Here is a 242,893-nt window from a genome sequence, read left to right as displayed (position 1 = left end):
CATATTTTCTTTTTAATGTATAATATGTAAAACATGTTTTATATGTAGACTATGGTATACAATGTACATGATTATGAATATTTTATTTTCATCATTTATACAGGTCTACTGCAATACATGGCATTTATCTGACCTTTAAAGCAAAACTGGAGCTTTGTGCGAACAGAAGGCACTCAAAAAGCACACAAAGCTCATGCATTATCAGATATGTTACAATTCCTTTAAGAACATACATTACAAACATTGGAAAAGCAAACATATATAGAAATATATTAGTAAGTAGGCCATATTATATGATATTTTGCAGTATTTTACTATATAGTTCCTTTGTATATGGGTATAATGACTAAAACTACAACCGAAGGAGAATTATATGTATATATTGGCACACAGCATTGTAGCAATACAATGAAAAGTGAATGAAGTCATTCATTACAAATCTCTAGTCACTATTTAATGCAGGTGAGCAACCTCACGGTCAAAATCTTAATGACTTGTCATTTTGCCATCATACTATTGTACAGGTTTATGGCCTAATTACGATAGTGCTGTCCTCATGTCATAAAGTTGTAGAGTCAGCAGGACGAGATGTGTATATAAGCAGAGGAAATCTATCCATGAGTACTTTCCTCTAAAATCAGCCGTCCATTCACTTCTCACTGACATCATCTCTATTCAGCCATGGCTTACTCTGGCAAGTGGGAGACTGAAACTCAGGAGGGATATGATGACTTCTGCAAACTTCTTGGTGAGTGATTTGGTGCCTGGAGCTAGAGGTTTGGATTAGTGATGTGTCCTTTTCGTGAAAGAATCAACTTTTTGAGCTTCTTTTGACAGGGAGGACCCGCTGCACTGCTGCTTTGTAAAGATGTACAGGATTTAATTAAGTGTATTACAGCAGGTGATGAGTTATCAGGATAAATGTATCTTCTTAATGAAGCACAGACACAGAAGGCAAAGGGATGCTTACTGTTTTTACCGCTGCTTATTTACATTTACATTTGGCAGATGCCCTTATCCAGAACGACATACAGAAGGGCTTTGAAGGCTCTATCAATAAATACATCCTCATACTGGTTCACTAGGTCAGGGACTAAGAGTACTATCAGTCTAAAAGCCCTGTTGAGGAGGTTAGTATGATGTGAAAATAAAACACAAGACAAGGAGTTTTCTAGACAAGTTCTAATTTAAGTACTTTATGAAGTTGTAGGTCTTTATCTGTTGTTTGAAGACAACCAGTGACTCAGCTCTTCGGACATCTAAGGGAAGTTTATTTCACCACCTATGTGCTAGAACAGTGGAGAGCCTTGATGCATGGCTTTCTTGTACCCTGAGGGATGGTGGGTCTAACTGAGACGTGCTAGAGGATCGGAAGGAATGTCGTGCAGTGCAGAGTGTGATGAGTGCTTTAAGGTAGAGTCAGCGCTGGTCCTTTTTTCAGCTGATGAGCTTCCATCCATGATGAGATGTCTTCCAGGCATCCTGAGATCCATGCAGAAATGTGAGTGTCTAGGGGAGGAAAGGATCAGGAGCTGAGTATCATCAGCACTGTAGTGGTATGAAACCCATGTGAGGATATTTGTGGTGTTATAAAGTAATATTATTTTTTTTAAATTCCAGTAAGAATAAAAATAAGAACAATTTCTGGTCAAAACACCGCAAACTTTGTTTGGTTTAGAAAAAAAACGACTCACTGAAAAGACCCAGAATTCCTAGCGCTAGTGTGCAACAAAAGGTTGACAGATCGGGAGTTTTTTACTCTCATGCAAGTGGTCATATATAAAGCTTGCAGGACAAAGAAAGGCCACATTAATTAACATGAGAACGTATTGGACATGGCGGATTGCTTGGGATTATAAAATTTTCTGATATATGCTGTATATGATTTGCATGTTTGTAGGAGATTTATAATGGACCATGTTCATAATCAACCATGTTCAATTTGAATAAACACTATAGGGGAATAAACACAAATGAGTGAAAATAATTGAGTGCAAATGTTTGCATACCCTTAAGAGAAACTAAAGAAGACAAATACAGTGCCTTCTTCAGAACAGTTCTGCAGACTGAGAGGGTTATCTCAAGACAAGAGTTTCTCTTTCTTTTGGTTCTTTTAAAACTGGTGCTGTCTTATGTTTTGGGTTGTGCAAGATTTCACCCTTATTTTATGTTTAATCTCATAGAAGTTTATTATTTCTTCCTTAATTTTTTGAAAGTGTAAAATTGTGTCTGTGGTCTAATATTATTTCATCAAATGGAGTTTTTAGCATCTGTGTAAGCAGTCCTTACTGCAAGGACAAGGACATAGCTCTAAGGTTACAGAGAGAGTATTTTAACACAGGCAGGACAATAAATGGTCTGTACCTTTGCACTTCAGGTATCCCTGCTGATGTGATGGAGAAGGGTCGTGATTACAAGCTTGTGACTGAGGTGGTTCAGAATGGTGATGAGTTCTCTTGGACTCAGCATTACCCAGCCAACCACAGCGTCACCAACAAATTTGTTATTGGCAAGGAGTGTGACATGGAGACCATTGGAGGAAAGAAGTTTAAGGTAAGACTGAGACTGTCGCTCTTGTAAAAATAACACAGAAAAGATGATGCTGGCATTGCTATAAGTCATCATCGGAAAATGAACAAGATCTAAAGATCTACTGTATACTTACACTGGGAAATTATAACTCAGCAAGACATCATCACAGCACTGGATACAGATTTGATTGATTAAGTTTTTTTTTTTTTTTTTAAAGAGAATCAATCTATTATAAGATCTGTGAATAGAACTTATTCTTAACGTCACCAGGCAACCGTCACCATGGAAGGGGAAAAGCTGAGGACACAATTTCCCAACTACAACCACATAGTCGAGATCAGCGGTGGGAAGCTGATTGAGGTATATCACGCTATAAAAACTGAATAGATTGTACACACTGAAATTTTTGAAGTGGTAACAATTTAAGTAAGTGTACTTCATTACTATACTTAAGTATTATAAATATGTAATAGGATATTCTTTTATTATACATGTTATGTGATGTGTTTTTGTTCATGTGAAAGAGTACAAGAATTAACAATGAATACTTTTTTTTTTTACTTTTTTACATGAACAAAAACACACTTTTTAACTCCTTACAATTTAATTCAGACCTTCCAAATGATCTCAAAGATCATTACACAAATTTGTTCTTTAGATGTTTAAAAATGTAATCAAATCCTTACCTTTGGACAATTTGCTTATTAGTGTTACTATTTCTTCATATATTAAATTTAATGGAAAAAGACTCAGTTTACTTTAATGGAAAATGACTCTTTTCATACATAAATCCCATGAATATTTAGAAACATGATTGTGTGAGACCATATGAAATATATGCTGATTTCTATAAAAAAATTATTCTAAACAATATTTTTTACTTTTTTTCAATAAAGCATGGGCACACATTTGAACTTTCACTCAAGTGCACTTATGACTTACTACTTCCACTTCTACATGAGTCAGATTTTGATACACTACTCATTTTTTCACTTTATTTTCACATTGTCACTGTATGTAGAAAATGGCTAATGTGTGTACCATTCCTTGCAGACTTCCACGGCCATCTCAGCTAAAGGTCCAGTGGTCCTGATCCGCACCAGCAAGAAAATCTAAATGCATCACATTGCCTGTGTATAACTACAAACATATTCAATAAACTGTAAAAATGTATTTTTTCTGCTTGTGTGCCTCTCAATGTTTCTTAAGGGGAGACTTTAAGCAATCTGAAAAATAATTAAAAAATAATAATAAAAACATTTTAGTCACTACATGGCTACCACTGGGGGGCAGTCAGCTTTCAACCTGCGCTCCTGCCCTGAGGGTACGATGTACCCCTGCTAAAATCCTTGGCAGTTCTCTTTGTTACAGAACATTGTGAGAACATTAGTTTGACGTTGCCAGAAAGGATTTACTGTAGCAAATCAAATTATTTTAAACCCGAGTCTTAAACTATGATGCAAAAAGTAAGTTGACACAGATACTAAGGTAATAATAATAATAATAAACTATATAATAGACTAATACATGCACTTAGACTAGTCTCCTTTTATTTTAGCATGCTTAAATACATTTCCATTTCCAACCCTCTTGACTTTATAGTATCTTATTAAAAGATTTTTAGCAGTAAAACAATATCCAAGTGAATGCATGTTTCAGTTTGGGTTTGGAAGTAACCCTTTCTAATAATTAAAAGTGTGCCAGCACCTCCCCCTCTCGGCTGTTCAAACAAAGGTTGTGAAAATGATCCATTACCCAACTGCCCCCCACCCTCCAATCCTTTCTTCACACCGGCTCAGACATGTGGTGTACCTCCCTGGGCCTGCACATGTGCCCCCAACAGAGCCCTCGCACAAAGGAGGCTCCCTCCTCCCCTCCTTCCCTCCCAGGCTTCCTCTCTGTCGTCTTCCAGCCAATATCTTTAATTACTCAGATAAGACGGCTCTCTCAACAGACCCACTAATCTAGCATGACATCCCATTCTGCGGGTTTACACCTTATCAGACTCACATCAGTTCACAATCCCACAATGAGAGTGTCTTAAACAATATTTGCTCCTTCAAACAGTACAGATGGTTGGAAGAGCAAATGGGACATAGGCCAATTCAATATACAATATTCAGTTAAATATAAATGGTGACATATAAAGACAGCATTAAGGTTTTTATTTTATCAGTAAATTTGATCTCTCCACTATACTTTTTTGGCCTGTTCTTTGATCTAGATAATCTTGTTTTCCCTCCCTATCCCAAATGGTCTCACTCTCCTACACAAATACAAGCTTTTAAATTAAACTGTAGACCACTGAATGAACTCTTATCATTACTTACTGGTACACTAAACATCTAGATTTAGAAGACATCATTTGCAATGTGCAGCATTTTCCTAGTGGACAATAAAATCACTGCCTTCTAGACGTTTTACTCTGTTATATGAACACCCTAAAGCTAAATTAGAATGAAACAAAGAAAATAAAGCATAAGCCAATTCATTATACTCTGCTCAGGTAAATATAAATGCTGGTGATGTATAAATACAGCATTAAGCAGTTTTTTTCTCCAGGTATTTTCAAGACCTAAATAATAAAATCACTAATTGGCTAGTAGCACAGATATTTGAATTTCTTAGAGTTTCCTTTTCATAACACTGACCTCTGCAGTGTATCATTAAGAAATGACTTGGAATACATTTTCTCTCCATCGTAGATTTTTGGGCTGTTCTTTGATCCGGATAATCTTTAGCCCTTGCTCTTTATGTTTGCTCTTTATTTGCTGTTTAGTGACAGGAAAGAGTGTCATGCCGAGCAGGAATCTCCTCCATTGTCTTGTATGTAGCACATGAAGGAGGGGGGGCGAAGAGAGACAGACAGAGAGAGAGGGAGGGAAGGATGGGCGAGAGAGAGAGATAGAGGAACGGAGGGAGGGCACTGCTTTCTGGGGTGGGGCTAAAGGAAGAGCGCTCCCCACTCCCTTCCGACCTTTTCATGTGCAACGACTCCACATTCATATTAAACAACATGGGACCTATGCAAATGAACTGCTTTTACTATTTAGTACAGTATGCAACCAAGAAATAAAAGACATCGCTGCTATTTGTTTTTTCTTTTGTTTTATTTTTTGGGATTTTATATCCAAATGGCTTGTCCCCCCCCCATCCCCACTGGCCTCAATCTCCTACACAAATACAGGCTTTTAAATAAAACCATAGACCACTGAATGAACTCTATCAGTACTCACTGGTCTACTAAATGTCTAGATTTAGCAGACATCGGTTGCAATGTGCAACATTTTCTTGTTGGACAATAAAAAAAAAAAAAAAAAAAATCACTGCCTTCTAGCAGTAATATCTCGTTATAAAAACACACTAAGGCTAAAATAATAAACAAAATAATGCAGTGGTAAAATAAAAAAAACGTAACAGAACAGATCTACAGTAACAGATGAAATTAATGGTTACGTATTGCACACACAGAGGCTTCACTGAAATACAATGAACTGAAATACAAAACAGTGCCTATATCTGTTACAGTGAACACAATTCATCTACCTACGTAAAGAGACTTCAACAGAAAAAAGGAATAAAATGTTCTGTGGATAAAAACTAATCCCGAAGCTCATGACCAGTCAGAAAGAAGATAATCAAATAAAATGGAAGTCCTGCAAAATCAGCGTAAAAACAATAGCATAACATTGAGGTAGTTCAAGATTCAGGACTATCAGAGGATGATTTGGATCCAAAGTCCTGTAAAGTGGTTTAAAAGCTTATAATTTAGCAGGACATAAAGCAGACACTTTGGTCTTGCTGCTGGTTGACTTCATTGTGCAGTCGACATCCCTGTATAACCCAACTCAACCTGAGAGAAATGGACTCGGAGAAATGGAGTTAGCGCTATTCTAATCTTTAGTGTTCTGTGAAAACGTGTCTGCTTCATGAATATTCAGCTTCGCTTGGATTTTCACAACAATGTAAACAGTTTGGAATGACAAAAATTCATGAAATTGGAGAAAACACATCATTTCTGTTGTCTTTACCCATCACAGTGTCGTCAAGCTCACCCATGTGTGCGTAACAAGATTGCCCATAACTGACGGATCAGTAGTATAGTTGATTATGTAACTGTATAATATTATCTAATCTACCAAATATGACAAATGTGTCCACAGTTCCCTAGCATGTGACTGAAGAATGAATGACTGTCATTCAGCACAGCAGTAGTGTGAGGTAATTTACATGCACCACAGCGACTAAAAGGATGAGGTAAAAGACAATGAAGTCATCTTTCTATGGTAGTGAGCTTAACATGGATGAATCAAGGAGTCCCCCCTCTCCTCCCCTGCCCGGGTAAGCAGCTTGTAAAGCTCAGCTTCCTCCAGCGTGAGCTACAGAGGCGACAGGACAGATGCCTCATTCCCCTGGGGTTTCCCCTCCATCTGCCTGCAGGAAGACCAGAGGGATGGGGCTCTAAGCCAAAAGCTGAAAGTAACCTTCCTTACAGACATGCTCACCCCTTTAAAGCAGATCAAATACACACACATTTACAAATTAACCACTTCATACAAACATCAGCTGGTATTTTTCAATGGCATTTTTTTCTTTCAAGTAATCTGCGCATCCCTGAATGTGTTTTATTTAGTCACTGTAAACGATACCAAAAAGGGAGACAGGTTTCTTGGTCATAAAGCCAGCGTCTGACTTTTAAGGCAGCAGCATCAAGGACGACACAGTAATTCCAGTGTGAAATTTCAAGGACGCCTTATGTAAAAAAAAAAAGAAAAAAAAAAAAAAAAGAAAAGGAAAAAAAAAGAGAGAGAGAGAGAGAGAGAAAGAAAGAAAGCAAGAAAGAAGAAGGAAAAAAAAAAAAAACAGCAGTTTGGGAACCTGATCTCCACCGTTTCCCTTCTTAAGGCTTTGTATGGAACTAAAATGCTCCTATGGGACGTTTCTAAGTGTCTGATAATCATATCTTGCAGCGCTGGCATTCTATTATCCTCCAGTCATGTTCTCAGAATGAACTAGCCCGAGTATGTACATGAGCATGCTGTAGTCTTTGAGATCTTTTCTCAAAACGGGCAGAGCAACAGGCACCTAGGTGTTTAAAAGGAAGAAGAAAGCAGAAGGTCCACATTTGAGCTTGTTTCAACTTAATACTATGACCTTTGATGGATCTGTTCGACTGTGGGCCTTCTGTTTAGAAAGTCTGTGCCTCTGGCTGAGGGTGGATGGCGCCGGGGAGGCCGAGAGGAGGGTGGAGGACAGTGGGCGCCCTGAGTTCGATCTGCCCTCCCTCTCCTGGCGTCACCTGTCAAAACATCCGGCTGTGAAGCCATGGTGTGAGCCCAGGTAGCTGTTAGCATAAGCCAGGCCCACGCAGGGTCGTGGCTCCGCCGCCATGCCCACCTGCATGGAGAGGGGTCCCTGTAAGGGCAAGCCGCACAGCCCTGACGCCAGACTGGGGAAAGATGGGAACGATGTAGTCGGGATGGAGGAAGAGAGCAGGCTAGCCTGGTGTGGTTGGAGGTATTCCCGCGTGCTCACTGCACCCATGGCCTGGCACTCGGCCAGCATGTGCAGTTGCGCCAGAGCAGGGGAGTGCTGCGAGAGCGGCGGGTAGCTGCCAGTCTGGAGCAGTAGTTGCTGTGAGGTGGATACAGGGTGTCTTTGCAGGGCCGAGGGAGCAGGGCCGGGCGAGGCGTGAGCCTGAGGCTGTGCACTCTGACTGGACGAGGGTGACGACTTGGACTTGTTGGCTTCTTTCACGTCATTATCGTGCGCACTGTAGAAAATGCACCAACAATTAGGAAACAATTAAGTTGTTCTTATTAAGAAATGAGACACAGGAGGTCACATGGATCAACTGGTACTACTTTCATAACTTTTTTTTAAATTTTTACTTTTCTCGTACTGTTTTGTTCCTGTAAACCCTTTGAGGCAGAGAATAAAGTTGAGTATAATATATATAATTATTATTAACAATTATTAACAATGAACAGCCTTATGACACAAAAAGTCTATCACTACCAGTCAAAACTTCATAAACACCACCTCATAGAAATTCTTAACAGCATTCTCGATGAAGCTTTACATGCTCTTGGCATCTTCTCAGCCAGCTTCATGAGGAGGAGCCAGCTTCACCCAGGAGGTTTTCTTAAAGTTCCCAAACAGGCCGAGCACCTCACTGCTTCTCATGTGTTTAATTGCATTTTAAGTAAAAACATATTAAGTAAAAAAATTTGAAGAAATAAGAAACACATTTATACATGATATTATGTATTATTTATACACGAGGCCTAACTTCACTAGTTTTAAAAACAAATTTGACAAATTTCATAAGGCTTTATCAAAAATGTCTTTAAGATGATGAAAAATAGGCATTCAATCGAGCAGACCTGAACATTTGACCGGTAGTGTATATATGGGTCTAAGGAAAACTAAATGGAGGAAGACTTCATTTTTACAGAAAATTATTAATATGAATAAGTACACATTCCACTCTTACTTTTTTGTGATCTCCCAAAGGAATTTACAGGAAGAAAATACATATTAATGGAGAACTTTTTGCAATATAAATACGTAATAATGACAAAAAACTGAAATATAATCCTTCATATGATTAAAATGAAAACCTAAAAGGACAATGGTACAAATCGCTGTTTCAAAAAGCTTTTTATCTTTCACCTATATATGTATAAATTACATTACATATATATTTAATATATAATTTACATTGTAAATGTTCTATTTGCATGCTGTACTGATGTCTTTGCAATGATTTGAGATTTGGCATGTTCTTACAGCAGCATGAGCTGGATGCACTGGGTCAGGTGGTCCCAGGAATACCCCGTGAGCAGGTGGAGCACGGTGGTCCAGCTCGGGGAAATCTGCAGGCAAATGCGAGAGGCTGCGATGCAGGCGGCTGCCACCTGTGAGGGTCTGAAGCTCAAAAAGGCGTGATCTGGGACGAAAACAAGTATTCAGCTGGATGAAATGAAGGTCACTGACCTTGTGCCATCCATCTATCGTGTCTATTAGAATATTTCTTGCCATTTAAGAAAATAAATGTATATATTTAATATTTTTATAATAATTTTATAATAATAGCACTAAGTATTCCTCACAATCTCTAACTGAATTCACCTTGCAGGGAAATCTCCAGGAAGTAGTGAGTGTATTTGTCCATGAAGGCTTTGGTCTTGGACAGTGAGGTCAGTGGCCAGCCGTTGTGCAGGTCACCCTCCTGCACGGCGGCGTGGAGGTAGTAGTCGATGAAGTGAGCTGGCGTGGGCATGCACAGGTTCCAGCCGAAGGTCTCCAGCAGCAGCAATTCCATTTTGATGAGGTCACGCTTATTCAGGGCCAGGTTGAGGCTGCACATGAAGCCCAGCGTGTTCAACTGCTCCAGCTTAGGCACACGATCCTCCTTCTCCTCAAATTTACCTACACAGAGAGAAATAGGGAAGGGGAGGAAACTTTACAGTTAACAAATGTACTGTAGTTCATTTTTCAGTTTAATCAGAAAGTTATAAGCAAAGAACACATTTCTTAAAACCAAGACCTGCTGTTTTCATCATAAAGACTGTCTTGCGTTCATTCCTGGACTTGATTTTCTGCCTTAATGTGACACAGATCTGAATTTTTTCAGGAAAGTATGGACAAGTCTGAAAATATCAGACTTGAGCCACTTTCATATCTAGATCAGATCAGCAGTGAGTCAAAACAACAAAGGAGGACAGCAACAGCAGTGACTATATTCAGTGGAAGCATAGGAAATTGGTGATTTACTCGACATTTGGAGAATCAATTCAAGCAAAACTGGAAGGAACTTACAGAAAACGAATAGTGTAGAAACAACTGCCCAAGAAATCAATGTGCGCATACAGAGTGTTTCAGGGGACAGATGTGTTCAAATTAAGGACAGATAATGTGAATGGCAACTGTCAAGAAAGACAGATCCAATCTGAGCCCCACTAAATAAATGAAATGAATGAATGAATGAATAAATAAATAAATAATCAGAGCTGCACAAAGAGGTTTGTAATGTGAACACAGCCTTATGTACCTTTAATTCTTATACCTGCATACTGTAATGATTTATAATCCCACTCTCAGGTCTTACCCAGAAGAGGATGCGCTCCATTTTGAATCTGATTCCTTTCAAGGTTCCTCAAGTGATCTCAGAGAGTTTTCCCTTGCCACTGTCACCTCTGGCTTGCTCATTAGGGGCCTAATCTACATCCCGATTTTGTGACTATGTCCATTGTTAAAAGTGCTATACAAATAAAACTGAAAGATCTACAGTGTTTATGAAACTCCAATTTATGTTTGTGAAAAGTATGTTAATTAAATATATGAGTGAATGATTGGTTTCTTTTATGCCTCATCACATAACCAGCACGATCTTTGGAAAAGCAAGACAAGGCTAATTACACATATTTAAAAAAAAAAAAATGCCATAATTACAGAAAAGGCAAACACATTTGTCTTTACTGGCTGGGAAAAGGAGACCTGAAACTCATTTCTGTGAACCTCCATTCACACATTTCCCTGTTGGCATTTCAGGCATCACAATCTCAGAGATGTCAGTCTGCCAGCCTGAACAAGTAATTATCACACAGACTAGAGCCCAGATCTCTCATTCCTTCCACATACCAGAGTGTGTTTATAAAATGCAGGATGCCTGTGCAGATTCTCCTTTCAAGTACAGCCGCTACAACCAGATAAGATTGCACTTAAAAGCCATATCCATATGCAAATTTGAAAGGCGTGAATTTTATGTTGAAATGAGTATGACGTATGACACAGCAGATGGAACATTTTGGAAATTCCTTTGATGACAGAACTGGTGGTAGTGTAGGGTAGCTATACTGGTGTAAATCACACACTGGTGGGAATTTAAACACCGTTTGTACTGTGCTTGAGCAAACCTACAAAGGTAACTAAACTTTTTAACTAACACTTGCGCTAAAAACATGTAGATTCACTAAACATACAGTGTATCCTCCATCCCCCCAAGGAGAAAAGGAAAATGCATCTACTTTACAATTTATTAAGAAAAAAATAAAATGTTTATATTGAAGTATGGTTGTGTCTTTTAACAAGGCAGACAAAGCAAGGCAGACAAACACCAGACAACAGACAAAACAACTAGAAAAAGTTTGAAGATGAGTCCCTCTCAGCCCCCAGACCTGATTACAACTAAAGCTTTTAAGAATACATACGTTGGCATGTATCTTAACTACATATACTACTATCATTTTGTTACTTGAGATAATGAAGGAAAATCAGTGAAACCCAACACACTAAATATCTTGTTGTGATAAATCAGATTTCTTTGTTTTCTTCAGTTTGTCCTTAGGGTATGCAAATGTTTGTACTCGACTGCAAGTTAGGAAGGAATCACAATCAGCATGTCTGGTGGTCTCTAACATCCAAATAACATACAGAATAAAGATTAAGAGCTGGTTAAAATGGTGTGTGGAAATGGTTTGGAAACATTTATACTAAGCTTTTTAATAGGATATTAAGAACCTTTGCTAATTTTGCACTGGCGCCGGACTGGTTTGTGGTGGTGCACACGAGGAACAGTTCGCTATAAAGTTCTGCTTTGTGCATTTGTTCTATGGTCTGTTTCAGTGCCGTTCACACGGCTGTTAAAATTCTTCGCTGGCCACCTTAAGTTTGTAAAAGACTCCAGTGAAGGCAAAACAGTCTTTAGCAGTCATTTTCAGACCATGTATCTATAAAAATGTGTATATGTATGTTATCCAAGATTCTGAAAATATCCAAGTTAGAAATTTTGCATGCATCACCCACCCCCTGCAGTGAGTATTGCTTTGGGTGGAATTCCTTTCCCTCATTTTATACCCCTCCCTTCTCTCTCTCCCTTTTGTGCTAGGTGTTAATATCTTTACTGCAAAGTCCTAGTCTCCTGTATTACTTCCCCTGCATTTAGATGCCACAATAATAAAGGCAGCATGAACCCTGACCTCTCCAGCTCATGCTTGTGCACTCACAGAGGGCCCCTGTCTTCAGATCGGTAGCGGGTATGAAGGGGACCTGAGTGGGAAGCAGGGGGTCAATAAAATTCCCCACAAGCGGTGCTCATATCTGCACTCTTTGAAGAAAATAAGATTCCAACAACATGGCTTATACACCTCGAATTTCTCTAATTGTTTAGATGTTTATTAAAAAATAAAAATTGGTGTCCATAAGATGAAAGCGTGCACAAAATAGTGGTTTATTAGTGGTGAATTTGTTTCATATCAAAATGAAGAAAAAAAAAACCTCGAAGTGTTGCAAATGATATTGTCGAAAATGACATTTCATTTTGGAAATAGCTTACAAACACAATGTTAGATTTCAGTTTCTTAATTCACACACTGCCATCCAGCACTTCCACATTTATATCAGTGATGACCCCCATACACTTACACTAATTTTTACATTCATAGTGTTTTTTTTTTTTTTTTTTTTTTTTTTTTACAATGTCACACCAGCATCTGTGGCCAGCATACAAGGCTCTGTTTTCTCAATTATCTGCGGTGTATTAATTCCCTTCATTAGCATCAAACCTCAGGGGAACGTCCGTCACACTAATCTGAATATCAGGAACCCTGCTGAGTGTTTCAGTTCAAACATGACCCTCTAGGCTACACGGCCCTCCCCCCTTCCTCTCAGGCCAGAGGAGGGAGAGGGAGGGAGGAGAGGACGCAGCGCGACGGCCCTGATGTGCTACTCTCCACTGCTTTCTCAAAATAAAAAAAAAAAAAACCAAAGGTGCTCGCATTATCATCGAGTTATTATGCTTGAGTTTTCAGGAAATCTTAAGAATACATAAATGTTAAAGTGCTACACGGGGGGCGTTGTTTACTCGCCATTTTGGCGGATGGGATTCTGGATAAAGAAAATGACACTCCTTTTTACAGACATTGTGCTGAGACAAGCTTTAAACTGGTTAGCATAACAAACATCATGTGTCCCAGGAACCTGAGAGGAAATTCAGTATGCTTTCAGCCGTGAGCTGCTCTCCTCCCCCTCACACTCACACTCACACACAGCTGATAACACCAGACACAAGAGTGCATCCATGCGTCCCCCAAACCTGCCCATGGCCATTGCTCAAGCATTATTATCAAAACAGCAGCTCTAAGAGCAGTCCATTAGTTCTGTAATCATCTGGTGCTTGCTTAGTCTCAGCTTCAAAGCTAATTAAAATTTTTTTTATCTACATGTTCCTGGAAAAACTGTTTAGAATAAAGAGTTAACTGAAGGTGAAGGACTTCCTTAGAAGCAGACAAGCTTAGATGAAAGCGTGGATTACAAAATAAGCTGGCAATTTCAGAGGCACAAACTGAAATTAAGAACACACCCCAAGGCAAGAAACATCTGAAAACACTTGATTCTGAGAGTTCAAAATGAGCAATTTGCCTTTGGCTTGAATGGACAGTGCACCTTGAATGTAGCTCTCATTGTACTGGAAACTGTTCAAACCCACTGCAAAAACCTGGGCTTCTGTTCAACTGTGGATCTATTCATAGTTTGGAAGTGTGTCATGTCCACAATTTCCAATATCATCAGTTAAATATTCAGCCTGTTTTGGGAAATGGACAACAAGCAGAATGTATAATTTCAGAGAAGAAATGTAAAATAACGCAACGAACCAAAACTTAAAGCACACACTGACATGGAACTATCTAAAAGACACGTAATGGATTCTGGGAGGCATAATGTTCAATTCAAAGTGAGCAATTCCCCTCCATTTGTCAAAACAAATAATGTCCTTGGCCTGAATGGAAACGAAGCTTTTTCTCCCCCCGGGTTTGGTCTGGAGCAGGCCTCTATAGCCCATCGTGCCGAAAGCAGTGCAACAATAGCGGCTGCAGCAGCAGCGTGAATCAATGAGTTGGAAAAAGGAGGGATACTTTAAACCCAGAGCATCAGCAAGGTCATTACTCATTCAGTCCTGTGCAATTAATTAATGTCTGCACAGTGCCAATTGCCAGCCAGCCCCAACACCCCCGCTTCCTGAAATCAAGCACCTCCGAGAAAGACAGAAGGATGAAACAAAGATCCTTGACTTAAAGCGAGTGGTCTTTAAAAAAACAAACAAACAAACACACAAAAAACCACAAGTTGTGTCTTTGGAAAAATAAGGGCTTTGTCTGATAGTGCAACACTGTTGTTCATTAAACATTGTAAGACTACATGGAATAATACAAGGCTTTACAAAGGTACACATACCAGTCACACCAAAACAAACCAATAACAGCCTTGGAAAAGGTTTTAGAACAATGTAGCTGTCCATATATAATAATATTAAGAAAATATTAAATAAAGAATAAAACACTCAGGGGCATGCTGTTATAAGAAAATAATCAATGATGGGTTGGTGTGATGCAAGTGAACGCAATACAGAGTTACTGTTTCCACCCTAACAATTTGTATTATTTTTATCTGCTTGTAGTTATATTTAATGTTATGGAACATCTGCGAAACAGAGTTACTGTTAGCACTTATGGCTTATGACTTATAGCAGCTATAAACAAACAATCGTTTCTTCACCAGTGTCTCGTTTCTCTCTCTTGCAGCTTGTCATGTTACCACCAAATCACAATGCTCTCTGTCCCAAAGACTTTCCCATGCCAGATAACTTCAGGGAACAGCTTTATTCATGAGAAATAAACATATCCTCACAGAAAACATCACCATATCAACAACTGGAGTGTCTGCCATTCGACTCCCTGTGCAGGCTGTTACTATAAAATGATATATTAATATAAATCACAGCTGGAACCTAGTGTCCAAACTGAGCATTAAACAGGGCTGTGGTATAAAATGTCTACAATAATAAGTCCAAATACTCATAACATATGTAAGAAGCAACAGCTTATTTCTCTGGCCATTTAAAATTGAACAGATACTGCAATTTTTTTTTAAATAAAACTCTGTGTAATTGATTTGGGTTATGTGGGCAGAAAGTAAATCTCTTAAGGTTCAAGTTAACAAACATAATAGTACACATTTTTTTAAAAAAATGAATCATGGTCATAATATTAATCTGTATTGCCAAGATTTAGAAACATGATTCCAACTTAACTTCAGAAGGGATTAAGAAAATTCCGATGCAACGTTACATAACATAACGTTCCCACACTGCAATGAAAACATGTCATATTAATTATTAGTTCACAAGTAAAACAATGCTGCTCAGTCAGTTTTTGTTCCCAGTCAATCAAAAACTAACAGAAATGTTTCTGTTTCTAAAATGTTGCTGCCTAACGTCCAGACATCTGGAAAGAACCAACATTCACAAAGTTGTTAGCCAAGACCCATGCATCTGATCTGTGCCTCACTTTCACCACACTTTGTTTGCATGTAGGGAGACATGGCTGCAACTGATAACACACCTCAATGCATTGCTTTAAACACTGATACACAGCTGGCTCGCCCTGCAAATTTCCTGAGTAATAAATCTCATTAGGAGATCAGACCCTGTGGCCGTACCACACAAAGCCATTGCACTGTGTGTGTGTGCACACATTCTCAAATCATCCGACATCCAAAACACCCAACATTCTAAACTCAGTTATAGTTGCCGAGCTCTAAAAAAGAGAGCAACCTTCCTAAGTGTAAAAGCTGCCTTGGTGACTAAGTGAGGGTTCTTTAAATGGCCACAGTCTCTTAAGCACACAGCTGTCATGGAACACAATGCACCAGCCTGTGAGGCAGCACCGAGAGCCGACTACTGCATGTGACGTTCTACAGTGGACAGTATAGCAAGTCATTACTCACGATTTCATTGTGTGATGGAAACCCAAGCAGTGGATTGAAAATTCAATGCTTTAATCAATACTACAAATGTGGCAAGCAATTCAATACTCTAACTTTTCTGGCTCACTCCATTATTTCAGCCACGTACAGTGTTACAGTCATGAAGAAAACATTGAATATTCAGACTAGAAGTTAACTTACTGGCTAGGAGAAGGCAGGAAAGGGCGATGACGTAAAGTTGTCTAACGGCTACGTCATAATGGTCCATGAAGAGGTCGAGCAGGTAGACAGCCAGGTGGCGTGCCGTTGGGCACAACTGGTAGCGATTACTGAGGACGGCGAGCAGGTCGGCAAAGTAGCGCCTCATTCCAATCTGCGGCGAATGAGCATGGTATGTAGGTAACTTCAGCTCCTGTGGACAGACAAAAGGGGAATGAAAGAAATCAGCCCTGGGTGAAGGTATAGAAATGTTTTGTGTCCAGAAACCCCAGAAAACAACAGAAGAGAAGGGAAATGAAATCCCTCAGGACAGAAAATGATTAGAAATATCTCATATATCTTACAAAATGGTATTGTTACATATGTTAGCCATCTTATTGCATAAACATCTAGCAATTTAATTTATAGCATCTAGATTATAAATAACAACTAAGCAGGATTATACGCTGGATATACACTGTTGAGTGCTCGATTCTGATTGGTAGATTAATTTTCTACAACTGCAGCTCTAACAATAGTGACAAATACAAGACAAATCACAGGTACATATTAACGTGCTGTTCTAATACGTTATCATGTCTATAGTAACAACTAATACATAGGGATTTGTATGGTGGATGCTCACATAATCTAGTCTAAGCCTATTTCTAAACAAATAAAAACTGTTGTTATTTGACAAAGAAGAGTTGTTATGGGAAAGCATTCAATAAGAAGACCTTTATTTAACATATACAAAGGAGGTTCCAGTGTCAGCACTTTGTAACGGTCAAGTTTTCCACCACAGTCAAGTCTTCAAGACAGAGGACTTTGCTTTGCGGTAACATAACAAGCTGTGTGTTTTTTGTCCCACTCTGCTTTGTTGTGTGGCTACAACAAGCACTATTTTGTTGTGAGACCTCAACAGATTCATATACTCGCCCACTATAAGTACGATCATAAGCATAATTATCTGAGTAACACTGCAGCAGTAACTCTGATGTTCTCCAACATCAGGCTGCTTTATGATGGCTGTTTGAAAGAGCACTGGTTCCTCTGCTGCCCCAGCCACCATGTCTCCCAGCCATCTGTCCCTCAGGGCGCAAGGGGCTGAGCCTCGACCCTCTCAAGCAGCCCTTTTTTGTGTGTCGGCTGCCCGCAATTTAGACGAATCTACAGCTGCTGTTCTCTCTGAATGCCCAATGAGGTTGGTCAAATACACGTCCCTACACTGCGTTAGGCCTCTTTTAGGTTCTTAGTCTGAAAACCCCTTTAGTGAGAAGAACTCACCGGAATTCACAGATAAAATACAATGGCAAAAGTAGAGGAAGTACATCCAGCCAAACCGGTTCAATCAATCGCTGTTCTTTGTCATATTTGTTTTCACTCGGCTGCATCCAGAGAGGGTGAGATCAGGAATGGGCTTTTCACACATTTAAACGGCACATAAAACAAGGAAAAGCTAAACCTTGTTAAATTGACAGCATATGCATTGTAACACCAATTAAGATGCACATACCAGACTTATTACCGAGTTTGCTGGAAACATTTATATTCGTCAGTAAATAAAGCAGTCAGTCTAATCTGGCATGTTAAATTAAACACCATTTAAATGGGGCTGCTTCTCATTACAGCCATGTGCAGACAAGCCGGCAAATCCAACAAATTCAGAAACAGGGGGAAGGCAATAAAGACAATGTCGGCAGGGGGGGAAACGTTCAAGCAGTCAGGCATGGCAAAACAGAGCGCAAACTTCTGCTGATCTGTGCAATGATTAAGTCAATAATTCTGCATTTCATTCCTGAATAATACGCACAACAGGACAGATTATTCTGATTCAGCACACTGCCAATGCAGCAACAATGAATCTTGTGTATGTTTCCACTCGTTTCTTACAAATAGCTGCATAGACTGCTTTAATTCACTGCATTAAACTCTGCACAGGGGTTTTAGTGACAGAGAAGGCAACTCAGACAGAAACATTTTTTAAAAAGCAATGGAGCCGGGAGACACACACAGCAAATCACAACTTCTTAATAAAGATCTGTGTAAGAAAACTTTGCAACGAAAGAGTTGCATTCATTTTTATGATATTTTTCACAACATTAACTGCGTATTGAACTCAGCACTTTTTTCTTTAGTCCTGTGAAGTTGCAACAGAAGTTAATAATGGAGTCTGTTTTAAAGACCAGCAGAGACTTGAAACCAGTCAAATGGTCAAATGCAAACCCTGTTTAAGGATAAACACTGCTTTGCTTATGTGCCACTAGAGCTAGCTCTTAAAAATGAAAAATTAGGCTTTTTTTTTTTTTTTTGGAAAAACATGTTCACAATCTAAACACATGCATTACCATATTGTCTTCAAAGCCCTAAAAGGCTTATGTATATGCACCTTAAAATTAATCAGCTACCTCTGAAGCTCTAGGGATTTGCAGACCAAAATTAAACCAGATCAAAGTTAAACCAGCAAACCAGATTTAGAGCTAAATATTAAACTAAATGATCAACTATATCTACTCAAAGAATTTGTTCCTCATCTTTACATAGACTTTACTTCTTGAGAAGTTACAGGAAAAACCTTTTTTAGTGCTAGATACAATTAGTAGCAACAATTAAACTTGTTAATAGTCAAACTCAAGTACAAACAAACACAAACAGACCGCTTCCACTTTGCATTCCCAGCCGGATGTGGGACTGAAATACAGCCCCCTCATAAACAGGCCAGACAATAAGAGAACGACGCACATGTCCACTTCAACAACAGGCCAGACTGAGAAAACACACACATTAGCCTTCACACTGCTCTTGGCACACAGCAAACTTAAACACAAGCCCAGCTGACGAGCTCTGGCCTACAGAAATCTCACAGTTCTTATATAACAGACTTCCTAATGCATCCAAATGCCTGTTAAATTAAGCATTAAGGTCTTTATTGAACCCATACACATGTCTGTACTGATTAGAGAACATTCCTTTCTTTCTACATGCAGATGATGTTTCCGACAGGACATGTAGGTTTGCTGGGTAGATCTCCGACATGGAATCAAATTTTATAAAAAGGTTTTCGAGGAGGAAGATCCACAGCTTGTCACGTTCCCAACGCTGACAATGAGAAAAGTGGCTGGTATTTAGTGGTGCGTAAAGCAGGACTGCTGTCCACTCAGTAACCTTTTTCTAAAGGACATGCAAAATTTCACACCTATGCCACAAAGACAGATGGGCAACAGATCAATCCAAGTTACCACGAGCAATCATCCAGCTCTACAACAAACAAAACCAGAGCACAACACTCAGAAAAAAATGATCAAATATTGCTTGGATAGTTAAGGTATTAACTATGTATTAAGTATTAACCCGTGTCCATGTTTAGAAGACTTTCTGATAAACTGATTAATAAGTAAAATTAGTTAAAGCCATGGGACAAACGGATGAATAAAAGTTTGGCAGATGAGTAAAAAAAAATCATGTCATAAGCAGTGTGATGTCGAAAGCTCACCTTAATTCGCAGAGCCTGATGGATATCTGAGGCAAGCTGGCTTTTCCACCACTGTCCCTCTGCTTCCATCTTTCCATCCAGAGAGGCCCTCAGCCTTAAAGAAATAATAATCATAAAAATAAAACTCAGCATTCAGAGTATATCTTTAATTCTCATTTAAAAATACAGAGTGGTTTTTTTTCTTTCTTTTTTAAATTACTTTATCCACTTGCTGGTTGTGAGACTTCACAAAGTTCCTCTAGCATCTACTCAGAGGTGCTGTTACGTCACAACAATAAATCCTTATTGATATGAGGTCATCATTAAACTACTTTTCTCTACATTAATAAGTTTTAAACCACTGTTATTGTTTTAAAACACACAGCCGAGGTTCAATTTGGCCTAAAAGTAACATGGCAGTGAATTCCAGTGTTAAAAGGACACGCACACGCGCGCGCGCGCGCGCACACACACACACACACACACACACACACACACACTCCCCACGAGTAGCTCATTACAGTCAGCGGTGCGAAATTAAAGAGTTGTGACGTAAAAACGCAACTCTACTCGCTAACAACTGGATAAAGACAAACGTAAAGCAAGCGCAGGATAAAAGCGGATGGAAAGCCGCTGCGTTTGCTGAGTGTTTACCTCGCAGCCACTTGTGTTTCCAGTGAACAGAGAACGCCGCTCGGAGTCCCTTTGTTTCAGAGCCGCTGCATTTTCGGGAGTCGCACCACACAAACACCGCGCGCACAAAAATAACAGCCGGCTTCACGCGCTCATGTGCACTCCGCTGAGAGCCAGGTTTCCTCCTGGCCTTCTCGCGTGGCTTTCTGATAAGTTAGACTTTCTAGAAAGATGTTTGGGTTTTCTCTCGCTCTCTCTCTCCCTCTCTCTCTCTCTCTCTCTCGCTGTCTGTCCTGTGCGGTGTTCCCCCAGCGGCCGGAGCGGAGCGGACAGCCTAATGATACTGTAGAGTGAGTGAGTGAGTGAGGGGACTCAACGGAGGAGGAGGAGGAGGAGGAGCGCGAGAACGCGCTCGAGAACGCGCACAACAAGCGCGCGCACGATTGCGCGCACACGGGCCCTGATTTAATATCTAGTTCCCATATGAGATTTATGCTGTGTTGAAGTTGTGTCTGACTGTGTTATTTCTACATTACAGCTTTGGATATTCAATCACCGGACTAGATCAACTAGTTCCCTTTACTTAAAATTGACTTCTCAGATTTAGATTTTTTTTTTTCTACAAAACATCTGCACTTGCACTACCTATCTATTGTATGTACCTCGCAAAAGATGTGTATACACGTGTATATATATATATATATATATATATATATATATATATATATATACACACACATACACACACACATTATATATATATATATATATATACTTTAGCAATCACTACCATGCGTTTGGATCAGTGTGTCGTATACAGTCACCAGTTTGGATGAATGGAGTTCAACAATCGTTAGTGTTTTCAAATTAAGAGACCCCGGCTTTTTAAAATGCTTTATCCATGTTTGAACACTAGATGGCCACTTGATTTTAAACCCTCCTCCGTATCATACTGTACGTTCATTCATACTGTACGTTTCTGGAGGAAATATAAATGTATCTCTATTTTGCATTTTTTTTCTTATAAATTGATGTATAAAAACTAAAAAAGAAAGTCAAAGTTTTGCCATGACACTATCAGAGGGTGTGAAACAGGTTGTAGGCTGCTGTAAAAAAAAAAAAAAAAAAAAAAATCGGAAATTGACTTATTACAAGTTATTATTTATGTCACATTATGAACAGAAATGATATTTTAACGTTCCTGCTCCAGCCTTCTACGGCCCATTTAGCTGAAAATGTTCTTTAGAAGAATGGCTAATAATAATATCACATTCAGGAAAAAGATTTATTAGAAGTTGTTATTTATATCACATTCAGAAAAGGAGATGCAAACCAATTTCAAACTTTTTTTAAATTTATTAGAAGTTACTTTTTATATCACATTTGGGGAAAAGAGTTAAATATTAGAAATTATTATTTATATCACATTCGGGGAAAAGGAGTTATTACAAGTTATTATTTACATCACGTTCAGAAAAATAGATGCAAATTTTTTTCAAATTTTTTTTTAATAAAATTGATTTTTCTCACAAAAAAAATTCAGGCCCTTTTTCGGACACCAAATTGTATGTGTTTTTCAAATAAAATGAATCTGTTTTATGAGCCGAGAGCTTTAAACATGAATTGTAGTTGCTCTATACTTGCACATTCATGCTAGCAAATGATAGTTGGTGGAAATCTCAAACAATAACCACATCTTAGATTGTGTTGCTTATTTTCACAGCTTTATATCTGGCATTACTGAAGTTCTTTCCACAGCTCTGAACATGAACATATCTGTAGTCTTCACAAGACTATGGCCTAACATGATCATATTTGTAGCTAAGTATATTTTTTTTCCTGCTGATTGTTTTGCTAGTGCACCAACACCAAATCATAGAAGAGAGTCTATTATTTAAAAAATGTTAACATTTCCTAGAACATAGCTAATGCAGTCCCATTTTTAACATTCAAAAAAGTTTTTTCATCTGTGCCTTTCAAAATTACACCATTGTTTAGGCTGTCTGATAGGTGGCTGCCAAGATAACTTAAATTACTATTGACTAAAATCTTCCTCCAATTAAATGGAAATATAGTATTTTTATAAAATTAAAAATGTTGTACTATGTTCGTATGATTGAATTATTGAACCATTCCTTTTTTTTCATAATTGTACACATTTACACACTCAAATACCCCCACAATAAAGTTTTAGCATTCAGCAAAAGCCTTTTGGTTTATAGTCTCACATACTAAGAAAATGAAACATTGACAAAATGTTTCACCACAGAAAGGAATATTTCTCTGTTTTTTTTTTGTTTTAAATAAGTGATATCACTTTTCAGAGGCTAGTATGAAGGCTGTGCAATACCATTAACCTTCATGTCATGTAATATAGCTTTCAGTCAGGTTAGCACCGCAGTGTTACTACTGCCCAATAATCTGCTTAAAGGGTATTATATACAACTGAGATATCCAGAGTTGCTTGTGTGCACTGATACCACAAGCTCGTGTTCAGACAGCCTATTATATCATGCTATTAAAACATTTGCAAAGACCAACTGTTTCACATATTTCAGCTCGCATAGCATGCATGGTCTCATTTCCTTCAGCAGAGGTCCCAGAGAAAACTGGCACAACATTAAAAAAAAAACAACAACAACAAAAAAAAAACATGGAGGATACACATGTTTATCTCCATGCTCTTTAATAACCTCATTGGTAACACTAGAAGTGCTTGACACATATTGACCAACTGAATTCAGGACCAAATCATTTGTAGGTGTTCGGTAACCCTATGAAGCCTTCTGATCCATAATCAATGTAAAAAATGTAGTATGAATGACCGTCATTTAACCACTCTGTTTGAAGCTGCTATTTAGAAGGTTGTTTGTTCTTCCCAAGCCTTCTCCAAAAGTCCCTAGCTCTATCTCTCTGATGATAATGTTATGAGGCTGAGGGAGTTATATATAACTGACCCTGTTACTGGACTGGCCATGCAAACTGGATACCAGAGACAAGCTCACCACACAGCCAGAACAGCACCTGCTGTAAAAGCTAACTGCCACGCTGCTACCTCAACTCCTATGGGGCCTGGATCCTATAAACTGAGCCAACTCTCAGCAGCTAAAAATTAAGGTCTGAATCATGTCCTCTGCAGAACTTATTTTAACACAGGTTTTATGATGGTGATTGGTCTAGTTACTTATTTTAGCTATCCAGATGTGTAAATAAATATACAATATACTAAAGATGTATGTCATATTTTTTAATTCTTTTTTTTTCCAACAATGTTTTGGAAATTACAGGAGTTTCTGCACAAGCTGCTTTGAAGATTTGCAACAGGTGGGTATTTTCGATCTCATCTGAGTTTTAAATCGTCTTGGGAGCAAGAGAGCTTCTTGTACATTACCAGCAGCTGTCACCCTGGAATATTCAGTATTTCACATAACCAGCAAAATATAAACACTGGAAGAGCACTGGATGCTTTAAGGTAACATTGTAAAATTGAACATGAATTAAAACAGGAGCTAGTTCTCAGAATTTTTAAACTAACCACTGATTACCATGTCTTCCTTTTAAAATGTTTGTGAGTAGTAATGTGCACTCTTTTTCCTTTCTGGAGGACAGGAATCAGCAGAAGTGACATGAAGTATCAGTGCAGTTCTTCTTCTCTGATTCAAAAACTTTAGAGTACGGGTCATCCAACAGGACATCTGACTACATGTACTGTTGCACTGGAATAAAGAAATTACTTCCGGATTTTTTTGAATATACTTTCCAGAACTCTGCCACGCAACTATGTCAGAGGGCAAATTTCAAAATGACATTTTAAAATATGTGACTCACTCATCCTTTTCTTTGAAAGAAAAAGCCTTTGAGCTTCAAACAACAAGATTAGATGAGGAGGAGAGTAACCCTGCGCTGGCTGATGATTCCTTGGATGACTCATCAAGTTCATATTGCACTGCCCTTTGTTCACTCAGTGAGTACAGTGAGGCTTTGGAAGACGAAACACAGACAACCTGTACTGACCCACCATGTGAGAATGCTTCAACTGAGTCCTCACAATCTGTAGCTGTTTCAGGACGAACATTGACAAACTCTTCACCTAAGAACACTGATCTACTTCAAGACCTCAAAACAAAACAGAAGGATGGTAAAGGAACTTCACAGGATGTTTTAAGTAAAGAACTACTATATGGCCAAAATAAAGTTTCTGCCAAAAATCCTGTTTTGATAGAATCAAAACAATTTTCATCAAGCCCTAAAATAACAATTTTAAACGTGAATCTTATAAATATAAATACTGTAGATGCTGACCAAGACAGTACTCCCACCAGTACACCTAACCCCACACCACAGGATTATTTCAAGAAGAATGCTACTCAAAGTGATACCAAACCTGTTCAGAATGTTGGCTCCCTGGAACACAAAATTACCCCAAACACTATTTTGACCAGAAGTAAAGGAAAGTACAACCAGGAAAGGAACCAAGAACACAGTGATATTAAGCCAGAAGAACACCCCACAACACTTCAACAAAGCTCCAGAAATGATCACTATAAACCCAGCACTGAGTTCAAACTGGACAGTGATGAATCTATCATCAGGAAAATGAAATGGGAGGGGGAGGAGCAGGGTCTAGGAGTTGGAAAGGAGCAGGCAGAGCTGTCACTCAATGCTGGAAATAGAAAACCGCCTGCAAGCTGCACATCAACACTCACAGCCAACAAGCAGAAGTCAGGAATCCTGCCACGTTGTTATTCCAAAAGTCTCCTCGCAACCAGGAACCAACACCAGTCCCAGAGCCCTCCTGTTTCCCAGAGGCTAAAAAAGCAGAACGGACAAGGCATCGGGCTGTCAACATCGCTTCCACCAACACCCTGCAGTAGCTACAGGCAACACTGCAGCTCTGCAGACAATACCAGAGGAAAATTCAGCATGGCTACAAAGGTAGCTGGGACAACCACGGAAGTAAGAGGCCTTGCTGCACTGGAATATACAAGATCATCATGTCCTGAAACGAACTACCTGGATGTTTTGAACTCCACCTGTTGGTCCTCAACTCAGCAGTATTCTGATAGAGACTTTTATGATTGGTCCAAAGATGTCTTCAAGGTGCCAGTGATACCAGCAAACAACAATAACACTTCAGCATGCTCTGAGGCTAGCAGTTTTGAATGCATTGATGTGGCCTTGGAAAACCATGAAGAAGTGGACAGAATTGCAAAAACAGTACCAAAGCGACAGATTCAGCTGAAAAGACGGGACAACGTAGAGTCTCATGCTAGTGAAAAAGACATTATTCCATCTACACCTAGCCGGCCTCGGGACCCTCTACAGCGTCAGCATAGTACCCCTGCTGCCTTTCATCAGGACTTGCATGGATCCGAAACAAAGTTTGGTCAAACTGAGCAAAAGAAGAAGCTTCAGAAATCATTATCATTGGATGAAACGTCCAGCAAAACCAAAATGGCTTCCTGCATCATTAAAAATGTCCTGTCAAAGAGGATGCAACATGAACAGAACCTTCACAGTGTGGATGTTCCTGATCAAACCTTCTGTCCTATCAAAGCAGATGGCACAGTCAATAATATTGATTACCTAAGCTCTTGTGCTAAGGAAGAGTGCACTGAAAGTAATAAAGTGAACCTGGCTACAGTTCCTCTTTTAAGTTGCCGTACTTCAGCTCAGAGTCCAGTGCTGAAGACTGACTCCCAGACAATGAGCTCTATCAAAGAACATATCAGTGTCAGCTCCAAAATACTTCCTAAATTGATAACCAAACACAGTTTCAACCCTCTGCTTGGAGGCCTAGGCAGGACGCAGTTTCAGGGAAGTGGTACTGAAATAGCTGCGTATTCTGAAGCGGAAGAAGAGAAGCTGAGTCCCAGTAAGGAGGCAAACCAGGGCAGTGGAGAGAAGCTATCCTGTGACTCAGCAAAGGGTAAAGCATGGAACTTGAGTGCAGTGACAGGCGGAGCTGTTGGCAAACAAGCCACAGTGAAAACTACACCTGAGGAATGTGTCAATGTGCAGGCATCCCAGAAACAACATTATGTCAAGGATCAGCCCATTGAGAAGCAAGAGAAACCAGGTGAGAACAAAGAAAGCACACAAAGTCCCACAGTGTCTGCCTGGCTAGCTTGTAGTCTGGATGCAAAGATAGTGGATAATGTCCTGTCCCAGTCTGTTGAGTGTAATCTGAAAAAAGATCAGGAGAGTGGCAAGGGAGAACTCAGGCCCCCTGGGCAGTCAGTAAATATGGGCATTCAGAGCCAAGGAAAATTCAGAGCAATAGCCCCTGTGCATGTGGTGAGGGATATGCGGAGCCTAGTGAAAAACACATACAGTCTATCATTCCGGGGGCTCTCTGAAGCAGTACAAGGGCTAGATGACACAGTTCCTAGTTTTGCAACAGCAGCACCCCATCCAGTTATCAGCAAAAGGGAGAACAAAGTGAAGGGACACAAGCAAGATGAGAAATTACATGTGCCAAAGGCAACTCTACCTCTTGCACTGGACACAGTCATGGATTTGGCCTCTCTTGATACCACTTCCAGAGAATTTGCAACACAAGCTGACTCTATCCTGGAATCAAATGACAAAATTCCCCATACTGGATTTACAAAGGTCAGCCCAATTAGTGCAGCCCAGACAAACAGTTGTGGATTGTCAAAATCCCCAAAGGCACAGGACAGTCAAACAGCTGTCAGCCAAACAAATGTCCAATGTAGCAACACATACATGAAAAAAACAACTTGCGCAAACATGCCAATACAAGCTCATAAGGGGACCTTAACTAACACATCTGAAAATGAGCAGTCTGCAGACACCAGGAACCCAGAATGTGAGAAACCTAGAAACTTTGCTGTGCATCCAACACAGCCACTGGCAACTGCATCACTGTATTGTCTACCTGTAGAAAGTTCTGACCAGCAGGGTAGTTGTAAGATCTCCAACCAAGTATGCTCTGCAGAAAAAGATGGTCAACAGACTCCAGGCCTACCTGCCAAATCACAAAACTCAGCTGGGCCTCCTTCTGCCTGCATCTTAACTGTTGCTCCAGCACCAGTGTTCCCGTCATATTTCTACAAACCTAATCTACTAGGCTACCAGACAATCTCTCCAAACATGGGTACAGTTAGTTATGTTCAAGGCCCAGTCTTGCTGCAAACGCCACCTGACAACCAGCCTGCTACAGCAAGTGGTCCTGTCCCCTTGATGAAATCGTTATCTGTGGAAGGAAGACTGCTATCTCAGCCATGCATGGCAGATGGCTACCCAGTACAGCAAGAGTCATCTAAGCAGATGGAGAATGGAGATACCAGCCAGAAAATGCCTTCTCCAGATACCCAGCCCTGTACAGCTTTCATCACAGCCTTGGGTGCTGAGGGCATACATGGGGGTGCTAGTATGTTGTATCCGGAAATGGGTGGAAGTCAGCATGTGTCAAATCCTCGACACATGCTGCTAGACCCTGAAACCGGCCAGTGCTTCTATGTAGACATGCCACAACTGCCACAACGCAAGATGCTCTTTGACCCAGAAACCTGCCAGTATGTTGAGGTTGTAGTTCCACAGCAAACTTTGTCCAGTACTGTTATGACAACCCCCTGTGCCATACCTTTCCCCTCCCTTCACATCCCAGCCATGTACACTCCACACTGCCTGTCTTATGTCCAGACACACCATCGGGTGCTGCCACCACCAGAACCTTGAGAGTTGATACAGAGGGCTGTACAGGCTGTTTGAACTGGTTGACCCACGGACTCCTAGTTCTGGATACAGAATATATAGAATTTGCATAATGTTTTATAACATTGCATCATGTTAATAATTTGCATACCTGAGCACAAACTGATATATCTACCTCTAGGATTAGTAGCTGTCATTGCATTAATTCTTCATTGAAGGATGCACACATACACACAATTAAACTACATAGCCACGCTGAATGAAAGCCATCAAGATAAATGTAAGATAAATGTAATCATACATGAAACCCCATCTTTTTTTATTTCAAAAACAAATTTTCTTTTCTCTCTATATTTCTACATGAGCACCAAGAACATGTCCTCATTTACTGGAATTTTGCACATTTTATTGCATTTGTGAGAATATCTGGTCCTCCCAGTGTAGAAACAGGAGTTCCCCAATTCAATAGTGAGTGTGATAGATGAAGGCGCTTCACTCAAGAATCTTTTCCAAGTACTTTTGAGTGTTTGACATGCATGGGTAGGTATGGGTATCAATGGGGCTTAGATCAAGTAATGTACATTATTGAATATACACACTGATAGAAACACTTGCTTTGTACCACTTATAAGAGAACAACTATGAGAAACCTGCACAGTGTATTTTGTACTAGAAATCATGTATATTGTCGGTATCATTTATATTAGAAATGTTTCTTAATACTTTAAAAATATATGTTTGGTCACTTTTCTATGGAACCTTACAGATGAGTTATTCAATTTGGGAAGTCCATAGTCTTACTAATGGCCACTTTAAAAAAAAAAGAAAAAAAAAACCTCACCAGACTTCTGTTATGAATGCTGTGAATGAGGAAATGTAGATCTGTCTATATTTCCTTTACAGCAATATAATCAATTAAAACAATCACAAAGAAGTAGATCCACAGGTTAGCATGTAAATCATGGTGTATGGTTCCAATGCAAGGCACTATCATGCATTAAGAAAAGGACTAAATGAAATAAAATGCTTAATATTGTATTTCAATAAGATGTATGACATTGTATTGGCATGTCAACCATTTTTAAGTCTTCCTGAATTTCTAATTTTTTTGGTCAATATTCAATCTTTGTATGTAAAATTAAAATAAAACAAATAACTAATAAAAACGTGCAACTTATTTTGCTTACATTTATTTTAAATAAAATGTATTATCTTGTGTTGGATTCCAGTATGAGGTAAAATTCACTTCATTTGGCTCTGAAAAATGGTATATTTTGTATCGATTTTTGTAAAGGATTTTTCTGTTCTTAATAATCAGTGTTCATAACAGCAATAAATAGATTCATTTCAAAAAGATATGAAATACATATTTTTCAGATCTGAAAATCTATCAGTGTATAAAATGTATGATACAATGACAGGAGAATACAAGTCTACACTTTGGTGCAGTTTGCAATCTCTGGAGTGTTCCTCACTGCACTTTCACCATTCTTATTGCTCAGTTCCTCACACAAGCTTCTTTTGCGCCGACGCAACTTAAAGCCCTGAAAAGTGGGGCAGATAGGTAGGTAGCGAAGACAACCAGACTGCCTTACCATCCCCATGCCAACTGGGAAATTATATGTGTCTGAACTGACACCACCAATTTCTGAGGACTCCTCAGCCTTCCAGTCGGCGAGACCGCGCTCTTTTTTTGTACCTGGATAAAAATACAGATCATCAGTAGCCTAAAGACCAGTGGTGGACAATGTACAAAAATCCTGTACTTGAGTGAAAGTAGAGACACCTTTGGTAACATGGTACTTGAGTAAAATTAGAAGTCTTCTATTTCTACTTGAGTTAAAATACAAAAGTACTTGCTTTTAACTATACTGAATTATTTGACTGCAAGACCAAAACAATAGTTTAGGAGTTTAGAAAAACTGGCAATCATTTGTTTTATCCATTAAACCTGCCAGAAGCATTTCCTCAAATTAGATGGTGAATTTTTTGAATGCAGAGATTCGCTGTACCCCACGGAGATACAATATGCATTTGAAAATAAAAGAGTCATTCTTCTGTTCCAATATTTCAAACTTATCTCTTAGATAAAGGCAAGGGTTTTGCACTTCCCTAAACTTGTTTCATCTGGCAGACTTTTTTTTTTTTGCCTTTTAAAGCTATTTCTGTATGGTATAGACAGCTTACAGTTAGCTTTCTCAACCAATTAAAAGGTATGCTGCACTAGGATTGGTTTGCTTCCATTTGAAAATGTATCATTTATAGATAGTTTAGCCTATCTATTTTTCTCCTACTTCAGAGTAATAAGTAACATTTGACATGTTGCAAAGAAGGAAACTGAGTAAAAGTAAGACATTTTGCGCTGAAATGTAATGGAGTAAAAGTATAAGTTCGGCAAAAATGGAAATACTTTAATAAAGTACAGATAATTTAAGAAACTACAGTAAAGAATTACATGTACTTAATTACTGTACACCACTGTTAATCATAGGTGTTGTGGGTGTATCAGGTTATATTCTTAGTCTTCATTCTATTCTATAATATAATTATATACCTGGAATGGTGTTGTCCAGCAGAAATGCCAAGAATCCGCCAACAAACATCTCCGTGGTCAGGAGAACTGTAAGGATTTGATCCAGCTCTGGGACACCTAAATAAATCACATTTTAAAAAAACTGTCATCCGTGTGTACAGCAAGTCATTTTAATATGTAATCTCTCTAAGCTATAACTCCATGGTCTTAGTGTAATAGTTAACATTTATTATTCAGTAACTACTATAAATTAATCAGTAACTATAGTGAAACTAATAGAAGTATGTAGTTTGAAGAGCGAGGAATGTAAACCTCTGGGAGTTTGCAAGATTAAAACAGACTTAAGACTTAAACAAAAGAAACTACACACAGACCTGTCTTGATGCTGCCTGGGTGAGTGTCCAGGTAATTGGGGAGCATAAGGCCAGAGAACATGGAGAACCCCAGGACAAAAAGGTTTCGTGAGGAGTTCAGATCCACACTCTGTAGGTTAGACAAACCCACAGCCGTGATCATACCTGTTCAAAAGCAAAATAAAATATAAAGGGTCAGTAAAAATCTACCTAAAATGTATAATTTACTAACCATTTAAATAGCACTGGATATGTGAAAAAGCTAGTTCTATTACACCTGTGGGTAACACTTTACAATACTGTTCAAAATCTCATCGCCTGCATTAGGAGTTAATGATGTTAATGACTGAAATGTTACTGTATCCTTCACCAGGAGTTAATGATGATCTGGAACAGTAAGTGAAACACACAGTAACTCATTACTAATGACTGAAGTGTTATTGTTTCCTTTCTTAGGAGATAATGATGATAATAAAGGGGAAAAAATCTTTTTATATTTTTACATTTGATTTAGTTTACACATTTATTTTATAGTATGTTGGCGTAGGCTACTTTGCATCAGCTAGTAGTTCTTCAATTGGTAGGTAGGACTACATATGATGAGATAATTAATGTGCATTTAGCTAGTAGTTCTTCAGGAGATCTATAAGACTCTGTAATTAATTACTTTATTATTGCTTATTGAGTAATTATCCAGGATTAATTCATAGCTAGTAGTAGTGACAGGTGTTTATATATAGTATTACTCATTTGCTCCTTCTTAGTCCATGCAGTTACCTATGAATTACTGAACAATACTGTAAATGTTACCCAACAGTCTTTGCTACTGACAGTCTGTTCTTGGTGACTGTGTGCAACAGGAAGAGAAATAACAGAAATAATGTCTACATGCCATGTAATGCCATTACAAATGAGTTGAGCCACAAAGCTGTCTGGCTCTACACTGCCCCGCTGTGGACACAACTTGCCTCTGAACAAACCCCCGAAGCCTCTTACCAAACAAGGTGCAGAACAAGCCTCCAAGCACTGGATCTGGCAGTGAAGCAAACAAGGCTGTGAACTTCCCAATGGTCCCTAATAGCAACATTATGAGTGCCCCATACTGCACCACTCTCCTACTGCCCACCTGTGCAGGAACACAGGGCATAGGTGCAAGTTTTTATCAGCATGTCAGTACACTTCTGTCTATTTTATTTCAGGTCAGTCAGAGCTAATTTCCGTTGCATCTGAGTTTTATTACACATCAGTACCCTGAGAGGACAAAGGCCAGCACATAGATGATAACACTGAATAAAACCTAAGAAACTGAAGAAACACTACATGAAAGAGCATTAGAGATACATTTATCAGTGTGTTATCTGCTCCACGCTTTGAAGTAAAGCTTTAAAATCACGTCAAGTGATGGAACGACACTGCTTAGTAGTAGAAGAGCATTGTATATGTGATACTGTATACAATTGCTCCACCTTGGTAATGCCAAGCACGCCAATATTAGGACTGGAGGAAGTAGAGCCATTTCCTGTTCCCAATAAGCCTGCGATGATGCAGCACACACCCTCTGTGAAGATCCCTCTAAAAGAAACAAGAAGGAAATGTATCCATGTCAGTGTCATCATACAACTTGCATTTATGAAATGAGTATTATTAATATATGTACTGTTATGCAGTATAGTTCTTCTCTAAACCTGTTGATGGCGTGAACAGGAGGTGGGGGAGCTCCAGCAAGACGGGCACATGCATAGTAGTCTCCAATAGACTCCACTATGCCAGCTAAAGTGGCACTGAACATTCCCAGCACACCAGCTACTGTCACTGTGGGTAAGCCCCATTGACCTGGGCCACATAACATCCAAAGAGTTAGCATCTGATTTCAGGAGACCTACTGACATACAGCACAATCATCACACAGCAGCATGTGAGTGCTCTATGTCAATATGAATAAGCTATGAATGTCTTCTAAGCAGGACTTTTTGTACAAGTGAATTCTCATTTAGAAATCTTCAGGACCACATGCTTTTTTATGACCATGCATTGTAAAAACATATACTGAGAGATAAGCAAGACATGGAGGGTTCTTGTTACTTAAAGGTACAGTTTGTAATAATTAAAAATCTTTCTAGACAATTATTCATATAATTTGAAAGATACCTTAGCCAAACTGTTATTCATTATAATGACATGCAATGGTTGTGGACAGTTTCTTTATTTCAGGATAACATTTTCTGTTAACATTTTTCTGGCCCATAAACTAGCTCCAAAGCTGCTAAGGTCGGCCCCTTTTTAAGGCAACCCACAAGACATTTGTATATCATTTCAGTTGATGAGAGGCTTGTCAGCAGTTTCATTACAATTGCAATTCTCCTCCTAGGCAGCAGAAGGTTGAAAAATACAAATGGCTCCTTTAAGATTCCTTATTGTTATTGCCTCTGGCAAACAGTGTGCCAGAGCATTATACTGTACTGATGTGTGAAAAAGTTCTCAGTGCCTGCTTTCTTCACATTCTACCTAATTTGATATTACACTTACAGGGATATGGCATGCGAAACCATGGCGCTTGGGACATGATCTCCCCCCGGGCATCAGTTCGAGCCTTGTAGCCATACTTGTCTGGGTCATTGGGCAACACATCTGTCAACGTGAGGATATAACACACTAACCACACCAGCATGATAGCCATGATGATCTGCCAAAAACGAAGCACAACAGAGATACTCAGAATTTTAATCAGTTGCTGGACCAATAACACGCTACAATGTATCAGTAAACTTTGCCGTTGCAGCTATAACTGGAATATGATATGAGCGTAATGAATTCAGTGCTGCGTTCCAGTAAGACAGGTTTATGGTCTACAAGGTCAGATTGACAGAGACCAGAGGAGCACACAAGAGCAGTCATGAAGTTTGCCAAGCAATATGGCTATTTAAGGGTAAATGTTCCCTCATACCGGAAACATCTTGAAGATCTGGAAGCGGGCGGTGTGACAGCCTTTCTGTCTAGAATAAAAAGGAAAAGGGACGGCCCAATTTCTGAGATACTGAGCAAAAAGCACAATGAAGAAGATGCATCTGGAGAGACAGAGCACACACACACACACACACACACACAACAAAGTGATAAGCATCTATGAGAAGATAACAGTGAGATGAATGATAAGATGGCTCACACTCCATTAAGCATGATACTTCTAAAGAAAGAAACAGATTCACTGAACCTAATGTGTGAATGCTTGAGGCAAGATTTATCCCACCCTTGAATAGTATAACATTTCAGCAATTCACTGCTCATTTATTCTTTTCATTCATGCAAAACAATAATTTGTGCTAAAAGACCAATCACCTAGCTTTGTTATTAAAAAGGATAGATAGGATGTTAAAAAAGTCTAAGTGTCTTTACAGCAGAGAGAGGCCCCAGTGGCTGCCTGCACGGTCTCCAGCAGTTTGGAACACGGACAGTCCGATCAGGGACACGGTGGGGGTGACGGTCAGAGGCCCGATGGCATTGAGCAGGAGTCCAGGAATCCCCACCAGCCCAATTACCACTTCCACCAGACTGGACACAATAATGGCCCCCTGAATCTGTAGGCCAGAGTTATAAAGGTTACATAATTGGGATTGCATTGTTTAGTTATTTTTAGTCAGAACTCAAAGAGCTAGGGTTAACTTAAGCTAAGTCTTTGTCTAACATCAGGGAATTATATTAATAGAACCCAGGTGCTGTTCATATTTTCAATCGTACTAATAGGAACAAAAATTGATCTCAGTTACTGGCAAATGTGTGAATCATGATCCAGCAATTACGGATCACAAAACAATTGTGTTTTGTAGATTGTTATTTATAAATGTGTAGTAGAGACAAACAATTCATAGTACAATACATAGTATGCAATACGTGTATAGTATAATAAAGCGCAATAACATTCTCATGAGCCAGAATTCTAGCTTTCACTAGAGAGTCTGGTACTTTTTGTTCGAAAACTGAGAGAAAAACAGGAAGATTCATTTGACTGACATTGCAAATGTAACTTTTAAAGATATAATGCCATGAATTGTTTCCTATCCAGTGACAATATCTTGCTCCAAAAAGCTCATTGTGTCACAGTGATTAAAAGTTTGTTTTGCTGTTGGAAAACCAACAGACATAGGTGCACATACACATATAGATAGCAACCTTCAAGATTCTGAAGCTTGTGGCAAGTACAAAAAGCAAAACAGATAGGCTGGTTGGGTCTTCTTAGGCTGTGACTATGTATCAAGTGATACTATGTGATATAATTTTGAGTTTTCCTTTTTCGGATTTCCTTTTTCCAAGCACTTTTCCAATCAATCCACGGACATACTGCTACCTGCCTCCTCCAACACAACAGCATCATAAAGCAGCCACCCTAGAGCAACAACTACCAGCTTACAACCACAAGTTTGTTCATGTTTAATTGTACATTTACATTTAAATGTACAAAACATGTCCAGAGACATTTCTTTGTGAATGGAAACACATCTAAAAAAACAATTAACATTTGATAATGTCTGGCTGCAAAGATGCATAGGGAAATTGGAAACTTTATATTTATTCTATTTTCAAAGTATAATTAATTTGTACAAAGGGAAACCAGATGTGTTCATTGTTTGTACAGATCACTGCACATTTTCCCCCATGTTCAGAGACATTTGTTTGTGAATGGTGGGTGGATCATTATGCACATATTTTTCAATAATTATGATACTAATCTTTCAGTTGCATAAACTGCTGTTTGTTTACAATGGTGTAATGGGCCAAAAAATCATAATAAAGTTTTTTTTAATTTTTTTATAAATTAAACATTGTTAAGGTCCTTCAGAAATATATGATATAAAATGATAAATCTGGAGGGGAGTCTTACAATGGTGATTAACTGTTACATAGAAAATGTTAGATTTCTGTTTGAATTCTCCACATTGGGCCTTTAAGAACATAGTGATTAATACCTCTCTGATCCGGGGCTGCCAGATATGTGTGGTGTCAAGCGGTAGGGTCCAGTTTCCATAAATCTCCTCTGCAAAATAATAGCAGCATGCAGTGCCAAAATCATGAGCATGTTAACAATGTTGAATATACACAGCAATCACTCTAAGCAATACAGGGTAATAGACAACTTAATGCATTATACCTTCAGGAGGACACTTCCACCTCTCCAGTCTTAGAATGGCCTGGGCAGGGATGAGGAAAGCAAATGCACTGGCCTGAAACAGGGGCAACCTAGGCAAAGTGTACAGTATATGGAGACATACTCTATGATCAGCTAAAAAAAAAAACAAAAAAAAAAAAACAACACCATCTATAATAAATAAATAGTGTCTAAGATAGTCACCTGACACCAAAAGTGGTTTGTATAAGAGTAGTAATGCCCACACAGGTGAAAATCGTCCCGACTAGCTGGCTTATAGTGTACTGATCCCGGCCCACACACATGGCATCAGCCAGTAGGAAAGGCACAGCAATGGTGCCACTGAAACATGTCAGGTAGTGCTGGAGAGAAACAGGCAGAGAGAAGATATACAGGTATCAGCAGCACTTTGAAACCTTGGAATTATAAGGTTCTGTGATTTTAAGTTACTGAGCCATAAAATTTTGACTCTTAATAAGGTCAAAGCTGAAACAACTACTGGTCACGTTTTACATTACAACTCTCTTAACTGAAATCATTTACTGCATTAGTTTACATTAACAAACCATGAACTTCAACATTAATAAACCATAAGTAATGTTAACACATTAACAACACGAGTTTAATGTTAACAAAATAAGTTTAATGTTAACAAAGTAACACATGTTAATTGATGTTTGTTTAAATGTTAACAAAATACGCCTGCATTGACCTGCATTTATTCAATCCAGGACTATAAATAAGTCAGCATAAATGAACAAAAATTAATTACGGTAAATTACGATAATGCTGATAACTTCCTGAACTCTGGCCTCCAGGTATAAATATTAACCCTCAATATTCAGCTTTAGTTCTGAATTTTTACATTTGCTCATTTGGCTGACACTTTCATCCAAAATGACTTACAATTGAGACAGTATACCACTGAGCAGGTGAGGTTTGAGGTTTAAGAGTCTTGTTCAATAACCCAACAGCGACAGCTAGGCATTCCTGCCACTACCCCCCTTTTTTGCCAGTTAACAACTGCAGACATATTAATAAAGGTATTGGTTCATGTTGGTCATTGCCGATTTAATTTGACTTATGGATGGGATAAACATTAGTTAATGCAGGTATTGATTATTTGCCTCATTTGGTTTACTATTTTAAAAAAACATAAATGAAGTGTATGTTTATAGTTAAATAACACATAAGGTCAGCATAAAGTATATATATTTATATTTCAGGCAACATTTTCATGTAAACCCTTACCCACTGACATGTCTATAACACGTTTATAACCGTAACTCAACTGTAACTTTTGCCAAAAAAGAAGTCAGATAGAACCTTATACATTGCAACGTCCCAATATAGAGAAGGAAAAAGTGGAAGAAAGAGTATGGAGAGAATGGAGAGATTAGGAGATGGGAAAAACAATTGGTAATTTTCCTAGATAGTGTTCATAGCACAACATGCAACCTATATAAGTGCTTCCTGAAAAATCTCATAAACCTAGATAAACATTTAAGAAAACCTATTGGATAATAATGGAGAGCAGCTGTCATAATCAGTCTTCTGATCAGTTATGATGTCAAGTTGACCGATGGCATAGGAAGACATTGCTGACATAGGATTGTGTTATGACACCTTCCTGGATGACACACATTATAGCGCCATTACAGCTGACATTGTTGGGGGACAAATAATGGTAAGGTGGTGAAATGTCAAGCATCAAATCCATACTCACTCTAATTTACAGTTACAGAATATTGATATTACTCTGTCATTACGTCATATGTTTCATAAAAATTATATAAATAGTCAAATAAATAGTTTGCTTAAGGGCCAGAAACAATGTCATGCCCTCTGTTATAACAGTGCCATGGGTTTGCCACTGATATTTATAAAAATCTTATAAATAGGAAAATTCAAATTACTTTAAAAATGTACCTGACTTTGTGATTACAGTGTTGTAGCATTGTCACTATTAATAATAATCTTATGAGCAGAAGTCTAAAATTTAATTTACTTAGAGGCCAGAGTAATTATATCTCTGCTGTCAGTATCAGCTTTGGATGTTAACAACCAAGTAGCTAAATTGAAGTGTTCAACTTACAGATTAACCTCACTTAACTACAGTACGTGACCATTATGTGACTCCTAGCAGAAGTGCGCTGTGCTACAACATTTGTCATGACATTGTAACCTCGATTGGCTTAGAAAGTTCATTGACTCAGGTTTTGTGACAGCCAACACCTGTTCTAAGCTTTTATACATGTTTGCATGGGTTAATGCCAGTTGTCTTGGTGGAAGTCAAGTGTCTTTAAATAAGGTGTAACTTAAGTAAACAGTGTATGCACTTTCTGTACCTGTAGTCCAAGCAAAATACACAAATACCAGGGTGGTACATCCTCAATTCTGTAGATCATATCAAAGCCTGGTGCCTGAGTGTTGACTCCAGAGAGCTGCTCAATGCCCTCGACCTCCTCAGCAGCCAGCTCCTGCACATGGCCATCTTCAAGTGTCAACTGGAAAAGATGACAAGGTCACTCAAGTACACAGAGCTTTGCATCAGTCAGACTTCACTCAATGATTGACAGTGCTTAGTTAGACTGTAACACTGAGAAAAATATCACATTCCAGTTTCATATCACATTTTCTGGACATCCTTTGTTTACAGCAGTGATCTCATTTGAAAGTACAACTTACTAGATTTGAACTGATGGAAGCAAAATAAACCAGATTTATTGTCATCCATTTTTTTTGCAATCCGCTAAAATTTTGGCCTGTAGTCATTAGTTGCAATTACAGTAATTAGAGTACAAGTATTATTCTTTTTGTTTCTAAGTTAAAAAGGCTTGGAGGAAAAAATGGCAAAATGAAATACTTGCAAACACACTGCTCAATTAACTGGATTTCCCTTTTAAATAATGATTTGATTTAATCACCAACTGAAAGCATTAGGTTCAGTCATTCTGACATAATTTTGAACAAAAACAAAACCAACAAACAGACAAGCTTTTAACTGATGTTATCACCCTGACCTCCCTGCCATATCTTTTCAGTTATTTCAAAAGATTTGAGACACTCAGTAAAGTAGTAAAGCTTCTATGCATTTCTCTATCAAAGGAGGGCCCCAAATAGAACAATTTTAGGAAGTAAAAACCCCTTGAAGAACCTTTAATAGGTGAGTGTTATTTTTTATGTATGAGTGTCAAATCAGGCAACAGTTAAGATTTTTTTTATTTGAAGTTGAAATAAATTCCAGGCAGAAAATCAGTTCCAGAATATGGCTACAATATAGTTTTAGTATGATACATTTCTGAATGAAAAGCTACACAGTAGACATCAGTATGACCTGAAAATTCATGAGAACAAAGAACCACTGTTATATAATGTGCTCTTTATTCTCATAAACTGTGCCACTGACAAAATAAGATGTCAAAAAGAATAGCACATATTAGTATATGTTAATTCTGTACACAACTGAACCTTTTAATCTTTACCACAGTTTTCCAGTTAAACAGTAAACATGTTTTAATCATTACATCACTGAGCTCTATTGATTTCCTTCATAGAACAACTACATCTGGATAGACGACAGCCAGTTGTCTGGCTTTTACCTCAGACACAGCTGCTGCGTTGGAGTGCTTCCTCGGCCTGTGGAGGCTGGATGTGAGCGTGGGCTCTGCAGGGCCCATTTTACTCAGTCCTTTTTTTACATGCTGTTCAACAGGTAGCCGGCTTTATAGAGGAGAGAGGAGCAGGGACAGATTAAGCAGGTTAATGATCTGCCTCTGGCTGGACTTTACTCAGCCTAGCTCATCAGGCAGCATTCAAGAGCTGCTTTCTGAGAAAGCAGAGCGTGTGAAGCGATGGAAGATGCTTCACACTCAGCAAACGAGGAAAAACAAGGCTGAGTGATAAAACATGTGAGATTAGGCTTTGTGTGGTTATGTGGGAGTAATGATTGGCTGGGGAAAGAGTTTTCACAAAGCCCTTTTATAAGTAGGATCAACTCCTCCCTTTCAACAAAGAATTCTCTAACTACTAATACCACAAGAGAGAAAGCGTGGAAATCAATCCATCATTATTAGTGAAATAAAACCTGAGAGCAGTGAGGAAAATCTTATTTTTCATTTAGACACAACTATGAAATATAAATCAATTTAATAACGAAGTTCAATTTATTTATTATAATGTTTCCTGATAGCATCACCTCATGTCTCACACCCATATAAAATAGACCCATACACCAAAACTATTTGCACCCTTTAAAATAATTTCCAAAATATTTGTATAAAGAACACTACACTACATAGGTATCTATGATATCTATGAATTTCAAATATGAAATTACTTGTTTTGTAGTATTTTCTCAATATTGGCACCTCTCAAGTACAGTCAGGTCCGTAAGTATTTGGACAGTGATGCAATTTTTGTAATTTTGCCTCTGTACACCACTACAGTGGATTTGAAATGAAGCAAGTTTAGGAATTACAGCCATTTTTTATGGAGTACCTCCATTTTCACAGGCTCAGAGTAATTGGACAATTGATTGATAAGCAGTTTCATGGCCAGGTGTGACCTGTTTGCTCATTATTTCATGACATATGAAGGAGATAAATGGTCTGGAGTTGATTCCAAGTGTTGAATTTGTATTTGGTAGCTGTTCATGGGAACTCTCACTATGCGGTCCAGAGAGGTGTTGATGCAAATGAAGGAGGCATCATTAGGCTGAAAAACAAAACAGACCTATCAGAGAGATAGCAGAAACTTTATGAGTGGCCAGATCAACAATTTGGTACATAATATTTATGATTATGTTAGTTTGTCCAATCACTTTTGACCCTGTGAAAATGGAGGGACTCTGCAAAAAATGGCTGTAATTCCTAAATGGTTAATGCAATATTTTCTGTTAAACCCCTTGAATTAAAGCTGAAAGTCTACACTTCAATCACATCTTGATTGCTTCATTTGAAATCCATTGTGGTGGTGTACAGACGCAAAATTACTAAAAATTGTCACTGTCCAAATACTTATGGACCTGACTGTATGTAAAATAAAGGCAAACAGTTCTCAGGAACTATACTGCTGCCTTTGACTATTTCCTGTTTCCTTGAGTATGAAAATGACGCGAAACTTACGTCAAATTTCTTTGGCATCTGTCGAACAAAAGTTAGCAAATGGCTTTCAACCTGCGCAAGTCTCATTATGGATTTAAAAAAAATACTTTAACCACAATCAAGGCCATAATAAATATCTAAAAGTCTGGAATAGTTATACAGGGCACATGAGCATACGCCTTCCCTCCAACCAATGTAGTGAGGGCGATGTGAGGGAGGCTAAGAGAAACGCCAAAGATTATACTTTCAGAATTGCAGTTTAATTTGTTATTGGAGTTTCAAATTTCAAAATCAACTATCAGTCAACTACCTAAACAACTAGATAATCAGAAGTGTTGCAGAAAGGAAGCCCTTCATGAGACCAACCCACAAAATGCAGCTCTTCCTGAACTTCGCCAAGCCTTGTTGGAACTACAGATAGAATTGGTCAAATGTGACAAAAATCAAACTTTTGGGCCATGAACATTCTCAATTTGATTAGCAAAAATAGAAAAGGAATGCAGTGAGGAAGAATCCCATATCCAGCGGAAACTATGGTGGCGGATCATTATTGGTTTGTTTTGCGACTGGTTAAGATTGGGGGGATCATGAATTCCTCCAAGTACCAGGATATTTTTGTCCAAAATTTGGTTGCCTCTTTCAGGAGGTTACGACATGACCATAGATTAATCATTCGTCAATATAAACACTCCAAACCTTTATCCTAATTAATAGAGAAAATGGTGATGGGGAAAATAAAACCAGTGTTTTGCGATGGTCATGTTAGTCTCTGGATTTGAACTGTATTGAAAGCCCTATGGTCTGAACTGAAGAGCACGTTCACATGAACAACTAAGAGTTGGAAACAAAAAAGAGCTTGAAGTGTTGAAGATGCATGGAGGAGTCTCACATATCCTCTACAAGTGTCTCCAACCATGTTAGACATTAAAGGACAATTGTAATGGAACCAAATGTTAATTATAGTTAATAGATACAAGATAATTTTATGTCTTGCACAAAATTTACATTTAAGCTCAAAATATCACTCATTGTACGTGTTGCTCATTTTCATGAAGGTTGCAAGCAGTTGAGTTTATTAACACGCTGGGGGATGGACTGGCATCCCATCCGGAGTGAATTCTCGCACCTTGTGCTCAGTGTTCCTGGGCTAGTCTCCAGATCCAACGCAACCCGGACCAGGATAAACCCGGTTACTGAAAGTGCGTTAGGGTGTGAACCTGCTGCAAATTTCTCCCTTTACTACATAACCACCAGAGGGTGACACATGCTAACGTTTCCCTCAAGATTCCTCGCTGACGCAAGCTAACCTCAATCATGCATGACTCAGGGTCATTAAATTCAAAGGGAATTCAAACCATTTAGTGGACTGGATATAATATAATTACAATGTCAAAGAAATATGCTAAAGCCTTTTATGCAAACTAGAATAGCTCATAGGGAGGGATGGAGATGACACCACAGTTGCACAACATTACATTCAGTAGACAGCCCTAGTTTGGATGTGTATATACATGCCGTGCGTGCATGTCTACATACTAGTGTTGCTTCCCGACTGAATCCGATTTTAATCCGAAAAAAGTCTTTAGTAGGATAAAAAGAGATGTACAACCAGACACAGAAAGTTCTGTCTGGGATAGGGACTGTGAAGAAACAAAGTCTTAGCAGGTCTCAGTCTCACAACTTTGGGAGAAATTCCATAAAATATATAAAAGAATCTTAGTGTTGTACAGAACAGGCTAGAGTTCAAAGAATAAACTCATATCTGCCAAATGGGTGTGAGGTTTCAAAAAAGAAAAAGTAAAAATGGAAAGAAAGGCTGGTCAATAGGCAGTTGGAAGAGGCGCAACAGGAAATCATCAATATAAAAATTATACGCACACACACACCAGACAGGAAACATTCGTCATTCATTAAAGTGGTCTGATAGTATCTCAATGACCGTCTTCCATGCCTGCAGTCTATAAACCACAAAGTCAGTCATTTAAACAAACACCTTTAATACCACACCAACACCTTCTTAAATAAAGAAAAAACTTTTTTATTACACCCCAATGAAAAAGTAAACATGACACATCACAGCGAAAGGAGCAATGGTTAACAACTGAGTGACCTAAATGCCACACCCATATTCATCCAGTCTTACTGGCCCCCGTTGAAAAGAACAATGATTCATGTGTTCTGTTCCTAGAAATAACTGTATTCACCCAGGAACATGCAAACATGCTTAAACGAATAACAGGCTGTGGAAAGGAAAGTGAAAACATGGCGGTGGGTGCACTTCATTGGGCCCGCCTGGACATTAGCATTTCTCTGATGTTGTCCTCTGCCTCCTTCACACTGCGCTCCAGGTACGTCTTCTTTTGCTGTAGAGAAAAGAGAGACCGATAAGACATGCGATATTGTGTAAAATCGTTTAATTATAGTCTAATTATGCCCTCTAGCAATCAGAGATGCTGAAAATACACTATATGGCCAAAAGGCTTTGGGCACCTGACCATCCCACCCATATGTAGTTCTTCCCCACACTGTTGCCACAAAGTTGGATGCACACAATTGTATAGAATGTCTTTGTACGTTCTGGCATTACAATTTCCCTTCACCGGAACTAAGCATGACAATGCCCCTGTGCACAAAGCGAGCACCCTGAAGACACTGTGTGCCAAGATTAGAATGGAAGAACTGAAGTGTCCTGCACAGAGCCCTGACCTCAACCCCACTAAACACCTTTGGGATGAACTGGAACTGACCTCATTGCCTGACCTCACTAATGCTTTTGGCTGAATGGGCAAATCCCCACAACCACACTCCAAAATCTAGTGGAAAGCCTTCCCACAAGAGTGGAGGTTATTATAACACCAAAGGGAGACTAAATCTGGAAAGCAATGTTCAGCAACAAACATATGGGTGTGTGATGGACTGGTGTCCCATCTGAGGTGAACTCCCCCTCCTTGTGCCTAGTTCTCTCAGGATAGGCTCCAGATCAACTGAGACCCTGACCAGGATAAAGTGGTTACTGCAGATGAATGAATGGACAAATTAATGAATTAATTAAGAAATAATACACTAAAGGTGATCAAACAGTCTTTTGTTTTATTTATGAAATAAATGTGTAATCCTGGTTGGACATGTGCTAGCTGTGCTTAGCGTTGCTGTAGCTATGGTTACCACACGAGAAGTGTTTTTTCACTTGCCATATGAAAAGCTGTGCTAGCAAAGTAGAAAAAATTACTAAAAGTGACTTTTTGACTTTTCAGACAGAGAGGTGGAGCAGAGAGAGATTTACGAGAGACAGGTCAGCATGTAAAAATCTTAAATATATTTAAATGTTTTCCAATTTAATAGCCATTGCTATAAACACAATCTATCAGCAAGTCCTGATACCATCATCAATCAGCTCAAGCCTAAAGACACCTATACCATAACATTCTAAGGACTATGATACAAAAACTAGACCATATACAAACAGGGGTCTCTGAAATCCCTGGTCCAACCAACTAATCATCCATCCATCCAATTGATCACTCACCCATCCATCCCACACATCCATCAGACTGTATATCCATCCAATAAACCAACCATCCATCCAATCAACCCCCCCATCCATCCATCCATCCATTCTATCAACCATCCGTCCATCCATGCAATCAACCATCCATGCAATCAACCATCAGTCCATTCCTCCATCAAAATATCCATCCATCTTTTAATCAAAAAGATGACTAGAAGGGGGTGTGTCATACTCTAGAACTACTTGTCCTGAAAATACAGTACACTTAATCTATGTATGGAACACTAATCCGTGATGTTTAGTGTTGCTCAAGTCAGACTCAAAAACATGGCAACGTTATACCTGATTTAAATGACAAATATGTACATCTGTAGTCATTTGGTGCCCGTCCTCAGAAAGTAAGACTACATATCCGCATGGTATTATACAAAAATAAATCATGATAAATCAGTATTCCAGACAATTTTTCAGGGTACTGTTTGCTTCACATGCATTTTACATTATGTCTACATTATGACTACACTATAACTATTAAAATGTATAGACCTCGCATGTCTAAACCCATCTACAAATATGTACTACAAACTAATCTTCTGGATTAGCAGGCTACATAGTAAACACTTTTAAGTATAAGGTCATTGTACGTGTGTGTTGAGACACAGCTTGGAGACAATGGCAGAAAGCTTTGAAGAAACGCTAACAGAACTTGCTGCATTTGTATGACATCTCCATGTCACCCTACAGTGACAATTATGCTTCCCAAAATAGTTGGCGTAAAATCACTAACACTTTACAGGCAGCCAAAAAAAAAAAAAAAAACACTACTCAGTGATGTCTCCACTCTGACTTGCCTCCTAGAGGATATAAATTTTAATGTACAAAAGGTACACAGGTAAGTATGTGAGCAATGCCGCTAAAGTAACAGCCATGTGCGCACACTAGTATAATGTTGACTATAGTCTACGTAATAAATCATAATTACACATAATCAGTCTCATACAAGTTTTTTTTTAATTTGTTTAAGACAACAACTGGCTAAACACTCCTATAGTACTAGATACACATCTTTTTGATATTTGACATTTACGACTGAAACCAAATGTGATGCAAACTGGTGTAAAATATTTCCTCCATTCAGCTGAAGTGACCCTTTCAAAAGCTTAAAATTCATCTAAAGATACACTAGCCCATTCAGGAATAAAGGTGGGAGGGTGGGGCACGTCTCAAACATCTGAGTGAGCGGCTAAATTAAAGTGGTGTCGGGAAAACATGCTGTTATCTGAAACCTCCCAAATATGCCCAGTACAAGAGCCTGAGTCATTACTACAGTGTGTGCGCGCGCACATACACACACACACACACACACACACACACACACTGTTACAACAGTGTACCTCTGGCTCACAGGCATTTTGACCACATCTCAAATCACCCAAACCAAGGCCACATGAATAGCATTGTTATTATGAAATATATGGATTCACATGCGTGTTTACTGCTCAAGCCTTACTCGTGTAGATGCTGGTCTTTGGGCTTATGACCAACATTCCTTTTGCATGAATTACACGTGAGAACAGTTCTCACTAAATATGACAGGCTTGTTACTTTCTCACATACCTGCATTTGTTCAACAAATTTGCAGTTCAACAAGTTTGGCATTTGCTTTCTTCAGTCTACAAACTCTATAAGACTATGGTCTTGCTAACCCTTCTTGAAATATGATCATACACTGCACACATAACTATACTAGCAGGCTCACAGGAAGTCACATGAGGAAGCATTTGTGTGGAAATAATAAGAAAAGGAATGTCTATGGCATGCTTCCAATGAAAAGACACACCCCTGCAAAGTCGGTCCGCAAGGAATATAAATACATATGCTGATTCATTGCACAAGTCTCATCAATATATCAGTCAAAGTTTTTATTTCACATGATGTTTAAGTACTGCTTATAAAACAGCACTGTTGAGATCCCTACTGGCGTAGTCTCATTTAATTTTTGTCCAACAACTGTTACTGTTGTCAGGGCTTGTTCATGTCTTAATTTCCCTGTCAGGCCTGGAAAATGTCTACCTAAGTAAGAGGTCCTTATATAGTAATGTTAAATGCGGAAAGCTTGTATTGAGTGCAACTACGTTAGGGCCAAAGTAACCACGGTCTACCTGCTAGACAATCGCATGTACCATAAAAAGACTAATAAATGTGCATATATACTACATGACCTAAAGTATGCGGACAACCCTTCTAATTAATGGGTTTGGCTATGCCAGTTATACCTATTGGTAAAAGGTACATAAAAGCAAGCCATGTAACCCCCAAAATAAGTATAATCTGCATGGGGTGTGCTGAAGAGCTCAGCGGCTTTCACCGTGGCACATTTTCAATAAGTCAGTTCATCAATTCTCTGCCTTGCTAGAGCTGCCCTGGTAACTGTTAGGTGCTGTTAATGTGAAGTGGAAACACAATAGCAGCTCATCTGTGAAGCATCAGGCTACACAAACTTACAGAAAGACGCTGTGAAACTGAGTTATAAATGGTCATCGGAGACAACGTGAGTACCTGGGCCGTTCATCGAAAGCTTCATGGATTGGGTTTCCACGGCCCAGCAGCCAAACACAAGCTTAGCATCATCATGTGCAATGGCACTCATCAGCTGGAGAGATATAAAGCACACCAGCATTGAACTCTGGAACACTGGAAACACCTACTCTGGAGTGATAAATTATGCTTACACTCTTCAGATTATGAGTGCTAACAATATATACCAAATCAGCCATAACATTAAAACCACTGACAGGTGAAGTGAATAACACTGATTATCTTGTTACAGTGGTACCTGCCAAGGGGTGGTATATATTAGGCAGCAAGTGAAAAGTCAATTCCCGAAGTTGATGTGTTGGAAGCAGGAAAACTGGCAAGTGTAAAGATATTAGCGACTTTAACAAGTGCCAAATTGTGATGGCTAGACAATGGGGCCAGAGCATCTCCAAAACAGCGGGTCTTGTGAGGTGTTTCCAGGATGCAGTGTTTAGTACCTACCAAAAGTGGTCCAAGGAAGGTCAATCGGTGAACCGGCGACAGGGTCATGGGCACCCAAGGCTTACTGATGCGTGTGGGGAGCGAAGGCTAGCCCGTCTGGTCCGATCCCACAGAAGAGCTACTGTAGCACAAATTGCTGAAAAAGTTAATGCTGGCTAAGACAGAAAGGTGTCAGAACACATAGTGCACTGCAGCTTGCTGCATGTGGGGCTGCATAGCCACAGACCAGTCAAAGTGCACATGCTGACCCCTGTCCACCGCATAAAAGTGCCTACAACTGACCATCAGAACCGGACCATGGAGCAATAGAAGAAGGTGGCCTGGTCTGATGAATCATGTTTTCTTCCTGGTTAGATCCTGAGCTTGGGTTACTGTCCATGCTATCACTGTATCTCTGGGTTCCTCTGGGTTCTCCAGTTTTCTCCCACTTCCATAATCTCCTTGCTGGCAGGAGGACTGGCAGGAGGACTGGCAATATTATATTGATGGACTGGATGGTGTCTTACTCAGGGTGTATTCCCACCTTGTGCCTGGTTTAAAAGAATTTAAATTAGAAAAACACTGCTTTGGATGCTACGTGCAACAAGGCTCCACTGACGCTATTGATAAAATGGCATCAGATAAACTGTTAGTCATTGTTCATTGAAGGGAGGATTTAATTATAGCACCTTGCCGATCCTGTTCACCAACACAACAATGTCTGTGAACGATACACTAAAGGCAATAGAGCTCTTATATGAGTGTAATGCACTACAGTTTAACCACACACTTCCTTGTTCTGGAAAGAGAAGGCTGGGTAGGATAAGAGGGGGAAACTTTTCTATAATTATGATTTCTCCTGTTTGTCACTGACATGTACCTTTATATACAAAGAGAAATATGTCCTGAGAAACCCTCATAAGACTTATGACAACAACTGCTATCTGTCTCATACCACACATTCCATCAATCTACAGGCAGATATAGAACAGCTACTTATTATTAAAAGGTCACTGTGGACAAAAATATCTTTAAAATGGCAGTGAAACTCAGGAGGACAAACAACAGGAGTGGAAAGTGCCTGGACGATTCGTTCCTAAGGTTTCCTGGGCATTCTACAGCTAGAACATGATACTATGTGTATTTTTATTTTTAAACTTGCCTGTTCATTACCTACTTTAGTTACCTGTGGGAAACCAATCATAATCGCAAAGCTCCATGCAGCCCTACAGAATTTACTGAAATGCAGTAAGGGCAGTGATTAATGCTATGTATTTTCCCCCGGGGCTGGGACTATTGCAACATTACATGTGAATACGCAAAAGATTATGGTTTTTGTGATCAGAAAGTGGTTTTAAAGAAGTGAAAGAATTAGCTCAATGTGCGCAAAAAGGAACAGTGATGATATCACAGCTCTCAAAACATCATCAAGGACTCAACTGACCAGTACTGGATTGGACTGGACATTTGTGGGCAATATGCTGGCAATGTGCGATTGACCAATTCCCAGCTACACATCACCCACCTCTGCACTAGATAACTGTACCTAAATATGGCACTTTAGCTGCATTCAGGAGTAGGCAAAATGAAACAATTATATCACAATATTTATTTTTATTCCTGATGACCACTATGTAGAACAAGAAGAAAGAAAGCTTTTATTTGTCACACATACATTGCGGTGAAATTTTTGTAAGGAAGCTGGGGTCAGCACAGTGTCAGCCCAGGGTTAAGGGCCTTGCTCAAGGGCCTAACAGTGGCAGCTTGGTAGTGCTGGGCCTTGGACCCCTGACCTTCAGATTAGTAAACCTTAAACACTGCCTACTACTGAATACTGATTTCCCATCATACAAAAAAAAATCAGCCCCAACAGTATCCTATGCAGCATTCTGCTCATACTAAATTCACTAAATGTTTCATTTAATAGCTACCTAACCATCCACTATAGCACAAGTCTAGACAAAACACTGAATGGGAAACCTGTATTTACCCCTCCATCAAGTAGCACGAGTAGGGAAAACCTTGGCCTAATGGTTAATTCCCACTTGCCCCAACATGAAACACTCTTGCCAGAAGATAATGATACCTTATAAGGCTGACCTTTACAGAACAATGCAGAAGGAGGCACAAAGAGAAGGTTTCTGATGATTGGTGAGTCAAGCCGCAGAACCTCTCATTGTTCAAGCCTCAATGGGCCTCTTACAGCAGCCCTCGGTTCCCAGAGCACCTTCAGTGAGCACACATGACAAGCCAGATAGACTGCACACATCCTCCTCTAAATGGGGCCCTTTGTTGTTTGTTGTTGGATGTTCCTCTGTTGCAAGCAGAGGCACTGAAGTGCTGACCTGCTGGGAATGCCAGTGCAATCTCTCAGTGACTAAAGAACAACAGAGCCTAATACAGGACTGCTCTGGCAAGTGTAAAGCAAATCTGAACATAAACTTCCAGCAAGTTTTTTTTTTTTTTTTTTTTTTTTTTTTTTAAACATGCTGTACTAACCTCCCCCCCAGTTTTAGCTCGATGGTATTCTTAGACTGTGACCTGTTGAACTAGTATTAGGATACGTTTTTACACAGACTACAAAGCACTTCTGTAAGTCGCTTTGTGTAAGGACGTCTGATAAATTCTCTACATTTAAATGTAAATGCAACAATAGTGTGGCTACAGGTATACAGACTTCAAGGGATACAGGTGATAAAACTGTTATTTTGTTCAGATGATTCTTTTCAAATATGGTGATGTATAAAATAGTCTAACTTACATATTCATATTCTAAATACAGTACTGCTGTGTCTTAGCCAAAATGTGCGTGTGCAGAAGCAGCAGCAACGCCAGCAGCATCATTCACAAACTCATCTGAGCATCTTACGTACATCTGGAGGATATACATAAGCGACATCCACTAGATGGCACGTCAGAGCCAAAACATCCCTGTCCATCAGGTTTGGAACTGTCTATCTGTAATATTTAGCAATTTCATGCACAGTGGCTTTAAACACACTGATGAGTTCTGTTTCTTTTTAAAACTTCTTCACTGTGATTGTTTTCATGAGCTGTGTCTCAAATCTAAAACTCTTACCTTACATTCAAAAGTGTTTGCTATTCTAGAAAATCCAGAAAACAGCTACTCAAAATAGATCTTTTGGTAGGTTTAAAGGCTACATGAGAGGTTTTAAAAATTCAAACACTAACTGTAGTAAGAAAACTGGTTAGTGATAGTACTCAATAATGGTCTAAAACAGCACAAAATGTGTATGATTTGGGACACAACATTAGTTTCTTTATTCAGTTTCAGACATAGTGTCCCTGGTGTTATGCCACCCCCACTATTTATGTAGGTATTGCACCATATTATTATTATTATTATTATTATTATTATTATTACTACTACTACTATCTAACAAGTTGAATTAGGAATTATGTGGAAGCAAGGAAACATTAAATTTGTGAAGTGCAGACTTCCCAGGACTGGATAAAAATAAGTCAGTCATACTCTAGAGTGCACATGAATCATAATCCAAGAGGTAAAAAGAATCGTAATCCTACATCCAAAAATAAGATGGTATGTTTGATGATGGTTTATTCAGTTTATTCTAAGCTATATGCCAAATTTGTGCATATAGAAATGCCAAAGAAATGCAATGCTGTCCTGAAAACAAGACGGCTAATGTCAAGCACCAGATGACTGTGAGGTGATAAGAAGAACTCACCACTGGCTTCTTAAAAAGGGGGCATTAAAGGTCTGCACTACAATCATGACAGAGCGCGTGCTGCACAGAAGCTTAATGCTATCTGTTGTAACGTTATCGGTTATGTCATTCATGACATTGATAGTGTGAAGACACCTATCAGATGTCAAAGACAGGGAGTGAGCATCAAAGTGCCTTGTAGGGACATTTGTCCCCAAGCTCACACCCAGTGCTGACACCCAAGCCTCGCGACTAATCCTGCAGACTGTCTCCCCACTGGCCCCTTGAGTATTAATAACGGCCGTCACCCATCTTTTCCTGTCAGTACAGCAAACAATGTCCTGTCAATGACAAGACAGAGGAGTTGACAGGTCCATAAACTGATCTGTCATCATACCCGGTCTCTCCTACACAGCAAGCCAAGTGCCCACCTGCATCCTGGGCCAATTATGAGTTCATGAAGGAATCATTAGCAGCCGTATTGTCATCACTCATACACAGCGGTCACGAGGATCTCTGAGGGGGCCAGCGCACTGCTGGGATGCTAATGACATCATGTTACCTCCTAAATCACTGCTCCTTCCAGGGTAGTGGGTGCAGTGGCCACCAGAGCCATGAGCTCATGCACACCCTTCAGTCTAAATACAGTACAGTCACGTCTTATCCAAAAAAATGGCAGCGATGTCATCTCAATGTACACACGATTTTAAAAAAGAAACCAGCATCTCAAACGACAGTGTGCCCTCAGGGGTCAAGTTAAGGAACCTCCTCAGTTTGCATCATGTTTTAGCACACAGTCTGCAAGTCAGTCCCATCTGACAACAAGCAAACACATTATTGTATTTGCATTTCCATAAAGCTCTGGATTAATTATGAAACTCCTTATGGCTTGCTGTACCATTGGACTTCTCTCTAAGCAGGACTTTTTGTTGCTGGCTCAGTAGGTACAGGAAAGATGATCAACAGAGAGTGGGCACCGAGAGGAAAATACAATGTCATGAGTGTGACAAGGCACTATGTGTTGTCCTCCCTCTTCAACTTTGAGTGGTGAGGGAAGCCCTCAACTGCATTCCTGGCCCGCCATCCTGCACATCATCAGTGGCCCAGGCTGGGATTACACCCAATCCGCCACCTACAGTGCAGCCACATACAGGCCCAGACATGCACCGCTAAAGATGAGCCAACACTTACACTGACAACAGTGATGTTGTTCATCTGGTATACAGAATGTAATAATATAACTGGGTGTCAAATCTAGTCATAGAGTTCACCTCTATGGTAGACCATATACCAATTTCCTTAAAGGTAAGAAAATTGTAATTAGCATGCATTGTTATTTTCCATGTTATCGCAGTGCATTTTTAATAAACAGGTCACAAACTGTGCTGCTGTGCTAAGTAGGGCAGAATGATACTTTAAAAAAAGAAGGACGCACAGGCCAAAGTGGTAGAAACTGGAGCTGCATGAGCACTAAGTCATTTAATAAAAAGTACATGTTTTAATCCACATATAGTAACAGTGTATAAATCATTTTTAAATAAGGACTGACATCACCTGTAATAAATGTGTTTGTCCTTTTAAGATAAGCACCTTTCCTTTCTGGCAAATCAAGATGACCGAGGGTAGAGGCTGCCTTGTTATAAATTTACAGGAACATCAATATATAGTGCGACTCAACATCTGTTTAAGCCACCTAGGGCATACTAGAATTAGTCATGTGCAGATAATTAATTGCAAGATTTTTCCTCAATATTAATTTAAAATGCAGATGCTCTTCTCAAATTGCTTACTGTCTCACCGCTATACAGTTGTATGCAAAAATGGGCAGCCCTGCAAATAACATTTAGTTGATTTTTGTTTATTCAACATATTTTGATGTCTATTCTGCAGTGTTGCTTGCACAAACATTATCTGCATGGAAGAGTCATCAGAAGGAAACCTCACCTGCAGCCTCATCACAAAATGATCATCTGATGTGTGCAAAAAAATAATAATAATAATAATTAAATTAAAAAATATGGAGGTAAGCCAGAGGCATTTTGGAAACAAGTGCTATGGACTGATGTAAAATGGAACTCTTGGCCACAATCATCAAAGGTATGATTGTAGAAAAAAGGAGCAGCTTTTGATGAAATGGATCTACTATGCCTTAGGACTGTGTGGCTGCCAGTAGCACAGGAAACATTGTACAGGTAGAATTTCACCAGTCTGCTGCACTTGCCTCATTACCAATACTCGCCTCATTACCCCATTACCAAAACTCTGAGTTATATAGCACAGTATACAACAGATACAATATTGCTGTCTCTGAACCTTCAACATATCGGAACCAGAGCTCCATTCTTTCTACATCGCTTAACAAATCCAAATCAAGATTCCACATGCCAGATTTGCTAAAAATTATAATTCAAAATGGCCTAATTCTGTTCTATAAATTTGAGAGCAGAGATTTTATTGGTTGAGCTGGATTGAGTTGGTTGAGATAACTGTGTGAAACTATGATCAATGATTGGCTAACGGAAATGGTATGGAAGCCTGGAGAGGCCATTCATTTTTTTTCCCTTGTGCACAATGTAGTAGAACATGCACAGTTTAATGTGCTCACATGATTCGGAAATCATAATGCTAGCCCAAGATTTATGTACTTTGTTTGACTTTGCTAATTCGAATTGGCAATGGCAATACTTCTTACCCTTGCTAACACATTAATAAAAAAAAAAAATTATCCATAGAAACAAGTAGCGGAGACTTATGAACGCCAGCTGTAAACCGCTTGTTCAAATCATGGGCATGTTTTCATTTTTATTTAGTAATATGACGAGTGTGATTTTCTGTATTTATAAAAACTCTTCTAAAAGTGTCATCTCATTTTGTTTTACGTTGAATAAGCCTGCTCCTGAGCTGGTTTGAGCTTAGGAACTTGTTGACTTGGTAACAAGTCTAACAACAGACTTTGAAGAACAGAAATGCAGGATCATGTCAAATTGTTAACAATCCAATCCAGCTAACAGAGTAATCCATGTATGAAGAACAGGCTTCTGACCTCTTAGACGTGAGAGGACGCTGCCATATAGGCACGACATTGGACAGAATTTGGATCTAGAGTATTGGCTGTACCATTCACAGAGGAGGGACAGTCTCTAGACTTTTTGTTGACAAGTGGACTGTAGGTATAAGCTCATGTTACCTAGCTGGCTAACAGAACCAGTATAAAAAAATAATTTAAAAAAATACATGCATTTCTAAAGACAAGTGACAAATTAAAGGAAAAAACTACAACAAAATGCATTAGTAAGGTGTCAGGCCACCATAATGCATTTCTCTGGAATGTTACTGTAGGGATGAACATCATGCCTCCCAAAGATTTTCCCTCAGTTGATATATTGATGATGGTGGTGGAGGGTCCCGTCTAACACGTCGCTCCAAAATCTCACATAAGGGTTAAGATCGAGTCACTGCGTAGATCACAGTATATGATTTATCTCTTTTTCCTCATCATCAAACCATTCGATGAGCCCTCATGCCTTGTGGATGGGGGCGGGGTCATCCTGGAAGAGACCACTCTCATCAGGATAGAAATGTGAGGTGATCAGTCAGAAGAACTTTGTATTGAGTTGCAGTGACTAAGGGGACAAGCAGACACGCCCCATGACAGCAAAAAAATAAAAAAAAATTAAAAATTCCCGTTCCTTCTTCCTACTTGACGATTTCCCTAAATAAACTCTATTACTACTGCATTCAGCAGGTAACATAAGGACAATTCCTGTTTAAGCTAACATTATTTGGTGTAACATTCTAAAACAGTTTAATAATTACATTTACTCATTCAACAAGAAGCAAGTTGTCGAAAGAACAGATAAATTCAAGTGTAGTTTTTGGTAGTTTCAAATCTGATAAACCATAATGAAAGGTTAGGCAATTAAAGTACTATGGAACATTTAATATTTATAATTACACACATGGCTAATTAGAATGCCTTAAAAATGATAAGATTACCCTACACATTAAACTGTTCCCTTATTCATATTAGAAGTGAAAACACACCATCTAGGCCACAAAGAGCAAATATTTGCACAAACTTGCATTGAGTTAGTAATGATAACCTCAGACTCAGACTAATAATAGAAGGCAGATGATGAAGCTGCAAATTTATGACCTGTTCCTCCCAGACAGATGGAAGGTGAATTGGATAATGACACTGTACCTCATTTCCTGTACTGATGTGTAATCAACCATGCCACCTGTACACAGTTTCAGCAGGGTCATAGGTGAAGAACGCTGATTATATGGACTCATGATCAAAACCAGAGGCTTCTGAGGTTCAAACATGGTCAAATCCATAAGCCAAAAAAGGCAATACTCTAATTACGACTTGTATAAATATTTGCCAGCTACACTGCCAACTTCAGAATTACAGCCACTATACATGTTTTATTCAAAGAATTAAAGAAACTACTTACCATTTCCTCTAACAAAAATCAATCTAAATTCTTCTAAATTCAGTCAATCTAAAGACAAATGGCCAGCTTTTATACTTTTTTTGTATCACTGCCTTTCACCATGTTCTATTTCTCTGGGTGTAAATTTATTTATTTTTTATTTTTATTTATTTATTTATTTATTTTAAATATTGTCATCTATATAGAAAATCACAGAGCTTTAAACACAAAAGAGACAAGATGGGTGTTGACCTGCACAAATCTGATAATGGATCCAAAAAATACAGCTGTTAAAATATGCATTAAATACAATCAGGCCACCACACAGTCAGGAGGATGGTGTGGGAGAAGAAGACAGAAGACATCACAATTTCAGAATTTCACACATTTCGAAATCCAGACAGCACATCCATAAGAACAAGCTGTTTGTAGAGTTGCATTGCTGAAAGCAACCCACTAAATGCAGCTCCTACACTTCACCAAGCATTACTGGTGCTACAACTGAAAACCTGTGGTCTGAATTGAAGAGGGCAGTCCACATGTACAAACCCTCATAATCACAGATTTTCATTCACACAGAAGAATTCCTCTGATCACATTTGTGCACATAAGTTTGCAAAATGGTAGGCACTACATTCAACTGTTTGCTATTTTCCTATAGTGCCAAAATAAGTGGTGAAGAACAGCACTTTTTGGCTGAATGGCATGTCATTGTGCAGGAATATCTACAAACAAGAAGCCATTCTCATATAGGAAGATTGTTCTGTGCCATGCAGCCAGGCACAAGTTATGCATTTTTCATGATGTTCTCAGTGCCACCACTTGCACCACAATGGTGCTGAGTTTCTATGAGTTGTGTCCATTTGCGTGGACACTTCTTCACTCCATATATAATTGATAAGGCATCCCGTCTCCTCTGCTGACCATAACAGCCCTTTCTCTACCGTCATAAAAAAATGTGAAGCAGGAAATAACAGCAAGCCCCAGGTCAGTGTTTCAAGAGGCTTGGTTCTCTGGATTTCTCCCTGGTTCAACTAAGAACTTTCACACTCTACCAAAATAACCGCACTCAGCCCCGGGTCCCTGGGTTATTTTCTATAGGGCAGGATTCACCAGCTAGTAATGGTGGGAGTGCAGATCATTTTGAAATCAGTGTTTTACATGAAAACTATCCCTAATTTGGAAAATTTCAGTGGCATCTGCATATGTTCAAGCTCAAACTATCAGTCACTGCATGTTATTTTCTCTCAGTTTCATGGAGGGTAGCCAATAATTCAGCTGACTGATAAATCAGGTCTACAACTAAAAATAATACAAGTTAACCGAGGAACTACTAAGCCATTTATAATACATGACAAGCAGTCAAAAGTGATATACAGCATAAAACCATGAGGTTTGCTCAACACAACAAAAACTGGGACAACCTTTATTTCACAGATGGTGTGACTTATCTGATAAACAGAAGACACATTAGAAACACTTCACACAGCATGCAAAATCTTTTATGAGCATTTACACACTTATGGATTTTTGATGGGCTTAAATGTGAGGCAATAACCTACATATTACATCATGTGCATGGCACGAAAACGATTAATCATGTTCATTCGTATCTAGTTGCAACAGTTGAATTGCATTTGCATTTCCCAGATTGTGTAATTAGTTTAATTCCCCCATCCCCAATATGTATACGTGTCTTAACTTAACAAGTCAGAACTTGCCAATGGCATAGCCAGACATCCGGGTGCGGGATTTCAAAACGAATCAATCAGTGGAATCATTTTTCTTTCCAACGTCTGTCTGGACAACGTTTTAACTGGACCCCTAAATCTGATGCGCTTTACGTTGAGGGATTCCCCATTTGCTTTTTAAGGTAAAGAACCTGGTAATTAGTATCGAAGAGCAGACAAATACCTGGCTGACGTGGTTGATTACATAATGGACAACTACATAGGAAACAGTCAAAACCATTAGTCATTAACTGACGCAGTTTTACAGAAAACACCAAGAAAATGTTACAACACAATAGTCATGGTAGCGTAACAGATAAACCCTGCAGGCTTGCCATCTGGTATGATATCATGGCATTACCACTTATTTTGTACATTTACAGTTAAGGTCTTTTCATCATCTCTTTTTCATCAACTACAGGGAGTTGTGGTCTGATGCAATGTGAAGCCATTATCACGCATTTCTTTCTTCTCATACCACAAAAATTGTCCAGGAATTTCCCTGTACATTTCCAGGAAATTTAACTATACACTAATAAGTAAAAAAAATAAAATTGGCAGATTATTTTCATATTAGTGTATTGTTACATTTAATGTTGTTAATTCTTAATAAAGTTGTCCCTGTTATCACTTACATTATAGTCACTATAAACAGTCATTCCCTCACTAGCCTCACTTTTGTCATTCTCTTGAAGTTAATGACAAAGAAAGATGCAGCTTACTTATGTGATCTAGTCAAAATTAATTAGGATTTTTAATCCTATATATTGTTATTACAAAATTCTTGAGCAAAGGTTGAAACAAGGTAAAATATTAATGACAGGTTTCATGTTTGTATTGAAAAAAGTAATCATTTTGAATGTATTTAAAGCCACAATGTCAAGAAAGTTGTCGAAAAACATTCATTATAATGTCAAGAAGCATCATGTTCCATTCATTTGTTCTCTTCCTGACAGATTGAGAAGTACTGCAGAGCATGATGTACAGCAGACATTTACTAATAATGACATCATGGGCACCCGATGCGATTTATGGTAGGGAGGCATAGAGAACAATCAGGAAGATGTTTAAATGGGTTCTATTGTTTTTGGAATTTCCCAACTGTATTCAGCTGGTTGCACAGTACAAACTAAGACGCATATTCCAAGACAGAAGTCTGTCTCAAAGATATCCCATATTCACTAAAAACATTTTCAATATTGTACAACTAGTGCATTCACTCATGTCCCTGATACTGTTAGACCTAATTAATTACATGATTATTCAGTGATATGATACTTCCTATTAAACAGATATAAGATGTATTTAATGCAAGATGATTTTGAATTAGGATTTGCACACAGGATTTTCTCAGATTTTTCTGAAACATTTCAGGAGTTTCTTTTTTGCTGTTGGGATAAAATATGTGCCTAAAATGCTGAACTGGATTTCCAGTATAATTTATGCCACGAATGTGTGTGAGATGTTGATTGACAACACAGATTTTGCATATTTCAGCTCTGATACTGTATTAAAAAAGGAAAATCAGTGCTTCCCTAGTCCTTTCTTTTTCGCAATGGAGTGATTAATCAATAAGTGTGTACAACACAATGGGGAAATAATCAACGATGAGGTAGTGTGACGTGCCCTAAAGGAAACAGAGTTACTGTTACCACATTGAAGCTGATCAGGCCCTGGGTTGTTTTATTCCTCTAATCTCACAGCAATTTATTTATTTATTAACCAATGACACATTGTACTTTTATCAGTTACATTTCATGCTGTGAAATATGTTTTATGCTACAAGTGTGTGTGTGCGTGTGTGTGCATGTGTGTGCGTGCGTGTGTGTGAGATTAGCTAACAACACAGATTCTGTATGTATATATGGATAAAGTGAGATTGGTGTGTCAATAGTCCTTTCTTGTTTCACAGTGGAGTGAATAATAAATAAGTGTTTGATTTAGGGACAGTGCACAACTCCTGTAAATTACACTGACGTACGCGAGAGTGCATGAAAGAACTTTACCTCCAGCTCCTTGATCTTGTCATCTGCCGTTTTCTGCTTCTCCATCAGCTGATTATTAATCTCATCTTTTGACTGCAAGATAAACCTGTAAGGCAGTAAGAGTGAGATTAAATCTATGAACATCAATGCCTTGACTCTGACGTTCAGTTGTAAGAGCAGATAAAATGTGACATCATCTGCACAGAGCGAGATACGTACATGCGTCCTACTCCTTCATACATGCGAGTGGTATTGGGGAGTGAAGTGATCTCTACATGGGTCAGATTAGCGTGCTTCTTCATGCGACTCAGTTGCTCGATTTGTAAGTCTGCGAGCTTCACCTTCTGCTGTGTATCAATCATTTTGGCTTGCAATTCTGCAAAGGCCTGAGAGATGAACAGACAGGAATACAATATATTTCAATGGAGTATGACACTGAAATGACAAAATATATTACAGAAATGAAAGGTTTTGCTGCATTTGGCCATTCAAACACATATGCTTGACTCATAACTAAGTAAACATACACATCAATACTGATATCTAAACTGACTAGCTGGCTAACTACTACTATTTCTCATGGTTTCAACGTGGGAAAATGTGACTAGCTGAAAGATTAAAGTTAGCTAGCTATCTTTAAATCAATCCTCATCAAATCATTAATCATAAAATTATTATTAATATTATTATTATTATTATTATTACACTTGTATGTGTTATTATACTTAACAATTAGCTAGCAACCTACATTCATCTCATACCACGTCGCTATTCTTATACAAAAGTAACTCAGCTATACAAGATTCCAACCCAAGACTCTTAACACGAATATACAGCTTCTTTTGTCACCCTGCGAGTTTGCAAAAATAACCAGGGTTTCAGTGCATGGTATAAGAGCCGCCGTTAATTTATTGGGATTTACCTTCTTCAGTTCTAGGTCTACGGGGGCCGCCATGTTGCCAGAGACAGGCGGAGCGAATGCGCATGCGCACTGTAGGTTTCCCGCAGCGTTCCCTTATTGGGGAAAGAAGGTTTTACAGGAATAACTAAAATGCTTATTAAATGTCATGCTGATTTAGAGACAGTTATTATAAGAAGAGTCAGTGAAAATGATTTACACTTGACACATAAAATGTAACCTCAGCTGAAATGTTTAATGATATGTTTTAAAGAAGTGGTTCTCAAAATGGGGACAGTGGTAGTAGAGTGGCAGAAAACTAAATCATAATCCACCATTATCAAAGATTTTATTAATATTATTGTATTATTATAGTCATTAGTTTATTTGACTGGTCACTTGAAGAGAATGGGTTTAATCGAATTAATAAGACAAAACCTTAATAAGACAAAATAAAGATGGAAAACAAGTTGGCTTATCAATAATATCAGCTTATCTTCTGTCAATGGAACGTTATTGTATACATTTGAATAAAGAGCCTAATAATGTGATTATTCCATAAGATTTCTTTCTTTTTTTTTAAGGTGCCTCTGTCTGCAAAAGGTTTAAGGTTTGAGAACCCATGTCTTGAAGTTTGTAGGCTATAGCTTATATCAGGGGTATCCAGCTATATAAAACACATTAAAACTAACATGACTGAATGGTGACAACCATTTACCACCTTTTAACGCTTAAACATTAACGATCAGTTCATGATTTTTTGAACTTGAAGCGAAGAATAAACACCTACTTCAATAACTATGTTGACATCTATGAAAATGTGTGAAAGCTGCAACAGAGGATCTGCTAATGGACTTAGATAAGGGGAGGCCAGGGTTGCACAGAAGCAAACTATTCCCTGGAACCACTGACCTTTTAAACAATATTCCTTTTAAACAATATTATTGTTTGGAGGCATAACAAAGAATTTGTTCAGTCTGTTATTAGCTACTGTTAGCTAATGATATTGAATGCATATCACTAGTGCACTTCATAAAATGTAGCCTAATGTTATGTTAGCTATGATTTTTTTGTAGCTTGGTAGACGACAAATTAATGCTGCTCAGGTGTGTGTCTTTTACTGTAAATCTACTACTACTACTTCCCTACTACAGGCCATACACAGATAGGGATAGCAACCTAAAGTCATTTATCTATGGATGTGGATGAGTAGTTTGACCGACCCTAGACTGCCTCCCTAAAAATGCCATTGGATCAAACCTGTCTGTACCATTGTGAAAGGACTGGCTATTCCCCTGGATCTGCTACCGAAGCTGCAATGGTTCATGTTTGAAAAACAGGAGTCGCTGAATTATGTCCAGTTTTTTCATATGTTGATTGGTTCTGTTTCTTCAAGTGGTGGATTGCATCCAGACAGAGGCCCACAACTTAACAACCCCTGGTTTATATATTGGTTTTCCTATCCTCCCTGCTGAAAAGAAATCTAATACCCTTTGCAAGTTACTGGTTTTACTAGTGCAAGTTACAAGTGTCTTTGTCATGGTTAGTAATGGTATTTTATGTCTTCAGTGGGTTCTAATGGTTTAACAGCTGATGAGGGCTGGATTCTTGATACATTTGAAGATTTTCTAATGGAATACAAATGTGTACCACAAATATCTGATGTTTTTTTTTTTATTTGTGAAAGTTGGTTGTGAATTGGAACTAAAGGTTATCTGCAATATTTGTATCTGATTTAATCCTGCATTTCAGGTTTTCTGTAAGGAAACTAAAAAAAAAACACTAATATAACAGTAACTGGGCAACATTCATTGAAGATCCAACTGCTTAGAGTAAACTACAACTACTCTCTTGACTAAACTACAACTGATCACCACTAAATTAAATAACATGGTTAATTAAGACCACAATTCCCACAATTTAGACGTGAAATATGAATATTTCCAATGTTCTTTTTTCTACCTAGGTAAGGTATGTAAATCATTGGGTCTTGCCAGTCCAATTAAAAGAGTTTTTTTTTTTTGTTTAACCCCAGAGCCAGCTTGTTCACAAATTGACCTGATGAAGTGATATTACAACAGTCTTGTGGATGGGTGTGTCTCAAATATTGCATGTAGCATGCCAGAATGTCTATTTATATGCAGAGTGACTATCTTCTTTAGTCTCTTCTAACCGGGTAGCTCAGTAATCTGAAATCTGATTAAAAAAAACCTTTCATGTACAGTCTCCTTACATAGGGGAAATTAACACTTTTTTAGCAAAATGTCTTCCAACATTTTTCCTGCTTAGTTTATATTATATATTTTTTTCAGATGCCTTTGACAAAAGAAGAATGTATTGAAATCATTCTCATGGCTGGATTGGGAAACTGTTGCAAGGTTGCAATGGACTTGAACAGGAAACATGGCAAGCAAATCACACACGACACTGTCACCAAACTTATTAACAAATTCAAAAAGATTGGAAGTGTTGCGGACCAACCGAGAAGTGGATGTCCACGAACATCCACTGACGAAGGCACAACCGACGTGGTGCTGGCATACATAGTCCCCTACGTATGGAAACTTTTGGGACACCATGTAGAGCAATTTGCTTACCTTAAAGCTAATGTCCAAATGTGTAGAAAATTTAGCTACTTTTATTGGCAACTAACTAAGACAATCATCAAGCTCTCAAATAAAAAGTAATTGGTTGTATTAGTTTCCATTTTATTTTTATCAGTAACTGAACTGGCAGTTATAAGGTGTAAATATATTTATTTCATGTACTACTGAAAAAACTAGTACTGCTCAAATAAACCAACAGCTCTTACATACAAGACAAAAGTCTGAAAGCATCACTAATTTTATAAGAATAAACACATGACAATTTAATTTTTAAGTGATAACAAACAGTAATATGCTTGTTAATAGAGAATAAAATGGTTTGACTCTTATTGGTGATAGAAACAGTGACTGGACGAGCCATGCCATGCCTCGTGGTTCATTTTCACTAGCTGTCAGTAAACATGTTGCATTGTATTGTGTTGATTGTTGGTAAAATACTGCTGAAATCCTTCTTGCTTACACATTTTGGCCAGTAATGTACAAACAAAAGGTACCACCAATTATCTTTAATTGGACTCCATTTTTCACAGTATAGTCACAAATGGTTTTCAAGAATATTTAGCAAAATAATGTACTAAATTCAAATGACCAATAATTTTATACATCAACAAATAAGGCATAAAAAGGCAATTCTTTCAGAATGTTTGTTGGTTATACAATAATAAATATCTAAAAACATTTTAAATTCAGCCTGTAAGTTAGTGAACAGTGATTATTTTCTAGTTTTGGCTCTGTACTCCAGCTTGAAATGAAACAATGACTATGATATTAACGTGTACAATATTAGTATTAATGCTTTAATGCTTAATGCACAATCCTCTGCACAGTCATCAACTGTCAAGGTATCGTAATAAGCAGACTCCAATCGTATATAGTACTTGGTGCTATATAAGAGTTTTCTTTACATTAAATGATTACCTGAAATGTACACATCACAGACATCACTGAACACTAAATATCTTCCTTGGTGTTGCTGTCTTAGGCCTGTTAATGAAAAATTAATAATGACATTATGTTCTTCAAACTCACACTTATGGTTTCATTTCATATCCAACATGCTGGAGTACAGGGAAAAAACCACCAACAATGCATCACTGTTTAAGTGCTTACAGACTGCACTGTACATGTGACAAACTGGCAGCGCATTCAGTAAATATACATAATTATTACATGACAAAATAAATAGTTAATATATAAATAAATACACCAACATGACTGACCTTATAGAGCTCAAGTATCCTTTAAAAATAAATAAATAGTACGTTCAAACATTTAAAAATTGTAATGCAACTACATTCACTGACTTTCTTATTTCCTATGTTCTTTATGTTTTGGAGCTACACAGACCCACAGATGTGTTCTACAATCTTCAAATCAATGTTCATAATTTCCTTCAGGTCGTCCTTTGGAGACATATGATGTTCTGGACACTACCATTTTTTTCTCTTCAGTATTGACAGGATGTTTCCAGTTGATAGCTATCATGTCCACTGAGCCATTGGTTTGGGTCTCTAGAATGAAATATAGCAAAAGACCATTAATAATGAATCTAGAGCATAAAGAGTTCTAAGAGAAAAAGACTTTCAGTATTGTATTTTGATTGCTATGCATAATTATGTGGCATTTCTTTTCTCACAATATGAACACATATTAGACTTACTTTGCTTTTTCTTCACTACTATCCAGTGGCTGAAGTCTGATCTTCTCATCCACACTACTGTCGCCCTTTTTCTGACATCTGTAAGGGCACATATACATTGTTTTAGACAACTATAGTGACATAAACTGTAGAAGAGGTGCATATGCTTAGCAAAAGTACTAACCTTAAGGCCAGTAAAAGGCCAATGATGGTGAGACATGTTAAGGACAAAACCACTGCCATTACAGCCAGAGCTGTGGTGTGACTGTTGCCTTCAGCTTCTTTGCCAACAGGCAGGATGAACAGGTGGCACCTCTCGCCTGAGTATCCTGCCTCACATCTACAAATATATAAAACCTCAGGCATGACTGATAACTCAGACCCAAAATATAGCATTTTACTCTTTGATCAGAAACCTTATACCTTAATTTGTTCACTTAATTTAACTATGTGTGACTTACATGCAAGTGGTATGATTTAGTTCAGGCAGGTACTGGCAAACGCCATGGAGGCAATAATTTCTGTATCTTTTCCTCAGACAGAGGTTCTTCCTATCTCTGCCCTTCCTTTGAGCTTTCGTTGCGGTCAGTGAGGAATCTTTAGGCTTTGTGGAAAATGCAACTAAGGAGAAAAAATAATGTTAAATAATGTTAGACAGAAATAAATACTACATTCATTCACCATCAGTAACAATTTTAACCTGGCCAGGGTTGTGGTGGATCTGGAGCCCTGAGTGTGAGGTCAGAATACACCCTGGAATGCCACTATGCACATACACATTCTAGGTACAATTAGTTTTTGGAATATGGGAGAAAACCCACACAAACTTGGGGAGAACAGAGAGTAGCCCATGCTCAGGATCAAACCCAGGACTGTGGAGCTGTGAGGCAGCAATGCTACCCACTGCACCACCATGCTGCCCCACAAATAAACACTCTATTAGTTCATTCAACACTGGGGACACATCAAATTACTGACATCTGGCTTATTACCAGAGAGAAGAAGGGGTATCAGATAATACTTGGCAGTCATTTAAAGCATTTCCATTAAGTGCATTTGATAATGCCTACTTAAAGTAGGCTCTGTCATGTCTTCTTCATATCTCACATATCACCCTTCCCTCTGATTTAGCAGAACATGAATATAGTGCTTAATAGTGCTTAGATTATTGATCTACTTATTAAAAAATCAGGATGCAAATCTGTGTGGTGGTCAGCAGGTGCCAATGAACTCTTTTTAGATTATGCACCTCTGCAAATCAGACTACATTCAACCACTCATCCAGCTGGATGAATGTAATTAAGTAAAATGTTATTTAGATTTCTGTACAGATATAACATGTGAATATAAATGAAATCAGGTGTTATCAGCTACATGCAAAAACATTACATTGAGTTTCTTTGAAAAATATGGGAATAGATAGATAGATAGATAGATAGACTGGCAGACAGACAGATTACATGCAAACAAATAAAGAAATATTGTTAGAATTGGACGCTACCTCTGGGATAGTCGTCCTCATATTCCGCAGAGATGTAGTCTTCGTAACTGTCCAGAAGGTGTTCATCCATGTTGGTGTCATTGTCTGAAGTGTGCACTTGAGCCGGAGTGCGCAGAAGTTTCCCTGCAGGGTTCACGCTCTCATCCTGGGACGAACAGCCACTTAGCTGGAGGAAAACTGCAAACAGGGGTGCCAGTTAGTAATTGTATGTGGATCATTCTGTGATAGGGATTGCAATAATCAGACAGTTTTGACCATGTGAGGACATTTGTTTGTCCCTCAGCCCCCATCTACCCCTCCACCCCATGAGGAAGTCTTTTTTTTTTTTTTTTTTTTTTTTTAAACAAAACTGCAACTTTTATTTACAGAAAACTAAAAAAGACCCCAGGTTTTCTGTTGGATACTGAAGTTTAGGTTAGGCTTAGATTTAGATGTAGCATACTATTATTTAACTGCATTAACAATTCTGTCACTGGACGGTTCTCACAAGTATAGTTAAGTCGACCTTTGTGTGTGTGTGTGTGTGTGTGTGTGCGTGTGTGTGTGTGCGTGCGTGCGCGCGCGCGCGCGCCATGCAACCGTCTAATGATCCAAAAAAAAAAAAAAAAGGCAATCAATAATAACAATAAGAGTAGTAAGGCTTCCATCCCTGATGATCTGAAGTCATTTTTAGAAGTCTTAAAGACAGGAAACCTTGTGGAACTTCACATCATGTCACTGCTAGTTGTCTACATGAAAGAAATGCAAAGAGGTCGTGTTAAAAACACCCACCAACACAGTGAAGGAAAGCAAGTCCGAGTCGAAAGGTGTTCATATTCCAAATGAATGGTGTATCCAGTTAGATGTCCACAGCTTGCTGCGCGTTCAGCGGGCTGACCTGAGAGGAGCAGAGAGTGGTGTGAGTGGCAGTGAGTCCCTCCTGGGAGAGCAGTGAGCACTGCACCGCCCCTGCTGCCTGCTGTTATATAGCCCCACTGTACAGGGCAAACTTCCTCTATGAATCACTGACACACCTGAGTAATCACTGCACATAAAATAATAATCATCATAATAATAACATCATGTTCCTGAATGCTCTAAACTCCGAATAACTGGCACAAAACCTTTTTTTCAGCCTGGGGTTCAATAAATTTAACCCACTTCACCCATTTAATTCACATTTGCCAAATCAGCACCATTTAAAGGTATGATAGTGAACAGTGTAAGATTATTTACCACTGAGCGCCATCTTGTGCTTAAACTGTTCTGCTTCAAATGATATCAGTGATCAACTACAGTCTAGCACACATTACCAGAACAAAATAATATATAAATAATAAAATTTATGAATAATTATGGTGAATTGGGACTTTTTTTCTTCCCACATTGTCTTAGCTTTCTTGCCATAAATAGATAAATGATACACGATACATAATACATTTCTGAAATAGTCAAGGTGTTGATTATCTACACTAAATGGTAGAAAGTTTGGGGATACCTGACCATCTGACCCAGATGTGCTTGTATATGCTTTGCTGTTATAATAAGCCAAGTCACTAAATGTCAATGTAAATGCAATAGTTCAAGCACAAGGTGGTGCTTGATGGTAACATGTATAATCCTGTCATATTTTTAATATGCATTTCAGTGGTTTTCAGTATACCTGTAATGGTACTTGTAACAAATGAAACAATGCAGATTCCTCTAACGTGCATTCAGAAATACACTATATAGCCAAAGGAAATGGGACACCTGACCATCACACCCACATGTGCTTGCTGAACATCCCATTCCAGATTTAGTCCCACCTTTGCTGTTATAATAACCTCCACTCTTCTGAAATTTTGGAGCATGGCTGTGGGGATTTGCCTGTTCAGCCACAAGAGCATTAGTGAGGTCGGGTACTGTTTTTGGGTGAGAAGGCCTGGCATGCAGTCGGTGTTACAGTTCATTCCAAAAGTGACCACTGGGGTTGAGGTCAGGGCTCTGTGCAGGACACTCGATTTCTTCCATACCAACTAATTTACCTGATGTCTCGACATCATAATATGGGTTAGGTATAACTATTTAAGTAACTTGGGACAATTTGCAATTCACAAATTGAAGCTAACACTCCTAACAAGTTGCTTTTAGAGAACATTATCCAATTTTTTAAGTGTGATGTTAAAAAAAGGTTATTATGTTGATCTCGTAGGAAGGTGATCCATTCAAACACACAGTAAGGACTGTGACATATGCTAAAAAAGTTGTGGTATGCTAATGAAAGTAGTTGTTAAGGCCTAAATTAGAGTTATGTATAGATGTGATTTTAGAACACTGTATATGTTTCATACCATAATTTTATTAATATGTATATTTCATTTTTATAGGCTATTCTGTGTCAGGGTTGAGAATTAGGTGTGCTGGAAAACAAAAATACAAAAGGATCTTAAATGTACATTATAGCTTGTAATTTAGAACCTATACTGTTAACCAATACTGTTTAACAAGATTTTAATAAATTGTAATTGTTGGCAAATCAATAATTAAATAAATTATTTATTTACCCTGGATTTCATGACACACACACTCACACACACTCACACACACACACACACACACACACACACCCAAGAGGGCATTTCATTAGAGCCTAGGAAAGCCTTTACCCATGATAAAATCACTGAAATGAGCGCCCTCTCGTGGCTCATTGCTTTAATACAGTCTAATGTGTAAAACCAACTACAGAGACGTATACAAGTTTGTGTAACTTTATAGAAGATACACAGAGTTATGAATGCTGTATGTTCATAATGAAATTAGTTGTGCTTTTTTAGGTAACTAACACAACCTTGGCTTTATAATAAATGTTAGTGGATTGGAAGAGAGCCTGCTCGCTAATTAGGTGTTGATGCCAAATATGTAGAGAGTGATTAATAAAGGGAGGCTAGGTTGTCATTTCACCAAAAAACAGTATTGTAAAGAACAGACTGTTATTGCACACATACTGCATTAAAAGTGTTAGTGACATTTTCCTAGTTAGCCCCCACCTAAGCCATAAGACCTAGTAATTAGCTAGTTAACTAGCTAACAAGTTGGTTACCTGCTTGACCATAGAGCATCCTGGGCATACTTACTTTGTTATCAGTCAAATTTATGTATTTGAGCAGCTTCATATTTTGTTTCTGTAATACTGTAGATAGATAGATAGATAGATAGATAGATTACTAAGGGAAATTCACCTATTACAGCAGCGCAGAGAGTTAGACGTATACTAAAAGTAATTTAACATTATAAATGAAACAAATGAGAATAAACAGTGATTGTAAACATTGTAGATACAAGCAGCAGGCTTGAGTGGAGTTAAAGTGGGAGTGCAGTGGAAACACTGATAACAGTGTAAAATACTAAAAGTAATTTAACATTATAAATGAAACAAATAAGAATAAGCAGTGAGTGTAAACATTGTAGATACTAGCAGCAGGCTTGAGTGGAGTTAAAGTGGGAGTGCAGTGGAAACACTGATAACAGTGTAAACATTGTAAACAGTATGAAAACAGAATGAATTGGCAGTGCATATGGATATGAATAGTGTTCCTATAAATAGTAGTGTTCCTAATAAACTGCTCATTGGGTGTACATTTTATGTTTCTATGAAAAAGTGCCTCTTTTGGCCAAAAATGCCATTTTTTTCTATTTTGGCTGAAAATGTTTGGTGGCATCCACTGATACATGGCCAAAAGTTTGTGGACACCTGACCATCACACCCACGGGCCTTCCCCAAAAGGTTGCCACAAAGCTGGAAGCACACAACTGTATAGGTTGACTTTGTATACTGTAGCAGTACAATTTCCCTTCACTGGAACTAAGAGGCCCATACATGTTCCAGCAGGACAATGCCCCTGTGCACAAAGCGAGCTCCGTGAAGACATGATTTGTCAGAGTTGGAATGGAAGAACTCGAGTGTGCTGCACAGAGCCCTGACCTCAACCCCACTGAACACCTTTGGGATGAACTGGAACACTGACTGCACCCCAGGCCTCCTCACCCAACATCAGTGCCCCACCTCACTAATGATCCTGTAGCTGAATGAACACAAATCCCCACAAACACACTCTAAAATCTAGTAGAAAGCCTTCCCAGAAGAGTGGAGGTTATTATAACAGCAAAGAAGGGACTAAATCTGGAATGGAATGTTCAAAAAGCACATGTGGGTGTGATGGTCAGGTGTCCCCATTCCTTCGTCCATGTTAGAGGAATCATAAATCCTTCGCATTGTTTCATTTGCTCCAAGTACCATTGCAAGTGTACTGAAAACAACTGAAATGCATATTAAAAATATGACAGGATTATACATTTTACCATCAAGCACCACCTTGTGCTTGAACTATTGCATTTACGTTGATGTTTAGAAACTTGGCAAATGCTCTGATCCGGAGCGACTTGTAAAAAACATGTAAAGAAGTAAAGCATTGGGGTTTTAGCTAGTAGGCAAATCAGGAGCTATCACTGATGAGTTTCAGATGATAGATCTCCATGCAGACAGACATGTCAGGAAGGCAGCTGGTATCTTTTTTGAGATTTGGAAGATAGATGGAGAAAAAGTTGTGTCATGAGTGTAGCACTATTAAATGTGATCTGATGGGTCCAACAACTTATTGCATATATATATAAAAAAAAAGAACTGACCCCTGAGAATTCAGATAGTGAGGCCATGAGATAAAGAATGAACCTCTCTAGGCTACATTACAGGATCAACTCTGTAAATGTGATTTTCCATATAATGCATGGCCTTGCTAACCTGTTGCCTCAAATATTAATAACTTTCATTCTAAGGAATAAAATATGATGGCTGTGCTGTTACAGGAAAATAATCAACAAACTCATTTATTTCTATAAAAGCATGTCCCAGAGTGCTTTATTCCTCTTATAGCACAGAGATTGTCCATTTTTTATTCAGTAAAGAATAACTGTTTGTTGTAATATTTAGGTCCTGTTATGGTTATGTTATAGCAGCATCCATCTTTCTTCTCTCTTAGAGTTAATGACAAAAAATTGCAGCTTATCATGTTACAGAGAAATCACAAAGCCCTCCATTCTTAAGATTTTCCCATGTCTGCAAACTTAAAGTTACAGCTGGTGCCTCTTACTTAATTAGTCATTTAATTAAGGCTGCCACAACAAAGCTCCATGAGCAGGCAACGATTTGTCTTGAAATCCAGAGGTGAAAGGTAACTGACATCATTCCTCTCAGCTGCTATACAACACACGCAGACTCAGTTATAACCACAAACAAGTTTATTTGAGAAATCAGTGACAGACTATGGGAAAGGAAGACATGCCTACAACTCAAAAATTAAAAGATCTTGGTTTATATCAAATTTGGCCAAAAGAGATTTTTCCAGTTTATTATTATTTTTTTTAAAAAATTCACAATCTTCACATTATAAAAACCCACAGTCAAAGCAGATATGCTGAAGGCATTCTACAGCCTCTGTACTAGACAGGAATGATAATATTTACAAGCATAAACTTGGCTCAAGGGTTAGAGCATGAACCCCACTGTAGCCTACTGTTTTGGCAGATTCACAATACAAGGATGGAGACACTGATTGCAGTGTGAACACTCAAAAACGGAGGGACAGGAAAGGGTCCGGTCCTTTCCTCACTCCTCACAAAGAACAAAATCTATAGCCATTCTGGCACGTTTCTTTTCCCAAAATGTCTCTTTATGGCCTTGGTGGCTGTGTCACGAAAGCTCTCACATGCCCCAGCCTCCGCCCATGCTCATGCCACCGTTCATGCCCATGGAGCCACGACTGCCACCGTAATAACTGCTGTTCTGGTTACCTGATAGGAGAGGAAAGCACACAAAGGGAATGATACGTCAAAGCAGCACATAATATTGCTGGTTAAACCAAATCTTTAGAAAATACTACATTCTGATTGGCTGTTTAAAATAATTTGTTGTGTTTATTGGAAAGATCCTTACATAGTTGACGCTTACCGTAGTCGTTGTATCCCCCCATACTGGACTGGTTATTATAGCCTCCTCCATAGCCACCTCCCATATTCTGACCGCCATGGCCATAGGACGACTGATTACCTAAAATAAATAGAATTTAAAAACAAAACGAAAGTTCTGGGTCATATTTTAATAAACAGTCTTACTAATTATAACCACACCCATCATCGGCAAAAACAGAATCCCCTCTAATAATGTACAAACTAATGATGCTAGCAAAACACTCAGGTCTATCTACACAGCAACTTACCCATGCCTCCCATGTGGCCTCCATATCCACCATTACTGCCCCTTTCTGTTGAGTTTAGGAAAAGCTCGACGTAGCGATGCTCTGGAAACATAAAAGGAAATCGATAAGCCAAACTAAAAACAGGCACAAATCCATTTCTATCTAAATCCGGGTCTATTTCAGCAGTACGTACGCATATTGGCCTTATCCTTGGACATGGCAGCCACAGCGTCCTCGTGTGTGGCAAACTCCACATCAGCTTCTCCGGTCACGCGCCCGTCTGGACCCACCTCGATGTGTACGCGCACGGGGTTCAGAGGAGAGAAGAACTGCGAGGCACAAAATAAATATCATGTAAGTACATTTTCTCAGTAATGAAAATAATGCTACGATATCATGTGTGCACACATCCTTACAGTGTAGATGTCGTTTTCTGTGGCGCGGTATGGCAGCCCTCTCATGTGAACGCAGTGGCCAGTTGTGCTTGAAAAGTTGGAACCACCATCTCGGTAGTGTCCATCTGACATTCCTGAAGGAAGGAAAAATTCGTTAGCATAAATTGGGAAAAAGAACAAATAATTATAGTACCTGCTTTTATGTATGTATGTATGTGTGTGTGTGTGTGTGTGTGTGTGTATATATATATATATATATATATACACATACATATATGTGTATGTGTGTGTATATATATACACACACACACACATAGACATATATATATATATAGACATATATATATACATTATATATATATATATATATATATATATATATTATATATATATACACACACACACACATATATATATACATTATATATATATATATATATATATATATATATATATGAATAGAATCACATAAAACACTGTAAAACTTCAATGCAAGTGAGTTATGGACAAATTCCACAAATCAAAATAATCACACCTCCTCCATATCCTCCACGTCGTGTTCTGTCGAAGGAACCTCCTCTGCTCATGCTGTTATAGCCACGACCGCCCCCACTGGGCCTGTCGTACGGGCCGGGTCTCTGCATGCTCATGCCTTTACGAGGAGGCTCGTAATGAGTGCGCACTTCAGCACGGCTGCTCTTGAAGATCTCAATGTACCTACACGTCCACAGAAATATGTTAGTGCTACATTTCCTGTTTTAATACAAACTCAGGCTAGACACAGTTAAAAGCTTTATAAATACACTGGCCCTTTGGACCTTGATCTGTCAGAACTATTTCTTGCTGGTTGAAGTGAGAGTACAATAAGCCTCTGAATACCACCTTTTGCACAAAACATCTCCAGATTTCAAGGAATGCATCATTCAGAAGAGCCATTTTGCAGCCCTTCTATTTCTTTCATCTTAGCCAAATAAAAATGCAAGTCTTTTCATTTAATGTCCAGAGATTTAGAGGTGTGTTTAAAGAATTCTGTGCATTGCACAAAGACTTCTTACGAATGTATGGTAGTTTGGGAAAACCCTTTGGATATCACTGAATTTATCAGCTGAATTCTGGCAAACGGCCCCCCGAAAAAAAAATCAGGTTTTGACCAAAATTGGGTTGTTCTGCCTTTGACACATGAACTGCAAGAAACCAAAAAAAAAAAAAGTTTCACCAAACTAACGTGGAAATGTTTTTATTTGCGTTTTTTATTCACGTCTAGGCTTTCTGTCTGCAAAGGATGTTGTAGTATGTTGGTAAGGAGACAAAACAAAGAGACGCAGTCTAACTAAAACAAGCAACTGGCATCAAGAGCTTTAAGTGTGGTATTTCTTTAAAACATAATTTATAATAGCCACAAGTAAACAGAATCGTAAGTGCACATAAATAACAGACTTTAGACATCATAAAAAGATTTCAACTAACCACTAATCAGAATAGTTGAAGATATGCAAACCAAAGAAAAAATAAAAAAAAGATACAACCCATGAATGTGGTGAAATTCCTCTTCTGGAGACGTGTGCATGTCCATGACACTTGTGTGGGTTAATTGTGTATAGTGTTAACACAGTGCTGACCAGTTTTCCAGGCACAGGTTAAGTCAAGGTTCTGACTTACCTTCACCAAGAGCACTTTAGTCATAGGCTTGGCTTAATCTGTGTCTGGCAAACAGGCATCATGACTGAAGTCAGTGAATTCCACAAGAAAAGCAGCTGAACCCGCCAACCATCCCCACCTGTGCCCTATTCTTTCCTTGTGTTTCTTTAGAGCCTTTTCAGCTATTTCCTGTGAAGCAAACTGCACGAAGGCCTCCCCCGTACTCCTCCACATGTAGTCCACCGGCAATGTTATCCCATTTGGCACGATTTCCAACCCTTCAACCCAAGGACAGATAACCCCAGCGGGGGACACATTAAATCACATGCCCATTCACACGGTTCTTACTTTTCATGTTTCTGACAAAATAATAATATTAATAATAAATAATGATAATAATAAACCATACACACTGACATTATTAGCTGGTTCTACCAGTTTGATCAGACAACCTAACATTTTGAATTGTGTTTTGATTGATATTATGAATGTTTGTCCAGATCAACAGCTGGCATCCGGAAAATAAAACTTAAAATTCAAGGAGTTAAAACATGCAAATGGTCAAATATGCATCTATATGTAAGTTATATCAAACACTGCTCGCTACCATTAACAAGTGCTAAATATTCAGTCATGTTCAACAGCGACAGCGGGACATACCCGAGAAGAACTGGACAATCTCCTCCTTGCTACAGCCGAAAGGCAGGCCACGCAGTCGCACCAGTCCGTCTCCTTCTGTCTCTGGACCATTTGGACCGGTGTGCTTAAGAACCCAGTCCATCTCCACGTTATTGGATTTAAATACTGTTAGAAAAGAAAATGTTTCCTTAATGCAACAAGACAGCAGGGCAGGGAGATATTCACACCTAACATATAAAACAGGTGACAAATGGAAAAACATGAATAACGAGTGCAGATGTTTCCAAAAACGACACAATTAAGACTGGAAATTGTGAAATTGGGACTACTTTTTCACAGGCAGGAATTTATAGATGTGTTACTATCCAGTTAAGGAAAGCAAGTAACCTTGATTACACTACGGTTTACAACTACTTTCAGAGACTCAAAGTTTGTCTCAGGATATCTTTATTGCAACAGTATAATAATTGTAATCCTGAATTACAAATTATATGATTTAAGCATTTATTGATGAAATTTAAAAACTGACCTTATACTTTATACTTATACAATTTATTCAATTGTAACTTTTGAGTTTCCAGTATAAGTTTCAAATGCTGAACTTCTTGTCAATGGTTCACTCACGTGCAGTGAAATTATGGTGGAAAATGTGAGTTTTTCCTCTAACTGGTTTAAATTCAGTCTTGTATCACATAAAAGCTCAATTCCTTGAATGGGTTTTGCCTCACTAGTAGGGTTATTATGGTGGCATGGTTATTCACGGTGTATACTTTATGTAATGATAAATGTACACATATGATAAACATATATTTACCTCACCATTTAATTTTTCAAAACACTGATCTACTACAGTCTACCTTTTCATTCTGAACCTGATCCAAGTTCCTTAATCCAGTGGTTCTCCGTTTTGTGTCCGGTTGAAATATCATGAGAAAAAAATAAAAATGAAACAACCCCCTAAATCATATCAGAGCAACACGCATTTCTCTGCTCAGGAGATGCGGACTACACTGAAAACCCTTCATCTGTGCGATCCTCTACTAAACACGTTACATTTTCACTCTTCTTCCCACTCCTAGCATGTTTGTAACGTTATCATACATTACAGCTATCAAACACACAGAGGAGAAAGAAAAACAAAACAAAACAAAACAAACAAACAAAAAAAAAAACATGGAATTGCAAACCAAACAACTATCCAACCTATTCTAATTTAATTTAAGGGCAGTGGTAACTCAGTGGTTAAAATGTGGGACTGTTGACCAGAATGTTGTGAGTTCAAATCCCAGCACTACTAAGCTGCCACTGCTGGGCCCTTGAGCAAGGCCCTTAACCCTCCACTGCTCAGTTGTATAAAATGAGATAAATCTAAGTTGCTCTGGATAAGGGCGTCTGCCAAGTGCCATAACTGTAAACTAAGCAGCACTGCACATTACGCACTTAAATCTAACACTAGTTAGTTTTCTTTTGGCTCGGCGTGGCATCTTTCCTCTCAGCTGCTCCCTCTCAACGCTTATAACACTGAGGTAAATGTTGAGATTTTTATTGTTAGATTTTGTTTTTTGAGAAAATCATTCAAAATTATCTTTCTAAAAAAGAATAACAATTAAGTCCTTTCATCCTTATTTCCTTCTGTATATATAAAGATGTAAAAAGATTCTGCAAATTTGCAAATACCTTCCACATATCTGTGTCCCATTGTTTCTCTGTCTTTTTTGAGAGCAATCTTTAGGTCATCCTCTGACTCCAGCTCCACAAACGCCTCTCCACTGGGTCTGCCTTCTCGGGTGTAGGTGAAGTGGATGCTCGTCCCATTATTAGCGACTTTACAATCTGAAAATATGTTGTCAAACACAATTTAAACACGGATAAAAGACTTTTAAAAAAAAGATAAAACTGACTGGTTAATGGTTAAAAAGTGTATACTGATAGTTCACAGTCATTTCCACATCGTTACCTGAAAAGAATCTGGCCACTTCATCCACAGAGCAGGACCAGGGCAGACCCCGAACTCTCACCACAAATCCCTCATCTTCAGCCATGATTCCCACAACGCTGGCATCAAATACAACACCGCTAAGTCACACAACTACAACACTGCATTTTCCACGACTATACAAAATTAAGCATGGCTAAGTAAAGCAACAAGCTAGAAAGGTTGGGTTAGAAGTGCTAAGGCGGCTAACATCAACAGAACAAAGGCCAGAAAGCAAATGGCGCTAACCAGTAAACAAAAGCCAGGCCTCGAAAACGGAAAAAGAAAGAAAAAAAAACCCGCACTGCTGGTGTCTTGAAAAAAAACTACGCCGGTTCAAGACCATATGTATATATTTTTTAAAATATATCTTTACGATACTACTACCAGTAAATATGATGTGATATATAAAAAAAAAAAACTACCTTTCTGTTCTCAGATATTCAGCGTGCTCGACTTCCACCCAGGCACCACTTCCGGTTAGAGCGGCTCTTCTTCTTCTACGCCTTCAGTAGGTCCAGAACGAGCCGACTCTCTGAGCCAGCTCGAGGAAAAAAAAAAAAACAAAAAACACCAACATCTGTATCTACTGTGTGTGTATATATATATATATATATATATATATATATATATATATATATATAAGCTAAAAGTTCTCAGAAATGCTGCAGTATGCTTTATTATTAAAATAAAGTGGCCCCTTATGGATGGTTATACAACAGACCACAAAACACTTGAGTAGGGCTTCAGTGCCTCCTTTTTTACTTATTTTATTTTGAATATATTATTACAGAACTTGGGGCAAATTGGTGTGTGTAGTGGTTTTGTGTTATGTTAGGTTCTGAACTTGGAACAGTTTTGCGCAGAGCATGAACAGCGCATGCGCAATATCACTCCTGAGCGCGCGGTTGCCTGGAGACTGAGCGTTATGGAATGAAATCCGCGGCAGCGGAAGCTCATCCTGAACGTGTAATACCTGAAAAAAACGTGTAAATATGATGTTCTACAAATGTTTGGGTTAGAAATGCAGGTAAAAATTCACGGAGTGAAACATTATGGTCGAGTGACGCATAGAAAACTTCCGGGATACTCAGAAAGAGCAAACAAGCCCGGCTCTAATCAAAGGCACTCCTGGCCAATCACAGCACACCTCTGAGCTCATCAAAGAAACATCCATGTTTTATTTTGTAATGTCTGTTCACCACACAACAATATAATGAGCAAAAAGTCCATGGAATCCTGCTGTAAATATATTGCCATTTGTGCAGAATTCTCATGAGCCTTTGGGGACCTCTATCGCACAGCGCCCCCTACCGCACAGCGCCCCCACTGCACAGCGCCCCTACTGCACAGCGCCCCCTACTGCACAGCGCCCCCTACCGCACAGCGCCCCCTACCGCACAGCGCCCCCTACCGCACAGCGGCCCCTACCGCACAGCGCCCCCTACCGCACAGCGCCCCCACTGCACAGCGCCCCCTGCCGCACAGCGGCCCCCACTGCACAGCGCCCCTACTGCACTGGCTCTGGTAATAAAATACCAAATACGCAGACGCACTCAGTTCTGGAGTTTTACTTGACTTTCCAAACGAACCCTGTTTCTGGTTTATTACAGAATATTATATTTAGGTAATATTCTCCCAGATTGTGCCCCTGCATTCAGTGGCCAATTTATTAGGTACATCTACCTTGTATCTACACCAAAGTGAATCCAATCGTCTTGAATAGCGTCGGAGCTCGCAGTAGCTTTAGGGTTAGGGTTTTCAAATGTGTAATTATTTATAGACTAATTTTATTAATTTATTAATAAATTTATTTATTTAATTATTATTGATTACTGCGTGGTAGAAACGTGTATACCAGAGTCTTGTAGTATGTTGCACTTCATGTGACTAAATTCTTAAGTAATTCATTGTTTCGAAATGTTTCTAATGGTATGACAGCTGCACTTACTGCACTTATAATTAAGTAGAATAATGTTTAGTCGAAGAGGTGATTCATATTCTTTGTTAATTTCTGTGCGTGTGAGCTGTAGATTATGTGATGCCCGAGCGCCATCTAAAGGGCACATTATGTACTGTCGTTATGTTTAGCGTAATGCACGTTTATTTGTGAAAATGTACTCGTGTAAACGCACAGCTGACATTCATTGTGATGTTTATATTTTATGTTGGAGGAAAAGCGTATCTGGAGGATGCGGGCATCGATCCCGCTACCTCTCGCATGCTAAGCGAGCGCTCTACCATTTGAGCTAATCCCCCTTCCGTACGAATACCACTCCCTCAATACAGATATCAAACACACCTACAATTTTCTTAGCCTTTTTCTTCTTATTATTAGTAGTAGTATTTTAAATCCATTTATGTATAGATGCAAACCTGCAAGGAGCAAAGTGGCTTTTGTTTTGTAGCTCATTTGGTATATTTTTAGTTTATGTACAGTTGAAACATAAACTCCTCCCTATAGCTCCAAGTAAACAAATAATGTGTTTACACTACTGGCATCCCCCCCCAAAGCTGTCTATTTCTATTGTTAAAAGGAAAAACAACATATTTTCAAATGACTTTGAGAGACTTAGAGGAAAGCAATTGCGTGTATACTGATGTACGCATGGTCTAGAAAGAAATATACCGGTAGTACTATTACGAAAATTATTAGTGCCAATAGACGAATATCGAAAATAAAACGTTTTGCCGCGGTATACGATTTCCCGACTGATTTAACATTAGTATTGAACGCACAATTGAACCCCTGCTCATCTAGTGGTTACAATAATAATGCCATAAAAATACTACAAATACCATTTAACCACTCGTTCTTGAGATACTTCGGTAATAAGAATCTTGCTCACTAGAAAAGTTCCTGAAGAAAAGCATTATTGGAGGATGCGGGCATCGATCCCGCTACCTCTCGCATGCTAAGCGAGCGCTCTACCATTTGAGCTAATCCCCCACTGCTAGCCGACTAGCTGTCACAGTCAATGTACAAGCCTGACATGCACTTGACAGTCTGACGACTACATGCTTATTTAATATGCAGCTGTCAGATAGGTCTGGCAGGAATGCATGGACACTTCTGTCGTCTTTGTTTCCCTCTCTATCTGTCTTACTCTTTCCTGCTCATCTACTTAGTGTAGATGCATGTTTGCCTCTTTGTGGCTGCCCTTACAACTGTCTTTTCATGTGCAACATAGAATGAGATTCCTATAGCCTTGCTGTTTGCACATGAGAGATTCATTGAGGTTTGCAACGAATACAGACCCTTAGATGAGTTAAGATGTGTTTCTGGATTCTCATACTGAGTCTTAGTGATTGGACTAATACTCCAGTCATGAAAATGTTTCTAATCAGTTGAATTAGTGGGGAATCACTGGCTATTAAATAGTGTGTCACCCCTATGATATCATGAGCGAAACCTGATCCCAGGATCTGGAGGTGTAAGCTGGCGTGAAACCACAGGGTAGTCATGCCAGGTGGTATTGCAGATCTCACCTTCTGTTCAGAGATGTTTTTCCCTCTTTAGCACAGATGGCCTTGTCTTCTCTGTTTTGAATGACGGTAGAGTTCTTGAGTGATGCGTCATCCCAAGTTGGGACATAAACTCATCATGTGGTTTACACAGTGTTTGACAGCAGGAATTTCCCACCAGTCAGTAGAACTGGTGAAGTTTCTTTGATGATTGAAGCATTTTCATGATTGAATGCAAGTCTAGGTGAATATATATTCTCTCACTGGCTCTGCAAAGCTTACTACAAGACATTCCCCAATCAGCGAGATGAGGAACCTTGGAGTTGGTCATGAACAGGAAAACCTTTATCATGTTTTTTTTTTTTTTTTACTACAACTTCATGGCAGAGTGATATTGCAATGGTTATTAGAAGAATCACATGGAATTTTTTATTGTAGAATTCAGGAGAAGAGGAGAATGTTTAGTGTTTTATTAAACCAGCACAAAATCTCACTCAGCGCCAACTAACCAAACACACCGGTCTGGCTAAGGAGTGACATCACTGCTACAACTCACCTGAGTTCTGTTAATTCTCCATTCCTAATAATACTCACTTCAGTTCCTGACATGAACTGTGTGTTACACTGCTGAGCATTCAGCATGGCTGTCAGGCCCTACTGTGTGCCGGGTTAAACAGGTTTTCACATTCAGAATTTCAGAACTAGTGTTAATTTAACATGAGGTACAAGATATTAGCATGTCTACAATTCAAACAGTAACAGTTTGCAGTTAATTTAGATGAAAAGCATGACGTCTAAATTAAACCTGCTGCGTTGATCACTGTGTGCAACACAAAGCAAAATAAAACTCCCACTGGACTGCATGCAACTAAAAAAAAAAAAAGAAAAAACATAACATTTCTCTAAAATTATTATCTCTAAAAATTATGACTAATGTAATGGCTTTTAGCAAGGTTTTCAAAGCATAAAGCATAAAAATGACACGTTTTCTCTTCCCAACACAAAAGACTATTAAATACTAATGCCCTGTGACACCAAGCATTAAGCATCAATTAATGCATCACTTAGGAAAGTAAATCTAATAAAGTAATTTCACCTTTATGTGGACACCTCGCTCAAAACTGGAAGAGCTTTTATAAGCAGTGGTTTGGGGCTGTGTATTTTGCATTCGTATTTTTTTTAGGTCAGCATGAAAAAAAAAATCCTAGTGTTCAAATTAAACGTCTTCAGCTTGATTAACTCAGTGCACATAAGAAAAATAAATAGGATGAATCAATGAAATAAGTTAAATTATTTTCTATTGACTACGTACTATACTATTAAAACTCAGGCATTTTTAACTTAAATAAGAGTGTGTACAGAAGAATCTAAGTATTAGTGCACCTGGAGCCTAAATTCCTTAATGTAAGGAAGTAAAACCCAGCTCTGGCACAAATACACAAAAACATGTCCTCTGCGACGAGGCTACGTTTCATTGTCGCAAAAAGCTGACCGAATTGATCATTTCCAGCAGCTCCAGTGCATTCTGGCATGCTGGTGCCTTTACCTGTTCAGCAGGGCTAAAAGGCACCACATTTCCAATAAACACTCTCTCTCTCTCTCTCTCTCTCTCTCTCTCTCTCTCTCTCTCTAAATAAAGTGATTAATCACTGCAAAGATTAATCACAGACACTAAAACTTTTTATGTCTGAGTAAGACCATGTTGTCTGGTAGAGGACATCCTCCTTTAATTGCCCCTCTGGCGGCCCACAAAGCGGTGCAGCTTCTCGCAGTGGTCCAGCTTCATGGTCTCGGCTTTCTGCTTCAGCCGCTCATCACGATAAAGCTGACCCAGGTTAGCCAGGTCCGACTCTGAGAGATACACAAATTCCACACAGTTAGTATAGGACATGGCTTGCTAACTGGTTGGCACACATAAACTGGCTGTTATTAACTCAAACCATGAATGTGTCTGAGAACCAATACCATTCCATTCCAATCCATTTATTAGTGCTATTCGGTTTATACAGCAGAGCCACAATTATAATGATACTAAATTTATTTATACCACAGCACTGTTGAATTCTTCTACATTCTGATTGGTCAGAAGTCATTTAATTTTCTATAACACCAAGTCTGACAGTAGTGCTGGCTGCAAGGTTTATATTAATGCATTTTTTTTGGAAGGAGTCTCCAGTGTCAGCACTTTTTAACAGTTTCCACCATGGAAATGTCTTTAGGGCAGAGGGATTTGCGGGTTTCTTGGTAACATGAAAAGATGTTTTTTTTGTTTTGTTTTGTCTTGTTGACTTCGAGAGAGAAAAAAAGTGAGTGAGAGAGAAAGAAAGAGAGCGAGAGAGAGAGAGAGAGAGAGAGAAAGAGAGAGGGGAGGGGGGCTGGTGAGGGACAGACTGTTTATCACAGCTTTAACATTATTGAGAACAAGAACTAACGTGTCTCTGGGACATTCCACAACATTAAATCAATAGGTCATTCATTAATAAATTAAACATTGTTATCACTGGCAAATCGCTGTAGTGTAATTGGAATAACACACTCTAGACCATGCTATTCAAGGGGGTGGTAGCAGACTCTGCTTCCACCTCGTGCCGCAGCAATCCCCCCCATGCATTTTTTTCATATAACAGCACAGTCTGTTTCATGTTATTCCTCACTTAGAGCACTGTGTTCCAGTTCAGTCTCTCAGACAGTCCACATTTTTGCTCTCTCCCAATTTCCAACACATCTGTACCAGTTGCATAACATGTTGCCTCTGGGCTCATATGCAATGCATGTGGACCAGGTTCTTTAGTCTGGTACACAAAGGATGCGTGCTAACAAAAACTGATGTCATAGAATAACCTCATTGTGGAGGTGGGGGTGTGATCGAGCGCCGGTTTGTGAATGGGGGCGGAATCGGAGAAGGTGAGCGGTAAGGAATGCACACCTGTGGAGAATTCCATTAATGAATGTTCTGTGTTGCAGTGAGCAGTGGCAAGGAAATAGAGGAGAGAAAAGAGTGCCTCGAGAGCTGGAGAGAAGAGAGCTTGGTGTGTTGCGCACGCACGTGTGTTTATGTGCAGGAGATTAAAAATTGCACTGCTGAAAGGTGAGTCAGAAAAAAGGGAAAATAAAAATAAAAGCCCCTTTGTGGGGTCAAACCCAGCCTGCCTCCTGCCTCCTCATTCCCCCACATTAGGGATCCTTTACACTCATACATTCAACATCACAATTTAACAGTAACTACAGGCCCATGTGATGTGATAAACCATATTCAGTACGACTGTCAGTGCTATGTGAAATTATGGTATTAGCCTATATGGCTTAATAAGCATTAACAATTATAAACAATGCAGTTGAATAACAGTATATATAAGTGTATTGTAAGATGGAGCTGGATCCATATGCACATGCATACCCTGCTACTCAGTACTTGGTTTATGAGTGTTGGGTTGTGTGAACTAGCATTAGTGGTGTGTGAACTAGCATTAAATCCTGTATGTTGGCCATATAAAAGATCAAGTTAGTTCACTTTGTTTTTTAAATGAAGGAATGAAGTTATCAGAGTGAAATATACATCAACCACATCTCAAATAACTGAAGAGAATTAGATTATACGAACGTACTGACAAGCATACTCACTCTGTTGCTTCTCTTTCCAGCAGCTGCTCTGTAGATGGTCTATGTAGTCACTCTCTATGGTCTTCTCCAGCTCATCCAGAGCCGTCCCATGGTATTCCTTCTCGAAGCTCTTATCCACATAATACTGTACACCCATGTGCTGTGTCTCCCTGGATACCACCAAACCCATGGACCTGTAGGACAACAGGACGTTTTATCAGTGTGGTCACTACTGAAAACAAATCATTCCTCAATGGTTTGGAATGGTATGCAAAATTCACAGTATGATAACCGTAGAACCCAATCCCACGATTTTTCCATACTTCATGGCATTTGTAGTCCTTTTCAGTTACAATTCATAAGCAATCAGTCTCTCTATACCAGCCTGACATTTGTATTTACAACGTCTATATCAAACATGTATGCTGTATTCCCATCGTCACTGCTTGGGGTGAGGTCTAAGGAAAAGATCAGACTCACGGTTTGTAGAAAAGGCTGTAAGGGGGGTTAGTGGCCATCAGCTGGGTTATTACAGAGATGAGGATGAGCACCAGGACAGGCAGAAGCTGCAGGAAGGCTGTGAATGTATTCTGAAAAAAATAAATTCAGGATAAAATAAGTTTTAAAAAAACAAACAAAAAACAAACAAACAAACAAACAAAAGCATAACACACCAACAAATAATAACTGATTTTACAAAAACGTAGGGTTAATATTCCTGGATTAGGACTGCTTTTCAAACTGCCAAACTATTCACATTTTTGCTCTGTCACAGCTCCTTATACACTTGACCCAATAATTTGCACCAAACACCTGGTACAAACACTATTTGAATTGTGAGGGGTCTCGGGGTGCCTCTAAAGCCAGAGGCATGTCATTCATTTTATTAGAAAATATATTAGGTTTTCAAACAGTCTACACACTGGAATGTCACTTAGAATAGAAATCACATGTCACTGCCTAGTGTTATGTCTACACTGGGCCCAGTAATGTGACCCTGGAAGTTTAGCATAATTTGAACTTTGGATATAGGTGGGTTAAGAGCTGTGAGAGCAAAAATGTTGACCGTTTGGCAGACCTGAGAACTGGGTTTGGAAATACAGTGACAAGCAGAGTATAGAGATCAGTTGGTAAGGAGCTGAGTGAAGATAAGGAGTGTGACTGACCTGGCTGCGGTTCTCCTGTACTTCCTCCTCCCGTCTCTCATACGCACGTCGTCTGCGTGGCTGGTAGAAATGGGAATACGTAGCTCCTCTGTTTGTGTATACATGAATGTTTCCTGTAGTAATGCAATAAAAATTTCAATACAAATTGAACAAATCTCCTGCATCTGAATGCATGTGCGCGCACACACACACACACACACACACACACACACACACACACACACACACACCCTTAAATTCTGTCTATTCAGACAAAAAGACAATATTCCTTTGCTGTAAAAATTGCATTAATATAAAAGACGTTTTTAATTTACGTAATGCTTACACTGCAGATAAAATGTGGTGCTGTGACCTCTAGTGGTATAATCTAGTTTATTTTTTGTCCTGTTAGTGGTGTTGTAACTCAATACGTTATACTTTCCTGAGCGAAAACATCCCTGATCTTAATCCATCTGTCAGTTTTAAAAAATATCTGTATGTACATACATCCTAAAGAAGTAATCATATACCTTGTATTGCACGTTATAAATATGGGACCCAGTTAATACATTTGGACTAACCTGTTGGAAACCTGCCACCAAAGAAGATGTTGAAGAGCTCTTCTGGTGAGATGTCAGCCTCAAAGTCCCTGTGGAAGGTTCGGTGGTGTGTGTGAGTGTAACGAGGTTGGGCTGAGGAGTGACTAGCTGTCTCTGCGGCACCCTGTTCTCCATATTGATCATATTGCTGCCTCTTCTCTGGGTTACTCAGCACTGCGTAGGCATTACCAATAGCTGCCGAAAAGTGCAAGAGGTGTAGGACACAGCTAGTTCAGGAAAACTAAGACTATGGCCAAAAAAAGGAATTTGCAGCAAACAGGATTTGATACAATCTCTTATCATACATTATACATAAAATAAAATGTAAGTGGTTCCTGATGTTACTATGTACGTCAATGACTTGTATAGAGTTAAAGGAATGTTCCAGCATTATGTTATCTTGATTTTTATCTGCAGCACCTGTTGAGGCAGTCAGAGTTCTTGTCCGTGGTAAAAAGAAATGCCGGGGTATTTAAAGCTCTACACGTTAACAAACGGCATTGCTGAATGTGGATCTGTACCTTTAAAAGCATCAGTAGCCCCAGGAGCACAGTTCTTGTCTGGGTGAAAGCGTAGTGCAAGCTTGCGGTACGCCTTTTTCAGATCCTCATCACTGGCATCCTTCGGCACACCCAGAATCTCATAGAAATCTTTACATCTCTGTATCCTGCCAGTATACAAAGAGAGGGTCTGGGTCACTAATGAAACACAGTAATACTACAGAATAGGGTCTGATGACATCATCTCAGTGTGTGATGCTAAAGGAACCTTAGGACTCCCTGCCGCTGCTCTTCGGTATAGCTCTTCTTGTCATCACAAGGTGCCTCTCCAGCGTCTCCTGTGCTGTAACGCTGGTGCTGCCTCCGGCCGGGGATGTCCTCATCGGTGTTCCTCCACCCGGGCGGTGGTGTGTATGTACGCTCAGTTTCTGGGGCGGCTGCACTCCCATTCTTCACAATAGCATCAATGAGGACTAATTGTTGATGGAGAGGAAGATGGGATAAGTGTGATGGCTTGTCACATGAAGTGCATGGGATGTGTTACCTTTTAAATATCAATATTAACCTAAACAGGACATCTCAAAACCCAAAGAGGTCTGGATAGGTGATGGCTGAATCAGCAAGTCAGTCAGTTGCTTTTCCCCATGAGAGCAACACGATATAGCTGACAAACTGAATTGTGCACACATTCGTGCTGAACAAGCTCTAAATCTGTGGTTCTCCGAAGATCCATGACATAGACATATATCTGCACTTTCATTTTTTTAAAAAAATCATTATGCTGAAAAACATAAAATACTATTACTGAATTGAAATTGAATGGGTTTCTAAAGTTAGTAGCTTTAGTATAATGTGAAATGTCATTTTTTATAAACTGACAGAAAATGCTGTTATGATGATACAACTGCTTTGGGTTAAGTGGATGGAAAGAAGGGATGTAAGGATCAAATACTGAGCATTGGATATCAGGGCCTGAAATGCTGGTGTAAGGCTGATGTTTGATGTTTTCTAATGTGATCCATTGTTATGCTGAGACAACCTTGTCTCTGAATTTTGCCATAACTTGGTAACGGGAACTTGCAGAAAGTCAGATCAGTTACTAGGACGGTGTTAGTACCGGGCCAGGATCACATCTTATTAACAATGAAAAAGCTAATGTTTGAATATAACTGGATTAGATTCACGAATGCACAAATGTTATTTGTATTTACTGCTACACTGAGTCAGCTTATTTACCTAGGAAGAGTTCCCAGTTTATTTAGGAGAGTTTATTAGATTAGTTTACTTATCTAAAAGAATTCATTTTATTTAACTAGGGGGGTTTTTAGATTAATTTACTCATCTAAAAGAGTTCCCAGTTTATTTTATTTAACTAGGAGAGTTTATTAGATTAGTTTACTCATCTAAAAGAGTTACCAGTTTATTTTATTTAACTAGGAGAGTTTATTAGATTAGTTTACTTACCTAAGAGTTCCCAGTTCATTTTATTTAACTAGGAAAGGTACCAGTTTATTTACCCTGGGGGATTAAATATACAACGGATCCTAGCTGAATAACTAACCAAACACTTAGGAATCTAGTGTTTGGCAATGGAAAACAAGACTGCAAGACCCAAACGGACAACTGAGCCGAGCGCTGATCCTGAGACATGCTGTGATATCTCGACACTGCACTTTCTATTTCAGTGCCAGCATCTAAATCCTAAGGTTACTCACCTCGGGCTCGGGTGCTGGGGTATATTTTCTGTGCTTCATATAACATCTGCAGGGCTTTCTCTTTCTGTCCTGATCTTAGACATAGCTTTGCTTTCTCTATCAGTCTGTCCGATTCTTCTTTATCAGATCCAAACCACGGCATCTCTACAGCTGCTCAGATAACGGTACTGACGGACACCCGAGTGACAGCTGCAGTGACCGGCTGCCAAAATAAATAAAAAATAAAAAAATAAACAAACACTAATTACAACACGGAAACTGGGAAAATTTTATTTCCCATATGTCGGCACTAAAGCCGAAACCAAAAAACGTTAATAGGCAAATTTACACCAGGTAACGGAGGTGGACGCTAGCAATAACTCTTGCGTGAAGACGCCAAATAGCTAACAGGCTAATAACATCTAGCGAGTAGCAGGTTAGTTTCCGCTTTTCGGCAACATTACAACCGTTTTAACTGCCGTTGCTGTCATACAGTTCATTCCCACGTACATAACCTGCTACCAGAAACATCATTTCTGAAACTCAATGTCACATATTGTTTTTTCAAAATATAACCGTGTTATAAGCGAGTCAACCAAGTGTCTAAATAGCGGTAGCTAGCAACCGCCATTGCTAACCGGAACCGGAAGCACAGTAAGGACCAATAGAAAAGCGCCATCATTGCCCTTATATGGTGTTTCACACTGCACAATGTGCTCCAATGTCATTTTTAGTGGGTCAAGAATTTAGAAACATTTCTTTTAATGTTTCATCAATGAAAAATTCTGGGTTTAATAGTGGAAAATAAAAAGTTACAGAAACACTGAAGCTTTAATATGTCTTTTTTTTTTTTATTATTTTTTTTTTTATCATGTCTGAGTCTGGACCAAAGCAGTTACAGGATTAGAGGTCACTGGAGTTGTCCAGTGAGTTGTTTAAAAAATATTCAAACATTACACATTCACAATTCATTAGCTTATTCTTTGTGATCATTTAATTTTGCATAAATATTTGCAGATGTGAGACAAACTGTACAAAAACATAGAACTGTGTCATTGTAATAATACTTTGATCTGTTATTGCTGTAAAGGAGAATGAAAAGGCAGCTTCAGTGAATCGAGTTCACTGTTCTACTCTGATTCTGAGCTATTGGTCTTCATTGTCCAGTGCTGTACTGTAAATGGAGGAGATCCGTGGTGAATCTGTGTCTGTAAATAGAGGAGAAGACAGAAAAAATCTTTACACACACACACACACACACACACACACTCTGCCACTTTAATAGTAAAATCTGTACCTCTGCTCCTTGATGCAGCCAATCTTGTGGCAGCAGTGACCAAATACAGGTCAAGACCATTAGTTGATGAGTTCATATCAAACATCAGAATGGGGAAAAATATAATCTCAGTGACTTTTATCATTGTTAGTGCCAGACAGCCTGGTTTGAGAAACTGCGCATCACTCTCTAGAGTTTACAGAGAACGGTATGAAAGAAAAAAACATCCAATGAGCAGCACTTCTGCTGGTGGAAATGCCTTGCTGATGAAGACTGGTTTGAGCTGACAGGAAGAATACGGTAACTCAAATAACCACTCTTTACAACCATGGTGAGCAGAGAAACATCTCAGAATACACAACACACAAGCTTGAGTCAGATGGGCTACAACAGCAGAAGGCCACATTGCGTCAGCCAAGAACAGGAATCCGAGGTAACATTGGGCACCGACTCACCGAAACTAGACCGTTGAAGACAGGAAAAAGACCAAGTGATTTTTTTCTTCATCTATACAGTTGTAGTGAGTCTGTACCCATGATAGCCTCAGATTCCTGTTCCTGTTGGCTGGCAGGAGTGGAACCCAATGTGGTCTTCTGCTGTTGTAGCCCATCCATCTCAGCTACCTGCATGATTTTATGCATTGTGCTGCTGCCACACATTTGGCTGATTGGATAACTTCAGAAACGAGCAGGTGTACAGGTGTTCCTATTAAAGGGGATGGTATATATGGCCAAAATGTGGACATCTGACCAATCACACCTATATGTGCTCGTTGAACGTCCTATTCCACATTTAGTCCCCCCTCGGCTGTTATAAAAACCTCCAATCTTGTGAAAAGGCTTCCACTAGGTCAGGCACTGATGTTAGGAGGAAAGGCCTGGCACACACTCAGCAATCCAATTTATCCAAAAAGTCATCAGTGAGGTTGGGTTCAGGGCTCTGTGCAAGCCACTCAACTTCTTCAACACCAACCTTGGCAAACCATGATAAAAACAATGTATGTATAAACATGCTCACTTTGTGCACAGGGGCACAAACAGGTTTGTGCCCATTTGTTCCAGGAAAGGAAAATCTTAATACTACAGCATACAAAACATCCTATACAATTATGTGCCTCCAACTTTGTGGCAACAAAATTGGGTGTGATGGTCAGGTATCCACACACATTATATATAATTTTAAAAAATGTGCATGATGACTCTGAAGGTATTCCAATGTGTTTCATAAACCTTTACCAGTGTCTGTGTTTATTGTCCTCATGGAAACTAGCATGATGCTTTCTCTCTCTCCAATGTTGCTTATATGGCTGTAAGAACATTGAACAAATCACAAATATAATTAAAAATATAACTGGTGATTTGCTTTCATGCATTCAGAAATACATTTTTGAGTTTTAGTTCATACCCTTCTGATATCACAGAGCCATAGCTTTTGACACCTACAAGGCAGATAAAAACCTCATTATTTCCTTATGCATTAAAGCTGTGGGAGAACACACACACACACACACAGCATCTCACCCTCTTCCTTTGTATTATGGCACCGTCCTCTGAGGTTAACTGCTGTTACCAAGATCACCATAACAATGATCAAAATGAGAATGAAGCTCATCACACCTGCCAAAAACCAACAAAAAGACAACAAAACCATTACAAAAGTGAATTTGACAGATATCTCGGAACAATTCTGATGCCACGATTTCACGTGCAGCCTACCGAAGGCTAACGTGGTAAGCCCGTTGTCTGGCGTCTGTGTTGGTTTAGCACCAGCATCTGCACATAGAAGAAGACATTACAGATTGGACTACATCCAGTACAATGGGATTTATGAGGCTGATATTTTACAAGCAGGGCAGTAGCTTAAGTGTGAAAGTTATATTATGATATTATATTAACCTGCACTGACTGTTTATATGATTGAAATGGATTCTTATGAGCCAATTTGGTTTAATTTAATTTAAATTGTTAATTTACACAAAACTAAATATACAGGTAAACACTGAAGAGAAAGGCATTAATTCATATGACAGTTACAAACTACTAATTTACGTACATTTATATACTATCATCCTGGACTTGCACTAAAATCTGACTCGTCATGGTTTCATGACTTGTAACTTTACTTTGACTCACTGACTTGACTTGAACTTCATCTTATGAGACTCAGATTTTTTAAATGCAATTCCTTAATGTAGCTCAAATCCCCCTTCATCCATCCTGAGACTCCATTCAGGACTTGACTTGTACTTGATTTGGACTTGACTTGAGCAGCTTCGGGACTTCTTAGGGAACAGTCAACACAATCCTTCCTTATGAGTCATTTGTTACATGGTTTCCCCATTTCCCAAAATGTTTAATTACAAGTACTGACTTACTAAACTGAAGTTATTATTATTATCTCTCTGTAGGAATTACATTATCCCAGTGCATCCCACTAATAGAGCATTTTAATTTTCCTAGAGTCAGTTTCCCAAAATAAAATGTTATGTTTACCTGGTGAGCTGGGAGGAAGGGTCACATTAAGGCCACTAGAAGAAGTGATATTGTCTTGCGAAACTGCAATGTAAAGCATCTTATTATAATGGTGACTAAGCCACAAAAAACCTGTGACCATTGTGTAAAAGTGTCTTTAGCATTTATTACCCCAGGATTAAAAATACAAATCTAACCAAAATATGATGAAAGACTGATATATATGGCTTTAAGGAGAAAAATGGGGGATAAGAAAAAAGAAAGAAGGAAAAAAAGGTTGAACATCTTAAAATGTAGTGCATTTATTAAAACAAAAATATATAGCAACCTCTATCTGATATTATCCCCAAATATTTAAACCATAAAGAAGCGGGGCAAGCTGTAACATCTGCTGAAATGTTTTAGAAGGACAATATTAAGAAAATGATGACAACCTTTTAATACTCTGTTCACCCTATAAGTCTAGAAATGACTATACGTTAGTAGTTACAGGGTTTTCAGTTCATGGACTTTTGCTGTGGAAACAATACAAACCATATTATATGCTTAATTATAATATTGAAATTTTTGAAAATTACTGTAAACAAGTACCATGTCATCCCCTATAACTTTAAACTTGTTGACGGACATCTGATATTACAAAGTGGTGTTCTGCAACTTACGTCTACCAAGAGATTCTCCAATGCCTTATACTGCTGCTTTAATCTAAAAGTGACCACACTTTAACAAAGGAAAAGTGAAAGATTCCATTCAGTATGTGGCGCAGGAGCATCATGGACATTTTGACAGCCGTTATCAAATTACACACAAACTGATTAGGCTTATATCCATTTTGCTATGGCATATAGCTGTCCGACAGCTTGATTAAAGCATGACATTCAGTGTGGGAGGAAATCACACTTAACTCCAAGGTATTAGACCTCTTTAGACAGACTGTTTTTACCACTGCGTTTGTTAAACTGGCTCCTTACCAAGATTATCTTTGGAGGAAGATAGTCTGGGCAAGATTAAAAAAATAACTAAAAACATTTATGGTTTCTTGAAGTTGAGGTGCCTAAGTATACTATAGACAGTAAAACCCAATTCTGTCCAAAACACAGTCATCGTTTTGGTTGTTTGCCAGAATTCAGCTGATATCCAACAGGTTTTCTTAGACATTTTATTTGCTGCTCAGCCCCTATAGGTCACTGATTATTATTATAAACTGTTAGTACTCAATGAGGACTTCACAAATTGCATTTTATGTCATAGTAACAACTGTTTAAGGTTTTGTGAAACATATATACAGTAAATGACACATGGTACATGGTGGCAGAGCTGCTTATCAGTTGGTGGATTTAAATCTTGGTTTCCGATATGAGGAATTTATTACTAGCACTAGTCATGTTTTGAAAAAAGATAATATAGCACTGTATATATTTTGTAGTTTTCTCACTGAGAAATATCTATAAATTAGTCACATTTATTGTAAAAATTTTCCCGATGGTACCTCTGCAGTACAGAGGCTAGCTTAAAGTATGTAATGAAGTTCTGTCAGTAGGTATGTTTCAGACTTACCTGCAACAAGCGATACAGACACGCAAAGGACAATGAAAGGAGATAAGAGCAAAGCCATGGCTTAATCCACAGAGTTTTAGTTATGTTCCTATAGAAAATGCTGACTATTAAAGGTCACCAGGCATAGATATGTATTACAAGAGACAAAGCGGTCAAGCTTTAAAGTGTGCACATGTGAATGAGTCCACGGCAATGAACAGCTAGAGAGAAACTGTTTCCTGTGCTAAGGAATAAGACGATATAAAGTGTGGTTGTATCCTGGTGACTGACTGTGTGTGAGTGTAATTGTGCCCACTCTTGGTTTGAGGGAGAGACTGCTATGGCCCTGGTGGTGACCCACAGCTTCCTGGGAAAGAATAGGAGGAAGCAGATGTAGTGTTCTCATGGAAAAGCAACTCTCTGGCCTTGTGTTTGTGCTTCAGCCTGGCTAAGAGGGAGTGGTTCTCTGAAAAACAGCCAGGAGCGGCTCATGATCATAGATTTTGGTGTGGCAGGACAACATTAATAACAATTAATAGCCTCAAACAAATTTAAGTCAAAAGGCTATAATACTTGACTTATGCTACAGGCTAGGGAATTTTTAGAGAAACTCCAGAACAGACATTTGAGAGTCAACAGGACTTGGATGAACTTGAACAAACTAACCGTTCACCAATTTTCAATAGAGAACAGAAAGATCTGGTTTTAAAGTCTGGCTTAAAAGCCAGCAAACGATACATTTGCCTTAGTTGATCAAACTGAACATCTCTGACATACCTCTGCCACCTGACTGTTTATTTTGCCTCATTTGTAAAGAAATTTGGCTCATTGATCTTTCAGATGTGCAAATTCACATCTCTTTTCAGATGTGCTGATAACTGCACTCCAAAGACACATTAACAACAAGCTAGTCACAGAAATTGACAGACAACAGTGTAGATTTAATTTGCTAATCACATCTTTTCTAATCATGGAAAGGACTGAAATCTACAGTCACTGCAGTGTTCATTTGGATAGCTTACATTCAAATGGATTTTTTTTAAAAGACATTCAACAGTGTTCAATACAGCAGGTGTGTCATCATTGTCACTGAGTGAGATGAACACTGAAGAGGTATTATTATTATTATTATTATTATTATTATTATTATCATTAACTGTCCTGACTCCTGCTCCTCCCCACTCATAAACAAAACGTTCATAGTGCGAGCATGGGGCAGCCTGATTCCTACCCAAATGCACTCTTATTAGTGCTTGTTGTACTTTACAACCCCACTATGACCCCACTGTTGCACAGCGTCTAGAAAGGTTAGCAAATCAATGCTGTTAAACGTTAAACGTCGGCTTATATCAGTCACTCTGCCCTGCGCCCTGTGCTGTAATTGCACTGTAAATTTTGTTAGTCGCTCAAAAGAGGTAATTGGCATTTCAACAGTACATGTATGGGGTTGTGAATGACTTTATGAAGGACTTTATTAAGATTAACATTTGTTGAATGACTGATATACTGTATGTGGTTGGGTCCTGCCCCACCCGTCCCTATGGATGAGCCATTGCTAGAAACAGCTACACAAATGCAGGATGCAGCAGGATTCCCTCTAAATTTTATGCATAATTACATTTGGGCCATAGTCTCTTGAGGCAAATTATTTTATCCATGCTTAGGAAAACACATATCACAGGGACAGAATGGCGACAGACACAGTAGTTCATGCATATTTTATTCAAGAGTAAAAAAAGTGATTTGTCCCATAGGGCATGCTTACATTGTGTGTTATCATTTAGGAAGTCAAATGCCAAAACTTAGTTCAAGAGAAAATTGCAAGAAAAAATAGTCACAAGTTAAAATCCATTAAACTCCTTCTTTGAAATAAACCACGTCTGGACCAAACAAGGATCAGAAAAACAGTGGAGAAAAGAACTGTAAGCTTAATTGTAAGAATAAGAAGTATAAGGATATCATCAATAATTATAATGAGAATATAGTTTTCCTTCAAAGTGAGACACAGGATTTTCAGTGTGTCCAATTTGTTTACATGTGAATAAACCATGCGATCATGCTTTGGCAGCCTGAATGTTGCTTTTCACTGAGTAATATGTTCATTCACACTATTGAACACATTCTTTACACCAACTGAACAGAAAAAAATCACAAAGGCTTAACACCTCAAAAAGAGCATCGGTGCCTGTACAGCAAAAACAATACAAAAATAAAATCAACCAACAAAATAACATTAAAAAAATGAAAAAGAAAATAAATTAAAGACAGAAGAAAAGATTACAAAAAATCATATATATATACTGTATATAGATATAAAAAACAAAGTTGAACTTTACAAATATAATCTGAAGAGGGAAATAATTCAAATCTACTATATTGAAACACATCACACTTATAATTTCACATATCAATAAGGAACTTAATTGCATGCATTGATGCGTTCCATACCACAGATGCTGTTAAAAATTGTCCTCGATATTGTCCATCATTTATTATTAATAATATATTTATATATGTATATATTTATACTTATATATATAGGTTCATTCGACTTGCGAAACATACTATGTGCATTCTCTCTCGAGTTACAGGCAGGTGAGAAACAATCAGGTAGGTGGTGCCAAAAGTCAAACTCCAACTGCATAACCCCCCCCCCTCCCTTCCCCCCCTCCCCCCCATCGTTAAGTGCTCGCTCCACACAACAGACGGCGGGGTTAATGAGTCCACAGCCAACATATGCAAGCTCCCTACACTTTACATCCACGCAGCTTTATGGCATCTTACCAAACAAAACCAAAAATAAATAAATAAATAAATAAATAAATAAATAAAAATACTCAGGTAAGATTGCATTGCAAGTAATAAAATGTACATATTTTTCTCTTTAAATGTCCTTTCTTAGAAACGTTTCATTTTTGCGTCATTTCAAATTTCATATTCATTAATACTAGTAGCAAAACATGTCAAACAGTGCGATCATTTCATTATGAGATGGGCTCATGAAGAAAACTCATCAATCAAAATATTCAAATGTGTGCGTGGCATTGGTACTGGCTGGTCACCCCCACCGATGAGCTGCGATGGATCAGGCTAAAGAGAGAGCTCTAAATCCCTAGTCCCCGCCCACTTGGTGAATGGGTGGAGTCAGAAAGGAATTGATAAAGACACTTTCAGCCCTTGACTGACATTACTCCCCCCCTCCCAAGCAAAACCCACCCCCTACCCTGTTCGTCACACCCAAAAAGCGGCAGAACTCGCCCGAAACAGCGAGAAACCGCATACGGTAAACTGGCAGCGAAAATGAGCAACCGCCTTCCACCCACATCCATGACAGATTTGAAATTGGATAGTTTGCTTCCCTAATTTGACATAGCAGTTGTGGATGCATATGTATAGTTATGTCGTTTGGGTTTGGTTGGTATCAGGAGGCTTTAAATTTTCAGGTTTTGGCGATATCCTGCCACGCAGCAGAACAGTGGCACGGGTTTGGCCATGCAGTCACTGCACGTGACCAAATCACTGGATGTTGCTGTTGTCGTCGGTACCATTGGCCTCGGACATGTTCATTTTGCCCATGGAGTGACCGACGTGGTTAACGCCGTCTTTACGGGGAGGCATGCGCTCGTTGATGCGGTCTAGACCTTTAGCCTCCTCGAAGCTGCTGATCTTGTGCTGTGGAGAAAAGCCGCGGATGGCTGTGGAGAGGCACAGATCACAATGAACACCAGAACACCAGATGTATAATGGAACCATCCTGTCAAAGCTGCATTCTGTAAAAAGTGTAATATGTAAGGAATAAAACACAGCAGGGCATGTTGTTATAGGAAAATAAGCAATGATGTTAATTATAACAGCAGGTCCCAAAGTGTTTTATTCTTTTTATACCACAGCAATTTGGCAACACTTACTTTTTTAGTTAGGTACTGTACCTCTGATTGTTAAAAAGCATTGACACTGGAGATTCCTTTCCTTCCAGAAATGCTAAACAAACATTTCCTCAAGAGAAAGCTTCACCATATCAGTGATTACCCACATTTTTTAATCGTTTATGTAGAGCATCTGCCACAGAAGTCCCTGTGTAAGTTGTTACTATAGAAATTATTACATATCAGAGCAAGCACATTAATATACACGTTGCAACAGGAACTGCTGTGAGAGCTGCTGTTAAAGAAAATGAATCAACACCTTCTGACTTATCAGTACTGTGAAATCATCAGCGCTGTGGTATAAAAAATGTATGTATACTATAAAATCAAGAGTACCGCTTTGTCATTCCTGAATTTTGATGTTTTGCACCTCATGTAATCCAATAGTCAGTGATTTTCTTAAATGCAGACTGAATTTTATGGAGAGCCAAACAATTCCCAAGTTTGATAATAGTGGCCCTGCCCTTTTCATTTCCTATAAACCCAACAACATTGTTCTGTGATATGTAGTACACTGTATATACGGAAGCCTATAACATGAAGAAATGTTTTGAAGTTCTTCCTACTTTCTGTTACATACCATTGACTTCTGGATCATATTATAAAAGTATGATATTAATACTCCCTGATGATAGCTACTCTTGGTTCTTTCCACTACCACTATCTTGTATAAATGTTGTGTATAGGCTTTAACTTATAAAGTTGTAGAAAAAAAGAATGCAGCTTTCAAGACTCACTGGTGAACAGTCTTTACTCAGGATATTAAACCCATTTCCCCTCTATCATCTGTATTCAATTACCAGGCTTTTTTTCCTTTTTCTGCTTGTCCCAAAAACAGGACTGGAGAGGAAATAGCGATCAGTTCCCTTTCCATGTGTGAGCCACTGAGGTGTGCCTGCTTTAGAGCACGAGAGGTTGTGGAAGAGGCTAACACACTCTGGTTGGCTGGGAGTTCCTGAGAGTTCCAGTTACCACATGCTACGCTCACAGTTGCCTCATGAGAGGATGAGAAAAATGCAGCACTTAACATACCGACTCAAGTAATCATGCGTCTGTGTCAGACACCATCTCAAAACATCATGCATTCTTCACAGTGAATGTCCCTATTTTTTATACTGTTATCACTGAGAAAGGGCATTGTAAATATCTGGTAGTCATAAAAATGAAGGGCTGTCCAAGTTCAATCCTTCGGACAACAATATAAAAAGAGGTCTGAAAAAAATACTTGTGCTTTTGCCACTGCAGCTGCACCAAAAGCACAGGGTACTTATGCTACAATATTTTACTCCAGACACACTAAACTTAAAATGACAAAAAATCAGTGACTTTCTGGATGCTACCAAGCTTAAAGGAGCAGTTTGTAATTTTCACAGTCCTCTTCTGCTTGTGAATGAACATTGACAACCCTTCTCCTTCCCCTGAACAGACCACACCCCCTCTGTGGACACTTTGCCTTTTAAGGAAAAGAGGTACAGCTAAACATCTCTGTTCTGGATGGGGGTGTGGTCATTTTCTGGGCCTGAAAAATGTAAACAGAAGTCTGAAATGAAGAAAACTGAGAGCCGCTGCATGGCATTATCTCAAATCGCAGCTTTTTTTTAAATGTATCTTTGAAATTAGATCATTATTATAAGTCTAGATTTTTAAACACTTTTAAAAATCACAAACTGCAACTTTAAAATGGTTCCCAGATATCTGCCTTGCCCTTTCTTAGACCTCAATGCATTGTTCCTCTCAGTGATTCCTCTACACTGTTTTCGTCCTTGTGTGAAAATGAGTTGGTCATGGCTGTGCAACAGCTTACGCTAAGCCCAGATACATGTCCTGGATTTACCTTCTCCGTCCCTTGCTTCTGTCTCGATGGCTTCGATGGCTTCAATGGTGGCTGGGGGGAGAGGAGGGGACCCAGTTACACTCGAACAAGCCATGCATACGGCAGTAAGGCACAGGCAGCAGTAGTGCACCAGTAGCGACGACCCTGCGAAATGCATGCACGCCAACCAGACTATGGAGCACAGAGCCAGTCAACCCCTCAGGCACACACACGCGTTCCTGGACGCCTGGCCGTCCTTCTTAACCTGGCACAGACTCACAGACGCTCACCTCACCCCAGTTTACCCTCTGCGGGGAAACCGAACCACTGCGGTCCAGGCTTTGGGGCCACTCATAGTGCAGGTAGTATAGACAGAAGAGCACCCCAAAGCCTGGAGTCTGTCAGAGGATACAGAGAGACAGATGGAGAGACAGGTGGAAGAGACAGGGACAGGTTTAGAAAAGTGCCCAGAGACCCCGTGTAGGCTTGTATGCTCACCGCTTTGCAGAGTTTGTTTGCCCCCGGACAGCACACCGCTGGGCAGCATGCCAGTCGGGGTCAGCCCCTTCAGCGTCAGCACGTTCTCGCTCTCCTCTCTGTATATAGCCATATACATACACACAAACTCACATAAGTCTCTAGTCTCTCGTATGTCTGAGGCGTTTCTTGAGCGATTGACTTAGAGTAGAGTGACTCCATCACTGAAAGTCCTTCACGTACCTGAGCACAGAGAACATCTTGGCCATCTTGCCAATGGCACGAATCTTGTTCCTAATCACCTCTTTCCGCGCAGCTGCTGCGTTGGCTGTGGGCGGACATAAGATTTCAGACTATATTGCCACAGGGAAAGTCATTTAAATGCAAGGCTTGCTAGGAGCAAGAACACTAAGCGATCTTCTTAAGAACACTGTGAGCTTGTGGTTTGCAAGGAGGATTCTGAATACAGCACTTTAGAAGTCAAAGCCTGCAAAGGGAATAGCAGAAAATAGCTAGTACAGTGTGCAGAATATAACGGCAATTTCTTACCATCATAGATCTCATCTCCATCGTTCATTAGCTCATCATCGGAGCAGATGCTCAACACATTTACCAGCATCTCTGTGACTGCAGGGGAGAGTTTATGGATAATCGTTACAGGGGTCATATATATATCATCAGTGTTTTCCATTTGAATGTCAATGCTGTACACGGCTGAGACAGAAGAGTTACCTTTCTCTCCCACGAAGGGCAGAGACCAGGTGAAGACGTCCATGAAGTTTGGCAGCCAGTAGGGGTGGGGGGAGCAGTTGAACTGTCGAATGTTCATCACATTGTTCTCATACTTCAGGACAGCCGCTGACATGGGAACACATAAATACACACATGTACAAATACCCACATTTACAGATTGACAAAAGTTGACAGTCCAAAACATAATTCAAAATCAACAGTGATGTGTTCATGATTCGTTGATAGTTAGCAAGGGACTAGGACTTAAATTGCGCATCTGCCCACCTGCCAAATGCTAGTAAAATGTGACACTGAGGGAGGCTACCCAATGGCACAACAGAATAGTGTGTGTCAATTATGACTCCCAACGATGCCACATGAGAAAAATTGGCTGTGCTGTCTCATACTCTATCTCCTGTCAATCACAGGGACACTAGCCAATCGTGGGCATCCGTGAGCATATATATATATATATATATATATATATATATATATATATATATATATATATATATATATATATATATATATATACACAGTATATATGTAGAAGAGGGCAGATAGCACTTTCCTCTGAGTGTGTTACAATGCACTGTGATGCAGCATGAGCAACAGTTCCAAAATATGTGCTTCATGAGTCTCAGAAGTAGCATGTGTTAGCCTTCACCATTCTCCTGCCACTTAGTCAGATGTGTAAATAGTCACTCCTATATGGTCTATTCATTCTCACTTCACGGAACTTCAGCTGAGCCAAATGTGCCAACATACAGTATAGTTGATATGAGAAGATCAGAGAGGAAGACCAAATGGAAAATGATGAGGGAAATCTCATCATTAATGATGCATTGCCACCACTTTGTTCCAGGGTTCCCAGTTTGATCCTAAGATCAGGTTACCATCTTAGTGGAGTTTCATATGTTCACCCCCTGCCCACTGAACATTAGCTCTTGACCTGTCTCTGCATGAATGTATGCAGTATGCTGCTGCCAGATGATTGGTTAATTGGATAAATGCATGAATGAGCAGGTATACAGGTGTTCCTATGGACTGTGAGTGTACATATAATAATTGTAGATAAGTACAGATGTTGAATTATACATAAAGAATATATTAATGTTTGACCCACACATACTTGAATGGCTGCAAAACTATTTAAGTTTATAGAAAACATTTTTTGTGTTATGTGAATTGTCTACATTAGCATGTTGAGTACAGTACTGAGTACAGTAGCATGTTTATGTCTCTATCTCTGCATGTCTATGTGTGTGTCTGTGTGTGTTGTATTCTAAGAACTATCCACTAGATGGCCTCTTCTGAAGCCTGAGCTGCTGACCCTGTTCCATCAGGAGAAATAAAGCCACATGGATGGAGTCAGTGAAGCTGACAGCCTCTCCCACCCACACATCTCCTCTATCCTACTCTGTTTATTATAGATAACACTCCATGCTCAGACATACAACACATCGACTGCAGTCAGATTTGTTAATATTTGCCAGACTACTTGCTCTGACTTAGTGTTTTCAGTACATTATGGAGTGAAGAATATAAGATCTACATATTAAGTGGTACACTGAGACAAGAATGCTAATTCCACCCACCTTTGTTGTTGTAAACATCAAGGTAGTTTGGTGCAGAAAAGATGGTGATTAGTGATGGGAAGCCAGTGGTCTGACTCTTCCTGTACATCCGGTATCTGCGACAAAACAACCACGCCAACACACATGTACAGATAGATTATCAAATGAATATCACCATAGATTGAAGAAGTGAGTGTGTGTGTGAGACAGAGCGTGTCTGCATACATACCCTGCATCTTGTGCTTCGTGTGCTCGGATGACTGAGAGCAAATTATTATTCTGTAGGAACTCACACACCGCCGGATAACTGTAAGGCAGACAGAGCGAGAGAGAGAGAGAGAGAGAGAGAGAGAGAAAGAGAATGTGTGTAGTAACATGTAGACAAGTTTCCAGTAGGGGTCTGAAAACACTGGACAAAACCCAGAGGTAGAAATGTCAGCAATGTCAGCATGATCTGTGAATTCTGGCTCTGATAGTTCCTCAACCTTGGCTACATTTCTTGAGGTTATAACTGCTCTCAACTAGAAATATGCACTGGAATTCTTTTAAATTCCATTTGCAGTTATTATTTTTTGTTTCTACATGCCCACAACATTTTCAAATGACTTTAGTTGTTTTTTTTTTTTCAAATTAAAATCAATTGGACATGAATCTAGTTTCGAGACGTTTTCTCCGTTGACTTTGTACGTAGACTTGGGCAATGGTCTTGGTCTTGACCAAGAGTTCATAAAAATAATGTTTGTGTTGTCCTGATATCTAGTGGAATCTAGATATGCCTATATCTATTTATCAAGAGAATTTCTAAATTTGGTCTGGCATATATGAAACTGAAGTAAAGGATTTGATGGTTTTCGGTCTTGATCTTGACTTCACTTTCATTTAGACTTGATATTGACTTGGCCTCGATCCCCTTGACTCAGTCTCGGTCTTGACTTGATCATGGCTAGTCCTGGTCTTGGACTTGACAATGGCTGTCTATATATTTCCCAAAATCAAAATAAATTTGTAGCTTCATTTTAAAAAATGTTGCACCTCCCATTTCTATCTGTATTTGTATCTGTTTAGAACACATTTTCTCAATAATGTTAATAATGTCATACTACTCTGTGGGCTGCAGGGGTGCCCTGTATTAGACTAGGATTTAGAAATGTCTCAGTATGATGCTGGGCAATATGATCTCTCATCCTTTCTTCAGTTGATAATCTTACATGGATGCTGTATACTTGTACCTAAGACCTGCTGCTGTAATCATAAAGACTATGATGCTCATAGTAAACATCATTTCAACACATAGTTCTGTTTGACTTTATTGTATACAACTGTGGAAGATTTAAATTCTTCCACAAAACAAACTGACTGTGAATTTGCTGCACATGATTGTGGTAGTCAGGCAAAAGGAAGAAAATCAAACCCACAGATCAGAATGTGTGTAAAACACTGGATATTTTTTTTTATTTTATTTTGTGCTTAGGATATATAGAGAGCATTTTAGTGATTAATGGTCTGACATCATTGTTGCTAAGCAACTGGGGGAAAAAATAGACACCAAGCATAAACTAACTAATGACAGAATGATTTTGCTAGCTAGCACCACATGTAGCCAGCAAGTCTTTAATTTATTGAATGTAAAGGCATAGTGACAGTAGAATTGTCAACAAATTGTCAACTAATTTGTTGAGAATATCAATATTTCCCTCAGATGTGTTGGTAAAATACTACAAAATGCACTCAGGTTGATTAAAGATGTCCTCTAATTAGCATTTCTTAGCACTGAAAGGAAACCAAAATTCTGCAATTTCCACCATACTGAAAAATGTAAACATTATGTTCCAACTTTTAAAAATGGGAGCTATCAGAAAATTTGATCTTCAGAAATCATGAATACCACAGAAGGAATCTACTTTACACACTGTGAACACATCCAGTAGCATATGACACAAGCACAGAGGCAACACACAAATAATTACATATATGCTGACAGTTATATTACAGCTTAATGCTTGAAATAGTCTTAGGAACACACACACAGATACATACACACTCATAGAGTACACCCTGTAAAATGCTCACATACTGCTGTTATAATTATTATGAAGTGTGCTTGGTGTTATGGGGAATGTTTTTGGGTTAAACAGTGAGATTTTACAGTTCCACATAATAAACCGCGGGGCTCACCATGAAGTGTGCACATAATTCCGCCCTGTCAAGAGCTAATGGAGCGCGCAGTATGATCTAATGGAGAGGAGCTTATCCTGCGGCTCGCATATAGCCTACAGCTAGCTTTCCTTCTCTGTGTGCGAGTGAGAGACACAGCAGCATGGAGAGAAGCAGGTTCTACACCAGGAAGCAAGCGTGAAACAGTCCTTTCTCTCACTCCGCTCTGAGCTACAGCATCTGCTAACGAGTGGCAACCCCATTGCGATACTACTGCTATCCTCTACAAATCAGTGCTTCCTCTGTCTCTGTCTCTTTCTCACTCTCTGTCTTGCTCTCTCGCTCCAATTTGGGCAGGAGGAGTGGGTCGTCATGGCAACACCACACTGCAAAGCCCCTGGGGATTGTGGGATAGATCGCAGAGCTGTGTTGACGCTGCTTCTGGCCGCAGTGTGGGCCTCGCTCTCTTTCCCTCCCTTCCTCTGCTCTTTCTTTTCTTCTTTAGCAATCCCTCTCTCACACACACACATTATACACTACTGCTGACTAAAGCATTATTCAGGAGATTTGGTGTTGAGGCACACACTCATCTTCCTTCAGTTTCAGTTCAAAGATGTCTTTCCACATACTCACATATCTGCGGTGCAGAAAACCTCCACAGGAATACTAAGCACTGCACAGATCAATGAAATGATCAAATATAAATACCATACATCTGAGGTAAGTGCCACTCTGTGGAAGTCCTGTAACACAACACAATACAAACATCTACGTACTAAGACTACAAAAGGCCGTAGATACACATATTAGAGACCTAGATAGCCAACACAGGACACTCTGCTGAAGCCGCCACTGCAGAGACGTAAATTCTCAGGGATCCTCCATAAACTAGCACTTAACATAGAATTTATTCTCACAGATTTTTACAGGGCTTTTTTTCTTTAAAAGACGTAACAGATTTCAGAGTTTTTGTTTTATTTTGTAATATAGTGTTTTCAACTAAATCTTTAGTGTATATAAACCTTGTAGTGAGAAAAAAACTAGTGTAATTGACTATTAAAAGTGCCAGTAGACTTCCTCACTAACAGACCGCAGTCTGTTAGGTTTGACAACAACATATCCTCCACCCTTGTCCTGAACACTGGCATCCCACAGGGCTGTGTGCTTAGCCCTCTCCTCTACTTTCTGTTCACCCACGACTGCGTATCTGTTCATGGCTCGAACTCCATAATCAAATTTGCAGATGAAAGCATGGTGGTAGGCCTAATCAGCCACAATGATGAGACGGCCTACAGAGAGAAGATCGAGCACCTGGGAGTGTGGTGTGCTGATAACAACCTGTCCCTCAACACCCAAAAGACCAAGGAGCTCATTGTGGCCTACTGGCAGACCAAGAGGAGCCACATGCACACCCTTATCTACCTCAATGGGGCTGAGGTAGAGCGGGTGGCTGGCTTTAAGTTCCTGGGTGTCCACATCTGTGACGAACTCACAGATGGGCCATCAACATCTCCACCCTGATCAAGAAAGAGCATCAGCGTCTTTATTTCCTGAAGAGATTGCGGAAAGCTCATCTATTTACTCAGATACTAGTAAGCTTCTATCGCCGTACCTTCAAGAGCATACTGACGAACTGCATTGCAGTGTGGTACAGCAGCTGCTCGGTCTCTTACCAGAAGGCCCTCTAGTGGGTGGTGAAAGCCACGCAACACATCATTGGTGCCCAGCTACCTTCCATCGCAGACATCTACCACAGGCATTGTCTACAGAGGGTGAAGACATCATCAAGGATATCTAAGGAAGCACTACAGAAACCTCCGCTGCCGTAACAGCAAGTTAAGAAACAGCTTTTTCCTCTCAGCAATCAACATAATGAACTCCTCACAACGCCGTTAATCCCCCATCCTCCAACCCCCACGTTGTGGTTTGCACTCGGATCAACTTACACCATTGCACAGTTTGCACATGCACATCTCTACTTCTGTACATGGACTAACCTTAAACAGTTTGCTCAGTACTACTTCCATTCCACTTTGCTCTTTTGTTCACAGCACTGTATTGTCTTCATTACTGTAATCCATGTCTTCAGACTCATTTACACACATCCTGCCATTTGCACTGTTTTTTTCCCAATGCCATTTCATTTGCACTGCCATTTGCACATGCCACTTGCACTTTATCGCCACTCTACCTCATTGTCTCTTTGCACTTTACACATAATGCGATTTGCTGTTTTGCACTTCTGGTTGGATGCTAACTGCATTTCGTTGGCTTTGTACTTGTACTCAGCTCAGTGACAGTAAACCTGAATCTACTCTAATCTAATCCAAATATTTTATGTTCTTATCTCAGTACAGTAAAATCTGTCAAGTTATTGTTAGGAAATTGGTCATACTATACAGATGCGCTAGATGGATTAGGTTTGAATAATGATGTAATCTTTCTTAAATATAAGGCTTTTTTTCCCACTTAAATATAAAAGCCTATCTATAATACTCTCTAATTACATAGCCCTACTGTAACCCAAACGTTGTTACACTCCTTGTTATATCTTTGTTATAAATCTGGTCTACAACAATGATTTTCCCCTAAAATGGCTGAAACACCTTTTAACTCTAATTGAGCATTCCTATACAGCAAGCAAATTATTTAACTAATGCTAGTGCTGAAAATTGGCTAGCTAACTTAGCTAGCTAGATAACTTAGCTAATAGTCCAATACTAGAGAAATGCTACACCAGTTACTCTTATAACTTTTAAAGCAACAAAATAAAACTTGTGTAAATGTTTCAATGTCTGGCCACATTTACATTTTCAGTTGCAGGAAAGCACAATGCTAGACTCAATTTTTCAGGAATATAACAGGTTGACATGGAAACCTGCCAAGACATCCTGATATGCCTGGTGGATATAGTGTTTAGCCCTCAAAATAAACGAACGGTATGTGAAAAATGTTCGCACATAGATTTAGCTGTAATTCTGGTTTATAGAGTAAACTGTTTAACTTATAAATCATCACGTTGATGTGATATGATAATATATTTTCAATACGTAATAATAAATTTAATTAATTATTATATTCACCATACTCTATTTTGACAACATTGCCAGGATTATCAGTAGTTATATTGTTCTTCTATTAGTCAAGTTTGATATTAGTCAGAGGAGCATGTACCTGATAGTTAATGTACATTTTCCACCAATTGTTACATTTTTCTTCCTTTTGTTTGTAGGAAATTTTGTAAATATTGAATTTGATTAAATATAATAACCTGGCTTGGCTTTTCTGTAATTTTGGAAATATAACAATACATAATGTATATCCTGATATTCAAGTATCATGATATATTATGCAATATTTCCAAAGATGACAGTGCACTTATAAACTGAACAGCTTCCTTCCCTTTGCGTTAACTCTTATAAAAGCACATCCTTTCCATATCCGTCCTCTGAGACCAGTCACATTGGGAAATAACCAAATACACAACGATACTATAACGTATATAAACACAACATTAACGAGCCTGTAATTTTATACTGCCACAGACAGGGCAAACATTAGTTATGGCACCATTATAAGCGGAAAATTATATAATTTTTAAGCAAATAAAATTGTGAGGAAGAAATATAATTAAATATAATTATAATATAATTATAATTAAATCATAACCTGGGTTGACAACCGAATCGGAAACATGTTTAATTGCTTTTACTTAGCTGGATTTCATTTTTTTCCGCTTTTTTATGCTTCCTGGGATCAACATCTTCACACAGTAATGTTTTTTTCACTTCATTTGGTTAAAAAAGATTCTTATTATAAGTGACTGTGCATACCCTGGTTTGTGCAAACTGAAGATTATTCAGATTATGAAATTTAGATATCTGAGATTTTGATTTAGAAATCACAGACGCTATATTTTTCATATAAACTTGCAACAATCTGAGAATATAAAAAAGATGCTCTAAAAAAATGTAAAATCAGTTGTTTCTATTGCAGGTTTATGGAGTGATTCTAGTGGTCTGTATATGTTAGTGGGATATGAGAGCTCTTGGAGGTATTTTAAGTGCTTGGTCCCTTAATACTGCAGTTGTCAAAGGGTGGTCCACATATCACCAAGAGTCTAATACTTATAGTCAGGGGGTCTTCTATCTATCTATCTATCTATCTATCTATCTATCTATCTATCTATTTATTTATTTATTTATTTATTTATTTATATGATTAAGCATGTCTTATAAAATATGGTATACAGCTAATTTGTATAATATGTGGAGCATTCTTTTGCAAACTAGTCCAAGAATTTTCTTCACAAAATTGGTACACAGTGACTCAGTAGAGTCTGAACTGCAATAATTATTAAGCATATTTTTAGATAAAGAATATACCATATGCCAATCAATCCTTGGGGGGAGGAGCTTAATCTACTCAAACAGCTGTAACTCGTGAATTGATTACATGAATTTGCACGAAACCTGAAAGGCATGCTCAGGACCAGATTTTGATGATGTCTGTTTGGTCATGGGGGTAGGGTTAAGTTCAAATAGCCGTTTCTCAGGAATCATCCGATCAAGCATAATTTGGTGTACCACGTCACTGTACTAATCTGTAATTTAATATCTGACAATGACTGGATCTCTTAGAGTTCTATGTCACTTAGTAAGAACTGGCCACTGGAGGTGCTCTTTGCAAAGGGTGCTTGGACCCTGCACATGTTCTAATTATTGTAGTGTAAGCCTAACTGACTGATCACTTGAACTGAATGGGATTCATCTATAGCTCAGTAAAACAAGTATAAGTAGTATCAACCTGAATCGCAATAAGATTTTAAGAATAGTGCTGTTGATATGCTTTTTAAATGTCTTGAATCTACATTGTAACACCATATAACTGGTTTGGGTTAGTGGGTAGAAATCTCTAGAATGAAAGGTTAATAACTCCAATAAATAAATATGACAGTATATAATTGGCTAAGGTGTCTCATACTGGAATCGTTAGCTTAAGTTAATACAATTAATTTGTGGTTATTGGACGAATAAATCGTGATCATAAGGGAAATGTTTTCATACTGGAAAGGGTCTGATGAGAACCTGTGCCTTAATAAACATAAATGCAGTTGTAGACTCATGCTGACTCTTCATAACATGGTGAATAAGGAAGGAACAAAAACTGCCGCTGTGACTCTTACATAATAGACAAGATTAATGGAAATACACAGAGCACCGTTTGTGCTTTAGAAGCAGTCTTGGGTGAGCATGAGGAGCATCACTACTGCGGCGTGAAGAATGAACACAACTCATGCACATGGACGCACATTTATGCATCCACCCCCACACACATACACACACTGCAGACTGGTCACTCCCTGGAGCAGGGAAGAGAAGGTAATGAAAGCAATGATTGTTTTGAGAGAGAGAATATTAGTCCGAATGGCTTCAAGACAGGCTTTGGCTCTGCATAGAAACCTAATGATGAATCAAGCACTGCTATTGATTGGCCCAAATCTGCTGCATTTTTCTCCTGGCTCACTGCTGCACTGCTTCCTTTACTGTGTCTCACCCACATCCACATCCTGAATACGAGGCATGGTTCAAAACTGCAGAGGAATACATGTGTGGTGTTTGTGTATGTGTACTGTAAGTCTGTGTATGCATGTTTATGTACGCAGCACTTGAGATGATGGTGGTAACGGGCTTCGTTGTGTGTTTCCCATTACCATGACCAGCCATTCTTCAACTGTGTTATAATGATCACCTAGCACAGAGAAGAGAGAGAGAGGGAACACTCCCCACCCTCAGTGTGGGAGGTCAGACATCTATCATGGCAGAGAAGCACAGCTCGGAGGCTTAAACACACACAAACACACCCATACACGCACACACACACATCCAAAGGGTTGTAGTGTGTGAAACTGTATACTGGGTGTGTATAAAGAGTGTGATACGTAGGTCTACGCATGCCTAATGAGCCTGCATTGGACAGGCCACATGATTTTCCCTTAACACAGACTAATGTATAAAACATGAATGTGGGCACACTCACACCCACACAGAGGCTCTAATGTGTCCTGCAGGGGGGTAATGCAGTGTGTGATGTGATCTCCTGCAGTGTGAGATAGTGTGTGGGTGTATGGATGTGCATACGAAGATATTAGGACTGTCACAATTCTTCAAAAAAATATTGCATTCAAATTGTAATCACGTAAAAGATATAGTTAGTATATGAATGTGTTTTGATAATAATGAGCCTTTAATGTGAGATAGATAGATAGATAGATAGATAGATAGATAGATAGATAGATACATACATACATACATGCATACATACATACATACATACATACATGTACTTCATTGATCTCCAAGGCGAAATTTGGGAGAGCACAAAACAGACATTGAATTCGTATCTCATTAATCATGGAGGATGAAAATCATGACACTGTCTTCTGCTATATACAACACAATTTCTACTGCCGCAGAGAAAGCCATTTGAGATTCAGGCACAGAAAAGGTGTGAATCCAATAAGTGACTGTGAAATGTATAATTATTATTACATCTAATACCGTATTTAGCGCACATTTTTTGTTCATTGTTACATTTAATCTGAAAATGTATACATAACTTAAAAATAATATGAAAATAAGTATGCCAGTGAAATGCATTATTCAGTCCATTTTCTGAAAAAAAAAAGGTTTCACTAGCCTTATGCCATGTGACTAAAAATAGAGCACTGGATCATAACCACCAATTTTTACACCTTTGAATACATAAATAATTCAAATTGCATTTAAATTAGGAATAAAACATGCCAGGGGGTGCTGTTGATTATTTTCCAATAACAGCACATTACAAAGTTTTATTCCTGTTATACTACAATTATTGATTTATTAATAAACGATACATCAAACTTTTTAACTGTTTTTAGTTACATTTAATGTTATGGAACTTCCACGAGAAAATAATTCCTGTTATCACTTACATTATGGCAGATATAAACTGTCATTCTCTCACCAGCCTCTCTTTTTTCCTTTCTCATGAAGTTAATTGAAAAAAAAAAAAAAAAAAAAACCTTGTCATGTTACTGAGAAACCAGTACAAATTCATCTATCCTGAATACTCCTGTGGTGAAAAACTTACTGAATGTTACAAAGTGCTGGTACTGGAGACCTATCAATGATTACACATTTTTCTTTTTTAATCAGTTTATTGTTAGCCTTAAATTATGCGGAGTGTCAACCATACAAGCTGGAAAGTAGCTGTTACTATAGAAACGATAATGTATTATAACCAGAGCATTAATATGAACTTGGGCTTTGAATTACAGCCAGCACTACTGTCAAAGCTGCTGTTATAGAAAATGAATCAACACCTTCTGACCAATCAGATTTGAGAATTCAACAGTGCTCTGGTATAAATAGAAACCATTTGCTTGATTCCCATGATGACCATCTCATGGCTCTTGAACTAACTGCACATACACACAAAGAATTCATTTAAAAAATGATAGTCCCTTTCCGTCAGCATACACACTCAAACACCCTCACAGACACATACATGCCCTCCATTGTTCCATCAGATTTTCAGTGGAGAGTGTGAAATATTCACGGCCTGGTGGTATGTGTGGGAAGAGCAGAGAGAGAGAGAGAGAAAGAGAGAGAGAGAGCACTGAGAATGCTGTCAGCTTGCAGAACCTGGACAGACTACATGGCTGATCTGTTTCTCTCTCTCTCTCTCTCTCTTTCTCTGATTTTTCTCAATATTCAGTTCAATTAAGTTCAATTCAGCAAGCTTTACTGGCATGACTGTATACATTTACAGTATTGCCAAAGCATTAGAGGAATGAGAAGAATTGTTATTAACAAACATATTAGTTAGAAATCTAAGTGTCCATACTGAAACATGGAGATGAGAGAGATTAATAGAAACCAGACAGAAATAGAAATTAAGCGTTAATAAAAATAGTGGCAATCTTAAAGCCGTAAGTCTCTCTCTCTCTCTCACACACACACACACACACACACCCTTCTCTATCCTCACACACTTACAAACTCAAACAAAATGTAATCCTTATCGACACATGGATAATCACAAAAGCAGAACGTTTACGATGCCAGAAGATGAAAAGAGGGTGTTTTAAAAAAGCATTCTTTTATGAGATAAAATGAGAAATGTGGTTGTGCTGCTACCTGTAGAAGTAGGAGCAGCCTCTGACTGTGTTATGGCTGAAGTACTCCTGGCTCTTCTCATTGCCAAAATCCTCCAGGGGGTCTGACCACAGGAGATCACACATGGGTCCGAATGCTGGGGGCTCCTTAAACCGATCCAACTAGGCCACAAAGAGACATATAGTAAAGAACACACTAAATATACACATACACATTGCCCATTGCCCCCAGATTGTATAAGAAGTGGAACTGAAAGTAGGTAGCACCTTCTTTATGTCATCTAAGGTGTGTATTTCTGGGGACAGGCCACCATGAACACACAGGAACTGCTGGTTCATGAGAGCAGCCAGGGGAAGGCAGTCAAATGCATCCATACAGGAGTCATACACCTGCTCTGAATACTTGATTTTACCTGAGAGAAAACAGTGGCACAGAGAGATCAGTGTGAGATACACAGAATAGTCAGTTAGATACATAGAATAGTCAGTTTCTACTGTATCTAATATACATTCATGTACCCCTTGAATAGGAACACCTGCTCGTTCTTGCATCAGTCAATCATATTGTAGAAGTGCACTGTATGCAGCTACTGGTCAAGAGCTTCGGTTAATATTCACATCAGAAATGGGGCAAAAATGGGATCTCAGTGACTTTGACTATGGCAAAACTATGACTATGGTTGTTAGTGCCAGAAGGGCTGGTTTAAGCATTTCAGAAATTGCTGATCTCCTGGGATTTTTATGAACAAAGTCTCTAGAATTTACACAGAATTGTGCAAAAACAAACAAAAAAACAAACAAACAAAAAAAAACCCATCCAGTTATTGGCAGATATGTGTGCAGAAATGAGAGAGGTCAAAGGAGAATGTTCAGACAGGTTTGAGCTGAGAGGAAGGATACAGTAACTCAAATAACCACTCTTTACAACTGTCATGAGCAGAAAAGCATCTCCGAATGCACAACATGTCAAAAACATTAGGCGGCTGATTCTACAACAGTGTTAATGAGGTCCGAGTAAAATATTAACTGAAACTCTTGAAACTACATTGTGATTTTTGTGATGTACGTTTTTGTTTTTGTGTACTGCTCTTATTTTTGTGTACTGCTCTTATGAGGTAACTTGGCAAGATCATATTTTCTATATCTTCACGCTCTTAGTACTGAGAAACAGCTGTTGATTTTTTTTAGTTCGCTCTCATTCTTCCAGTTCAGTCTCTGGTTTGAACTTTTCTAGCCCTCCTGGGTGTCTCCCTGCATTACAAACAAACAGAAGGAACACCGCCGCTAGTCTGGTAAAGGTCCCTCTCTGCATGGGACAATGTGTGTGTTCCCTTTTTTCATTAAATCTTAATTCACTGCCTCTCAGAGGCATTTGTATCCATGGTGACAGATCAGCAGAGTAGGTACAGAAATAGGTTCCCACCAACTCGGCACTTGCCCCCCCTTCACCTGTGTCTGTATTCTGTCGCTTGGCCTCATGGGATAGGGTTACTTGTGAGCATTATCTCATCATGTGTTTTGCAGCCTTCCCTCATAGTCAGCTGCTCCTCCCTTAAGAACAAAGCTATTTTCACCTGATGCACCTGATCGAACACTACTCGTCACTAAACTCGCATAAACGTATTATGTCTCCTCTCCCAAACAGCACATTTATAGTTCTCTGCTGAGTCAATCTTCTCAAGTCCACTCATTTTTGGGTTTTCTACATGCCCTTAATGGCAAACTCCTTATTAATGTGGACGTAACAGTGATGTCTTACTCACTATAAGATAGGTGGAGCGAGTTAGAATTGACACAACCTAGTGAGTAATATACTATATGGCCAAAAGTAAGTGAAGACCTGACCATCAAACCCATATTTGCTTTTGTTGAACTTCCCATTGTAGATTTAGTCCCCCTTTGCTGTTATAATAACCTCCACTCTTCTGGGAAGGATTTCCACTAGATTTTGGAGCATGGCTGTAGAGATTTGCCCATTCAGCCACAAGAGCATTAGTGAAGTCAGGCACTGATATCAGACAAGGAGTGTTCCAGTTCATCCCAAAGGTGTTCAGTGGGGTTGAGGTCAGGGCTCTGAGCAGGACACTTGTGTTCTTCCACTCCAACCTTGGCAAACTGTGTCTTCATGGACCTCATTTTGTGCACATGGGTACTGTCATGCTGGAACAAGTTTAGATTCCTCAGTTCCATTGAAGGGAAATCTTGAATGCTACAGCATACAGTGACATTCTAGACAGTTGTGTGCTTCCATCTTTTTGGCAACAGTTTGGGGAAGAACCACATGCATGTGATGGTCAGGTGTCCACATACTTTTGGGCACATAATGTATATAAAAAAAATCCCAGACATTCATGAGATATGTATTTTTCTGCCTTTAAATATTTAACATGTCTTGTAAGGATGTACAAAAAACCATTGCAACCATTGTTGCCTTTGTCAGCCAACCTTGTACCCGACACACAAACACACACACACACACAGTGCTTGTGTTAAAATACTGTGCTAAACAATTTTGGAAGTTGTGTCTCATGTCACTTAAATAAACCCAAATTTTGTAATGTATTATACCACAGTGCTGTTGAAATCTCAGTTCAAGAAAGAGTTGATGATAGTCACTCTGATAATAGTGCAGGTAATAAGACTAATATTAAAAACATTTTATTTAACAACAGCAACAACAACAAAAAATACATATAATCGATATAGTTAAGCTTTCCATATGGAATTTATTTAACATTTAAAGAATGAGTCTCCGATGTCAGACACAGGACAATCTTCTGTCTTTCTGAAATGGGAAAGTCTTCAGGACTGAGGACTTTGCAGTTTCTTGGTAACATGACAAGCTGCATATTTTGCCAGTTAATTTCAAGAAAGAGAAAAAAAAGAGGTTGGTAAGTGAACGACTGTTTATAGCTGCTATAATGTAAGTGATAACAGGAACTAACTTGTTTTGAGGATGTTCCCCAACATTACTACTATAAACTGATAAAAATAGGATGTGCTCTTTAATTAATAATAATAATAATAATAATAATAATAAATTGTTAGAAAATTACTGTGGTATAAGAGGAGCAAAGCACTTTGGGATGTTTGGGCCACATCACATCATCTTGTCATTAACAGAATGCCATGTTGTGTTTTATTCCTTTCAAAATGTTTTTTTTAATCATTTTAACCTTACAACAACAATCTCTGGAAATGTTTTTTTTTTTTTTTTTTTTCTGTTTTAGGAGACTAAGACCAACTGAGGCTTCTCTCGGGTAATCTAGGAGTTAAGGCAACCCTACCAAAAATTTATGTTGAACAGTGCTTTTGAGTTTGATTGGTGGCCTGAATAAACCAGTCATGATCATCTCTGCTTTGAGAGACATTTCAATAACTAAAACTCAGATGTGCTGAACAGTAATTGCTGGGGATGACATGCTCAGAATTCGAGGACAAATTGCTTGCTCTCAAGTCCCTGAAGTAGAACATGCAGAACGGAGTGTTTTGAGTGAAGACAGAAGCTCTTGTTCGGAGTGCTAAATAATGCTGCACAATGCTGCATGCGGAAGAGAATAAGTGGCAGAAAAGAAGGTGCTTAAAGCATGAATCCATACTTACATTCTTGTTTGAAGGTGAAATATTCTGTCAAATGTCTACATTCATGATTTCCTCTCAGTAAAAATAGCGTCTTTGGGTAGAGGATTTTCAGCGACCAAAGGTACAAAACACACTGTGGGCAGAAACAGAGGTAGAGAGTAAGTGTGATGCATTTGTGACAAATTACACCGTTACATCCTATTACATCCATTGTCACCCTCTATAACACTTCCTAGCTGCTTACAGCCTAAAACTCAAATGATTATGGCTCTTAATCCACTCTTATTACTGCAAGCAACAAGCTTGCAAATATTACCATGAATAATAAGTCTAACCGACTGATCAAATCATTCCTAACTCCATCTAGGATGTGCATTGAGTGTGTGTGTGTGTGCATGTGTGTGTGTGTGGACATGTTTTTATATCTTGGTGTTGACCAAGATATTCCAAGGATAGGAATATCTGACAGTTTTGATCTTTTGGGGACATTTGGCTGGTCCCCATATACTGTTTTTTTTTAAATTTTTTAAATTAAATTAAAGAGACAAAAGATCCAAATTCCTTTTGGTTACAGGGGTTAAGGTTTTTAGAAGATTTAGATGTAGGCATAGCATTAATTATGTCATTATATGTCAGTATATCTCACAAGAATAGTTAGACAAATGTGTGTATGTATGTCAGACAGACAAAATAAATTATAGTGTCAAAACTGTCTCAACAGAATATACAGTAATGGTGGGGGCATGTTTATACTTTTGATTGACACCTGTAACACCTCCTCAATAACCAATATAATTGCTAACCCTCACTGATGCATATTAATCTACTTTGAAACCTTTTCATTACTGCTTTTCCAGACAATACATCGATCTGGAGTAGAAGACAGGCCCTTTTCAATTATGTCTTAATTTAACCTTCTATTCATGAGCTAAAATCTTAGTTATATTAGCTACAGTACTAAACATAATCCCTGTGTCAGGCCTGTGACAATATATCTGTTAATACATCCTTATCAAAAATATATTATGGTAAATTCTGACACCTCCACTATAATTAGCTCATGTTTGTTTAATTACTCTTATTTCTGCTCGTGCAGCTCTGAGATTTTCAGTGTCATGCTTGTGTCAAGCTACAAGTATGCTAATCATAAGAGTTTCCATTCCATGAATGTGTAATTTGCACCACACTTTTTTTAAAAATCATTTATTCATTCATCTTCAGTAGCCCGGTATGTTGGATCCAGAGGGTCTTGTGGGAGCACTGGGCATGAAGTGGGAAACGCAGGGCACCATACACACATTCATTCACAACTATTTAGATTTAGAGTATCAACATGCTTTTGAGGTGCCGGTGTTTGATATGTGTTTGCCTCACCTCGATACTGAAATAACCCCGGTCCACGTAGTCTCCTAGGAAGAGGTATCGCGTTGTAGCTGGTGAGCCCCCTACCTCAAATAGCTTCATCAGGTCAAAGAACTGCCCATGGATGTCCCCACACACTGGCACAAAAAGCGATAGGAATAGAAAGAGAGAAAGAGAGAGTGAGTGAGTTAGGGAATAGAGCCTATTAATCTCTAGCACCAGGAGAATGACTCCATAGAAACCTCTCATGTACTCTGTTACAGTGTGTAAAGGCACTGCAGTCACTCCTGCTCCAGTCTGCTTATTGACTGCATAAATTTTAAAACTGCAAAAGAGGGTCAGATGTACAGAAAGATTTTGTGAATTTAAAGCACCACTCTGTGTGTATGTGGGGTCAGGGGATTGGATGCATCTGTGTGTGTGTATGACTATGGGTGCAGAAGATACTATGGCCAGAAGATCTCTGTTGTCTTTCAGTTTGATGATTCCTTCCCTGAGGAGGAGGAAACACGCGCAAGAGAGAGAGAGAGAGAGAGAGAGAGATGCAAACTCCAGTTGCTATGGCAACATGAATTTGATGAGGATAAATAATGAAATAAATGAGGAGTTTTCATTTCTCTTGCCTTTGCTCAGCGTTGGCATGGAGATGCTGCCTAAGCGTTTACCCATGAGGCCCATCAGCCAGTTCATATCTGAATGTGGGTGTGGCCTCAGGACATATTAAAGGATTAAATACACGCACACACACACACACACATATATACATATACATGTATATATATAAAACATACAGTATGTACAAATATACAATTTGGCACACAACATATATCCAACATACAATACAACTCATAGTACTCTTGTGTTATCGTAATCATCACAGGTGCTTGGGAACGAATAGCTTTGGCTAACAAGTTAATATTTCACTATTGTGCTACGTCAGAATGTTAACTAGCTAGCAAAGCTGCATTAGCCGCTGTTGTAAGCTACCTAGCTAACAAGTCAATTTCTCTCTTCAAACCAAAAAATATCCCCCTTTAAGCTAAGAACAAGGAAACTGATGAAGAAAACATCGATATTTTACCATACGCATATCAATATCTCTGTAGTACGTGGAAGGATTCTTACAATTATGACCATCTATGAGACTGCGACCAGGGTATTTGTATCTGTATTCGGTATTGGTATTCATGAATATGTTAGTGTATACGCAAAGCAGGTGCCTTGTGTGAGGTGACCCACTATAACTGCATCAGTCTGCTTTAGATCTTTGACAAAACTGTGGTTCACAAGACTGCATTTCACTTCCTCTGTCTTCACTGCCCTCCTTCGTCTCTTTCTCTCACACTCACACACAATCTCTCTCTCGCTCTCTTTCTTTCCCTCCCACCTGCCATCTCTGTCTCTGCTGATCTGTTCCGTTGTGGCCTTCGCCCACTCAGGGCTCAGAGCAACACCAGTAACACTTTGCAAAATGCTTCACAAAAACACAAACAGTACCAGCCAACCCTTTCAGCCTCTCAAATGTTTGCGACCTCAAACACCGACATGGGCATGTATATTTTAAGCTCAATAAATTTACCTCTGTGTGATCCTCTGCAGACGACTGGAGGCAATTTATCACCACAATCTCTCAAGCAATACATTCAATACATCAATCGCTGAATCCACTGAATCCATCAATCAGACAAACAAAGCATTTAGACCTGAATGGTCTTCAGGGACACAGCTGAAGTGAACATAAGCTGTGTTAAATGGACGGCAGTCTTATCTGTGTTGAGGTAACTGGAGCCATGGGCATTGAGAGCTTGGGCTGGGCCATTAGGATGAGCCATTAACACATTTTACAGTGACAAGCACATAGCAGCAATGTAGCAGTGTGAGACAGCCAAGTAGTTTTGTCCTGCCTTAGGGACATCTCAGAGACAGACAGAGAAAGATAGAAATAGTGAGAAGCTATGCGGTTGGTCATGATATTATCTGGGAGGGATAAATATCTACCAGTAGCTCGACAATAAATTTATTCTTGGGCAATTCATTATATCACAAGTGTTTCAAGTCTGTAACACCCTAACGGCTTCAAGCCACATTTCCTCCGAAAACCAAATATCGTAAACAGAAATGCTGTAACCCTTTCATTCATTCATTCATTCAAACAAACAAAAAACACTAAACAGACAGTTCTACCATCTGTACTTTAATTGGACAATGTGTGCTTAGTCTACCTCCAAGACATTTTGGAGAAAAAAAAACGGATGATGAAGTAAATAATCTTTTATATAATATTTTAAAATAAACACTGTAGGAACGTTAACACAGACCTGTCCATAATTCAGGTATTTGTCTAACTGGGAATGTTGTGTGAGGAGCGCATGTTCTGGTACACTGTAAACACTGTGAACCTAACTGTTATTACAACATGTTTTGCAAACATTGGTAACACCTAACCTTCTTAGAAGCTGTCAAATGCATTGCTGTATGTCATGATAATCTGTTAGCTGAGAAGGTAATATTGCATATTAGTATTACATCAACATTGACCCAAAGTGATAGATTGGTACCAGATCAGATTTTGCATGTTTCCTTCTCCAATCCTCTATTATTTTATTTTCATGCTCTGAAATTATGTGGTGTTGACTGACACAGCACAGATCCTGCTCATCACTGTTCTTTTTTTCATTCACACATTTTTATTCATTTTTAAAAAACCTATGCCAAAATTTCATTTGGATAAATTTTCGACAAAACACTTCACAGGACATTTGGTTGAAACTAGCAACAAAAAGTCACATGAGTGGGAAGTTTTTACTTTCATGCGGGTGTGAGTAAGAGTTCATTAACATGAACATACAGCTTTCATTCATTCATCTTTAGTGACTGCCTGGTCAGGGTGGTTTAAATTAGGCTACTGGTTTGTTCATATTATGGGAAATTGACCAACTTAACTTTGGGAATTTGAATAACTTAATTTGTTAGAAAATATCATGATAAAAACAAAAATTAGAACTGTGTAAAAAAAAAAACTGTCACATGCACATCTCTAGCTGAGATCAGTAGTGAACTTGAGTGATGTAGTTGAGGTTGAGGAACTGTCAGAGCCAGAATTCAAACAACATGCTGACACTGCTGGCATTTCTGTTTTTCCCCCAGTGTTTTCCAGTGTTTCCGGAGGCAGAGTGGTATCCTTAAATCCCTTCTGTTTAGGCCACGCCCCCTTCAGTTTAAATCTGAATATAGATATGGATATTTGGAGCACTAAACAGATATAGATACAGATAATGATAGTGGCATTGTGTTACACCCCTAGTATCTTGTATCAGACAATACACAAAGCTCTCGTATATACTGAAAATTAAAAAAAGTTATCTGTGCAGTGCTGTCTGGGTTGCCTGCATCCACACACCCACATACAGAAACTCGAGCTGATGAATGACAGCGATGTGACAGGCCGCGGGTGGATAAGTGGACGCACTCCATCATCTACCTGCACTCTTTTCTAATCCCCCTCTCACTCTTTCAATGCTTTTTACAAGCAAGCATCTCCATATCCACTGATCATGCAATCACAGTCTATTTGTAACTGTAACTCCCTCTAACTGTTTCTGCATGTTTGGAATTTAAAGCAGACACCTAAGATGAAACCAAAAAGGAGTTTTAATGTGTTCTAAAGAACTATTTCAGGAAGCTATTACACGGCATCAACCCTTCAAGGATTCTACACCAGCTGTGCTCAAAAGAAATACTATTAGGCAACAGTATGTCGAACAAAAACGCCCATTTTGTTGATTCGTTTCATCTGTTCCAAGAGTTTTTGTTAAATTGGTACAGCAGAGAGAAATGAGCAGGCCTTGTGAAGTGTGCTGTGCACCGTGAGGCCGATGCGCTACTCCTGCAAGCATCTCCAAGCCTGCTGGTTTTTTCCCTACCGTCTCCTGCGGAGCTTGGGATTTTCTGAGGGCAACTTCAAAACCCTTCTAGCCAGGCACGACTCTGTTGCTTACTGTCAGCCCTGTTTTTTTTTTAAGGCTTTGTAGATAGGAAAAGGTTTATATAATCCCTGCCCCTTATCCCTTGAAAAAAAAAAAAGACAGTCACGTTGCATGATGAGTGCTGTATAATGTATGGTGAAATCAAATGAACATAAGTGAGCAGAAAAGCAGGAAACGGCATCTGCTGCAAAGGAGATGCAGTGGGTAGCACATTGTGAAACACCACACTGTCCACAGACACGTCAGTATTTATATAAATGTTGATGTACTGACTGTTACAGTGAATGTAATAGCATGTGGTACTGTACACGACTACACTGTAAAACCCACTCTGGTTCTGTAATTTCACCATACTAAATGTACAGTAAGCAAAGAAGAAGAGGCTCCATGGTCACTAACTCTCTCTCCTTTAGGTTTAAACGGTGTAACCATGGGTGTGGTGGTTTACCTTCAAAAGAAAATATAGAAAAACTAGTTCTGCTGTTTAAAGTTGAACTAACTATTAAATGAGTTACAACAAAACAGTATTTTCAGGTGTAGTGAGTCCCTTGAAATATGCTTTAAGATTTCAAAACAGTGAACGAAGATCAAATATACCAGATGCAAATCAGAGAAATTAGCATTTCTAGATTCTTTTAATAAACTATAGAACTACTATTGCTACTACTACTATTGCTACTACTACTACTACCACCATGGCCATAATTAGCCATGAGGACACTGCCTGAAGTCTGGACCTTGATAGTTTCAGAAGGTTTTATTTCCCTCCAGTTGTCAAATTCAATGTGGAAAAAGTGTCATGCTGATCACGCGGTGGCAGAATGCAGGATACTAACGAGGTTAAAGAAAAACATTACAAGGTTAAAGATGCAACATACAGTAATTAATAGTTAAGAGTGCATGATTTTTTAATGTCTACACTTTAACTAATTCAGATGAGCAGCAGTATTTTTCCTCAAGTGCCTATTGGCTACCGAAAAACCCTGTACATACATCAGTTTCTTGAGTGGCTGGCTTGACCATGGTATGCTGCATGACCAGAATTCTTGTTGAGTGATATGCAATGCACATACACTATACAGCCAAATGTATATGGACAACTTCCCATCACATCTTTCCAATACCATGGGTATTAATATGGAGTTGCCCCCGCCGTTGGGACTATAACAGCTACCACTCTCTGTACAAGATTCTATACAAGATTTTGGAGTTTGTCAATTGGGAATTTGTGCCCATTCAGTCAAAAAAGCATTAATGAGGTCAGGCACTGATGTTGGATGAGAATGCCTGGCTTACAATCAACATTCCGATTCATTCCACAGGTGTTCTGTTGGATTGAGGTCAGGGCTCTGTGCAGGGCATAGGAGTTCCTCCACACCAAACTCATCAAACCATGTCTTTATGGACCTCGCTTTGTGCATAGGGACATGCTAGAACACGAAAGAGCCTTTGCTAAACTGTTGCCACGAAGTTGTGGCAGTGTGCTTTACACCACTCCAGACAACGCTTGGCATTACACATAGTGATCTCAGGCTTGTGTGCAGCAACATGGCCATGGAAAACCATTTCATGAAGCTCGTGATGCACAGTTCTTGTGCTGATGTTGCATCCAGAGGCAGTTTGGAACTAGTGAGAAATGCAACAGAGAATAGGCGGTTTTTACGGGTTATTTGCTTCAGGCGCGGCGACCCTGCTCTGTGAGTTTGCATGGTCTACAACTTCATGGCTGAGAAACTGTTGCTCCTACATGCTTCCATTTCACATTAAAAGCACTTACAGTTGACTGGGACAGATCTTTCATGAACTGACTTTTGGCAAAGGTGACATCTTATGATACTGCCACATTTAAAGTCACTGAGCTCTTAAGGCCCATTCTACTGCCAGTTTGTCTATGGAGACTGCATGGCTATGTGCTTGATTTTATGCAACTGTTGCCAATGGGTGTGGCTGAAGCACTTGAACTCAATAATTCAGGGGGTGTCCACATATTTTTGACCATATAATGTATTGTATACTGACATTTGACACACTTAGGATATAAATGTTTGAGCTTATGTTAACCTCAGGTTTTTTTTTTAAAACTTAGACTACTCAACATATTATTTGCTGGGTTCCTGGAGGACTAGTGATTAGGTCATGGCACTCTCACCGCCATGGCCTGGGTTTGATTCCCAGCCAGGGAAAAATGACAGTGCACTCCCACTACCGATGCCAAGTCTGGATAAAATTGGGGAGGGTTGCATCAGGAAGGGCATCTGGCATTTATTAAAAAAAAGTGCCAAATCAAATATGTGGACCAATGATCTGCTGTGGCGACCTCTAATGGGAGCAGCTGAAAGAAGAACAACTTGAAATATTACTAGCCAAATCAGCTTGCTAGCTGCAGTAATATTAGAATTTACTCTACAAATTGGATATAAATAAACACTTCACATTAGTTAGATTTAAAGTTAAAGTTCATTTAATAAAGTTAATGATTAACTATTGTACTGAAAGGATGATATTATGTAACAAAGAAATAAACAGGTAAGTTAAGCTAAACCACAATATTTAACTCAATAAAATTAAATGTACATAATGTACATGTACAGTATGTTGTACACATTCAGCAGAAAAGATTAAGGTATTCATAATAAGGCATTCAACAGAACAATGCACAATCAGTAAGAAATTAACTATAAAACCATGAAAGTTACTCCAAATTATGAAACACGCTCCTAGAAAAAAGAGTTCCTCAAGGTTCTTTGTCTAGTTCATTGTTATTCGCTTCTTAAAGAGGTTCTTCCTGGAGTCTTCTCTGACATTCTGTTGTAAGCTTCTGCAAAGAACCTTTCCAGGTTTTGCCAGAGGTTCAACAAAAGAACCCCTAAGGCTTTTAGATTGATCCTTCTTTTCTAAGACTGCACATACAGAAATGTTCAAAGGTCTAGGCACCATTTTTTTGTCTTTGATATTTTGTGCTTACAGATGTCTGTATGTCAGTAAAGAAAATAACATATTAAGTAACAGATCACTTTTGTGAAAAAACACAATCAAGGCTGTGTGGGATTAGCTGCTGAGACAGAAGACTGAAGTTTGCAAAAGAATTGTTGCAAGTTCTCCTACATGAAATAAAACTATATAACTGTCATATGTTGGATGTTTAGAGACTAAGGTTAGGGTGATCATTAGGATTAAATGCAGGCCTTCCTCAGCTGTGAGTTAGATTAGTCTTCAAGAGCTCAGCAAGATATATAGGGTTTATTATTTTTTTTAGTTGTAGTTATCATACCTTGAATTTTTCATATAGTTACACTCCTACATTTAAACCTAATTTCTCACAGTTGATCTAGTTAATGTCTTGAGAAGTAGAGGTTCGTTTGCTTGCTCAGCAGAAACACAGATCTCTAGCAGAAGTGTCAGTGACCACTTAAATAATTCCATCCATCAGCGCTCATTTCTTAGTTCGTTCTGCTCCGATATCAGGTCATTTATCTCTTCTACTTAACCTTCTCTGCTGAACGCTGCTGTTTGGATTCATTTGCTTTCAACTCATTCTTACAGTTCACAGCTCTGCTGCCACCCACAAGCTCACAGGAGTTTCATCTCTTCAATGTCCTCCTCTCTTTTGCGTCCTTCCTTTCCAAAATAATCTCTCTTTCTTAGAGATTCATTTCAGGAGAAGTGAAAACTCTTAAAGGATACCATTGTCAGGACTGGATGCAAGAAGTTCAGTTTCAACTCACAGAGCTATGAAAGGGACTTAGGATGCATCAGTCCAGTGCTGAATATATTGAATTTATCAAGTCAATAATGTCCTAAATGGCTGGATTGACTTTCAGACCCACTGTTTATCGCATAAATGTGGGCACTATGATGGTAAGTTACAGTAATGCAATAAATTATGTCTCAATATACTCTTTAGTTCTTCTAGGACATTAGCTATCTTTTTTTAAATTAATTATAGAGAGACTATAAATAAACAGTGATATTATACTATCAATATTAGTTCATAATGCTACTATTATTTTTATTTTTATTACTTTTATGTTTTTAACAATTATTTCCTCATGTTCCATCTTAAGCAGGGGTGGAAAAGTGCAGAGAAACCGTATTTAATTAAAAGTATGGGTACTATATTCTCCAACAATTGTAGACATTTCATCTAAGTTCAGTCTCGACAGTGTTGACAAAGATGAGGTGAAAAATCTTCCCATTGCTAGCGAAGGTGATAATAATACCAGTGTTTCTACGTACACAATCGACTTTAAGGCTTACCGGAAATAACTGTACCCTGTGTCTACATACTTCCTTTTTTTGTGAAATTGAATTTGATTGGATGTCTTCAAAAACAAAAAATATAAAAGCAAAAACCGACAGGCGTAGCAGATGGGCAAGAAAAAAAAATTAGGAAAAAAATCTCATGGTATTTGAAATTTTTATCAAGTACTTTGAAGGTCAAAATGAAAATGTAAGGAGGAAAAAATATGTTTTTTTTTCTCTTGGAAATTTACTTGCATGTGAGTACAAGCATTCGGTTTTAATAATACTTGAGTAAAGTACAAATCTTCCAGAGATTCAGTAACATTTACTCAAATATTTTCTGTCCGTGGTCCTAAATAAAGTTTAAATTGAATTTAAAATATTATTGTGTTCATAGTTTTTTCAATGTAGCCCTATTGCATTTCACTACAGTACTATCTTGAACAATGAAAAAATTAAATATTGCGGTGCACAATGAAAAGAGTGTCATAATGTTATATTTTTGCCATATCACCCATCACTAATGACATCTGATAATTAATATATTCATATTAAGAAGAATTACAGTCAATGCAGTGTCCTCACAGCAACACCGTTTAAATAGCCTTTGCGATTATTAAAGTGACAAAATAAATGTTAATATGTGGTCAGTATTAATATTGATCAATGCTTACAACTCTGATATTGGTATCATGTTGAAAATGAAAAACAATTGAATAGGAGCATCCAGAAAGAGGACAGTCAGCACTGAAAAAAATCGAAAGAGGCAAAATGGAGATTTTCTGGTGACAGCAGCATTATGCAGATGTAGCCTGGCTACAGCACCGTTGGACTTAATGAGAACCAGCACGAGAAGGCACACTAAACAAATCAGCCTTAGTGTGAATTGATTATCCTGACCTCAGCTTGAACTGGGAATCAGCATGTGTGTATGTGTGTGTATGTGTGAACATGCAAATTTGGGCATAAAGTCTTTATTAACAATAGCACTACATCAGGTGCTAAAGAGCTGTGCGAAGGTATGACAAGCATGCAGAGAATTGCTTTCGTTTTCCATTTTGGTGGATCACAAAAGGAAGCAGTCCTATTCACAGTAACAGCTCCTTGAGTACATGTTGCCTCCTGCGTATTTCATATGCTCTTGACATCATTAAGACACACTAGCACAATACATAACAAAAACTTCACTTGTCCTAATTTTGCCTGTGCTGAGGAAATAATTGGGGCCATCCAGACAAGCATCCATGTTTATACATATGAATGCAGACACACAAGCACAATTTCACATATGTATGAACATGTACAAGATATGAGCATACACAGGCACACACACACACACACACACACACACACACACATACATACACACACCCACGCAAATATAAATCACCCGGCAGCCGTGAGGGAGAGAGAAAGCTGGGCTGTGAGGAGATGACTCAGAGGTGTAGGTGTGTTCTGCTCGACAGATCTTCTCTCTCCCTCTCTTCTCCTTCTTCTTCTTTTTCTTTCCTCTCTACAGTTTTGATATACTGATGGATTTAAGCAGCTGTGCCAGAAAAAAACGGATGAGAAATCTGAAGGGATGGTCAAACTGTGCTACTGCATTCAGTCTGAGTGATTCAGACTGATGCTGATTTCAGAAACACAGCTGCAGGTTTCCCTCTGGTTAAAAGTTCATATCTCATTGTTTATGCTAGTAAGGGAAGCGTCTGTGGTGACTAGCTCTCTCAGATGCGGCACCGCTCCCCAACAGACTCATTAGACAAGCCGTGAGTCTTCAGTAAGCTACAGCTAGCTCCTCTCTCTGACAAAGCCACTTCTCTGTTTGTGAAATTCTGGGGATCTTCCATAGACTGATAGCCCACTGCTGAAAAGCTTGCAGTGCCACAATCCCCAAGGGAACTACCTCTGTGGCTGCCATCAACAAGCACATTATCCTCAACAGGAGGCAGTACCACACACAGTGACCTGGCTGAATCTGATTGGCAAGCACAATAATGCCTTCCACATGTTAGGGTGGCAGAGTGACTAGCAATCGCCAATTAATTGCTTCAGTGTTAAGGAGCTCTTTTCTGAACTCACCATGAGGCTGTGTTCAAAGAGGATTGATGTGTCCAAAATAGGTGGCTCATGTGGTCCAGTCATCCAAGTACAACAGTATTCAGTACCCCCTTGCCACTTGCATACATAGAGATAGGTCAAAAAGTAGATCTTGAAATGCCTGTCCTTGGAAGCATAACCTTAGCATATGGAAAGAGAGGGTGTTTAGGAACCAGTTCAACCCACTCAACTCTAGAACAAAGAAGTATGTTGAGTAAAACCTGAACCCTGAGCTGCAAGAAGGTTTGCTAAGCCCCAAACTGGAGAAACTGGAATGTCCTTGCAACAGCATCTTCAGGACTCTGATTCGATGTAATTACTGCCTAATGACCAATGTTTTCCACTGTAAAACTTTCTGCCACTAGCACCTGCCCTCCTTGGGACTCTTTAGTGGTGGTGGTAGTTACCACCCCATGAGGTGGCGCTCAAACGGTAGGTCCCTGAGGACATGATGCTCCCTGCCAAAGACCTGCATGAGACAGGTGGAACCTTTGTGGGGAGCTGGGTTGTGGTGACCTAAAGTGCTTCTGTGGATGTTCTGTTTAGCCATCTAGTGAGACCACCAGTAATGTGATAAAGTGCTAAATCATAGGCATAGCAAACTCATGCTCCTCTGATGAGGAAAGGGGAGGATTACCAATATAAGTAGGGCCCTGTTTAAGGATATAAGCCTCCAAGTTGCTCCTGCTCTGGTCCCAGCTCCTGAATCATCTATTTCAGCTGAGCCATGTCTGCCACCAGGTCATTAATTCACTGAGAAAATAACTCAAATTGCTTTCTGGGCTTCTTTCTGTGCTTATCAGTTGTTGCCGAACGTGGGTGTTTGCAACTAGCAAGCTGTTTAGACTGTGGGGTCAGGTTTGACTCCAAATAAGGGGTTTACTCGAAGGAGATGGCACCGAGGGAGAACTGAACCCAGTGGGGATAAGGAGAAGTGGTGTTACTGAGCAACAGCACAGAACAAGTTTGTTGAGATAACTAGCAAACAGCATAGTGAGTGAAGGCTAATAAGGCTAGCAATGCTAATGAGAGAGCCAAATCGAGGCCACTGAGCTCCATAATGTATCACTAGAGAAATGCTTGAAATGTATAAAAAATACACTCCCTGGGGCAGAAGAGAAGTTAGGAGATCATAAGAATTCTGTATCTCTAACCATAGTCACAAGCTGCTAAGTGGATAGCTCCACATGGTGTACATGGTCTGACGTGTACAAGGCAAGAAATAAAAGAAAAGATGGCTGTATGACAGCAGTCATTTATTGCAAACATTGGATCATATGTCATTTTGTGACTTTGTTGGAAGGACAGATGCAATAGGATGCCATTGTGCAACAGTTGTTTGAAAACTTTGAAAAGGTCCTTCGATAATAGTGAGAAATGCCTCCTTCGCTTGGGACTGTCACAGAAACAGAAATGTACAGCGGCAAAAGAAATATTTAGAAATATTAGAAAATGTATAATATTTCTAGTAACAATGCACTTTTAATAAAAAAAGGACCTGCATGAGTGATATTCGACCTTACTGATATATAGACAACAAGCTGCAACTGCTTCATATTGTCAATATAGTTATATAGACGACACGCCTCAAATGAGCTCAATGACATCCTGTAAAACCTGAATGGCATTTTTTTAAGCTGAAACCTATGGCATTTTGACCATACATAATAAAGTTATTAAAGGAGAAATCAGTAAAGATTCTTTTGCCATCATTTGCCAGTGATAAGCACTGTTGGTATCCCATCCCAGTCCACCATAGTTGTGTTTTGTTTTTTCAGCAGTCCACCTAACCAGCTTATTAATCACTGGTCCTATCTATTAGCTTTGCCTAATATGGTTCATTTAAACTCTTTGCCTTTTGCGTACCCCGACTAGCCTGTCGCTGCTATTCTGACTCATTGAGCATTTTCTACTACACCAGTCAACTGTGTTTCAAACCTTATTGAACATGCTCAGACACTGTATCTTCCTCCTTGCATTTGTAACAGCATGGCTACATATTCGACTGTGATAAGCAAATCACCATTAATCTAGCAAGGACAAAGTGACAGCTGTCTTCGAACTGCCAACTCTCCTCAAACTTTTTCACGTAGCTGTCTTTGTTTTCATCTTTAGCTTTACTCTTAGCTAAATGAAGGTTTTGTGAAAGCTTCACTCAGGTGAGCTTATTTTTGCGTTTCAGGTCACTATTTGTATATCTCTTTTCCTCTGTTGTCAAGTTTGGGACTCAAACTCTCTGTGCCTAACTCTCTCTCTAGCTCTTTGTGTTAAAGCCGGTTTTGGGAAGAATGCAGCAAAAAGCACTTAGACTTGGGCAAGACATAAAAGCAGTACTTGTCAGTTTCAAACTGAGGCAGTGGAAACAGGAAACAGGGAACAGTACAGTGACATGCCCTTTGCAATGAGTTCTATAAAACAGGATCCCTGAGAGAAAAAATATTTACTTGCAAAAGACACATCACTTGATACACACGCTGAATTGCGCAGCCTCAGTACTGGTAAACCAATGCACTCCAATACATGTTTATGTGTTTCCTGCTCATATTGTACCTGGTCAAATGAGTAACAACTGTAACAAATGTGTGTTACAGCACACCTGAATGTGCAGTGAATAGGAATGAGAAGTGAATGGGATCCCCAGAGCTGAGGCTGAGAAGCAGCATGCTGGGCATGCACACTAGGTGTCTGACCCACAGGGGTAGAGAAAGTACAGAGAAACTGTACTTATTTAAAAGTACTGTGTCAAAATCTTACTCAATTAAAAATTGACATATGGAGGCAAAAATCTACTTGAGTGAAAGTCAAAACGTATCTGCATTTAAAGATATAGTATTCAAGAGTAAAAAGTAAATATTTAACTGATGAAAAGAGCTCAGACAAACCCAGAATTTAGCTTGCTGTTTAGCTCATGTTTAATAACCCCTTTGGAATGAATGCTAAAGCATATGAACAACAAAAACATATTCTTAACTAGCTAGCTAACTTAACAAACTAACTTACAAAACTTAACTAGCTAGCCAATGTAACAAGCTAATTTACAAAACTTACCTAGCTAGCAAATTTATCTAGCTAAATTACAGACTTAACTAGTTGGCTAATTTAATGAGTTTAAAGTTACAATACCTAACTAGCTAATTAGATTTAATCATGAATTTTAAAAGGGGATATTTTCCTTTTTAATGTGGGATGCAAGGGAGATGTCTGAATACCAAAAAAAAAAAAAAAAAAAAAAAAAAAAGAGAGAGAGGGAGAAAAATCTTGTGTCATTATAATGAGTACTTTGAAGTGGACATCTGACCATAACACTTATATGTGCTTTTTGACCATCCATTCCAGATGTAGCCCACCTTTGTGGTTATAATAATTTCCACTCTTGTGGGAAGGTTTTCCACTAGATTTTGGAGCATAGCCGTGGGGAATTACCCATAAAGCTACAAGAACAGTAGTGAGGTCAGGCACTGTTGTCAGGTGAGGAGGTCTGTGTTCTCCAAGGAGAACTTGGAGTTCCAGTTCATCCCAAAGGTGTTCAGTGGGGTTGAAGTCAGGGCTCTGTGCAGGCCACTGGAGTTCTTCCGCTCCAACCTCGGCAAATCATGTCTCGCTCACAGGGGCACTGTCATGCTGGAACAGGTTTGGGCCCTTTAGTTCTAGTGAAGGGAAATTGTAATGCTACTGCATACACAAACATCCTATACAACTGTGTGGCAACAGTTTGGGGAAGAACACGTTTTCTTGCACACTGCAGTATAGTATACTATACAAATCAGTCAAACATGAAATTAAAATTCTTAATACAGCATCAGCATCGCAATACGTTCCAAAATCTTCGAATAGTGGATACCACATGACAGTCATACATCAGCATTTTATCCACACTACAAAACAAAAAAAAACTTTTTAAGATTTATCCACATTTATTCACTGCGTTCTCAGTGGTCAAAAATGTTGCTTTAGTGAGGATGGAAAGGCAAACCACTAAGTTTTCACACATACAGAGTTCTGAAAAATTCATGTTTACCTGCAAGGAAGTCATATTTTATCTACTGTTAAAGAAATACATCCACATGAGAGAACTAGGGAATTAGTTTTTTCATAAACAATGACTTGCACCATGACCAGAAGAATAATGGTGTCGTCCACTAAGATGTGATTTTTTTTAAAAAAAAAAGTGTTTAAGGGTACACCTGTTTTTTTTCCTAAATATTTTTTCCTCAGACTTTTTCAATTTCATTCTGAATTTTTCATGCAGCAGTTATCTGCTTATGAACACGTTTTTGTTTTTGGATACTTATTTCCATGTTTCAATGCTTCTGCTGGTGAGTCAAACACAAAAACACCAAAAAATGTAGCAGCTTCCTTGCAATTAAGTGCTAAATTTCTCAGTACAGCTTGCTACTGCAGGCGCATGAAGCATGGGAGTGATAGCCAGCTCACATTCACCCCTTATCCAACCGAGTAAAAAGCAATCAAGATAACTTCATTTTCTATTAAACCACCAAACCCCCTGAAAAGCAATAAAGAGAACTCTCGAACACACCTCCAAATCAGACAGAACAGAGCTAAAGACTGGAAGAAATTCAGGACCCTCAAAACAAAGGCATGTATCATACGTATCTCAGATCAGATCTCCCATACAGTAATTCTCAATATTGCTACACTTTACATTGTAAACGATATGGTGGATATGGTAGATGGTGAGGCACAATGTAAAGTCTCTCACCTGTCACAGGTGCCTCGATGTCCAGCATGGTCTTCTCCTGGCGTAAGATGGCCGCACCCTCGTTGATGATGCGGAGGGCCACGGCTTCCTCGACTCGGCCCTCTTTGGTTAGGTGGGCTTTGAGCAGGTCCACTCGGGGCTTGCCCTCACAGTCGAACACCTCTTTCATGGTGAGGCGGTGGCTCAGAGGGAAGGGCACGGCTGGGAAAAGTGAAGGAGAGACAGGAGGTTATCTATCAATTCAAATTGTGATTGTGGATACAGTGGCTTACATAAGTATTCACTCTCCATGAACTTTTCCACATTATATAGTGTTACAACCTGGAAGTGAAATGGACTTAATTGGAATTATATGTCATGAATGTACATAAAATAACCCATTGATATTGAAATTGGGGGAAAAAATCAATATAATTACTAGTTACCCTTCGCCTCTTGTTTGTTTCTCCTACTAATCCATTTTTTACCTGACTTTTAGTCCTATAAGTGAAGTCATAGTTAAGCAGTGGTTATATTTTCTATAACCAAACCCTGACTGATACTGTCCCAGACTTGTTTGGATTGCTCCTTGGTCTTGTGTAGGTATGTTCCCTAACAAACCCTGAAGCCTGTAGAACAGGTGCATTTATACTGACAGAGATCACATGACAGTTTAATTGCACACAGATTAACTCCACTGAACTAATGATGTAACTTCTGATGGCAACTAAATGCATCAGAACTAATTTAGGGGTTTCGTACCTATGGGAGGGTTAATATTTACAGTATGCAGTCACAACTTCTACCATGTTTATTTGTAAATAATTTTGCAAAGTAAACTCATTTGACCACTTAAATATTATGGGTTATTAGATTCATGACATATAATTCCAATTTAGTCCATTTCAGTTCCAGATTGTAACACTACAAAATGTGCAAAAAAAAAAAAAAAAATCAGTTATTTGCAAGTATGCTTCCACTTGTATCTGAGCTCCTCTTGATTGCAATGTACAGACTCATTCCTCTGTTTCTCAGGAGAATATGTTACAAATACAAGCAGTCAGACCAAGTACCAGTTGAAACTTGCTGAGACTATGTGACCTGCAGAACAAGGATTAAACTCATACAATCCATCAACTGCTATAATATTCCACCTGTGGTCTCCCGCTCTCTCAAAGCGTTTGGCTATGAGATAAAACCAAGACCAGAAGAAATACAATTTTCTAGAAGAGGGAATGGGATAACACCTTCTTTTCTCATGAGAGGGTAAAGAGCTACATACTTAAAAGCTATGGGATAGAGGGGCCAAAAAGTACCAGGCAGGTAAGTCACTAACTCATTAAAGACTGGGGATTCTGGATTAGATTGTAAGCCTTATTAGTTTAAACAAAAAAGGATGCCTCATAGTGCACATGGTGCGAGTGACTGCCACTTAAAACTCAATTACTTATTAATATGTATGGTCTAACATAGATGATGGAAATCTTTGGAACTTAGAAACACAAACACTGGAAATGAAAGTGCAATTACAGACAGGGCTGAAACAAAAGAAGAAAGAAACAGTGAAACTTTGCCGGAAGCATACTCTATAACTAACACATCATCTATCAATGCCAAATAAAACCTAATATATTCAAGCATCCTTCTCAAAATAATGATACAGTACAAAGCGAAAGCAGGCCATTTTTTTATATACTTGTGATCAAAAGGGCGCTTTGTCATGAACGGCTCATTGCCTAAAATAAATACTTAAAATCCTAGACTACTTTAATTATACATGCTTCATTAGTATTATCGTTCATTCATTGACATAAATTAACAAGGTAAAATGGCCTTTTAGCATTTAAACAATAGGAGTGCTTCAGTGAACAGGATGAATGACACTCCACAACAATCGCTTACACTGCCACCACATGAATTATTGATAAAGCAGTAGTAAAACTGTATGCTGATCCTCAGTCGAGTAACATTTTCAGTTCCTAATCAGACACAGAGCACAATGTTGAACATGGTGCAAAGAGTGACTCATTATAAAATGTGTGCAGCGATGATGGAGCTTCAACAAAGCACCGAAACGGTGAATTATTTACGCGCATGTGCTGGTGGCGATGAGCTGCACTGTAATTACAGAATGTGGTTACAGGATCGATGAACAAGAGACAAAGCATCTTTGAAATGGATGACGTGGCCAACATTTGTATAAATGGTATTGGTAAATTTGTATGAATGGAATGATAAAGAATGAGCGCTAGACCGAAACTGTGGTCTTTATATCTGTGAGGAGAAGTGTGTAGATATCTTAAGCTGCCTAAGAGAGTGAAAAGAGAACTAAAGTGGACTAGCTTTCTACAGAATTTGGTTCCAAACCCCTCAATATTCAACAGAACTGATAATGAAGTTACTCCACATCAACTGTGGCTCACTGCTACTTTTAAACAACCTACAAGTAAGTTATAAACTACGATGGGAATGCTCTTATAGGATGGAGTAGGCTGAGTTCAATCAGATTTACTGTTAACACTCTGAAATGGATTATTATTTCCTCTTAACAGCACCCCGGAAGTGTTTTATTACTTTTATACCACACCACTACCAACAATTACCACATTTGAACTTATTAAAGAAGGATATATCATACTTTTAACCATGCATAGTTACATTTAATGTTGTGGAACATCCACAAGTTCCTATTATCAATTATTTTATAGCAGCTATAAAAAGTCATTTCTGTCCTCAGAAACAAGAGAGAAGACTCTCCTGTGGCGGAAAACTGCTACAAAGAGCTGACACTGGAGACTTCTTGCATAAATGTTAAATAAACATATCCTTACAGAAAACTTTATATCAATGATTATATGTTTTTAGTTATTTAAAAAAAATTACATTTTTAAAAGCTTAATTTACATGGAGAATCCCTGATTCCGATTTTCGAACCCATCACAAGTTGATGAAAGCACCTTTCCATGCCCCATATCTTAAACACAGCACGGTACACACTACTGGTCAATATACAGTACACTGCATAAGTATTCACCCCCTCTTGAATTTACAATCTGGAATTCAAATGGACTTAATTACCATTTGATTTATGCAACATGTCTAACACTTGAAGGTGTAAAATATTTTCATTGTGACACGAAGGTTAATTAAACAAAAAAATAATCAGATATCTGTTGGTTGCATAATTATTCATCCCCCTGGGTCAATACTTGGTAGAACCACCTTTGGATGCAATGTCTCTATTAGCTTTGCACATCTGGATCCTGATATTTATGCCCATTCTTCTTGGCAAAACTGCTCAAGCTCTGATAGAGTCCACAACAATTTTCAAGTTTTGCCACCCCCCTTCAGTATTATGAGTATTATGACATTTTTTTTTAACACTACAAAATGTGGAAAAGTTGAACATAGGGAACACTTATGCTGCATCTGCACTGCATCTTTACCTAAAACCTAATTTTTATGGTAATACACTCTACACAGCCTAGATAAGGCATACACACTGCACTAAAATAAGTGAGATGCACAGAACGGGGACAAGAGGGGGGTTCTGGGAGCGGAGACTCAACGGGATCAACACAGAGCTAAATAATTCATGTTTGACTTAAGGGGGAAAAGTGAGGAATCTCAAGCACCTACTGGTGACATAATGGGCCCAGATCTAGTGTGGGATTTACACAGTGTGTGTGTGTGTGTGTGTGTGTGTGTATGTTTGTGGAGATAGGGCAGTGGTATAGGATGTATAAATATACGCATTTTTACATATGCTTATGTTTGTGTTTTAAATATATTATTTACATACGCACATTTCCTTTGAAGCATTAGCCTATACTGTTTGCATAGAAATATGAGCAAAATACACAGCAGTGGTGTTACTTCAGCAGGGGGAAAGTAGTACATGGTGTGCTACTGTTAGCCTGGCACTAGAATTTAGCATCATTGTAACAGCAGTATTTGGCAAACAAGCGGCTTCTTATAAAATGCTCATTAAACATTGGTATATAACCAATAACCCGGAGTTTCATACTCCAAATTGCCTTACTGGCTAGAAACTAAATAAATAAATAAATAAATAAATAAATTCCATGTTACAACAAAGAAAAGACATGCAAGAAGTGCATCTCTGATTCCATACATTAACATAAGCCGGGTAGGAGGAATAATGTGTGGAAGAGGGTGGTTAGCAGTTTCCTCTGAGTGTGTTATGCTGCACTGTGATATAGCATGAACAGCAGGTTGAAAAGATACGGTGGCTAGTTTCACATGGTTCCAGAAGAAGCAATTGTTAGCTTTCACCCTCTGCGGTTGGTAGATCTCATGTTATAGGAATGGGCTGGCAGGTAGGGGACAGGGCAAAATGAGAAAATTGGGAGGAAATGGGGGTAAAACATTAAAAATGGGATTTGAAGAAAATCTGCAGGGTGAAGAATCAGTGACACCTATTGAGCGTTTCGTTCGATGCCAACTGACTTCATACTGCAGGCACTGAGAGAGAGAGAGAGAGAGAGAGAGAGAGAGAGAGAGATTAAAGGAGAGATCTGGGAAGAAGTAGCAGTTTAGCACACTGTCTCATGCAGTTTCAAAGGCACAAGCACATAATGTGCCTATCTGTCTCTGTCTTTTCCAGCTCTCCATGTCCTGGAGGCCAAAGGCGTGCACACATACACAGACAGGGTGTATATGTGTTTATTTGTTAAATAATGAGACTTACTGAGCGGAACAGAAGGAGGCCGTAGGATATTTGAAGATTTATGAACAATAATAGGTCAAATTAAACAGCATGACGAATATGGGCATCTTTTCTTTACTTGTCTGCAACACGTTAGACTTAATGTTTGATCTAATATGTTACACTACATACAAGCAGTATTATTCTTCCTCAACTGAATTACATTCGACTGACCACTTTATTAGGAATACCTGTACACCTGATTACATTTCATTCATGCAGTAATCCAAATATTGAATATAGGAAGCAGTGCACTGCAAAAAAGTCAAGAGCGTCAGTTAATGTTCACATAAATTTCTAACTTTCTACCCTTCTTCAGTGTTGGGTTCTGACAGTAACCCTGCTGCTGGCTGATTTTTTATTTTTTTTTGGCTGATGGACTGCTCCTCATCCCAGCAGTGACAATGCAACACTTCTCTATGTAAAACACTCAAGCCAATGCCACACACACTTCCACGTCACTGTCAGTGCTGTACTGGGAATAATCCAACACCCAAAAAATATCTGGTCCTATGCTAGTCTGTTTTTCACTAATGGACAGGTTGTGTATAGCTATACAACAAATTGTCATACAGTCAGTAACTGCATATTTGCAAATTGACCTATGATAGGTGCACTCAATAAAGTAGCTACTGAGTGTATATATTTACCTCAATACAACATAAGTGAAATATATTAAATTACTTGTCACTATGATCAATATATTCTCTCATATATGAAAAGTGGCAATCTGTATTAGGGTTAGGGTATATATACATACATACATACATACATACATGTGCTGGAAAAACAAGTTTGATCCATGGAGGCCCCACCTTGCAACTTGCAGGACTTAGAGGATCTGCTGCTAATGTAGTAGATACCACAGCACACTTTCAGAGGTCTTGTGGATTCGACACCTCGACAGGTCAGAGCTGTTTTGGCAGCACAAGGGGACCTACACTATATTAGGCATATTATTTTAATGTTATGACTCTATATATATATATATATATATATATATACATACATACACACACACACACACACACACACACACACACATATATATATATATATATATATATATATATATATAGTCATAACATTAAAATGTAAATATATATATACATACACACACACACACACACACACACACATATATATATATATATATATATATATATATATATATATATATATATATATATATATATATATATACATAGAAAACCTACCACTCTGCCCCTAGGCATGTGTGTGGGACTATTTTGTTGTGTTCCCAGTTCCTTATTGCACTGTGAGATGAAGAAGAAAGTTTCTGCATTATGTCTTGGCATCTTGAGTGTCATACTTAAAATATTTATACATGCTTATATATATGCATGCATTAGTTCTCATTTTGGATTCACCAATACTGAGATAAAAAAGAGTGATGAACAAATATAGATTATATTGTAACTATTATACAGCTTTGTTGTTACTACTTTTATTGACATTCTGTAATTGCTTTGGCAGTACTGTAAAGAAGAGCAGCCATGCCAATAAAGCAAACTAGGAAGTGAAATGTCGAAGAGAGAGAATGAGAAGGCTGGTCACACTTGAGAGCGCTCTAGCAGGCCGAGGTGGCCGACAGCAGCTTTGCTCCTTACTTACACCCAAAGCCGAGCTGTTGAAACTGCGGTGTGTGTTGCTGAGCAACAGCCACCAACTACTGGAGGGTGGCCAGCACTGACACACTATACATTGTGATTGGGGAGTAAATCTCAACCATGCAGGTCTGCTCGCATTAACACAAGAATGCAGCCCACAAACCCTCCAACACGCACTCATATCCACAGATAAAACAACCATCGTTCCGCTCAAACAAACACACACAAATTAGTCAAGGCAGCCTGAAGTGTGAGCTGTTTCTGAGCCCAAAATCCACTACTTTAGCTCTGCTCGGTAAATCACAGTGTACAGAGTCGTGCATCCTTCCTCTATAGCTGTTAACATCAATGCGGCTTTGAATTAGCATTCAGAATACACTGAATACATTCATCTGTAAGTAAAACATAATACTTTTTATTCATGAGACTATGTCTGATATTCTGGTTTAACTTTATTAAATAAAATAACTTTATTTTATATAACTTTATCTGCTAATATGGTCACCTGGATCTGTTTCTGCTCTATAATGTGCACTTATTTTACTCTAAACTCCAAGATTCATTGTTTTATTAGCTGGGGGGTCTGCTATTTTGTCTTATTTTCATTTGTTTCTCTTCAGTAAGCTCTTTATCTTTGTCAGGGTCATGGCTCTGTAGCCTATCTCAGGGAACAATGAGCATAGGATGAGAATACACCCTGAATTAGAAACCAGACCATTGCAGGGCACCATAAACATATGTTCACACACACAACCAATTTAGCGTAATCAGTCCATCTGCTTGCATGCTTTTGGGAACTGGGAGGAAACCAGAGAACCTGGAGAACCCCACACAGACACTGGAAGTACATGTGTAACTCCACAAGCTGAGCTCAGAATTGAACTGGGGACCCTGAAGCTGAGAGGTGGCAATGCTACCCTCTGCACCATCATGCTATTTTGCCCAATCTGACCTACTGACTGGCCAGATTGAACAACAAGGTTTAATCTAAATCTTAATAAATTAAAATTAAATACAAATAGTCAGCTCAATTTAAGTGAAATTTGAATAAAAACTGGAAAGGTGCATGAAAAGACTGTGTGAAAAGTTGCCTAATGTGGCTAAGATTTGAAATTTGTTTTATGAAAAACAACAAGATGCAGGCAATATGTCTGTTACATGTATTTGAATTAGGAATTAAAATATACTGCATATCCAGCACTGAAGATTTTTCAAAGGCAGGACCTTGAGCTTTGAATAGTTCATGGACAGAACAACAGTTCCCAATTGATTTTATATGATTTCATATGCCATTATACTCTTACTTAACATACTGTTTTACTAGCTGGTGAGATGCTTGCTAGTGAGCTGAATGCTAGCAAGCAGGTAATACAGTTTTGCAGCTATATTAAGCTCTTACCAACATGTGGAAGAAAAATGTAAGTAATATTTGTGGTATTTTAGTCCTTTAGAAACCAGAGAGACAGTATAATTGACTGACTCTTCACAAGCCGAGGGTCAATAGCAGTCTATTGAAGATTCAATGAAACAACTAGCATGAACATCAATTAAAACTGTGTATGCTAAGTTTTCCCACATCTGTCATGTCTCTTAGTTCAATCATGATGTCAGGCCAGTTAGAATGCTCCTCCCTGGGTCTATTGAAGTCAAGAACAAGTAACCATTTTCCCAGTGGACAATTACGTACACCTAAGCAGGATACTTAATATAGAATGTAATAGCTGCTGAATGTTTCATTTTACAGAGGGTTACTAAATCAGTAGTAAACACTTCGGCACTGACAGATGGCATGAAGTGCAACGATAGAGAAAAAAACATTTTGAAGCTGGCCAAATGGGTCTAAAACCACACAATATTTCCAGAGTGAGCCATAAAGAGAACTAGAAGCCTAAGATATCTGTGTTCACACACAGCACAAACAACATCACTACCAGAAGACTGCTCAGTCAGTCGGGAGATTACCTCATTCATCTCGGTTAACCTGGAAATATATAATATAAGCTCAGAAAAAACCAGCAGACCAGAGCCAGCTGGTATTAATGGGTAGAAGGGCTAAGTCTTCCCTCTCTTTCAAGGAAAAACTATATTAAAATATGGTTCAGTTTTTGCTATCCACATCATGTAATTTGCCATTAACATATGGCATATAGTGGATTATTTTTTTAAATTTGTGGAACCAACATCTGTAGTGGTTGTTCGTAAATAAAAAAAAAATCACAGTTCTATGAAGAAGCGAGGCTAGAGCTGATATCTTTCTAGCCCAGACTGTAGATTCACACAGCCTATCGCTTACATTTGTGTCAGATAATTGCACTTGATAAAACGCCCCTAGTGTGTGTATTAGGGCTTTATTTCAGCCATCCATAACACCAGAGTGATTGAAAAGAAGCATGTGAAATAAAATAGTGGGTGCAATGAACACGACCAAAGTGGATTAATTACTTTATCGTACATGTTCCCCAAAATGCATTTGGAGGAGAACCTAGAAGTAAACAAACTAAGCAAACACTGCCCAATCAAAGTACAAATTACATGAAAGGACAAAGGACAGAACTGGCTAATGGCAAGCACAGCTTTTGTGTTTACTATGCTTGCTATGTGGAGTGATTACACACACACAAAAATAGGAATCATAAATTGTGTTATCTATATTTCTTTCAATGAGTGTATTCTTGTGTGTATGCATAATAGTTTTATGCCTATGATGAGACTGTGTTATAAGGCTCAACCATTATGGTTTCATAATAGTAGCTTTCCCATTCAATGTCAAGACAATATCACAGCACTACACCAGACACTACTGTTGCAGAACTAAAACCATCACAGCATTGTTGCAGAATTAATATCTATACAGTAGAACAGCATGTAGTGTTTAGTTAATTGGAATCCAATCTGGGTGCCATTACTTTTTGGTCCCATTCATTTGATGTCCTGGGCAGCTTCCAAGCAAACTATAGCAACTTGTAAATGTTTATCTGGATTAAAGTTATAATTTCTAATGTTTAGAAGTGTTTTTAGACCTGTAATAATCATAAAATTTCAAAGATAGCCTATAGAAAGTGACATGCACTATTGTTGCACAATGGATTTAGTTATTTTCTTATGTTTGCATTTTTTCTGACCCAGAAATAAACTCTGCCTCAAGTCTGAAAACAGTTGCTCAGCTCTGCCCTTTTTCGTTAAAAGACAACTAACAGGCATATGTGATTTTAACAGGAGAGGTAAGCGTCAGCTGGGGGGGGGAGAAAAGGCTTGTCGGTGATTTCATTGCAATTGCTATTTGCCCCACTGACATCAGAGGAAGCTAACATTACAAACTGCTGCTTTAAATGTATGCGGTGTGAAACCAAATCACACCAGATAAAGTGACAAAAGTAACCAATAGTATCATCAGCACAGGAATATAGAATAAGAATCAGCACAGGAATATAGAATAAGAATGTTATTCACCTAATATATCACCAAAGCTGGTTAACTAGTTAATATAACTTGAAAAAATACCAGCTGTATTAATGAACTGTGAGAGTGGTATGATATTTCATCACCTATTGTTTGCATTTCTTGGACAAAACTGCCATAGAGGAAAGCAAACAGGTCCAACTGAACCCGACACACCTCACATAATCTGACGTAATTTAGGTTCTCCAAACATCAAACTCTTTGTCAACTGCGGCATCTAGGTGCTAGATAGAGCTCTGAGAACAGAGAAAAGTAGACACGTTGATAGGACATTATAAATAACTGAGCAAACCAGGTTGCATAACCACCTCCTCACTGTCTAACACATTAGCTGTGGCTGGATCAACTGCAGGCCTACACAGACTGATCCTGTACAGCTGGACATAAGAGGAAACATTAGCTCTGGCTATTGCGGCTCATTTTTGTTGTTGTGTGATTGCATTAGGAAAGAACGAGATATGCCTTAACACTTCTGGGAGCCAAAATCCACCAGGCTCATTTGATGTGTCTGCTCTGACAAATGTGGGTTGATCTGGGAGGAAAGTGACCCAAAAACGCGAGAGTTAGACCAAACAATGCTAGCATAAGTGTCAGTAAAAACTAATGTTACCACACAGCATTAACCAGCAATGCTAATCTCTATTTATTGTTATCTTGACTCTACCATCTGTTCTTAGAACATTTTTGCTTCTCATTTTTTTGAGTGAAAGATGAGAAGAGATGCAGATTTCTAAAGATATTTGCTAAATTAGCAAGCCCCAGTATGTAAATGTACCCCAGTTCCTTCTGTCATCAAAAACATATCTACAAAACGGGACAAGCAAGGCAGGCAATTGCCTAGAGCCTGAAAGATGATCACATAGTTCCATAAACATGTCAAATATGAAAATGTAGGAACTGCTTCAAAACCTCAATGAGCAAAGCAACATCTAAGGAAGCCCCCTAAAGAGGCCCCATCTCATTTGCATGTCCGTGACTTGTGTAAGTTTGTTTAAATGAATGCACGTATGGTACTTGACCGACCTATCAGGAGGTCATAAGAGGAAAAAAAAAGAAATAAGAACAGGACAAAACAAAGAAGCAGAGCAGTGGTAAGTGGCAGACATAATGACAAATGAATTAAGGACGTGACTGTAAGCTGAAAAATAAGGTTATGATACCTCACTGATCATTTTTAACACATTTAGGAAGCAGCTAAAAGAATTGATGCATGGTTTGGAGCTTAATATTACTAACTCATATTTTTTTTGGAGAATCAGTGATTTGCCCGCAGTTTCGAAAATGGTCTTGGATGAAACAGATATGAACACCTCACTCTCCACCTAGTAACACGCAATATTACATGCTGTGAGAGTTAGCCTGTCATTTTGGAAGCCATTATAACTACAATATGAATTAGGGAATGGATAAAATATTTGTTTTACTGGAAAAGCTTTTGTCAAGACTGGCCTTGAAGAGATAAATGAAAATACGAGTATTAAAACTATTTATTACAGTATGCACTCACTGGCCACTTTATTAGGAACACCTGCACACCTGCTCATTCATGCAATTATTCATCGCCTGGTATTTTTTCCCAATATGCCCAGTTTCAGGAAGTATGCGACCACTGTAGCGTCAGACACCGGTTTGTGGCTGCCAAGAGTGGAACCCGATCTGGTCTTCTGCTGTTGTAAAGGTTCAGTGTGCATTCTGAGGTGCTTTTCTCCACATCACGGCTGTAAAGAGTGGTTATTTGAGTTACTGCAGCCTTCCTGTCAGCTTGAGCCAGTCTGGAAATGTTTCCATCTGCAGAACATTAACTAAAGCACTTGACTTGTATCTGCTTGAATTGCCACTGCTTCTGAATGATGAGTTCACTAGATAATTCTTTTCTACACAAATTCTTATTTTAAAGGTTTCTGCTATGATAGGATTCACCACAACATGTCTAAGTGTCTTCTAAGTTGTTTGTTCTAAGATGCTTTGGTATGGGCATCACTGAAAATTGGAGTAACTTATCCTTGTTGCTTATGACATTACACAAGACTTAATGTAGTCCTGAAATGATTAACAGCATTAGCATTAGCACACTTTAGTTGAAATATCCATTTAGACGTCCAAGGGATGCATGCATGAAGTGGCAGCTTGCAGTTCAACTAAGCACAATCCATGCATGAAAAGGCAATAGGCAGGAGAGCTGAGAGGACTGCAGTCTGTATGGGGCTGTATGGATCTGATGGGCTGGTGCTGGGGCAGGACAGTGTCCTGGTGCTGGTTAGGATGGGAATGAGATTTGCTCCCTGAGAGCTCAAGCTTCAAGGTAAACCTCTGTTAGCTACCTAAAGCCACATTTCCATTTTCATGCTTCATGCCTTAAGCTTACATGTTCGAAATCTCCATTTCTCATCTCTCTCTCTCTCTTTCTGTCTCTACCCCATTTTATTCTTTCCTCTATCATACAGCATTTATGCTCTGTCTATCTCTGACTTTCCCCCAGTGCATCTCATAGATCTCGGGGAAGTTTCATTATGTAAGAGAGCAGTGTGCAGTAAAACACTGCTGCGAATCAATGCTTAAATAATTCACCCGCACTGCTAAATAAAGCCAGCGAGCGTATATCCTGCATGCAGCCCACCCCAGCTCTCCCTCTCAGCCTCCCAGACGGCTATTACACCTTCCCATTCACCTCTTCACCATTCACCTCCGTGGTGCCTGCTGGAAGCAGACCCTGAGCACGTGGACATGTCTCTGTTCTGCTATATGGCTATTGTGTGCAGCTAATTTAGTATCAGATTACTCATAGTGTGTTTTACACACAGCAGCTCACTTTATAATAGGTGGTTTGTCAAAGCCTAGCACATTAGATAGGCCATTAGAGCGAGTACTGAGTGAACATAACCATTCAGTTCCATTCAATCTCCTCCATTTGATTAGGCAAAACACATACATTTAGATATTATACAGTCATAAAAGAAAGATGGGTGAGAGCATTTTATTCATTAAAGCCTTGAAGCAAGTCATTTTGGAATGGTGTTTGCGAACAAAACATGCCTCAAGCTAATGATTAAGACTGAGCACAAGAAGAAGGCATCCTATAGCTTTCTACATAGGATAATTTTCTCTGAGGACATGGTTATATATGATTATATACTACCCTTAAATTATTGGTGACGCATGTTGAGACTAACAGTCATGATAGCAAAACACCATACTTATGTTGATTACGTTCATTTTACTTCTACCATCAAACAGTCGCTTACAGTGACTGACCTGTTAATCCAAATTAAAGCAAAATTAATATTTTTGGTTTGTTTGCTATTTGGTTTGATTTAGTTTCACACTAAACAAATGAAAAAGCAAAAAAAAAAGTTGACTGAAGTTTGTCTAGAGATGAAAACTTACTTGTAAACTTCCTTCATTCATTGGTGAGAAATACGATTTGATTCAAGCAAACGAAATGTTGCATACATTATGCGAAAAACACATTCCAAATCTGACCTGAGAATAACTCCAGTAATCAACCAGGACCTGCCAGCACTAACACAGTTAATGCCCTAGAATCAAACTCTGTAAAGTAGGATGCTCAGAAACATCCCTTTGGGACCCCAATATGTGGCTAAGTGGCATCTACAGCACACTAAACTCCTGTCACCAGACTAGGCCATTTATTACTGGGGCCGAGCAAGCGAAGCCAGCCGCTGACCTAAATGAAACCAGGTGCCAGTGTGAAATAATATTACTGTCACCTGTGACACAGCTTTCCTGCCTTTAGAGGAACTGAATGTCCACCTAAATGTTAAGACATTACATTACGTTCTGAACCCAAAGCAAGTTAAATCTGGAGAATGAACCAAAGGCAATGTATGTAACCCTCTGCTTCATATATACTGTATATATAAATATTAATTCATTTATCTTTAGTAACCACATTATCATATTCATAGCTATGATGAATCTGGAGGAAAACAGGGTGCAAAGCAGGGATACACCCTGGATGGGCATCACACACACATACACTGACACACTCATTCACACCTTGGGGCAACTTAGAGCCACTAATCCACCTACCTCCTATGTTTTTGGATAGAGTAAGGAAACTACAGTAGCTGAGGGATTCTACAAGGACACCTGGATAACATGTAAAACTCCACACAGACTGTAACCGGACCTCAGGATTGAACCCAGGACCCTGGATCCACAAAGTAGCTCTCATATTTAGTAAATATTTGTTATCATATTTAATTTTTTAAGCTATTAGTGTTTTACAAACAGGACCCAAACCATTAAAACCAGGACCCATGCCAAAATAATTTCAAAACATTCTGTATCATCTTAACAGCACATTACATAGTATTATCTAAATCGTCATTATATCCAAGTTGCCATTATTTTTACCTGTTATTAAGTGATTGAGCTTTAGATGAATTAATTACATAAATTAACTCCCTACAAGAAACACATTAGTGTAACTAGCATCATTTTAACACATTCAATTCAAGTTAGCAGTCACTTTGTTGTAAAACTATAATAATTAAATAATAACTGTAACATTTTTCCTAGCAGTTGGCAGGTATCTTTATCACACTTCACATCATTACATTTTTTTAAATAAATACACAAACCTCCTTTTCCATGGACTCCACTTTGAGAATATAATGGACTTCTGTTAATGCAAATGAAAAGTTATACTGGATATTGGTTGTGTATATATTCACAGACATAAAGCCACTGTGAGGTACTGATTCAACAATGATGTATAGATTATTAACTTGCAGTATCTCATGCATGTATTTATGAAAAGCTGTATATATATATTATTCATTTATCCTATTTTCCAAAGAACAGGCGCACAACTCCCCCGAGAATAAACGCTAATAAATAGTGATTGACTGCACAAACCAAAAGCCAACATATAGGATAAATGCCGATATGCTGCCAGATAATGTTTGAGCTTGTCAAAAATATCAAATATAATTATATAAAGTGGTACTACACAGACCAGTAAAAGATCTTTCTGATGTTTGTTGTCTGTGGCTGTGCAATATAGTCAATTCTTTTCATTTATCTTAATCATTGAGGTTGTTACAAGCAGTTATTACTGATGCATTTGCTCATGATAAAATCTTTCAATTACACACAAAGCATCATGGAGCTGTGCAGTGTTGGGGTGAGTTTAGGAGTGTGTTAGCACACACTCAGTCAATCAGTGAGGCTGATCTACAGTAGTGCATTCCCACCGATCCAGCTGTAAGGCGTGTGGGGAGGAAACAGTCAGTGGCCTGTCACAGTGACTGTGTGGACGTTCTGTTAAGCTGTGCTGAGTGAATATCCTGAGGTCTGTGTGTGGGTGCAGGCCACCATGACTCACTACTGTTAGTGACTGTGTCTGTACAAATAAGGCTTGTTAAGGTTACTTTGGCTTCCTGAATGGATTTCTTACAGTTTCCTTTCTCCACAGTCTCACAAACCATAACAATGAAACAAAAATATTGATTTTTACTATTAATAGTGCATGAACTTGTACCCTTGGCTGCAAAGCAGTGGATTGAAATCTTTTCATCATAACATTTTTAGAGACGTGTGTCTTTTCAATGGGGTGAAACAACTATATCTACTGGAAGGTACAGGCATGGAAACAAAAAAAAATGATAACATGAAACTATGTTGAAATACAGAATATTGTTAGTGTCATTTGAAAAGAACTGAAGCAAACTGAGAATATACAGTATATCTGAGTCCACGAACCCATGAACAAGGAACAGATACAGGTATGATGAGCAACCTATGTCAAAGCAGAGCTAGAGCTCATGTCAGCCAATCAGGAGGCAGGGATTTGCCAGTCAGTCTCCTTAAGAGACTTCTTGATAATCATGATCATGTCTTAAATATAATGCAAAATATAAAATTAGGATTTACAAGTGGCAATATTGAAGGACAAAGATGAGTCCCTCCTGGTGCATTGCTGCATGTTTTAAAATATGCTTAAGGTCCTTCTGCAGGTCAGTGCCAATATATATTTTTGGCAGTGCAAGGCTCAGTTAACACTAGAATATTTGGCACATAAAATATAACAGATGAACCTCATTTTTCCAAAATACTGGCAAATGTGCCATGAGCTTAAATGCCACAGGAATTTTGTTCTTCATTGCAGTGTCATTCTGAGAAGATGACTTCTTAATAAGCCATTTATATTGTAGCTCAGTCAACCGTTAAAGACCTAGACATGTCATCAGCAGGTACATACAGGTATACACACACACCCACACACACACTCAGAAACTGAATCCTGAATCCTGATGGACACCTATAGACTATTAGAAGAATTCCTATCAGTGGCAATATAGATAGCGTGGATTACATTTCAGCGAAGTGTTGCTCTAAATAAAAATGAGTCTAGTGGTCTAGTTCTATGAAATATTACACTATCATCTGCCAGACACACAGTGCATTTTATACAAACACATCATTTAAACACAAGGGAATTTTAACCCACGCCCATCCAGGCAAAACCACCTGGATGAAACAATTATTCAGGCAACATGTCTCCTTATAGACTGCATTCTGTATACAGGATGTAGAAGCCATTATTTCATAACCCGCCGTTTACTATATGAAGGCAGCTTTTTGGGATCACATGACCCTCAAGCTGGAATCCCCCCTCCCATCCCTGTCCACTTCCAAAAATACGGAAGATTATCAAACACACCGCTCGAACACTGAAAGAAATTTGATCTGAGATGTTCCTTATATCTGGGTACACGATGGAGTGTGTGTAGAGCCAGCATGCGCCCTCTACCACCGTGCCAAACGCAATCCTGCTGCATCACCGCCTCCACAGAAAGTGCCTGCCTCATCCATCCATCCATCCATCCATCTATCCATCTATCTATCTATCTATCCATCCATCCATCCATCCATCCATCGCTCCTCACCCTTACCGTGCAGTAAATTAGATCAGACTAAACTACACATCCTGCACCTCGAATCCCTCTACACACTACTAATAATCTGACTCTCTTTCGGCGCCCATGAGCATAAGCCGATCAGAGAAGATGCCATTATCAGACATATGCATCATCCAGAGAGCGTATGGCGCGGCCGATTGGATTCGAAACGACGCCCCCGTCGATCGCCAGCACGCGCAATCTTCAATCCCAGATCCAAACCCACTTACATTTCACTACCCGGTCGGTGGCGTTGAGGACCATGTCGGCGTTAGACATCTTCCTGTGCGGCTGCTGTCTCCGGGAGAACGGTTATTGTCCCTCCTCGCAGAGGAAGCGGCTTAGGCTCGGTGTGCTGGCGCGGTGGCGAGATGCGGGTGCTGCAGTGGCATCACCTTGGACACTCTGTCCGGCTCTCAGCAACGCCGCTGGACAGGACTACGCCACTATCCAGCTAAAGAGTGGCGCTGAACTAGAAAAGGGTGGATGCTGCTGCTGCTGCTGAGGCTGAGCTGAGGATGCTGCTGCTGCTGCTGCTGCCGTGATGTGGGGGAGGATGGAGGGAGCGCATGGGGAGGGGGCTAGAGAGAGAGAGAGAGAGAGAGGGAGAGAGAGGGATCGGGAGAGCCATGAGCCAGGGAGAGGGAAGAGGGGAACTCCCACGCACCCATTTGAAGGGGCTGCCTGATGCTGCCATCAGGTGGATGTGAAGAGGGGTTTCCCGAGAACAAGACACGCCATGTTTGCTAATCAATATCCACTTGACGCAAGAGTCTTTGGCATCCCTCAACCCTCCTGTTGTGCAATGTTTTTATTTTTTATTATTATTATCATTATTATTATTGTTACCAGGCAACAAAAAAAGACAAAACACTCTCTAATGAATGCGTTATTGCAAGCACCAGCTTCAGCATCTGCTATCTGATTAAGGTCATGTACCTAGCTAAGAGAATAGGAGTGTTGATTTAGTCACACTCTTCACAAAAATCTGTCAGTTTAGGGCTCAGGGCTTCACATCAGTACCGCCCCAACGCTGATTGGAAGCTGTCAATCAACACGCATTGAGCACAGTGAGGCCATATAACCCAAGCCGACAATAATAACAGGAAAAATAACAAACGTTCCTCGTGGTTACTGAATCTACCTCGCATGTCTGTGCAGGTTTATACTGTATTTATTTCTATAAGAAAATCTACATATTTTATACCAAAAGAAAATTATAAACAGGGGGAATGCAATAAAGCAACATAGATTTCTAACGGTTTCTAAAACAGTAGGTTATATACAGAATGTGTCTTGTTTGCAAATCGATTGGTCTAATACCTAGGGTTCCTTTTATTTTTTATTATTTTTGTGTAACGTCGTTTAATACTGATAGACGCGTTAATAAGGGGCTTTTGCTTTGAAATATAGATATTAGTAGAAGCTGATTGGGGCATTGTTGCTGCCTTCACACAGTCAGCCACAGTATAAAAGTCTGAGAGCAGTAGATATGAGCGCAGACTGCACCTCTAGAAAAATAAATAAATAAATAAAAAAAAGATAAAAAGTAGGGATTATTATTGCTCTAAAATGTTATGATAAACCCACAACAGAGTACTTGGCCATCTGAAAGGTTTCCAATTAAAACCATTATCTATCCAAAGAAGCGAAGAATAGTGTATGTCCAAAATCACATAGTATGTCAAAACTGTACACTACCTCCAGTACAGTACTGCCTTGTAGCGGTTTTAGTGGATGTTTGTCACACTGGTGGAACCCTTAAAAATGCCTCAGTGAACCTTGTTGCAAAGGTTGTTAGAATATGAATGGAATGGTGCATAAAGGAACCCATAACCTTACATGGTGATATTCAAAGAACCTTCGTATATGCAAACGTTATGACATCTAGAGTGCTATATGCACACAAAATGAATTTTAAAATGAAGACCTTTAACTCTGTATCTATATGTATACATTTTAAAAAGGATTATAATTTTAAAGAAACAGAACAACAACAATAATAATAATAATAAAATAAAATGAATATTATTTGGCATGCTAGGACAGGTTCATGGGACATGAGTTTCTTATGTTCTCCCTGTGTCCCACATATTATTATTATTATTATTATTATTATTATTATTATTATTATGACTGTGAAATTGACATGTTTAGAAGTTAGAGTGAACCCACTAACAAATCATATGATCCAACAAATAACATTTTATATTACTCTTATTTTATAAGTATAATTTTGATCAAAGTAATTTACAGATGGGTGACAAATTAAAGGAAAAAACTGTAGTGGCATTTTCTGGCATTGCTTCAGCCCACTTGTCCCTTTAGAAAGATGAGTGACTGCAAATCAATACAAAGTTTTTCTGACACCTTTATCAATGAAACATTTCTTTACTGATGGGAGTGGTCTCTTCCAGGATGACTCCGCCTCTATCCACAGGGCACGATGGCTGAATGCTTTGATGAGGATGAAATTGATGTAAATCATATGCTATGGCCTTCAAAATCATCATATCGCAACCCAGTGGAACTGTAACATGTAAGACATCACTCTCCACCATAAACATCAAAAAACAAACTGAAGGAAGAACACCATTCTTTTCCTCCAGTACAGTTCCAGAAAGGTATAGAATCTATGCCAGGTGCTAGTTTTTTCTTGAATGTGTCACCCATCTGTATGTTATATCCAAGGTTCAACTATCTGTTTTAATATCTTGCAGGATATTGGATATTTTTTAATATTTTGTTAACATTTTGGTTAAACCTTAAGCAATAGCCTGGAGAATGTTCGAAAATTAGACTAAATACGAAATAGGTATAATGAGTTAAAACTTTTTTTTTTGCATCAGAGAAAATCTTGAGCACTCTAATTAGGCAATTGTAGCAACAACATACATTTCATGTATGAGTGATAGCACTAGAGTCATTTTTTTCCTTAGACTTAGTTCTTCAAATGCATCTGTCGTTAATACAGCAAGCATTTGGTGACAGTTAATAAGTTCTTTAGAAGTACTAATAGCTTTCACAGCTGTCTATATAGAGCCATCACATTCAATGATTAAGATCATTAGGATCTACAGGTTGTCCAAAAAAGTCAGGAACCAGTAAGAGTAAAACTACATATACTTAATTTTGTATTTATTATATACAACATACAGTATGTTCATGCTCACTCATGCATTTTCTCACGTGCTGTATCATGCTTTTGCAGACATTGCTCAACATATTCAGATCAACATATTTGCTCAACATATTGCCATTGGTTAATGACTTTTCAGACACCCTGTATAATTAGTAAAAGATCTGCAGTGATTCAGTTGTTTGTCTCTTTTTAAACAAAAAGAATGACTTTATCTATCATAGTGTCATATTTTTTTAACTATTCACTCAGGCTACCAAATGTTAGCCAGACCTTATTTTTGCAAGCTTTGTCCACATTTTGCAATACTGAGGTTTGCCTCAAGAGGTCTCCCAATAACTATTAAACAGTTTTATACCTACTGCTTCGAGCAACCAGCTAATTATACCATAAACATAAGAACACAGCATTAGATAGGAACATCTATAATCTATATCCATATCTATCTATCTATCTATCTATCTATCTCTCTCTCTCTCTCTCTCTCTATATATATATATATATATATGTATATATATATATATATATATATATATATATATATATATAGAGAGAGAGAGAGAGAGAGAGAGAGATAGATAGATAGATAGATAGATAGATAGATAGATAGATAGATATAGGTATATACATAGATTCTATAAGTCTCTGGAACTATACTGGAGCAATGAAAACCATTCATCCAAAAGATATTCCTTCAGTTGTTGTTGGTGGTGCAGAGCTCTGTCTAACATGCCACTCCAAAATCTCCTATAAGTGTTCAACTGGGTTGAGATTCAGAAAGCCCTCGCACCCTGTGAGTGGGGCGGAGTCATACTGGACGAGACCACTCCCATCAAGATAGATGAAGGTGATCTGTCAGAAGAACTTTGTATTGATTTGCAGTTACTCATCCTTCTAATGGGACAAACCATGCCAGCAAAACTGAGCCAGGTTATTAATTATTAATTAATCACAGGTGAGACATTAAATTAGGTTATTAATTTTTGATAATTATTAAAGTCATCAAATACTGTATATCTTGCCTTACTGTATAAGTTGGAGCATCTTCTAGAGGGCAAAATGAAATATGTCTTATAGTCCAAAAACATGGCAACACTTGTCATTTCTATATGCTTCTTAGTGCATAAAATCTATTTACGAAATGTAGGGGATGCATGGAACTGGCAGGTATCATGAATAGTTTGAGAATACAGGAATGTGAAAATCACCTAAATGACAATATATCAGTTCTGCTGTGACAGTTTCCCTTGAGAACTCCTACAATTTCTTTTGTCAACTCAGATGCTTCCTGTTTTTCAAACTGAAACACCGTTCTGCTCCTGTGTGTCTGTATCTGAGAATCTGGAAATACCTGTGCTTGTCACCAGTCAGAGGTTAACATGGGGCTTGTGTAGGCATGCATGCACAAGCAGGATAAGTAGTGACTCTTTTTCTCTACTTTTCCATCAACTGCATCTATTCCCTGATGTTTGATCCAAACCCGGTGCCAGAAATATCTCGCCTCTGCAAATCAGACCACAATAAGGATTTTCATATCTTCATGTGATCAAATATATTTGGTTTTTTAATGGCAAGTGCATCTCATACTCTTCTCTCTGCCAGAATAGCCTTAGAGTTGATGCAAAGGTGCTGCTTTGGACTCGGAAAAAACTTTGGAGACTTGACACAGAGAACTGTGAAAACCAGTTTGCACTGGGTTGCGTTATTTGAGCTGCTCCATCTGCAGCGTTGCACTTTGCATCCAGTCCATCCTCTTTTTGTCTGCCAGTTAGTACATATCACATTTATAGGGGTTGGAAGAAGATGTCCTTTCAAGCTTCTGTGACTCAGATGGAGCCACGTCAGAATATTTTCACCTGTGATCTGTATGAGTTTTTTAACACTCCATTTTCTCCCAGTTTGGTCAGTTCCCACCCACTAGTCAGTTCTCCCCCAACCAGAGAAGGTGAAGGTCACCACGTGCTTCCTCCGAGACACATGAAGCCAGAGCTGTGGACTTTTTTTTTTTTTTAGCTTTCTCTTACTACAATACAGAGAGTGATGATACCTCATTTCAGTCTTTTTGCATTCTGTCGCTGCAACACCTACTTGAGCTGAAAATTAGCTATAAACAGTCCCGCTTCATTACTTCATAATGCATCATCACTTCCAAAAAAAACACCATCTTGTCTTTATTTAAACATTGAAGTGATTTTTTTTTCAGCTCTGTAGTGACTTGGATACATCACTACTCTTCAAATGTCATGCATTCAATGTAGTCTATAGATATAAAGACCAAGATCATACTTTACATTACATTACACTTTAATGGTGCTAACCTGTTTTGCATAAAACATCAGCATAAGCCTGAATAGTACTTTCCACATTGCACATTACTGCGTAAATGAGGTGTGCTCTGAAGTGGTTCTTCTCGGATTTTTTCCAGATGGCAAAACTGGCGTCCCGCTTTAAAATCCACTCAGCTGGTCTTTTCCAGCAAGCTGAACATCACTCCATATTACTGCTGTCTTAATGGCTTAAGAAGGCAGATCAAAGGCTAATGTGCAGACCTACAGAAGATGTAAAAACCACTACATATAAATATATCCTCCATCTACTGTATGTGTTGCTTAAATTTAAACCAATTAACCTTAACTTTAATTGAACCAATTTAGACCTTAAGGACCACTGTTCTGTATCTTAAATACTATATATATATATATATATATATATATATATATACAGTGATGATGTGGTGATTACAGAATAACGTAATTAAAAAAAAAACCACAGTAATTCCGAAGAAATTTAGCATATGAAGAAATTAATATGCTAAATATATGCAAACTGGAGGTTTTGTATACTCTCAGGTACTTTTTAAGGCCTCATTTGCATGTTGAGACATGATTGGCTCTTATATTTTATTACACAACAACATTCGCCTGTGACATGTTGAAGTCTAATTCTAATAAGATTTTTCAGTGAGATGTTCAGCTTCCCTATTTTGTAAAATTTTAGGATGACTTTAATGGGCAGTAGTATCATTATATCATTTATGATTTTGGTGTTGAAATCAATCCTTCCATTGCATTATCATCTGTAATGCTGTCAACACACCACCAGATGGCGATCGATTATTGAGAGATCATTTTTTCACATTTACTCATTCACAGTTACTCAGAACTCTACTTACTCCTGTTAAAAGTGTCTTTCGGTATCTGAGAGGTATTTTTGAAGAAATCTTCCTGGACAATATCCTGGTTAATTTTCTTTTGAAATACATTTTGGGTTTAGAACCTCTTTATCTGGGTGCTGAATGTCCAGTGTTGGAGAAGGCCTATCAGCACCTCATGTGTGGATGTTTGTGTTAGCCGCACCTGTTCCTGTGCTGACAGTTCGAATCACTCAGGTTAAGACACTGAAACCTTGTCTTCTCTGTGGAGACTTGACAGTGCTCATGGCTCTCAAAGTTCAAATGTGAGTCACCTCTCTCACATGCTCCTTGGCCAGAGCGAGAGAGTAGCCCAATATCTAAGTGATAAACAGACACCAGAGGTATACAGGGACAAATATTAACGAGGAGAGTCCATCCTGTCCTGCTGTAGTGCTGTACGTCACGAGGACGTGGACGAGGACAGAAGCAGAACCATGTGTGCTGTGGGGAAGAGAGGGGAGGGAGCACAGCGGTGTTTGTTTGGAAAGCTTACGCAGCTCACAACATTCCTCAGTGTCTGAGAAGCCGTACATCTCCCACCACTCCCTTTCTTTCTGTGTCTCTCGCTCTTTCGGGCAGTGTTTAGGAGCACTCCTGTGGTGCTGGTCTTGTGTGCAGCTGGAGAAGGAGGCATGGAACACTAATCCCCCCTCCCCTGTCAGGAAAAGCGCTCTGCCTCATCTCGCACATGGAGAAAACAACAAAGATCTGAGTGTGGCCGCAGCCTTGAGGCTCAGCGCACCCACCCGAACCTCTCCTTTGTCACGGCTTACTGCTCTCTCTCTCTCTCTCTCTCTCTCTCTCTCTCTGTTTCTCTCCCCAAGAGACAAAACGTTCGCTCCACCTCACTTGGTCTGATTTTCCATTTTGTCTTTACACCAACGCCTCATGCGTAAATAGAATGTCCACTCTTATATGCATGTCAATGTGAAGTTTCTAAGTTGCTATTGATTCCTTATAACTATTTTTAACAATAACTCATAAAGCTCTAGTAATATGTTATAAATAATTCCTTGATCATTTATAACAATGTTATAACATAAGTGTCACTATTCTTTTTTTGACAAGGACATCATAATTATTATTATTATTATTATTATTATTATTATTATTAATAATAATAATAATAATAATAATAAAAACTATAATAAAACTAATACAAATAAAAGTAGTGTCTTACAACTTATAATGAGGAATAAATTAACATGCTATTCATTTTACTTGAAGCTCTCAGTGATGACATTTTAAATAATTATAATGTTTAAAATTGCTTTGTAATTATGCACAGGTCATTATAAGTTACAAAGTTTGAGCAGTATAGCACACACTGTATAGCATTTACTGTAGATTTTACAGTAAATAACTAGTGAAGTAAACAACTGTAAATATTTACAGTAAAGTATTGTAATATCTTAAATAGTATAAAATAACACATAATCCAGTATATTTGTTCATTTGGCTGATGCAGGATACCCAGGTTGCCAGGTAATTACTGAAAAATTTACAGCAATCTTTTAACAGTGCATGATATTATATAATGAAGTTATCAAGGATTTTTTTTTACAGAATATTATTTGAGCTTTATTGGGCATTATTAGCATTTATAAAAATGCTTATAATTCATTACCAAATCATTATAATTCATTACCAAAATTACAGTGAATTATAAGCACAGTTTTAATGATGACATGATATGAATACAGGCTTCATAGAAAGTGTTAGCCACAAAAAAGGGACTATACTGTACATTTGTGTGTTTTAACATACAAACAATCCCCATGAGAGTTTAACAGTGGCCTGTACTCCAATTATTTACCTTAAATAATGTTAATCTAAAGCAATGTTTCTGTCACAAGGTACAAAGACAAGCTGATGAGGCTATCACCCCACAGCCATTAACACAGATTTTGCATCTATAAGTTGTTGTGTGTGACTTAAAAGAAAGACACATATATGATATGTATGATATGTACCCACAAAGCTGTGTGTAGTAATGCAATCACTTTCTGGTTTCTGTATCCTCAGTACCACACATTCCTATAGTTTTTCAAGTCTGCCAAGTTAAACCCTTATCAGCAGAGGTCAGAAGTGAGGAACTAGCTCAGCCATAGCCAGTAATAAAAAGTTATTTTGGGGAAAAGCAGCCACTACAAAAGTATTTGTAACTTATGTGGTAACTTCATTCTTAAGACACTCTCCTGCAGGATTTCAGCTCGTGAAGTGCGTTAGAAATGCTTTTATTAGACCATTGAAAGCGTCAAAGTGAATAGATTTCAACTGAAATTCAATTATCTGTGTAGATGTTTCATAACTGTGTGGCAGTCTGGGAAAACCTGTCGGATGTCGCTGTGGCTGAATTCAGACAAACAGATGAAAAAGACAAACAATATAAATAATGATTTGGCTAAAATTGAGTTCTTCTGTCAATAATATACTTATTATACTATAAGTATAATATAATATAATATACCTCAAATTTAAGAAGCCATATTTCACCAAAACTACATGGAAATGTTTTTACTGAAGTAAAAACATTATGTTGCCTAGGCTTTCTGCGAAGATCATTATGGAAGGAGCAAACAAATGCGGAGGTAAATGCAATCAATCTGCCTAAAGATGTCAGGATTTGATCAAGTTGGATAGCTACATGCCGTAGAGAAACAGACGTAAGCCTAACCAAATCAAAATGTCCATGATCAAAATGAAATCTTTAAATGTAATTTTCTACTTCACTTTTTTGAAGTAACCAGATTTTAAAAAGCTAGAACTTTATATCTGATTTGGATGCACATAAAACAGAAACATATCTCAATTCAGGAATGCCTGTAGTTTTCAGATGTAGAAAATATCAGTATAGTAGAAAATGTCAAAATTTCAAATTCAAATTCAAATTTTATTGGTCACACACACAACCATACACAGTATGACGTGCAGTGAAATGCTTTTTGCTGATGGCTATCCGGTGACAGAAAAAAAACAGAATTTACATAAAACATCATTTACTTGCATAGAAGTAGCAAAAGAAAAAATACAAAAATATTATATAAAGGATATAAAAGATAGATGGCAGAAAAAATATAGACTATATGATGAATAAAGTGCAGACTTGTGCAGCTGAACATCGAGCTGAGGTAGTTGCAGTGATGTAGCAATATATAACATATATATATAATATAATATATAATATATAACATATATAATAAAAATTATAAATACAGGGAAAAACGGGTATACTAACAGGAATGTAGGGGTGTGGGTTAGAGCTAGTAAAATTTCCTCATGTGAAGGGTTTTCCCAGGCCACCACACATATAATAATTAAAAACCCAGACCAAGTCAACCTGCTCTGTAACAGAGGTTCACTGAAAAAACATTGTTTTTGCTTCAGTATTTTTAATATCAACTATATCAACAATATTAATGGACAGAAATGTATTGTTTTCTTTAATGAATCAGTGCGGTTCTATGTCATTACCTCTCTCCATCTTCACTGTCTCTGTTTCATATCTCTATTTGGGTTTGTACCAAAAATTCTACCTCTATCCACCATAAATATTTCATCCAATCATCCAATGATAACCATAACCAAGGCTGTTTCTAGCTTTAACGGTATTACCATATGGTTAGGACCCCCGAGCCACCAGGGGGCCCCATAAGAATGCAGAATTGTTATATACTATTTACAATATATTTATTTCTGGTTCAGAAATAACCCTGACCATAACATATCATATAAGACTGTAAGAGCGTATGAGTGTATCCCATTATCTATGGAATCATATGCCCACTTTTATAGTGGTCATCTAAGTTCCTGGAACTGCTGGAGCCTCTATGTTTTGTCTTCCTGGGAATCCTTCATCGTGTACAGTTCTGTATTTTCCAGATTCAAAGTCCTGATTCACTTAATCAGGTAATGATAAAATTGTAATAGTCCTACAACACAGGATTTCGCTTCCAGAGAGGCCTCCAAGTAGAAATTCTTTACGCAGTGAAGAACCCTTAAGTATACACTAGGGATGCAAGCTATAGATTTTTCAATACAATACTGATATATTAGCCCTAACGATGAGGCTAATACCCAATACTTATTAATTTTTTTTTTTCAGTAGAACAGTTACAAAGGAGAGCAGTCATGCTTGGTTATTTTATTAGTGCAAAGTGCTGATTCATGCCCAAGCTTTAAAAGAAATCATGTAAATGTTACCAATGCCATCACTCTGTCTGTATCTATTTAAGGAAAGAGTCAACCCCCAAGAATCAAGTGGGCCATGACCTGTCTATCCACTACACCAATTTCCGGCAGACAATAGTAAACTTGGCAGCACCAGCGATCAATATTTCTGTTAAATCCCTACTTTGTTAGACTTTTTGTTTCACAACGCTCTAATCATGGATGGTACACCATTGAAAATGCTTTTCAATAGAGAACTTGTTTGTTGATAGCCAGTCTGATACCAAGCTGTATTCACTGTAAGTACATTTATACGTACATGATTTTGGGAATAATTTATATTCACTTAAGTTCATTTAAAAATATGCCATTTTGATAATGGGTTCACATTGGTTGCTGAAGCAAAGGAACTGGTTTAATTACAGTTACCAATAGCGAGGTGGAGCATCACCAATAATGTAGCTTAATTATTTCAACTGTGTTATTTATAGAATGCATCATCTTATGTATCTCCTGTCAGCTGGTTGATAAAACAGTTGGCTCGCTTATTAAATACTGGCTATTAACACAACACAGTTGCTTTCAAGTCGCTATGATGGTAATTATTTCCTTCTCTGAGGTGTTTGGGTCACATTGACGAGAACAATATTCCATTTGACAGCTTGTCTATTAAAGTTGTACAACTAGTTCAAGGTGATGTCATGGCACATGTTATAAGTCTAATATCAACTCATAATGTTTTGGAAGCTACACATTTAAAGGAAAGCTAATAATGTGTCTCTTAGCTAATGAAGTGCTTATGATGAGAATGATCCTGACGAAGCTACATGACTTTGCATAAAGACAAGAAATACAAATAAGTCACATCCACAGACCAAGCTTTTAGCAAGCTTCTGTTGCAAAGTTATGCAAAACATCACAGGTGTGATGGCAAAGTACTTTAGGGTAATTTGTTTCTTCTGTGTTGTTTCAGCCAACATCGTATGCTTTGGTTCATTCACAGCATATAGAGAACTCTGTTAGTGGACTGGTATGGAACCTGAGCTAATAAGTGTGCAGAGTTTTAGGCCAGTATTGATCTGATATTCATACTGAGGATCAGCTTGGTGCTTCTCTAATAAGTACAATAATTAAAACATAGGTTTTTAAACAGCTCTAATAAATTGTCTTTGATTGACGCCTTGATGCTTTGACCAGAAAAAAAAAAAAAAAAGCTGAAATAACCCAGTATAAACCATGTATATACATTTCCCAGTCTTTCATTGAGAGCAAAATGTGTCGAGAGTTCCCCATGCACTGGTGATCTTACACTCCTTTTTATGTAAATACCCTTACTCTAGACTTTATACAGGTGTGCAACTGATTGATTCTCCCTGAAATTCTCTTTTGTTTCTTAATAATGATTGACTTGCACTTAAAGCTGCGTGAACTCATCGGACTATGGAACCAAACTTTTGCTTCTCCATTAAATGTCTCTCACGTAGCTTCTTGCAAGTAAGCTTGTCAAATTCATTGCCACCTTTACACTTTTCACCTGCAGCTGAGAGCCATGTGCGTAGCTTTGTGTACCTGTGGAATTTCACACATCTCAGGCCCAAGGTGTCAAAAATGACACTCCACTGCGTTCGCGCGTCTACTATGGCTTGGGCATTGGAGAAAAGTAAAAACAAATGTAGTTGGAGTATGTGTCAGGCAAGTGGCAAACATATGCAAACCAAGTAATGAATCTAAGCAATATAGGGGAAAAAATCTGCTAGAACTAATATTCTTAAAGGTGCTCTAAGCAAATTTGAAGAAATTGATTATATATTATTTTACATCTTGATAGCTCTCACTATCAGTAAAAAAGCCTGAGTTAAAAAGAATAGATTGTGTGTGAGTTAACTAAACATTTTCACACAGTCAAGGTGTTTTAACTAATCAGAGAACAGAGTAGTCCTCCCTTCAAATTATTTTGTGCATATATAGTTAGTCAATGCAAGGTTAAGCTGTAAAGAAACATGCAGCACAGCACCAGGATGATGGAGTAAGAGATAAGCCTAGGATTAACTTAAGGTTATGATTTAAAATTTAACAATTTAAAAGACTGTTCAATAACTCATAAGTAATTATACAGGGACTAAACAAGAATGAAGTGGTATTATATTAACACTTACATCACTACTATTAACTACTAATGAATACTGGTTAATTCCTGAGTAAGTAATAATAAAGTAATGGATTGGTAGTTCATTATGAACTAAGCAATAATTACAGAGTCTTATAGTACGTAATAACCTCAAAAACATGTGATGATATCCAAGCATTTTTGAACAGCCCTATAGAACTCCCTATACTAAATGCACCTACACTCAGATAAAAGCCTAACAAACTGATAAAGATCTACGTCTGCAGATTCTGATTCATAATGACAAATTACGTGTTGACACTAAACCTCATTACCTATATTTTAGAGTTTCTTTCACGCCCAATTATGATTATTAACCTTTTTTTAACTTTATTGTTATTACTTGTACTTCTGTGCTTGCTGTTATTATTGATGATATGGATATTGATTTGGATTTTTTTAAACTGTGAATGAAACGTTTTTTCAGGTTGTTAAAATGCCACTCTCAAATTGACACACACTCCGACAAGATGTGAGTTTGATCTCCCAGATATGCCAAAGGTGAACCTGATGAATAAGGATATTGATTGTAAAATTTATGCATGCTTCTTTTACAATCAGATAACAGACTATCAGATAGCTTAAGTGCACTTTAATATAGCATCTCACATCCATGGTTTACGATCATTCAGACCACGTAGTCTCTGGGTGACATAAACCATCTACTGGAGGAAGATTTATTATATTCTTGCTGTGTGTTGATTTTTATACCATATGCATAAAAAATGTTGACTCATATTTCACCAGTGCAAATAAAAGGTTAATTTTCTTTGTTCAATGTTTTAGTAGTAACAAAAAAAATTACTTTCTCTCATACTTCTATTTCACTTGGCTGTTTAGGAAACCAGTGAACCTTTTTAAGAAGTGGCCTGTGTTTCCACCAGTCTAACATCTGAAGCATTTTGCAACAGGATGTAGAAGTTTACTAATGAAAAAAAAAGAAAAAAAGAAAAAAACCTTTATTTCTGGTTTTGAGATATTTTTATCAGCCAAAGTCAAATTCTTTTGCATCTGTACACAGAACAGATACAATGTCATAGTCAGATTATGTACCGAACAACAGATACAAAAAGTTTTTATGATTTTTAGCTCTGTACAGCAGTGTCAAGCTCCCTAACCCTGTAAGGTCCTAGCTTACTATCCATTCACACATTATTATTACTATGATTAAAGCACAATATTTATTCACGACTATGACTTATCCAGTAACTAAAGGAAAGCAAGTTATAAGAGTGAGAATGAAGTGTGAACACGCCAATAAGTCCTGTCTGTTTAAAAAGTAATCCCATTAGCATTAGTAATATAGCTTAGTTGTAATTGCCATGAAAGTGGTTATTTCCTTCTCCTTTTCCTGATGCTGATGTCATCAGTTCTTGGCACTGGACCAGTAGTATTTTGTCATTTCTTTTGTAGGGGTAAAATGTGTAATGGTTCAAAATTAGTCATCAGCTCTGGAATCAGAAAAAAACCTATTAAGGGTCACTGTGACACAGACAGTTGTATTTTTCAGGTGGAATCATTTTTAGCCAATAATGATTTTAAATAGTGCTAAATGATTATCTCATCTAAATGGAGACCATTAAATGAGTCCTTTAATGGTATATGATGTGTTTCCACTATAACTTGGACACTTGCCTTAATCTAAGGGTAGAGTGGCTGAGTAGCGTCGAAGATGAAGGTTATTAAAACCTGAAGGTCTATGACTCATATATTCTTTATTATTGTTCTACTGGTGAACTTTGTCATTATGAATGTAAGACACATGTCACAGCTAATGTAAAATGGTACAGATACAGTGACCGTAAAAATGAGCAATTTTGGAAAGGTCTAATATAATAAAATGGAATTTTGGACACATTATGTAAGGAATAAAAGACAACCGTGCATTCTGTTATAGGAAAACAATCAACAGCGGGGCAGTGTGAATCGGAGGGCTGTTACCACCCAATAACAGTACGTCCCAAAGTGTTTTATACCTCTTATAGCACAGCAATTTGTCAGCACAAGCAATTTTTATATTTATTAAAGACTGATACATCATACTTTTACCTAATTACTTACATGTACTGTTGTGGAAGGTCCATGAATCAAGTTTCACTTTTGATATTAGCAGTCTTTCCCTCACCAGCCTCTCTTTTCTCTCTGTCTTGAAAAAAAAGCACCTTGTCGTGTTGCTGAGAAAACACAAAGCCTTTCAATCATGAAGATTTTCCTGTGTCACAAAACATACAGCTAAAATGCAGCTTTACCTCTGACTATTACAAAGCATTGACGCTGGAGACTCCTTCCAAAATTGCTAAATAAATGTCTCCTTACAGAATATATTGGATGACAGCTTGAATGTAGGGTTTCTCTGAGGCTCTGTGCATCTCTGAGGATGTTAGATGCAACTAATCCACTAACTCTAGCTAGGTAGCTAAACTACAATGTAGAGAATAAACCTATAACACCTGCTTGTTTCCTATGTTTTCTTTTTACCTGGACTGTATTCACAGTGTATTTTGCTTTCTCAGCTGGGTTATGATATGAATTCTGCAAAGAGGAAATGTCAGCTGATTATCGTCTATCATTCACTAGCTTCCCACCAAATTAGAGAATAAAAAAGCTTAAACTCCAACAGTCCTAAATCTTTTTTTTTCTCTTATAGCATACTATCACGCTTTCACACTACATTTTGCTTTCTTCACGCTTTCACACCCTCTCTCACACCTAATTGGCTGCTGGCTCCTGCCAGTCACAATGCAGTGGACTTCTTTCATGTCTAAAGTTAGGCCATGATGACTTTTGATTACTTGTTATTTCTGATCTGACACCCCTGGCTGTGAATTACTATTACAGGATTATCAAGGTGACTCACAGCAGCTCATCATGTTATTCAGTACTTTTTCTCCCTGACTAAATAATCATGTTTTTTTCTGATAAGTTTGCATCTGTACAGAGGATAGAGACACAGTCATAGACAATGATTATGCACAAAAACCAACAACATATTCTTTACTTGCTACTATGAATTATCCAGTAACTATGGGAAAGCAAGTAGGAAGGTATGTTTAGCTACAAACGTGAGAATGAAGTGTGGACACACCAGTGAGTCCTGGGGGTTTGCAGGCTAAACCCATTAGCATTAGAGATATAGCTCAGTTGTAATTGCCTGCAAAGTGGTAATTTCCTTCTTCAAGCTGCTGACGTCACCAGTTCTTGGCTTTGGTCCAGCACTATTTTGCTGTAGTAAAGTGTGTAACAGACAGACAGACAGATAGATAGATAGATAGGTAGATAGATAGATAGATAGGACTCAGTGAGGGAGAGAGAGTGAGAGAGACAGAGAGAAGGGACTAGGGTCATGAGCCAGGTTGAGTATCCATAATCAGTGTGACCATTTATAGAGTCACTTGATGTGTTCTATTGAAGCACTCTGTGGTAACCATTCAGGCCATTCAGGTCTACGGTAAACAGTGACTAAAAATGGCGTCAACAGTGCGGCAGTCCACGCCAACTGTTTTTCTGCCTCCCTCCCCCCTCCCGGAGAGCACAGAAAGCGGCCGGCCACTTAGGCATGGAAGTGATTTTGAAAAGCTAAAAGAGGACGCGCAGACGGACGTCTGCTTAATGTAAGACACGGTGAGGCCTGGCCGGGAAATGGAGACGCTCCGGGGATTTTAGTAAGCAATGCGTGTCCAATGTTTTCCCCTCGTGAGAGACTGCACACAGCTTCTCTTAGAAAGAAAGCACACAAACACCAAATACGTCAGCAGTGAAACAAATGCTGTCAACTTAATGATGTAGAGTTTTAGAATATATTCCTTCAGTCTCTCATTTGCTGTGAATAATCCAATCTCATCGTTTATAGATTTTCTTAACCTTGGGCACCCAGTTTTTCATTGATTCTGTTCTCCTCCTTTTTCTCTTTCCTTTTGAAGCATCTTGTGTGATAGTTATCTGGAGACTATCTGCTGTGATCACACTTCATTATATTGGTGAAACGTATTCTCCATACACTGTAATTGGTCAATATACATAAATCAAAAACCCGCCATTCATGTAAATTCAAACTTTGTCTGTATGGAGCTTTAGTGGATTTTGCATCCTGTATTTCTCTGAGCATTCTGCATGGGCAAAATATGTATTATAAAGGAAACCCTATTCTGGAAACCAAACTTTCCAAAAGTATCATTAGTATCATTACAAAAAAAGGAATTGTGGAAAGTTCCAGTTATTGCATTTATAATATTAGTTTCAGTCTAGTTTACTTAACAAATAAACCATGGCAGGCAATGTTGTTATATGAAAATAATCAATGACGTGGTTATTAGCCTGAACTTAACTATTTTCCAATAAACAGACATCCCGAAGTGATTGATTCCTCTTATTGATATACCTGTGGATTGCAGCGGTCTGCAAGTTGCCAATGATTACCATTTTTAATTTGATAGCAATCAATTTTAATTAATGAATGACGTCAATATTTGTATTTACAGTTGCAATTAATGTTGTGAAACGTCCACCAGACAAGTTAGTTCCTCTCCAGTCTCTAATTTTTGTCTCTCTTGAAGTTAATAAGACAAAAAATGCAGCTTATCATGTTACTTAGAAACCGGAACACACAAAATCCTCTGTCCCGAAGACTAAACAAATCGCTGACAGCCAGGACTCCTTCCATAAATGTGAAATAAACATCTCTTCAAGAAAGCTTCACAATATCAGCAATTATACATTGTTCTTTGTTAAACAGCAAAATGTTTTTAATCCTTTTATTATTCGATTATTTAGAGTGTCCACAATACAAGTCCCTGACTTGTTACTGTACAAACGATAATACATTAGAACAAGGGCATTAATATAAACCTGAGATTTGAATAACAGCTGGCACTATTGTCAGGGCTGCTGTTCTGGAAAAATAATCAACACTTTTAAATCGGAATCGAGAATTCAACAGTGCTGTGGAAATCGAGAATTCAACAGTGCTTTCCAACTTGCACCATTCCTTGCAACCCTTCTTTACAACGTCAGTGGAAAGGGACCACCATATGACCACTGATGGCTAAATATTATCTACAAAGGTCAATGTGCCTGAAGTAGCCAAGTATACGATTATGATGGGTTGATGGGCTAGTCAGTGTATACAGAACCCTTCAGGGGTTTGTCAAGGGTTCTATGGATAATTAAGGCTTCTCAGATTCCTTCAATTTGGAACCATTTCTGACTGGAAAACACTCTATTATACACTCTTACAAAAAAAAGTTTTTCAAGGGTTCTTTGGTAAAGGCAGTGGTTTTGTATAGAGAATCGTCTAAGTATTTAAATGATTCTTTGCAGTCCAGAAAATGTTTCTTTATATAAATGGCACTTATTCAATGTGTGCTATTCAAATGCAGTTAACTAATTTTGTTAAGTAAACTTGGTTGCTCAGTTAAACGTAGTAATGTCCAAAATTTGGTAAGAAAAGTAATCTCATAACCTTTGCTTAAAAGCAAAAGCAAAGCAGAGGCTCAGGTGTAACAGAGATTAAACAGGTGCAGTTGGAAACATACAGAGAAATCACTTCAGGTATGTGGCTTAAAAAAAAAAAAAAAAAAAATATATATATATATATATATATATATATATATATATATATATATATATATATATATATATATATATATATATATATATATATATACACACACCTGAGCCTCTGCTTTGCTCTTATATATAGATCTTAAGCAATTAATTCATAGCTTTAATCTCATTAGGTCAAGTGTGATGGAGAGGACAAGAACGTTTTATCACCACATGGTTGATGCAGGTGAAATAAAGTTAACTAGCTAGCTAAATCGTATAGTCTAGCTAGTCAAATTTGCAGACATTTTCAAGTCAGAGTTTAATATATAGAGTTTTAAATATATTTTAATGTCAGAGGCTCCTTTAAAATATATTTGATTTGGGTTTTTATGGTGGTTGTTTAATATATTTTCTGCTTAAGTGTTAAGTTAAACTTGCATGTTTAATTATTACTGATACTGAATTAATCATGTTTATGGTTACTGACATATGAGTTGCTGATACAGAGCTTTTTTTACCAACTTTTTTTACCAACTACTTGAAAATTTTAAATAAATGCATTACCTCATTTTTTTTCTAAGTAATGTCAATGTAGTACTGTTTAGAGTGTATTATTATTATTATTATTATTATTATTATTATTATTATTATCAGGGATGACTGGTATAAATGGGTTAGCAGGACTAAGCACCCCCTGTTGTTCAAAGATAAAAAGACATCAATATAAGGTTTCATTTATGGCGTTCACATCAGATTAAATCAAGTGCAACTGCCTCAGAAATGGTCATAAGAAAAATATACACAATGGTATGAAGGTGCAAGGCTGGGGCTGATTTCTTTCTAGCTCAGACTGTAAATTCAGTGACAGTCATGTCAGGTTATTCCACAGAGTGAAACACCCCCTAGATTTACACTCCATGTTTGAGCCCGCTTGGCTGACACATCCTTAACGTGTCATCAGCGGTGACTGAGAAGGCGCATGTGAAATACGTTCGTGGGTGTAATGAACACAGCATGAAGCCAGGTAGGCATTAGGGACTTGAAACACTTAATTAGAAAAAATAAAAATCATGAATGCGGCTGCCTATCTGTCTTAAAGTGTGTGTGTAAGAGTTTGCTTCACATTATTCTTATTATTCCATTGATGAGACATCGATATAATGCATCACTTAACCCTAATATTATATCATAATATCATCATGGTATAATGGGATATCAAAAAGGAAAAATCCAAAAAATCCATTTAGAACCATCATAAACTATGAAAACAGTTTCTTCGAGCATCCTAATGGCTCCATATGGAAACTTTTGTAGCCTACTGTATATGGTCTTATATATATGGTCTATTTTTTTATTTTTTAATGAAATATGCAAGGCATAAAACATTCTTCCAATATTTTTACAAGCCGAATGATTAGTACTATATCTTTTTTGCTAAAAGTCTAGGGTTCCACAAATACCCTTTAAGGGTTAACCTTAGACATATTGTTTATTTGTTTGTGTTTTTCTTTATTCCTAGTCTAATTTTTAATCTTTTATGTAAATCACTTTGAGATTTAAAATAAAAAATGCTATGCAAGAGCACTTAAAGAGTGTACCTGATATAAACTGGATGTAGCCTACCTGCAGCTGAGTGCAGTTTTAATTATATATGACATTAAACTACACAACACCTGTGGGTAATCAGTTTAGCTATGTGTAAAACAAAAAAACAGAAACACATACACATACAAAATACTACATAAAGATTTATAATAGAACAAAACTTGTATAAAAAACTAGAACCAGTGTAGAGACAGGTTATTAGGTGTCCTCTAATCAGTCTCACACTGACTGAGCAGTTAATCAAGTAATGAGTGAACTGAACTGTCCTCAAACCTCCAACGTTTAGTTGGTAAGTGGATTGGGAACAAAGTGTGTTATCCAAAAATCCCGACGCGGTCAAGTTGTGTGTCGGTTCAGTGAAACGAAACGGAAGGCATTCAATGGAAGATTAACGCGGGCTATAAACGCGCTGTGAGCGGCGGGTGTTTGTGTGCAAAAAAAAAAAAAAAGGGTTGCATGCACTGCTATCGGTAGAACATCCTCTCTCTCTCTCTCTTACACACACACACACACACTCTCTCTCTCTCTCTCTCTCTCTCTCTCTCTCTCACACACACACACACACACACACACAAACATACTCTCTCTCTCACACACACACACATGGTCTCTCTCTCTCTCTCTCTCTCTCTCTCTCTCTCTCTCACACACACACACACACACACACACACTCTCTCTCTCTCTCTCACACACACACACACACTCTCTCTCTCTCTCTCTCTCACACACACACACAAACATACTCTCTCTCTCTCACACACACACACATGGTCACTCTCTCTCTCTCTCTCTATCCCTCTCTCTGACACACACACACACAAACATTCTCTCTCTCTCTCTCTCTCTCTCTCTCCCTCTCTCTCGTAATTTTCCAGCTCGGAAAGCCTCGAGCCGCGCGGCCCGATCGATTCGCATCGATTGTCCCTGACGAGCTGCTCCACTTTCTAGCCAATGTCAGCCCGTCTGCGATCGGGAAGGAGAGAAATGAAGGAAAATCTCTGCCGCCCTGGCGGTGTCATTTCCACACACTCGACTTGGCCGCCTGCCAGCGGCGCGGCCACTCCAAAGAGACGGAGTGGACTCTGGCTCAGCGCGGAGAGGAGAGAGGAGCCGAGTGCACGGACACCGACACATCACCAAGCAGCCCTGTGTGCACACACTCCTGCAGTAATGCACCACCTCGCTTCCTCCAACACCTCTTTACCTGCGTGCTAAAATCACCTACTGCATGTAGGGGGATACGTTTTAAAAGCTAAAACGACCTTTTTTTTTTTTTGAAATTCTAAAAAAAAAAAAAAAAGTACTTGTCAAACTGTCAATGCAACGTCATAATAATTGTAATATTCCACCATATTGTGTATATTGGTTATTTTTGGCATATGACATTTTTCTGCAAATGTATAAAATATTACTAATTGAGAATCATCATTAAAATGTATTAATATTCCTCATTATTTTGTGTTGCTCAGTGATTTTCCTGCAAAACAAAGCAATCCGCAAAACAAGGCGCTGTAAGAGCGCCACCGGTAACCACGTGCATTTGTGTTTGACATTGTTTGACTGTAAACATGAATGTGTTCAAAGAAAGTTCAGTCTTAAAGAGGTATGAGGACATATCAACTTTTGCTCATAGAGGAGCAAAAGCCCATAGGCTGTGTGTACTGCAATGGCAGGCGAAGGAAACGGCTGCTGATCACGCACAGCTGAAACAATAGCGCGTAAAGCTGGAACCGTGTACCTGGCGACAAAAAAGCCTGCGACAAGTTCAGCCTTTCACCCTTCGATTCAACAAGAAAAGCAGCGTTGAAGAATTCGCGACGTCTTTGTCACGGTTTGTGCGTTTTTTTCCTTTCCTCCCCTTTCCGCCCTCGCGCATCGCGTGGAGAAACTCCAGTTCGGTTTTTACGTGAAGCTCCAAAAATCTATGAAATGTGTTTGCATGCTCGTCTCCGTGAGCGGGGATGTAGAGGTGGGATTGCGAGAGCGGAGAGGTTCGAGAGCCCACGCGTTCAGGCGTCCAGGAAAAGTGCGTTTGGCCGTGATTCACCGCCCGGTTCGGCGCGCTCTCGCCTTGCTCAGGGGCTCCGCGCTTTCCGGGAGCGCACCGTGAGCTTTTGCTGCTTTCGTTTTGACGTGGATCGGCGCGGTGGGGATCGGAGACGGACCGCTCGGACGGACACTCGGAGCCCTCCCCTCAGCTCGAAGCCGCCTTGGTAGGTGCGAATTAAAAAAAAAAAAAAAAAAAAAAAAAAAAGAGGAGGGGGACGCGTTTGCGAATATGCAGATTTATGGAAGGGGCGGGTGGACAGGGAGTAGAGGGGATCATAGTTTGTTGAAGTCTCAAAAGTTGGCGTGTCATCTTTGCTGATGATCAACTGGTCTGGGTGAAAGAGAGAATGGTTCCGCCGTACGCTCGCGCTCGCGCCGCTGTACACCGACCGCCGGCACTGCGCTTTCACACCGCCGAGCCCAGACAAAAGGTATTTTTGTGCCGCTTTTAATGTCACTCGGATTCGCTGCCTGGGTTTACCTGATGCATTTCTCTTTCCTGGCTGTGCGTGAAAGTAATTTCCTACACGGTTCTTGGCTGAATATTCAAAGTATGAGATCATTTAACGTCAACAGAACGTTTAAAACCCCGCGTTTGATATTAAAGGATTTTTTTTAATTAAAAAGATCGGGGGTTTTAATTGCCCCGTGGATTATTTTCCAGAGGACACGGTGCGTTCTTGGCGTATCACCGTTGTGCTGAAAGCCTGGGCAGCGGAGCGGCGTGGATGAGCGTGCGTGGTGTGGACAGGTGGGCTCTGGTGTGCACGCTGCTGTGCCGCTGTATGGCAGCGGAACTTTACGGCAGCGCACCTGTGCCGTATGAAAGCTATATAACGCAGGAAGCTGCGCAACTGATCCTTTCCGACTAATCACGCAGTGTGCTTAAGCGCAGAGGAAACGTGTTGCTGAGCGTGTGTGTCGGAGTTGAGGATGTGTGATGTGGGGTCTGTCTGTATTGTTCGCCGCTCATCTCTACATCACTCATTCAACTTTGGTCATTACTGGACAAGTTTTCATTTCATTTCAACTTCAGGCGCACGAGATTTACATTGGATGGTGAAAGTGCAGATGTTGCTGAAAGCGCGTCAATTTCTCCTTAACATCAGCGTGGAGGGGGGAGGCTGCGTGTGTGTGTGTGTGTGAAATTGAGAGTGTGAGGGAGTGAGGGGGGGCGGCTGGGGAGGTGTGTGTGCGTGCGTGTGTGTGCGCGCGCGCGCTCTCGTGTGCGTGCGTGTGTGTGTGTGTGTGTGTGTGCGCGCGCGCGCGCGTGCGTGTGTGAAATTGAGAGCGTGAGGGAGTGAGAGAAGGGGGGCATGAGTGTGTGTCGTGTGTGTGTGTGTGTGTGTCTGCGTGACCGCCCGTCTTTAGGGGAGTGATGCGTTAGATTCCGCATTACCTGGACTAATAAGCATCTGCCTGCGTGACGTCTCGAGGCAACCTCAAGTAGATTTTTCCTCCTGCTTGTGCTGTCAGCCTCCCAGGCGAGAGGGCGTCTCAACACTCCTCTTCCATTATTGTTTTGGTCATTTTATTCTGCAAGTGTGCTGATTTTTTAATCTCACTTACAGTATGGGAAACACACTCCGTGTCATTAAATATAGGCTGGAAATTGATAAACTGCGCAAAACAAGAATACACACTTAAATCATCCCGCTATTGATTTCTGGCTCAAGCTGGAGATGTTGGGATTAATGTGGCGCGTGTACGTGGATGGCATGGGGCGTGCAGAGGGGATGGTTCGGAAGGGATGGCTCTCCTGCAGAGGAAGACCAATTACCGACACACACACACCTCTAGGGAGGAAGCGCGAGCTGTGGTTATGAACAGCTTCTTCTGACGGGATCAGTGTAGTGCTGAAAACTGCTACAGTAAACAAGGGAAATGTTTCTGCGGAAGTGTGCTGGCTGCTTTTTATAGGCATATACACATGTTGTAAGCATGTAATAACTCCGTTTATAGCCTTACAACTAGAGTCGTAAGCCTATAACCTGAGTTATTACATGCTTCCAACATGTGTACAACATACATGTGAAAGAACTGTCATGGTTTATAAGGAATGAAAACAGCAACTATTACATTTACATAGTATAATTATGTATTTTCTTTGTAGTTGATTGTTAATCAGTTTAAAGGAAAAATTTAATAAAGACTATATCATTTCATTTTTTTAATAACTGGATGACTTCATAGCCAGTTACCAGAGCTTCCTTATAACTTTTAAAGCATAACTTACACTGGCGACGCTGGTGACATGTCCCCACCCCTCTTTGACACGCACAGTTTTGTCTTCACCACATTTTGATAAAAAGTTTAAAAATCTTTTATGCCATAGCTCGCGGCATCAACTTATCCAAACACCTTCTAAAAATCAGCTTAGCCCTATTCCTTTTGTTAGCTTCGCACGTCTCGCCTATGATCAAATTCTCAGTGGCTATAAATTAACATGAGCCAGTTTCTCTCAGGTTTCTTTTCCTAGAGCCTTGATATTTGCACCCCACATGATGATTGTTATATTAGGGTTTACTTACTATTTTTCTGACTAACAGGCTTCCAGTGAAGACTTGATATAGGTGATGTAAACCATAGCAAGTAAATGACTTCCAAAACAATTCAAATCATTCCATGCAAGTATTTAAAAAGTTAGTATGGATTTAGTTAGAATGGACGCTCATCTTTTCAGTGAAAAGTACTTAATACCAGTGCACCTTAGATTGATTTCTAATTGATCATGCTGCTTTTTTTTGCCTCATCATCATTCTTGTCCCAAGCACTTTTACAAAGTTACTTCCCTGACAGTTATACAGAACTTTAGTCTTTTTTACAGTTTATACGTGAAGGTTTTGTTGGACACAGCTTAATTGGGTTTGGCCTGAAGGAGTTGTGACATAATGACCTGTTACCTGAGGACCTTAGCCCGCTTCACCTGGTTCACTCTTACACTGCCAAATGATAACGGTAAATATGTGCACAGCCTGCTTAGGTTCATACTTACACATATTATATGATTAATATCTATAAGAATATAACAGCATATCCTGCTGGTTTTATTTAACCCCTTCACACCCAATTTCTTTTAGAACCAAATAATGGTGAAATTCATTTATTTCACCTTCAGATGTTATCTTATTGACAATCATGTTTCTCTTCAAAACTTAGTATGGCAAAATTGGATTCCCAGTGGCATCTAAAAAGAGATCAGTGAATTTTCTCTTAATTTTTTAATTAACTATTGCATGGCCAGTACAATGGATGCTGAGTCCGAGGGCTTCAATATTAATGATTCTATTTTAGTTCATTCACTTAATAAAAAACTACAGTGCTGTATAGGTGCTAGTACAATAGTCCCAGTTGTTAGATTTACTCCCTTTGTGGCTGTGAGCTCTCTCATTTAACTACATTTCTCATTTTTCTCAGTTTATTAATGTTAATTAATGTTAGTTAAGGGAGCCATACGTCCTTGAACTAAACAACAAGATAAATACTAAAAGTATTATAAAAGTATTGGACATTGTGGTTGGAATAGACATTAGTTACCTAGTGAACATTCAAATAAACATAAATTAATACAATTATTAATTACTTTGTGAATGTTAATAATGCCGTATTAACCATGTAATCTTTCCTGGTAGCTTCATTGTAGTTACTGAATAATTCAAAGTAGTTACTGAGGAAGACATTTTAACTAATGTCATAAATAATGCTAGTTAACACTTCCTGTATGTGTTCTCTCTTGAGGTCACGTGTAATATTCTGTTAGATGGTAAGACACAATGCTTTAAGAAACAAAGCCATCTGTAAGTACTGCTTAATGGGTTATGGAAAGTACTGTACTAACTATACTGCTATCTTACACGCTCACGTAATGTGAAGTTCTGTTTGTAGTCCAGAGCCCAGGAACTGGCTTATCCTTTATTTGTATAAGGTAAACAACACAAAATGTAAAACACCAATATGCAGCCATCTAGAACATAAAAAGTTTTACACAGGAATAAAATGTAAAGGCTGTAAAAACACACCAAAAAGCTTTGTCATCTGTCATCGTTTCAGCTTTACTATTGCTGTGGTGAATCATAATGTTGTCACAACACTGTTATTCATCATAGAATTACAGCTGTCTGAAGAAAAAAAAAACCCCAGTATGTTTACTCAGCAACTGAATCCTCAGTATATCCTCACAAGACTGATTTAATTTAGACTGTAAACAGGAAGCTAAGCTAGGGCAGTTCCCCAAACTCACCGCTGGAGGTAACACGACACTGAGTCAGACCTTCTTTTATTGTGTTTTGCTTCATCATATGATGATAAAACTGAAGTGCAGTTGGCTTGTTATGTGGCTTCTGATAACAAGATACGCTTATCCATTGTCATTCAACTCACCCTCAAATATTTTTTGACATAGAAAATCCTTATTCATCTGTCTTTTTGCTAATTATGCCTCTCTTCAAACCCTTTCTATGTGAAACTCACCAAAACTGGATTCTCACTGCTATCCCAATGGCCTCTAACAATCAGTGAATTTTCTCTCAATTTTTTGCATTTGAATGAACCGTGTCCGAGTCTGAGTGCTTCAATATTAATGATTCTTTTAGTTTCTGACAGCACCATATGCAGATCTATTACTTTAATGAACTCACACAACATGAAACTATGTCACTGTCCCTTTGTTCGATTTTTAAAAATATTTTTATTCCAAACTTTGTCTTATAGTTATTTAATTCAGTAATACATTTATCCTCAAATTATCCTCAAAGTCTTGTCTTTGACTGACCTTTTGTGACCTCTTGCTATGAGTCACATGGTTGTCCACATGACTGCACAGTTAATAACTTCTAAAAGGCATTTATTCAGCTTACACTGGATTTCTGCACACAGGTGGGCTGAGGAACTAGAGGCCCTGAAAGGCACTGACACTATCATGCATACCGTACTCTTACTAAGATATCGTGTAGGATGTTGCCTGGTTCACTGATTTGGCACAAAATAATATTAGCTCTGATAGGGGATTGCAAGTTGGAGATGGCAAGTTTTTGAAACTGGACAGTTGCCCAACGTTGCCTAATCCAATCTTCAACTGTCCAGTTTGGGTGAGCCTGTGCCTACTTTAGCTTCAGATTCCTGTTGTTGGTTGACAGGAGTGGAACATGATGCGGTCTTCTGCTGCTGTAGTCCGTGCTCCTCAAGATTCATTCTGCTGTGCATTCTGAGATGCTTTTTTGTTCACCACGGTGGTAAAGAGTGGTTATTGGAGTTACTATAGCATTGCTTCTGGGCTCAAACCCAGTCTGGCTATTCTCCTCTCATTACCTCTCTGATCAACAAGGTGATGGGACCCACAGAATTGATGATCACAGGATGTTTTTGTGTGTGTGTGTGTGTGTGTGTGGGTATGGGGGTAAGGGTTGCAAACCACTCTAAACTCTAGAGATTTCCCAGAAGCTCAGCAGCTTCTGAATTACTCAGACTGGCTTGTCTGGAACCAACAATCATGCCACAGTCAAAGTGACTGAGATCACATTTTTTCCCCATTCTGAAGTTTGATGTGAACATTAACTGAAACTCTTGACCTGTATCTGCATCATTTTATGCTCTGCACTGCTGCAACATAATTGCATAAATGAGCAGGTGTACAAGTGTTCCTAATAAAGTGGCTGGTAAGTGTAGTTCAAAAAGTCATGAAGGATGTAAAGACCAACATTCTTTGATCAGCACTTATTGCATTCTTAAATAAAGATATGAAAAAGAGACGATAGGACTGACAAACACAGCATGTGCTCTTTGGAGGCTAGTGATACCGTAAGAAGCCGTTTTGAGAGACATGCTTTTTTCTCTCTCTGTGAGAATTGGTTCTGAAAGAAGTGTTAATGGACAGAGCGAAATCAAAATTACTCACTGCTGAGTGTGGCTCTTAATAACTGATGGATGATAGACAATGCCAGAACTCTCTAGGCTGCATATTTACAGATCTATGTAAGACCATAACCGTATGACCACACTTCAGATATGGAGTTTAGCAATATATTAAACTACTTTAAGCACTGGTTGTGTTGGATTTTCATCACAATGTGGAACCGAAATCAGGAAATAATGGGCAAAAAATATAGTACAGTGGTTCAGTGAACAGTTAGAGTTAGCTTTATAGCTAGTCAGTTTCTTTTATTTATTTATTTATTTATTTATTTTTTGAGCTGGCAATTATTATTTAATAATTATCAGTTCCACCTTTTCTTTAGTAAAAAGAGAACATGTGTCTTTCTGATTAGTTTCGCTGTAGTTACTGAATATTTCTTAGTAGTTATTAAAATATATGCTTAAAGGTGAATAACTGATAGTTAAACTGAATTCCTGAAAGGCTATCAGAGTATGAGAAGGGATTAAGGAATGAATATACCTTTATATAACCAGGCACTTTATAGACTAATGTCAATAAATTTTAATAATTAAAACTAATGCTTTATTTGAATTGATCCCATCTTCCTGTTTCTTTTTCATGTCCCCTCATGGGCCTATTTTCTGTCTTTTCATCTCATTTAATGAAGTGTGGTTGGGGTGACAGCAATGCATCTTGGGCCCTTAGCTTTGCATTACACCTGTGCTTATAAAGGATTGAACCATAAGTACAGCTGATGGCCCGAAATCTAATCACGTCCCCTGCTTAAAGGGAAGGGCGTATGTTTGTCCTGTTGTTCGAGGCCTGGAAGAACTGAAAGCTAGCATGTTAACAGCACACTTTAATGTGGTTCCTAATGAAGTTACTAACAAACCAAGATTTGAAATTTTGTAACAAGACTGACCCAGATAACAGCCATATTCTCGATGATGGTGAGAGTGGTGCATGGTTTGGGGGGATGGTTGGTCACTGATGGTGTGTGGCCAATCGTTGGCTCCGTGCAACATCCATGCGAGTGGAAGGGATTTTGTACGTGCCATGTTGTTGTTCTCAGCCAGAATGAAACAGAACCCAAAGGCTGCCAGCGATGAACTAGCAAGGTCTGGGTAAGACGTGATTTTTCTGAAGTTTCGAGCATCCAAATGAAAGTGTTGGCGCACAGAGCGAGTTGAACGGATAAGAAATGTGGCAGTGGGGTTGTGCCATGGACCCGTGAGATCTGTGTGTGATGGGGCTGGCTTGGCAGGCAGGAGGCGAAGCTGCCTGGCTCAGTGTGGCCACTGGTCAGAAACAGAACGAGAGAGAGAGAGCAAGAGATGGACTGGCTGTGGTCCACTGGCGCCACAGACCCCTGAGCTGGGGAGAATGCGGGGGCTGCGCTCCTGCCTTTGAAGCTTTACCTCCCACTAATTCTGGCCTTCCAATTTTGCGTAGACACCCCCCACCCGCCTAGCCCTCCCTCCCCTTCCCTTTGTTTCCCTTATAAGGCCAGGCCTGGCCATTTCCTCAGCGGGGTTGTACGTGTATGCATGTCTGTGGTCATTGTGTATGGCAGTTAAACTGATGAAGAACAATAACAAGTCTTTTTAATGAATTTGTTTGCGATCAAACAGTGTGCAATATCGTCATGCAGTTTCATCCATGTTACAGATGTTACAAATGTCTGCAAATAGCTTGTTGTTTGGTTAAATTATTGACATTAGATTTGTGTATGTTCTTTGACAACTCTTAGATCAGCTGATAAGTAGTTCAGTCAGAAATGTGACTGATGGAGCCACAGTGGACCGATCCACTGACTGAAATATGGGCAGACAACATAGATGACCTCATTAGAGGTGCAGATTCTAACATGATGAAGGAATGCAACTAGCAAGACGTGACGTTACACTCTGGAGAAATCATGAAAGAGAGTCATAGTACGTGACTACAGAGATGAAATCATGGCATATTATCAGGAAGGAGTGCATTGACATTGTGTTCTAATGTGTGTGAACGCGCATTTGTGAGAACATGAAAGTAATTTTTGTACCCAATATTTGAAATATATATATTAATGATGAATCTGGAAAAACTTTAATTTTATTTGAGTTGTTACAAATGACACTAATTAATTACCTTTGGAGATTTTTGTCAGATTTCATAATTTACACTGTGTGACTGGAATCTGAACCAAAACTCAAAACTCCCCTTTTGTACTGTTACCAAAAAACATACAGCATAAGCTTGTTTCGAATGTTAGCACTGGTGGTTAGTGAAGGTGGGCAAAGGTTTACTTGTTCTCTAAACCATATGGCCTTCTTTCCCAAAAGCACTGCAAACGTGTAACAAATGATACTTGCTTCACTACATTGCATTGATCTACATTGCTTTTAAAAACCCAGGTCCTGAGTCATGTCTTTTAAAGCCTGACTTTACCAGTTGTACTCAATACCTTTGTTTAGCTTAACTTAGAATGATGAAGGGATAGCTCATCTCAGAGGCAGAGATAGATCGGACTGAAGAGCTGTAGTGCTATAAACCTTCCTATTCAATACTTCCTAACAAATTGATTCCATCCATTAGGCTAAACTACGCTAAATGCTGACAAATGATTCTGAAGAATAGCATTTTAAGTCTCAAACTGTTTAACAACATCTTTGGGAAACTGCAAAATACTTCAAATGAGGACTTGGGTTTTTTGAGGGTTCCTCAATGGTTGGGTATGTTACTTTCATGATGTTGAACGGTAGATGAACTAATATTTGTTTTCTTTTTCTTCCTCTCTCACTCTATCCTTGTTTGCGTTAGTTTACCAGTTGCCAGTGGGAAGATGACGGCTGAGGTCTAAAGGTGGTTCTGTGGTGCCAGGGCCTGCCTGCCATTGGCTGGCCAGTTTGTCAAAGAGGAGGCTCCCCCCTCATCTGGGTATCCAGTGGACCGAAAGTACTGCCTGGCTCCTCCCTTGCCAATCCCCTGTCCCCTCCCCAACCCCACCCCCTACCCACCCACGCACACACACATACACACACACACACACACCCTGGGGCTGGACCATGTCTGGCGGACGGCCGGAGGGCAGCCGGACACCCGAGGCCCAGGACAAGGACAAAGATAAGGACAAGGAACGGGAGCAGCACAGCTGCAGGGAGGACAGCCCCGTCGTTGAGCGCCGCAATCGCAGCGGCATCATTAGCGAGCCCCTCAGCAAAAGTCTGAAAAGGTCTCGCACTCTTTCCCAGTACACTGCTGCCTGCCCACAAAACACCAACGGACTGAGCCATAACGGCCAGGCCAAGGGTAAGGTCCAGCCTGGCCAGCACAATCAGCAACAGCAGCAGCAGCATCCGTCGTCCACGGCTTCGGCCCTGGTGCCTGCCAAAGCGGACCGGAGCCTGGAACAGGCACTTGAAGGACACAACGGCCTACTACACTTTGCCCAGGCGGCAGCGCTGCTTAAGCGAGCAGGCATGGAGCACATGCTGCTGCCTGGGGGCATGGGTGCAGGGGTGGGAGTGGGTGGAGTGGGCACTGAAGCAGGGTCAGGCGACCTGGAGGGCGCATCAGCAGGCGACACTGTGGGGGGCCACACGGACTTCCCGTATGGCATAGGTGGTGGCTTTCCTTTCAACCCGGCTGGGCTTTTCATAATGACGCCGGCCGGTGTGTTCCTTGCCGACAGTGCCCTGCACATGGCAGGCCTGGCTGAGTATCCAGCGCACAGTGAGCTGGCCTCCGCCATCAATGCCGGCAAAAAGAAGCGTAAACGCTGCGGTATGTGTGCGCCCTGCCGGCGCAGGATCAACTGTGAGCAATGCAGCAGCTGCCGCAACCGCAAGACGGGTCACCAGATCTGCAAGTTCCGCAAGTGTGAAGAGCTAAAGAAGAAACCATCCGCTGCACTGGAGGTAAGACCAAAAACACTACTTGCTCCTGGGGGCATTTTTTTTTTTCTCAGTAGAAATTTTTCAGAAGAAATTTATGGTATATTGTGGTATAAGACAGAAGAAGACTGTGAAATCCTCAAACAATTTGCTATATGCCAAGGTAATCCTTGGTTACTGATATTTTGTGGTGCAACAGGTTCTAATAGACAGCACATTCATCTTTTTTGGAGGCAGGGCTTCACATGGTAGAGGTAACTGAACTGTGCAGAGAGCCCATTCCCTTCTTGGAGGTCCAGATTGGTGGGGTTAAAGAGGCAGGTGATGAGGCTTTGGGGTGGCAGGTGGCAGTGGCAGGATTGGGGGAGTGGGTGGAAGGACAGACATGCACCATGGGGACTGCTCTAATCTGTCCACCCACTGTGCTTCACGTCTCGCTCTACACAGCCTGCCTTACTGACACTGCATGCTGGAGAGCTTTTGGTAGACTTCTTCAGTTTACAAATAAGCCCAGAGCCATTTCAAGACTATGGGAATTATAAGTGTGAAAGGTGCGTGTGAAAAGTAATAAAAGGGCCGCTGCATGCGACATTGTGAGTCGGACTCCTGGAAAGCATGTGTCTTATACATGAGTATAATGATATGTAGTAGAGATAATGTAAGTTTATATTAGATAGAGTGGGATGCACATTTGTAAGTTGTGTTTGACATGGTCCATCTGGCCAAAGGACTGTCATCTGGAGCACCAGGTGCCACAGTTGCCCTCTGTTTCTCTCCCTCTCTCTCACTCACTCTCACACATGGCCCTCCAAACTTTTTGCTGAGGTCATCTGAAGTTGGTTTGGCTGTGTTTGAAATACTATGACATGTGTCACTCAGTTATTAATTTAATTAAGCTGATCTTGCTTTAATCATAATCAGTATTCTCTTTTAAATTGGATCAGTTAATTCAAGTTTGATTTTCAGCTAACAATGCAAATACATCATAGCAGCATATCAATGTGTTAGGGCACAACCAGTTATAAAGTACACAGGACTACTAGATAGTTGTCGTCTGCATCTCAAAACAGGCATAACCAAGCTGGGACTGAAGGACTGGAAATGTGACAAAATTTCCTTCATTTTGGTACAGTTAGAAATTTAGCTGTGACTTAGCATATTAGCGATTGGCAAGCAATATTGTGGAAAGAATGAAAAGAAGAGTACTCCTGGATATGTTTTCATTCAAGTACTCTTCTTCATGCCTGTAAAACTGCAAAAAAAAGTATAGTATCAATATTTGGTATTCAAATATTAACAAAATATTCAAATATTCTTAAGATTTTGTGTAAAGTACCATAAATGCAGCTGATTGCTGGTTGCTTTTCTGTGGTTTGTCAGTGTATGTTTGAGAATTTGACTCACTCTCATTGATGGTGAGATGATTATTGAGGTGATGTTATGTTGTCCTCTGGCTCCTTTCACGTCAGTTCACACGAGACATGTTTATGAAACATTTTTTTTTCACGACAGTTAGTGTTTCACTCCAAGCCAGTTGGGTTAAGGCTGTAAGACCTTGCTACATGTGCTTCTTGCCGTCACTATTTTTTATTATTTAGATTATATGAAGTGCTTGTACACACACATAAAAACAAAATAAAACTGGTACTCAAAAGAGCAAAATATAGCAGTTTAAATGTTTAGTTAACGGATAATAGTATGTACGCAATAGGTCACTTCCACTAAAAAATAAACATTTAAACATTAGCTTACTGCTAATAGTATGTATGCTATAGCTCACTGGTAAACTAGGCCAATAAGCCCAAAACATAGACATTTAAACATTAGCTTACTGCTAACAGTATGTGTGCTATAGGTCACTTAGGTCACTAAGTCATGGTAATGTAGCAAACTGATTAGCAAACTGGAAAGCTAGCATGGTTTGTCATTCTTTTAGTAATGTTACCCTCTTGATATCGCTTGAGTATAAAAACAACCAGAAGTTATTTTTTCTGTCTTTTTTTTTGTTTGTTTGTACAGTTTTTCATCATGATTTGTAATTACTATTCCTAACATCTAAGGTAGCAAACAGAGGTACATTTGAGTAAATTTGGACGTAAGTAAAATGGCTTTTTCCTAATATGTAGATACAACCATCATCCAAAAGCTCATCAAATATTACCAGGATCAATGTCAGAGTGATCAGGGAGTCATTTGCCATTTCAGATAATGCATGCTTTACAGCTTGTGTTTGCTTAAAAATGAATGTGTCTGGCCTCCAAGGCTCGTTATAAGGCTAAATAACATTTTAAAGTGATCCTAATAGGCAGATAAGATTAATGTCACTAATGCTTGTAAGGATGATAGAAAATACCACAGTCATGTCAGCCTGAGCAGGTAGCCAGATGTTTTCCATATAGGATGCTTGTAATGAGTAATGAGTGCCTTACAGCTTGTTCATCTGAGTATCTGTTTCAAAGACTGAATAGGATGCACCTGGTCTCTAAGACGGGTCAGACATCACACAAGTAACATAATGCCAAATAAAAGTCAACTAACATTGTGTTAATGTTGCTAAGGATGATACGTACCATATGAATTATGAAAATAACCATTATCTTTATCTTTCTCCTGGCAGATAGCTGTTACTTAATTTAGCTGAATGACACACTGATTGCAGCAATGAGTGTACAGCTTACCAAAATTAGTTGATTTCTACTGATTCAGTATTGCGGTGCCAGGGTGGACACAGGGCAAGTAAAAGCTCCAGTGTGCTGCTAGGTCCCATGTTTTGTTTGCCCGAACACCTAACGTGACTAGGCTAAAAAGTGGTAGCTAACATAACGTAATAACAAAGTGAGCTAGTTAGCTAAGGGAAACAAAAGTGTATGTGAGCATGTGCGCATAGTGTTTGCATCATTAACAAAAAGTCTGCAAGTCATTGGTAGAAAATTTCAAGCTGTGTTGTTCTATTCTCATGTCTCACATAAAAGACCATTAGAGTCTGGCTGGCTTCTTTTTGTTCTCTTGACATATCTGACTGAGAGGTGACTGAGTGTAGTAAGCAGGTGAGGTATATGACGGCTTTGTGCTGCTCGGTTTCATCAGTGTTTCCACATACCTGTGGCACCTACATAATGCACCTAGTAAAATCAGTCAAATACACTCAGCCACATCACGCCTCCATTTATGTGTGTGGTGCAGTTGGTACAATTAACATGTGCTGTAGTTACGGTGAAGTGTGTGAAGTTTGAACATACATACCAAAAACAACTTTTGTTTTTGTGGACATTAGAAAGGAAGGTCATTTTTTCTGGTTGTTGAAAATACTTATCCATTGGGCAACTAGGAATAAAAAATTTATAGCCCTGACACAAAATTAGCTTGTCCTGGACTACTGATTTGTCCACTAATAATGAAAGTGCTTAGAGCCATTTACTGGAGAATAAGTAACCATTTGTGTTGGAAAGAAGAATTAAATTGTAGAACCAACAAAACAATTATATGAGAGAAAAGAAGAATGATTCATTTAACATACTGGCCATATATACACCAATTATGTCATGCATATATATTATTACTTTTGTTGCAATATATTTATATTTCTTCTGTTATTGTTGGAAGGCAATAAATTCAGATTTTAGTAGTCACATGTAAATGGATAACAATGTATTGAATGTGTAAATGAATGATATTCAAAGAAAACAGGTTCAACAGTTTTGATATGCAGATTACGCATTATCTCCTCTCTGTGAATTAACTCAAGTTGAATTAGTATTAAAAAGGTGATGAATACGCTAAGGCACTAAGGCAAGTGTACCTTCTCATCCAGAACATGAGCTATGTAATGCGTCATCCTTTTGGCACTAATTAATGGTTTTCAACAATTACGCGCTGATACAGATGGGATGCTGGTATATTAACATGCCTCCTGGGATTATCCTCCTTTCAAAATGTATTAAAAGGCCTTGTGTCATTCAAATGCTGAATTAATATCATTTTTAAAATGATATTATTATAAGTGCATTATAAAATTTGATCTGTGTAATCTACAGTGTAATCATACAGTATAATCTGCATCTGATTTTTGTAGAATTGGCACAATTATTATATTACTGTTATAATTTATGGTGCTTAAATTCCTATTTTTATAGTGCAAAAAAAACCTGATTTTGCAGCCATTGATACAATGACTATTTATTATTACTAGTAATGAAAATCTAATTATTACCCCCCCCTGGGTCATAAGTTTATATGTGACTTGCAGAATCTGCAAAATGTTAATAATTTTTAAAAAAATCATCATAAAATGATCATAAAAATTGCATTTTGTTTTTTACTTAGTACTACCCTGAATAAGCTATTTCACATAACAGATGTTTACATATAGTCCACAAGACAAAATAATAACTGAATTTACACAAAAGAACCAGTTCAAAAGTTTACATATGCTTGAGTCTTAATACCGTATGTTGTTACTTGGATGATCAATGACTGTTTTTATGTTTTGTGATAGTGGTTCATGAGTCCGTTGTTTGTCCTGAGCAGGTAATCTGCCCACTGTTCTTCAGAAAAATCCTCCAGGTTCTGCACATTCTTTGCTTTTCCAGCATCTTCTGCATATTTTACCCCTTTCCAACAGCAGCTATATGATGTTGAGATCCATCTTTTCACACTTAGGGACTCATACACAACTATTACAAAAGGTGCTCACATTCATTGACTCTCAAGAAGACAACACACTACATTAAGAGCTAGGGGGATGTAGACTTTTGAACAGGATGATTGGTGTAAATTGTTATTATTTTGTATTCTGGGAAACATGTAAATATCTTATGTAGCTTTGAAGGGCAGTACTAAATGAAAAAAAGATAAGATCTTTAAACAAAATAATAACAATTTACACCAATCATCCTGTTCAAAAGTTTACATCGCGCTTAAAGTATGTATCTTAATGTATCGTGTTGCCTTCTTGAGCATCAGGTTGTAATATGTTCAGTGTCACTTGTGTTTTTGGTTGAAAACTAATAATGCCGTTTGTGGAGTTCATAGGCTGAGAAACGGATTAGTTCAATTCAATAGAAGTAGAAGGTCTTGAGTGTCTTCTTGATTGTTTAGTGAAGGAAACGCTTTAGTATGTCCGTTTTGTGTTTTATGTGTTTTCATATTGCCTCTTTATCCCTCTTTATGATTTTGAAGTACTTCATTCTCATTGTTTAAAGATTTTTAGTCTCTCTCTCTCTCTCTCTCTCTCTCAGCTTTTAGTTGGTCGGTACTGTGTGGGGGATTCCACAATTGTGGTACCATTTGGCCCTTGTAGAATATAAACATTATTGTTTAATCATTTTTCAAACGTTGAATATAATAAAACCTGCATTCAGCCATTCAAACATTACTGCATTAACCCATCTCAGACAACAGTATCTCATTTTTTTTAAGGTTTCTTAGCTGAAAAGCTTGCTCTTAAATGAGTAACAGGGTTGACTTTTTTTTTTTTTTTTTTAGCATAGAATTAGCAAATACAGAAAATGTGGTTAACTAGCATCTACCCTAATGTAATAAGGACATTACGGATGTTCAAATGATTTACTTAAAATTTATGTTTTAAATGACTAACTTACATTCAGTCTATAATTTGGGTAACAGGGTTGTACGTCCAAAGTCTAAAATTCAATCAGTATCATAATATCTTAGAAAATAAAGAAAAAAAGACTGAGAAAACAATGATATTCAGGATATTTGGATGATGCAACTGTTGAAAATGTGACGTGGAATATTCCAAATATGGTCAATGTGTCCCCCAAACTTTTTAATGAATATTGTGTATATTTTTCATAACCTGTAATGGATGACTCATGGAAAATGATGTTTCAAGCATGTGCTTTGCATACTAATACGAACATAATACGATTTAAAACATTTTATTGATTATATTTCGAGGTAAAGTGTAGTTACTGAGAGCTGCACAGGCAAAATTGCTGTTTTTTTAAGTGCAGTAGATTTGGTAGGTGTTATTAGTGTTGTAAGTTATTTATCTGAAGAATGCATACAGGACACTTTACCTATGTTTAAAATGTCTTTTACCTTTACTTTACATACTTATTTGTAAATGTAATATCAGTGGGACACAAATGGCTCTCCTATCGTGGAATGATAAGGCTCCTCAGCACTTTACATTGTAATTCTGCCTGCCACAAAACAAGGTACTTCTAAATATGCATCACTTTCGTGATCTTGTGTCAAGAGAGGGTTGCTCTGCAGGATCCTGATAAAAATAATGTGTCCCTAGAGATGTTCTGATACACTGATACAAAGCCATGTGAATAACAAAAGGTTTGGAATAGAAAGTGCTTTGTGCATACAGGCTTTTTATCACACACTGCTAAATTTTTACTTTTTTACTTTTCGTCCTCAATGCAGAAACTTCATTAACTTTGATTAATTTGTTTTTGATGACAACCATTAAGCAAACAACTGTAGATGCACTGTATTCAGTCTTCAGACATCACAGAGAATAGGATGGTGCCTCGATGTACCACAGACAGACTTACTGCTGTAATATCGCTTTCATTTCCTAAGCTGCTCTAATAGCTGGAAAATTGGGTACAGCGTGAAGCTGTAGCACTGCTTAAGGGGGCACTTTGTATGTGTATGGAGTCAAACAAGGTCATGGTGTGCAATGGGATCAGAGTGCCATCTTACATTACAGTAATTAAACTCGCGCAACGAGCCTTTTGTAAAACAGGTGACAGAACCATTTCAGTCGCCTTACTCAACGTCTTTATGAAGTGCATAACAGGTGTCCACGGTTTGCACAGATCCCCTCGCTGTAATTTCAGGTTTTCCCACAGCTCATCAGAAGTGTTACCTGTTAGAGTAATTCCATTATTAAACTGTACAGACTGAGCATGTGTTTTGACAAGATGCATAATTGTTTGGCTTGCAAACAGCAGGTTTGCTAAACAAATACTAATTCCAGCTCAAACCCACACTGATACAGTTGGCATACACACAGACTCTAATTAAGATCATTTGAAGCTGAAATTTCAGAGTACATAAACATACGCATATTGATTGATGTGGGTGTGGAAATATTTTTTGTTAAGTGAATATGTGATAGAAGAAATGTTTACATTTTGAGTTGGATCAGCGCTAAATAGATACTTTTGCTTTTTTGTAGGATGTTTATTTTGTTATGGTTTCTCTGCAGATAAGTGAACCAAAAAAAAAAAAAGAGAAGAAGAATGTGTAGGGTTCAAAATGAATAGTATTCATTCAGAAATAATGTGATGTGTAATAGTAAGCAAACCTTTGCTAAGAGTATGTAGAAATCACAAAAATCAGCACAGAGTAAGTGCTCAATAAATGATTAGATAATTATGTACAGGATGTCCTGAAAGTCTCCATGAATAGGGGACTGTGTATGTCAGCAGCATGTCGGTTGTGCCTTCGTCAGTGGATGTTCGTGGACGTCCACTTCTCTAGTAATAATATAAACTAAGTATGAAAAATTTTGGAAGACATTTAAAAAGTGTTAATTTCTCCTATGTATGGAGACTTTTGGGACACCCTGTAGATTAATAGTTTAAAATATTTTGAGCATCACATTCAGCGTTTATTTCCCTTTTTATTTGGCAGCCTAAATATCCAGAACACATGGCATTTCTGCAGTTTTACAGCTCTGTCCCTTTGCTCTGTTTGTGCCTCATGTCTTATTTTAGCAGCTCAAAACTAAAAAAAAATGCACTGTCCTGCAACCCATAATACACAACATGTTTCCTCACTTCCTGCAGTTGGGTCAATTCAGGGTTGAATCACTTTCTCACTGGAATCAAACCATGCTAGAGTTTGCCTGAGACCACCTCACTCAGATGGGATGGGATCGGTTGTTTTAGTCTCCACCCGAGTGTGATTGCCGAGGGTGGAAACGCACCAGGGTTTAATTCAAACAGATTAAATGCTGCATATGTGAAAGTGCCCTAGATGGACCAAGGAGCCTGTTTGTAAGTCACACTATAGCTCCTCACCTGCATAGGTCCATATGGATCCTTGTGTTTGTTAAGCTGTGTAAGAGCGTGGGCTAGTGACATTTGTGGCCTGTGTATAGTACCATGTGTAGGTGTGTGTGTGTGTGTGTGTGTGTGTGTGTGTGTGTGTGTGTGTGTGTGTGTGTGGGGGGGGGGGGGGGGGGGGTTGAGGAGAGGAACAGACGGAGAGAGAGTACGTGGGTGTTGCTGCAATGTTTGTGGGGTTGGTGGATCTGCAGGTTTCATGGTGTGTTACTGTTGCCTAAGTGAGGGCCATATAAAAACAGTGAGAGAGAGATACAGACAGAGAAAGCATGTGAGAGAGAGATAGTGATAGAGAGAGGAGGGGGTGGTGTGCAGTGCGCCACCTCACACCTCTCTGATGTGTCTGAATTTATTTTGGGATCACTCAGTTTAAACAGCAATAGGAGACGCACAGGAGAATAAGAACTGTCCAGAATTGCTTGACACACACTTAGCCCAACACTTAACCCAGTACGTACCATCATTACTCGCATACTTACCCCAACACCTTTTCTGTGACCTACCTTAAAACTCACCCCAAAATGTATTCTGATGCTTAACCCAATACTTAAAATGCTTATCCCAATGATTACACCAACACTTATCCCATGACTTATCACATTGCTTATGTCAAAACTTATTCCAGCACTTGCCATGCTTGTACCATTACTCATTATTGTACCATTATTAGCTTACCCCAACAATTTATCCTAACACTTTTTCCAACAATCATCTCAATGCTTACTCCAATATGTATTATAGTGTTTATCCCAGTGCTTACCCCAAACCTTAATCTGGCACCTACCCTGTTACACGCACCCTTAGGCCAACACATTCCCCATCATTTACACCAATATTTATCCCAACATGTATCCCATTGCTTAACCATACACTTGCCCAACACTTAAATTGACATTTGAAGTCAATTGAGTGGGAAGTGGTAGCTCAGTGGTTAAGACGTTGGACTTCTGCTCGGAAGGTTGAGCGTTCAAATCCCAGCACTACCAAGCTGCCACTGCTGGGCCCTTGAGCAAGGCCCTTAACTCTCAACTGCTCAGTTGTATAAATGAGATAATTGTAAGTTGCTCTGGATAAGGGTGTCTGCTGAATGCCATAAATGTAAATTCATTACAGCACCTACCTGTAACATAATGCTTCTCCTACTTATTCTAACACTAACCCCCAGTGCTCACCCTTATTACCACAACATTTATCCCGATACTTGACCCAGTGCGTATCCCAACATGTAACCCAAGGCTTATCCAAAACACTTATCCTAAGGCTTAATTCAATTTTTATTCCATCAATAGGTCCAGAATTTACCCAAATGCTTGACCTATTATTTACGTCTACATTTATGCCAATGCTTAAACCAATGCTTAGACCAGATACTTATCCCAAAACTCCTAGTCCATAGCTATACTTTGACGCAACTTGTCTTCCTCTGACACTATGGCATTGCTCTTCATGAGTATAAATGTGTATGAGAGTATTGTGTTCCTAATGGGGTGTTTGCTTACTTTTACTGTACATTAATTTTGTAATGGGTGCTTACTTTCTTGACTATGTTCAAGTGTAGATATTCAGGAACTGGTGCTCTATTTATGTGTCTGGCTTGGTATCTTGACACCTGCATTAGAAAGGGTGACTGATATAAGATTAGACTGTATTAAGACTACAGGGAAAAGGCAGCAGGCTGTCTCTTAAGCACATGTATAAAACAACCCAAAGTATGTTTAGACCTTCCGACATGCTCTTGTCTGTGTACGAATGAAGATGTTTCATCATTTAGTTCCTGCTCTATAGAGTCTCTGTAGAGGTGCGAGTGGGATGAAGGGTAGGAGACCAGTCTCAGCAGGCAGAGCGCTACTACGTTCATTGTAAATTCAATGAACAGAGATTAAAATGAGGAGTTTGATATGGGGAAAGAATGGGCAAACTCTGAGGGTCAGTGGGCTAGGGAACCAACTGCTGCTACTCCAAAACCACGTGACAGGCTCTGCTATTTTTACAGAGCATAGGTCAAAGATCATGGGTCATGGGGCTTCACTAGTGAACAAGTCTTGTGAGAGGGTAAGGCATTTTTATGCTGACTTCTTAAGTGTTTTCTGGTTCATAGGTCACTATTGACATAGCAGCAGTGGTTGATGTGTAACAAAGTGATGCCTCATACTGTGATTTCACACAATGTTTTGTGATGTCTTAGAAATAAGCTTGACAACATGGTATGAGACGGACATACATTTCTCAGCATTAATTCAGCATGAATACATCTAAGTGGATTACATGAAGAAGACACTGGTTTTACAGCTATCACTGACAAAATAACAAGGTCCTTCATTCCTTTTCTCAGTTATGTCATGCATGTCAAGGCTCATTTGTGTCATGGACAATGTGAAATTAGTTAGTAGGTCATTCTAGTAATGATCCTTTATGCCACCTTGCTTCTTTTTTCACTTATCATCTCAGAAAATGGGTCCTACTAAATTGTTTTGAGATTAGGATTTGGTTTTTGGATTACTTGCTGAGATACAATACTGTAGTTGTTGAAAAAGTGCAGAGAGGAAATTGATTAGCCATGAATTAAAACGGACTGACAAAGACTTTTAGTGACAGACAAATTTAGACATAATTCACAACGTAACCATTATCAAATACATGCTTGACAAAATAAGCTAATGATAAAAATGACGTGTTTCCTGATTTCCTGTTGTGCTGTGATTTTTTTCCCTGTAAATCATGGAGATTTTTCTTTGTTCTGTTTTGTTTTGATCATTAGGTATATGTTTTAATTCTGAAAGTGTCAAATCAGAACAGTAAAAACTTACCGTGGCCTGTTGATTATTCTGGACAGTGTAGTCAAATTTAACATGAGTAAAGTTTATAGTGCTTGTGTCTGTTTGTGTATTTATTTGTGAATGTGGGTTACTCTGACTGAGAGTGAGATTGTGTGGGCTAGAGTGTGTTTGACTCTGTGTGCATGTGTGTGTGTGCGCAAGAGGAGACATGTGAGCTCCTCCTGGCTCGGGGCAGTGTTGGTGAATGTGTGAGATTCTCTGCCGCAGTAGTGTTGCCTTTGGGAGGGAGGCGACAGCTCATCTCCACAGCCATGCCTCAGTACACACAAGCCCTGCCCTAGTCTCAATACCAACTACCGCACCTACATACAGCCTCAATATAGCCTACTACACCTAGACACAGCCTCAATGCAGTCTACTACACCTAGACACAGCCTCAATGCAGTCTACTACACCTAGACAAAAACTCAATATGGTCTACTACACCTAGACAAAACCTCAATATAGCCTACTACACCTAGACACAGCCTCAGTGCAGTCTACTACACCTAGACACAGCCTCAGTGCAGTCTACTACACCTAGACAAAACCTCAATATAGTCTACTACACCTAGACACAGCCTCAATGCAGTCTACTACACCTAGACACAGCCTCAATGCAGTCTACTACACCTAGACACAGCCTCAGTGCAGTCTACTACACCTAGACACAGCCTCAGTATGGTCTACTACACCTAGATACAGCCTCAATGCAGTCTACTACACCTAGACACAGCCTCAGTGCAGTCTACTACACCTAGACAAAACCTCAATATGGTCTACTACACCTAGACACAGCCTCAATGCAGTCTACTACACCTAGACACAGCCTCAATGCAGTCTACTACACCTAGACAAAACCTCAATATGGTCTACTACACCTAGACACAGCCTCAGTGCAGTCTACTACACCTAGACACAGCCTCAGTGCAGTCTACTACACCTAGACAAAACCTCAATATGGTCTACTACACCTAGACACAGCTTCAGTGCAGTCTACTACACCTAGACACAGCTTCAGTGCAGTCTACTACACCTAGACACAGCCTCAATGCAGTCTACTACACCTAGACACAGCCTCAATGCAGTCTACTACACCTAGACACAGCCTCAATGCAGTCTACTACACCTAGACACAGCCTCAGTATGCACTAGTACACCTGTATACAGCCTCAATACTCCATATTACCCCAATAACCAGCCTCAATGTACCCTACAACTTCCATGCATAGCCTCAATATTCAATAGACCTACACCCTACTGTACCTACACACACCTTCAATACTCAATACAGCACGTGCATACAGCCTCAAAACGCTATACTGCATCTATACACAATGACAATACAGCTTACTGCAGCTACACACAACCTCAATGCAGCCTACTATTACTAGACACAGCCTCAATACATCCTACTACACCTATACACAGCCTAAATACACACTACTGCAACTTTTCAGAGCCTCAATATTCAGTACTACACCTACACACACTCTCAGCACACCCTACCGCATTTACACACAGCCTCAATACACCACAGTGCACCTTCACACAGCCTCAATACTTAATACTTTACCTACACACAGCATCATACTTAATACTACACTTGCAGACAGCCTTAACACTCAATACTGTGTATATACACAGCGTCTTCTCCCTTTTGCATCTATACACAGCCTCAATGCACCTGGCTACACCCACAAACAGTCTCAATACTCAATATTGCACCTACTCACAGCTTCACTACAGCCTACTACACTTTTACATAGCCTCACTACACCACACTTCACCTTCTCACAGCCTCAGTACTCAATACTGACACTAGACACAGCCACAATACATCCAACTACATCTATACACAGCCTACTGCTCCTACACACAGCTTTAATATACCACACTTCACCTTCGCACAGCCTCAATACTCAATTCCACATCTAAATACAGTGTTGATACATCCTACTCCATCTTCACACAGCTTCAATACAACACTGCATCTTTGCAAAGCCTCAATACACATTCCCTCAACTACACACAGCATAAATACTTAATACTACACTTACAGACAGCCTTAATACTCACTACTGCATGTACACACATCCTCAGTACTCCATACTACATCTATACACAGCCTAAATGCACCTGGCTACACCTACAAATAGCCTCAATACTTAATACTACACCCACACACAGCCTTATTACAGGCTACTGCACCCACACACAGCCTCATTACAGCCTACTTTACCTACACATAGCCTTACTACACCATACTGCACTTCACACAGCCACAATAGTCAATACTGCACCTACATACAGCCTCAGTACACCACACTACACCTATAAACAGGCTCAATGCTCAATACTACACCTACATACAACCTCAGTACTCAATACTACACCTACATACAGCCTCAATAATCAACACTACACCTACACACACTCTTTCTGTTCGGCTAAAGAGTATGAGTCATGTTTTTTTTTTTCTTTTGCATTAGGTACATTAAGAAACTGTGAGAGTAAAATTTTCCTTACTCACATCCCTGTCATTTGGGAACAGTGTATGGTTCCAGACTCATCGGTGAAGTGACCTGAAAAGATGGTACTCTGAAAAGAACCTGAGGCCTGAAAGTGCAGCGTGTTTCTGATTTCTTTTAAATAATTAATAATAATATGTCTTGGCAAAGGATATGTTTGCCAAATGGTTTTAATGATAATTGAACATAAATTAATATAGCTTTGAAAACAAAGTATCTCTTTTGCCATTATTGTTTTAGTCATAATTGCACAAGAAATTATATATTAGCTCTTTACAGACATTGTCAGTATTGACAGAGCTGAATAGATGGTTAATAATATGAGGCCTGTATTTTGTACTTTGAGAAGGAAGCTTCCAAAAGCTCAAAGCCCCTTATGTTTGATTGATCAATACTGATACAATCAATTTTTAATGCCAAAATATGCAAAGAGATATTCTATATAGACTCCATGGGAATTCAAGTACTTGAACACTTCCTTATTTTGCCTGTTAAATAATCAAGCTGTTCGAATGACCAAAATGGACAGTGCTAGTCTCAGTACATACCTACAGCTTCAAAACGCAATACTGCACCTACACACAGCCTCTGTACTCAATACACACCTACACACAGCACTGCTGCACTCATTTAGCTGACCACGGCCTTGTCCCAGTCTGTCTGGGCTTCAGAAGCAGACTCTGGTAAACAAGGCGGGAAAGGAGGGAAAGTCAGAGCGAGACAAAGAGACACAGATAACGTGAGGGAGTGTCATGAGTGTGAGTAGTGGGGTGAGAGCTTGACGTGACTGCGTGGTGACTAAATAATAAATGTACCATATCGGGTTTCACGTGGAGCCAAGGCCATGGCCTGTGGCTGGGGGAAGGGAGAAAGGACAGGAGGGACAGCACACATGAGATGCAGAGGATTTAAGCAGAAAAGAACTGGAAAGTGGAGCACAGACAGGAGATCCAACCAACTTTCTGCTTGTGTGTCAGTGTGCATGACTAAATGATGAAGCACCTTCTTAAAGTATGATGTCTTAATTGTAATTTCCTGTCTCTTTCTTCCCTTCCGTCTCTTCTTTCTCTAAGAAGGTGATGCTGCCGACGGGCGCGGCGTTCCGGTGGTTCCAGTAGGGCTGTGATCTCCGACCTTCACCCAAAGCTCTGCCATCAAGTGCAATGCTAACTCTCGCTTGGACCGACTCCAGCACCGACACTGGCTAGCAAGCATACAAACCACGAAAAAAAGAGGAAACAACCACCAGAAACTTCATATAAACACACACACAACAAAACAGAAACGCTACAAAAACGTAATCAATCGAATAATGGATGCACCTACTTATTCCTTGAACCAAAAATTAAACATAATGAAAAAAAAAATTATGGCAACTTTCATTCCCTTTTATATGTTTCCATTTTGGTACCTTTTTGTCCTTTTTCCAGCAGGTTTTTTCTCTCGCTTAAACATTGGAACAGTTCATTGCCAAACAGAAATGACAGACTGAGTGTGGACAATCAACAAAATTTCTGTGTTTGGTGTTAATGTTGTTCACGTGTGGAAAGATACAGTACTTGTGTAGAGAATGTAAATTTTACAGCTATATTTTAAAACTAGTGGCTCATGGCAAGCACTATTGTAATTTAGCACCGTTGTTCTTACTTAAACCTCTGTATTTTATTGTTTTCTTTTTTTTAGTTTGATTTTAAATTTATAGATTGGAAAAACTGATCAATGTTTGTCATTTAAGAAAAAAAGAAACTATTACAAGATGTAAAAATCCCATTTTTCTGAATGGAATGAAAGAACAAATATATGTCGAGACCCCACAGTAGTGTATAGTCAGGATAGATGATGACTGTTGTACTTGTGGGGTTGCTACTACTGGAAGCTCCTTGACCGCCAAACCATCCATCTGTCCAAACATTTAATTCTGCACTGTTTTGTTGTAAAACTGCGGCCATATTTTTCGTTACGACGTCGCCATTGTGCAAGTGTGGATTCATCCTCCTAAGCACTTGGAGACAGCACTTGCTCTGCCCAATTAAACGCACTGAAAAATGATTCTTTTTTTTATTTGTTTCTTGTTTTTTTTTTTCCATGACATTGCCAGTAGCTACATCTTTTAAAATGAACAGCGATGTTTGTATTGGAATTAGAAGTATGGGCTGGTTTTGTGAATAAAAACAAATGCATGTATTTGTGTCAAGAATTTACAGCTCTGACGTCTGTCTACTTGCATGTTTTTTAAGAAACGACCACAAACGCTTAAAAAAACCCCAAGAGTATGGAAATGTTCACAAATCTTATAGGTTGTTCAGTTTTCAATAAGGTAAAAAAAAAATAATAAAAACGCGATTGGACAAGAAATGTCATTTTGAAATGCAGTCAAGGTCTGTGATGTTATTTTGGGAAGGGGAGGTTGTAGTTGCTTACAGCATATAGGGTGTATAAAATAAAGCATATCGCACTAAATAAAGAAGACCGCTGTTAACTGAGGACGGATATCCACACCAGACACTAAGAAATGCTCCTGCAATACCGAACCACCAAGGATCTTCAGGAATAAATCTCATTCTGTGACACAGTCTGACATTTACAGGTAAAAAACACAATTAGAGATGGATGAATAATTGATACTGAGCCAGTATCTCCGATCCACAGCCGGGGTTTTCTGAGCAGGCCTGTGAAGCCGGATTTGAGGGGAGGGTGCTGGAAGGGTTTGCGATCTTCAGCAGAACCTAAGGCGAGAAAGTGAAGAGGCACTTTTCTGTTCATCTTCATACTTCTTACACCAAGCACCATCAGTTCTGCTTCTTCAGTAAACCTAACTCTTACACATAATTATTCAAAATTACCACTCAAACAATGTGAGAAACTGTTTAACTTTGTTTTAACAAAGAAACATTTTCATAGAAATAGTTTTATGAATGATAGTATTTTTTTCCTCAGTAAATACTGTGTTAAATGATTAACACCATTAAGGAATATTTAAAATAAGTTCATCAGTGTAGAAAAAACTGACAAGAAAAGCACCAGTTTGTCATCTGCTGTGACCTTCTCATGCTAGACAATGTCTTTAAAGCTATAGCAAGCCATGTGCGTTTGAAGATAGATAAACAGGCGGACTGCAGCATTAAGCTTGAGGATGAGTACCCCTGGCCCTACCTCAGTAAAATCTTTCAATGTGTTGGCGTACACAAAGACTCGTGTAAAATGAGGACCTCCTGTAACTCCCTCGAAGGAGAAACCTCCATCTAATTAGAAAATGCATGTTGAGTTAAGTTTGCTAATTTCCTAACATTAACTGGCTATATTTAATTAAGTTAGCCTCATTTCTTTGCTAATACCAGGTCAGGCTAGCATCGATTTCAGTAGCTAGCATAAAGTGGCTAGGCAGCGAGTCAAATTCTAGCTAATGGTAAATATTGGTTATTTACACATTTTACTTCTGATTAAATCATTAGCTACATATCGTTAGTTCTAATGCATAAGACAAGCCAACTTACAAAGATTGAATGATATTTTCAGGCAAAATGCTGTAATTGCCTGACAAATTCCAGCGACAACTTCAATTACGTTTTTAATACGTGTTATATATTATGTATGAAGATATGCATTAGAAATACGGTGTATCTCAGCTTGCAGTCCCTATAGGGTGCCACACATGGTCTTTATGAATGATGACACATCAAGTGGGATAATAACATTTGAAGAAGAAGAATAGTAAGACAAAGTGTCAAGCTATCTTTCATTCCTGTCATTAGCTATAAGTAATCAGTGAGAAAAGTTAGGGAAAATATGTATAAACCCGTACTGAAAAGTCATAGAAACTTCACATTGAGGAATTACGTGATTCACATTTGAGATTTACACACATGATTCATTTATTTAACATGACTTATTTTTCATAATTCGTTTAACATGTAATTTCCTCCCCCCACATGATTCATTTATTTTCCCCGTTATTTTATCACGTGATTTTTTTTTTTCACATGGTTCACTTTCTTGTGATTTATTCACATGATCAATTTCTTTTCATGTTATTTTTTTTGTACACGATCCATTCAGTTTCACACATTAATTTTTCACATGTAGGCCATGTGCTGTTATTTGTCACAAGAGTCTCATGATGTCACATGTTTACTTGAGTTTACATGTGCCATTGCAGGGGCCGTGTGTTATTCACATATTACTCACATAAAAAAAGAACATGAACACGTGAGATGCATGTGATTTTTCTGTAAGGGAGGCTAAGGAAGAGTGGGTTGTGTGTGGGGTGAACATGGGATGGAGGGGGTCATACATGAGTATAGTGAGAGTGACAGCATAGGCCTGTGCTGCTCTGTCCTGGATTGAGTCCTCACACTGTAATGAGCACAGGTCTGTGGCGCAGCCATCGCAGGGGGATCGGTAATGAAGTGAAATCTCTGGTGGGGGCCCAGTTTGTTGGGGTTCGAATGTGTGAGAGAATGCGAGTGTGTGTGTGTGAGAGAGAGAGAGAGAGAGAGAGAGAAAGAAAAAGATAAAGCGAGAGAGAGAGAGTAAGGGAGCGTTCCCAGCTCCCCCCTGGTGACAGCGATGGGCCGGTGCCATGGCCACGGTGCTGGGAGGAAGCTGAGGCTCTGCATTATTAATGTGCACCGCGGCGTCCTCGCTCCTCCCAACCACACTGCCTACTGCCCAGTCTGCCGTCACACAGGGAAAGAGAGGGAGAGAGAGGGAGAGAGGGAGAGCAGGGTGAGATAAAGAAAGAATGAAAGAGGAAGCAGGGATAGAGTGTAGTGATGCTCATTAGTACATACTATGTGAGCGCCTTTGTGAGCACACGTGTTGGCGTAAGAGAGCATGAAAATGTTGTTTTGCTCTTTAGTTCAGTGTAGATAGATAGATGCAATATTTTCTAGACAGTGTAGTTACAAACACTACAATGGCAGCACATAAGATGATATACATATTTATATAAACATAAACTCATACTATATAGTAGATATATAAGGTTTGATCAAAAGTCAAAAAAGAAACCACATATACACCTCATCTCACTATCACTATCACTACATTTATTATCTGCATAGTCTTTAATCAGAGCTATTATTACTGAAAAATAAAACATTACACCATTTTTCCTCTCACAGGTGCTTTGACTTACATGCAAAGTGATTTATATATAATCATTTTTGTAGCAGCCCAAAAATAACATTTTCTTTAGTAAGACCTCAGAAGATGCTGCTAGTCTAAGAGTTCTGCAGCAAAACTAAAGAAATGTCAAACTAAGGACGTGTCCAGAATGACATACATCACCAGGTGTTTTTCAAATCTTCAGCTGTCCGGTTATGGTGATCCTGTGCCGACTGTAGCCTTAGATTCCTTTTCTTGTCTGAAAGGAGTGGAACTCGAAGTGATCTTCTGCTATTTTAGCCCATCCACCTAAATCATCTATGTGTTATGCATTGTGAGATGCTTTTCTGCTCACCACGGTTGTAAAGAGTGTTTATTTGAGTTACAGTAGCCTTCCTGTCAGCTTGATCCAGCCTAGCCATTCTCCTCTGACCTCTCTCATCAACAAGGCATTTCCACCGGCAGAACTGCTGCTCACTCAATGTATTTATTTATTTTTTTCGCAAGACTCTGGTGCGAAAAAACAGTGAAATCTCTATAAATGGTTGCATGTGAAAATCCCAGGAGATCAGCCATTTCTGAAATACTGAAACCAGCCCATCTGGCACCAACAACCATGCCATGGTCAAAGTTACTGAGATGACATTTTTTCCCCATTCTGATGTTTGATGCGAACATTAACTGAAGCTCTTAACTTTATCTGCATGATTTTATGCATTGAGCTGCTGCCATATGATTGGCCAATTGGATAATCGTATGAATCAGGTGTACAGGTGTTCTTAATAAAGTGGACAGTGAGTGCATTTTACAGATTCTGTAAAAACTGTTTGAGGGTAAGCATCACTGAAAATAAATTACAGAAAAAAACATTGGAAAGAGTAATAATTTGGGTGCCATTATAGGTCAGATGAAATATAGCTAACATATGAAAGATACTTTGAAGGTGTAAATAAGGTAAATAAAACAGGAGAGCAGAGGAATAGTATGGATAGGAGTATGGTATATGGTATAGGGGTATGGTATGGTTTGTTATGGAGGAATCAGTGCTTATTAAGGAAGCAGAGCCAGCACTAATCACATCAGGTTGTTGGAGATAAAAATTAATTAGACAATAGTTTTGGATTTCAATCGGCTTTCTAAATAGATTTCACACATCCTGTTAAAAATGTTCCGGATTCTTGTCTAAGCATGCGGTGCACTTCTTCAAGATCCAAATCTTGATTAATAACATCTAAATGGTTAGAATAAAATGTTTAATAATAAGAAATAGCTCACTATTTGCGTGCATGCAGTTTATATCATAAACTGATATAATGAACATTTAGATTAAGATGCCATTAACTAATTCACACTTTTATTTCTCCTTTTCCTACTCATCCATCCTTCTCTACTTTAGATGTTATGTTAAGCTACACATGGTGTAGATGCCATAAAGAGGAAGTAGCTGCGGTTGAGGAGAGAACGAAAGAGAGAAGGAGAGAAAGTAGACGTGATGGTGAACAGGAAGGAAACGTGAGGCTGTGCTGGTTGCTGAGGCAGGGTTAGCAGGGTTAGCTGTGAAGAGGAAGGTCAGAGTGGCTGAGCGGACTGTCACGGCGAGAGAATCCTGCAATCTTATCAGCACCTCGCAGACATGGAGCGGCGCTGATCTGCTCGTCCTCTCGGCCAACACTCGCACCCTGCCCCCACCCCCGCGCTCGCCTCCTTTTCCCAACCCTCGCCAGTACCATAGCCACAGCCAGCATAGCCCAATGCTGCTGCTTAACCAGGCCAAGAGAAAGCTTTCACTGTAGCCTGGAGCCAATGATGATTTGACCATGAGTGGAATAAACAACTAACAATAAATGTAGAGAATATTTCTGAATCTTGGTAGTCTAATTGTTGTGAAAGATGCCCAATGAAAATCAGTTAAAGGTTTTTTTGCTACCTAAAGAGGTTCTACTTAGAACTCTCTCTGATAGGAAAACCTTCTGTTGTAGGATTCCTCATAGATTTGTTAAACAGTCCCAAGAAGGACAAGCCTTAAATATGCTAATATGTTATAGTATACCATAACATTCAAACCATACAATATTGTTATTCCAAGCCTCTCCTGTTTTCCTGGCTGTCCAATCACTGCTTAGCAACTGTTGCTATCTGCCATTACTTGAATTTCCAGCTTTACTTTTTGTGGAGATGTGCCTGGGGAACAAAAGCAACACCTGACACCCCGACAGAGTAGAGGGTGTTTCATCCTATTTCCATTACCAAAAACTAAAAAAAAAAAAAAAACAGATTTGAATTCATATGTGTGGTAACCGTTACCCCTCACCATCAGCAGGACACGGACCCCATAACCAAATCCCTCTGTCTGATCATATAAGCAAATCATTTAATTAACCATTTAGTTGGTACTGTGACTGAGGCTGCTAAATAACAAGACAACTACCCAAAGTAGCCATGGTTAGCCAGTTTGTTAACCTAATCTATTTGTTGAAGAAAGTCTCAGTAAGGCATTTACTTAAAAATAATCCATCCCAAAGCATGTCCTGAAGTGTTTATTCCTCTTATACCACAGAAATTTGCCAACTATTGCAATTTTTAGTTTATTAATGAATGACATCCAAATGTCCACAAGACAAGCTAGTTCCTGTTATCACTTACCTTATAGCAGTTATAAACAGTTGTTCCCTCACCACTTTGTTCTCTTTCTTGAACTAAACAAGACAAAAAAGCAGCTTGTCATGTTACCAATAAACCTGAATGTCCTCTGTCCTGAAGAATCTCCCATGGTGGAAAACTTACTGACTGTTACAAAGCGCTGGCACTGGAGACTCCTTCCCTAAATGTTATATCAACGTCTCATTACAGATGATAAATTTGACTGACATTTTCAGTATTGTAAAGTACAATAAGGAGGTTAAAATGCTGTCTAGTAAGTACTTGTGAATATATATAGTATTTTTAAATATCGTAATACACTAATGAAAGGTGAGGGAATTATAATAACAAAAAAATAATTTCAGCACCTGGCAGAAATAAATGAGGCTCTTCTTCATTGCAGGGCAAATCAAGAGAACAGTCACAACACAATCACCAAATGTGCGATCTGGTCTTTTTATCGATCTCACACTTCTCTCTGTTTTTGTCCTGCGTTCATCATCATGTTTCCAACAGTAGATGTGCACTCCTGGTTTCAGTGCTATACAGAAGTAGAAAGGACAGATCTCCAGCCTGAACTCCAGCAGCTCTGGGCTATGACCTTGCTCCTCTCCTCAGGCCATAGAGGCAGGAGGAGAACGGCGAAGGGAACGGCAAGTCTCCAGCGATGTGGGCAGCAGTAGCAGAAGGCTCAGTGCCTGAGGGTACAGGGCTGAAGCTGAGGCGTGAGGGGGCAAACGCAATGAGCTGCTGCAGGCGGGAAGAGGCTGATGTGTCACTGTCACTGTGGGGCTCTTACCCATGCAACTCTGTGTGTGCTGCTGGATAATGAAAAAACACAAAAGTCACCTGTCCAGCGTAGTTGATAAAAGATGCTGTTTTGTGAGTAACAAATGAAATGCACCCCTAATCATTACTTTATTTATAATTAAAGTTTATTTCATTAAAGTCAAGTTTCAAACGAGGACTTTCAGCCATCAGAGCCATAGGAGTGATGTCTTCACTTTTAAGTATCTCACAATTCAAACAGCATACATTCACTGTATTTTCTAAGGTCATGATTAGCCACTAGCATATTCTGTTGTCCATAAGGGTATGATTTTGTCTGTTTTGGTGATACCCAGGATGAATCTGTTTAGCCAGACAGCAATGTAGCTCCTCATGAACCAAAATTCTGACTGCCACATCCAGGTGTGCTAACAGTACTAACAGTCCTAGCTTGCATACAGAACTAGCATTAGACAGACAAACATAGACAAAATGGCAATTCAGCTATGTATCAGGTGCAGAATAATGTATCAGATGCAGAAAAATAAAAGCAAGAGCAAAATAAAAGTGATATGAGACAACAAAATGTAGTTTAGATGTCTCTAAGTGCTCTGAAAACATTTGAAAGCACTCTTGCTAGTTATGGCTAGGTATCAGTGCAGAGAGTAGAAGCTAATGTTTTGTTAGCTTGTTAGTTTGATATGCTAGCTAGATAAACAGATAAAATTTGATCAGATATGGTTAGATAAGGCTAGCTTGCATGTTGTTAGTTAGCTATTTAAGTTCACAATATACAGTAGTAGTAAGCTAGCTATCATCTTAAGCATTAGCATCATAGTGGCTTACAAATGTTAGCTAAATAGCTAGCTACCAAATACTGTGCCAGTAGTAATAATTTAACATTTTGAGCTCATTTGCATTTATTATGAAGGTTAGGAATTGAAATAGGAAAATGAAACATTTTATTAATAACAGAATACATTCACAAAATACTTTATTTGGATATGTGGACACTCCTTCAGATAAGAAGATAAACCAGAACACACTATCATGTTTACAGCTCATTTTAAGTGTTGTTCATAATTTAATCCATAAAAAATTCAGTTTTCAAGATAAACAAAGTCTTTGAGTAAGATGCTGCGCCTCTGATGTTCTCCGGAATTCAGAATCGTGACTAATCATGAGACACACCTCTGTATTACTCAAACTCCACCCAGCATGTGTGAATGCTGAATGACGCTATAAGTCTTTAGTTACGTCTGAGGTCTGAGTACAGATGTGCAATTTCAGTATTAAATCCTCATTGTGTGCGTAGCTCAACTCTGAGTACCCTGTATGACCCTGTAGTACTAAGGAAGCCTAAGAAAGGCTACCAAGATTCATCTGAAAACCTTTACGTCTTTTGAAATATTTGCACATTAAGAATTTCTTCACAAATTTGTTCTGTAGAGGAGAGTGGCAAGAAGAAAAGCTCCCCCCCCAAAAGACAGTGGACAATGGAATGTTTGGCAAAAACCCAGTACATCTTATCATCCAAAGACCGTCATTCCTACAGTAAAGCTCGTTGCTAGCAGCATCACGTTGTAGGGTTCGTTCTCTTCACCTGGGACAGGGCCATTTGCCAGAATAGACTGCAAGATGGATGGTGCAAAACATAGGTGCTTTTGTGAAGAACCTGTAACTCTCAGCCAGGAAGCTGAAAATGGGAAGATGATTCACCTTTCAACATGACATGAAAGTCTACCATAACCATACAGTGCTGAAGGACAGGAGAGGAATGTCCTTTAGTTGCCTACTTAAAGCCCCAAAAACCCAATCAAAACTTTTTGGAATGACTTGAAGAGGGTTGTCCATCAATGCTTACTGTGTGGTTTGACTGAGCTCGAACAATTCTGTAACAGAGAATAGGCAATTCTTCTCTCTAAGTTGGTAGACATGTATCCAAACAAACCTGAGGAAAATGTGCTTCTGAAAAGTACAAACTCACAGTGCATGTTCTCTTATCCACTGCAGTAATGCCCTTCATTCATTCATTTGTTTTTCATGTTGAAATCTGCATCTCAAACTTTAAAAAAAAATGCTGATTCTGATTCTACTTATTTCTTGTTTTATGTATTATTGGATTGGGGTTTTATAAAATGTAAACATATTGAAAGAGGTTGGTGATTTTTCCATAGCTGCAGTATATTCAGTATTTTAGATATCCTAACCTTTCAGTGTTATGGTGAGAAACAACATTATATGTTTGCTACTATTTTGTGTTTAGCATTTCAGTTGCACGTGTTAGCCTACGATTTGCCAGCTGGCTCGTTTAGTAGCTAAAATCACCAACCAGGCGCTAATTTGCTACTAGGGTCACTGACTCATCAAGTCAATTTGAAATAAGAGATATGGTGATTTTAAATGACATTACCTTGAAATATTACTGGATTTTAGTCAGGGCTTAAAGTGGAAAAAATAAGTGCCAATACTCCTCTTTTTGGCATGCTAGTGTATGTGTTACCAGTTTTAAGGCCACAAGTTCTTGTGTCTCCATTTTTTTTTTTACACTTTTGTGTATAAGTAAAAGGTAAAAGATAAATACTACAGTTACAATATGTGCTCTTGATGGTACCACTCCAGCATCAAGGTACTTTACATTAGCTTTCTTTCTGAAATAATTTATGTCTAAATTATTTGCCTATTTCTATCTTATGACTTTCATGGAATTGGCTCTATAACTGACTAACTATAACAATAACTTCTATTGTTTTCATTTTAACTTGTTTTTGATGTGGTTAATAATGTGTGGCAAAATTTTCTTCCTCTTCTATCATCAGAGGCCACATGGCCTTCACACTGTCTGAAATGGATGTTGGTACAAAGCATTTGGGTGTACGTCAGCAATGTGAGCCATTATGCCTTGGTTTTTTAAGTGACTTTTAATTTTTTTTTTTATTAGTCATAATCTAATTAACCATTTTTCTGCTAACATGGTGCTGTCCAGAATTTCTTGATTAGTTGGTGAGGCTGCCTTTTCTGTGGCACGTTATTTTGGAAACTGCCAACCTGCCAGATTTTGTGACATTAGAAACGTTCTTGCTCTTTCACATCTTTTTTATGGCTTTAATTTACTTGTATATGAATGAAATGCTGATGCAATTTTACAAAGTATAAATCCATTCGGTTTCAGAAACTGCTGCTCTCCAAGGATTTTCACTCACAGCAGTCTCTAGACTTTACAGTGAATGGTGCAAAAAACAAAAAACACCCACTGTGTGGCAATTCTGTGGGCAAAAATGCCAAGTTGATGAGAGGACAGAAGAGAATGACCAGACTGGTTCAAGCTGATAATAAGGTTATGGTAACACAAATTAGAACACTTTACAACTGTGGTGAGCAGAAAAGCACCTCAGACTGCACAACATGCAGAACCTTGAGACAGATGGGCTACAACAGCAGAAGACAACATCAAGTTCTAATCCTGTCAGCCAAGAAAAGGAATCTGAGGCTACAGTGGGCACAGGCTCACTCAAACTAGACAGTTGAAGATTGGAAATATATCGTCTGGTCCAATCATCAGCTGTCTGGTTTCGGTGAGCCTGTGCCCATTGTAGCCTCTGATTCCTGTTCATGGCTGATGTGGTCTTCTGTTGTTGTAGCTAATGTGCCTCAATGTGTTCGATGTTTTAGAGTGTGTAGAGAGATGTGTAGAGAGTGTGAGTATGTAAAGAGTGGTTATTTGAGTTACTTTACCCTTCCTGTCAGTTAGAAACCAAAACTTGTATGTCATATCTCTATTCATGGGTTTACAGATTTTAGCATTTAGTTTTGAGAGTGTTTTGAGAGTGTTTACACACAACTTATATAGAACTTGTGTAGAACTTTTATTTTCAGCCCCACCTCCTTGGTCACCCACTTGGCCACACCCCTCAGCACTCTGGAGCCACTGCTACAATAGTGAAATGTTTCAAGCTACATTCATGTTAACAGTTTTATTACCTAATTCTGATTTTTTTTTTTTTTGCCCTGTCATGTTGGTTTGCATTTGCATTTGTAAATAACCTGTTTGTGTCATTAGTGTGAACAAACCTCTGCCCTCAAACAACGTGCATGCCCACATTTTCCATGCAGTGCCACATGCATGGTGCACATGCATCATAAACATCAACAAACAATGCCGTATTTCAGAGACAAATCCATCATTGTAGTAGCACCAAAATTAAACTAACAGCACAAGCCTTCATCACAGAGATTATTTGCTCTGGAGGTCGGCAGATACCTCAGCAGCGGCTTATGATTTTATTGAGAAGTCAAAAAAAAAAAAAGGCCAGATGAAGAGTGTTTGCTGGTTTTGGAGCTATACTGCTGTGCTGAGATATGTGTATTATATACACACGTGCAAAGAAGTGTAATTTTTTTTAAAGAGAGTTGAATGTCCACCTTTTGGATATGTAATTGATCAAGGAATAAATATGAAAGTGGTTCTCATGGTATCTAAAAACCATCCTTTTAAAAACATCCAGTCTGTATCTGAAGCTAATTTCTTGTCCAATGGAATTAAATTAGATTTTATTTATTTATTTATTTTTCCCTTGTATGCATACTTCTTGTCAGTTTCATGAATTGGTGTTCACACATTCATTTTGTACAACACATCAGTCTCTGAAACCATCTACCTGGACTACATATAAAGACATTACAGTCATGAGATGTTTTGGCAGTGTAACTGCTTATCATACATTCACACTATCAAGCAGCAAGTCACTCGTGTTGCTTGTAGTTTGTCACATGTTGCCATGTAGTGACCGATACTGTTGTCACTTGTAGACGTGCACTGCCCAGTGTTCCTCTGGGAAATGCTATTGCTATATATATATATATATATATATATATATATATATATATGTATATATATATATATATATATATATATATATCTTCTAAATTTATGTAGTTAAACACAAATTAAATAATGCACCAATCAATGTGATAACTGGTTGTTTTATTGACAGGTTATGTCTGCTACTTCCTTCCAAGTCTTATTTTTCTTTGTAATGTTTCTATACATGTTTAATGAGAGGTTGAATATGACAAGATAAGATGAACCCAAGTTTTTCTTGCATTTTTACACCTCAACCAGTTAATGGGAACTAATTGCAGATAGGAGCTAAAGTTGTGAGTGGGGGATTAAATTTATGTCAGGTCACGTGTGCCATAGGACTGGTTCGAGGAATCATCTGAGCCAATCCTTGGGATTTGTCATGTTACTGTGTCATACCTAATTTGCATAGAATTGAGAAAATCTCAGTTCAAATAGTGCCTGTTGCACTGCCATTCTGTCACTTGCTAGTGTGAGCATAGGGTTCTACATTAATGCAGCACAGAAGTTGTAGCACATAAATGATGATTCATAATTATGACATGAACATTGTAGAGATTAATTGGCATTCTTAGTTGTAATATGATGACTATATTTGGGATATTTTGGTTACAATCACAGCTGCAGATTTATGAATCTGGATATGGCTTTTGGATTCATAACAAGTGGATCTTTCTTACAGAAATATAGCTACTTTGTTCACCATTAGGCAAAACAGAAACAGATTTGGATTACTTAAACCTTATAATGAACATAGCCTCAGTCAAAACCCGACAACTACAATCATGTAAGCAAACTTACCGTGAAAACTGTTAGCATGGAATTTGTGATTTGTAACTGAAACGCAAACATTGTCATCAACTATGATTCATAGTGTGAATATTTCTACAAAAGTTGCAGATTGATGAGTCTGATTATGGATTAAGCATTTGAAGGTCATAGAATTATAATTTCATTGTTACAATTAAGCCTAGTAGAACGACAGGAAAATAACTGGCTATCAATTTGCATCAAGAAAATCCGGCTTGGAAAAAAAAATGCTTCCTCCAAATCACAGCTAAATAAACGCCACCTCTTACGCTTGCTCACGCTCACAACGCCCTTCAACTCCCCCCCCCCCCCCCTCCCCACCACCCCCCCGGAATCTGCCACAACACACACAAACACACACACACACACACACTCACACACATGCGTGCGCACACGCAGAAACAGATTAAGCACAAATCAATGGCTGCGGCTGAGGCGGGGGAGATTTCACCCTGGCTTCTCGTTAAGGCCTGGCTGAGGCGCGCAGGCTCGGGGGAGTGTTATTACCGGGGTGATGGTTGATAAGACGCTCGTTCCTCCACGCTGCGTCCCGCGGGACAGATGCATCGCGCAGCCATGGTAACCGTAAGGCTAGGTGTTATGCTATAATTGGGCCGGCGCTTTTAACAGCACAGCCACACAGCCAGGTACGCCGGCGTCTTCAAATGAGAAATTATACCACGGCGTGCAAAACGCACGAGAGAAAGAGAGAGAGAGCCAGGGAAATAGTGAGAGAGAGAGGATGAGAAGACTGCAGCCTGTTTTCCTCATTGCGTCCACTTAAATACCAAGCGACATATGAAATGCTGCAGTTTTACCCACAGTGCACTGGGGTCAAAGAAGACTGGGATTAATTTAACTCCATGCCCAGAATAGGTGTCATATGCTCCTTGCAGCATATGCTCATAATGCTAATTACCAGTTTAGTCTGATTTTATATATAATGTGTAGAAAACTAGCACAAGATGAACCAGTTCAAAGGATGCACACACACACAAACACACACACACACACACACTGTGCTTTCGTATCTACTGCTTCTTCTCAGCTTGTTTACATAGGCTTTGAAAGCTCCACCAGGGGCTCGGTGAGGCTGTTTTGAGAGATAGATTCAAGGTGCAGGGAAGAAGAGAGTCGAGACGAGAAGAGGAGAGGAGAACAGGAGAGGAAGGAGCTTTGACGAACATGGCCGCTTGCTCTGCAGGCACTGTTGATTACGATCAATTTCCCCCATATCGACGCTCTCTCTGGCCCTGAGCAACACTCCCTCCTGCACTTTACATGCTACGTGCTTTGTGTACCATGACACTCCCTCCCTCTTCCTCTCTCTCTCTCTCTCTCTCTCTCTCTATCTGTGAACTCACCCTAGTCAGGACCCTGGTGGGATTGTTTGTCCATGGCCCCTGGAGTGGAAGGGTCTATGAGTCATCCCACACTACATCTGGTCTGTCTCCTGCATGAGAAAACTAGCCCAGCTAGTCAGGGCTGGCCGTAACCCAGCAATGGTGCATTGGCAGGCAACTTAGCCCTGGGTCTGATGCTGGTTGATAATGTTTTGCCGCTACATCGGGTTGTTCAAGGCGTAGCTGTAAATAGGTGTGATGGTAATCACAAAACAACTGGTGAGAAGATATAGAGTGAAACATGCTAACTTTGCTGTATTGATTGCCTTCTTCTTGATCGAAGGTTCCTTTTATTATTTGTCTCGTGGCCAATCTGTAGTTGGGCTAATTTAGGGTTCTGGTGGTGATTACTAAAAGGAGACATAAGGCCACAAACACATGGACTGCAGACTGCCGTAATGGAGGAAGAGAGTGCTCGCTTGCAACAGAGCACCCCTCATCCCTCTATCTCTCCGCTCTTGGCAGCCTCCATCCGAATTAATTGCATCTCCGAGAGAGCAGGAGAAAGTGCGAGAGAGAGAGAAAGAGAGAGAGAGGGTTGCTGGGCCGGTGTAGCTGTGGGGGAATCATTTAAAATTCTACCTCCCGTGTGGTTCCTGGTTTCCAGTTTAATGACCACCCTCCTTCTCTCCTCCGCCGCCCTCCCCACTGTCTTCCCTACTCTCCGAGCTCTCGCTTTCCTCGTCCCTTCGTTCTTTCTTTCAGGCGTCTTCAGAGAACGCCTACCCCACCACCGCCACCACCACCCTTCCATCGCCAGCACACACACACTCACCAAACCTCATGCTGCCGCAGATCCGCGTAACGCTCTGCTCTCCAATTACCAGCCGTATATCCACAATCCATGCCGCTGCCCCTGGGAGCTGCTACACCTGTTGTCACCAGCACCAACTGAAAGCTAATATCACAACCTCGCCGGCACAGCCAAAAAAACGTGCAAGCAGCACTGGTTTCAAGAAGCAATGTGCCTATTAGACTTTTTGTCATGACACTTGGTTGTCTCGTTGGAATGGGCCTCGTCTGAGTGGACTTTTTCTGCTAAGGTTTGGCCTTCACTGGCATTTACACAGAGACTGGTAACTGCATGACTCATTTGTGATTAGAAGGTCTGGCGTAGCGGGAAGAGAGAGGGAAAAAAAGAGACAGGCAGCAAGAGATAACGAAGGAGATAAAAGCTAGAAGCGATGAGGTAGTGGCGCTTGGGTTCCAGCCCACCTTAACTGTCACTGGGGTCTGGGACCATCTGGCCTGTGTGTATGCTAGGGGTGTGTGTGTTGTGTGCCCTGCCAGGTCTCTGGGCTCCTGTCACCTGCACCAGTGGAGGATGAGCAGGAAGGAAGTGCTCCCAATCACTCAAGAGTGAAAGAGAGAGAGAAAAAGAACCCTTTTCCACCAACATGGCGCTGTTGCTGGTGCTAAAGCTGACACAGACCAAGGAACTAGTAAACCTTTTTAAAAAATCATCCCACATCCTACGTTTCTACACTATTACATAATCAAATGATACAGATCAGTAATGATAGACAGAAAAAAGTACTTTTGGCTTTGAGAACATATTTTTCCAAAGTAGAATCCTTCATTGTTTATTAACTGCAAAAAAGACATAATCATAGATAATCACAAACAATTTGACAGATACATTTGTATTGTTTTTTGGGGGATTTTATTCCTATTTATTGGGAGTGTGTAGCTGCTAGCAAAGTTAGCATCAGCTAGCATCATCTATAGATTTTTAGATTTTTATCGTTTGTGGCGATTATTCGTAAAATAGCTATTTCTAAAATAAGTTAGCCATTTTCTCAACAAAAAAATTTCTTTTTTCAATCATGGTTATGTAAATAACTTGAGTCCTGATATCAGAATTGCACAATGACATTCAAAGGTGTTAGCTAGCGAACTAGCAAAATGATGTTGAAATATTATTTTCATTTTATTTTCTATTATTTTCCTTTTGTAAAATGACATAATTGTAGCCAGTTAGGTTTACTAAGTCTGAAAGAAAGAATCCATTGTATTTATTAATTATAGTTGTGATAAGAGATGTGGAAAAACTGGTACAAAAAGGGAACAAGGGTAGCTAAGCTAAATAGACCATTCTAGAGTTAGCTAGTTAGCAACCATGGCAAATTAGTAGCAAGATTATTTAGCTGGATAATACTAGCAGGTAAAAAATAAATAAACTATACAGCCTAAATTAATTTAGTTAACTGAGATTAAAACTAGGCTACTTCTGTCTACATACGTATGTTTATCTTCACAGAGAATGAGTATATATTGAGGAAGTCAAGCTTGTCCCTGCCTTCAGCCATACATCTTTACTTTTCTTGGTGGAGGTGTAATCAAGGAGGTCAGATCATACACAAGGTCAGAGAGTGTGTGTGAATGGGTGCGTGCTGTGTATATGGTTGATTTTATTCCACTAAGGCTAGGCACAGTGTGTGTTGGCTCCCTCGGTCTCTCCCCTGTGTGGTCAATAGCAGTGTGCAGGCTGCGGATCGATGTGGGGTCAATACCTCTCAGACGCCTGCCTCTTTGTGCCTGCTCTGATTTAGCTAGCGTCCGGCCGGGCCCCCGCTCTCGCCCGCTCTCTGCGTTTTTTTCCTTTTCCCTCTGCTGTCTTTTACGAGCAGCCCTCTTAAATACGTCGGCCGGCTGAAATTAGAGACGCAGCAGTAAATCTGTGACGCGCAGAGCTGAGCACACTCTCTCTCAGCTCTCCTGCTCTCCCTCTCTCTCACCAAACACAATAAAGCTTGCACGGCACACAGCCATAAACCCCCTCACCTGTGCCGCTAGACACACTCCAAGTGTGTGTGTGTGTGTGTGTGTGTGTGTGTGAGCGAGCAGAAATCGCATTGTGTGGCTTTCGCACAAGCTCTTTCAATCCATACAACTAGAACTAACTTTGACCTTATTCGATTTTTGTTCTGTGGTGGTGAGGCATTGGTTTTGCTCAGTATCTGTCTCCTAATAAACTAATGTAGACAAAGTCCGCTCTTCTCAGGCATGCCGTTGTGATTAGGTTTTACCTCCATGCTTAGATTTCACAGCTTACTTGTTGTGGACGCCATGGATCAATGGCTTAAATGTGGGGCTTTTGTTACACAACTGGAACGCCAGACCATAAGCAAGGTGATTGGAAGATGAATAAGTGGACTATTGTACCTAGCGTAGACAGCAAAGGAAGTTTGGAGTAACCTCTGTTTTGAACATAACAAACTTATGCCTATTGGACCGAAATGAATATGTCCTGAGTGCCAGATCAATGGGTCCGTTTTGCTGTTTGTGAAGGACAGAGATAGTGCTCTGAAAATTGATCGGCTTATTGATTAATTGGAAAGCTTCAAGCAGCATTGACTTATTGGTCTGCAGCCAGGTTGGGTCCGAGGACATGAAACAAGGAGCTTAATTTCCACTTAAACACATCCACACAGGGCTGATTCGATCTCCGACACACAGAGCGGTGTGTATTCTGGTCTCGCACGTCAGCGGTCCAGATCCCTGGCTGAAATGCCGTGTGATTGAGAGGCTCCCACGAAGCGGAGGAACATTATGGTAATTGTCATTACTAGGGCTGGGGCGAGTGCGTGACTGACGCCATTAGAGAGAGTGCAATTACAGTAGGGTTTGGCGACCTTGCTGACTGGAGGAGGTCAGGGCTTCTCATTAGAGTGCTGTGGAAGACAGCCCAGTGTCTCCACCATGCCAATCAATACCCACATCCCCCCTGGCCTGGTCTAATCACAGCCCAGTCGCCGAAGGCCCACCCTACTCAGAGCTTCGCAAGGCCCCTACGAACACTGCTGATATGAATCTCTCTCTCACACACACACACACACACGCTTACTAATTCATATCAGCAGATTTTAAAGGGATTTAAACACCTTAATGTCACTGGTAGGGCAAAAATGGGTATTCTTGTGACGCCAAGCCACAGTGACTTGCTAGTCCGTTATATTGTTTAGATATGAACAGTTACTCGGCTAGATAGGTAATGTTACCTAGCAAGTTACTCACTACTAATGATCTAACTATGATTTCGGTGCAAATCCAGGGGCACCATGACGGTGGTATCACAAGAGGGCTACCATCCAGGAAAGGTAAAGGCTAGCACATGCTTCCTCTGAGACATCTTTTCAAACTGCTGCTCATGCTACATCACTAGACAGCAAAACACACTTGGAGGAAAGCGCTGTCCTCTTCAACATGCATGAGTTCACAGGTGCCATGATTGGCTAGTGTTGCTGTGATTAACAGGGGTGAGGGTATGCCATCCCTCCTACACAGACAGCGTGGCCAATTTTGTTCTCTTGGATTCCTGGACACCATCAAGATTTGAACTTGTGCTCTCCTGATAGTTGGGCAAAAGCTTTTTGGTTGTACCACTCAGGAACCCTAAAACACATTTTAAGCATTTCATGCACGACTATCTGTGACAACCAAACCTTGTTCAAAAAACACTCAAATTATCTGCTCACTGTACACAAAAGGTCATGCAGTCAATCCTGCAAAGTCCTACCAAAATATCCAATATAAACCATGCAGATGGAACTACTGTCAGAGCTGCTGTTATAAAAAGTTAATCAGCACCTTCTGACCTATCAGAATCAAGCATTCAACATTGCTGTGGTATAAAACAACAAACGATGCACAGAAAAAGTGTACAACTCACAAGTGTTTGAAACCAACTTTTTTGAAACCAACTGTTAAACTTGATTCCTGCCTTGCTGTCTATGATGTCTCATACATCAGTTGACTTATAAGGCAACGCTTTGATACTTACAAAGATAATTGTACGGAAGCAGTGTGAGACAAGCTCTGAAGGTAGCATACGTCACCACGTTGCCAGGTTACTGACATATGCTTAGATACTTTAGATGATTGACACATCATAAGTTTACATGTGTTAGACACTCCAGGATCAAATACAGATATATGTATACAGTATAATGCAATGTGCACTTCCTGTTGCTGTAAGCTGTGTGTGAATGCAGGCAGCTTTCGTGTCTGTTGTCCTCTGAGACTAGGAGGGAGGGTGGAGAGGAGGAGAGAGAAACAGAGAGAATTAGTGAGGAAGAGGGGGACGGAGGGACGTAGGAAGGGAGGGGGAGGGGAGCCAGGCCAGAGGGCTCCAGGCTCCAGCACATTTCCGCACTGTTCGCACTCCACTGCCTCAGTCACCAGCCGTGCCTATTAAATCAAGGGCCCCTCTCTACAAAGACTGCCAATTATGCCCGACCAAGCCTCCTTTCTACGTCTCTCTCTCTCTCTCTCTCTCTCTCTCTTTCTCCCGGGTAAGTGCCCATCCAGGAAAGCCTGATCTCATCTCCAGGCCCACTGCACTCTCTGATACTGGTGAGGCCCTGATCAACATGAAATCAAATCAAACCTAAGCTAAACAAAGCTAGCTACAGGACAGTGTCAGTCCACAGCCAGGACTGTAACATGAAGGTTTAACATGGCTAGTGAGCTAAGATCTCGCATTAGAAGCTCACCTTAATTAACTACCGTATTCCTGCAGTTGTAATGGGTTTAATTAATCAACTGCAATATTGGTAAGCTTAGATAAAGTTGGGCTAATTGGTTAAAGTTAAGCACAGTGTAAACAAATAATTCAGAAGGAACAGATAATGTGTTCTGAACAGATCCAAATACAGTTATGAATATGATGTGTGCTTTAAAAAAAAAGAATGAAAGAAAGGACCACAGAGTATCTGTTTGAAAATAGAGGTGTGAATCGGGACTCTGTGGGAAGCAATCAAAAATTGGTGTGAGTGGGAGGTCTTTACTTTCTCGCAGGCACAAGTGAGGGGTCGTATATGAAACTCCCGTGAGAAAAATCATGTTCATGTTAGGCTACTAGTTTGCTTATATTTTGAGAAATAGAACCAGGTAAATTTGTAAGAAAATGTTGCGGGAAGGTACAAACAAATATAATATCTCTAGCTGAGACTAATTATGAAATTGAGTGATGTAGTTGAGGCTGAGGAACTGTTAGAGCTAAAAGTCAAATCCCATGCCAGCAGTGCTAGTATTTCTACTTCTGAGTTTTTTTTTTCCTAGTGTTTTTCACTGTAGTAGGGTTTAACCCTTAAACAAAATCCATTCCTGGTTTAGGCTATACCCACTGCGGATTCATATCCAAATACAGATATTTGGATATCCGAATAGAGATACAGATAAACAGATACAGATACAGGTACAGATAGTGGCACTACATTACACAGCTAATAGTGTACTAAATGACAAACTGCCTGATATATCACAGTCACTTTAACCATTTTCCTCTCTGTGCTTCTGCTCTAAAAATGTTGAGACAAACTGATTTCAGCCAACTACACAGGCAAAACCAAACAAGCTAGGCAAAACCTATGATTGTATACTGTTATGCCTTATTTACTTACATGTTGCTGTGTTTATGTAGTATACCATTGAATTAATATCCCCTGGTAGTGCAGCGGATAGTGTTGACACCTTACAGCTGCAGGATATGTGGAGTTTTGCATTTTCTCACTGTTTGTGTGGGTTTTCTCTGAGTTCTCTGGTTTCCTCCCACTTCCAAAAACATGCCAGTAGGTGGATTGGTAACTTTAAATTTGCCTCTAATGTGTGATGGTCTGCAGTGGACTGGTATCCAGGGTGTATCCCTGTCTTGTGTCCAGTGTTCCCAGGATAGACTCCGGATCCACCATGACTCTGATCAGGATAAAGGAATTACTGAAGATGAATGGAAAAAGTTTAGTTTTTTCTAAGCTTATAATAGTGGTGATGAAAAATTATGATTTGAAAATAATTCTAAATAAATCTTTTTTAGCTAGCTTTTAGCTCTATCTACAGTATATCTAGGTACATTTTTTTCTCTTTTTGTCTGTAATGCTCATTGGAAATGTGTAAGGTCTATATGAACCTAAGCTGAATAATAACAATACAACCCATAGTATACTTACCAGCATGTGGGCTTCTACGTAACTCTAGAAAGACTGAAAGTGCTTCAGGATATTCTGAAGGTTCAGACACAGATCAGCAGGGTCACGGTAACTCTCCACTTCTCTCTCTCTCTCTTCTGAGTCTTCATCTATTCAGCTCTGAGGCACAGATACTTTTACAAGCTTCACCTGTAGACAAATCACTGTGGACAAAACAGTACCAAAGCACACAGGTGAAGTGTTAGTTTGGTTTGAGTGTTTTGATTACATGTACCACAATATATTTCTTAGATTGATAATACTTACAAATATATTCTCCTTAATGGATGGAACTGCAGGCTTGTTGGTGCAACCATTCAACCCTTTTCAAGAGAATTCCAATGTGACATTTCTTATTTACATTTAACTTATTTTCCGAAGTACTCTGCTAATTATTTTTTAGGGGATTTTACTTGACCATTATTGAAAACGAATACTTGTACTCTTACATAATTCCACGTACATGGAAAAAAAACCCTTTTATTTTCATTTTGATTTTCCTAAAGTACTCATTACAAATTTTAAAGATCATGACTCAAACGATTTTCTTTCGCCTAGGCACCAATTTAATTAATTTAATCTGTGCATTTTAATTAAGCACTATTGCATAAGCAAGAGTGCTGTTGTACTGAATATAGAGTTACTTTACTCTTACTGATTGTGAGTGTGATATTACTTTTATACAATATTTCTATAAACAAGAAACTAATATCTATTGAGTAACTTACATTTCACACACAATATGGCCAAATATATTTTGTTTATTTTTGCTCTGTCAACAAAAATAGTTCCCAAAGAAGCCACAGATAGAGCTTTGTGTGTTGCCATGCCAACACACAGACTGAATGACAGCCCATAGTGAGCGTAGTAACAGTTTCATTGTAACAGATTATTGCTAGAATTGTAATTTTATGTAGCGAACCCAGACAAGCGGAGTGATACACAAAGGTGAAATGTAAATGTATAGTTTGATGTCTATTAGTCTCAGCGCTAATCCTCTCTCTAATCTCAATCTGTGTATCTTTTCATACAAATTGTGCCATAACTGTATAGAATGTGCAAAAGAATGAAAACTTCTTCCACTTTTAACTTGTGTTAAGAAATGGACACAGTATCCATATGTAATTATTTTTTATTCTTTTCAATAATTTGATTATTTTACAGACAGGTCATTTTGGCCTGAGAATAATAAAGCAAAACTGTAATATAGTGAAATTGTATATTGTAAACCTTTGTAAAGATTAAACACAACAGCTGATTTTGGTTCTTTTGATACTCATGTACACTAGAGCTATTAAATTTGTCAATAAACACATGCAATATAACCTTTTTAAATTGTTTTATATTTAGTATTCAAATGCATCTGGATTATAATTTGCCTATAATTTATATTATCACAGACAGAACAAACATTAGCAGTAGAACTACACTATATACATGTATATATAAGGACTTTGTGAATGTTAATATTCAGAGCATAATTTTAAATATTGTTTATTCAGACTGTTAGGTGCTAAATGGATGACACCTACATGACACATTAAACATTCAAACATGGATTTATTTTTTTAATATTTGTATATAAATAGTACTTTAATTATGAAGTTAGTTTTGACAGGCTTAATGTACAATACACTTCATGCATATGAAGGTGATTTTTTAAATATTTATTTCTGTAAATAATGTTTATATTGCTAATGTGAAATGGGGCATGTAAGGGATATAAATTGTCCGTTCTCTGCAATTTGTCAGGAATGGTCCTGAATATATTATCAGTGATTTTAGAAAGAGTTAGCCCAAGCTATCGTATTTAAACAAATACCGCAGCTTTAAAGCCACACCCCAAAACACATGGTTGGGTTACAGCACATGATTTCTAGTGTAATTGGGGAAACCTACTGAATTGATAGATAACATGACTGATGGAAAGTAGGTAGACATTTGTCTGTTTACACAATCTGGGGTGTGACAGATATCTGTGTTTATTATACTTGAGCAGTATTGAATATGCAGTGAGCTTTGACAAATGTGTCAAAAATTTTGATTGAAAATCACTGACTGCACCTTTAATGTAGACATTTCTATATTCTATATTTGGCCTATCTTTAACCTATTGGTGACCAGCAGAGCCATTCCTTCTTGGTTTATAGAAATCATAGCAAGAGATTGTTGGTTGGCCAAAAATAAAATTGTTCTGACCTGAAGTCACTGACCGCACCTTTAATGTAGAAATTTCTATTTTTGGAATAGGCCTGTATTTTTTTGTGGGGTTTTTTTATGAATCACAGCAAGAGGTTGTTGGTGGATATTATCTAAATATTAATATTTGATTTGTGTGAAATATATTCTGTATATGTGTGTATGTATCCACACATTAGTACGCAGTGGGGTGTTGTGTGCTTGACAGAGAAGCCATGGGAAGTGACCTCAAGCTGGGCTCTCCTGTTTCCTCTGCTCTCTCTCTCCCTCTCTCTCTCTCTCTCTGTCTCCCTCTCTCTCTCTCTCTGCACAAGACAGCATTCCCTTAGAGACAGAAAGACCCAGCAAGCACTCACAGATCTCAAGATCAGTCTCACATACTCATACACATACATCATTCACCAGTGTAACACCTGGAAAAGGGGAGGAGAAGGGCAGCACCGCCCTAAATTGGCAGCTGTGCATGTTGTTGCTCTTAACGGTTTTAAATTCCAGACCTGCATGGCTTGTCTTGCACATCTTTCCTAGTGAGAGAATGGATAAGGGTGGTGAGGAACTGTGTGTGTGTGTGTGTGTGTGTGTGTGCACGCCACACGGTCGAGGTGACGGCCACTTGTTTACCGGCCTCATTATGTCAGGCTGCTTCCTCAGAGGCTGTGGCAGGTCACGCCATGGCCTTCTGTCCACCTACACACACACACATACACGCACATCAGGTGTCACTGCAGTGGGGTGAAGGACAATGCAAACAATTATTCGGAATTGGACACCCCAGACAGGATGTTGATCTGCCCAATTCCATCCAGGACTTCTCAGAAAACATACATACTAATCCATTTCCTACACAGGTATATATCTGCGTGTCTGTATGTCCGGGCCTGTATGCTGTGATGAAGTTAGTTTGTGAACAACAATATCTTATTGCTTTTGCATTTACAATTTCCACCCCTCCTGCTCCAATTATAGTGAACTGTATGTACAGTCTGTGACAAGGCTGCTGTAGCAGAGCAGGTAATTGGGCCAGAGTTTTGCAGTGAACTTTTATAAGCAAAGCCATAACCAGCTCATGATTTGCAGATTTCTTCACCCATGCTGCTACTTATGAGTAACAGCACATGATCAGGATAACACAAACACAGGAAGGCACAGTGGGGCTCGAAAAGAATATGGCCAGTGATTGAAAATACATATTAGAATATAATGTACTTATGAGTGTGAGTATCTCTCTCTCTCTCTCTCTCTCTCTCTCTCTGTGTGTGTCTGTGTGTGTGTATGTGTGTGTCTGAACATGTCAAGATGATATACCACTGTAAATAGGACTACATTGCAATTAAAGCTGGTGATTTTGGCAGAAACCTTCCGTACCTTCAGTGTTGCCTCCAAAGCCACGCCCCCAAAATGCATGGCTAGACTAAAACACAAGTGATACTGAAAGTTCCTAACTAAGAATTTCTTCTTAAAACCTATTCACAAAACTGCTAAGAGGAACTTTTACTAAGGATTTCCTAAACTAAGAAGAAGTGTAGGGTCGATTCTGTTGCTACGGCTGCACAAATGAATATAAACAAATATTCTGGGTCTGTGTACATTATGTTCATAAATTTTTTTTTTTCCCTAAAATTATTTTTAAAAACAATAAAATATTGACTCATGTTTAATTGTTTCTACTTGCTTTTTCACACAAAGATTCATGAAACCAAATTCGAATGCCACTGCAGTACATTTCAGCAAGAACAGAGTCAGCCTGGAATATAATAATAATAATAATAATAATAGTTATTATTATTATTAGTAGTAGTAGTAGTAGTCATAATATGACATTTTTATTTATGTGTTTACCATGAAGACCTCCAGATCGTTCAATCAACTGTCCATATTCAGTTATGAAAAATGCCATCATCATTAGCAACGATTGAATTATTAATAGCACTACAGAGAGGGCATTTATTGTTCAACAGATGACCACAGATGATATTTGTTGCAGTTCATCTTCCCAGCATAATTGCAATGTTAATGTGGCCTGATAGTGGAGAGTGGTGTAAACTTTGATCTCCAGTGGTATTGCATTAGGCCTACTTAATAAGTGAGGTGACTACACAATAACAGAAATACTCCCATACACAGGCATAAATTTGAATACCTTAGTGACTCAGGAGTCCACTGGATTACCCCTTATTTTATTGTGTTTAAGATCTGCTTGTAGCTTTGTGAAAAAATTAGGAATTTTAATATTAGGACTAACACTCATTTTTAGTCATTTTTAAGGCTAATTTTAGTTTTAAGATGCTTTGTGAATAAGGCCCATTAATTCTAACAGGAGAAGCATTCTGAATCCACAAAGAACCTGATTAACAGGTAAATAAAGACACCTTTTTTTCCTTATTGGATGCATGCTGGAAGGCCACATCATTTGTTTTTTCTCCCATTTACAGACCCTGGGGTGCCACAGAGACCGGAGATTTGCCTCTATGCAGATATTTTATTGAAGCTGCCAGAATGTGAGGAGAATAAATTATGACAAAAAGCTTTCTGCCTTAAAAAACTTAAATGTTGGATTTAAAATCCAGCAAAGTTGGAATAAAATGAAATATGACAAAACAGCTAAATTTGCTGATCAGACTGATATGGGAACTGTCTGGGTGGATGTGGCCTAATATTCTAATTAGCACACTTGATTGACACCGCTCTGCTGAAGGCTTCCAGCCTGCTACACCACTCAAGCAGAACAAAACACAATGGTGCAAGAGAAGAAAATCGAGACTGTTCAACTCTACCAGTCTACTGGATTCAAGAATGATCACAGTTAGGCTATGTTTGCTAGATTCCTCTTGCTAGGTTGCTTATTTATATTAATAAGGGCTCTGTGAGCAGGACAAGTGACATCAGCGTTGTGACTGATAAGTGTTCATTAGGACCGCCCACTTTCCACTTTGTTACTATTTTTATTCAGAATTTGTACTTTCATATTGTCTACCCACAAGACCAAAACATGATTTAAAGATTTATTTTTGCAAAAATAGAAAGTGCACACAGTGTGAGTGTCAGGAGAACCCAGTCTAGTGACTCCAGTTCCCAACATGCACCGCGGCCTCCAAACATGGCCGCCCTGGACTCCATTTCCCACAACACACACACACACACACACACACACACACACACACACACACACACACACACACTACCTCGCTCTCAGTCACCGGACTTTTGATTGTGCACACCTGCGTGCAATTACACACACACACACCCACATACACCCTTTAAAAGAGACTCTCAGTCACAAGCATGTGAGGTATATGCTCAATTCCTTTGTGTCTTTGATGGTACCAAACCTGTTTATTCTCAGCCTGATCTTTGCTGGTTTTGACCTTGACTTTGTTTTTTGTATTTTGCTTACTCTCTGACATCCTGTTTGTTGATCGCCTGGCCTCTGCCTGTCCCTGGTTTTTTGATTATTGCTCTTTGTTTTTTGGATTGTTTGCACAAGCTTTATTAAATGCTGCATTACCTGCAATTGCATCTGTCTCAGCTATCATCTCACTGTCATCTCACATGACAGTGAGATGACTTTGCAAAACTTTAGTTGCAGTATAGATTGGTTGCAATAAAAATGCAGGAAAGTGCAGTGGCATAATTATGAATGAGGTAGTGCATGTGTGTGTTCTCCACATATCTGAAGCAGCCACCTCCATAATCCCTCTTATCGAAATCCATATCACATGTTAGCGTGTTAGCCAGCTGGCACACCGGTGGCCAGTGCTGTAACAGAAAAACAGGCAACAAGACATACACATGCACACAGACAGACATACAGAGAGACACACAAATGTCCAGTGGTGAAGCCAAAACACACACTGTCCTGATCAATCGTATATGAAATATATCTTATAACTCAGACTCAGTATCTTGGACATTGGAAGAGACAATTAATCTGACAGCCTATCACTGGAAACCTTTCACAGGAGATAAACTGGTCGTACTTTCATAGCTCAGAAATGGTTCGTATCCATTCTTGCGTTCCAACACCAACATAACCTTCCTACACTGGTTGTATAATAAATTTTAAAACAAACACACTATTTAATGAAGATTAAGTTATTTTAACAAACATTGATATGGTGAAGCTTTCTCTAAGGAGATGTTTATCATTTATGGAAGGAGTCTCCAGTGTCAGCACCACCAGATGTTTATGCTTTCTGGTATGCTTTCTCAGTAAAATAGCAAGCTTTTCTGCAGACAGGTGACAGGTGAGGGGACGACTGTTTGTAGCTGCTGTAACGTAAGTGATAACCGACTTGTCTGGTGGATGTTCCACAACATTACACTTAACTATAGACAGGTAAAAAGTATGATGTGTCATTCATTAATAAATAAAAAAATATATATAATCATTGGCAAATGGATAATAAGAGTATAAGAGTATAAGAGTAATAAAACACTTTGGGATGGGCTGTTGTAGGAAAATAATCAACATCTGGGTAGTAAAGGCCCTCTGTCACTCCATCATTGATTATATTTCCTACAATAGCACGTCCTTACATAAGAAATAAGAATAACTCAGTTGTGGCTACCAAATGAGAATCATACAGTTGATATATCATTACACACAAAACAATATATATTTAAGAGAAGAAAAAAAAAGGCTAACAAAATGAATTAAATACTAGACTTGGCCTTTTTTCCACAATTATGCCACTCTTTGCCAGGTTAATGCATATACCAATGATCATGTGTTGTCTTTGTGTTGTTATCAAGAAACCAGGTCCTTAAAGTCCTAATTACTTAAAAGCTGTTATTTGATTCTGTATGTTGATGTATTTTCTTTTGAAACAGGAAATTGGAGTGATAACATGTTGAAGTGTTTGATATATTTACACTATTGCCAATAGCATTCAAGAAATGCAACTCGCCCACTGCATCTAAACAAAATTGACAGTAGATTAGTGAGCTAGCTAAATAGGGAGAACAGCAAATAGTTTAGTGAGAGCCTTTTTTTCAGCTGTGGAGGATATCCCACCACCATCTTCACCCATGCATGTAACAAGTTGGATAACAAGTTATCCTAGACGACGAGATGCCATGTGTTTTGACATAAGTCATGGCATGTGTGTTTGAGCCGAGGTCTACCGTCACTGGCACTGATGGTGATGGAGAGCCACAGGCTTGTCACCAGGATGTGTCTCAATATTACACTTTTTTGCTGAAATTGTATGAATATTATATTACTTCCTCTTACTGATGGAGAAGCACTAACGGTGTGTAAAGACGGAATTGTGTTCTTGATTGTTCTGAGCTAGCAAGATATTCCTGCATTGAACAGCCCAAGTTGGTACAACACTCTTCTATAACATATCTGTGAGCTTGCACTCTCTTCCAACCTTTTGCAATGAATAAACTCCACCCATTTCTTCTCAGATGGAAAAGGGAGTATTATGTGGAAATATGGACACGAAAAACACACAGACGAATCATTTTTGCTGTTAGCAAGCTACTACTGTATAGCAAGACATGCCCCAGGGGTGGGATATACAGTATTCATTCTAGAGAGCATTTACTTAGATGATCACACGAATAGTACAGGATGGCTCATCGAAAAAGTTTCATTTTCCTGGAAATGGTGAACTATTCAAAACGAGAACATCTCCAAAACTAGTTTTTTCTAGATATACTGTACTATCATACTGGTGTCCATAACACTAAGGGGCAGATACAAACAGCTCTGAAACACCACTTTTGATTTCAGGGGCATTGGAAGTGTGTTTTGTCGTGCTTCTGCTTCTCAGCTGTTTTGGCGAGGCCATTTTGCACGAGAAAGTATGTGCTGTCCAGCTCTTGCTCCTATATCAGCTCAGATGTTTCCACTCGCACTAGCGCACACCTGGGAGTCACAGCCCTGCGTCTGAGCACACGGAAAGAGAGAGAGTGAGTGTGAGAGAAAGACGAGGCGAGATGCAACCCCCCTTCAAGCCTGTGACACATTAATTATTAACAAACTCCGAGTAAACGTGCAAACTCTCCCATGCCCTCTCCTTTACTCTCATCTCTCTCTCTCTCACACACACACTCCTCTCCTTTCCCCTTCATCCATTTCTGCCAACGTCCCTCCTTCTCAAACACTTCAACCTATCTCTCTCTCTTCCCCTGTCTCTCTCGCTTTCTATCTGTCTTTCCGCCTCTCTCATACGCATGCATGCGTAATCACTCACTGACAAACACAGACACACACACACACAGACACACACACACACACTTTTTTTTTTTTGAGTTTTCCTTACTGCTTTTTTCCTCTCAGTGAGGTGCTCGTAAAATGAAGTGGAGCATATCGGGAAAAGGGTGGGGGTCTTGGGGGAATTGGGTGACAACAGTGTCAGGCACCAGGCCCCGAGAGAGAGAGAGAGAGAGAGAGAGAGAGAGAGAGAAGGAGTGAGAGTGTATGTAGGGTGGTGTGGAGTCCATTCCCAGAGGCATGGTGAGAGACAGAGATGGAGAGAAAGAGGAAGAAACTTGGTGACAGTCAAGAGGTTCAGGTGTTGAATCTCTGGAGAGAAAACTTAAGAGAGCGAGAGAGAGAGAGAGAGAGAGAGAGAGAGAGAGAGAGAGAGATGGCCACACTGACTGCAAATCAGCATTTGCTAGATCCTTTAGTACACCTCAGTGGACACAAATCACTGCGGCAGTCTGAGTAAGGCACTGAGATATATCATTAGCAATACATGCTGATTGCAATGGCGTTTGTTTACGCACAAAAATTATGTCATGCAAGAAATATTATTTCACTTCCTAATAGAAATTCGCTTATTGGTTTCCATCAAACATTTTCCCATCAGGATTTAACAGCTTCTGAGAGTCCACTTTCTCTTCACACAGGTACATATACACAACAATTCATGATCTTTCATTTCATATTTCATATGATTCATATCTTAAAGGAAACTCCACCCTGAAAATCATTAAATATATTTATATTGAAATATTAGTGATGCAATTCTGGTGCTAATTTGTTGGTTGGTGCTGTATTTTCGTTAATCCTGTGAGAAGTTAGAGAGTGTGTGGTGATATGACCTCACAGGAAGACACTGTTATTGCTAGAACAATTACACTGGTGTTTAATAAGGAAGAAAAAATTCAGTGATCTCAAGCATAAGTGATAACGGTCAGGTTTTGGTGTTAGATCCTAAAAACATCCTAAGAACATACCATGTTTGTGTTAGATCAGAGTGTACAGTTATGGAACAGCACTATCAGCATTAATTAAAAAAAGTAAACACAGAATTTCATTAAAAGAAAAAAAAATTGGACACAATTGAAGATCACATGTTAATGATAAATATTAATACACAAGTCATTCAGGGTGGCTTTTTCCTTTAAAGTCTTGTCATAGTCATTTTTAAACCATGACAATAATCTTTGTACAATATTAGATTGCTTTTAAATACAATAAACTGCTCAAATGGACTAAAAACATTTCTACACTTTTATGGTCATTAAAACATGTCAGAATCTGTGACTATATGTACCTGAACATGCCATTTGGAAATCCCTAAAAGCTAGCCTGATAGTTCACTGCTAAGTAAAGCATGTTTGTCACAGGTAGACATAAATGACATTTTATGACAAGTGGGATTGTCATATTCTCAGATTTATTGACCTGAAGCCAAACCTGTCAAAAATATACCACGACAATCAAAACTACCTTTTTATTCATCACTAACATTACACAAATTAACCAGCGAGTTTTGCACAATTGTCATGCGACTAAAAGACCCTGGGTTCCACGTCGCAGAGCTGTAGAGCTTAATCTGTGAGATTGGATATATTTAACAGGAATTCTACCCTAGCAGTAATATATTCTCAATTCTGATTGGTCATTATTGAAAGGTAACTCTGACAGTAGTACTGGCTGTAATTCAAATCACAGGTGTATATTAACACACTCATTCTACATCATTGTTTTCCTAGTAACAGCTAATTCACAGGAACTTATAATAAACGTATTAAAAATATCTATATTTAACAAATAAAATCATATAATGTTGATTTGATGAAGTTTTCCTGAACATGTGAGGACATGTTTATTTAACATTTGTGGAAGTAGTCTTCAGTGTCAGCGCTTTGTAACAGTCAAAGGTAAAGCTATAACTTTACATTTTCAGATATGGGAAAGTCCTCAGGACACGCTTTCTGGTTTATCATTTTCTGGAGAGAGGGAAACGAAAAAAGAGGCTGGTGTGGGAACGATGGTTTATAGCTGCTTTAACGCAAGTGATAACAGGAACTAACTTGTTTTCGTGGACATTCCACAACATTAAATGTAAATATAAACTGATAACAAAGTACGACACTTTCTTTAATTAGCAGGCAAATTGGCAAAAATGGCAAATTGACGTGGTGTAAAACTGTTTGAATTAAAGGTTACTTCAGTGGAATATTTCTTTCTAGTTTCCTGGTAGATAGTGTGACATGCAGGATCTTTACAGATGTGAATGTGATTAGGTCCTGTGACTCACTATTAAATATATACAAGCTTCATCATTAGAGACCACCACACTCCTGTGGTGCACTCGATTCTCATTAGAAAACCATCAAACACGTCTAGATTCAGTCAGGTCACCTGTGAGGACCTTTTACATTGTGGTATCAACCCACATGGAAAGAATAAAGCACCCTTAATAAACATTACAAAACAATAGTAATCAGTAATGTTTTTTTTAGATGGAGTATCTAGATAGACAAACACATTCAAGACAGTCTCAAAGAGTTTCTACCACTTGGTGACCTCCTTGGCCTCGCTCTACTTGGACCCAGTCATGAATGTAGTCTCCATGGACACAGTCTCCATGGGCATGGTCTCTATGGACAAAAATCCCCATGCACTGCTGTATGTGTGTGTATATAGCTCTGTAAAGGTGTGCATGTGTGTGTAAGTGTGTGTATGTTTGCAGACGACAGGAGGCTCTCAGACCACTGCTGTAAGCATTCAGTATGTACATAGCCTCCAGCTATGACTGAGTGCCGTCTACATGCCCTTTGAGTGGACTGTTTTTACTCAGGCAGAGAGCAAGCCACCTAAATGGGGGACACATGGAGGGAAGGACCTGGCTTTGGAACAGGAAGTCCAGAGATTGCAGCGATCAGGTCATCGCTCCACGCCCACTGAGGAAGATTGATCAGTAGCCACTGAGCTGAAGGACAGGACAGAGACATGCGCTTTAGGATCACTGTGCCCTGGTGTGTGTGTGTGTGTGTGTGAGTGAGATTGGACAGTTGTTGTTCTGCTGGTGCGACAGCACGGTTCCAGCCATTACCTGAGGGATTCTGGCGATGCAAAGATACCTCAAGCTATTTGTTCCTCACAGGTGTGAAACTCTCCCCTGTCCAGCGCACACACACACACACACACATGCAGGGACACAGACTCACATCCTAATCACTGATTGGAAGGAAAGTGCGTGTCGTGGAGGACACTGGCCCTGTCTGTCTTTCTTCACTCACCATGGCAACACTTTCTACTGCGCAGGCCCTGCAGCAAAATCAGCCGCCTGCACGCAGCATGCAAACAAGACCTGAACACACACACACACTCCACTATGTTTTGCTAAACATATTGTAGAGCTCTGTCTACAACTCAACAGCCTTTAAAAACTAACATACTTATGTCAGTTAAGTGTGGTCCAAAATAAACAAACAACCCTAAACACTTTGCTATGTCGCATTAATGGACAAAAATTAAACATGCCCACTTTTCCCATTTTTGCAAATGTAGTTGAGCAGCCAAGACAATTTGGTGTCTAGAGTTTGCTTCTTTTAGTTTTGGCATTAAGCTATGACGCTAATGTACATAAGTTTATAACCAAACGCCCAAAGTTTAAAAGTGGAATGTTACATTAGAAATGATTCAGATGATAATATAGTTCCAATTTCCAGTTTCTGTACTTACAGTATCTGCTTTAAATATGACCCTGATGTGTAACTTTTTGAAACTGTTTATGTACAAATGGTATTATTTAGCCAATGTCCTTTGAGGTGATTGTGCGATAATTTAGACATGCTGTTATTGGGAGTTCTAACCAATCCCTCCTGCTTTCGCATAGGCTCTTGATCAATCCCACCCGCCATTATTATTGTTCGCACCTGGCCTCAATAGTTTCCAAAGAGCTTAGTTGGTCCTATTTCTCAAAATATAAACAAATTAGTAGTTTAAACCACCACGACCCTGGACCAGGATAAAATTATTACTGATGGTGAATGAAGGAAAGACTTTAAATGTATCATGCAGTGCTGCATGAGCACCATATACACACTCATGTTAATGAATTTGGCCTTTTTTTGTCCTGCAAGCTCCAAATCTAAAGAAAGTAAAACGACCCACTTCAGTCCTGATGTACACTTTTTCCATGTATATGTTAGACACTAAACATATTTTGGCTGATTGACTACATTTGGAATAGGGAAAAAATTATATTAATTACAATGTCAGACTATCACTGTTCCCCCATTTTCTCCCTAATTTGGTCTTGTCCAACTCCCACGCTCAAGCTAGTTCTCCCCTATTATAAGACAGCTACCAACAGTGAAGCCTAACACATGCTTCCTCTAAGATGCTTGAAGCCAGCCATCTTTATGAGCTGTTGCTCATGCAGCATCACAGGGAAACGTAATACATTTAGAGGAAAGCGCTATCTGCCCTGTTCCACATACACAAGCTCACAGATGGCCATGATTAGAGAGTGTGCCATCCCTCCCATTTAGAATGCATGGCCAGTTTTACTCTCTTGGATTCGTGGCCATGGATAGTTGTGGCATCTTTGGAATTTGAACTTGTGATTTGCTGGAGTACGCTTTTCTGGTGCACCACTCGGGAGCCAAACTACCACTTTAATGTATGAAGCACTTTATGTTTTGTCACAGGTATGCTGTAGTTTTGTTCTGGTATCACAGATCTTGGAGTAAGCTATTGTTTGGCCTTTGCCCCCCAAGTTTGGTGGCTGTGATGTGATGGGTTAAAACTAACTAGCTAGTGAGTGGACACTGGTAACAACTAAATTAGAACTAAATGTGATATATTTAGTATTTGAACTGGGTTGAACTGTGTAGTTTGGTACTTTAGTGGGTTACTTGTCTTGAAAACATCCACAAACTGATTTACTAACAGGATCTAGAGAGGATTGCATCTTTCAAATAAGCAAAATGGACATCCTGTCCGTTTCGCACCTTAATAAATATGCAATTTGGGGATTTTCTAGTAAAAAGTAGGAAATGTATTGGCAAATGCAAATTATTTTATGACCAGCAGTCTGAGAAGAACATTTTTTTTTTCCATATCTGTGTTTCAGTATCTCAGAATAATGCAAAAGTTAATATTACTGCAGTGAATTTGGTTTCATATTCAGTAACCTATGCACATTTTCACCTTCAAGGCCGACAGCATTTAAACCTAAAACTATGTAAAAACTGAAGACACACTCATGTCTCCACTTTTTATGAACTCCTTGCATTCAGATTTTAAACTTTAACCTGCTTTATACATGACACATAACACATACCTTTGTTTCAGTTTTACTCTCTTGGGAGTCTCTGAGATCTGAACTTACCACAGCTATCAAGAACAATAAGCACAAGTAAAAAAAGAAAAAAAAGAAAAAAAAATTAAACGTTGTTTCCTCCCCCTATTTTGCACATGACGCCATTCACACAGTTCTTTTTGGAAAATTACCTGCAATGCAGCAAGGCCATTAACAAATTATAAGACTGCACACGCAGATTAGCCTCATTATTTGGGAGCTTATGTGTGAGAGCATGAATGTAAGTGGGTCATCTGTTGCATAGAGCAGGTTTCTCACCTGTACACTAGCTTCCTGTCCTCTCCATTCCTCCACCCCCTCATATGGCCTCTTCCCTCCATTTCCTTCACATCCATCAGCCTTCTGCTCCTCAGCAGCCTTCCCTACCTCACCCTCTTCCTCATCTGTCATTGCTGAACCCACACTCCAACACACACACACGACAGAGTAAAATCCTGCCCTCTGCAATCAGCAGATCCACACCATAGATACACATAATATAGTAGAAAGTTGGAAAAAGATTCATTTGTCTGTCTGTCTATCTATCTATCTATCTATCTATCTATCTATCTATCTATCTATCTATTTCTCACTTAATATGAATTTTCTTTCCTGTAAACACCTTAAAGAGACATCAAGTAAGACTGGACAAATGTACAATATTTACGCATATTACACATTAGTTATGTTCTGTAAAAGCAACATGTTTGTATGTTCTGATGCAAAAAAGTCCAATATCCAATGTCAATGTCATGTATTTTAAAAAATGTATAAAAATATGCTTTTATTGAACAGTATTTTAACCTTTAAAGAACTTCTTTCATATAAAAACAACAAAATACAGATTTCCAAATAATTTTTTAACAAAGTATTAAAGTGTGTAATTATAATAAGTATTTTTTACTTTATTTAATTTAATTTCATTTAATTTGTTTAATTGTATGATAATTACCTTTTATGAAATGGCTGAATTTCTGTTAATACCATTTAATATGTATTCATTACAAATTGAATCATTTAATGAAAAACTTTGACTTATTTGTAGATGCTTCATGCATCATAATTGTGATCATTCATTAATATCAATTTTCAAACTTTAATGTTATGTTTGCAGGTATAAAAACGTGACAAACACGGGCTTGGATCAATGTAGATTCAGGTACACACACACACACACACACACACACACACACACACACACACACACTGAGTTTCTCCCCGTTGCCACTTCCTCTGCAGCCCATGGTGTTTCCGTTGGGGTGAGGGAGTGCCAGCTCCATCCCCCCTGCTCCCTGGTGGGGTCCTGCCTCCTGGCATCTGTCAGGGCAGCTGTCTTTCTACCCACACCGAGCACGTCCTCCACGCAGCACTGCACGCCACACACACACACACACGCATGCACACACACTCAAAACAGAGGCATGAATATACCCAACGTTGGGACTGGCCCAATATCGGGAACAGCACGTAATCATAGATGATAACCGCGTATCACTTTAAACTACGAGTCATGTTAAAAGAGCTGGTACATGACACTCCTGATTGGCTAAAAGGATCCAACGCACCACTGCCAGTTAGTTCACTGCTGTCTGTCTAATGTTATCTCAACGAGACATTTTTAGACTGAACTGCAGCCCTGAGAGGGGTGGTACAGAGCAGGCATGTGAGAAAGTGTGTGTGTGTGTGTGTGTTCAGGTGTGTACATGCACACAAAGGAACTTGAGCCTCACAGGTGTTGCCGAATACTGATGTTCTCAGTTCACACACACACACACACACACACACACATCTCCTCCTCTCAGCCACAAACAAACGGCAGTCCACTCAAAAATGGCAGAAGAAGCAATGGATAAACACTTGTATCAAAACTAAAATCATATTCTATACTCTATGTGACCTATAGTAGGTACTACAACTAGTCATGAACAATTTGAGTTTTAAAAAAATGTGATTATTCAATACTTAATGTATCATTTGTAAAGCACCAGTTTTATAACAGAAACCTAACATTTTCCTTTTTAGGCTAAATGTAAAACCAGGCAGCTGATTTAAATTCAACAACCATGCAAGCATAGGCTACCTTCAAACATTAAGCCCCATTAATAAAAAATGGGGTCTACATCATCATTTTATCATAAATCTTAAAGTTTCTGATTTTCTTTGCTTGAGTTTACATATTTCATACCATTGATCCACGTAAAATTTATGATTTTCAAGTTAACTTCTGCTCACTTCACATGGTATGACATATACATGCCAGCCATCTTAACAGGAGCACCTGTTCTCCTGCACATTCATGCAATTATCTAATCAGCCAATCACGTATCAGCAGCAGAATGCACAAAATCAAGCAGATACAGGTCAAGAGCTTTATCCGAATGGGGAAAATGTGATCTCAGGGACTTTGACTGTGGCATGGTTGTTGGTACTGGAAGGGCTTGTTTGATTATTACAGAAGCTGCTGATCTCCTGGGATTTTCCGCACAACATCCTACAGAGTTTACTCAGAATGGTGCGAATAACAGAAAACATCCAGTGAGCAACAGTTCTGCTGATGGAAATGCCTTGTCAGAGAGAGAGAGAGGAGAATGGCCAAACTATTTTGAGCTGACAGGAAAGGTTCAGTAACTCAGATATCCACTCTTTACAACCGTGGTAAGCAGAAAAGCATCTCAGAATGCACAACTTGCCAATCCTTGAGGCGGATGAGCTACAACAGCAGAACACCATTTCAGTTGATGTTTGGAAAAAGATCAGTGGATACTATACATGCCTGTTTCGTTTTATTTTCTGTCAGGCCAAAGAAAATCAATTTGCAACTTTCAAGTAGTATTTTTTAATGGATGAGGTAACTTCATGTTGTGTGGTACAAAAGTCTTCAGAATGGAGCTGCATTTTTTTTGTCTTATTAACTTCAAGAGACAGAAAAAAGAGAGGATAGTGAGGGTATGACTGATTATAGCTACTATAACATAAGTCATTGTTTCATGGATGTTCTAAAACATTAAAGTGATAAAAAAAAGTAAAGAAATTTTGTTCTTTAATAAATAAAAAAACTGCAGTCTTGCCACATTGTTGTAGTATGTGATTTTATATATATATATATAAAATCACAATATTACTTTTCACTGTATAGGTAAAACAAAAACTAAAGCAATTCAGGACATGCTGTTATTGGAAAAATAATTCCTTTTGTGTTGGTACTTTAATGTGACATACAACAGTGCTATTTAGTTCCATAAAGCCCTCTAGTACTGATTGACTCTCAAACAGCATACTTGTAGTAGAGATTCTTAGTATTCCTTTAAACACACACCTCCTATTAATGATGAGGGAGAGTCCAGCATGGATTGTGATACTGATTAATTGGGCGCGACGCAGGGAAGTGGGTCTGGACACTACCTGGCAATTTCCTGCAGCCCTCCCCCTCTTTCTCTCTCTCTCTCTCTCTCTCTCTCTCTCTCAGGGCAGGTGGGCTGTGGGAAGGAGTGGCGTGCACTCTGCGTTGATATTCTACTGGCGTCCAGCTCGCCAGGCGCCCTACATAGCAGGCGCTCCCTCTGGCAATGCCTGGCTTGGCTCTGGGCTCGACGTTCTTGATGCAGCCTTTCCACATGCGGGCACATGCACCTACACTCACACGAACACACGTGAATGCAAACACATAATAACACACATACCGAGGGAGCACATGGGAGCACATGCATGAACTAAAGCACACCTGAATATTCAAAGATGCAAAAGCAGGCCAGCGTTGACCAGACACCAGGCTCAGGACACAACGATATTTCATGGTGCCGTGAATGCTGCAGTGGCTGTGTGCCGGAGCTGGCTGCTTTGGCCTGGACAGAGAGAGTGAGTGAGAGAGGGAGAGAGAGAGAGAGAGGGAAAATGCAAGAAAGAGAGCAAAGTCAGAGCCAACAAAGTCAGTCGCGTAGACACATAAAGACTGGGAGACAAAGGAAAGGGAAGAGAGAATGAGGCAGACTTAGAGACAGGAGTGTGAGGCAGAGGTGTGATATAACTGTGGTGCGGTAATGTGTGTGTTATACCCCGTGGAGCAGGACGGAGACTGCTTTAATGAAAGCACAGGAAGAGGGCAGCAGCTGGTGGCGTGTGCTTGAGCCGTGAGGATAAGACCGTCGCGCTGGGTTCGCCAGGTTCTCTCTCCAAGCCCACGCTCTCTCTCCCTCTCTCGTTCTCTCTTGCTCTCTCTCTCTCTCTCTCTCTCACACACACACACACACGCACACACACACACACACAGACTGAGCTCCTTTGTCCGCTCTGCTGCCGCCCATGCTGGAAGAAGGCCCAGGCCGCGGGGGCCTGGCTGAGTGCTCAGGAGCCAGCAGCAGCGGCCCAAACCCAGACCAAACCTAAAGCCGGCACCGATGCCACTGCGGCAGCACCAGAAACAAACAAGAAGCAAAAACAGACATGGCAGAAGAAGGATTAGGCAGCGCAGGCAAGGACGAAGGTGGATGTTGAAAGCATTAGTCATGGAGGAGATGCTATAAATAAGCATGCTAGGAGCCATTAGCTTTGCGCCATTGTGGTTTGGGGGTGCCTAAGCTTGATTCACACAGCTGCACTCAGTTCCCTCAATAAAACTTATTGCAGCATTCGCACACATTAAGAATTCATTTAGAAACCTTGTTAGATTTTTTTGTTGCATGATTATATGTAGCTCTGGGAGAGAGATTTACTAAGAATTATGCTTTTGCAAAATAGTGTCCATTCTACTGAATGATATAGTGACTCATTTTTTTGTTACATAAAGTTTAGACAAAAGTGAAATGTGCATCATTTATTCCTTTAATTCAAATGCAAATGATATGTTTGGCACTGGAGGTGCAAGCTAATTGCTACAAAATAAGAGAAACGTATAGCTAGAATAGCTAATATGAAAATTGGCAAAAATACATCACAGGGCTAAATGCTGCAACTCTGAATTGGGAAGCTGGAAACGGGAATTACATCTTTTTTTTTTTTTTTACTTTTTACTGCATGGTTAATGTTATAGGTTTAACTAACTGCTGTGACTGTATGTTGATTTAGCCAAAACAAATGCTACTACAATCTCATATAAAAGTAAAGAAGTTGTACTTTACAGTGTGAGCAGCCATCTTGATATGACATCATATGCTGAACTCAAGGCTGATAGACCTTAACTTCTCAAACTGGAATTCCAGTTAGACATGATGGTTTTCTTTGCTTTTTCCTAATTGGAATTCAGAAATACAGAGTTAAACGAGTTTAGTTGAACACAGCATAAAATTGTAGCGGCCATCTTGAAGCCACATCAGCTTTTTCCTTCAGTACATGTAGTAGGGAGGAGGCCCAGGTAGGAGGGCTGTTTGAACATTTTGAATGCATAATTGTGTTTAGTGTATATTTACTTTTTTACATACAGATTTATTCTGTTATGTTTTGTAACTAAATGTATGATGATATCGACAGGCAGTTCGCATAATGTGCAACATTAGCAGCACACCAATCTTGACCTGGATAAGTCACTAAAATTGGGGTTAAAGAAATAAAATAAAAGGATCTACATTTCATTTTTGGCCGAACTATTGCTTCAAACTATTATGCATAATGAGGTTAATAGTGAGCTATCGAACAACATAAGAAGAACATGGAAGATGTAAAGCATACTTTACAAGCACTGTACAAAGAAAATTGAATTGAATTAAATTGGACAACCCAATTCAATTAGGGCGTATTCCTGTCTCACGGCCCAGTTGTCCCAGGGTAGGCTCTGACCAGGATGAAGCAGTCACTGAAAGTGAGTAAGTATATTCCAAGTAGTCTGTAGATCTGTAGATATCTTGGCATATTTATTCAGTTGCTGATGAGTTGCATCTACAATTACACTTGAATTAATGCCACATTATAATTCAAGAAACAAAAGCTGACTCATATCTATTTCCTAATGCAACTAGCGAGATTTTGGTGAATAAAATAAAAATAAATGAACCAGACTCCTGAGTAGTATTATACTATAGTGCTCACACTGTTGTTAGGACTTTGTGAGGTCAAATCCCAATGAGTCGACAGCCAATCTCCAGGACTCCAACGGGATGTATTTGGTCCTGGACTCTGAATGGGAATGATGCCATTACACTCTCCCCTGTCGATACAAACAACACTAGCCAGTTTTTGGAGTCTGTGTGCTCATATAGATATGAAAGAAGGTACATTTAGCTGCAATTTGATGTTGCAGAAGCAGCAGTTTGATAAGCTGTAGTCGATGGCTTTTAGTATAACAGCTGTAGTTAAGTGTGCATCTGACATTGGTACAATCTCCCATAACGCTGTTCTAACCAGTTTGTTTGGTATAGAGACTGCTAAGGGAAATAAACTATTCAGCTGTCATGCTGTTTTTGTAATCAGTGATCTGAAACACCTTCCTGACGTCGGTTTTTGGAGCAGACTGTTTGCAGGATGAGAGGTGTCAGCAATGATTTTTCCTGTTCGCCTTCGCATTCCGGAGACATACAGGTCATGTAGTGAAGGCAGATCACAGCCAATGATGTTCTTAGCCATCTTGACAGCGCGTTGTAATTTCCTTATTTCCTGTGAGGAAGCCGCACCAAACCAGATGGTAAAGGCTGAAATAAGGATGCTTTCAATGGTGGCAGTGTAGAATTGCACCAGTATGGCCTGGAGTAGATAGAACATTGCCAGCTGTTCTTTGCTAAGCTTTCTCATTAATGGAAGACCTGAGGTCCTGTGTGATTGTGGTCCCCTGAGATTTGATGACATAACAGAGCTGATTGTTGAATTGTTAAGAATGGGTGGAGGGAATGGACAAGTCAGTTTGCATTTCTTTGGTTAAATGTGTCTCAGGTTCTCAAATTGATAGCTGGTGTACGATAGGTGGGACCTAAAAAAAAAGGGATTAAAAAAAAAATTAAACATCTAACCAGATGACAAAAAACTGGCAATGATGTAAGGGGTTTGGGTACGTCCTGGATTGGTGTTTCTGGGACATGTCAATGCAGATCACTTTTTTATTATTATTTTTTATTTTTTATTTTTTTGGGGCAGTGATTGCTCAGGGATTGGTTGTGAGTTCAAATCCCAAGACTTTCAGACAGCCTGTTTTTGGTCCTTCATCAAGTCCCATAACCTTCACCTCAACTCAGCTGTATGCTTTAATTGTATTGTGGCTTAATTTGAAGCTTTGAAGAAAAGCATACAATATGATATATATCTTTATAGCTTTACATAATAACCTACTGAATTAGTTTGTTGTATTTGATTAATTTTATTACATCGGTAAGTGATATTTGAATGTGTACAGATGAAATAATATTAAAAGTAGACGTTGTAGATGGTCAATTGCATCTCAGCGTTCAGCCTCAAATCTCTAGATTAACTACCACATTGTCCAGTAGTAACTTGTTATTGATTTACTCCAATAGCAGAGTTACACTGATAAATGCTATATCTAATTTTCATAACATGCACAATCTGTATATTCTATTCATCATATTATGTTGTCGATCCTTGTTTGTTGATTATAAACAACATCTCAGGAGGTTACTGGCTGCTAACAAACAAATCCAAACAGTTTACAAGAACGTATTGTTTATGAAGCTTCTTTTGATTAGCTACTATTTGTTATATCACTGTGCTGGTTAATTCTCAAATCTGATTGGTCAGGATATTTTCAAGATCTTGCACTTTGCTCTTTTGGGTTTCTCAGTAACATGACAAGCTTTTTTTTTTTTTTGGTCTAACTAATTTTAAGTGAGAAGATGTTTTGTGGATGTTTCACAACATTAAATGAAACTATAAATGGTTATATGTATGGCAAGTTGCTCTTTAGTAAATTACAAAATGTTGACAAATTGTTGTGGTATAAAAGCAATAAACACTTCAGGATGTGCTGTTACTGGAAAACATGCTGTGCTGGAAAATAAGCAACTTCTCGGTGGTATTGGTCCTCCTCTACACATCAGGCTATATCCCAACACAATCCAGCATTGATTATTTTCCTAAAACAATATGCCCACTATGTTTTATGTCTTATATATTAGGCGAAATGGTCATGGCCACATCAGTCATGGCCCCAGCTTTTCTGTAATGTATGTTTAGCTAACTATGTTAACCAAAACATTTTCAGAAACTTTATCTTTATAGTCTAAAGAATTTAGATGTCTGGTCCTATTTTAAGGTTCATTGCGAGCTACATTTTTTGAATGTATTGCCCCACAGAGTACATTTTACACATATACGTACATTGTATATGATCAAACTTCTGCACAGTTGAAGCTTAAATGTAATGCAGCACATTTTCACCTTGTCAACTCTTTCTTTATATCTTTAAGATAAACACAATAATAGACACAAAAAATAGATATAATGAAGTCCATATAATGGATGGCCTGTACAAAGCTTATTATCTCCACACTGTAGTTAAATGTTAATATTACAAAGTGAGAGAAGTCAGCGCCTGACCGTGGGCAACATATCCGCTCATGTCTCCGTGGTTGTGTGTGAGTCAGGGCATGTCTGCGTGTGCTCATGCAGCGTGCTTCCTGACGCACTGAGCCAGCGGAGATAATGGTGAGATGAAAGAGGGAGCGAGTGAGTAACAGCAAAGGAAGAGAGAAGGGAAAAGAAGGAAGGGGGAATTTGGGGAAGGAGGGGGAAGTCAGGTCTTAGGGGCACCGGCGTGTCGCAGATCCAATTACCGGCCCCCACACTGAGGCCTTTGTGCGTGCGTCCTCGCTGATAAATGAAGCCGCGAGCCAGGTCTCTGGCCAGAACGAGTCATGCTCTATACCATCCCCACTGCAAATCCCCCTATAGCACTATAATATACGGCACAACACTATCTAGATGTAGTGCAGTGGAGTGCGCTCCAAGTGAGGAGTGATTTTAGGAGAACTTTCTAAGGAGGTACCTTAGTGGATGTAGGACTAAAAGCTGAGGCCTCCATCCAAGCATAGTTCACTCTCTAATTGAACAAACAGCACAGCATATGGACTGATGCATTAAGGGCCAATGCAAGTGCCTCTTTTTATTATTATTTATTTTTTTAACCAATGTAACCAGTTTGCTTACAAGTTTTGGTGATATTCTTGGCTGTATTAGAGAGGCTTTACAGCTATGCATGATGCATATACATTACACACACAACATTATGTGAAGAGAAATGTCTGGTGAAAAGTACCAAGTGCTTATAAGTTCTTTGATTTAAGTGTTCTTTGAGCAGTTACATGATGCCGATCAGCCCTTCGCCCCTCGTTGGAGCAAAATTGAAAAGAAACGCACACAAAGCATTGCCTGCTAACTACTTAGTACTAGCTACTTGTTAACTTAGCAGAGTAAGGTGATCTAGCTTGCTACACTGTTTATTTTCATCTCATTTATTTGGTATAGTGCAAAAACTAAGCTGTTCAGCTACTAATCAACTGACATGAAAACTCTGGATGCTTTTCTGTGAAATGTGGCATAATCATGGCAGTGTAGCATACTAACTTGCAAGTTTCCAGTCTTCCAATGTAAACAGTGTAAGTCCCTGCTAGTATTTCAAACAGCCACCTACTTCAACCAGCTACCTGCTACACCACTTAAATAATCATATTCTCTCACCGTCTTTGCTTCTTTTTTTCACTTTTTTGGCTATCTTTTGCTGCATTCATCTTCAGTTCCCGCTTTATCTTAGTCAAGGTTGCGACAGATCCAGAGCCTATCCCAGGAACACTGGGCACTGGCGGGAATACACCTTGCATGGTAGGCCATCAAACACACCTATTCAAGCAATCTTTCACACCTGGGGCAATTTAGAGTTGCCAGTCCAGTTTTTGGGAGGGGGGAGGAAACCGGAGAACCACAGAGAACATTCAAAACTCCACACAGATAGTAACCGGAGCTCAGGATCAAACCCTGGAGAAACCCTCTGCATTACTCTGCCACCATTTTTGTGGCTGTTATCTATCTAAAAGCTAAAGTTTTTGATCAATCAGCTGTAATATATGCACACACTACAACAAAAAAGGCTGCCCAAAAACAATAAAATGTATGTTGTTCATAGCTGTAGATGTCATAAGGTTTGTTCAGCATCTTTAAATTCAGCTTGTCAACAGTTATATTTTAGGCATGGTACCAATCTACAGTTTTTGATTCATCCATGTTCTCATGTTCAAGCTCCTGCTCTGGATATAGAGAAGAATCCAAATTAAGACTTCCTGCTGATTTCATCACACTCACCTGCCATACTTTTGCCAAATCTGTCATTTGTCTTGCCTACTTTCACTGTTACATCTAATGAAGTGCTAACATCAACATTATTAAATTAAATGTTTGCCCTCCTGTTGTGGTCAGTGCTGTTGTGTAGCATGTCACGTTAGTATTTAAATGTTGTTTCGTGGACCACAATTTGACCTGCCGCAGAATAATAGAGCATATCGAGGAGAGATGTATCTCCTTCTGTGTGTACAGATTGTAATGCTGAGGATGGTTGTGTCAGCTAGGCATGACACGCACTTGTTCCCTGTGTGAGCCCATTGACTCAGAAAGCCCTTTGTCCTTGGCTCTCCTTGATAAGCGCCTCTTCCCTCCCTTCCTCCATGTCTCCTACCCACAACTCTGACTTGCTGGTGGCATCTCTTAGCAACGGTGCCCTTGGTCCCAGTGGCGACGCCAGTCCCTGAGTGCCACCACCAGCTCCCACTGAGCCCCATCACTTGGCAACAGGACTGAGCCACATACACCAGAGGCCTCTTGTCGCTTGGCAACTACGTATACTGTGGTAATCGTAGCCCATAGTGCATGCTGCTGTGGAAGGTGGTGTGGCTGCAGGTAGAAACTCCACTCAGCCATCAGAGAAATGCTCCTGCTTTTTGGAAGTCATGGATTCAGAAGGGCTGTTTTCTCACCATGCTGGGCAGGACCCAATGAAAAAAGTGTAGTCCAATCTCATTCCACCTGCATCTACATCTCTGGAGGCCTTCATATCCACTTCCTTCTTGGGAGGCCAGCCTCGCTCTACCTCTTTCTCTAGTTCCGTCCCTGGAGACCTCCAGAGGTCAGTTTCTCTCCATGTGCATTTCCACATCTGGAGGCCCAACTATCTCCATATACACTTTCATCATAGTAGGCCCATCTCTCTCCATCTTTGTATCCATCTAAAGAAGTGCAGGCTCTCTCCATATCCACCTCCAGCTAGTTTCACTCTATCTCCATCATCAACTCTATTCCTTGATTCTGGGTTCTCTTTACCTCCAATTTGAGAAGCCTTTTTCTATCTACCTCCCAAGGCCGGTTTCTCTCCACCACTATTTTGAGGGTCCCACTCTTTCTACCTCTGAAACTAGAGTTTCTCTTCACATCTAGAGTCCAGTCATTCTTCATCTCCAACACCACCTCAAGAAGCCCAGTGCCACTCCACCCCCACCTCTGAAGGCCAATCTCTCTCCACCTCCAACCAAGTCAGACGTCATCTTCCATGCATGGCTCCACTAACCCCCATAGCAATCTGTTTCCTAGCAACGCTGACTGCGTTCTCCCCGGGAGGGATCCGGAAGTCCACATTCTCACACGGCGCCGTTCTTGGAGTGCATGTCAATGCCTCCCTCTCCCCCTACCCCTCCTTTCCTCCCTCTCTCTCTCTGTCTCTCTCTCTCACTCTCTGGTCTCCTCCAACAGGCTCCCACGCAAGGATTTGGAACAGCTCTCACACGCAGTGCCTGAGCGGAAAATAACAAGGCCACAAAAATCTCCCACTTTTGCGGAGCCGTCCTTCTTGCGTGGCTGAGCATGTCTCTCTCTGCGTTATGAAGGACGGCCTAATGACCTCCGACCATTTGGCCTCTTCCAGTGAAAATCCATAAATCCACGTGCTCTGAACCATACTATAACCCAAGATTGTCTTGAAAATGCTGTCCACTTTCTTTGCTCCTTAATGCCTCAAGAACTGGGAGCTCGTTTTCCCCTTTCACTTTTCAGCTCTCAACTAACAGGACTTCTCACAAATTCGACGTCACTGTCATGGTTTTGCCTTCCGCCGAGGGTGAGATCATCATGCGCAGAATTACTGTGCTTCCCACTAACCCAGTCTGACCTTACTGAGCGCTGGAATATCTGCTGCTCTTATCACTTTAATGGGCTTAAACTCAGTTGGAGAACTTTGACAATTAGTGTAAACAAACCCAAACTGCTGCTGCCTCTGGAGTGTTGGCTAGCTCATTAAGGCTCATATGGCACTTCTCTCCATTTTGGTGAGTGTGAAAGTCCCCCCAGCCCTCCCTGCTCCTCTACTCTATTCCCTGAGCTGTGTAACAGCGTCAGTGAGAAGCTCTAGCCCACCTTGGGCACATGTGAGAAGCTCGGTGAAATCCTAATCCCTTGAGCAGGGTGAAGCGCAGGCCCGGCTTGCCTGACCCCTCTGGTTACCATGGATACAGCGCACTATAAATAAAA

The 242,893-nt window shown here is 39.1% G+C and overlaps 12 protein-coding genes and 2 non-coding genes across 25 annotated transcripts in view; 3 read left to right on the top strand and 11 right to left on the bottom strand.

Annotated features, from left to right (window-relative positions):
• The first annotated feature begins 594 nt into the window (after positions 1-594).
• fabp6 (fatty acid binding protein 6, ileal (gastrotropin)) lies at positions 595-3,705 on the top strand. The gene is made up of 4 exons (XM_026938834.3): positions 595-748; positions 2,378-2,553; positions 2,803-2,892; positions 3,586-3,705. Exons 1-4 carry the CDS (start codon positions 682-684, stop codon positions 3,646-3,648), a joined length of 396 nt encoding a protein of 131 aa, XP_026794635.1. The 5' UTR covers positions 595-681; the 3' UTR covers positions 3,649-3,705.
• Positions 3,706-5,882: 2,177 nt separating this feature from the next.
• On the bottom strand, positions 5,883-21,219 carry ccnjl (cyclin J-like). Its single transcript, XM_026938598.3, has 6 exons — positions 20,624-21,219; positions 19,991-20,084; positions 16,501-16,711; positions 9,667-9,966; positions 9,325-9,484; positions 5,883-8,305 (listed from the first exon to the last, which is right to left on the bottom strand). Exons 2-6 carry the CDS (start codon positions 20,057-20,059, stop codon positions 7,828-7,830), a joined length of 1,218 nt encoding a protein of 405 aa, XP_026794399.1. The 5' UTR covers positions 20,060-20,084; positions 20,624-21,219; the 3' UTR covers positions 5,883-7,827.
• A 2,377-nt stretch (positions 21,220-23,596) lies between these two features.
• prob1 (proline-rich basic protein 1) lies at positions 23,597-29,459 on the top strand. 4 transcript variants are annotated; one of them, XM_034311283.2, is made up of 3 exons: positions 23,597-23,719; positions 23,890-23,926; positions 24,212-29,459. In XM_034311283.2, exon 3 carries the CDS (start codon positions 24,383-24,385, stop codon positions 28,304-28,306), a length of 3,924 nt encoding a protein of 1,307 aa, XP_034167174.2. In that variant the 5' UTR covers positions 23,597-23,719; positions 23,890-23,926; positions 24,212-24,382; the 3' UTR covers positions 28,307-29,459. The 4 variants fall into 4 exon arrangements, with proteins under 4 accessions (XP_034167174.2, XP_034167176.2, XP_034167177.2 ...); XM_034311285.2 differs by having other exon boundaries at positions 23,890-24,074; XM_034311286.2 differs by having other exon boundaries at positions 23,890-24,074; positions 24,207-29,459.
• Positions 28,975-40,413, bottom strand: slc23a1 (solute carrier family 23 member 1). Its single transcript, XM_026938596.3, has 14 exons — positions 39,911-40,413; positions 38,657-38,815; positions 36,513-36,670; positions 36,312-36,400; positions 36,130-36,197; positions 34,562-34,743; positions 34,113-34,233; positions 33,695-33,851; positions 32,854-33,001; positions 32,635-32,740; positions 32,165-32,294; positions 31,190-31,333; positions 30,837-30,932; positions 28,975-29,981 (listed from the first exon to the last, which is right to left on the bottom strand). Exons 1-14 carry the CDS (start codon positions 39,986-39,988, stop codon positions 29,716-29,718), a joined length of 1,902 nt encoding a protein of 633 aa, XP_026794397.3. The 5' UTR covers positions 39,989-40,413; the 3' UTR covers positions 28,975-29,715.
• A 2,977-nt stretch (positions 40,414-43,390) lies between these two features.
• Positions 43,391-60,841, bottom strand: pfdn1 (prefoldin subunit 1). Its single transcript, XM_026938471.3, has 4 exons — positions 60,705-60,841; positions 60,002-60,168; positions 59,804-59,888; positions 43,391-43,776 (listed from the first exon to the last, which is right to left on the bottom strand). The coding sequence occupies exons 1-4, from the start codon at positions 60,735-60,737 to the stop codon at positions 43,693-43,695; spliced, it is 369 nt and encodes a 122-aa protein (XP_026794272.1). The 5' UTR covers positions 60,738-60,841; the 3' UTR covers positions 43,391-43,692.
• A 2,611-nt stretch (positions 60,842-63,452) lies between these two features.
• Positions 63,453-67,372, bottom strand: hbegfb (heparin-binding EGF-like growth factor b). Its single transcript, XM_026938763.3, has 6 exons — positions 67,198-67,372; positions 66,427-66,603; positions 65,387-65,546; positions 65,110-65,265; positions 64,947-65,024; positions 63,453-64,797 (listed from the first exon to the last, which is right to left on the bottom strand). The coding sequence occupies exons 1-6, from the start codon at positions 67,238-67,240 to the stop codon at positions 64,734-64,736; spliced, it is 678 nt and encodes a 225-aa protein (XP_026794564.1). The 5' UTR covers positions 67,241-67,372; the 3' UTR covers positions 63,453-64,733.
• A 4,292-nt stretch (positions 67,373-71,664) lies between these two features.
• Positions 71,665-77,844, bottom strand: hnrnph1l (heterogeneous nuclear ribonucleoprotein H1, like). Of its 2 annotated transcripts, none has more exons than XM_053240198.1 (11): positions 77,711-77,844; positions 77,268-77,365; positions 76,988-77,143; positions 75,332-75,475; positions 74,811-74,949; positions 73,569-73,750; positions 73,055-73,167; positions 72,832-72,967; positions 72,660-72,740; positions 72,377-72,490; positions 71,665-72,234 (listed from the first exon to the last, which is right to left on the bottom strand). In XM_053240198.1, the coding sequence occupies exons 2-11, from the start codon at positions 77,350-77,352 to the stop codon at positions 72,146-72,148; spliced, it is 1,239 nt and encodes a 412-aa protein (XP_053096173.1). In that variant the 5' UTR covers positions 77,353-77,365; positions 77,711-77,844; the 3' UTR covers positions 71,665-72,145. The 2 variants fall into 2 exon arrangements, with proteins under 2 accessions (XP_053096173.1, XP_026794510.1); XM_026938709.3 differs by having other exon boundaries at positions 72,392-72,490.
• Positions 77,845-79,471: 1,627 nt separating this feature from the next.
• Positions 79,472-79,544, bottom strand: trnaa-agc (transfer RNA alanine (anticodon AGC)). The gene has a single exon. It is a non-coding gene; the product is annotated as a tRNA-Ala (tRNA).
• A 618-nt stretch (positions 79,545-80,162) lies between these two features.
• On the bottom strand, positions 80,163-80,235 carry trnaa-agc (transfer RNA alanine (anticodon AGC)). Its single transcript has one exon. It is a non-coding gene; the product is annotated as a tRNA-Ala (tRNA).
• Positions 80,236-81,190: 955 nt separating this feature from the next.
• dnajc18 (DnaJ (Hsp40) homolog, subfamily C, member 18) lies at positions 81,191-88,957 on the bottom strand. The gene is made up of 8 exons (XM_026939026.3): positions 88,310-88,957; positions 86,863-87,067; positions 86,616-86,761; positions 86,077-86,289; positions 85,517-85,629; positions 84,831-84,940; positions 84,372-84,544; positions 81,191-82,601 (listed from the first exon to the last, which is right to left on the bottom strand). Exons 1-8 carry the CDS (start codon positions 88,449-88,451, stop codon positions 82,477-82,479), a joined length of 1,227 nt encoding a protein of 408 aa, XP_026794827.2. The 5' UTR covers positions 88,452-88,957; the 3' UTR covers positions 81,191-82,476.
• A 302-nt stretch (positions 88,958-89,259) lies between these two features.
• Positions 89,260-93,904, bottom strand: ecscr (endothelial cell surface expressed chemotaxis and apoptosis regulator). Its single transcript, XM_026938371.3, has 7 exons — positions 93,593-93,904; positions 92,057-92,119; positions 91,280-91,336; positions 91,085-91,180; positions 90,969-91,002; positions 90,800-90,870; positions 89,260-89,496 (listed from the first exon to the last, which is right to left on the bottom strand). The coding sequence occupies exons 1-7, from the start codon at positions 93,648-93,650 to the stop codon at positions 89,435-89,437; spliced, it is 441 nt and encodes a 146-aa protein (XP_026794172.2). The 5' UTR covers positions 93,651-93,904; the 3' UTR covers positions 89,260-89,434.
• Positions 93,905-96,251: 2,347 nt separating this feature from the next.
• Positions 96,252-149,690, bottom strand: ppp3ca (protein phosphatase 3, catalytic subunit, alpha isozyme). 2 transcript variants are annotated; one of them, XM_026938408.3, is made up of 14 exons: positions 149,358-149,689; positions 132,404-132,604; positions 117,368-117,492; positions 116,015-116,126; positions 112,679-112,824; positions 112,434-112,573; positions 102,326-102,403; positions 102,118-102,212; positions 100,520-100,645; positions 100,337-100,414; positions 100,031-100,115; positions 99,809-99,906; positions 99,332-99,382; positions 96,252-97,266 (listed from the first exon to the last, which is right to left on the bottom strand). In XM_026938408.3, the coding sequence occupies exons 1-14, from the start codon at positions 149,404-149,406 to the stop codon at positions 97,088-97,090; spliced, it is 1,563 nt and encodes a 520-aa protein (XP_026794209.1). In that variant the 5' UTR covers positions 149,407-149,689; the 3' UTR covers positions 96,252-97,087. The 2 variants fall into 2 exon arrangements, with proteins under 2 accessions (XP_026794209.1, XP_026794210.1); XM_026938409.3 differs by lacking the exon at positions 99,332-99,382 and having other exon boundaries at positions 149,358-149,690.
• A 20,964-nt stretch (positions 149,691-170,654) lies between these two features.
• cxxc5a (CXXC finger protein 5a) lies at positions 170,655-196,514 on the top strand. Of its 5 annotated transcripts, none has more exons than XM_026938954.3 (3): positions 170,655-170,776; positions 179,672-180,768; positions 195,216-196,514. In XM_026938954.3, the coding sequence occupies exons 2-3, from the start codon at positions 179,917-179,919 to the stop codon at positions 195,258-195,260; spliced, it is 897 nt and encodes a 298-aa protein (XP_026794755.1). In that variant the 5' UTR covers positions 170,655-170,776; positions 179,672-179,916; the 3' UTR covers positions 195,261-196,514. The 5 variants fall into 5 exon arrangements, with proteins under 5 accessions (XP_026794755.1, XP_026794756.1, XP_026794752.1 ...); XM_026938955.3 differs by lacking the exon at positions 170,655-170,776 and adding an exon at positions 170,912-171,158 and having other exon boundaries at positions 195,219-196,514; XM_026938951.3 differs by lacking the exon at positions 170,655-170,776 and adding an exon at positions 170,914-171,158.
• Positions 196,515-231,414: 34,900 nt separating this feature from the next.
• LOC113541778 (uncharacterized) overlaps positions 231,415-242,893 on the bottom strand; it is a 14,767-nt gene continuing 3,288 nt past the window's right edge. For 2 of the 3 annotated variants that reach the window (XM_053240185.1, XM_053240186.1), the window contains 2 exons: positions 234,505-242,893; positions 231,415-234,294 (listed from right to left, as the gene is read on the bottom strand). The exon at positions 234,505-242,893 is cut by the window's right edge. In XM_053240185.1, coding sequence (XP_053096160.1) covers positions 233,775-234,294; positions 234,505-234,992 — 1,008 coding nt within the window. In that variant the 5' untranslated portion in view covers positions 234,993-242,893 and the 3' untranslated portion in view covers positions 231,415-233,774. The remainder of the gene's footprint in view (positions 234,295-234,504) is intronic. The other variant, XR_008303874.1, reaches the window with a different exon arrangement.

This window comes from Pangasianodon hypophthalmus, chromosome 15 (assembly GCF_027358585.1).
Source record: "Pangasianodon hypophthalmus isolate fPanHyp1 chromosome 15, fPanHyp1.pri, whole genome shotgun sequence".
NCBI lineage: Eukaryota > Metazoa > Chordata > Actinopteri > Siluriformes > Pangasiidae > Pangasianodon > Pangasianodon hypophthalmus.
This window is presented reverse-complemented; position numbering and strand designations above follow the sequence as displayed.

Coding starts and splice junctions, on each gene's coding strand:
- fabp6 (XM_026938834.3), top strand. CDS start 682: ATGGCTTACTCTGGCAAGTGGGAGACTGAAACTCAGGAGGGATATGAT. Junction 749..2,377: donor TGACTTCTGCAAACTTCTTG/GTGAGTGATTTG, acceptor TTTGCACTTCAG/GTATCCCTGCTGATGTGATG. Junction 2,893..3,585: donor GCGGTGGGAAGCTGATTGAG/GTATATCACGCT, acceptor CATTCCTTGCAG/ACTTCCACGGCCATCTCAGC.
- ccnjl (XM_026938598.3), bottom strand. CDS start 20,059: ATGGAAGCAGAGGGACAGTGGTGGAAAAGCCAGCTTGCCTCAGATATC. Junction 9,967..16,500: donor TTCCTGCCTTCTCCTAGCCA/GTAAGTTAACTT, acceptor CTCTCTGTGTAG/GTAAATTTGAGGAGAAGGAG. Junction 9,485..9,666: donor CCTGGAGATTTCCCTGCAAG/GTGAATTCAGTT, acceptor TTTTCGTCCCAG/ATCACGCCTTTTTGAGCTTC.
- prob1 (XM_034311283.2), top strand. CDS start 24,383: ATGTCAGAGGGCAAATTTCAAAATGACATTTTAAAATATGTGACTCAC.
- slc23a1 (XM_026938596.3), bottom strand. CDS start 39,988: ATGGGCCCTGCAGAGCCCACGCTCACATCCAGCCTCCACAGGCCGAGG. Junction 33,852..34,112: donor AGATCTTCAAGATGTTTCCG/GTATGAGGGAAC, acceptor CGTTTTTGGCAG/ATCATCATGGCTATCATGCT. Junction 31,334..32,164: donor CTTGTTCTGCACCTTGTTTG/GTAAGAGGCTTC, acceptor GCTTTTGAACAG/GTATGATCACGGCTGTGGGT.
- pfdn1 (XM_026938471.3), bottom strand. CDS start 60,737: ATGGCGGCCCCCGTAGACCTAGAACTGAAGAAG. Junction 59,889..60,001: donor TATGAAGGAGTAGGACGCAT/GTACGTATCTCG, acceptor ACTGCCTTACAG/GTTTATCTTGCAGTCAAAAG. Junction 43,777..59,803: donor ACAAGATCAAGGAGCTGGAG/GTAAAGTTCTTT, acceptor TTTTCTCTACAG/CAAAAGAAGACGTACCTGGA.
- hbegfb (XM_026938763.3), bottom strand. CDS start 67,240: ATGAACACCTTTCGACTCGGACTTGCTTTCCTTCACTGTGTTG. Junction 66,604..67,197: donor TGCTTTCCTTCACTGTGTTG/GTGGGTGTTTTT, acceptor CCCTGTTTGCAG/TTTTCCTCCAGCTAAGTGGC. Junction 65,266..65,386: donor CTAAATCATACCACTTGCAT/GTAAGTCACACA, acceptor ATATATTTGTAG/ATGTGAGGCAGGATACTCAG.
- hnrnph1l (XM_053240198.1), bottom strand. CDS start 77,352: ATGGCTGAAGATGAGGGATTTGTGGTGAGAGTTCGGGGTCTGCCCTGG. Junction 77,144..77,267: donor AGTGGCCAGATTCTTTTCAG/GTAACGATGTGG, acceptor ACATATTTTCAG/ATTGTAAAGTCGCTAATAAT. Junction 73,751..74,810: donor AAGGAAAGAATAGGGCACAG/GTGGGGATGGTT, acceptor GTGGACGTGTAG/GTACATTGAGATCTTCAAGA.
- dnajc18 (XM_026939026.3), bottom strand. CDS start 88,451: ATGCCGTGGTTTGGATCTGATAAAGAAGAATCGGACAGACTGATAGAG. Junction 87,068..88,309: donor CCCCAGCACCCGAGCCCGAG/GTGAGTAACCTT, acceptor ATCAACAATTAG/TCCTCATTGATGCTATTGTG. Junction 82,602..84,371: donor CTGGAAAGAGAAGCAACAGA/GTGAGTATGCTT, acceptor TGTATCTCTCAG/AGTCGGACCTGGCTAACCTG.
- ecscr (XM_026938371.3), bottom strand. CDS start 93,650: ATGGCTTTGCTCTTATCTCCTTTCATTGTCCTTTGCGTGTCTGTATCG. Junction 92,120..93,592: donor GTCTGTATCGCTTGTTGCAG/GTAAGTCTGAAA, acceptor TTTACATTGCAG/TTTCGCAAGACAATATCACT. Junction 90,871..90,968: donor GGCTCTGTGATATCAGAAGG/GTATGAACTAAA, acceptor ATGTTCTTACAG/CCATATAAGCAACATTGGAG.
- ppp3ca (XM_026938408.3), bottom strand. CDS start 149,406: ATGTCTAACGCCGACATGGTCCTCAACGCCACCGACCGGGTAGTGAAA. Junction 112,574..112,678: donor CCTTAGATGACATAAAGAAG/GTGCTACCTACT, acceptor TTTGTGGCCTAG/TTGGATCGGTTTAAGGAGCC. Junction 99,907..100,030: donor AAGATGTTCTCTGTGCTCAG/GTACGTGAAGGA, acceptor GGCTATATACAG/AGAGGAGAGCGAGAACGTGC.
- cxxc5a (XM_026938954.3), top strand. CDS start 179,917: ATGTCTGGCGGACGGCCGGAGGGCAGCCGGACACCCGAGGCCCAGGAC. Junction 180,769..195,215: donor AACCATCCGCTGCACTGGAG/GTAAGACCAAAA, acceptor TCTTTCTCTAAG/AAGGTGATGCTGCCGACGGG.